Source organism: Rhamphochromis longiceps, linkage group LG1 (genome assembly GCF_057381845.1).
Source record: "Rhamphochromis longiceps isolate RC_006_pf linkage group LG1, R_longiceps_female_GT1.1, whole genome shotgun sequence".
NCBI classification, from domain to species: Eukaryota; Metazoa; Chordata; class Actinopteri; order Cichliformes; family Cichlidae; genus Rhamphochromis; species Rhamphochromis longiceps.
The window spans coordinates 13,467,608-13,755,965 of NC_140557.1; the positions used below are offsets into that span (position 1 = coordinate 13,467,608).

General features: G+C 39.1%; 9 protein-coding genes and 2 long non-coding RNA genes across 18 annotated transcripts; 5 read left to right on the plus strand and 6 right to left on the minus strand.

Moving 5' to 3' along the window:
• The first annotated feature begins 3,546 nt into the window (after nt 1-3,546).
• On the plus strand, nt 3,547-65,278 carry nfatc3a (nuclear factor of activated T cells 3a). Of its 2 annotated transcripts, none has more exons than XM_085389339.1 (10): nt 3,547-4,133; nt 21,337-22,519; nt 28,450-28,612; nt 42,106-42,305; nt 42,822-42,994; nt 43,420-43,560; nt 48,036-48,091; nt 48,216-48,342; nt 51,029-52,112; nt 62,280-65,278. In XM_085389339.1, exons 1-10 carry the CDS (start codon nt 4,043-4,045, stop codon nt 62,284-62,286), a joined length of 3,225 nt encoding a protein of 1,074 aa, XP_085245465.1. In that variant the 5' UTR covers nt 3,547-4,042; the 3' UTR covers nt 62,287-65,278. The 2 variants fall into 2 exon arrangements, with proteins under 2 accessions (XP_085245465.1, XP_085245395.1); XM_085389269.1 differs by having other exon boundaries at nt 51,029-52,105.
• A 1,405-nt stretch (nt 65,279-66,683) lies between these two features.
• LOC146678418 (uncharacterized) lies at nt 66,684-69,529 on the plus strand. The gene is made up of 3 exons (XR_014908523.1): nt 66,684-66,750; nt 66,858-66,970; nt 69,283-69,529. It is a non-coding gene; the product is annotated as an uncharacterized LOC146678418 (long non-coding RNA).
• Nucleotides 69,530-69,782: 253 nt separating this feature from the next.
• On the minus strand, nt 69,783-72,780 carry LOC146678419 (uncharacterized). 3 transcript variants are annotated; one of them, XR_014908513.1, is made up of 5 exons: nt 72,632-72,779; nt 72,182-72,534; nt 70,424-70,541; nt 70,278-70,336; nt 69,783-70,111 (listed from the first exon to the last, which is right to left on the minus strand). It is a non-coding gene; the product is annotated as an uncharacterized LOC146678419 (long non-coding RNA). The 3 variants fall into 3 exon arrangements; XR_014908505.1 differs by having other exon boundaries at nt 70,278-70,541; nt 72,632-72,780; XR_014908498.1 differs by having other exon boundaries at nt 69,783-70,541; nt 72,632-72,758.
• A 1,691-nt stretch (nt 72,781-74,471) lies between these two features.
• Nucleotides 74,472-97,991, minus strand: esrp2 (epithelial splicing regulatory protein 2). Of its 4 annotated transcripts, none has more exons than XM_085389737.1 (17): nt 97,817-97,991; nt 97,485-97,637; nt 96,896-97,024; nt 90,008-90,121; nt 89,468-89,582; nt 88,857-88,952; nt 87,830-87,884; nt 87,203-87,310; nt 86,502-86,634; nt 86,176-86,218; nt 82,610-82,911; nt 81,774-82,007; nt 81,254-81,452; nt 78,034-78,238; nt 77,681-77,870; nt 76,601-76,701; nt 75,770-75,909 (listed from the first exon to the last, which is right to left on the minus strand). In XM_085389737.1, exons 2-16 carry the CDS (start codon nt 97,614-97,616, stop codon nt 76,615-76,617), a joined length of 2,142 nt encoding a protein of 713 aa, XP_085245863.1. In that variant the 5' UTR covers nt 97,617-97,637; nt 97,817-97,991; the 3' UTR covers nt 75,770-75,909; nt 76,601-76,614. The 4 variants fall into 4 exon arrangements, with proteins under 4 accessions (XP_085246015.1, XP_085245863.1, XP_085245786.1 ...); XM_085389660.1 differs by having other exon boundaries at nt 87,203-87,313; nt 97,817-97,990; XM_085389807.1 differs by lacking the exons at nt 75,770-75,909; nt 76,601-76,701 and adding an exon at nt 77,300-77,338 and having other exon boundaries at nt 87,203-87,313.
• Nucleotides 97,992-101,115: 3,124 nt separating this feature from the next.
• LOC146678421 (leukotriene B4 receptor 1) lies at nt 101,116-102,628 on the minus strand. Its single transcript, XM_085410958.1, has one exon. The coding sequence runs from the start codon at nt 102,618-102,620 to the stop codon at nt 101,529-101,531; it is 1,092 nt and encodes a 363-aa protein (XP_085267084.1). The 5' UTR covers nt 102,621-102,628; the 3' UTR covers nt 101,116-101,528.
• A 1,045-nt stretch (nt 102,629-103,673) lies between these two features.
• Nucleotides 103,674-106,066, minus strand: LOC146678422 (leukotriene B4 receptor 1-like). Its single transcript, XM_085389990.1, has one exon. It carries the CDS (start codon nt 105,307-105,309, stop codon nt 104,293-104,295), a length of 1,017 nt encoding a protein of 338 aa, XP_085246116.1. The 5' UTR covers nt 105,310-106,066; the 3' UTR covers nt 103,674-104,292.
• A 1,914-nt stretch (nt 106,067-107,980) lies between these two features.
• Nucleotides 107,981-120,480, plus strand: LOC146678423 (E3 ubiquitin-protein ligase AMFR-like). The gene is made up of 14 exons (XM_085390090.1): nt 107,981-108,162; nt 108,670-108,983; nt 109,067-109,159; nt 109,264-109,428; nt 111,570-111,722; nt 112,426-112,466; nt 113,055-113,187; nt 113,301-113,434; nt 113,520-113,630; nt 114,357-114,553; nt 114,636-114,739; nt 115,428-115,562; nt 115,713-115,897; nt 118,617-120,480. The coding sequence occupies exons 2-14, from the start codon at nt 108,729-108,731 to the stop codon at nt 118,774-118,776; spliced, it is 1,866 nt and encodes a 621-aa protein (XP_085246216.1). The 5' UTR covers nt 107,981-108,162; nt 108,670-108,728; the 3' UTR covers nt 118,777-120,480.
• A 1,233-nt stretch (nt 120,481-121,713) lies between these two features.
• Nucleotides 121,714-124,892, plus strand: gnpnat1 (glucosamine-phosphate N-acetyltransferase 1). Its single transcript, XM_085390389.1, has 6 exons — nt 121,714-121,874; nt 122,697-122,860; nt 122,997-123,059; nt 123,305-123,432; nt 123,741-123,802; nt 123,945-124,892. Exons 2-6 carry the CDS (start codon nt 122,707-122,709, stop codon nt 124,090-124,092), a joined length of 555 nt encoding a protein of 184 aa, XP_085246515.1. The 5' UTR covers nt 121,714-121,874; nt 122,697-122,706; the 3' UTR covers nt 124,093-124,892.
• A 752-nt stretch (nt 124,893-125,644) lies between these two features.
• styx (serine/threonine/tyrosine interacting protein) lies at nt 125,645-132,458 on the minus strand. 2 transcript variants are annotated; one of them, XM_085390197.1, is made up of 11 exons: nt 132,246-132,457; nt 131,862-131,894; nt 130,277-130,330; nt 130,078-130,175; nt 129,932-129,992; nt 129,803-129,839; nt 129,680-129,719; nt 128,221-128,271; nt 127,502-127,574; nt 126,787-126,877; nt 125,645-126,233 (listed from the first exon to the last, which is right to left on the minus strand). In XM_085390197.1, exons 1-11 carry the CDS (start codon nt 132,411-132,413, stop codon nt 126,160-126,162), a joined length of 780 nt encoding a protein of 259 aa, XP_085246323.1. In that variant the 5' UTR covers nt 132,414-132,457; the 3' UTR covers nt 125,645-126,159. The 2 variants fall into 2 exon arrangements, with proteins under 2 accessions (XP_085246323.1, XP_085246395.1); XM_085390269.1 differs by lacking the exon at nt 130,277-130,330 and having other exon boundaries at nt 132,246-132,458.
• Nucleotides 132,459-259,158: 126,700 nt separating this feature from the next.
• Nucleotides 259,159-263,682, plus strand: LOC146678426 (uncharacterized). Its single transcript, XM_085390480.1, has 12 exons — nt 259,159-259,547; nt 259,696-259,728; nt 259,825-259,914; nt 260,326-260,397; nt 260,506-260,594; nt 260,707-260,809; nt 261,073-261,175; nt 261,249-261,301; nt 261,405-261,483; nt 261,705-262,201; nt 262,401-262,594; nt 262,703-263,682. The coding sequence occupies exons 1-12, from the start codon at nt 259,335-259,337 to the stop codon at nt 262,845-262,847; spliced, it is 1,671 nt and encodes a 556-aa protein (XP_085246606.1). The 5' UTR covers nt 259,159-259,334; the 3' UTR covers nt 262,848-263,682.
• A 1,198-nt stretch (nt 263,683-264,880) lies between these two features.
• LOC146678427 (uncharacterized) lies at nt 264,881-269,723 on the minus strand. Its single transcript, XM_085390493.1, has 6 exons — nt 269,597-269,723; nt 267,985-268,894; nt 267,620-267,716; nt 267,136-267,246; nt 266,521-266,687; nt 264,881-266,188 (listed from the first exon to the last, which is right to left on the minus strand). Exons 2-6 carry the CDS (start codon nt 268,890-268,892, stop codon nt 265,726-265,728), a joined length of 1,746 nt encoding a protein of 581 aa, XP_085246619.1. The 5' UTR covers nt 268,893-268,894; nt 269,597-269,723; the 3' UTR covers nt 264,881-265,725.
• Nucleotides 269,724-288,358: the final 18,635 nt, after the last annotated feature.

Sequence of the window (288,358 nt, forward strand, 5' to 3'; positions counted from 1 at the left end):
ATTTTAAATAGTGTGAGTCCCCTATTCATACAAGGCTTTATGACCAATCCGTGTTTGTTGAATTATTCAAGTATTAGACATCAACATTCAGTTCCAGAGATTGACCAAAAGAGGGCAGTATACAACTTCAAGGTAGATTTCACACCAACCAAAATCCTAATCGGAGAAATGTCAGTAAAGGCTTGCACTGTTTTTCAAGTCTGTCCATTTCTTTCACATAGACATATACAAACAAAAGCATAATGTGTCTGCATTACTGTTCGTTTTGTAAACTATATGCATCACACAGACACCTTTTCTGCATGGTAAATATTGCTGCTAGTCTGTAAATCTACCCCACAAAAAATAAAGGTATAATTTGCACACAGAATTAACTGCATTCAGACATTTGACAGCATAGATAGTTTCTTATTTCTCTTTTACTACTTTCATTATCATGATCTTTTAAAATCTTATCAGCTGACATGCAGATACGGAGTTGCACACAGTTTGATATTCACTGACATTTTGTGAACATTGCACATGCTGCCATGGTGCTGCATTGCATTTCTGCAGTGTGTGCAAACTCCAATCCTTGAAAGAATGACACCTCTGAAACAGGACCAGTGTGGGGGCAGATGCTGCTTTTTTTTCCTTCATAACTTTCTTTACAAGAACATAATATCACAAACCACATCTACAGCCTCCTACACAATTTGTTTTCTTTATCTTCTCCCTTCAAAGGTCATCTGCGACGATAAGAGATGCAGGTAACCTGAATTAGAGACGGGTGGGTCTGGAGACATGACTTCTGCACAGGAGAAAGTTCATTCAAGTTATATAATTGCAACATGATAATATAATAATTCTATAATTTCTAACTACAATATTATTATACTAATATACACGTGGATCAATTTCAGCCAAAGCCTTTTTTTCATTCCTTCCTCATTCTGTTTTATAGCCAGTGCCCTAGTTGTATTTGTAATTGAGTCAGATACAACTATAATTTTAATTTACATTTTTAAGGCAGGTTGTTTTCTTAACCCTGCTACTAAAAATCATTCTAAACAAACTGCTGCAACAACGATATGTGGTGTTTGTTTTAAATATGCTTGGTTCCTCTTTTCAGTGGTAAGGCGATAAGATAAAGTTTGAAAAAGCCTTAAGATTCATATGGTGACTTTTATGCATAATGTAATCTATACATTTACTTACAAGAATGTGGCATAGTTTTACGGTAATTTTATTTAAGTCAATATGCATCTATGAGAGACAGGTATTTGTTCTCTTTCTGTGCATTTGTATAATTTAACAAGTACTTTGCAAAAGTGGCATGACATTAATAGGTGAAAAGATTTAGAAAAACATTTTAAAATGTATATTTGGAACTCTGGAGGACTCTGTAATCCTCCAGATGTAGAAAACTAAGTAGAACACCTGCCTACAGACAACGCTTCATAAAATGTCAAATAATAAGAAAAGGGTTGAATTTTGTGCTTTTGCTTGGAAATAAAGACCACAGGAAATGTGATATTGATGTTTTCAGATGCATTTGAGAACTGAGTGCTTGTCTGAACGCCCACATGCTTCTTGCATAGGTATATGTGTGTCTGTGTCAGAAAAATAAGACGGTGTTGACTGCTGCATATGCAGAAGGATGGGGCGAATTATAGCAAAAAGTTCTGCTGCTGAAGCAGTTTTTTTTTTTTTAAATATAAAGACTCTTTTTTGCCCTTGCAACTGCTTAGATTTCAGGAATGTCCATCTTGATTTTTTTCTCTCACAAACAATAATGTATTGTCTTATTTACTCTTTAGTGCAACTTGATCATAAAAAGTGCCCTAACAGTAATGCATGCAATAAAAAAGTGCTTTATATCTATGCTTATCAGTGTTGCAAAAACCTTTGGTGAAACATTAAAAACTTGCAGTAATTTCTTGATCAGCTGCAGATGTGTGTGTGTGTGTGTGTGTGTGTGTGTGTGTGTGTGTGTGTGTAGGAGGGGTGACAATGCAGATGCGAATATGCCCCACTGTTGCCTATTTTATCAAGAGATGAAAAAGATTTGTGTATAACTGGTTTGCACAAATACTTCTAGAAGGGTGAAAGCAGGAAATACCTAAATGCTAATATAAATACCAGAAATATCATCAAAGCAGCAGCCCGTTAAGGTTTTAGAGTATGCCAACCTCTGTGTGACTTACCCAATAAAGATTATCCTGAAAAGATTGATGGGTTAGAGCACAAGGGTTAAAGGTAATGGAGCAGCCCATATAAAGATGGATTTACTATTGCTTTATTCTAGCCGCAGATCTACTCTTACCTCGTCTTTAGTGAGAAAGAGTCAGAATTACATTGTGATTTAAATACTAAATGAGACATTAAGTCATTAAGCAAAACCATTCATTTGGATGCACATTAACAAAACACCTATCTAAATAATTTCTGTTTGAGTGGCCATGCTTGCCTTTTCAACCACTTTTCTTTTGATGCATTCTTATTACAGTGCTACAGTATGAAAATCCACCAAGTCCCACCAAGAGCAAAGCAGTGTCCAAATGAACAGTTAGAGCCATCGAAAAGGCTGGGAAATACCAGTGAGAAACACTTCTCTTGGCTCTGTAGATAAGGGGATAGAATAAAACAGCTTCCGGAAACAAACAAACAAACAAACAAAAAATCTGTGTTAGAGTTGCTATTCAGTCAGCACCATCTACAGGCAAAATCACAGCACAAGCAGCGATCAAGTTGTCTGCCTCTTTGTATAGCCCATTCACAAGCCTAAATTGGCTGATTAGAAATTAATGGGCTTCAGTACTGACAGGCTCGAGGGATCTAAAGGTAAAAAGTGCAGGATGTCATTATACTTACTTACCCATCCTGGCTTGGATTAGAACCACACAAAGAGGGAGGGCTGGGGGCAGGTGCAATTGATGTAATGTAATGGGTAGCGGTTGGAAGAGACTGAAGGACCAATTAAAAAGAGCAAAGTGGCTGCAAGACCCAGTTGTTACAAGGTCAGTAGGGACAGTACATTCCGCTTCAAATTTGTGCATGTTCGAAAATGTAAATATTTTTGAATTTTAGATAAATCTCTCCACTGTTATGTGCATATCATCAAGCATCAGCTTGTATATTTGGTTTTAGAAGGCAAAGAAAATAATGATGAACGACTCCCATGAAAATGAATGTTGACAACAATTAACAACAATTAAGCACACGCATTACAGATCATAAAACGAGTGGGCTGGAGCTTTAATTTACTCCAACTACCCATTTTTTTTTACATAGCACCTTTTAAAAGGCAGCACATGTATAAGTAGATCTCACCAAAAACAAAGAGCAAAGAGAACTGTTAAATTATGAATAAACGTGTAAACAAAATAGAAAAATAAATTAAAAATGGCAATATATTTTCGGTATTTCAAACAGGTTAGTAATTTCATAACTATTTATTGGGCTGCTATGGGCTTATAGCAGCCAAGGAGATGTGTGTATGTGTGTGCTTGCGTGCGCGTGCCCTGTGTTGTGTTGTGTCTGCTGACGTCACCGCTGGAACTGCCTTGTCACGCGGGGTTAGTAAAAGTTGGGATAGGACCTCCGTGGAGAGATACAAGAACAGATAGGAGGAGAGAGAGGGAAACAGAGAGAACGGTAGATGAACGGCGACTTTATTGTGACAGTTCATCGGTTCCACACCGAACATTAACCGCGGGGAAGCGCTTCTTTGCCGCTGACGAAAGGTCGGGAGACAGAGAGAAGTAGTGAGACGAGTAGAGACGGAGGGGGGCAGCCGACTTTCTCTGAAGTTGAAGCCAGAATTGCACTCGTTAACTGCCGGGGAGGAAGAGGAGACCAGCGACCTGCATTTTTTTTTTTGGATTTGTCAGACGAAGGAGGGGGTGGGGGGGAAGAAAGCTCGCGAATTCAATGAACAAAAAGTTGAAGTTTGGCGTCCGCCGTGGCAGTCGGTAAATGTTGTGACACTTTAGGATATAGCGTAAATTGCTCCAGCGGTCGACGGTCGAGTGGCGGGGTAAAACCCGAGCTGTCAAACCCGATGACTACTGCAAACTGCCCCGGGAATGAGGAGCTGGACTTCAGACTGATATTCGGAGAGGAAGGGCAGCAACAACCGTTAGGCCCTGCAGGTCAGTGGGTTTCCACTGTTCCCAGTGGTATGTTTTATACTAGTAGTAAACTTAAGGCACTTGTCGTGTAACATAAGTTAGTCAGTATCTACTGCTACTTTCAGTTACCCCGCCGTCTTTCAGCTGCAGCCTCATACCATACAATCTGTAATGTTTTTTCTCTCTCAAATGGAGCTTTTCAAATATTACATGCCTTTTCTATACCAAGCTCGTACACACACCACCAGCTGTCATTAGCTTGTCATGCTAACATAGCAGGTTAGCAGGAGTGCTCTTATTGCCCTTGGTTGATTTAACAGCGAAAGTTTGAACTTGCAAATGTCTCCTACATTTTCTTTTTGCAACAGACAGTCTGTGAACTGTTAACCGCCTCTGAAATCTGGGGTGGCTGGGGGAGCCTTATGGCTTAGTTCCTATGTTTTAAGTGAAGTATAACTGAGAGAGTCATACACCTTGAATGTCACTAGGTACATATCCACAAAAGTAGCACATGGTAATGTTGTCAAAACTTTTATTAACTCATTGTTTACAGATAAAATGAGAAGGAAGTGCAAGCTTATCCAGAAAAATAACTGACTGCATCTTGCTTTGATGCAAACAATTATTATGAAATACTTTTTATTATTATTGTTGTTATTATTGTTATTTAGTCACATGCATTATCAGTAATTAAAAATTTCAAATACAAAGTGCAAAGACGTTATGTTGTCCACTTAGTGTGGTTCAAAGACCTAAAGTAATTATTTGAAACTTATACAGATTTGTAATTTACAAATAAATTATGAAGAAATTGTGAAAATAATTTCTTTAATATTTTAAAATTTATTTTCAGTTTCAGTTTGGGACAAACTTTAGTCAATACAAACACTACCTTTGCAGATACATTTTTGCAGACAGGGCATACACAGAGATGAGGTGGCCCTCAGCTTTGTAACTTGACAAATTCCAGGAAGAACTTTGTTTGGACCGTTTATCACCTCATGGCATGGAGACTACTTATGTTTTCCTGTTTGGTACAAACGTGATTCCATACTGGGTCTCTGGGAGTAAAAATATTTTGAAACAAGCCCCTAGCTAATACATGCAAATTTAAATATGTGAAAGTCACATGTTTAACAGGTTGCAAGACGAAGCTTCGGGGAAATTTTCACACTCATGGTGTATCAATTAGTTTGCTGTTTGTGGTCATACATCACAGCTGTTGTTGTTGTCACAAATGTTGGATCTTTTTTTTTTTTTAAATTGATGCTTCATGGTGATAGTATTTAAGGACATTTTCTTAAAATCCTCTTTTTCCTCATGTGTTTTTTTTTTACATCCAGGGCAAGGTAAAAAAGAAAGTTAAAAACAATAGTCTTGTGATCTCAGGTGTGTCCAGTGCATTCTTTGGATTTGAATATAAACAAAAACCTCACTCTCTTTCTCTTACTGCTGCTTGCAAAGGTAATGCCTAACAAAAAGCACAAATCTTGGAGGACACCTTTTTTTTTTTTTCCTTTCATCCAACTTTCTTGGACATAAATATCCCATAGAGAAGCGGTGAACTAAATAGCTCATGCAGTGGCCTTGTTCATTAGTAATAAATTACATATGATCATAATTGTATTGATTAGCAGTAGAAAATAATGAAAATAATTGTACATGGAATGAATTTGTTTCTGGTGGGACAGACATTTTTGATTAATTTAAACTTTTAGGTATATATTACTCATGGGTCAACTGAAAAGCTTATTATCTAGTAGTACAACTTGTATTATTGTATTATTATTGCCTTAAAAAAGAGGAAATAAACCTGACAAGCTACCTTTGATTTCTATCAGCAGAGAATTTTTTTGCTTTGAAGTAGTGCATAGTAGTTGATAACTATCTTGCAAAATTTGCTAAATATTAAGATATACAGGTCACAAGTAAAATGGGAATATACTAAATGTACTGAGACAATAAATTGCCTGATTATTGCATGTTTTCATTTTGTGCCCCTCTGTAGTTGTTTTCTGTAATCTAATGGAATTCAGAAGAGCAGATTTTTCCATTTGTATATTTGGTTGTTTTTGGTTGAGGCAGCAAAGTACCAGAAAAGATTTCAAGGATCCGCTGGCAGCGGGAAAATGGCAAGAGGGTGTCACACCACTAGCCAAGAGAGAATAATGTTTTTACCAATGCTGAACAGAAAGAACTCCCGATTTGTGGATTTTTAAATAATTACAATAGCTTGAGAAGAATAAAATATCAAATAAACTAAAAAGCAAAACACGTACCAACAAATGTGGCATTTGCAGTTATCTGATATTGCTAAAAAGTGCTTTGGCACTTGTGTAGTGACACATGCTGATGTAGTTTTGAGTATGGATTACTTATATGGTTAATAAAAGGACATTTACATATAAAATGGAGGTTTAAAGGTAGAGCAAGTGATGTAATAAGGTTATGAGATGGCTATAAATCTGCTAATTTATGTTTTTTCAGGTTTTTCTCTTGTGCTTGCACATTTGAGTTCAGCCTGAAACTTGGGCAAAGTAGTGAGTCCATGAGGGTTTGGCTCGTGCAGTCTTAAATACATTTTTCCTTTGATTTGTGGGGAAAAATGGGGGGAGTTCGATTTGGAGATGGTGTGAGGGGAAAAACTGCATTTGGAATAAGCGTAGGAATAAAAGCACCACTGTGCAAGTGGTTTTAATCTGGTCTGGACTGTATGATTTGGCCAAAAATGGGGTTGGGGGGGGGGGGGGGGGGGAGGGTGTAAGGAGGGGTGCTTGTCCAAATTAATAACTCGAGTGTATAACTGTATCACTCTGCCACAGTAACAGGGAGTTGCACACTTGCAAGCCAAAGCTCAAGTTGGGGCTTGTTTTTATAAAAACTCAAGGAACCATTGGTGCAAATATTATATTGTTACTCGTCACTTGTGATTCTACAGTTAATTCTTCAAATCTTTTATCTAAGCGTTTTAAATAGGAGTGGTAAAGGTTTCCATAATAAAAATAAAGCAATAGCATCATATTTTCTATATATGTTTTAGCAGCTGCATAATAGGCTGTGAACCAAAGATGTTCAGGTTTCTGACAAATCTGAGCATCGCAATTTTTATCTTATTCATACATGAAGCTGACCTGCAAATGTGTACATAACTTTCAGCCTAACTTGTTTGCTTGCTTGTATGTATGTGAATATGATTAAAATTCGATGTAATCGTGTGGTAATGTTTACCACACCTCTCCATCTATCTTTTTTATTGTTCTGCTCCTTTTTGTCTGCTTGTTTAAGTGTCAGTCTCCTGCTCTCTCTGTTTTCTTGTTGCTCAGGAAACTGTCATTTCTTTGAGGTGAAATATTCCACTGTTCTATTCAAAGGCATTGGGCACACTTACTGTAAGGGTTTTCCCCGATTACATGCGGCTAACGAAAAGAACAATTCCCTTCGTGAAGCAGCTTAACTAGAGATTGAGAGTCTTGCTTTGTAATAGAGGCTAAACAAGTATTTTATTTGTGAAGAAAACAAATACACAAATGCTTTCATTAAAAAAAAAGATTATGAAAGGCATTGTCTGGGGACAAACGTATGGCAAGGGTTGGGTGCACATGGGCAAAAAATGCCTTTAGCTGCTGAGTCATCAGTTTGATGTTGGAGGGCTGGATATTTACTTCTCGCTTCCTCTCGATTTCCTATCTTCACTGTGCTTTACAATAAAGACAATAAACTACAAAACTATTTTAAAACAATTTCTTTGGTTTGGTATTTAACTAATAAACTATTCATTTAATTTTGCAGAATTAATAAAATGGTTCATACGGGCTAAATATCAGTGCTTAAATATTTGCTAAAAAATTAGTTAAAAGTGTTAATTAATAACAAATAATAAAATGGTAATGCAATAATTTAGTAATGCAAAAATATTTATATTTTAAAATGATATTATATTATTTTAAAATTAGGCAATCATTTTATCTTATATGTATAAGATATAAGATCTTGTGTATGTGGGTATATATATGAGAGACAGAGAGAGAGAGGTTTCTCATTTACTCCACCAAACATATGTCTTGGCATTGTGGCCAAATACATCAAACTTTGTCTCAGCTGACCATAAATCTTTCTCCAGAAAGCATGTTGCTTATGGGCAGCAAATTTCAGTTGACCTTGAGGGCATCAATTTTGGAGTAGGGACTTTTTTTTCTTGTTTGGTACCCTCTGAATCCATGGGGACTGCTGCTGTTCCTGCAGTTTCCAGCTCATGACAGGCTCGAGGGTGACAGTTTGGGTCTTCTTCCAAACCTTGCCAAAGTGGTGACTAGGGCTGCCACAAACGATTATTTTGATAGTCGACTAGTCACCGATTATTTATGCGATTAGTCGACTAATCAGATCATCATCCACTGGACGTAAAACTACAGCTTATTGCACCAGCAGCATCTGCTATTATATAACTATCATTAGCTTACAGCTTTAAGCTTTTAAGGTGCTAACTAAAAATAAAGACAAGATGATAGTTTATTAAATTTTAATGAAATTTGCAGATTGTTTTGGTAAAGTTTAATAAACTCCTTGCTATCTAAAATATAACAGGACACCGGAGTAAATTCTCCAGCATCTCACACTTCTGATAATCAGCTGTCTGCTTGACGTTTATTCAGCTGTGTAAAAACTATAACTTTAATCTCAGCCAAACCGATTTACTCAGGAACAAATAAAATACTAAAAAAAAAAGCCAAACAATAACATTTTTAATTTATCTAAGTGACTCATATATATTTAACCTGAGTCGCGAAAGACGGCGGTGGGTTTGAAAACAATTTGCCGGGAGTCCGGTGTTCTCACGGCGCTAGTGACCTAGCCCCCGGCTAGCTATCGAGCTAGTGGGTAACAGACGTCTCCGAAAACGTCGGAGCGCTTTTGAAAATATGCGGTGTCTTGATAAACTGAGCCGATATTTGAGGTTTACACAGCTACATTCTCGCCTGAAAATATGTTAAACGTTTATTTTGTGACCCAGAAAGAATAATAAGAGTAATATTAAAACTAACTAGCTACCGCCATTGTTGGAAACTAAGCTGGGCCGCGCTATGAATTCTGGGACACAGCTGCTTCTTCTTCTTCGGGGTTTAACGGCAGCTGGCATCCTTGTACATGCAGTGCTGCCATCTTCTGTTTCAGTCCGTTATTACACTCTTAAATCCTGCTATTATTCCTGCGTCTTTTGCGATCTTACAAAGCTTCAAACGACGCGTCGACTATTAAATCAGTCGTCGACGATTTTGATAGTCGACGTAATCGTGACTAGTCGACAAATCGTGGCAGCCCTAGTGGTGACACATCCGAATAACTTGAACTTGCGTACAGTTGTTTGAACTGATCTTGGAATCTGCAGTTGCTTGGAAATGCCTCCAAGAGAACTTCTCATCTTGTGTAAATCTACCAGTCTCCTTAGTTCTTATACTCTGTTCTTCGTACCTGTTAACCGAGTGAGTGTTTTTAAACAAATCCTTTTTATGCTGGCAAAAAAAAAAAAAAAAATAAAAAAAAAAAAAAAAAAATAAATAAATATATATATATATATATATATATATATATATATATATATATATATATATATATATATATATATATCTCAGTTGAAACTACTCGATCATGATCACTAAAATAACTTAAAAGACATCACAGAACCTTTGGCACCACTTAAGAAAACATTTAAGTGATTTTATAATTGTATATCTATATTTAAGCTTGAGTGGGTTAGAGAAAGTCCAAAATAGATTCAAACTTTGTGCACCATGTGCAAACTTGTGTATCTTGTTTTTTGAACTCAGAATCATTGCTGTACAATGATTCGGTTAAACTATCATGGCGTTAACCTCATGATAATTGTATGCAAACTCCTGCCCACAACTGTAGTTCAAAGATGGATGTAACCATCAAGACGTCAACTACTGGTTTGTAAGATCCTTTTATGGAGCCTTCAGCTGCCCTTGAAAATGAGTACATCACACAATTATTATCTCACGTCTTTTGATTGTCAAGACTTTAATTAAATCGCCATAGTTAAGAAAATTAACTAATTAACTAACCAACGTGTTTCTCAAGCTTCTAAGTCAATACCAACATTGTTTCTCACTGTGCTATGCGACAGATTGGTGTGCTGTCCAGGGTGTACTGTGCCTCTTGATTAGCAGAAGGAAACTGATGTATAGATAGATGGATTTTCACTCTTTGATAAAAGCATTTGTTGGTCACAAATGGCTCAAATATAATTTGTACTGAGGATTTTTAACCACGTCTCAATTTCTTCTGCTTTAAGTGAGTCTTGAGCCTTTAAAAGAAGATGAATGTAGTAGAAAGATTGTTTTTCTCTTGTTTACTTAACTGTCAAGTTAGCTACCAGAAAAGTGCCTAACACAAAAAGAAAATCACACAGTGCCCAGTGTGATTTAGTATAAATCTTTGGCAAAATTTTAACAGCCATCTGTTTTTTGGCAGTAATAGAAATGCTCAGATGTATCAGAATTGCTCCACATTTGATTGACATAAGTCTCTTGGTAAATAAGATGACATTTTTTCAGCCTGTCAGTTATAGAACTTTTTCCTTTGTATCCTAAAACTAAATGCCATTGTGAAATAATTGAAAGTGGCCATATAAGAGATTTGCATTTGATGGTTTCACAGAATTACTTAAAACATACTTTATCGATAGTATCTAATAAAGTAAGCATGTCAGTAGTTAGATAATATTGTTGATATTTTTTCATGTATAAGAATAAAAACCACCCATCTTATAGTATGTTAAAGTATTCACTCAAATTTTTTTAAAAAGTACCGCTTACCCTTTTTGTGGTTAAGTGTGTCATGTGAGGTGATTGAGAAAAACTGTATTGAGTATTGGGTTATGTAGGTCATGATTATGTGGTGGCCTCATTGGGTGTTAGAGGTGATCTGAGGCAGAGGGAAGAAGTGCCCTTTATGGGTGGCAGAGTAGTAGATCCACTGTGGAGGTGTCTGGCTGTCTGCCCAGACATGCCATGTGGGCTTCAGATGGCTGGATGAAATGAAAGGAGAGAGGGGCACACACTCTCTAGCTGCTGCTGATCACGAACAGCAGTTTTGTGACTCGTTTACTTTGCGTAAAGCTTTTCTTTGTTTCTTTTTTTTGTATTCCACATGTTCTGGCTGTTTTTCTGTGTGTTTTCTTATCTTACACATTAAAAGAAGGTTTTTTTTGTGGTTTGCTGGTAGTTGACATACCAGCACACAGAATAGTAGACCTGCCACCAGGACAACTAAAGCCTCTCGCTGCTTTCTCAGGATATGAAAGAGACCACCAGTGACATCAGAGAGACTGAACTAGGCTAATGAAATCTCCAGATACCAGCCTTCACCACAGCCACTTTGATTAGTCAGGTTTGTTCTGTTAATGGGCTGTGACATGTTTCGTACCTGTAAGATTGTGCGTGTCATGCTTAAATGTGACGATATGTCAAGTCATATCTTTATCCTAATGAAATGATCAGATTGGGAGCAGCTAGTGAAGACAGCTTTTTTGCCCTTATCTGTGTTGTTGTCATTGCTGAGCTTCTGTGAATCAAGAGCACGATCCTTTCAGTCCTTGTCGTGGGAAAGACTGAAAGACTGAAATTACATCGCTCTCATGGTGGACTATTTTGAGCTCCCAAAGAGAGTGGCAGAGGGCAGGCGGCAGGTTCTAGTGACTCGTCCATACTTAGAGCAAGAGAACCCCTCTTGTCCCTCCAGCCTTCAACTTTTTACTGCTCAAACACTTTGCGATCTTAAGGAGGAGAGAAGTGGAAGAATGCTGTGTGCCACAATGTCAGGTGAGTGTGTGCCGGCACTCCCAGACTCTGCCCAGGTGTGTTTTGAGTGTGTGTATTTGTCTAGACTAAAAGTCACTCAAACAGGTGTCATCACAATAAAAAGTGTCATGATATTTTTTAGAAATAATATTTAAGCTTCTCTGGATAACTGAAGGAGGCATTGCATTTTTTGGTTAACTTGGAGAAAAAGGTTTCATCTGAGCTTAAATGTTCATCAGCTAATTTTGCCAGTTAGTTTTTGTTTGCATTTTTTCACCTTTACTATGTTAATTTCTCTTTTGCCTGAGATTTTTTATTTAGGACATAATTTAATATTTGAATATTTAATTTCTATTTTAAGCTTTTTGGTCAAACAAAGTTGTTATTAGTCCTGAGGAAGTCAAGTATTTTGTTCAGTTAGTGACAGTTTTTAATCTCAAGGCAATAATATCTCTATGAAAATGGAGGTCAAACATCAGTCATATGTGAAGTCAACATGTAGAGTAAGATCACCACGTGGGTGACCCCCAACCCTACTGATTTAAGAGATTCCTAGCACCTTGTGTGATGAATGAGACGTTTATTTCCTGGGGCGAGGCATGAGCAACTATGTATGGCATCTGTCTTGTTTAAATTTAGTGTAACTGAAGCTACCGCTGGCTGCTCTGTATCAACATGTCAGAGACTGCATTACCCCAGAGAGAAAGCTGTCGTACTCCTGCATCTAGTTTCATTTATTTTCTGTCTTTCTCCTGTCCCCTTTTGTCATGAGGTGTGGCTTGCTGGATCAGGATTTGGGTGATTTAAATCCCACTTTAGCTTAGGCTGTCCCTCAAAGCCATATTTCTGTCAGTGTCTGGTAATGGAAGCTCTACTAATTCAGTTTCTCCTAAGTCCTTCTGTTCTGTTTTTAATGATCAGGTCTAGACCAGATGATCAAACTATTAACTTATCAGTCGTAGAACACTTCCCATAAATGAGAAAATGACTTGAAGCTAACCAAAAAAAGAAGACTTCTGGAGTAAGTTTTCAATAAGCAGCCAATGGGCTGAGTATACTTACTCTACTAGATGTAGATGTATGGAATGCAGACCATGTGCACATAATAACTTGTCGGGTTGTTATGTAAACTTCTGGTGCCTTAGGCCAAAAATCAATAATAAAATTTTTACTTAGCACAATTTGGCTCTTGCTATGTTAAAATAAATTGTGTATACACTGTCATATGAAGAATTATTATAGTACTGTTAAAAGGTGGTGGTACACACTGACACACAGTGTGGTGTAAATATTATATCTGGTGATTTTCATTTGACATGAAATGTCTTTTTTAGGTTGCATATGACTATAAACACAATTTTGTTGGTATTTAAAAAAGGTTTAACTTTGTAGAGCTTTGAAAAAAATGTGAAGGAAGGGTTTCTAGGTTTTGAGTTCTATCTGGATATATAACCACTTCTATTTGTATTTTTTGAAGGGGAAATTGCTGTCTTCCTGTTTGCTCCTTGATTGTTTCCTGCTAGTTTTTCTCCTTTGTTTGGGCCTGATTTCAAGCTGATGATAAAGAGTAACATGGATGTTAGAAGGGTCTCCCCAAAACAGAGCTGGTGGACCCTTTTTTTGAGGGTACACCACTCTTATCATGTCATTTCATCTATCTGTGTGAGGAACTTAAGAGAATGTTTCTTTTGCTGCAGTAGTGTAATTTACTTATGTGTTAAGTTGGGTCAAGGCCTACAGATTTAGATACTTTTGAGATTAAGAATGTGTTTGGATATTCCAGAAACAAACCATGTACAAAATAAATAGCTGGCTTTGAAGAATTTAGTCCCTTGTACAAGTGTAGTGTACTAATGCCAACTCTTCCATCTCTATCTGCTCAGTATTTCTCCTCACACACTATGCCTCCTGTGCTTTCTCCTTTTCTCTGTCTCTCTTTCACTTACTTGCTCTGTTCGTTTCTCCCTCTTCCATGCTCTTTTTCTCTCATGCTCCCTCTCCCTAGTTGAGTTTTTCAGGCACATGCACAGTCAGCTCTGACAGATTGTTTAAATGTCACCCCTGCTAGCAGTAGCCTCTGATGTTATCTCCTCTGGGTTATTGCAGGCCATCATGCAGCTAGCTTTCCTGCTCCACTGAAAACCAATACGTGCCTGTATCATCAGCAAGCTTTTGTGATTACATGTATATAGACATAAAAAACTGGTTGTTTAGAGCAGTGAAATTAAAGGGGGGATAGGGGGAACTTTGACCATGCATTTTGACATAAAGGATGAACCTCTTTACTCAAAAACAGGTGATTACATGCAGAACTGGTCACTTAGGGCAAAACTACTATGCGTTTTGGGCAATATTGAGAACATTATTTGAAATTACTTGAATTTTACTTATTGACTACAGAAACATGCAAATATTACACTTTAAACTTACATTTTTAAAAATTTATTTTGCAGATCTTCACCTGAAAACGTAATTAAAATTTAAATAAAAAAACTGAGACACACGAGGCTGTCTGCAAGTACAGGATGCAAGACAGGAGATGAATGGCAATTAATCTAGCATAGCTCACCGCACTAACTGAAGTTAGCAATCCAAGACTAGCTGAAGTTCTGTGATGCTATGGTCAGGTCAAGGTGGTCATGTTTAGGCGCGTTTCTGACTTGGCGCCTAACTCTTACTCCCACACACTCTGTTGAGATGCACTGTTGGTTCCTCAGCCAAGCACTTTCATCAAAATGTGTGATCCTGTGGTTCCTGTCACACTGAGCAGGGTTAGTCTTGCAACAACACATCAGTAAGGTAAAGTGAACCTGTCTCACCATGGTTTAACCCCCGCTTGTGTTCCCTGTTATTTGGTGAACAAATCAATGCTTTGTGAAAGCAAAACCCCCAACTGCATATTGAAGGGAGTGTGCTGTTTTAGAAAAAAAAAGACAAAAATGTGGTACTGTGACTGTTTTGTTGATTTTTTTTTTTGTGTAATAATAGTTGTATATCATAATTATGATTTACACGTGCAACAGGCTAATTAGTTTTGTTGTTGGATGAAGACTTTTTTGTCATGTTTGGCTAGTTTAATTTTCTTTAGCACCGCATTGTTTAAGTTCTTCAGTTTTTAATTATAGCTTATAAATCAGTTTTATATATGAAATTTACATTAAGCATTTCATTATGAATTAATCTAATAGGTGCACTAAGTATTAACCATTAGTGAGAGCTTTTTGTAGTATTAAATAAATGTCCCTCAAACACAGTTAGCGATGTGTTTGAGGTGGATCTTGGTACTGTGGTGAGTATTTAGTTCAGGTGGTTACTTGGCACTCTCTGTTTATCCCATAATGTTATCTCAGCATGAGGTTGTTAATTAGGAGCTTAATTTAGCTGCCGGCATATGTTAACATTGGCTTAGCCTTCCATTGTTAAGCCTCTGCTGGCTGGTGAGTCTTCTGTGACAGCAAAGGAAGGCTTTTTGATGTAATCTTAACATAACATTACAGGATAAGACAGTAGCACGTCTCTGCTGATGCAACATTAAAGTGAGACTCCTTTCTGAATATTATGCTTTATACGTATATTTTACTTCATGACTCCAGATAGATCCAGCCTGCCTCATTGTTCATAATATCTTCATTTCTCTTTTGCTCCATCTCAATAAATAATATGTGTACACATACCCAGCAACCTACGCAAAGAGAGATGTCTAGTAGATTTGGCCCAAACACAGTCAAAAAAGTTTGGAGCCATAGGCATAGACCAGCCCTCACAATATGATTGTGCAAGTGCGTCACAGACGATGTGTTTAGAACTGCTGGCAACCAGCCAACTGCAGATTTCTTCAAAGACCCAATAGGAAATCCTTAAATTCACTTTTTATGAGCTCTTCTGGTAATTATAGTAAAAATGAGTTTGAACCCAGAAGTTAAAAATATAAGTAATGTGTTTAATCTACATTTTTCTTAAATATTTATAAAATAGTTGTTGCCAAATCATTGTAAATTGTTCACCTAAACTGAACAAGGTGTTTGATTTTTTACGACTGGTTACAGTCATTAAGTTGCTGACAGTTAGTTGCTGACTCCGTTTTTGGTATCACAGCAAATTAGGCCTAATAAATTCCTGACATTGAAGTATTAGATGTTGATTACATGGAGAAAAAGGACTGATATCAGATATATAATATGTATCTGTATTATAGATAGTTGATAGATGTCCAAAATGTTGAAAGGAAAAAAAAAGGAAACAAGTTAAAACAATATTTCAGCTTTGTACATTTAGATGTTTTACTTTTTACTATACACCGTTAAGTTTGATCATTTCACTGATGTATATGGTGCAGTTCATGTTGGCACACTTGCTCTGGTCCATTGATCAGCAGCTCTTGAGGAGAACTGAAAGTGGATACTGGGCAAAACACAAAGATCTCTGTACAGGGGATGTAAGCAGAGCCTGTTCTAATCAACCTGCTTGCCCACCACAAAGGGAACCCTGGCTTAGATTACCCTCCTGCTCCAGCACCACATGCTTTTGGGTCTAGTTGGTAACCCAAGACAACAATATGTATTAGTGCACACGCACAAACACATGCAAAGATCGCTCAAATACCCATACAATAAGTGCAAAAAAGCACAGGAAGGCACAGAGGCACAACCACAGGCACACAGGAACGTACACACATTCATACACCACCCACTCGTTTATACCCATAGACTTGCACATAAGCACAAAGAGAGGTCGAGAGAAAGATCTTGGGCGCACCAGCAGAGACTTGCAGCAATGAGTTTGTCATCTTCTTTGGGGGAGACAAATCCTTCCCTCTCTCTGTAGTAAACTAGACTTTCTGAGAATGTGGGCCTGTGTGTCACTGCTGGTCACAAGACCCTGACACACTTTGTGTGCAGTGAAAGCAGGAGGCGGGAGGGACAAAGTCTCTGCGGATTATCCCCCAAGTGAGAATCCCCATGCAGTGTGACGGTCAGCCAGAGGCCCGTTGAGCTTCCTGTCAAGGAGCGAATACCACTATTGCCAGTGGATCAGGCTGCTCTCTGTGGTTACTGTAAAAACACAGTGGCCTTGGTGGTGTGTCAAAAACATCCACCATTCCATGCTTCACTGAAAGATCTCACAGTGAGGTGGAGCTATTATTAGCTTAGGTACAGCAAAGCCTCTTAGAGATCTTTATTTAACCAGATTGGCTGTCTAATGTATGGACACTTGAGGAGTTTGTGACGCACAGGGCTTTCAGGAACAAGGCAGAGGCTTTGCAACCAGTACCATTGATAAAACAACAATGCTACTACTGTCCTGCTCCTCTCTTCTCCTCTGGTCTCCTCTCCTGCCCTCTCCTGCCCCACCCTGTCCTACTCCCCTTAAATGACTGGGGTTTGGCTCTGACAAGGGGGTTCCCCACCGCACACCAGTTTCCTTGCACTGGAAGGTTTTAGGTAGCAGGCTAATCTTAACTCAAAGCAAGGAAAGGGCTGTGAGCCAGGTAACGTTGTCGCCCCCGATCTGACCCTCATCTGCTACCTATTTTTTTTCACAGTCTATTGAGGTGAATAAAAATACACAGAAGTGTAACAGTTGATAAACTTTCTTACCTAATTTTTACCTGCAATATAATAATAAATAAGCTACTATAAAACACAGAGAAGAACTAATATGATAATCACCATTAAAAGATATAAATTTAAACTTTGAACAACTGTGGTGTAACAGTTCTATAACTGAAGTTGACGAATTGTTACACCACTGATACGGTAGGACTACCTGGCAGAGGGATTTCTCATTTGTCATCTGAGGAGACTGAGCCATGGACTTTTCTAGAGACAAGTTGCTCTCATTACTTTCACCAGGCCAACTCAGGCATCTAATGAAAAATCCAAGACTCCCTCACAGTGTTTTTTAAGTGTCTTGAATATAAACAAGATCCAAACAAAGTAATTATGTTTGGATGAACATAATTGCATTATTAATAATTATGATTTCTTTATTACATAATTAAATTATGTTGAAGGAGCATTAAAGTACATTTCTGCCTACTTTGGTTTATCTAGAAGTCTTTTTATTTAAAAGTCACCTTATCTTTATCAGATAACTTCCATTGTCTTTATAGTAATAAACCAGCTTAGCCTCCAAGTTTAACAAAAAAACAAACAAACAAAAAACTCTGCACGTAATTTATAGTTGTAGTAATTTGGGCACAGTAAAAGGTTAAGTTGGTATAATGTCAGACTTGTGGGCACATTTTGTGGCAAAGTTCACACAGTTTCTCATAATTTGTGTGAGTAGCACAAAGACAGCAGCTGATTACCATTCAGCCTCTGGAAATGGCTGACCCTATTTTTAAAATTAGTTCATTAGCTTGTGTTATTTGCAAAACCCAGACAAGAAAACTAGAGGATTCATATTAGCAGTCAGTTTATAACTTCTGTGACTGTTATGTAGCAATTTAGCAATTGCTAGTATAACCAAGCCCTTTAGCATTTAGCATAGCCTTACCGACTGCAAAAACTAATTTCCTGATTTGTGGCGATAGCTTATGTTCTTGTTATGGCAGGAGAATACTACTACATTATTTGAGTGCAATGTTACATTTTCCTTTCCTGGCCTGTATGGTGTTAAGCAACAGCACCTCCTCAGAGAAGCAAGAGGAAAGTATGTTTTTTTACTATTCTCTTCTTTCCATTTGGTACCTTCTTTCCTGTCCTTCTCTTTTAAAATTTTTTGTTTATTACGACAGTTAACTCAAATGATACTCTACTCTAAACATGACTGAGTGCTACATTGCACTGATATTTATAAATCTACTCCTACCTTCTCCTATTTCTCTGTAATTTTACAATTGTACAGTGCAAATATTTGAGAATAAAAAACACTCTTGCAAGATTGTCCTGGACAATATATGCAGCAGTTCAATAAGAAGTAGTAACATACATTAATAATGCACCCATAATTCCACAAAAGTACCACATACACAAAGACCATGCAAGTCTTCCAAGCTAAGGTAAAAGCATCAGAATAAATGTAAATATTTTAATATGCAAGTGTTAGTTGAGATTGGAAGAAACAAATATACTTTTGTATTTACACTAATCATCATGACTGTGCATAGTTGAACATTTTTGCAGCCCAGACAGAAGAACAAACTGCAGTCACCAAAGTTACATGTTTATAAGTTTCTGTAGTCTGTCATTTCCCAGTTGAGGTTCAGAATCAGAGGATACACTTATTCAAATTAGAACAGCTTTCTTCTTCTTCTTCTTCTTCTTCTTCTTCTTCTTCTTCTTCTTCTTCTTCTTCTTTCCTTCTCTTGCTCTCTGTCAGTCAGATGTTGTCGTCAGAGGATACACTGCTGGGTCTTGTGACAAGCAGGCAGGGCCAGTGAGAAGCTGAGCAGCTATAAATAACAGGCTTGCTGCTGCCGCCACTTTTGTTGCTGTTGGACACAGATGGCAGGCAAAATCCTGGATACATACTCTCTTTCCAAAATTATTTTGCTTTTTATGAACTTATTCAAAACTGGCCTTGACATCTGATTTGACAAACCTGTCATACCGCTGTTATCAGTCCATCACTTAGAGAGGAAATATTTATGAGAAGCCCCAATTTCAGATCGTTCTATCTGTGTTTGACAATTTAACAAAGATTTAAGTTTTGTTATAGCCTTGATTCCTGTTTCAAATTTAAGAAAGCTGTATTTTTAGATGGGTAGGTACGTTCAGGGAATATGGGGAAGTGTTTTGCAATGATTTCACAACCTTATCCTGTACAGGCTACAGTGTGGTTTTAGCTAAGCTTACTCATTGATGTCATATTTGAATGTTTTGCAGTTCTTTAAGTGATGTAAATCTTTTTTTTTTTAATGTTTTTACTTTTACACTAGAGTAGACCTTATATTCATCATAGAATGAAGGCTTTACAGAAAGTCTGATGTTACATGATGTCTACATTGTTTTAATTTGCTAATCTCCATTGAATATGTACTTTTTGTAAAACTTTTTTTTGTGTGGTAAAATATAGTATATAAATATAAGTTTAAGTTTTGAACTTGCCTTTTCTGTCTTTGACCATGGCAAATAAGTTTCATAGTTGACTTGTAGAAGTTAGTTCAAGCAAGTAATCGACAGGTAATAAGAAGCCCTTAAAATATGTATTTTTACAAGTACAAATGAAGCAAGCCAGCAGCACCCGCAAAAGCAGTAAGGATTTTGAATGTGTCGCCACATGAAGTGTTGCGACTGTTCATGTAAAGTTAGATGGAAGGGCCATGTCTTTCAACCACGCTTGAGGTTGGTAGATGATGCATATGTGTTTGGAGGTTAGATTTCAAATTCTTGTGGTCATCTTCTCAAAATGACCCAGGACTTTGGCTTTCCTGCCTGTCAAACTAAATTAGGATCTAATAACAAGAAGGACCAGCAATTTAAACATTAAGACTGAGTGTCATCGTTTTTAGTATGGTCTTTTTTGTCTTGCATCCAGCCATCAATTCAAAACCTTGTTTGACTAAGACTTGTCATTGAGTAATTTTTGGTTGACTGTTAGAAGACACAAGTGTCATAAGCAGAAACTTTGCAAATGAGGCCAGTGAAGGTTTTTATATGTGACAGTATCTCTGCAAATGCAACACATGTGAAACACTAAGAGGGATTTGGGGGGTACTCCAAAGGCAGCAGTAGAGCATAGCAATGGAAGTTTATCAATAAACTCCAACGAAATAGTGCCAATGCACACAATTGGCTCTCATCTATTTGTTTGTGTGTGGTTGTGTTTGTGTGTGTGTGTGCATATGCTGGCTGTGCCGGATGACCTTTGGTATAAATAGCCTGCCGGCACTAGTTGTGATGACAGCCGACAGCACGCACAGTTGTGTGAACTTGTTTCCTGAGTAGTGCTGTTCATCGGTTATCCCTCTTGGAATGATGCCTGTATGACTGTCTGCTACCCAGCAACACCCTGGCATCTAATTTCCTGAAACTGGACTCAAGCACAAGCTCGGGAGACAACCACAAAAATTAACACATAACCTCATTTTTTAAATTTGACTGACCATAAAAGAGGTTTGTGTGTATTCCTTGTGTAGTGAATAGTTATTTGAAAACAAGAGTGGAACAAGCTAAATACACTTACTAGTACTAGGAGAACTGTATGGTCAGACAGTGGACACATTGCGTCTCTTTTTATTCCTTTTAAATGTAACAGACCAGGAAGCCTATAGCAGATATTCAAACCTCAAAAATTCTCACAGTGTCTTGGTTCCTTTAATTTTGACATTTTAGTTTTAGTGCTATAGCCTGAGATTGGTCAGTTTGGTCGACCTAGTTAAGTGGTACTCAGGAACGTGTAGAGGAAAACCCAATAGACACATTGCTATATCCTAATCTTCTCTTCCTTTCTTCTCATAGATTTGGAGCCTGATGACAACACATCATTTTATATCTTGAATGTGGGCCAGCCCCAGTCTGTGGTCACTAACCACCAGTCTATGAGCTTGCCTCGCCATGGCATGCCATCTCACTCCCCGATCATCAACACTTCACGCCTTCAGACACAAAAACCAGGATCTGAGCCCCCAAGCTATGATACACAAGACTCTAAGTATGGTACCTCCCCCATGCTGCCTTCTGCTCCTGTGGAGGCACCAAAGGCCTTTGAGTGCCCAAGTATCCAGATCACATCTATCTCCCCAAGCTGCCCGCAGGAGATGGATACTAACCAGGAGGATCTAAGGGCCAATGGCCCTGATGGGGACTACCATAGTGACAGGCCCTTGTCCAGGGACCACCTGTATTTGCCACTGGATCACTCCTACCGGGATTCTTCTCTCAGCCCTAGTCCATGCAGCAGCCTCTCATCTAGGAGCTGGTTCTCTGATGCCTCCTCTTGTGAATCATTTTCACATGTCTATGATGATGTTGACTCAGAGCTGAATGAAGCAGCAGCCCGCTTTAACCTGGGCTCCCCTCTCACTTCCCCAGGCTGTCCCTCTCCTCAAACTGGTGGAGGTGGAGTTATGGAGGAGCTGCCCCACTGGCAGCACCACCAGCCCACATTTGTGCACCAGTCCCACTCCATCAGCTTGTCTCCTAGACAGTCGCCCTGCCACTCGCCGCGCACCAGTGTCACTGATGAGAACTGGCTCAGCCCACGTCCACCTTCCAGGCCTTCCTCACGTCCCACCTCACCCTGTGGGAAGAGGCGTCACTCTAGCGCTGATATTTGCTATCCTGGCTCTTTATCTCCCCATCACTCACCCACACCCACGCCGGGACCTTCACCTAGGGGCAGCGTGACAGAGGACACTTGGGTTGGAAGTCCTTCTGTAGGCATGTCACCATTTCAGTGCTGCCCATCAGAGGCAGACATCCCTTCCAAGACCAGAAAGACCTCACAGGACAGAACAACTATGCAGACCGGGAAAGGGGAACTGGGACTAGATGACCAGGGAAATATGTCTCCTAATCTAGACTCCCCTTCAGACGAGGCCTTGCACAGCTTGAAGAAGGATGGGCCTGCTGAACAGTTCCTCTCGGTGCCCTCGCACTTCTCATGGAATAAACCCAAGCCTGGTCATACACCTATATTCAGGTAAATATGTTAATGTTAAAGGAGTGAAAGCAGGAAGAAGTGAAGGATTGTCGCATAACAATTTATATTCAAATGTATTCAAATGCTGTGGAAGAGTCAGTGGGAGATAAACTGTCTGAGGAAAAAAAATCAGTTGAGAGCAAGGGGTAATTCTCCATATTGTTAAAAGAAGTTTATTTTATAATATCCTTATGTTTTACTTACTATTTGTTTAAAAGAAAAGACACTTTCCAGACATGGGACACCAGGGTTTTTCCTGGCAGAACACTAACTTTTGGGTAGTGTCTATACATGTAAGGAATACTGCTGCCATGGACTGGATAATAATGACACTTAAGAAACTGTATTACCTTTCTTAACATTTTTTGACATTTTATGAACAAGAGTGATTTTTTTAAACATTTAGACTTGGCCTAATTCTGACAGAGCCACTCTACACATTCTCAGTATTTTCTGTGTCCAAAGGAGTTGTTGGACTTATGGGAACAAGCAATTTCATCCTCAGTGTATTGTAGAAATACTTTTGAACATTTAAGACTTTGTGTTATTATTGCTATTAGCAGAGTCTCTTTGCCCCTCTCTCTGTGGTGTAGGATTTGTAATAGCAAATATTAGTTATAAATCAAGACCACAGCAAACTAGAATAGGATATGCTTAAATAAAATACATTCTCTAGCAAGAACAGAAACTGACAGATATACGTGAGAGGCATGTGTATGCCTTTCTTGCATTTCTGTCGATGCAATTGAATGCAGTATGGACTGTTTTGGTGTTAAAAGTCATATAAAAATGTGATCTGCTAAGATTTCTTTTGTGGCTTTTACAAAAGATTTGACCAAGGTACTCAATTGTACATATGTCATTAGTATTAGAATAAGAGATTATTTGTGGATGACATCCAGAATTGCCATGTGATGTGGCGATAGCAGTCCCTTCATCACCATTTTGTGAATTATTAATTTGATCACCACTTTGTAAAACAGCACGTTGTCAGTCTCAAAAACACTTAGTAGGCCAAGGTTAGTCCACAGACCTGAGCGGTGAATGTTTTTATGAGTGTTGTGAGCTGTCATAAAATTTCAAAACCTTTTTTGATCTAGGTGAGAACTGTAAACTCTACAGTGCAGCAAATTTGAATCATGGTGCATGGTATATGAATAATAGGATGGCACTCTGTAGATCAGTATGGGCCATAATGAGGGAACTTTGAGTTATATATTAGCACTGTGTGCGTGTAAGGAAACGCAGCATGTATTCAAAAACCTACCAACATACACAGAAATATGAGGCGAAGTGTCCTGTCTGTTCTCCAATGTGTGTAGCAGATGAAGACATGGCCTTGTTTATGTATACTGGCCCCTAGCACTGTAAATCAGCACAGGGCACATATGGCATGAGGGGTACACACAAATACACACACAGAGACATCCATAGACATAACACAAATGCTTGCTCACTTAGCCATAACACTATCCAGACAATAATAGGGTCAGATTTATGATGAGTCACAATTAGATTTTTGCACTTTGACCTTCTAAAGGTCTTTTCAGACATGGGATTTGTGACATTAAAGGCTACATCAATCTGTGAAAGGGACAAATTAATGCAGACACAGGTAAGTAAATGTTCTCCATGGCTCCACTGAGACATTGCCACGATGTTGATGAAATTAGCCACGGTAATTAGGTACGCAGTGAAATTTTACAACATATGAGTTAACATGTCAGATTCTTATTAACGGGTGGGGATATAGTTTGGTAATTGATATGCTAGTTATTTAAGTAGTGATGAAAATGTTTCCATACAGATTTTTGTAAACTTTGGTAAACAGATCAGACAGTTACTAAACAAAAGTCTGAAGTAAAGTAAACAGAGCGATTTGCTTTTAGATCCTGATTGGCACATGCTTGGGATAATTTATTATATGTAATTATTGGCTATCTCTGTGTTACGTGTATAAATGCACACACAACTCTTACTTGGGAGAAAATCTAGAAAAAAAGACTTTTAAAAATGCCTTGAAGCAAAAAATTAACTTTAGTTCCTGTTGATTTTTTGTCAAAATTTACATTTTGTTCTGTTAGTTAATTGTCCTGTCACAGGCTCTGTCTTTATCAAGGATCAAGGTTTTAAATGTCACTAAAATGTGCTGCACTTTGTGCCGTGTATAATCTCGCAAATACACACAGTATCAGATTAGTTCGTAGAGTTTGGCTAACCTTAGCAGTCTTAGCAGCAGTACCCTTGATTTCATTCACGCTAGTGTATACAAACTGGTGCAGAATATCACTTCGGTTTATATTCGGTTTACTTTCCCACTCGCTTGTTTACAACTTGAATTTGCAGGAGGATAGACTGAGACATAGCCGTCTGTCAGAATTGCAGCCCCGGGTAATAGCCAGTAGCACTTTAATATCTTTGTACCACTTTGTACTAATAATAATAATAATAATAATAATGGATACTTTATTGATCCCCATGGGGAAATTACTTGTTTTTCTCTGCATTTGACCCATTCACTCTGTGAAGCAGTGGGCAGCCCACTAAGCAGGCGCCCGGGGAGCAGTGTGTAGGGACGGTACCTTGCTCAGGGGTACCTCAGGGTAGCCGTTAAGTGGATTCGAACCGCCGACCTTCCGATCATGGGGCGACCACTTTACCTACAACCTACAGTTGTAAGTTAATAAAATAAGAATGTACATTTAACCAACTGGGATTTCTGGCACCGAGTAGCGAGGGCAGCAGCAGTTGTCAACAAATGGCTGGTTGCTAGTCACACATGTCATTAGCCTTCATGATTGAAGACTTTATGGTAAATTTAAAAGTTAAAAGAAAGATTTCAATTAGAACTGGGCAATAAAAATGAAAACTCATTAGCAATATAAAACATTGTCAGTATAAAGTCCATCCATGGAGGTAGTGGTATAGAGGTAGTTTTGTTTTGTTTTGTTTTTGTTTGTTGTTTTTATTTCTTTGGACGTGAAAAAAGCATTTTCCCAGTTCTTTTGTGTTCTGCCTTAACACTTGAAGTTTTTGCCTAATCAAAGTTAAGATTTTAGTTTGGTTATATATATAGTCAGAAGTAAAAACTCTAATCAGAAACAGAGATTTGATTGTTTAAATGAATTAACTTCAAGCATTTTTTTTTTAACCATGCCTTTCTTATTTAAGCTAGTAGATGCTGGCAGATAGATATTGGCATACACAGAAACTTCAGATGAAACTTCTCACTGTTTGTGTTTTGCAATACTCGTGTTAAGTTGCTTGCATACATAAACATCTCGGTCAGTAGCAGTGTTTTGAACAGATGTCCCACATGGAATGAAAAATTAGCGGGGAGTTGACACTTGCTCTTACAAAGAATTTTGTCATGCTCTACTTCCTGAGCTGTCTGCAGTGACAAATTGATGTCATTTGTAACGTAAGCTTTATTTTAAGCAAAAGGTCCATTTTACTTAGTGATAAATGTTTTGTGTGCAGCTCCTCCCAGTAAACAGCAACAGCACTAGCTTAGATTAGTTTTTTTTTTTAACAAAAAGTGAAAGTAACAAAGGACAAATATGAAAAAGAGTAATGGAACTCTCACATAATTTATTTATTTATTTTTTTTAAATTAAGGGATCAGCGGAAATGGCATTATTGTTTGAAGATCATGCATTTTATACTTGCTGCTAAATAGTGGACAAGCCCATTAAGATGTGCTGAATTAAAGTAAGAACTTGCAAATAAAATGTTATTAGACCTTGCAATTTTTGCAGCTTGTGTGGATGGCAAGAATACCTCATTATATGGAAAGGATGAAAGTGGGACCATGGAGGCTATAGTGAAGACTAGGTTGTGGGAATGTTATTGGGTGAGGAGCACCTACACTATGGCTTAGACATTTGAGAAAGGTTATGCTATGTCAGAACAGAGGCCACTGCCCTGCCTCGTCACAAGCTCATATTTCCTCTGTCCTCTTCTGCTCCTGTCACCATAGCAGCCATGCAAACCCACACTACGTCGGTGGTTATGTCATGGCTACTAGGAGGAAAACATAAGGGTTGGGATGCGTCTGTTACATTGTGTGGGAGCTTCGATATTGTTCCATGCTCTCAGTCAAATTCTAGTTTGAAAAGTTAAATTACTGAGATTGGCAAACTGATGATTTTGGAATTTACATAGTGCTACAATTTATTTGTTTATTTTTTTAAATTTATAATGGCACCAAGACAAAATAACCTATAGAAAGACAGGGAGGAAGGAGAAAGAAAAATAAGTAAACAAAATCAAGCATTGCTGAAAGTGTCAGAGTATTTCCATGTGCAACATTGCACCATACATATGATTGGCACATCTTTGTGTAAGAAGTTACATTTTAAAGTGGTAGGAGAACCTGTATAGTATAGCTAGTTGGTGTGAAATCAAAAGCTTCGGTTAGCTGGAAAAAAACATTTATATAATATCCGAGACTTGCCTTTTCATTCTAAAAATAAGTATTCCTTGTGGTTTTATGTTGTTTGGTAGTTTAAGAAGTGAAACGGCTCCACTGAAAGCCTGACTCACATGTCCTTAATTCAGTTTGATCAGACTGCTCGTAAGAGGCCTCTCAAAATGGAAAAGTGAGTCGGCTATACTGGCTAAAACTTTACAAACTTTCCTCTGAAATTATTTGGGCTGTCAAAATTCTGTCATACCGTTTAGAGTAAATTTTGATGCTCGAAGGCTGCACCTTCTAAAATAGGGCACTGCACAAAGAGCTTACAGTGGTCAGTACTCGGGCACAGATCATATATAAAACTTACACCTATAATTGTCTAAAGTACTGAGACAATAATGGATTCAGTCCTTTAATGCACAGCTGCATGTATTCACATGCATCCGAATACGTGTGTTGTACTAGTGAAAGAAAAAATAACATGACACACGAACAGTTCAAGGTGTGGCAATGGATTGAAGTGTGGCTTGCACCAATTCAAGACAAAAATGATCGGGTTTTTTGTCCATATGTCAAAATGTGTTTGGGAACGTGGCTCTCTACTCTCAAGTTGTTATTTTTATTTAATGTTCTTAAAAATATTGAAATAAATAATAATCAAAAACAATACGTGCAGTAATAGACAAATAAAATAAAATTAATGAATAGGTCATGGCTTTGTTGATATTAATGGCTCATAGTGTTTACAAAATGTTTTGGGGATAAACTGCTGTAATGCACTCAAGTGGAGAGACCTAGTTTCTCTGTGGAGAAGGCCATTGAGTGTTTTGTTTTCGAGTGCAGCTGTTCAAATATGATTGTGGCCTACACAGATAACAAAAAGAGGCCCCGAGGAAAAGCACACACAATGCTAGCCCATGCAGTTTGCAGCACATAAAATATATACTTCTACAGTATGCACACAGACCCACACACAGATTAATATGCACCGTCTGACACACACTCTTGTCCTACCACCTATTCACTGACCCACACAGTAAACGAGTAAAGACTCAGACAAAAAAAGTCCCTCTTAGGAAATGATTCACCGTTTAAGGCTTAACTTGACCTATAACAAGTGTTACGTTTAAGAACAGGATTCATACATGTGGGTATTCCAGTGATTCACTGTCTGATGGGGCTAAGCACACTGCATTTTATACCCCCATTTTGTACCTGTTGCACCATTTCAGCCCATGAAAGGGGATTACCACTTTTTCAGCCTTTGAATGTTTAAAGGCATCTGTAAGACAGATTGCTGTCATCAGTCATTACCTTTTAGATTGTGCTGCTTGACCTTTTATGACTGTTAAAATGATTTATCTACATTTAAATAACATAATAAGACCGTGCCCTCTTAAGGCTTAAGCTTTTGGATATTTTGAACAACACAACTCTTACCAAAGCTTTCATGTCTCTGTCTCTCTGTGTGGGTGTGCATGTGCATGCTCGTGGTATTCCCTTTCCTCCTCAGGACCTCTTCACTGCCTCCTCTAGATTGGCCGCTGCCAAGCCAGTTTGGCCAGTATGAACTGAAGATAGAGGTACAACCCAAAGCCCACCACAGAGCACACTATGAGACTGAAGGCAGCCGAGGGGCCATCAAAGCAGCATCCGGTGGCCATCCAGTTGTAAAGGTAACTCTTCCTGCTACTCAACGTTAAGAAATGTTATAAAGATATTTACTACTAAAAAGCTTAGTGGTGTGTGTGTTGATTGTTTTTTTTTTTTTTGTTTTTTTTTTTTTTCCAGTTTTCCTTTTTTTTGTACTGAGATCTTGTGGCAAAAAAGCCAAAATGACTTTTACAGAGCATAAGCTGAGCAAAATACAAGAAATAATGCCTTTGCCTGAGTATTAAATTCCCGTAGCTCAGGACTGATTTATTGTTAACACAATGCTTGCCATGCATTCCTAAACTTATACTTTACATTATCTAGTTCCCACTGTACCAACCACAGTCTAGATGTCAACTCGTGAAGCCTACATGATTGAAAATAAACATGAAATGGAAAAAAAGGCTGAACCCAACTTTCTAAATTCAGCAGTTGGTGGGAATTTTCCTCTGCTGAAAGAAATATATATTTTCCACATAGCTTGTGCAAGGATCAACACTCTGGCTAAAAATTCAAATACTCTCTAATAATATAAACCTGACACATCAGGGAGTTGGTGAAAAATGGGATCATTCATTGCTTTCCCAAAGATCTCAGCACCTGCCTATTATGTACTAGAATCGTTGTATGTTATTTGACTATAAAAAACGTAAGTGTTCAGGCTTGCACCTCAAACATCTGCTGGTTGTAGGGAACAGACACTGGATTCAGGGTGTCAGTTTACATGTTTGGATGAGTAGATTGTCACACGGACTGTCCCGCGAGAAGACTGTCAATCAGTTTGTTGAAGCAAGAAGACAAGAGCTGTCACTGTAGCCTGGTCAGCTGGTCTGTCATTTGATAGCACCTGTGAGAGAGTCGGTGAGCCAGCATAGAGCTATGGTGTGCTTTTGACTCAGAGAGAGAGGAAGATTCTCATTAATATTTTAAGGTCCCAGTGACAAGCTTTCTTTGTATGTGATTAATAAAGGGTCTAATGCTTGGCCATAATCATTGTTGCGTAACCTAACAATGACTGAGATCAGACTGATAGATTGGTTGGTAGTCCAGTCATCCAGATGGGATTGCTTTTACTAGTTTGTGCTTCAGTGCCACGTACATCATTTTCTTTTTGGACTGTGGTACTGAATGATAATGGATTGCATTTATATAGCGCTTTTCTAGGCATCCAAAGCGCTTTACAATTCCACTATTCATTCACTCTCACATTCACACACTGGTGCAGGCAAACCACAGTTGTAGCCACAGCTGCCCTGGGGCAGACTGACAGAAGCGAGGCTGCCATATCGTGCCATCGGCCCCTCTGGCCAACACCAGTAGGCGGTAGGGTAAAGTGTCTTGCCCAAGGACACAACGACCAGGACAGAAAGAGCTAGGGGATCGAACCGGCAACCTTCCGGTTACAGATGTGCTTCCAATCCCCTGAACCATGGCCGCTACGAATAAGCAGTGTGCCCAAACAAAAATACACCTCACAAAACAAGGGCATGCAGACCACTGCCATTTGTTGCTTTAGAAACAGTCTATGTCCTTATACATTCAGTCATGCAGGCTCCCTTCAGGCCAATCATTAACCATTTCTACCTCAGTTAGACTGAGATTCAGTACAGCCATATGTGACGATGCATAATTTAGCTATCAAATTTTTTCAACCAAGCATTTGCCACGCTTGCCCTCATTTCTCATTCCTAAAGGGAATTGATAACTTACAGTACTTGCTTTGCAGTAGTTAGTGACTAGAGAATATATATATCTCAGGTCAGAGAAGGCAACTTAAAAGTCATTTCCAAACCCAGCAGGAATCTGGTTTGTACTTACTGTACTTACTTGATAAATTGCCATACAATAAATCTCCTTCAGAATAATTCTTTGATCTTCACAGATTGCTGCTAAATCTTTCTCAGCATGCCGTTACTGTTTGTATTCAGTAGCTGCCACTACCAGTGATGAAAATGAAAATCAAATGTGTTTCTGCTAGAACACACTTTCATCATCAGATTTACAAACAATAATGCACTGTCACAGAGAGGATAAGCAGAGACGGTGAGGGAAAGGCACAGATAACAGCAATGGTGTGGAGCTGCATGCACAGAGAGAAAATGTGTGGGTGAATCGATTGTACAAGTGAGAAGAATGTGCGAGTGAGTCATTTATTCGTTTACCTGTTTGAATATACATTAATTGTGACATGAAACTAAAGAAGTCCTTACAGAGATCTCTATTCAACAAATACACATATTCTTTCAAAATGTTTAATGCATTAGCAGTTTTTAAAGTTAATGGTTTTCATGCCTCAACATTCATTACTTGTATTCAACTTTGAACAAGTCACTTCTTTTAATATTAATAACAATTATTTCACGTACACAACCCGTATGTGAGTGTAGACATTAAATACACTTGACAAGCAATTAACCATTGTCTTGCACTACTATGAGGACAGAAAGCACTTGTCTAGCAGGTCTAACAGTCAGTCTTTGTTTACCAAACATGCACTGCTCTACTGTTTAGTCTCTTTAGCGTCTTTGAATTCACTGTGCAAAAAAACACCTTATTTGAAAGGTCATTTCTTACACTGTCATGTCATTGTTGTTTTTACAGAAACACATTTACTTCGAAAACCAAAACCACAAACACACACACTTTGTGCTTTGTGTTATTGTTTTGAGAACACACAATAAGATGCTGGATATAAGGGCATACATAAGTTAAATAAAAGCATAAATGGCAAATACAGGAAACATGCATTCTTATTGGAGGAAATCCCATACAACAGATTCAGTATATATTGAACATGAGGAATCAGAACATTTGTATATAGCATATTTTCCAGGTGCACTATTTGTGTGAAGTTGTTCCCTGAAGGCAGAATGTCACAGGGTTCGCCATGTTTGACTGCATCTTCTCTGCCAAAGAGTTTGAATAGATTTAGATTTATATATAGAGTTTGTGTTTTTGTTTTTTTATGTATTTCAAATCCTGCAGACATTAAAAACCCGTCTTCTTTTCGTTACTATTTCCTGCTCTATAGTCAGTGCAAGCTCTTCTTCAAAGATAAATACTATGAAACCCCTACAGTTGTCCTTTCTGTAGATTATATATCATCTGCACTTTGTGAGTCCTTTTACTCTTTTAGAGTCTTGTAGTGTGATGTCACCAGATGATGCCATAGCTGCCATCTGGCCATGTTAATGACTTCCCTTTGTGATTGCACTGTTGCACAAATCAGTGCACCACAGAACTGCTGTGTCAACAGAAAAAACAATGTGGAGCTGGTGCAGTTTAAAGGATTAAATATGTTTGCCTTACTCTGTTGCAGTATTAGGAGCAGCAGAGTAGGTTATCATATACCTTCTTTGTCTTTGTGTGTTCTTATATCAGTGTCTTCAGTTCTTCTGGGTCTGTATACTTACAGATGTCTGAGAGAAAGGCCTATTTTTCTGGCCTCTCTTTTAGCAGTTGTAATGTTTTTTTTGTTTTTTTTTTATTTCTTTTTGCTTTTTGGCTTTTGGGGTTATTGGCTTTATTGTATAATGATCAGTATGAATGGAGAGAGAAAGAAAGAGGGTGGATAAAATGAAGAAAACAGTGGACTCAGACCCAGGCATCTAGTGTGAGAACAGCCTTCAGTACATAGGGGGCACACTCTTGCAAATCTCTCTGTTATGTCATTTAGGCATCTACTAGCTTTTTGTGTTCTGCCAATTATTCACTTAGTTGGTGGTTTATCTTTCAATAGGAGTCCCAACAGAGTTATGAAGGCTACTCTCATCTTTATTTTTGTGTTACTGCTGTGTTTGCAAGTTTGAAATATGTTTTTCATAAAACCTATTTAACAACTTAATTTTGATATGTTAGCGTGTTTCTATTTAGTCACTTAGTCATTGGAAATGAATGAATGAATGGGCAAGATAAGAAGTGGTTTTAGGTCATTTATTTTAAAACCTGGAGTAATGAGCCCCACACACAGGATATAGCGCCTCTTAAGAACCATAACCACAGAAGAAACTGATCAGAATAACCACTGGGGAGATCCTGTTGCCTCACTTAAGTGTGAGGGAGCATTATATGTAATTCATCTAACTCTTGCTTACTAAATAAAACATGAGACCATGATTGGTTGCAAATTTGACATGATCTTGGTTTGTTAATATATGTAAAATTTAGGGTTATGGTTTTGATCTGCTGGTTATCACTGATCTTTTGAGGGGGGGAAAGGGTCTTGAAGCCTTGGTTTTCTGTCTGCATGCATGGTAGCCAGACAAAGAAAGAATTACTTTTTACATTGAGTTATTATGATAGACATGATTTATAGCTCCATAGAATCTGAGGAATGTTACCTATTCTTATGCAAAGACTGATACTTGTGGCTAATTATATAGTTGACCAACTATAGCTTTGTAGTAGCAATTCAAGCTTTTAATCCATAAAGCAGGAATTTGGTAAATCCTACCATCTCAATCTAGTTTCCAGCAAAATATGTAAACTTTCTAATGGGTGACAGTAACAAAATAACAAAATGGAAATATAATCCTTTTGTCCTAGCAGACAGGATATAAGCTTAAATTCAACATGCGTTCCTCAGACATCTGTGGATTTTCTGGCATAGAATGGGCTTTTTATGGGGATTTCCACACATAAATTGGATTTGTCTATGTTGTTGGTAAAACCAATTAGTCTATTAGGCCACAAAATCACTCTGCCAGCAATCCCAAAATCTAAGGTAGGAGCAACTGATCTCCATCTGTCCATATCACCTATTCTCTTCTGTTAGTATTTGAGCTGTTCCAGCCTGCAGTTTCCCGTGAAGGCCACTCCATGTCCCACCTCCACCCCATGTTCTTCCATTTAATGTTTTATCTCACTTATGAATATTGCATTTGTTGTCAGTGATGCCTGTTTTGTTCTGTATTCTAATGGGAGGTCCTGTCTTAGACTGTTCCACACGTGGAACAACCTGGAGGTCCTAGAACAAAGCCAACCCTTTAAAAATAATTAAGCTTTATATTATTTTGACTAATATGGTTCTGAACTGAAGAACGGTATAATATGGCCCAGCCCTGGTATAATGTTAGGCAACGATAGGAAAATGAAATATCGCGATAGAATGGGAGTAAAACGCGCATGCGCAGTGCCTTTGTTTTCATACGCACATGGCCGATTGTTGAGTGAAACAGATGAACCAGAATTGGTTTGTAAAAATGGTGCAACTTCCGTGATGTGGAACTGGTTTGGTGTTTGTCCGTCAGATACACAACAAAGCACATTTTTTTTGCAGAACATGCAAGCGGCCGTTGTTATTGTCGTATTTGTCGGACTAAGATGCTCTTAAATCTGGGAGTAATCTGGGTCCTAAACTCCGTATGCTTCAGGTCAAACAACACTGCAGCATCACTTAGAGTTAAAAACTGTCTAAATTCTTTCATCTTTAATAAAACGATCAGCATTGCTGCTTTACCAGGTGTAACTATAAAGTTTAACTTCCAGGCATCCATGAAAACAAAAGTTATTACATTTAACGGAGTTAGAAGTTAGCAGGAAGCTAGCGGAAGTTAGCTCGCTAGTTTCGCTAGTTACCTAAGCATGATATTGCATGTTCTGACTGAGAGATTTCTGAAAAAAATCAAACGTACAGCTCTGCTATCACTTCCAACATAAATGAAGACAGGAAACTAAACAGCAGTGACGTTTGTAGGGTTACTGAAGTTGGGCTAGCTGGTATATAATGATGTGCTACGTGATCGCTAGCGACACAGCTATGTTAGCATAACATAAACAGTGAAGCTGGAGGACGAACACTAACACTTTTCCACTTATAAAAGTTAACGTGAAGGTTCTTCATGGTTAGAAACAAATGCAATCGCATGGCAGGATGCTGTAAACGGACCAAACTTCAGTCAGGAGAACAACTGAGATAATCCATCCACAATACGAGGTTAGAGCAGCTGCCAGAGAATTCAACATTAATGAATCAATGGTACAGAAGTGGAGGAAGCAAGAAGAATGAGTTTAATAAAGTTTGATTTATCTGACTGCTTTGTTTCGCTTAATGTGCCTTATAATCCCGTGCACCTTATGGTCCGAAAAATACGTACTGCACACTGCAGTTTAATGTTGCAAAGCACCTCTTTTTAACTTCAGTGGATATTATACATGGTTATGCTCAGGATATGTCAGCCCATTTCTACTGGAAATGCCTTTTGGTTAAACTTTCAGCAAGGAATTTGCATTTGCACTGTTACATTTTTATAAAGCTTTAATGTACATAAAAACCAGCTTCTTGTTTAAGTGAAAATAAATGGAAGGTTGTCTTTTTGCGCTAGTAATGTTGTGGAGTTGTATTTTGTCTCGCATCAATTATATCGTCGGTTATATCGTTATCGCAAATTTTCAAATATATATCGTGATAAATATTTTTGGCCATATCGCCCTGCTCTAGTAGCAATGTTGTATTAAAAAGATATCCCGAAACTGCTCTCAACAAGATACAATAGGGACCATCTGACTGTCTTAATATAACTTTTCATTGTAGGATGTGGCTACATCTGTGACTGGCTGTTTTAGTCATTCCTCTGGGGCTAGCTGCAGACCTTAATCAGTACACCTGTTGCTAGGAGACATATAAGTCCAAAGCCTCTCTGGCTGGCTGAAGGCTGAGGTATCCTTGTGCGTATTTAACCAGCTTATTTGAGTGCTACAACACCCAGACAAATATAAGGACCCCTCTGGTATTACTGACTAGGCTACAGATAGGTGGAGGCAGACACAACAGATGTGGAGCAAGTGAAGCCCCCCCCCCAAAAAAAGTGCATAAACACAACAGGACTATCCTGTATTTTTACGGCGTGCATGGGAAAAAAAAAATCAAATATCAAAATTTATTATCTCCATCTTTAATCTGTTACTATAGTTAAGGAATCTAAATGAGGCTATGGTGTCTGGTAACAAGCATTTGAAACAGAATACGACAAAAGTTGTTTGAGACGACCATATATTTCTACCAGCTTGGATGCATTAAATGATTTGGTCCTAGTGCTTGAATGCTTGTCCATAACTCCATTACTGTCTGTCTCTACGGCGTCTCTAGCCCCTTCTTATTTTATCAGCCTCAGTTTCTTTCATGTATTTTTGTAATTTTTTGTGCCGCTATGTCTCTTCCTTTGATTCTGAATAGACTGGGGTACAGTGAAGAGACACACAAACAATAATGCAGAGCCATGCGGGTTGCACTGTGTGAATTGGCTGGAGCTAGTGTTGTTTTGCCTCAGGGTTGTATTTGATGTAAACATGTCAGAAGCTTGGCTCTCATTTTTTGTAATCAGGCTTAAAGCACAGAAAGAAAACAGTTGCTGAGAGCAGGAGAAGGAGAGAGGTGTGTGCATGTGCATAACGAAGAGTAAAAGGGGGGGAGGTTAGAATGAGGAATAAGAAGAATTGCGCTTGGACCAGCTTAGCAAGGCCATATACAGCCCTCATGCAGTATACAGTAAACGCTCTCTGTGTGTGACAGTGTGAACGCGCATGAGTGTGCGCATGTATTGACCTTGTTTAAACAAACAGTTAACCGGCCCCCTGGCTCTTGCTGCCCTCCCTAGTGTGCTGGGCAAACAGCAAGCCTGGGTGAGCTGATCTGTGTGTGTGTGTGTGTGTGTGTGTGTGTGTGTGTGTGTGTGTGTGCATAGATCCCAAGCCATGGTGCCACCATGTCACACTAGGGAAACCACTGCCAGTAAAAACGGGTCCTCTGGTGACCTTGACCACCATTTCTCCCATTTTTACATCTGTTGCACACGCATGCTGGTCAGGCTGTTACACACAGACACGCACACTCACACGCGACAAAACTTTGCAAGAATCGCAGTTTACACTAGAGTCAGTACACTTAAATTCACACATTGTCTGACACACATACACCAACCGGTATACGCTCTAGGGCTGTAGTTTACATCGACGTGGCTGCTCACTCTTTACACACACACACTCCTGCATACACACAGAGTCTCACCATGGTAACAATGGAGCAACACAGCGAAACAACTTAGCAGACTCAGGCGCTAGCTGTTAGACAGTGTCGAGTTACGGCAGTGAGCTAGATCGAAGGTAGAGGATATAAGAGGATAGAGAAGAGAGGGTGACAAACGTAAAAGAAAGATGAAAGAACATGTCGGGTTTGAAGAGAGTGAAGGGAAAAAAAGGAAGAGGACAAAATAAGTAAAAGACATATGTAATGAATGCCAGGTTGTAGATAAAGCACTGTGTGTGTGAAGAGAGCCTGTGTTTTTCTTTTGAGAGCAGGTGCTGTTCCCTGATGTTCCATTATCAGATCTCCTGATGTCCAGAACAGCTCTTAAGAGGAGCTTTAATGTTTTTGTTTTTTTGTTTTTGTTTGTGTGTTTGTTTCTTAAGAGAGATGTGCCTATTTATGTATCAACGGTAAATTAAAATAAAATATGATGTGTCTTTAGTGGAGTTTTGGAACATCAGAACTGCTTCAGTGCACCTAGGCGTTGACCCCATAAACCAGTGCTATCTAACTTGGCTTTTCAAAATCTGCCATAACCATTTGGACCTTTTCTCTACATATATTGGCGCTATTGTTTTTAGCAAATTGTGCTGATTACCCACACCTTAGTCTTGATCTGTGACGAAATATACTTGTCAGTGAGTGCTGGTATTTTTATAGTTATTGAGTGACTTTGTCGTGACAATGTTCAGGATTCAGAATTAAGCGCAATGCTGCTTTTTATCAGCCCTGTCGATGGGAGGTAATGTCACCCTGAATAAGGAACCATTCCCACCAGATTGAAAAACTTTACTCAGGAAAAATTTATATTTGCAGTGACACTTATTGTGGGTAAGGATCACTACATTATTGGTGTCCATTTGTGTAAGTCTTTAGCTATGCAGAGACTGTGCTATGCATATGCAGAATGCTGATTTGTTTGAAAAGTTGGGCTCAACAGGAAAGGAAACGACAGCGGAGTGCACTACGAACCAAAAGAAGAGCGAAATAAGCACAGTTCCACATAATTTTGAAGCTGCCCTCTGGTGACAATACTCAGCTACAACACATAGAACAAGGATTGCTAGGCTCTGTGTAGCACCTGCGGACTACAAACACGCTGGGACCTTCCTAGCCTGCCTTTAGGTAATCAGCTGGATTGGTGTGTGATCACTGCAAATGGTCCTAGCACATGATTTCCAGAATTTTAAACTTGTGAAACCATTCAGTGACACTCTGTGCATGATTGACATCCCAGAAGAGACCACTTCCCCCAGGATAAAAAAAAAAGAAAAAGAAAAAATCATCAAAAAATAAAGTTAATTACTCTGAATTTCTTATTTGAGGTAACCTTTTCCTTTAGTGGCACAAGCAGACTCAAACTATGTGAGCAAAGTGCACCTCCATGGCATTACAGAGTCACCAGATCCAGTCGTATCCCATGAGGTGAAGTTTTTCCCCTTTAATCTGCCATGTTTCTATATGGATACAATGTTTTTTCCCCCTCAGCTTCTAGCCTTATTACTGGATCAGTGGAACAGATGAAGGCCGAAAATAAGTGGTACTTTATTTAGTATGAGCTGAGTATGTAACTGTATCCCGGAGTTTTATTTTAGGGGAGGGAGTTCATCCCAAACTCTATCCATGGTCAGAAGATAGAAGTCAGAAGTTAGTTACATGCTCTGGTGAACATTGGCCTGGGGTCATGTGATGGGTTTTAATGTCACTTTGGTTTAATATAAGAACTGATCTCTATCAGGCCTGAGTTGCATGCTGACTGACCAGCAGGGCTCAGTGAACAGGCAGAAAGCTGAGGAGTTGAAAGTGTAGAGACCACCCTCCTGTGGTATTTCACACTCAGCCGTGGATATAGGGGGTGGAGGATGGGGCACTCAGGAATGTGAAACAAGTCAAGGGTATGTGTCGTGTACATCCACTACCGAGAAGAGGAGTCGGCAGTCTTGTGCCAAGACCATGGCACAATCACAGCCATGGCATGTGCGCTTGTTTACATGTCCTGTTGTTAGCAGGTGATGCTTTATCCAGTTTCTGAACTGAAGGTGTAAAAAGGTCACCTGAAGTGTAGTTAGATTACTTTTTCTGATCCTCGTTGTAGTGCTCTACAAACAAATGCAGTGATTTGAAAGGTTAATAAGGTGTTTAAAAAATGCAGTGACATATTTTTCTTTGTGCAGCTTTCACTACTTGTTTGCTGTACTCGTTCTGTGTGCTTACACGTGTAGATCAGTTTTGTGAAGCTGCTGTTTTTTCACTTATCTAAATTAATCAAAGTAAACCAAGTGAAGGAAATGCCAGACTAAAAGCAATTTTGGTTTACTAACTATGACAGAGACTAGCTTGGCACGTGTTGTAGTATGTTTCTGTTTCATCTGCGGGGTTGATTAACTGAGACTGCTGAAGTGAGCCTTTTCTTTCTGGCTCTCTTATCAGGTTTTGCCAGTTTATTATTTGATTTTGAAAACAACTCATGGCCTGCTAATTGTATATTTGTCAACACTCCTGCTCCACATAGAATCCCTCATGTGTACACAAAGAGAGTGAAAGAGGTCAAGATGAAGGGGTTAAATGAATGGAAGGAGAAAAGGAGACCTTCTGTTTCATGGTTGCAGAAAAACAAGGTTTCCACTTTATTTAACAGAGTGTTAAACGTGTTTACCCTCAACAAATCAGCTCCAGGTATTATTGTCACTAATAGTAAAAACAAAAAACCACATACCGTACCGTACTTTAAAAAAGAAAGAAAGAAGATTTTCTGTGCTTTTTGTGCTTTTCATTTTTTTGCCATTTGTTTGTCCTCTCACAGATGCATTTTTCCAGACACTTTTAACTCTTTTTACCCTGTCTGGAACACACATGGTGCTACAAATAAACATGTCTTGATTTATAGACACACACACACACACACACACACACACACACACACACACACACACACACACACACACACACACACACACACACACACACACACACACACACACACACACAAGCACTGTCTATGATCACTTCCACACTGTGCAGGCATGATCATAAAACAAGCAACACAGCCCACAGACTGTTGATTCCTGTGACTCTACATTTCATGACTCCAGAAAAATGGTGTCATTTATAGCCGTGGATCCATTCAAGCTGGTGGGCATAATTACCTGTTAGCTCGTTACTTGGAAGGTTTGTTCTTCGATGTGGCTTTTAAGATCTAATGTGGTTTTTAAAGATGAACCCATTACTGGTTATTATAGGGGCCTCATGTTGGCCCTTGGTGCAGCTTCCTTCCGAATACATCTCTTGTGCCAGATGTTCTGTGTTGAATTCAGATTCACATGGATAATGGTGAGAAAGAGAAGACTGTATCTGTCAGTTTAAATGATGAAGTTAGATTGCAAAAATGTATGGTCCCCTCTTTGAATTTATAATTTTTTAAGGGAGGAAGCTAACCTCTGTGGTCATCAACCGTGTCAATAGTGCCACTGAGATTATATTTTATTTATTGCAATCACAGTCTACACTTTAAGAACAGGCAAAAACACACACCCAACAGCAATGTGAATCACTTTTTTGTTTAGTCATTCAGCTGAAGTAATCCATCACTGGGCATTAATGAAACAAATTTGCAGGATGTGGTGGAGAAGTGTCAACATAACATTGGGCGGGGAGCTTTTGCTCTGAAAACTCAGGCTAAGCCTAGGGGAAATTCTGTTTTTTGTGGGGTTTTTTGTTTGTATGTGTTTTTTTTGAAAGCCACAGTTTGAAATGCAGCCAGTTATTTCTTTGGTACCCATCAGCAAACCTTAAATTCTGCGTAACATAAAACAATACTTTTAACACATTTTTAACCAAATATACATTTGGCCACTTTATCCCTTTCTGTCATTGCACTTGATGCATGCCATAATGCTTTGCAGCAAGGTGTGGTTTCAGCTTGAAACACTGGAAATTATAGAGAAATGTATAATAACCAGTCTAATTTTGTTTAGTAGCTACAAACAGCGTTTGGCTGTTTTTAAAAACAAACCACCTTTTATTGACGCCTTCTAGATAAAAGCTTATTTATTTAGCTCACAAAAATGAATTAAAATTAAGACCTCAAGCAGTCTGGCTGCATAGCTCGTATCTGCCACTCAGGGTTTCTCAGTTTTTCCACTGCTTGATTTAATGTAGGTACTGCCATACCTTGACTTCTTTCACAAAGGGGAAAATCTCAGAAGCAGCAATTAACAGCAAAAGAGAGGAAGATGCATCTAATGACAACAATTCCCATAACACAGATCTCACCACTGGATCCAGTTTACCTTTTAAGAATGCTGGAAATACTTCTTTGAACTAATGTAGTTTTAAAATTGGCTTCAGATAAAGTCAGCCTAAAAACACAGAGACAATCCTGCATCAGTGCCTGCTCTCTGTTGTTATTTAGGTACATTTGTTCCTGATGGTGACCGATTTCAGTCATTTTATTTTAGCTACTTTTGGAAGAGCATACGACAGATCCCAAGCTACACCCACTTTCTCTCTGTCAATGCACCAAACACTCTGTACCAGGCATTGACACAGCGGTGTATGACGCAAACCTGCAGGGAGGAAGGGTTCAACAGCCAGCTGTGGTGGGGTTGAGGCTTGGCAGTTCCTGGGGTGAAACAGCAATGAAAGGCCTTGTTCTTTTCTGTTAACCTCAATGGGCTGCCCTCCATCTGAGCTGGAGGTGTGGACTTGTGAGGCAGTATGGTGGGAGTGCGTATAAAGGGGGGTGCCATCCTGCCGTCACGGAGTCTGCCAAGTACAACATTATAACAGTAGTGGGATTGTGCAGTCTGTGTATTTTTTTTTCTGTCCCTGTGAGCAGGAAAGGTTTTGCTCTCCTTTCCATCTTTCCCTTGTCTCTACCCAACCTACAACACTTTTACTTCATCAGACATCTCACCTGTTTGAGTTCAAACCAGAGCTCTAGCTCTCGAAGGACAGCCAAAGAGCATTGCCCCTCACCAGTTTGGTATTCATCAACCACTACATTCAAAAAGCCATTGATTTGTATTAACCTTTTTTTGAAATCTCAACTAGTATCACACAGATCGGATTTTTTGGTTATGTTTTTTCTTAAAACTCGTTTGATTTAGCATCTTGGCAGTTACGGTAATTTGTACACCATTAATTATTAATGTGGTACTACTGTAGAAATACAACTTTTTTTTTGTCTTGAAACAGCTGAGTACATGAGGTTTACTTGTCAATGATGAGCGGGTATGCAGAGGGAAAAAATTAGAAGTCAATTAGTTGAAAACATCAGTGTCAGACTGGTGGGAGGCCAGAGTGTTAGACAAATCTCCAGTGGCTCTGCCAGAAATATCACAACATCCTGGACCTGTCAATAAGATTAATTCCAGAAAAGGTTGCTTCTTAAGGCAGTGGAAATGAAGAGTATTCTTTTGTTAGCACCTCTCATCTGGAACCCAAGGACTAACGTCTGTTTTTGTTCTGTGTTTCTGTCTCTGTCTGTGTCAGCTAATTGGCTACAATGAGAAGCCCATCAACCTGCAGATGTTCATTGGAACAGCAGATGACCGTTACTTGAGGCCGCACGCCTTCTACCAGGTGCACCGGATCACTGGGAAAACCGTAGCCACAGCCAGCCAAGAAATTATGGTCTCAAGCACCAAAGTTCTCGAAATTCCTCTCCTCCCTGAAAACAACATGTCAGCCAGGTAAATGTCAAGACCACTTCAGGGTTGCATTACTTAGTTATGAGTTTACCACCATGAAGGAAGTCATGTCCAATGAAAAATAACCTCTTTGGAAGATATTACAACTATGTATAATCATAAAAGGGGATTTTTTAGATTTTCTTAATTTAAACCAACAGGAGGGTCGGGGGCCGAAGGAAAATTTGAGTGTTTCCCATGGAGCAGAGAACCTAATTTTATTAATAAATTTAGGATCCCTATAACAGCAGAATGATTAATTTATATAAGACCTGGTTTCATTTACATTGGAATTAATGGGAAGGGATTTTGTCATTTACACTTGTAATAAATCATATTCACAGGCATTTTTAATTTCAACAGTTTGAGCAATTACAACCCGGCTTCTTGTTGCCAATCCCCTGCTGGGCTTGTGGTTGGTTTTTATCACTCCTAGGCCTTTACTACTTAAATATGTCTTAGATGCTTGCTATCCCGGTGGTGCTGTATTGGGCCAACTATTTTCCCATTACCCTGCAGTATCGACTGTGCTGGCATACTTAAGTTGCGGAACTCAGACATTGAGCTGCGGAAGGGGGAGACGGATATCGGAAGAAAGAACACACGGGTCCGCGTGGTGTTCAGAGTGCACATCCCTCAACCCAATGGGAAGGTGCTGTCGCTGCAGGCTGCCTCCATTCCTGTGGAGTGTTGTGAGTGTCTGCTTCCTAAACTCAGCTTACACACATAAAAATATTCATTCAGAAAGCCAGAACAGGAAAGATACAAAGATAGAAACACACAAACCTTCTCACATACACACTTGTTTATTAGCAAGCTTGCAGCAATTTAAGATTTGATCTGCTGTGGTTACTTTAGATAAGAATGTTTGATAACTGTTAAAAATGTAAATGTGCTCAGTTTTTTCTCTTCCCTTCTAGCCTGGTTATCTATAAAGCTACAAAGACCTACAAAAATATATAATACATAATTCTTCTTTTATACGTAGGCTTTCAGAGAGGTTTTAAATCTACAGTCTGTTCTATCTTTATGTTATACCTTATATAACATAAGGTCACTTATAATACAGCTCAACAAATAACCATTCTCTCCTCAACCCTTTCTATCCCACTTCCAGCCCAGCGGTCAGCTCAGGAACTACCCCAGGTGGAGAAATCCAGCCTGACCAGCTGTCTGGTCAGCGGGGGAGAAGAGATGGTCATCACTGGTGCCAACTTTTTCCCAGAGTCTAAGGTCATCTTCCTGGAGAAAGGCCCTGGTAAGTTTTGTGTTCGCACAGCAGCTTAGCCTTGAACCACCCCTGCAGAATTAATGCGTGCCAAATGTGTGTGCAAAAATATTTCATGCTTTTTACAAGCCACCATGAGTAAAACATTAAATGTGTCATTTCGATCTGTATAGTTTTAGTCACAGACCAAACCTACTCTTCTATCATTTACAGTGGGATATTCTTCCCGGTGAGATCATATAAACCCACGTTTTATGCATTATTGCGAGAGGTCTTGTGCTTATTCTGCATTTGTATTACACATTTTCTGTGCTGTTACTAGACCGTGACCTCTGTTTTCTCGAAAAAAGACAATATCGGGAGAAATCAGTATATATTACAAAAGCGTAAAATTATTCCTGACTTCTTTTAACAGTGTTGTTAATGTTTCTGCGTCACTTCTCAGCTACATTCACAGCTATCATTATATTAGCCTCAGGGAATTTCTTGTTCCAACAAGCTAATTTGTTAAATTCCAAACAGGTTATGTGAGTTGGTTAGTTGTGCTTGCAGTATTTTTTAAACATAATAAACATTTTAAACATAATTTTTATTAACACTTAAACAATTAGTACATCATCATTCGTGCTTATGTTGCAGTTGTCACTGATTTGATCTTTGTTTAAAAATAAAAAAAAAGAATAATATCAATGCTATAATCTGCCACAATAAGTGTTATTGCGGCAGATTATAGCGTTGATATCATTCTTTTTTTATTTTTAAATAAAGATCAAATCACTGCAGCAGGACCCCACCCTCAAACTGTTTGTTTTGTTAATCACCCATCCGTTATATACTCAAACACTGTAATTGAAACGATTAAAATGTTTAAATTATTTTTGTGCAGCAAAGTGATTTTTGTAATGTTGATGGCATGAAAAACACCTACAGACTCAAGTGTACAATACATGCCACAGTTAGTTTAGTCCGTCATCTGTCAGCAAACATGAACTGCTAAAGCTAAAGAGCAGTGGAGATGGGGACATCTCTGCATCTACAATAATGACAATAAACTGGGCTTGCATTTGGTATGCAAGTGACAAAAACTTGCTACACTACTAAATAATACTGGTGTCGTGTAAAGAGTATGTGAGTGTGGGGAACAAGATGAATGTAAAATTCTATAACGAAAATGTATTAGTTTAATAAATACTAAAGATTCCCTTGTGGGATTGATAGTGTCTATATATCTATCTAGGCTGAAAAAAAATACTCAGGATATAGCTACATCCAGATCATTTTGATTTAAAGCATGCAACTTTTATTACCTTTGCCTCAGCCCTCACTAATCTGGTATTTCAAGACCCACTAAATGACTTTAACCAAAAGTGATTCTGGTCTGGGTTTAGTTTGAAAAATCCAAGATTGTGGCTTAGTCTGTGCAGCAAGAAACTGAGACTTGTTCAGACAATTGCACAGGTCTCGTCAGTCTTAATATAGCCATGATAGTATAGCTAGGCACACATACTGTACATTGCTTGATTTCACCCTGCGTGTGTAAGTCCTCTTTTTTAAATGCCATTAGTACACTTCCACCTCATTGTCTGTCCAAACAAAGAAATCTCTGGTCTTTTTGTTATTGCTGTTCATCTACTGTAGTATTTATTACATAAACCAACCCTCTGATTCCTGATTTACTCATGCACACACTTTGCCCCACATTTAGAAAGAGAGCTTTTGCATTTAAAACATTGTTTTACAATGAAAACGCGTTGTACATGTAGCCTCAGTTAAACCCCCATGGTATTCATCCAGTCTCTGTTAAGTGGGCCTCTTTCTCTTCCTTATCCTTTCTCTCTTTTATACATGACTCTATAACAACAAATATAATAGCTGTTACTTGGGATGGAAATTTTAAATGCATGAGTTTTGTTGAGCCAGTCTCTGCTTGCCTGAGGCACTTTTGTGATGAAGAGCTACAGAATCAAGTTCACACACGGCAGAAAGGTTGAGTGATGTTTCAGTGAGTGAGTGAGTGAGTGAGTGAGTGAGTGAGTGAGTGAGAGGCATTCTGAAAAAAAAAATTAAGGACAAAAAAAGCTGCCTGGAGGAATGTGTTTAGCTCTTTAAGGTGTACCAGGTGAAGCATAGCATAGAAATGTGGAAACCTTCAAGAGGCACATCTTGGGTAGGGAGAAAAGCTGGTGCATGAACGCAGTGGACTGTGGAAGAAAAATATGAAAGGAGAGAGGGCAATAATGTTGATTGGGTTTGTGTAAACGATCTACCTGATTATGACTAATCCGCCTGCTTTTAGTGCAGAAAAACACTGATTGGAGTAAGTATTGGAATGGAAGAAAAAAGAGAGGCAATGACAGATATTTTTCCACGGCTTCTCATAATTGAGGGACAACAGATTTATGAAAAACTAGAGATTTGCCCACTGTCACTCTTACTTAGATTGCAAGATGCTACTAAGTAAGTTTACTATAAACGGATACAGATCCAATCTATATCTGAGTTGGAGTGAGAGCCTATTAAAGCAGATAGATGTTTAGGTTTGTTAGGTTTTGCACAGTTTTAGTATGAATCTTGTTTTTTGTTAATTTAATGCAATATACAATAATTGGAGATGGAAACACAATTACACTAATTTACACATATGTATTTGTTGTTGCTACTCTTTGTCAAATACTGATGTTAAACTGAGTCCATAACTGGTATGAGTCAGTTTTTACAAGCATGACTGTTTATAGAAGGGGTTTGACTTTAAAGGCTACCTTGAATTGTTTCAAATATAGCCTGGTTACTCCAGTGTTTCAGCTGTAGCTTCTTAAAAAGAAAAAGCCCACAGTTGCAATATAAAAAGCAATCACCCTTTATATTTTTATTCTGTCTCCCAGCACAATCAGAGCATGTTCTTTCCCTCTGTCTGGAGTGTGCAGGGTGTCTCGATGAACCGAGTTATTGTCTCGGTGGTGGTATGAGGCTCCTGTCGAAGCTTGTTGTCTGACAGAGCATGTGGGGCCCTTGCTGCTGCCTGTTGAATGTCAACATGCTGTGCTGCTGTAATGCACTGCTGTCGGCTTCAAAGGCATTCAAGGTCATTTTCTTCACTGAGGGGGGAAAAAATTCTCTTTTTATCAACAGGTTAAGCTCTTCTTTTGCAATCAAGTGAATCTGTCTTTTGTGCTTACTACAAGTAAGGCTAATGTTCTGTGTGATCAGAATACCTTCTAAAACCCATAGTTGATTTTGGTAGAATATGTTACAATGACTCTAAGACTGCCTCTTAGGCCTCTAAGACTGCTTAGTTTGCTGGGATCTACATGTAGGTTAGGCCTCTCTGCAGACTTGTTGCAGATGCCTGAAAGTGGTATTTGGGGGAATCCTTTGGTTTTTGTGGAAGAGGCTATGCAGGTGCACATTTTACTTGCACCATGTAGGCGCCCTGAAAAAAGGTTCTTAGAACCTTCACAGACATACGTCCTGAAAAAAGTAACTGCAAATTAACATAAGCTAAAAGGCAATTGAGTAATTTATTTGTCACAGTTCATATTCTTCTGAATGATGCAGTGACTGATTTCTTCCAGCCAGAGTCCAAACTTGTCAGTGTTTTCACCCCAGCTGCTTCCCTTCAAGCAGCTGCCCTCATAGGTGTCTGGCCAAATAATTAGATCCCTCATAGGAAAGCTGGAAAAGAGGTTTTCCAGCCAGAAACCTGGCACTTACTTATGTTAGAATAAATACAACTATTCCACTGCTTTCTCCATAATTTTAACCAGGCAAGACAAACAGCATGATATTTGGATTACTAAAGGCTCAGAAGCCAGATTTTCTTCGTAAGGCTTTTGGGCTTTTAAATCTACATCATTTTGACGTCTCCTGATATTCTGAGTAAACTGAAATTTTTACTTTTCCAAGACCTTTGGCTCTTTTTGAGCCATACTTAAGAAGGCTGAAAATACAAAGACTCTGCAAAACAAGTTTCAAAACAACTTACTTTAAAGTCTCTGAATTAAAGTGCTTTAGTCAGTAGTGATCATGTATAGCCTGCCGTTTTAGTTAGTTAATAATTTTCTCGCTGTATTTTATATCCCTCTTTTAGTGTATTTCAAAGTCGCAATGATTCAAGTTGTGTTTGGCCTGAAGCGGTATTGTAGTGATGCGATAAACTGATGCTGTCTGCTTCACCATTATAGCTTAGCCTCCATGATTCACGCACACAAGTTCTCAGTAAATTCTTCACCGAAACTCTGCTTCACTTTGTTGTTTTTAGCCGGGCTGCCACTCAGGAGCAGTTGATGATTTTTTGATATATTAGTATAACCTAATGTGTGCAGTTTCATTTTCATTTTGAGACAGTGCTGATGATTTCAAAAATTCAAAAACAAACTTGGGAGTCCCTTTTATGTGTATTCAAGAATTTTAACTTTGACATTACAATCTCTGTCAATCTAAAGTCTCTTGCTTCTTTATGCAGCCTTTTCCTTTTTTAAAAAAAAATTCTAAACCATTCGTTCCAGATGGACGACCACAATGGGAAGTTGAGGCAAAAATAATCCATGAGAAAACTCAAGGTGTAAGTAGTATTTATTTACTTTTATTTTTCTTTGACTTTGTAGTTACATTATGTTTTTTTTCTTTCCACAGTGCTTTTAACTTTGTGATATGTTTCATGACAAAAAGTCTCAATGTTTTTGTAGTCATGCATTGTGGTGGAGGTCCCTCCGTACCACAGTAAGAGCGTGAGCTCAGCCGTGCAGGTGCAGTTCTATGTCTGCAATGGCAAGCGGAAAAGGAGCCAATCACAACGCTTCACTTACCTTTCAGGTGAGTTGAAATATTCTTGTGTTTTTTAACAGAGCGGCTAAGGGTCCTTAAAAGTCTTAAGAACAGATTGAGAAAGAAAGAGCTTTAAAATGTATCTTAAATTTAGTTTTGAGGAGTTTGGGCCATTTCTGCACATTAAGATCACACAATCCATCAGGACTGTTAACACCATGGTATTTTTGGAGCAGACTAAAGTCTGATCCACAATCCAATCTAGGAAGTGAAAAACAAATATTAGATGAAGGTGATGATCATAGTTTACTTCAAGATTTCTGTTTAACCAGCATTTTTAGTTTCTACAAATGATACAGAAATGTATTAATTAGACCTGTAATTATAAATGAAAGTCTTCATTAGTCAAGACAGAATTCAAGGTGCTATTATGACTTGGTGACGATGTAAAAGGAAGTAGTGTTGCACAGGCTATTGGAATTGTTATGGGTTTTTTTATTAACCAAAAAAATCAGCATTATTCTAGTTACCTAATTACTTAATTAGTTACTGAGTTTAATTGATGTTTAATCTGATTTGATGGTGTTTTAGACTAAAGGACCACATGAGGAATTGGGCACATAGTGAAAGTAAAAGCATTTTACCTTCAGGTTGTGTCAGACTAATAGAAAATGTTCAGATAATACTGCAGATTGCACGTACTGTTGTAATACTAAATGTCTTGTAGCTTATCAAAGATTTTGTGTTTTTTGACGTTAATAAACGTATGTAAAAAGCGTTTGAACATATTTGTAAACACAGATGGGCTTTTTTTTAGAGTCTAGATTCATAATATCTATGAAGCGCCTTGAGGCGACTTATGTTGTGATTTGGCGCTATATAAATAAAATTGAATTGAATTGAATTGAATAACGTTTTTTTTTTCTTAATTAAGAAAGTACACAATTACTTCATTTAATATTTTTGCAATGTGAGATAATACTTTAAGCATTATTTGGCATTGCTCCACGCTTGTGTGACACCCCCAAGTTAATGACAAAAGTTTAAAACATCATGTTGCACGCTTCTCCACGGGGGCTTTGCTAACCTCGTTTCTTTCTTTCTCTCTCCAAAGAAAGCATTGCTGTGGTTTAGAGAGGGCTCTTCCACTAACAATAACATTAACACCTGCCAACTGTTTATTTTGTAAAGCTTTCTCAATCCAGAGCCAACCGTTTTTTGTTTTTGTTTTTTTTTTCTGACATGCACTGCATTTGCATGATACAGATCTTTTGCTATCCAGGAAACTTTTATTATACATTGAGTGTGAGTTACAGTGTGAAGTGTACTTATTTTTCTTAAAACGTTAAGGAACTCAGTCTTAACGTTTTATTGTTAAAGTTTCTTCAATATTTCAAATCCTTTTTCGGATCAAATTTATGTCTTGTTATTAGATATTGTTATTGTGTTTTTTTTTCCCTCATAAAGCAAGTCAAACTGAAAACATAGTTGGCGGAATATATTGACATGTGAGCATTTTGTGCAACACATCCAAACCCTTACTTTCACCGCAGCAGTGTGTATAATTGTGTTTGTGTGTGTGTGTGTTTATGTGTATAAGCAGCCTTGCCCATCCACCCACCCAGCCTTTCTGTTTGCAAGCACGCCCACTCTGCACAGGCAGTTCCTGTTTTCCCCGTTGACAGATTAGTTCAGCCAATTACAGCAGAGTAGAATAACCCTGCTCAGTCAGTCAAGATGGGTCGCTGACACCACTAGTGTCACCACGGACACCGCCTCCTTTATTGTGGCAAAAATAGAAAAAAGAAATCTGCTAATCAGTCGGTTTCATGTTTCATCATGGGCTGCTGCAGAGGCCCTGGCCCAATTTAAGAATGTGTTCTGAGAAAACTTGGAGAAAAACTGATGAACAAATAACCTTTGTTTCTGTTTTGGTTTTTGAAATCGCTGCATTGTCATTCAGGTAACGGGGATAAATCTCACGTATTTGGACTAAATTTTTTATAAATTTCGGAAAATAAAAGATGAAAACATCTTGAGCTTATTCATATACTGTTTATATTTGTATTCCCTGGCTCCTTTTCAAGCCATTTCAAGTTTAAAAGCAACGTTACTGTGCCTCTTGCCTTTTAATCCCAGAAAGTGATTAAAAGCACAGTCAGTGAACTCGTTGGTTCTGTTGGTCTGATCCGGGCTGGGGGGCATTCAGCTCTTCTTCCCACACAACACTTCACATGATGGCAGCCAGACTGACAACATATGCTCTCTCTCTGATTCAGAGCTGGATAAAAATAAAACTCACTGTCACTAGGCACCAGATTGGGAAATAGGTTACTGATTGGCATAGCAGTGCTCTAAGCTGTCACAGTAAAAGGAAATGGCCCCATTTAGTATAATAAATTTGGGAGGTTTTTTTTTTTTTAATTTTATATAGCTTTAAGGGTCTTTTAGTCTACTTTCAGCCTTAAACCACAATTCTGAGGAAACTAGTGGGACCTGAAAATGTGGAAAAACTTAAAAATGCAACTCACTTTTGTAGCTGGTTTAGGTCCTTGGACTACTGTACCTGAAGCAAAAATAGCAGTGATATTGTTGATACGGCAACACTCTGGCTTGATAAATGCATATATTGCTTTTATCTATGTTCTTGCTGTGTTTGGTTGGCAGACATGACTGACTGTGTGATTTTTCTCATTTCCCTTCCTCCTGTCTGTGTGTACCTCTGTCCCTTTAGTTATGGTTAAACAGGAGCACAGAGACGAGCTGGACCTTCCTGCGGTACCTCCTATTTCCATGCCCCGGGCACCTGCTGGCAGTCTGGTGCGCACCCAGCTGCCTTCTCCTGAGCTGGGCCACCCATCGGATAACCTTCTGTCCAGCTCCCCTCATGGCCTGGCCACGGGCTCCGGACCTGGCCTGCTACCCGTGCAGACCCCCTGCCCCTCCCTGGGCTCCCCATCTTTCCAGCACCTGCCCCAGCTCCAGGGTCGCATTTTGCATCACCCCCCTGCAGACTGCCAAATGACGTACCACCCGAACTCTGCTCCCCTTTCTGTTCCTCCTCATTCTTCCTACCAGCCCATGCAGCACAGTCATGGTCACAGCCTGCCCTTCAACGGCCAGCCCAGCCTTTCTCCTCAGGGCTATGAGAGGATGCCATTTCAGCAGAGCCCCAGTGCAACATCACACCCAATGGGCATGGGAATGTTGTACCCCTCCTCCCCTTGTTCCTCACCAACCGCTCCATCCTCTTCAACAACCAACCCCATTGAGGGTTCCCCACAGAGCCAGCAACCCCTCTTTCCTCCCTCATGCTCACATCTCCAAACGCTGGGAAGCTATCACTGCTCTCCCACCCAGGTGCCCTCCCCAGGTGGACACCCCCTAACAGGGCAGCACTCCACACCACTGCAAAGGGCCATGGGCTATCACCCAGTTAGTCAAAGATCAGCATCATGTCCCACAACGTCCAGCGCCCCTCCTCCAAGGATGGTGCCCTCTCCCCACTCTGGGCCTTCTTCTCCTCAGCTCCACTCATTGCCGTACCAGTCTCCCACCTCATCTTCACCCACCTCAGGCGGCAGCCCCCTGGGGCCACTCCAACAGCAACATTCAGGACAACTTTCTCCCCAGGCTACAAGCCCAGTCATGACTAGCCTTTCTCCGGCAGGAGTGGGGCCTCTGGTTCATCCTCTAAGCCCTCAGGGGCCCTTCCAATCAGATGGGGAGAGGCTGAGTATTAAACAGGAGCCAGAGGACAGGGAGCCCACCTTCCGCTCCATTGGCTTACAGGACATCACACTGGATGATGGTGAGATGTATGACCTTATATTCTTAAAACATTTCCTGTGGGTTTAGTTTTTATTGCCTAGGCTCAGTGGCTACCTTGTATTTTAATAAACAGTGAAACACGTGTAACCTTTGGGAGAAAGTTCAATGTTTAGAACTAGCTGCCTTTACAATTTTAACTGTCATTACGTAAAAAGAAAGAGCTGAACTCATTCAAATTTGACTGTCTTTCAGAAGTACCGGTAACACAAAACAGACAAAGCAATCTGAAATAAAAAATTAAAGGTTGATGGAGTAATAGTGTAAAAATAGTAATTTCTATTTTTTTTTAAATTATTATTATTATTATTATTATTATTATTATTATTATTATTATTTTAACCATGCTTCTTTCTCTCTGCAACCCTGTTTTGTTCTGTGTGTAACTATGCGTCTTTGACTCTCACTCAGTTTTCTGTCAGTCCAGCCTTCAACTCTCATTATCACATTTTCCTATCCTTTTACACAAGATATTTAGAGCACAACCATCTGTGATCAATCTCATTTTCAGTCTGAAACAAGGGACCGCTCAGGGATTAAATTTACCCTACAATATGTGACGCACAAGATAAATTTGTACCTGATGATGTAAAACAATACACAGCACCAGTTGTTATATTTTCAAGAGGCTGAAACCTTGATGCCTGATAACAGTGATAGTGTTTCATCTGTCACTGCAGTGCACAGTTGTGTACACAGGTTCATTACTGAGGGGTCTTGTGACTTCGTATTGGGTAACATAGACACAATAAGACTGATAGCTGTAGTATCGTATTAAAGGGTCTAATTGTGGACTGCAGAGCTTCTGTATCTGTGGCAGCAGTTTGGAGATTAATTACATTTTGAATGTTTTGGCTTCTTGGAGCTGAAGGCAGGGAGAGGATTGCATCATTTTGTGCTACTTGCAAAGACTGTGGCTGGAACACGACGACTACGTTTGTGTGCTGCTGCAGTAATTACATCCTGTGTGTGCTTGTGTGTACTTGAGCGTGTGTGTACCTGCACTAACAACTCTAATTAGCATGCTCAGAAGAACTTGTTGACTTAACAATTGACCATGAAGTCAGCACATGCATTTAGCACCTTTTTTTTTTCTCTCATCCATGAACTTCTCATCCTAAAATATGTTAATCCACACCGTTCTAAGTCACCTACCTCCTTATCTGTAGGTTGTGTTACCACTACTGACATATTCAAATGAGAGTTCTGAAGATTTAGGGTTAATAAGTAGCCTGGCAAGGCTATGTAAGGGAAGTGTGATACTGCGTTCTAGAAAGGGTCAGTCTCATTAACACAGCACTGCTCGCAGTAAGTCATGTGAACAGCTGGTGGCGTTCTATAGTGCATAAAACTTAAGAATACATATAGCTATTCCCTTTTCACAGCCTCATTCATGTGCACACATGAAGTCTGTTTAGCTGCTTTTTTTTTCTTCATGAAACTTTAGCGCAGTTTTATTCAGCCTCTGCCCCTGTCAAACACGGAGACACAGTCACTTTGAAAGTAGCTGCATGTACTCAATCTCTTATTTGAAAAAAAGTGTGAGAAAAGTTTGTGAGTGACACAGTTCAGACGGGAATGTAAGCTCTCCCTTTGAGCCTGTGGCTAAAAATAGCTTTCTGTGCCAGCCCAGCTCTGTAGGCCATGTTTTGAAGTAGAAATGTGGAGTTTTTACCCGGCTCTGAGTTTTAGGAGGTCGCAGCACACTCTCTTAAGTAGACCACATACACCCCAGTTTGGCAGACAGGCAGATCAGGATGAACACAAATTTTACCACAAGGGTTTATGAATTCATGAAGCGTGGCGATAAACCTGCATTCTGGTTTCATAATTTGAAAAAAAATAAATAAATCTAAAATTATGACTTTTGAACACTTGTACATAATTATCATTTGTTTTCTGATAAAATGCGTCTTGTGTTTAGAAGAGTTTGTTCTCAGACTGGTTTAATATAGACTCACTATTTTTGCATGGATGTCCATCACACTTAAGCTCAACTTTTGCTGTACTACCATAGACTGAAGTCGGCGATAGAAGAGGGAATACAAATGTGTAGAAAACTGCTCTGATTAGCAAGCAGATGGCACTTGTGACGCACACCATAGCATGCGCGAGATGTGTGTCTTGGTGCGTGTGTTAGGGAGAGATTGTGTGTATTGTGTTTGTGTGCATCTTTTTGATATTGTGGAGGGGTGTGTGTGTGTGTGTGTGTGTGTGTGTGTGTGTGTGTGTGTGTGTGTGTGTGTGTGTGTGTGTGTGTGTGTGTGTGTCTGCCCGCCCGCCCGTACAGAGCAGGAGACACAGGAGGTGAGAAGACAGACTGACAGACAGATGGACAGACAAGTCCTGAATCCAAACCCACTGCAGGGTCACTCAACTGAGACGTTCAATCTGAAATGTTCTTGGAATCTGAAATTAAATTGAAGTGTAAACTGAATAATTTAATGATTATGTACAATGTGTAATGCACATTTGAAATTTTCATTCCTGTCTAAACACAGAAGTGTATTTTTGGAGAAACAGCACTTAAGATGTATATAAAAATTACATAGATAACAATTGCTTCTTTGTGATACAGGGGCAGCCATGCTTTATTTTTATTAGGCTTTGCAGTGAAAGACCATAAGCCACAAAAGCAAAGAAGTATCTTCTCAATGTAAAAGCAACAAGAGATTTAACAGAGTGTTTCTAAAATGTGGAGCTTTTCTACTGCTTTGATGTCTGAATCAAAACAGAACAGAATATAATTGGGTGGTGTCTTAATGGAAAATGATCAAAGACACTGTTTTTTTATAACAAATTTGGTGTATAGAGCAAGATTTATCAGAACTTTAACCAGAAAATGAATTATAGTTTCCATTTAGGTGTCGTATACGTGATTAATAGGTTAATAGGTTTATAATCCGTGAGATTGTCAGGCAGGTTTTCCAAGCATCTATAGATACACGTTTGTTTGGTGACTGTATGAGCATGGTAGCGGCTTAAAGAATGCATAGTGGTCATGGTGACAGAGTCTGAAGCTGTTTTGCTGCCAACCTGTGCACTTAACTAATTAATCTGCACGTGACTGTCTTTATGTTTGCAGAGCACAGCTGGGAAAGAATAGCATGTGTGTTATTGGCTTTGTTTGCATGTGAGCAGTTGCTGTAGTGTCGACACTGCACGCAGCGTGTGTCCACAACAAAGCCGGTCTTTTGTCTGCGCTGCCCTGCCCAATTTCATAGCTGCCCCAAACTGTGAGCTATGGCTTTGAGGGTTAATATTAGGCAGAGCCCTGCTGCTTGCACTCCTCGAGGCAGAGACACTGGCACAGTAAAGACACAGAAACATGCACATTGAGCGACACGTATCATCCTGTGGATGTCATCAAATATGCCAGGCAGTGTCCATCTTTAAATATATGTTTTTATTGTTCTGTTTTTCTGTGTTTACAAGGAAAGAGACTACATACAAATGAAAAAGTTTCACCAGCTGTTGCTAAAAGGACAAAAAGCATTTTGTGGTGGAAGAAAAATCTTCACGTTGGGAGATTTAGTTTTTATTTTTTTGCTCCATCTTTGTTGGTCCACACAGATTTATCTGCTAAGCAACATTTTTGCACTAAAAAATGTTCTTGCTCGTTATCTAAAGAGCACCACTAATCTCTTCTTCTATGTTCACTGTGATGGTGAATGCAGCACTAGGTTGGCTTAGCTTAGCTTTCATAATAGAGTTGGGTTATGGAGCAGCTAGACTGTCTATACCATTATGTGACAAAATCCACCCACCAGCTCAGTAGTGCTGCTTCACACATGCATACAGAGTTTACAGAGTTCAGTTACTGGGCCACTTCATGAAGTCTGCACTTAATGTCCAAATGAAAGTGATACTTGTTTCTTTAACAGAAAGATAATCTGCTGTTAAGTCATGTGTGAAGGTGTTAGCAGATGGATTACTTTCACAGAAAACAATTTTTTCCCGTTTCCAGTCTTTGTGAATTCACCAGCTGTTGTAGTTTCATATTAGCAGACAGAAATAATTTGGTATGTACCAGGTAATGAGAGGCATGTTATAATGCCACCGAAACCAACGACTTCCCATTTTACTTATCTCTAAATGATAAACTGTCATTTGTTTATTTAAAGTCATTTCATGATGTGCATCCTGCAAATGATGTGTGCACCATGAATGCTACAAATAGCTGAGAACTGGAAAGTTTGTAATTAAAAAAAAAAAGTGGTGAACTGGCCACTGACCAAGTAATCCAAAAAGACTGTTTCTCAGCAGTTGGCCCTCCAAGGGGGGGAAAGCCAGTAAATATTGGATTTTAACTTTGAGAAATACAGCTACAGCTTTCTCTTAAATGAAATTAAACATAAAATTAGACTTTCAAATACCTTTTTGTCTTTGGGTCCTTTTCTAAGCTGTAATTCATTGATATTTTTTCTTGGAATGAAAAGTTAATTTGTCGAGTCGCCATCACAAACAGATTTGCAGAACATTATTTTTTTTCATGAAAACACAGAAAGAAATTAGTTGTTTTGTGTGACAGTATGAAGTCTCTAACACATTAGAGTTAGAGACTTCATACTGCCATTAGGCAGAAGAATAACACGGATAACCCCAAACTCCTGATTTGCTGGCATAAACGCTGTAAGCAGTGAAAGGAAAATAGATTTCCATTAAATGCCACCGCTGCTCTTTAAAAACAATGGCAAACATTTGCTGGTCTTTTCCCCTCAAACAAGTGGAAAAGGACTTTCTGTGTCATCTTTCCACACAATTAGGGTCTTAAAGAGTTTAATGCAGATGTCTTGGCAGACGCAACCTGGTATGGAGACGGTGCCAGTTGCTGCATTTTTCGTTAGAAGAAGGGAAAGCCTAGAAGTCCCTCTGTGGTAATAAAAGTAGTTTAGCTCGTACGTTGTTTTTTTGTTTTGTTTTGTTTTTTTAAATATGCATATATGATATTATTTAGGAAAGTAGTACTGCTGCTTTTATGGTTAAGGTTTTTTCATTGTTTTTTTTCTCTGTTGCTTTGTTGACAGTCTGTTTTTTGTGCTCTTAAGCCAGGTATGGAGCATTGGTGCTCAACTGGAAAATTAATACTAGTCACCACATTTTCATGCTGCACAAGTAAGGACTTGACAGATTGTAGTAAAGCAGTTTTCACTCCCCTTGTAATGCTGTGGAAATGTGTGTTTGCAAGCTTTTGTGTGTGTTTGTGCCCGTGAGCTTTCGGTGAGTCACTTTAGCCTGTTGATGCTACGTTGCCGCTGCATTCCTGTTGGTAGCCAAAATATTACAGGAAAAATTAATTTCTTCTGTTTGTTCTTAAATCTAAAAGATTTCCTGCTTTGCTCCTGAAATATCTTTGGATGTTAGACTTGCTAATGAAAGTATTTGAAGATGTCACTTTTTTTGAAAATTGAAGTGGGGAAAAAGCTCTAAATCTGTTGTTTTAGTTCAGCTTGCAGCTGGTAGAAAATGACAGTTTAAATGAAGAAAACAAAAAAACAAAACAATAGTTTATACATTTTATTAGTGGTGTGGGTTTTGGAGATGCCCCCCAAGTGGCCATTCAAACTCCAGTGGTTTCTGTTTTAAAACTGTCTTCCGGTCATCCGCTAAGTGGAACCACAATTCTGTGTCCTCGTTGAAAGGCGAGAGTCTTGCGAATCACTTACCGTTAGATCAAATGGGAAATCCACAGATGATTCACAGAGATGAGTGACTTTGAGAAACTGAGACTTTGTAAAAAGCTTCTCCGGTATGCTCTGTGCCCTCACCCACCCACTCACTCACTCCAGAAGTAAAATTAAAATGAAACATAAAGGGATCACAGAGAAGCAGCTGAGATGAAGGGTAAATGGAAATAAAAGGGGGGGGAAGACTTTTCCGGAGCAGGCCTGGAAGATTTCAATACCAGTTCTATCAACTGACCGTCTATTTCCAATGTGTGTGATCAGTCAGTGGCTCTTTTACTTAAAGTTTGCTCTCATAGACGAGGCTTTGTGAGGATGTGTGCATGTCATTACAGGGCCCTGCAAGTGGAAACTGTGTGCTTTGATATTCCCTGTTGCAGGCAAACCGAGTCTTGCTTCCCTCTGTTCCCTTTGCGCCAGTATTTTCCATTGTGGCATGTTGTCTTCATTTGCTGGACCAAAGAATCACTCAAACTTTGAGCTATTTGCTTAAGCCGCACTGCCAGGGTAATGTTTTTAATGCCTGGGTCAGGGAATGTTTTTCAGTGTGTCATAAAGAGTTTTGATAATTACCCACTTTCCATTTCGACAGAAGACATGTTTATCGTACTGAATGACCTTCTGCCTGTTTCACTTCTGTTTTGCATTTTGGAAATCTTTTCAATATGCCTATGCTTTTGACATGCACTTTAGAAACGTGAGCTAACCCAGTCACAGTGGTCTCCTGCTAGATGTGAAACCTCCTTTCAGGGAAATTTAACAGAGCCCCTGATACCACTTCAATCACAATATGCAAATCTGACAACAAATTCATTTCTCACTTCGCAGTTTATTTCTAAGATTTAAAATCTGCCTGACATTTTGTAGCCACGCTTTTTTTCCCCCTGGGTTTGAGGTAATATCTATAATATTCTGGACCTTCTAGCTCGTTGTGACTCTTACCGAGCCTACGGGCAGACAGTAGTGGTGCTTAACACAAAGAGTTTTCTCTTTCTCCTGCATTCAAAAACAAACTTCTTTCGTATTTGTGCTGGAAACTACACAACAGTGTATTGCTAAAGATTGGATGAGAAAAAAGGTCTGCATGCATGGTGACTGGAAAAATTGTCCTCCCTCTAAGTTAACATCTTTAATCGTGCAACGCAATCGATGATTAAGAGAGGAGGCAGCACTTCATGGGTTTCTTTTGTTCTTTTCAGTCAGTTAAAAGATTTAAATCTGTTAGCTCCCAGAGGATTGAGTGATCTGATTGTAGCCTTTACAAGTAGGAGTAACTGTAGTAATGGTAGTAGGCTGACTGCAGATGTATATTTTGACTAGGGAGCCCCCCTCCCAGTCATCTGCAGAGGATCTCCCTTCGGCTGAGACATTCAGAGCCACAGTTACTACGACAGGCAGCGCTGAATCACTGGTTTTCTGTTGCACCGTCATGAACAATACCAGTAAACCTGAGAAAATACTATGGCATATGAAACTAGTCATAGCTTATGCGCGACTCAAACCTCTGTTTCACTTCTGGTTATTGATGTGTGGAGCTCCAGGTTAAATTGAAGCATAGATTATCTGTTGCTCAGTGATGAGGGAAACGTTTTATTTTTACAGACTGCGATGATTGCTCAGTTGCTTACTGTTGCTTTGGTTTTGGCCTTGTTCTCCTTAGAGATAAGCGTTTTGGTTTACTGACCTGCTAGCTCTAGTTTTTAGTCCACACGTTAGAACTTTTGTTATGAAACTGAAGCTGTTCCAAGTAGTTTGTTGAATTGAATGAGAAGGGAAACAGAAAAGAATCGTAAATGGGCAGAGGTGGAGTAAACTCCTTTTCCGTTGTATGTCTCTTTTGAGATGGAAAATCTCTTCCAAAATAAGTTCTGCTTATTTCCGACGGCCCCACACGAAATTGTCCAAATTTGCATCGAGCGCTGATGTAATATCGAGACCGAAGCCTCATGAAAATATTTCTGAAAGTTCATTTTGGGAAACCTCACTAGAGGGTTGTTGTTTTTTTTTGTTTGTTTTTTGAAAGAGAGCGAGAACAAATTGAATCGAAATGAGCGGAATAAGTGTAAACTTTAGCTGGGTTTTGTGAATTTTTATGCTAATTCCTTTTTTTTTTTTGTCTCTTCTTACGTATTTATCGGTTGATAGATTAATGTTTGCCTATGCAACAATCTAATCAGTACAGCGGAAAGTGATGAGTTTTTGCAGACGCCCACTTAATGTCGGTCTGTCGCACTTCACACTATGTTGCTCATATTCCTGTGGTATTAGGGCAGATTCACTCCCTTGAATAAACAGAGCTTACCACATAACGCTTTAGCTGTGCAGAAGGCCTGTAAGCGCAACTCTGTAATGTGTACCTCTAATTTGATCCATCAGTGCTCACAGTCATAATTTTTCTTACACACTAAAAGCAATTTAATTACGTTTAGTGTAGTTAAGTGCTATTAAGATATATTCTAAATTTGATCTGGATTAAAAATGCAAGAAGTCAAATGTTAAACCTTTATTGAACTTCATTAAACTGGTGTTACAGAAATAAAAGAAACTCAGTCTATAGCTGTGTCATTTTATCAATACAGCTGCTGCTCTGGCGGTCCTTTAACAGCTGTAAGATGCAGTTTATTTTGAGCCCAGCTGCAGCACTTGTCTTTCAAAAGGTCACGGCCTTTAAAGGAGATCTGTGGTCCTCCATCAGAGCTTTATTTCACATGAGGAATTATGTGACAAAGCAATGAACCAGTCCACTTGCATGTTATACGTCAAAGTTAGACTGTATGCTCAAAGGTAAATGTTTGCTTTGATAATCACACGGTAGTCTCATAAGTGCGTGGTGTTGCTGTGAGTGTGAGAGTGTGCGCGCGCGTGTGTGTGTGAACATGGTTGACATGGGAAAGGAAGAGCCTCCCACGCTAACAGGATGATGTGAGTGATGGTGGCCAGACACAAAAGCGAACAGCAGAAAACACAAATAAAGTACACCAAGGCACTAAATTGCGCTTCTGGTCCCATGACAGACTGTGACAGACAATCATGTGTTCAATTTGAAAAAATGAACTTGAAGTACTCTTGAGTTGGAGGAGGCGGCGGTGAAGCTGTGAAACAGATATAAAGGTTAACAAAATAAATGTTAAGACTTCTTTGTTTTGCTGAATTTATTAAGGTTGTGTTGCTTTCTTACTCCACTTGTATTACTTTATAGCGTTTATGCGTGTTTGTGTGCGTGTTGTTAAATTTGAATATGGTTTCTTTTTTCTGAAGAAACGCTCTTGGCTGGTTCATTTGCTCATCGATGACTAAGTCGCTCCCTGTCACATATTTTAACTGAGTTACAGTAAAGCATTTGCTTATAAACTTCTCAGGAGTGGGGGCTTGATTTTGCACTATAGATGCACATGTGGACAGAGTGGGGTGGAGAAGAGCTGCATTTTGATGGGCATGCACAGACATATCTGCCTTTGAGTGCTGGTGTCACACTGGGCCAGAGGTCTTTGCTACACCCACCCAAACCAGTTTGCCGAGCCTGTCTTCTACACTCTGTGTTTTTGACCTGTCATCGTGTCATTTAAAACACTTAGGGAAACCACATGAAGAAGTCAGAGGATAAAAGGTGAACTCATACATGTTGTAAGAATGGAAAAAAAAAAAAGAAACATTCACCTCACATTTTCCATAAATTTAAAATAAATGAAAGTGTTCTTACTCTTTCTTTCCTCATGTCTTCCTCACCACGTCAAAGTAAAGCTGATTTACTTCACGGCTGGAGTTTTTACTGGCTCCCTGCTGTGTTTCTTGTGGTCCCAGTGTGAGTTCTGAATGGAGGCAGCAGATGTAAAACAACCATTCAGGCTGGCTGGAAAACAGGCTGAGAAAGACTTGCTTGTTATTTATTTAAAATCAGGCTCTAACTGAGTGTGTTGAGTAATTAACCTCGCTGTGCCTGAGTGCCTCTCCGGGCTCAACAACGTGTTTAACAATAGATTGGTTTTACACAACCTTTTTGCCATGCTTACACACCCCATGAACGGGCCTGAGGAAATGTACTGAACCACCATTAAATCTCTAATGAAGTAATGGACGGCCCCGCTGGTTGGCCAGCTGCACAGGAGTGTGTGTTTATAGGAGTCAATGTGCTGTGCTAACTGCTAACATTTCTTGGACTTGAACACTGTTTAGAATTGGCACATTCAGTGAATGGAATAGTTTCTCTCATTTGCTATGTCAGGAGAGATTATATCTCACGTCAGAGCCATGACTTTGTGACCTTTGTGTTTGCCAGTTTTTTTTTTTTTGAGTATTTTCTTTTTCCATTTTAATCTTTTGGCAGTTTGAATTTGCTATTTTTGTCCTATGAGGAACTCAGGGTGGAACTGCACTGACCTCTGCTGGAAAGAAATGCAAATGTTCTGACAATATAATATATTTAAAGTTTTGAATATTTATTAATATTTTTTTTCTGTTTGTCTCCCTTCACAGTGAATGAGATCATCGACAGAGACATGTCCCAGTCCCCCAACCAGTCGTAGCTCGGCCCTTGCGCCAATCCCCTGCAACTCGTAAATCCTGCCACTTCCTCACCTCCAGTATGGACCCAGGTGCCGGTCCGGGTGCTGGTCCTGATGGAAGAAGGGGGTTGAAGAGAGACGATTGTTGTCAACGGCTGAATACAGTTGGGAGAGTCTGTTCCAAACCACAAGGATTTGCAAGTTCACCAGCCTGAAGAAGACACTCGTCTGATTTCTTTTAAAACTGTTTGTCCTGTGTAGAGAACTTGATGCTGAACTACACAGATTAAAAAAAAAAAGTGAGCAGGAGGATGTTGTAGCCATGCCAAGTTAGAGCCAGGGTAAAAACTGTCAGAGAACAATAAGAAACCGTTAAAAAAAAACCCTTCTTTTTCTTCAGCTCTTTAATGATCAGGGCTGTCTGTGACCCTTCAAAGCACCCAGTCTTCCTGACCAATCAGTTCTCACCTCTGTGAGTCTTGAGCACTCAACTTTTTTAAGTTTGTCTACAAGAGACAACTTAATGCGCTGTCGTCGCCCTCTCACCAGCATTGACCTTTCTTATGAGAATAAGAGATGCTCAGTAGTGCACAATCACAATGAGCCAGAAGGCTGTGGCAGTGCTCTCAGTGTTGCCAATTTCTCAGGCAACACTCTTAAGCACCAGGGTGCTATAAAATATTCAGGGTTAATTGAACATCAGCAAAAGTGTGGCAGAACAATTAAGAGGTGAAATTGGCTTAATAATGATCAGAACACCCATAATTATTTCAGAAAAAGCTTTGCTAGCCAAGCTTTGCTGTCAGGCTGAGTGAGTAAAATTTGCTGTAATGATGATGTCCACTCTTTTTTTCCCCTTCTTTTCCCTCCTGTAAATGATGAAAATATTCAGATTTAGAGGAGCGGGGTCCTGGCAGGTAGAACGAGCTCTTGTGGCACCGGTCTCTTTCGGATCTGCAACATTCCACAACTTTTTGTACTCTTGCAGCCGTGTAGATATCTGTACATTAATTCCCATACACCACCATACCCTAGCTTTTCTTCTCCTTTCTCCTCTGTTTCTTTGCCTTCTTCACATTGAACAAATGCCTTATTACCAGTTAGGAGCTTTCAGTGGTGGCGAAAGCTTTTTGTTTTTGTTGTTTTGCACAGCAGGCTTTAAGTTTAACTGTTTCAGAAACTGATATGGGGCTCGGATTATGCGGATGTGATTTCAGGAATCCCGATGAGGGAGAGTTGGAAGATGCATGAAGACGCAGATTATTTTGGTGTTCGAGAGAAGTTTTTTCATTGGTCCACAGACACAGAGCTTTCTGCCTCTGACACTTCCCCAAGTCTCCCAGGACCCTTTGTGTGCCTTCAGTTTCCTAACAGCAGTCATACTTCTAGTGGTATGAGAGCTGAGGCAGCAATTATGAGAAAGTATTTATGCATAAAAATGTTTATGTATTGCACCCTGTTTAGCAATGAAAGCTGAAATCCAGGACTCCAGAAAACAGGAATCGGATGTATCGGGGGGGTATCCCACATCCCTCTATTAAAAACAATCAGTCTTTGCTGATAACAATCCAAGACTCCTCCTTCATCCAGGATTTATTCATTCCCATTCTTTCTCTCCTCGCAGATGTGCAGTGCCTGTACGGCGGCAATAACAAACCTGAGGAAAGAGCATCTTCAGGCAGGTTTTTAGTCAGATATGATGTGGATGTGAACAGACAGATACTGATTTTGATTTGAAGATTTCCACTGGTTTCTGCCTTAAGCTTGACAAGGGTGAGGAGAGCTCAGGAGTGTTTTCTTTAATTATGGTTTGAAGTGAGTTTCCAGGTGAAAATGATTATGCTATGCATTCAGACTCTGCCTAATGCCTTTACATAAGAAAAAAGACAAAAAAGAAAGACCTTGATGCCTGTAGGAGTAGACTCTAGATGTGTTTTAGATGCTTGATTGATTCCGTTAGCATCCTGGATTCGTCCATCAGCCAACCTGCTTTGCCGAGGACGCGGTGCAAGCATCTTAATAGGTTCAGTTCTGAGTGAGTGTGCAGATGAGTGTTTGATGTTCGTACCAAATATGCTGTACAGAAGACAGGAATCTTAAGAGTCCTACTTTCAACAAGAGAAGCACACACATGTATTTTAGGCTATGCAAATTGTAACAACAGCAAATGTGAGATATGATGTTATATATGAGAAAGGAGATTATAAAATAGGTGTAAAGTCGCTTATGAACTTCACAGAGAAAAAAACAACCTTCAGATAGTGCGAGTATCATGTCACTATGTAAACTATTAGAATGCCTTAACTCTTGTTTGAAAACCAGTTTTCAGTGTGTCTGTATGCTGTTCTGGGTTGTTGTTATTTTTCTATGCGTAAGATATAAGTCGGTAACTATTATTGTTATTTTTGTTTGATTTTTTTTTTTAGGGGGAATTGTGGACTTTAAGGGTGGGGTGGGAGGAAAAAGATGTTTTGGGCTTTTTTTGCATAAAGCTGCTTCTGCAGTTTGAAAGACGCGAGTCTACAAAAAAACACAAAATAAAACAAACAAAACAAGCAAAAAAACCCCATAAAATTAAAAAAAAATGTAATAAAAAAACTAAAAAGAAGCAAAACCAGCATTGACAGTAAACTCTGGCTGCTGCCCTCGTCTGTCATAACCAAAGACCGAACAATATGTTCCCACTTTACATAATAGTAAAGCAACAGAGACTGTACAACTCTATTTTTGATACTTTGAAATGGATGTCATTCCTAAAAAAGGTGGGGACATGAGCGTCTCATATAATAATAAGGGAAATACAGGTTTAGCTTATGTTTACCAAGCCTTGTATTGTCATTTCTTGTATATTTTGTATGTTTCAATTTTTGTAATTTTTAAGACTGCAGTGCTTTTTGAAATTATTCAAAGGGAATAATACCTTGCATCATACTGTAGACTCTAGTGTATGTCAATAAAACCAAAAGCTCAGCCATGGCTTTGCATCACCTCACTTTTTTCATCGATCTCTCTGAGATACAACTTTATTTTATACAACTTGTCTTTATATTTTGCAAAGTTAATGGTAAATGGGTGAAGTGTTTTATTAATATTCATAAACATTATTTGTAAACATAACTGGAAGTTCAATATATAAGTCAAAAACACAGTTTGTACAGTTCCAGTGAGCTTAAACATCAGTGTTTTGATATTAGTTTTGTTTATTTAACACTCTTAGGCAAGCTTCCCATCCCTCCACTCAGACCATTTCTGATGAAGCTTCAGTGAACGTAGGTGGATGAACTGAAGAACCAGATTAATCTCTCAGCTCCTGCATCAGGTCTTGGAATTTCCTCCTTCTGAAAGGACATGCCTTTCAGAGATACTGCTCATCTCCTGTTGATAGTTTTTTTTTGTTTTGGGGTTTGACACAGGCTTTTTTCAGGTATCCAGTTTAGACACAACACTGGTTCATCTGGGTTAGGTTGCTTTTGTTGTCTTGAATGATTCATAGGTGAGTGTTAAGCGGCTTAACAAAGAAAACATTCACGTGAAACTGGTCAGGTACAAGTACCAGACTGAAAATACGTGAAAAAAGCAGAAACTTTGAAAGCCAGAAGAACTACTAAAGAGTATTTTAAGAAATGATTGTCTGACAAACTATAAAGAAATAAGGGGTGGCTCAAGACTTTTACACAGCAGCCTACTGTACTTGATAAATAAAAGGAAACACATATGAACATCTTATCTTACTTTTTTTTTACCCAGACCAGCTGCTGATAACTCAGTTGTCTGGTGATCAGCATCGATTTTCAGCAGGATCAGCTCGTCTCTTTTTGAGTCTCCTCTTGTAAACTTGAGTCGATGTCTTGAGCTGTAATCATAAAGCGTTAATGTCCGTATTTGAAATCGCAGACTGGGTTTTACATTCGCTAATAAACTGATTTCCCGTCTGTGAGGATCTGCACGTTCACTCTGCAAAGGTCGTGGAAGCATCAAAGCAATTACTCAGTTTTCCGGGATCTATTAAAACATGTGTACTCATTTTTTTTGTAGCACGTGAAGGGTTTTGTTTCCCGGATGCAAAACTGATCCGGGACTGTATGGAAGAAATATAGTATCATCAGAATTCAAGTATTTTTAGACATTGAATTTATGACACGGAATTTTTATCCTCCAAATTTCCCTGCAAAAATATTCACCTGCAAAAATTCACCTGCAAAAATTCACCTGCAAAAAATTCACCTGAAAAAAATTCACCTGCAAAAATTCACCTGAAAAAATTCACCTGAAAAAAATTCACCTGCAAAAATTCAACTGCAAAAGTGATGAACTTTAATGACCCAAGCCAGAGCAATCAGCACCAGATCGAGTCGAGTGGCTCTCAGCCAATTAAATTACGCTGTTTGATCACATGACACCGTTAGCCAGCAGTGTGTCTCCTAAAAGAGAGCTGTTTAAAGGTGAGTGATTAAGTTTTTCTCCTAAATAGAGATCATTACAGAACGCCTAGTCCTACTTAAAATCCCATTTATTATTATTATTTTTTTTATCATCTACTCGAACTAAGGAAAACGTTTGACTAACTCAAAGACAATTTCCACGCCTCCCCTGCCTGACTGCAGAGGCAGTTTTGAATTTAGGAGCGCCAAGATGGCAGCGGCAAACCCTGGCGGCTCTCCGGTGAGTATATATATATATTTTTATCTTCAAGTTTGTCTTTTGAAACCTTAATTTTATTTAAATCCGTTGCTCACGTATAAAGTACACAGACGGGGTCTTTGCTCAACTCGTCTGAGGCGTGTCTCACTAAGCGCTACATGCTAGCATCCTGCTAACCGAGCTACCCTTTACATGCTGTGCTTTAGAAAATAGGATACTCGTTAAAAAAAATACTCCGCAGATATTGATAGATAGACGAACACTGCAAATATAATGTTGGAAACGAGAACGGCCTTTGGTGAAGGGGTAAAATACACCATGAATAAAGCCATAGAGTGAATGGCTGCCATGGTTGCAGAACAGCCTGATTTAATGACAAGAATGGGGAAGAGTGAGGTGAAGTGAACCACAGCCACAAAACACGGTCAGACAAGGCGGCAAAAGGGCAGTGATCTGTCCGTCAGTATGAAGTTGGTGTGTGCTTTGGTGAACAAAAACTCCAGACTGGTAGCAGGAAGATGGGAGACTCGTGTTTCACTGGAATAGTGGTGAATTAAAACATCCTTTGTTGGGGACATTTCGGTGTAAATGCATCCATACAGGCAAGACAGAGGCAGACTAGACAGTGAAGAAAACAAGGCAAACATTAGAAATATAAAAACGGAAATATAGGATGAGTCGGGGATGAGTTCCTGCCCCAAGTGGAGGAGTTCAAGTATCTCGGGGTCTTGTTCGCGAGTGATGGGAGAAGGGAGCCGGAGCTCGACAGACGGATTGGGGCTGCAGCTGCAGTAATGCGGACGCTGCACCGGTCCGTCGTGGTGAAGAGGGAGCTGAGTGTAAAAGCGAAGCTCTCAATTTACCGGTCGATCTACGTCCCTACCCTCACCTATGGCCACGAGCTGTGGGTAGTGACCGAAAGAACGAGATCGCGGATACAAGCGGCAGAAATGAGCTTCCTCCGAAGGGTGGCTGGCCTCTCCCTTAGAGATAGGGTGAGAAGGTCGGCCATCCGGGAGGGGCTCAGAGTAGAGCAGCTGCTGCTCCACATCGAAAGGAGCCAGCTGAGGTGGTTCGGGCATCTGACAAGGATGCCCCCTGGGCGCCTCCTGGGTGAGGTGTTCCAGGCATGTCCCACCGGGAGGAGGCCCCGGGGCAGACCCAGGACACGCTGGAGAGATTATATCTCTCGGCTGGCCTGGGAACGCCTTGGTATTCCCCCGGATAAGCTGGAGGAGGTGGCTGGGGAGAGGGAGGTCTGGGCCTCTTTGCTTAGGCTGCTGCCCCCGCGACCCGGCCTCGGATAAAGCGGATGAAGATGGATGGATGGAAATATAGGATTAATATAACATACAATTAGGGAAAATGTAAATGATATTGTAAAGTCATTAAAACGGCATACTCTGATTAAAAGAAACACATAATTGGGTAGGATAATAATTAATAATAAAAAAAAACTAAAAAAAAAAACATGTACAAGATGGGTATGTATACTTGTAGCCAGAATTTAACAACTATAAAGTTGTAGCATGTCAGTACCTTACCCCATCCATTGTATCCACACTTTCAGAAAAGGATATGGTCAATATCTTTACAAATACTATCTAAACTTAAACGGGATATTCCCTCTGCTTCTTCTGCTTCTCGTATACACCCTCAGGGTTTGTGATCAGCCAGCGGCTGATATGATCATTAATCCTGTAAAATAATATTCTTTCGGTTTATGAATCTGTTTGCATGGATTTCTTAATCCGTTTCCACTGTTAGCAGTAGTTGTGCATGCAGTTTTGGTGTGCTGCTCTCCAAGACTACAAGCTGCGTTAAAGTTGGAAGTAACTGGCCGATGTTCCACTGTTGAAGATCAGCTGTGCCCATTTGTTGCACATTGTGGGTATGGAGAAGTTGAGGCTCTTGCAGGCTACCCACAATTTCCCCAAACTGAGCGATTATACATCCTGCTTCCATATTTGTATCTTGTGTCACTAAAAATGCATTTTATTTTAATTTTATACATTGATTAATGACCTGCAGAATCTCCTTATCATATTAAGTGATTCATAATTGTCACTTTATGCTTTCTCCATCTTGAAAGTGATTACATCCTTGCATTACATCCTTTAGGTTCATTTTCTGGAGGCAGGTTTCTGACAGAACAGGCAGATTTAGAATATAACATGCAGCGTTCTATAGATGGACACATAAAGAAATGAAAAATTACATGTATATGCTAACTTTCTAAACACTGTTACATTAATGATTAAGTAGATAAAACATTTATGTCAGCCTTGGCTCATAGTTCATTTAAAGACAAGAACTTTGTGTGTGTGTTTCAGGTACTGCACTCTCAAAGACTGAATGAACCAGCATTGCAGCCATGGGTCATTGTGAGCATCACAGGGAAGGTTGAAGCCGCCCACTCCAGCTGTAAGGCCGGAGTCACGGAGACCTGCACCCACGTCACTGCTCTTCTGTTTAATGTAGAAGCAACAGTGTTGATCTGTGGCACAAGGACTGTTACAGGTGAACCTGCATACTGGGTTTTGCTGGGTAATGTGACCAAGATACAGTCAGAGGTTGGCCATAAGAGACTTCTCCTCTTCAGCTGCCCAAAAAAGGCTCTTGATCAAAACAAACAGACCATCTGTAGTGACAGGTAAAAGGAGCCGTCCTCAAAAAAGAAATCCCACCTGCTACTGTGGAGGAGTTGTCACTGCTATAATGCCATCATGTTTTATCTAGGGGTCTAGATTTATGCCTATAGTGCACTGCCATGTAAATAATTTGCATTTACTGAATGAGTATCACTGTTCAAAAATTGAATAAAGAAACAAACTAATTTTTGCCTTTTTTTTATTAAAACCACTTTATAGAACATCACATCAGTTACAATGTAGAATCCATGTCACTGGAGCATTTTGATTCAAACAGTAAAAAGGTGAGCTGTGAAGACCAAGGACAAGTGCAGTTCACAGGTTTTCTATCCAAGGAATCCCAGAAGATTGCATGGTGTCATTGCCCAGCAGTTGTTCGCAGGACATATGGACTCAACCTCAACAATCCCTCACACTGAGCAGCATGAAGTGACAGTGCAGAGGAAAAACTCCCCTTTAACAAGAAGAAACCTCCAGCAGAACCAGAACCCGGTTCAGTACCAGCAGCCATCTGGGTTTGGAGGAGAGAGACAGAGACACAGAACTACCAAAAGTATATTTTTTTTATGTGATTGACTGTTGTTGTAATTCAAGCCCTGAGTGTAGAGCAGGTAAGATATAAAGTTGCATCCTAAATTCCATGCTCATGCAGAGTGTTTAGTTTATGACTTTTTCACCTGGTCATTGAACAGATGGTCTTTTAGGGTTGACCAAGCTGGTACCTTGACTCTGTTCTCTGCAAGATGTTGCAAAAAACAAAATCATATGGAGACAATATTGGACACAAAAAATATATAACAATTTAGTTAAATGTAGCATTAACTCATAAGTCTTGCTAAAGTAAATCTTGTATTCTGATTCATCACAGCAGCAGTTCAGTTGGATGATGTCAGCAACTGCAGCAAGTGTCTTGCTGACTGAATAATTTCATCTTGCATAATCTGAAACAAACACAAAGACAGAAACAATTTATAAATTAACGTTCGATAAAATCTAAGAATTAATCATTTATTAGATACCAATATGAATATGTCTACCATAAAACTTGTGTGGAGCGAAGTTACATTCAATCAAGATGGTCTGGCATGCTACAACTTTATAGTATTCTGGCTACAAGTATACATACCCATCTTGTACATGTTTTTTAACATTATTATTGTTATTATCCTACCCAATTATGTGTTTCTTTTAATCAGAGTATGCTGTTTTAATGACTTTACAATATCATTTACATTGTGTTCCTTACATTTTCCCTAATTGTATGTTATATTAATCCTATATTTCCATCCATCCATCTTTATCCGAGGCCGGGTCGCGGGGGCAGCAGCCTAAGCAAAGAGGCCCAGACCTCCCTCTCCCCAGCCACCTCCTCCAGCTTATCCGGGGGAATACCAAGGCGTTCCCAGGCCAGCCGAGAGATATAATCTCTCCAGCGTGTCCTGGGTCTGCCCCGGGGCCTCCTCCCGGTGGGACATGCCTGGAACACCTCACCCAGGAGGCGCCCAGGGGGCATCCTTGTCAGATGCCCGAACCACCTCAGCTGGCTCCTTTCGATGTGGAGCAGCAGCTGCTCTACTCTGAGCCCCTCCCGGATGGCCGACCTTCTCACCCTATCTCTAAGGGAGAGGCCAGCCACCCTTCGGAGGAAGCTCATTTCTGCCGCTTGTATCCGCGATCTCGTTCTTTCGGTCACTACCCACAGCTCGTGGCCATAGGTGAGGGTAGGGACGTAGATCGACCGGTAAATTGAGAGCTTCGCTTTTACACTCAGCTCCCTCTTCACCACGACGGACCGGTGCAGCGTCCGCATTACTGCAGCTGCAGCCCCAATCCGTCTGTCGAGCTCCGGCTCCCTTCTCCCATCACTCGCGAACAAGACCCCGAGATACTTGAACTCCTCCACTTGGGGCAGGAACTCATCCCCGACTCATCCTATATTTCCGTTTTTATATTTCTAATGTTTGCCTTGTTTTCTTCACTGTCTAGTCTGCCTCTGTCTTGCCTGTATGGATGCATTTACACCGAAATGTCCCCAACAAAGGATGTTTTAATTCACCACTATTCCAGTGAAACACGAGTCTCCCATCTTCCTGCTACCAGTCTGGAGTTTTTGTTCACCAAAGCACACACCAACTTCATACTGACGGACAGATCACTGCCCTTTTGCCGCCTTGTCTGACCGTGTTTTGTGGCTGTGGTTCACTTCACCTCACTCTTCCCCATTCTTGTCATTAAATCAGGCTGTTCTGCAACCATGGCAGCCATTCACTCTATGGCTTTATTCATGGTGTATTTTACCCCTTCACCAAAGGCCGTTCTCGTTTCCAACATTATATTTGCAGTGTTCGTCTATCTATCAATATCTGCGGAGTATTTTTTTTAACGAGTATCCTATTTTCTAAAGCACAGCATGTAAAGGGTAGCTCGGTTAGCAGGATGCTAGCATGTAGCGCTTAGTGAGACACGCCTCAGACGAGTTGAGCAAAGACCCCGTCTGTGTACTTTATACGTGAGCAACGGATTTAAATAAAATTAAGGTTTCAAAAGACAAACTTGAAGATAAAAAAATATATATACTCACCGGAGAGCCGCCAGGGTTTGCCGCTGCCATCTTGGCGCTCCTAAATTCAAAACTGCCTCTGCAGTCAGGCAGGGGAGGCGTGGAAATTGTCTTTGAGTTAGTCAAACGTTTTCCTTAGTTCGAGTAGATGATAAAAAAAATAATAATAATGTTAGCAGAGCTGCTCTGGGCAGCGTTATGGCACGATAATCTTAAGGGAGAATAAAAAGTCGACACACATATCTCATTCCTGACGGAGGACTCTACCACTACACTTCTCCAGTGCATTCACAGAGTCGTTGCATGGTAAGACCTGGATGGGAAGTGGGCGGAGCCTTTTACCGTCATTTTATTACGGCGCAAAGTACAAACACCTGTGGACACACAATCCAACAAATAATAAATGGGATTTTAAGTAGGACTAGGCGTTCTGTAATGATCTCTATTTAGGAGAAAAACTTAATCACTCACCTTTAAACAGCTCTCTTTTAGGAGACACACTGCTGGCTAACGGTGTCATGTGATCAAACAGCGTAATTTAATTGGCTGAGAGCCACTCGACTCGATCTGGTGCTGATTGCTCTGGCTTGGGTCATTAAAGTTCATCACTTTTGCAGTTGAATTTTTGCAGGTGAATTTTTTTCAGGTGAATTTTTGCAGGTGAATTTTTTTTCAGGTGAATTTTTTTCAGGTGAATTTTTGCAGGTGAATTTTTTGCAGGTGAATTTTTGCAGGTGAATTTTTGCAGGTGAATATTTTTGCAGGGAAATTTGGAGGATAAAAATTCAGTGTCATAAATTCAATGTCTAAAAATACTTGAATTCTGATGATACTGGACTGTGACTTGTAGCGGTACCAGTTGGATTGGACGGGCACTGATGTGGTTACAAAGCCGAAGTCTCGTGTCCCGGACTTTCTCTGAAACCATTATAGTTTTTGTTTTGCTTTTTTCCAGTTTCTTTTTTTAATATCATAAAATACCTTCTGGAGTCTGGTCTCTGCACTGAGCAGATGTGCATTTATTTGCGTACTTATTTTAGCATTTTTCGAATCACCTTTAATTTCAGTGATCAGAAAGAGTGCAGGTTCAGTCGCAAATGTCCCCACTTTCCCCGAAATTAAACTTTGCCACTTTTGCTGCTGCTGCAGAGACTGATTCTTTGTGTCGTCTCTCTCTACAGTTGTTCCACTCACGCTGTGCCAAAGATGTCCCGAAATTAAACTGAAGAAGGAAACGCATTTCAGTTGTGGTTATGTGTCCGTCTACGTACGCGTTTCCTTTTGCTCTGACACCTTTGAACCTCTGAATTTCGGTTCCCAGAACTACGTGAAAAATTGAAACCGTTCTTTGGCGCCATCTACTGAAACTTTAACGTGCTGCAGCTGGCGGTAGCGCTCACATCTAGAATTCGTTTTTTAAAAATCTGCTCTTAATTTGAAATAAGTCTAGATCCAACAGGTCGCCTGTTGGGTTGTTTCTTTTGAGAATCTCTGATGTCCACGCTTGGCTTGCTCTACAATTCAACAGGACTTTGTTGCTTATTTACAGACATTCTTTTGACCGCTTCAGCTGTAACAGGTAATCAACCCATCTAGTCTTAAGGGTAGGGTTGGGCTTGTTGTACTGTGTTTTAATGGCACATTTTCAAAGAATAGATCCTTTCAATTTTCTTCTGCTTATCTAGTTATCAATACCCTGGACAGGTAACCAGTCTATCACAGAGGTAAGGCAGAGATTCATGTCCACATTCACACCTATTTTTGGACTGTGGAGGAACCCACTTAGACATGGGGAGAACATGCAAACTGCACACAAAGGCCACAGACTAGATTCGATCCCATGACATGACAGCGTTACAGTGGCCGCAGGTTTGTCGGCTACACATCCGCAATGCGAATCTTCCACCATCTTTGTGATGTTCCACCATCACAAAGATGCTCTATTGGATTAAAATATGGGGATTAGGATTGTGGAGCTTTATGACACCAACACAGAAGGTCATCTTGACCTTATATGCACAATTGGAGTGAGTTGCAACCATTTGATTGGCTAATTAGATAACATTTATAGGCAGGTAAACAAGTGGACCTAACAAGATGGCCTCTTACTTTAAGTGATAATCCAAATGCCTCTAGGTGGGTTGATAGTAGCCTAAAATATGTTGAGGTTGAAATACATCACTCATCAGCATTTTGAGAAAAAAAACAAACAAACAAACAAAAAACCCAAAACAAACACCAGGAGTAGAAGTTACTAGAAATCAGTTTTTTGCATTTGTCTCTAAATAAGAACAACTAACACAGATCATTGTCAACACTTTTTATTCTTTACAGTCTATACATAGATCTAAATTCAGGCAAGTCTCAAACTTGCTACAAAAAGAAATATCTCCTCTGCCACCAGAGGTTGCCCTAGCCTCTTTTGGGCCAGTATAGCACTCTGGGTGATGTAGGTGCAGTAAAGGTGAAAAACTAAGTGAGCTGTCAGAGGGCCTGCCACAGGAAAAACTCATGCAGCTTTACACAGTACTCTGATAGGAATTAAAGCATGCTACAGACAGACATAAATATTCTGGAGACAAGAACAAAAGACATACAGTAGCTAATTATAAACAACTTTAGGAAACACATGTTCATTTGATAACAAAATCTTAGTTTTTGTAAAGAAATGACATTAATAAAAATATAATTATTTTATTGTGCTACTCTGTTAAAGACACTCAGTTCTTCAAGTCTGACTGAAGCAAAAAGAAATCTGTAGTGCTTGGAAAAAGTCTAAATAGGATGACAGTATGTTGTACATAAATGTTTTTTTTTTTTATAGAAAACAGTTGTGCATTAGTTGCTCCTGTTGCACAGCTGTGTATAAACTAGTAGTCCCTGAAGCTCAAAGTTATGTCAAATTAATTCATGACAGTTTACAAGTACAAGTGTACAGTTATACTCTCTTTCAGTAGTCTAAGTCACACTTTATGGCTTTTTCTCTTTTCAGTGTTACAAATACACTGCTGCAGGCCACCAGATAATAAACAAAAGCCTACGCATGCACGCAGCTGTGCTTGCACAGAGCGAACACACAGGAAATCCCACACTGCTGCAAAGTGAAAATTTAGAAATATACATAAATGACTGTGTGTAGAAGTTTGTTGTTTTTGTATTTTGTTTTTGTTTGGTTTTTTACAACCTCAAGCATTCCAGGATGAACATCTGTACAGTTATGGGGAACACATGCAGTGTGCATTTAAATGATCATCCACATTTAGGTTTGTCCACACTCCTTACTCTCTCTTCTCCACAACCAGCTATTACAGTTGGTGCAAACACATAGAAATGCTATACATGACATCCACAAAGTGACATGAACCTGAAAATCTGAGCGTAAGTAGATGCTCAAATTCCAACAGCAGCTTCAGGAGTGCCAGTACCAGTAGTGTCAGGTGTGAAAAGCAGATCGTGGAAAAATGAGAGGAGCAATAGCTGTTTGACAGAGTATCGGAATAACCGGAGGTTGAAGAGGTGTTTGCAGGAGAGTGCTCTTTGGTGGGATGCTAAATTGAGCGAGGTGGAAGGAGATGGAGGGCTAGTGGTCAGTTACAGAAGGCCAAGTGGACCTGCTGCCCATAGAAGGGGTGGTTGGAGCGCTCGGCTACAGCCTGCCTGGCGATCTCCTCACTGGGGAAGGTGATCAAGGCCTCGCCGCTGCATTGCCCACTGAAGTTATACAAGATGAGAACGGCGTCTGGCTGAAGCTGCAGGGGGAAAAAAAAGTGATGAAGTCAGTAAGTGTATTTTTAATGTAACTGGAGCATAAAAACACCAGGGGGAGCCCACAAAGCAGAGGAGGAATAATGCACTGGGAAAAGACTATCTCATCAAACCGGTCCAGTCAGAAAGCAACCAAAAGTTTGAAGAGAGAAGCAGAGCACATGCTGTTCTCAGAGACCTGAAACCCACAAGGCAGGTTTAGATGCAACACAATCATTGGTTAGTTTGCATGCATTCGGATCCTGCACCAAAATCCGCTCAATGCAACAAAGGAGCTTGCATTCCTTCAGACATGCAGGTATGTATCAATCCACTGATCACAACAGCAGTGACAGCAGCAACAATCCATGAAGCTTTATCAATCACATGTCACAGCATTACAAAGGGAGACAGTCATAACATTTTCTTTTGTGAATACAGCCAAAAGTAATGATTGACAGCATGAAATAGACTGGATCACTTTAACAGTGCAGAATCATGATCAGCTCCTACTGCAATTTATACATCAGTGATTCAAAGTCTAAATACTGTCTTGGAAGTACTTGTTGACAATTTTAAAGCTAGTAGCCATTTGTATCTGATGTCGTGCGACGGCCAAAACAGTAAGATGTTAGTCAAGTCTAGGACATGCACTCTCCCTCCACTCCGCTGCTCTAGTCCGGAGGCTCTTCTTACCTTGGGGCGAGTCCCTAAAGACAGAGCCATTCTTTGGGCTGAATCAGACTCCTGGCCTGTTCGCTCATCTGAACCACGCCGCTGTACTCGTCAGGGGCATACTACAGATACAGCATAATGACGGACACACAGTCAGGGTGGGACCCCTCCACATTGTTTCACACATGGCAGTACACAGTTTTGGGAAAAATATGTTACATGTTATTTGAAGGAGGAAAAACAAAGCACACACACGCCTGAGTAGGTGTCATTTTAACTACAGAGTGTTTAGTTGAGGGGAGTGTGTGGTAAAGGATACCAGTGGCGGTATGGGAATAGTTTTCTCACCCAGGACCAGTGTGAGAGTAGCTATTGTAGCCAGAAAAACACACTCCAACAGGGATACAATTGCAATGGTTCAGCCAACAGTGTCTCTCTCACACACACACACACACACACACACACACACACACACACACACACACACACACACACACACACGCTACTTCCAACAATCTTGAGTGTGCAACTCAAAACAAGTTTATTTTTCTGAACCTGATATTTGCACAGATTTATAAAACACATGAACCGTGAAGACCAAAAGCAGACCGCAGATTTTTGCCCCAACAACAGCAGCAACAACAACAACCACCCTATGACACCTCAGACCCCACCCCTCTCCCTCCCCATCTTGGGAAATGTCTGATGCCACACCTATCAGTGTTCATACCTGCTTCAGGGGACTCCACCTAACTTGGACTGGCGGCATTAGACACGGGAAGCAAACAGGAGGGGGAAGAGCACAAGTGCACACATGTCCCTTTAATTGAGTAGTACTATAGTGTAATTTTGCAATAAAAACACAGAAGTAAATGCGCCGAATGGTTCAACAGTTAGAAACTTTCACGTGGCACTCACCCACTGTGGGAAGAGTAACTACCAAATTATTGCAAGAAACTGACAACAATTATCCTGTCACTATTCAAGGCGTTATCTCAAAAGCTTGATACATCCAAATACAAGACAAAGCTTTTCAAGTATATGGCTCCACATTTCCTGTGAATTAAAACATGCTTTCATTTCAGAGTTCCATGTACTGACCTGGTATCCCTGGAAAAAGCTGAGGATGTCCTTGACTCCAGTATTGTAGGGCAGACCCTGCATCCTGACCAGGGCACCATGCTGGGGTAATACAGGAGAGGCGGCAGCTGCAGCATGGTGGGGCTGAGCTGCAACTGCCACTGCAGGTGAAGCTGCAAAGTAGCCAACTGTGGAGGGAGACACTGGAGGGCTGGAGAGCAAATGGGAATAAGTGGAAAAGCAAAGTTATGATGAATACTAAAATTGCCACCTCACAGTTGTATTCTTCTGCCAGCCTGTGATGCTGCAGTTTAACCTTTGACCTTTATCAGTTTGTCACATTCGACATGTGCTTTAGATCACAATGTACTTACCTGGGGTAATAGGCAGTGTAGTTCATGTTCATGTTCATATAGAGATGTGGCTGAGGGGGGTAGTATGCCAGAGTGTGAGCAGGGCTGTGTGCGGTGGTCTGAGGAGGTCTGGGAGCGGCAAGCAGGGGAGGCTGGTAGAGGGCAGCTTCAGAGAGAATGGCAGGTGGAGTGGGGAATGCAGCATAGGCAGTGGGGGGAGACAGACCTACAGAAAGAGACAGAGGTATGCATGTGTAAGGTGTGTGTACAGTCCGCCACAAGTAAAGTGCTGTCAAGCATATGAATCAACTGAGCATGCTGCACAACTGTCTCTGGATAAACTGCAGAAGCTGTCATAAACATGTCACAACACATTCCTACGGTTGACAAACTTAGGACTGCAAAATTGTGTTAGATGTCAGCGTTCAAACGGCTCTGAAAGGTAAAATAAATCAGACTAAGAAACAAATGTAGAGCAGCTGCTGCACACAAAAAGGAAACAATGGCCTTTTTGAGTAGAGCATTTCACATACTGCACCTTTAAGGTAGTCAAACATGTAGGGATGCACTGATTATAACCCAACTATAAAACTAAAAACTAAAACCATAACTATAAAAATAAGATCTAGGCCAGAAAAAACTACTTGAAAGCCCCTAAAGACCCATCAGAATTTATTTACGTAGCTCGCAGTGTCCTTCATGGTGCAGTGTAAACACGCACAAATGATGGCACAGATCTATTTACAGACAAACAGCCACTACGTGTGCGAAACTGTGGGCAGTTCCAGTGTTAGTCAGGCAACATGGTACCAGCACTGCTGATCTTCTGGCAGCATTTTTGGGGTCAGTTTGAGTAAAATTATGTTCAAAAAGATATTACCCCAATTCTTAATTCTAGTTAAGATATAGGCGAAAAAGCAAAACAACCTTTATTAAGTAGGTATTTAGCAAATTTAACAAAGTGTCAACATTTGATAATTAAAAAAACAAAACAAAATAACCTCTAGTAGCAGCTACATTATATCAGTGAATTCCAGCATGGTACCGTGATGGGATGCTACCTGTGCAACAAGTCCAGCTGGGATATTTCAACACTACTAAATATTCCAAAGTCAACTGTTAAAGTGGAAGTGACTGGGAACGACAGCCACTGAGCCAAGAAGCGGTAGGCCATGTAAAATCAAAGACTGGGGTCAGCGGATGGTAAGGCTCATAGTGAGCAGAGGTCACCAACTTTCTGCAGTGTCAGTCACTACCTCCAATCGTCATGTGGCCAGCAAAAGTGTAGTGTGTAGAGAGCTTTGTGGAACGGGTTTCCAAGGACAAGGAGCTACATCCATCCTTACATTACCAAACACAATGTAAAGAGTCAGATGCAGTGTTGTAAAGCACTGGGTTCTGGTGTTGTCTGTGCAGATGCTTGCAAAGGACTGTTGTTGTATATAAGCGTGTTCCAATAACTTAAGAACCTTTGTAATCCAAGTAGCAGCATAACTGTAACTGTAATGTGAGTTAGGGCTGGATTATATCATACCGTTCACGGTAATACCGGTGTAATTTTGGGCAACGATAGGAAAATGAAATATCGCAATAGAATATGGGTAAAACGCGCATGCGTAGTGCCTTTGTTTACATACGCACATGGCGGTGACGCAGAATGAGAAGAGCGAAAGCGGATCGTTAAATGAAACAGATGAACCAGAACTGGTTTGTAAAAATGCTGTGACTTCAGTGGTGTGGAACTGGTTTAGCTTTCGTCCGTCAGATACACAACAAAGCACTATTTTTGGTAGCGCATGCTAGCGAGCCGTCGTTATTACCGTGTTTTTTGGAAAATACGGCACATTTAAAATCAATCCTTTGATTTTTCTGAAAATCGACAGTGCCCCTTATAATCCCGTGTGCCTTATGTATGAATTCTGGTTGTGTTTACTGACCTCGAAACGATTTTATGTGGTACACGGCGCTCGAAGATCTGTCAAATGTTTCAGTACGACTTTGCTAAGCTACGAAGCCGCACCGCTTGATGGATTGTCAAAGCATTACGGCTATCGTAGGCAGAGCTTCGAGGAGTGATACGTACTGTGCTTCAACATAATATTACCGTATTGTGTCTGTATAACCTCTTTTTAAGTTTTGTGGATATTATACATGGTTATGCTGAGGATATGTCGGCCAGTTTCCACTGGAAATGCCTTTTGGTTAAACTGTCAGCAAGGAATTTGCACTGTTAAATTTTTATATAACTTTAATGCACATAAAAAACAGCTGCTTGTTTAAGTGAAAATACATTGATGGGGTTTTTTGCACTAATAAAGTTGTGGAGTTGTAAAGCATTTTGTCTATTGTCAATTATATCGTCAGTTATATCGTTATCGCAAATTTTCAAATGTATACCGTGATAAATATTTTTGGTCATATCGCCCTGCTCTAATGTGAGTGTTGAATTTAGTGCAGTGCCTTACTGAAAAATGTAAGGTGATTACAGTGAAGACTTGCTTTGGAACGAACTACACCCAACACTGTCGAAGCATGAATGACCTGTGATTGACAAGTTGTTAGCCATACTCTGAATGTCCTCATTTATGGCTAATAATGTCTATAATTTTCAAAATGAACCTTGTGGTTTATGACCTGAAACTAGCAACAGAGTCTATGAAGGAATCAGGAAAGTGTGCAGCAAAGAAAATGAGCTCCGTTTATCCATAGACTTCTATACAACCGGGCACCTTTTTGCAAACGGAGCACTCCGCCTATGCTGCCCATTAAAAAGAATGCAGATTTAAGGCGCTTGCACACTGGCCTCACCTTTCATTTGAATATGACCTATGGCTTTGTTTTGTTTACAGAGGTCAAGAGTCTGATTGAACACAAATACAGGCACCTTTTCACTAACCACTATTTAACATGCTCACCACTACACAAAGTACAGCTGAAGCTAAGATGTTGGTAAAGTGTGACTTAAAGATGATGAAATTCAGTGTTATTGGGGGAAAAAAAGAAATTCAGTGTTATTACAGCTCATTCTTAGGGAGACTTTAATCCTTGTACAAGACTGGCCTTTCTATTCAGTGTTGGCATGTTTTAATCTGGTGGAGAAGTGCTAGAACCAGAAAAGATTAAGCAGAATTTCCAACATGGTAGCATGGTTTTCAGATATTATTATCATCATCATCATCAATCAATCAAATGTTACTGCAACTCTTGCTTATGTGGACCTTATTTGGCGTTTCTGACTTACAGGGAAGCTTGCAGGGGGGTGGGGAGAGGCCGCTGCGGTTCAGAGTTCCACCCATCAGGACAATGCTCATTTCCTCTGTGGAGCACTGGAAGACTTCCACATACCGGTCCTTCATTGTCTTTTTATGGCACTTTTGGGCTACCATAAATGCCTTGTCAGGTGACTTCATCTGGATGAAGGCATCACCAGAGGGCCGTCCCTGCACAGACAGGGGTAGAAATCCAATTAACAAATGACTGAATGAATGTGTGTTTGTGTGAAGTGTAAGTAAATCTGTGGGGAAAATAATTTTAACAGTACATTGAGCTGTTCTGGACTTGCAAATATTGCCCCTCCCAATTTTTTATTTTTACTTTGTTTTATTTTGGTAACATTTACAAAACTTTTTCTCATTTTTAGAGATTTACGATGAAGATGTAAGTGAAAATGCTGTATGGCTGTTATTTTTAAAGACAGTATTAAGATATAGAGCTTTAATATTACAAGTATGCCTGGGCCCATGACTTTCTAATAGGCTGACCTGTTGGTTGAGGACCATGTGGACTCCGTGGGGTTTGATGTCAACAGTGTGCTCTCCCATGAACTCCAGGATATCTTCAATGCCAGCAGTGTAGGGCAGACCACGGAGGCGTACGCAGTCGCGAGTGCTGCTGGCTGCTGGAAGGAACGGAGGTGTTGTGAGGACTGGGACAGGCATGATTGGCGAAGGGGGCAGTGTGGAGATCAGAGGTGTGGACATGTAGCGGTTCAGAACCTGGAAAGCACAGACACATACAAAACAAACAAATAAATAAATAAATAAATAAATAAATGAATCTTGACTGCATATGCAACAAGCATTAAAAAATGTACAACAAATACATAAACAGTAACCGAGTGTCATGGTGACTAAAAAAATAAATACACACACATTGCACAAATGATTTTGTCATCTACAGTATTGCACAAACTCCAGTATTGTCTGATTTATTAATACCTCGCACTCTGGATACTATGTTTTCTCACTTCTCTATGTTGCCATAACACCATTCATTTGGAAACCCAAGGAAACAGCTGCTGTGGACCTCAGGCCATGGTGACTGTCATAACTTTCTCTCACACTTGCACAAAAACGACTTTCTTAGGCTATTCTGAGAGCACTAAAGAATCAATTGAAAGTGTATTACACAACACAAACCCATCTAATAAGTATCTTGCACGGGAAACTTTCTTCTTCTTTTTTTTGTTTTTGGAGTAGCACATCTTTTTCTTGCATTACAACGAGAATCTAAGCGCAAACAGTTATATGTTGTCTTTTTGTTACATCAAAAACTACAGCTAGAAAAACTTTCAGGCCACACAACTGGAAGAATGTACCTGTTGCACCTCTGCTGCAGTGCTCCGAAACAGCTCGATATAACGCTTCCCGAGGATCTGTTTGTGTTTCTTCAGCGCATTCTGGGCATACTCTTCACAGGAAAAGAGCACAAAGGCGTCACCAGTGGGTCGCCCATCTGGGTACTTAACAAACAGCAGACCCTCGGTGCCATCTGTAACTGGGCTCTCAGGACCAAGGAAGGCCAACACGTCCTGTGGTGTGGCAGTGAATGGTAATCCCCGCATACGGATAATCACTTGATTCTCCTTGGACAGGAACTGGGCCACCTCATTAGATGTACCTATAGTCACAGAGGACAGGAAGGATAAAGCTCGCTACACCATAGGGCCTCCAAAGATCACTTTGTAATTCTCAAAAAGTCCTATTCACTCTCTGCTGACTAAGTTACTTTTAACAGCCACCCTGAAAGTAAATCTTGTTATATGGAGTATTTGCATTTGTCATAGTTGATCAGTCCACAAGTTAGGAACAACAAAGCTGAGTCATAAATCAGACTTTTGACTCAGTAACAATGCAACCAAGGGACAGGAAGTGTGACTGTGATTCCTCTGGTTGTATAGATCCATATATTTAATGAAGTTTTTGAATTGCTGTCGGGACAATCATTCAATTCCAGTGACCCAAAAGAAAAGCTGAAAACTGAGGATTTAACAAACATGAAGCATTAAATGCACGCCATCATATTTCAACTCAGCCTAAAACAAAGTAGTGGATCAACTAACTAAGTAACCTATAGATGCCATTTATGCCATGTCAGCTAGTCTACAATATTAAATATCTGAAAAATCAAGGTATTTTATGTTATCACCCACAAATTATAAAATTTCAACATTTCCTGCAATCCATTAAATTCTAAACTATAAACAAAAATACAAGCTGCGGTAGAAAAGGCACACAAGTAATGCAGCACGCAGTTCGTTTCTGCATGTGTGGTGTACAGAGAAAGCACAGATCAGTGCTGTGCTCAAAGACAGACTGTACAGTTTAATGCACAATAAATTAGTATGGAATCAGGGTTTGACATGTAAACCTTTGGGGCAAGCTTGGCTAAGAGAAATGAAGCTGAAAGAAATGCTAAAAATGCCTGTATTTTGCAGCCATGTATAATTTGTAAAGTGACTTCTAAAGAAACTTAAGCTGTCACTTTTTATTGTAAGAGAGATATGAATGTGTGTCTTAAAGTTTATGGTTACCCATTTACATTTTGATATACAATTTTTATTCGTTTATCAAGAATAGCATAAAACAACACAACCAAACAGAGAAGAAGAAAGAGTTGGGACAAATCATTTGGCAAATAAGAAAGCAAAGGGGTCCAAACATTGAGAAAGAGACCCTCATTTCCTCCTAAAATAGCAGCAGTTCTTTCGTGAGGAATAACTTTAAATAATTCTCTGTACCACAACGTCACAGAGGGAGGTTTATCCTTAACCCAATTAATGAGAATACATTTCCTAGCTACCAGCAATAGTTTGTGACATAATTTGCGCTGCAAGTGATTCAATGTTAATTCTTTTGAGGGTAGGCCGAGAAGAAAGTACCCGGGGTCCCTTTGAATCAGGTTGTTAAAAATATTACTTAGTTCTTGAGATATGAAGCTCCAAAATCTTTTGATTAATTTACATTCCCAAAAGTAATGAAAAAAAAGTGCCAGTTTCTTTTTGACATTTACTACAAAGATGGGAAATATGAGGTGCAATCTTATGCAAGACATTAGGAGCTATATAAAGGCGATGTATGATTTTGTATTGGGTTTCTCGCAAGCGGTTACAAGTAAAAGTGGAACTACTCATGTTAATGGCTCCTTTCCACTCCTCTTCGGTATATTGATTATTAAGATCTCTCTCCCATTTATAAATAGCGCTCAGTGTGTTGCTACTAAGAGTATATAGGAGAGAGTAAAAAGCTGAGATAAAATGAGTTCTGTCTTTTCGCTTAATAAGAAATGTCTCAATATCATCATATATAACTATTTCTGAAGACTGTGGAATTCTAGAATGAACGAAATTACGAACCTGGAGAAAGCCAAAAAAGTGGTCTCTAGGAATATTAAAATTTGACTGCAATTGGACCCATTTAATGTTGAGAATTTAAATCTAATTCAAAACTGGAGAAAACAGCAAATATTAAGGAACAACTCTTAAGCTGCTTGAAATTGTGATACTGGTTAATAAAAGATCATTAAAGATAAACAGATGAGGTTACAATTACATACATCTTATTAAATGAAGTTAATTGTTAAGAAGGCTGCCCAGCCTGACACTTGTGACCAGCGTTGCCCACGGACACATTTAACTTAACCAAGTTAAATTTTTCTCTTTGGTTTACAGTTTCTGTAAATTGTGTCCCTCATTTGGTGTGCTTCCAGGCAAGATCAGTTTGGGTGTGAGACAAAAACAGCAAAAAGAGGCTATATTTACTTGGATCAGCCTTTAAAGAGAAGGTTTACAGACACAAATGGTCTTGTTCCACCACAAAGTCAATTATAAACAGTAAGATTTATAAAATGTGCAGTAACAAATGCAGAAAGTATAAAAGTACATAGAAAAAAAAGAAACTTCACAACTAATCAGATCAAGAATTTAAATGACTCATCTCCAGATATTAATTTTATATGATATGTGATCAGGTTAATATAATTTTTGGTTCAATGGCTTTAATATTTCTTCTTTATTGATCCTGTTTCTTCCACCTTTACTCAGTAAACTCAGATCGGCAGCCTAAAGGTATTTTTGCAGAGGATGGAAAAATGTTAGATCTTTCAATTTCAAGCTTTACATCCAAAACAATGAAACAATTTAATCTACACATCTGTTTACATGTTTACTGCTTTCATTTATCATGCATTGTGTCTGCTTCTCCACTGTTTGCTTAAAGTTCACTGTGCTATCGATATGTATTGATTCTTAACCCACTGACTAAAGTCCAGGGTCCAACAAGCAGCCAGTGTAAGTTCTCTGCTGCAAGCGGCTGTTCTTCTTTTGACTGCTATCTCTACCCTTGTGTTACTACTGGCTTCCTCTCAGGCCCCGGGCCATGCCTTTGTCTCTTCACACCCATTTTGTGTTAGCACCGAGTTGGTCCTTTTACTGGGCGACAGCCCTCTTTCCCTCAGGGGGAATGGAGCCGGAGGCTAAACTGAACAGAACAGGTGAACTGCTGTTAGCCCAGAATAAAATTTCTTTCCAAGTGGCCTCAGAGGGGTTGGCCTAGGGAAGGGGAGATTAGCAAGGGATGGGGGCTGTGGGGGATACACCTCACAAAGCGCCTTTCATTAGTCTGAGATAAGGGAGCCACTGGGATGAGGCAAACACACAGGTAACAGGAGAGTTAGAGCACAGAGGAGATTTCTCTCCTTCTTTTAAGAGAGCAAAGTGGTGAACTTTTACAGATGCGAGAGGGTGGGTTTTTTTTCCTTTTTCAAAAGTGCAGGAAATCCATGAAACAAAATGCTACCTCACACTGAGAAAGTCTTTCAGTATGACCATGTAATCATGGTCAGGTGAGAGGAGAAAAAGAAAAAAAAAAAACCCTGAAATCTGACCTCCAGCAATCTTGAGGAATTCCTCTCCTGTGGCCTTGTAGACCTGAAAAACACGAGATGAAAACTTAATATGAATATGTGACTACGATTTCAGGCAAAAATCAAATAGACACGTCAATCACCCAACTTTTAAGCAAGGAAAGAAGAAAAATCACGTCACAAAACTCCTTCATAAAACTGATGGTATTAATTTGATTAAATCTCACATTCAGCTCGACTTCTTAATGACATCAAAAGAGGACTCTAATCAGATTTTTTTTTTTTTTTTTAATTCCCCCCCAAAAAAACTACACCATGGAGCCACAATTGAACTGAGAGAACCTCACCTCAATGTAGCGGCTGCCCATGTGGTGTTTGTGGCGCTCCAATGCCAGGTCTCGGTGTTCAGAGTTGATGAAGCGAACTAAGGCCTCGCCATTCCTCCTGCCCTGAGCATTAAGACACAGCGCCACACCACCCCTGAAACACAAGGGCACCGATAAATGAATGCAAGGGACAATTACCTATATCTGCTGGGTTCTCAAACAAAATCTTCTCCATCTTAAATTTCTACCACCGTGACTGTCTTTTCATATCATCGCCATCAAAAACTCTAACAAAGCCTGACTAAGTCATTAATTCAGCAAAACTAGCATTTTGTAATCTGGCAGTTAATATAACATCTGTTATGCCTCCAGTCTTTTAGCTCTGTGTGAACAGATTGGCTGCTGCCAGTATATTGTGAAGGCATAGCATGTCAGACTCTCAGACAGAAAAAGCATAATACCAGAAATATTTCTAGAAATCATTTTAACAGTGGATGTTAAAAAGATGACTAGCAAAGATTAGGCTGTACTTGGACACAGCAATTGTTTCAACAAGGTCAGGTTTCCATTGGGCTTTAAAAGCATTTCATAATCTGGAAAGTATTTTAAAGGAAAGAGTAACAGAATAAAGTTCCCCTAACTGCAAACGTTGACAAATTCTGTGACTAACATGTTAAAGGCTCCAAAGACATTTTGATAGATGAGCACAAAATCCAACGTACTTGGCGATGTTGAGGCCTTTAAAGAAGCGAGCAATGTCTTGGTCTGAGGACTGCCATGGAAGCCCTCGTGCTCTGATCACAGCCTCACTGTCCACTGGCTCAGTCTTACTGCTGCACCAAACACCATGTGGGGAAAATTTAAATAAATAAAACTATTAATAGTTTATTTATATATATAAAATAATGTGTGCAGAATATTCAAAGCCTTGCTGGAAATGACTGGGATTTAGGGAAAACAAACAGAAAAACCTTGATTCTTGTTGCGTTTAAACAGATCGAGTAGACAAGAGGCCACTCAGAGTAAGTGCTAAACACAGTAACACACTCCCATGATTAAATGTCAGAAGGTTGTCGAGGTGAGAGGCTTTTGGTTTTCTGAGAACAGCAGGATTTGGTGCTCTGCTATAAGATATCCTGGTAAGCACTTGATGGCAAAGTTGGACAGGTTTAATAACACACCTGTGGTTTCCTTGTTGCTGTAATCAATGCTAAGAGCCGGAGAGGTCTGAGACCCGAATGTGGTCGAGGGGGGTTGTCAGACTAAACAGCACTGCCTGGCTGCAGGTGTGGCAAGAAACTACACAGAGATGGACTGAGATAATATTTGTGTTGAAGGTCGATACATACCATGTGCCTGAGTCAAACTTGTAGTTCACTGTTTCAACACAGGAGAATTTGTGATCTAAAAAAAGCAAACGCAAAACAGCATTATATTATGGGATGTGTTTTTGGCTTACGCACGTCCAACGCTCCCTCTCATGTAGAGAGGAGCACAACACAAACTTGTAATACCCAGAAACACACTTGGCTGTGATAACAGTGATAGAGTCGGAGCGCTCTGGCTCAGTTTAAAGTTTGACATGTTTTCATTGTTACATATGTTGCCTCACTTTACTTGTATGTACAAAACTTTTGACAAACAAGTGCTACTTTGTAACACGCATTTTGACAGTGGGTCACAATAAAAAAAAATAAATAAATAGTAGTACTTGTTCCTTAAATAGAAATAATATAATCAAGGCACGGTTTAATCATTAACCAACTATCACAGTCACTCTTTTACTTTCTTCCCCATGTGTGGTGTATGTTTAGTAGTTGGGATAATTCAAAGAAAAGAACAGAGGCTCACTCGTCATAACATCTTTAGCTCAGATGACACGATTATTTCTGCATTTAAAGTTATTTTTCTTCAGTCAGTATGGCCATTTTTATTTTTTGAACATGTGATCTTATGAATATGAACCTGTATGTTCACGTGGATAAAATCAGTAACCATGTGAAGAAGAAAAAGGATGTTAAAACCTTAACTGTAGCATTCTCCTTTGACTATTTAGCTAGTGTGTAATTTCAGTGTTAGAAATTAATGACAAAATTCCACTTTGTACATTAACATGGTTAAATGTTTGTTGTATAAACATGAGGGCTTCCAGTTTCCATATTCTTCCTGCTGTGGGCTAATGCAAAGACACAGTTCTGATTATATCAAAGGTAGTCATAGTGTGTTAACACAAAGTACGGTCTCCTTGATCACTTCACTGCTCTCCCCATCGGTCAGTTTGTCTTCTTTCTGTGCCTAATTTAGTTTCAGCTACTAGGTATTAAGCATCTTGTTCAGTGTGAGGTTACTTGAGATAGAAGGCCTGTCATTACTTACTGTGGGGCTCAGCCAGTATGCAGAGCGTCAGCTGCACCATGCTCCTCACCTCCCTCACCCCTATCGACTCCTCTGACACAGCAGGGAGACCAACATCTGCACACAGAGTTAAGGCTGCATCCCAGTTTTTATTCTGACTACATGTTGATATTTTACTACCTTTTACTTGCTAAACTATTATATAGTATTTCAGAAAAGTATAAACACTCTGTTATTACGACTCTGTTATTTGTCAGGATTATTTAGGATTATAAAATGTCCTATTTCAGTGACATGGTAAATGATAAATGGCCTGTATTTGTATAGCGCTTTACTTAGTCCCTAAGGACCCCCAAAGCGCTTTACACTACATTCATTAACCCATTCACACACACTCTTGGTGATGGCAAGCTACATTGTAGGCACAGCTGCCCTGGGGCGCACTGATAGAGACGAGGCTGCCGGACACTGGCGCCACCGGGCCCTCTGACCACCACCCGTATGCAACGGGTGAAGTGTCTTGACCAAGGACACAACGACTGAAACTGTCCGAGCCAGGGCTCGAATTGACAACCTTCCGATTACAAGACGAACTGCCAACTCTTGAGCCACGACAGGCTAGCAAAGGATACATTCCAACATCGAGGTGAGTGTGAGCTTCTGCGCAAGGCCAGCATTTGGGCAGCATTTGTGAAACTCCTTTCTCACATCCACAAATGAAAAGAATATTTCAGGTAGGACCAGATTCTGGATAGGAACAAACAAAAAGAAAGTTACTTAGTGCAGCAAAATGAGGGTTTGGAAATCTGATATGGAAACTGGATACAGCAGGATGCTAATAAACAAGCAGCTGAAGAGGAGAGAATTTGGATGGAGAGGGTATGTGCACACTAGCATCACACTGTGCTACTGAATAGGAGGTAAATGTAAGTCAAATGGCTATAATTAGTTAGTAATACGAAATCAGTGCACGCCAATTTATTACAAACTATAATAAAACTGAACTGAAGTAATCAAAGGGAAAAATGTAGTTTCTACTATTGAGTCATGATTCACAAGACTTGTTTCAAATATTAAAAAAAAAATACTGGAAATATTTCTAAAATCCTATATTTTTATATGTTACTCTCTATGTGTCTCCAGTTTATGGAACAATGGAGTGAAATAATCACCTTTTTGGAAGCTTCTGGGTGGAGGGCCTGACGAATGACAAGGGGACTGTCCACACAAAGTGTGTACGTGGTCCTGCCAAGGCATTTTACTTCTGATGACACTGACTGCTGGAACTGCACAGATACAGAGAGAGGAAGGAGAAAGGCCACTTTAAGACTGACTGGAGTATTTTTATCCTTCACAAAAAAAAAAAAAAAAAAAAAAGCAGAACTGTGATTGAAATGGCACCATATTTAAATTGCCTAAAAGTATATTTTAAAGAGCAAGAGAGAAGAAAAGCTAATGGGAAGTAATCCAAAATAAAGTGGGACTTAAAATCATTCCACTTGCGTCACCTACGGTGTACAAATGAGAATCTGTTAGTGTACTTGAGATCTAAAGACAGAAAAGTGAAGGTGGTGTTGTGTTTGACATTTGTCTCCTCATTACAAGCGACGCTCGTCTAACAGGTTTCAGTGTTTGCCCAGTGAGGGAGGGTGCAGACAAAAGGGAGGAATTATTACAGCACTGATCACCAGCACCACAGTTTTCTCTTTGTACAGTAGCAGCCAGACGAGTTAAAATCCCAACCCATACAAGTCAAACCTGCTGGTCTCCACTTTGCATAAACACTGATGGCCTCGCCACCCAGTCCCAAATACCATCACCTCCCACATAGCCATGCTTATTTGTAACTACAACATTTATTGAGCCCCCTTCCTTGTATTTTGTCAACCTGTATTGGCAGCAGTTAACTGCCAATGAAGGACACCTCTTGTACAGAAAAACAAATCACTTGCAAAAAAGTTGCAATCAAATTTTCCATCACATTTTCATACCGTTTTGGCCACCATATTATGAGAAAAACATTTATTATTATTATTAATAATAATAATAATAATAATAATAATAATAATAATAATAATGGATTGGATTTATATAGCGCTTTTCAAGGCACCCAAAGCGCTTTACAATGCCACTATTCATTCACTCTCGCATTCACACACTGGTGGAGGCAAGCTACAGTTGTAGCCACAGCTGCCCTGGGGCAGACTGACAGAAGCGAGGCTGCCATATCGCGCCATCGGCCCCTCTGGCCCCCTTTAAATGTTTCACAAACTTTCTTTGGCTTCCCACCATTTCATGCTGCTTCATAAAGCTGGGAGTTCACTTATTGTTGACACAGCATTTGATTTATAGCAAGCTGCTGTTGGTAGCATTAGGCTATTCAGATAATATCACCATAAGCAAAACAGAACACATATTGGAGAATAGCATTAACAAATAAACAAGAAAACCCAGAACACTCAAAATCATCTTTGAACCATACCTGCTTTTTGGCAGCATCTACTAACAAGGAAAGAAATGCTTCGGGGTTAGATTAGAGGGGTTTTAGGATGGATGGACAGAAACATGTAAGAGTTTTTATTAAAGGAGTCATTGCAACATTGGAGAAACCACATGCTCAGCTATGAATGAAACAAATGCACAACCTAATTAGCAAAAACATACACAAACAATTTACGTAACCATTCCCAGAGTTGTGTTAAAGATAGTGGTTTACAGGTGATATGCAAACCACATGAAAAGTAACTCTACTATTCATTGTTCATCAAGATGAAAACCCTCTTCAGTCAATGCATTAATCATTACACTCAAAATAGGCTGCAAATGCAAAAGGAAAAGACAGTTATGCAACTTAAATCCACGACCGCTGAACTCCTCCAAAGATGCAAAGCATCATTTTTGCAAGTTACTTTTTTACTTCAGGTGTGTGTGAGTGATTCAGTTTATGTATACTTATTTTTAAAAAAAGATAAAGACAAAAAGTTATAGAGATCAGCTTAGTGCAATATGTATGGACTTAAAATTAGTTTCTATTTCATGTGTACAGCGATAACAGCACTAATATTTGCTCACAGCCATTCATGCAGCTCCACCTTTGCTTTTGTCTAAAGCCGGATTACTGAGAGAAAAGCTATAGAGGATGTAGAGACACACCCTCTCTTTCTCCACAGTGTCAAAATCCACGTTTAAAAAGAGCAAACACGAAGAACAGAAAATTAATCAAACAGCGATATCACAGACAAGAGCCAAACTCATAAAGTGACCACTGAAAAAGGGCCAGTGCTTCTAGATTAATCTGGTTTTATTTTTAATATTTAGCTAAAGTCTTTTTCTTCTCAGGACTGTTGGTGTTTATTCTGCCTGCAGCACGCTCCAGTTCTGAATTAACAACGCTGTTAATTCATTATTCCTCACTAGCAAACCTGTCAAAAATGGCTGTTCATTAATAATAATAATAATAATAATAATAATAATAATAATAATAGATTGGATTTTATATAGCGCTTTCCAAGGCACCCAAAGCGCTTTACAATACCACTATTCATTCACTCTCACATTCACACACTGGTGGAGGCAAGCTACAGTTGTAGCCACAGCTGCCCTGGGGCAGACTGACAGAAGAGAGGCTGCCATATCGCGCCATCAGCCCCTCTGGCCAACACCAGTAGGCAAGTAGGGTAAAGTGTCTTGCCCAAGGACACAACGACCAGGACAGAGAGTCCAGGGATCGAACCGGCGACCTTCCGGTTACAGATGCGATTCCCAACCCCCTGAGCCACGGTCGCCCCATCCTGATGTGATCACCCATATCACAGTTGATGTTTGGTGATGCCCCTTTATAATCTGCAGACTTATCTTTGTTTGAATGAACCAAAAATATTTGTTTGAAGTTGCACATGTTATAGTTTTGCGATTTCTAATTGCTTTCATTTTTATTTTGTTTTGACTTTTTGTTTTTAATTTTAGCTCAGATTCAGTTTCCAGAATGGCTTTGCTCATTTCTCTTGAGTTTTCATTTGCTCAGTCAAATGCTTGGTTTTAATTTAGTTTTTAATTTTAGAGTTCGCTTTTGGTGACTCAGTCTTCTGAACATACAAAGTCTCATGAATGACCTTCAAAGACCTTCTCAGGCTCTGAACAACTTTTAATTTTTCAGCTAAAATGTTTTTTCACAAGTAGTTTTTAAAAGTAAAAGTTTACTTTTAGTTTAGTTTTGCACATTAATGGTGCAACTTTGCGTCTCACTCTCCTCTGAAAGCACTTTTCATGGATAAGTGGGAGGAAGTGGCCTTTGAACATAGTCCTATCAGAGCTTGCGCTCTACTGTAGCTGGACTGTTTGTATGTAGAGGTGAGGTAAGGTGGTGGTGACTGAAACAACCTCTGATAAGAGCGGCTGGGAGTGTCCGAGCAATATCTTTGGGAAACTTTCAACACGCTTACACCACCGAACACGTGACATGGTCTTCACACTGTTTGCAACTATAGGCCAAAAATCACATGGGAAATGTTTTACAACAGTAAGCTAGTTTGCCCTCCTTCACAAGTGATCGCCCTACTATGAGCTCTACTAGCTACAAGAGCACAATTTGTTCGGCAGCTCGCTGGAAAATGAAGCCAAGGCAGTAGCGTCACACGAATTTGTGCAATTCCCCTAAATGGCCACTTAAAGCTTGCCCTGAAGGCAAATCAGTGTCTTTAACTTCTGTTAAAATGCCCAACTTTCCATTTTTTGTGTTCTATGTTCCAGGTATGTGTTTTTCCTCCTTTTGTTGTTTCTTACAGGTGCAGCAGCTGGAAACACATTGTGCTTTTCTATTTGTGCTGCATCGTTTTATATTTTCTTCCCCCTGTCAGCTTAGACTTTGTCATATTACACATAAAATAGAAAAACTGAAATAATACTTGAAATGAATAAATAAACAGATAAAGCCCAACTTTAAACATTTGATTTTAAACTTTACAGCCAGTTTCCCTTGAATTTTTATATACCTCACCTGTTTAATTTGTAAAATGGTTAAAACATTAATTATTAACAGCATGACCACTTGGTCTGAAAGGTGAATACTGTCAGTGACCGGCCTCACCTCAGCTAAATCGAGTCACAAAACTTGACTTCTTGACTCTGTTTGCGTGTTGTTGCCTTTTGGAACATTTTAATGCAATTTTTGCTGAAGTTAAGATGTCAAGTAGGCTTTGTGTGCGGTAAAGCCCATCCTAGAAGTTTGCCTCTAGTATAGGTGGCTGAAAAGTTAATATTTTAATAAAAATCTGTTACTTCACACAAATATAGTACCTATATTTGCAACATGTAATGCCTTGGCCAGAGGGGCCGATGGCACGATATGGCAGCCTCGCTTCTGTCAGTCTGCCCCAGGGCAGCTGTGGCTACAACTGTAGCTTGCCTCCACCAGTGTATGAATGTGAGAGTGAATGAATAGTGGAATTGTAAAGTGCTTTGGGTGCCTTGAAAAGTGCTATATAAATCCAATCCATTATTATTATTATTATTATTATTATTGCTAATCAAGTTTGCTTGTATTGGCTGAACTTAGCTTTATATTGTCTTGTTCAAATATGGCCACCAACAAAAATTTAAGGGTTCAAAACCAGGCTTCCCAAATCAGTGCGAGCCGTGAGGGCGCATAACATAATAAGAAACATAAATTCTATTTGTTCTTGCACTGTGAAGACTGAAAACTCACTGTAGGATCTGCAGTGGATCCAAATATATTCAATATCTTCCTTCTGCAGTTGTTGTAATAAACAGTCTTCCTTTCACATACTAATTAACGGCATGTTTGATTTAGACACACCCAGCAGAAGTAACAGAGCTGTGATGATGAATTGGCATAACTATTTGTGTTAGCACAAATCTGTCATCTTTACAAGGCTTTTTGCTGAAATATTCAAATCCTGGTTGTGTGCGAGACTTTCGTGTGATTCATCATAAGAAGCATGTCACAACTTGGCTGCCTTTGTAAGTGAGAACCAAATGTTATTAACTTGGATTACTGGATACATTTCTGAAACAGGTGAAACATTTCTATATGCCGTGACTGCATACGAATGTGATATTTCAGCTTCACAGTAATGTAGATACAGTCTCACATCACATGACATTTTTCATAAACACGCTACACGTTGTGTTGCAAGCTGAACAAACCCACACCCTCACAGTCAGAAATAGCTTCGTTACAGCTAAATACAAATTTATTCTGAAAAACATGAGTGGCCTGCAGGTGTGATATGCAAACTATACTGTAAAAAGTGTTACAGCTACAGTGACCTACACATATTTTTGGACTATCGTGCTCCACACAAACCTGTTCTGACAGGAGCCTGGTACATTTGTTTGGTATCAAAAAAAAGAAGGAAAAAAAGACAAGTGTGACAAGTTTCTATACCCAGTGCACCTGCACTGCTGGAAACTGAAAGCTCACCAACCACATAGGAGGTTAAAATAATTTTGCTGAGCTGCAAATATAGGGTTGAAAAATGCCCACATATGCTTATATCTATTCTACACCTTGAAATAGAATGATGTACGGTACATCCTGTGGGTTGTTTTTTTTTTTTTTACTGTGCTGCTTTTTGTATGCAATGGCAAAGCATCATGCAAAACATATCAGTCTGTTCTGTGTAGGAAAATTAACACACAGTGACTGATAGAAATAGAAGTTTTGACAGTGTTTTGCAGATTGCACCAAAACGTATGGGAGCAAAGTTTTAAACAGTCCTGCTAATCTCTCCAGGCTTCTCTACCTTGATCAATCTTTCACAAAAGAAATGCAGCACATGTCCTTGGGTGCTCTGACCACACAGGTCAATACAATAAGCCCACCACTTTAAAAAAAAAAAAAGAGTAAAAGAAAACAAAAGGCAACTGCTCGTTTCCCTCAATTCTTATAAGTTGGAGTAGGACATCACTTCTAAATTTTAAACATGAGCCAAACAGCTTCTAGACTGTATATCTGAAAAAATGTCAGTTTTCTTCTCTTCCCCCTATCAACAAGGGTAACACTTATCTCTGAGTGACGAGCAGAGAGAGAATGCAACCAATGAGACAAAGGTATGAAAAGACCAAACTGATTGCTTGGGTTAATATTTGAAGGTTCAGCACACAATCTAAGCTGGAGTAGCTGAAGCTGAGGTCTTGGGCGACCTGAATGTACATCAGCATGTAAATGAAAACTGTGGAATGTTACACGCTGGGTATAATAATCCCAGGAGCGTCACTGCTTCAAAATTTCAGAAGGAATTAAATAAGCAATAAAAACAAGAACGCTAAAACCCAAACAGACCTGCAATCAGACCACAACAGCACAAACATTAACACCAACATATTGCTTCACCGTGATAATGAGAGGTTTTTAAAGTACTACTACTGGAGGGGCAGGAATACTGCATGCAGTGTAAATACACACTCCTTTCAAGGGTGGTTGGAAAAAACATGTTTGGCAACATAAGCACTTTTGCCAACATATACCTCCAGACAGTGGGGACCAAGGGAGGAAAAATTACATCTTGGTCATAAAGAAGTGTTGTAACCAGGTGCTAAAGATGAAGCCCACAACCTGAAAGCTTCCACCCTCCTGTCTGTGCTGCTGCCTAAAACAGAGGTGCGGTCCCAGGTAAACACTCTGCTTTCCAGATGTCTACAGCATACATGAGGCCTGGGCAAGACTAGACCTGCGACGACTCCTCATCTCCAGACGCCTGAGGCTCTGCCCCATCATAGCTCTTGAGCTCCTGCAAGCCATCAGCAGAGTTTCACTGTCAGGGCTAAACCAATGACACATCTCAACCAGGTGGAACACCACTTTTAAAAAACAAAAAGATCATGTGGGAAATTTGACACTCTTACTCTAGCTTACAGCTTAATACCCAGTCAGGCTTGTCATATCGCATCACGCTCTAGGCAAAAACCTGCCAAAAGAAAGTTTTGTGGGTTTAATAAGCTTCTGGGTTTCCCACAAAATGAGCAGCTGCTGTGGTTTTCATACCCGTATGCATCACTTCAAGTTTCCCAATGCACCTGAAAAGACCAGTGAGACTAACCTGTTGCAGAACTTTGTCCAGTGGCTCAGCTTTGACGATGTCGTCCACAGTCAGCCCAGTCTCTTCTTTACACTGGTCTGTCAGCTCCAAGGTGTCCGGCTTGACAAAACATTTATGAAGCTTCCCGACCTGTGAAAGCATTTAGCGTTTCATGGTGTAGGAATACAGTTTGATGACAAAAAATATGCTAACTTATAGCAAATTAAAGGTCCCCCACATACAGGAAATGACTTGTTTAAAAACAAACAAAACAGAATTGACAATGCAGTCGCAAAAAAAAAAAGCACTCAATTGTCAATAAAGCGTCGTTTACATCGAGAAGCTGACATATTAAACCAAAAAGGTGTGTTTGCCCCCCATTTTTGTCTGCTTTTTTTTTTTAATTTGGTCGCACACCTGTTAAAAAGGTGCGCTAACGACGGGCAGTAGTAGCGTTAGCTAGCATAACAAGACAAGCGGGCTCCACACGGTTTCAGAGAGCACACCATGTTGATTTAAATGTCAGACTCTACAGGTAGACACTATGCCACAAACACTCTGAATACATAAGAAACCGTACAACGAACGAAGGGGTCAGAAAGGTCCGTACCTTTTTCTCATGTAGATCCACAATTTGCCACACCAAGAGAATTATTTCCCTCTCATCCGAACCCAGTTTACCCCCATTTTCACCAGCTGTTGCCCCAAAGAACACCACCAGAGTATCACTGTGCGAAGCCATCAGGGACCACAAGGGTAAAAACTACAATTAAAGCAAAGATTAAAATAAAAAAAATAACACGAGGGTTCACCTTTTCCAAGTGATAAGAAGAGCGAACAAAAGAGCTGGAAACTCAATTGAGATAAACGGAGAGAGAAAGAAAAAAAGGGGGAGATTATTTTCAGAGGAGCCACGGAAGACTTTGCGGTCAGAGACTCTACCTGTTGCAGTACTTGAGTGTGTTCTATCCAGAGATACTGGTTTAACTGGTAAAGAAGGGTGGAAATCCGTGTTTCCTTCACACGAACGCCATAACAAGCCCGGAGGTTTTTTTTTGTTTTTTTTTCTTCCTCCCCTTACTATTTTTTTTTCACCGAGTTACCTGTATGGCTAGGCCATTGCGCGAGCGGAGCCCCGGGGGCGTCTTCTATTGGCTGGTTCGCAAAGGTGAGGGCGGGACGCTGAGGTGAGTGTTGTGATCTCATTGGCTTATTGGTGCTGTTAAATCCGGAAGTATGTGGAAGACAAAACGGGGCGACGCTCCATGAGGCTTATGCGTACGCTGTGCAGACCACGCCGGGCAACCTGCAGATGTCTCACGGTGATAGTGGAAAAGAAGAGAACAGAATCATACAGGCACATAAAGGTACATTAAAGAGAAACTGAACTGCGGGACAAACTCTGTGCATTTCCATTAAAATTAGTTTTGTGCTACCTGAATTTGCAAAAAATATAATCTAAAAACAACCCCTTTATGTGCCAGGTGTTGGGCCATTTGGATCACATCTTGTCCAGACATTTGCTTTAACCCATGTCAAACTTGATCTCAAACGTGACTAGGGTAAGAACAGTTAGTTAGGGACTTCTGCTCCAGCTGTAATTCAGTGGGCACGGTGACAGAAAATACTCCAGCATGTTTATTCTCTAAAAAGGTGTTCAGACACTACATGTTTATGCCAGTGTGGAACTTTGATGCAACGAAAGTGTTTCTGCGCACAAATTCACACTTATCATTTCACTGTTTGCTTCCTTGTCTTCAGATAATGTTATTTCACTTCCAGAATGAAAACCTGTAAACATGGAGATCACAAAAAAAAAAAAAAAAATCTATGTACAGAACAACATGCATTTGCCTCAGGCAAAAGAAAGATTTATTGCTTCTGTAGGCTTCTTAATTGTAATGTAGTTTTGGGTAAACGGTAGTAGTAAATGCAGGGATGAATAAAGGGCAAATGGAAAAATTAAGAACAAAACAAAAGGACACATCCTGGAACTTCTACCACAAGGAAGAACAGTGGAATTAGCAATGTACTTTACATTTCCAGCTTGTGATCCATATTCTTCCCTCTAAAATCCCACTGTATTGTTATACGCTGCATGTACCTGTCAATAGAAAGTATTTGTCGCCAGAAAATTAAGGTACTTCAAAATAGCAGTGAAGTTTTCACCAGTCTTTGGCCCAGTTCCCAGAAATCCAAGGTTTTGTTGCTACTGACACTCCCTGTTCTGCCTGCTATGGGCCAACAAACTGCATTGAATGCAAGGCTTTTTGCCTTTTCATGTCCATTCACTCAAAATAAATCTCCCCTATCTCAAGAGTAATTCCTTGTGTCTCCTTTCTCATGTTGAATCACTATTTCCAGCCAAACCAGTCCGATTACTTAAGGGACACTCTGGAAAACGCTGAAATCTGAGACATATAATGATATTTCAACACAACAGCAAAGAACATTTATCCTCATTACATCATACTGAGGGCATGCTTATGCATGTAGACTGACCCGGAGAGTAAAGTCACAAGCTAACTCCTTTCAGCAGGTTGTAACTGGTGAAAAAGTTGAGAAAGACAACATGTCACATTCACACTCCAAATATCCTCCTAAATAATGTGCTTTGGCATAACTTTTATCATAGGCTGTAAAGTGGATGAGCTTCCAGAAAGCCAGCGCTAAAACCTTTGACACTTCTGTGTACATTTTTTGGAAGAGATTGGCGGCTCTGATGTACCAGGTGGCAAGTCTTGTCCTGTAAGGTAAGTATGACTTAAAAGAATAGCAAAAAAAAACCCTGCTTGTTCATGCGGCTTTATTAGTATAAGCCAGGTTTTCTTGGAAAAACCTTCACACTACACAATATTATTATATAGCAGAGACTTAAAACCTAACTTAAATGTGGTAAGCATGCAGTAATATGCCTTATGAAAGGCAATGGGAACAGCAGGCACATACCACACTGTTGATGATGATATACAAGTTGCTTCCTCATTCTGTGAGAAAATGTCAAGCAAGTCAACTATGCTTACCAGTGTGAGCTCAGTTTTGTCACACCCTTTGAGCGTTGTAATTTTCCGCTGTCATATTCAAAATAATTCTGACTTACTCATGCCCAAACAATTAAGTGAAATGTGAATGCTCTCACATCAGATCTTGTTCATCTCATATTTAAACAGACAGGAAAATTATTAGACTGGAATGGCAGTTCTTCCAGCTGTGTGGCTTAAAACAATGAAATCACATCTATAATTGAAGGTTTTTGTGGTGCGTTTGTTCAATGACTTTGCCAAAATATGATGTTTTACAAGCTAAGTGACTTAATTCACAGAATTCACTGTATATGGCTGAGATTAAGACTTGTGGGGGCTAAATCATGAATAAACTCTGTAGATGTGTATTTCTAAAGTGGAGAAAGAATGGAAAAGCTTGGTTCCTGTTCCCACAACAGATTCATATCATGAACACTGTAACTGAGCACTCAACGTGCTTTTATACAACTTGCCTCATTCACCCAATCATACAAGCACCTCATTCCTTTGCTTTTGCCTATGTAAGTCCTCTATATCTAACATTCACACACGTATGGATGTATCAGAAAGCATCCATCTGGAGAGCAACTTGGGGTTAGTATCTTGCCCAATGATGTTTGGCATGCAAACAGGAGCAGACGGGGCTCAAACCACCAACCTTCTGATTAGCAGGTGACCTGCCCTACTTCTTGAACAACAGCCACCCCTTAAGTACAAATGTACAGAGCAACCACTGCCATCTTCTGGCCGATAAATTAATCAAAACTATTGCTGTGTAGCTGTGGGGACAGATAAACGTAAAATACTACAACTAACACGACTAATTTGTTAATATGTGCGCCTTTAAAAATGTCTGTGAATAACTGGACGTTGAACTCTGTCACTCCCAACATGTGCAAATGTGACAAACATCAGGGCACAATTCCGCTTTTTTGCTGCTTAGCAAAGGAAACATGCTAGTCTTCATTTGGCAATCTACTCATCGAGAGGAAGTTGAAAGCATGACTATTGTCTGAAGTAGACTATTAGGTCAATTTTAATCTGCCATGGCTGAAAAAAGAACACCTTTATAAAATATTATCAGATTAAAAGTTTATCAGAAATGTTACAGAATGAGGCAAAAAGGTTACAAATGTTCAAATCCTTATATTAAAGCAGCCAGACAGATCTCTGATGAAGTTCTCCTTGTGGTCATATAAATAAATAAATGAAAGATGCAATAACAGGAAATAACAACCACTGTGCTTTGTCTAATCATAATCCCACACTTACAGGCGGTTTGAACTTATTTATTAATTTTCTCTTTGATGGAATCAACAAAGTAATTGAAACAAACTGTATTTTACAAAACTGAGACATTATTTACATAAGGAATTTTTTATTGGTTATTTGGCCCATGTCATTATGGACATTTAGTACAAAACGTATAGCATTTCTATAAATATATTCACAATACAAACATGCAAAATTGGTAATTTATTAAGTTAGGCAAGTGTAGCACAGATATACTTGTTATTTTTTGTTGCAATTTCATACAAATAAACATCAGTGTTTCAACATTTATTTTATTCAGAAAAAGAATACTGAGTACACAGGAGTATCTACACAGACCAAACAGACATTGTTCAATTTCACTGCCCAGATGGATTGTTTTCACACATTGTCATCAACACACCTATTTGATCTTTTGACTCAGATAGCACATGAGAGGTGCTGGTCTGATTGCTGGGTCTCTTGGACACATAGGACACCTCCCTGTTGCCCTCACCTGGGGAGGTGCTCGAGATGTGGCGGAAGAGCTTCTGGATGCCCGTGTCACGGAGGGAGCTCCTGAAGGAGCGAGCTGCAAACATGTAGAGGATGGGGTTAACTGTGCTGCTGATAAAGGCCATGGCTCCAGTGACAAAAACCATAGTGGTCCTCACGTTTTCCAAATGTTCTGCTACATCCTTGTAGGAGTTTTCAGTTCCCAGGATGATCAGCGAGAGGATATTTCCTATGTGATGAGGTGTCCAGCAAATGCCAAATGCAACCACGACATTGGCGATCAGGATGGTGGACTTGCGTTTGGATTTGAGAGTCATCCGAGTAATCCGGCTGCAGAGGCAGCCATAGCAGACCACAAGGATGGAGAAGGGTATTATGTAGCCAACCAGTGTCTCTAACAAGACACACACCAGTTCCTGGGTCACCGAAGTATATTCACGGTACAGGCAGCTATCCTTACCAGAATCTTTGTCAACAATCTGAGTTGGGATGACAGGTATGCTGAACAAGAGTGCTGCAATCCACAGAACCAGCAGTACTTTATTTAGAGCTTGTTTCCTCTTCCAGTGAGCTGAAGCAAAGGGATATCGCACAGCCACAAAACGCTCCACGCTCATGAGGGTGATGAGGAAAACGCTGCTGTACATACACGTGTTGATCATGAACACCATGGCTTTGCAAGATACCACCCCAAATATCCAGGAGTGGGCCAGAGAGTAGATCCACAGAGGCAGGGTGATGAGGACAAGCAGGTCCGCAACAGCCAGGTGTAGAATAATCACCACTGTGTGAGAGCGCTTTTCAACATGTCTCAGGATGGTCCAGATCACCAGCAGGTTCCCAGGAGCTCCAGCCAGGAAGGACAAACCAAGGATCACACACGACACCACTGTCCCACCATCAAACTCTGAAGGGGCCATTTCCTCTTGAGAAGACAGCTGGTATGTGTTGTTCATGGTGCAAGTCGATGTGCTGACTGTGGTGTCTGCATGAAAAGAAAAACAGATTACTCTAAGTCATCACTTCCCCTTTAAAGCTGTGTGGAAAGCTCAGGAAAAGAGTTTCCTAACAGGGCTTTTTAAGCAGAGATGACTCATGCATGTGCCAGAAGTCCATAACTTCAGGTTGCAGTTTAGTTTAAAAAAAAAAAAATGTAGAAATGTGTTTATCAAATACTTTTAAACAAACTGATATGATATTAATTTGTAAATGGATGAATAATTAATAAATGATTGACTTTGCTGTATCAAGGGAACAACTCTGCACACAAAAATTACTTTAGCTTTTGAAACTTTGATAAACGTTTCTGTTTCACCACCCCCGTGGTTCTTAGATTTTTGTTCTGCTTTGTTGCTACATCATAGGCCAAAACAAAAGTTCACATTCAGAAACCGAAAAAAGTTCACACTCCACACCTTACTTTTTTTTTGTTAAAACCTCAACGATGAAAACAAGATTAAAATAGAAAATGACTCGATTAAAAGTCACACAAAGCAACAAAAAGCTCTTCTGCTGTGTATTTTCCCTGACTTTTGTTTTTTTTATGTTACTTTCACTTCATTTTTTTAAACCTAGCTGTCTTACCCACAGTTTGAGAACCACTGTCTTCGACTTAGAGAAACAATAGCACATACAAAAACTAGCAGATTATGAATAATTTCCAAAAACATTCTATCTTTGTCACTAAGGAATTGTAAAAGTAAAATTAAAATGGATTCTATGCTGTGTATTTTTGTTTATTGTTTCATTTGCAGGTCTTTACATGGCATGCAGCATCACTGGAAAAGGTATTACGTAATATTTAAACAACAGAGATATTCCTTAGCTTTCATTTCAGTGAACCAAGAAATATTCATCAGCTTGCTAGGAAAATATGATGAAGGATGATGGCACACGTGGAAATATAATTTACTTACAAACATGTTCAGACACTACACTTTTTCAAAAGACGATACATATGGTTGACAGGAATTAATGGCTTTGTTTCAGTATTTGGCAAGGCAAGGCAAGTTTATTTGTATAGCACAATTCAACAACAAGGTGATTCAAAGTGCTTTACAGAGACATTAGAAACAAAAACAAATAAAAAGCATGATTTAAAATTGATTAAAACAAGCAAACTAACTAACTAACTAATTAACAAACAAACAAACAAACAAAACAGTATATAAAATCAAAACAGATAAAATCAGAACAATAGATAAAATCAGTAGTTAAAATGTTAGTTTTGAAAGTTAGCTAGATAGTTTTGAAGTTATTTGGCAGAAATAGTGAAGAAATTGTGCATTACATTTAAGTTTGATAGAACGATACAGCAGTCACAGCAGTTAAAATGACATTTGGAGCAGTTTTCAGTAGCACTTTTTATTTTTTCAGGTAGGATAACAAACAGAACACCTTACACAATAATGGACAATATCAAATGTTTAAGAATAAAAAAAATACTTATCACAGACATTTCTCAAAACACAAGTTCAAAGTTATGTATTTTGACTGCATTACATGAATTAAAAAAAATATATACGTAAAAAACAATGGAGGAGTACAACACATGGCAATAATATGAGTACATTTTCATTTAATCCTTCGTGATTAATGTTAATTGACAAGTGTCACATTTTACCATCATCACAGTCTTTGACACACACAGTCAGATAGCAGCTCTTCTTGTGTACTTGCTGCCCTCTGGTCTGTCTGCTGTTGCACTGCCAGCTCCCTCACTTTGTTTGTGTTAGTGGCTATTTCCTTAAATAGCCTCACTAGTCGGGACTCTTCCAGACTCCCTTGTAAGTTCTTTGCAAAGAAGGCATATAACACAGGATTTACCGAACTACTGATGAAAACCAGGGCACCAACTATGAAGATGATAGGCTTTGATACACAGTCGTCGTCAGTGTCTGGCCAGCTTAAGATACAAATCAGATCAATAATGTTGATAACGTGGTAAGGCAACCAGCACACTGTGAAAGCAATCACTACAGAATGGATGAGAACCATGGATTTCTCTTTTGAATTGAAACTCATCTTCTTGATCTGTGCAGCTACTAGACAGTAGCAGATACTTAGAACAATGAAAGGAACTATAAAGACCAACAAGGTTTCTAGGCAAAGGATGATAATTGTGTTGGTGTCAGAGTTTAATTCCCTGGTGAAACATTGCACATTTCCATCAGTGTTTTCCAGATTCTGTGTTAAGGCAGGCACTCCTAGAAGGAAAGCAAGCAGCCACAAAAGTACAAGATATATTTTTATATTGCTTTTTGTCTTCCAGCGCATCATCAGAAATGGATGACAGATGGCAAGAAAGCGCTCCACGCTCATAACAGTGATCAAGAAGATGCTGCTGAACATGCACACAGTCACAGTGTACACTAAGGTCTTGCACAATACTGCTCCAAACACCCAAGTGTGAACTAGAGAGTAGATCCATAGAGGCAGGGTGATGAGAACCAGCAGGTCTGCAACAGCCAAGTGCAGAATGATCACCACAGTATGGGAGCGCTGCTTGACGTGTCTCAGGATGGTCCAGATCACCAGCACGTTCCCAGGAGCTCCAACCAGGAAGGACAAACCGAGGATCACACACGCCACTGCTGTGCTGCCATCAAACTCCTCTGAAAGAGACAACTCAACTGAATGGTTCATGCTGCAATTTGATGTGCTCGAAGTGATTTCGGCATCAAGAGCAAAATAAGTGCTGTAAAAGCAGGATTCATTTCCTCTTATAGTTAAATTGAACAGAAACTAAAATGTTTGCACAACCCTTTAAGGGATATGTGACAACATGTTGTACTTGTCATAATTTCCATAATTCTCTCCCTAACAGGAGGGACACCTTACAGGAAAGGGATATTATTGAGTACTTAAGAATCTTATCACACAGTCATCTACAACAACAAAAACCAGTTCTGTTTTCTTACCCCGTGGTTTTTTAGTTTTAAGTTTACTTTTAGAAAAGTGTCAGTTCCACCTTAACATAGGCGGCAGATTTATCATTTTGTTATGGCACTTCTTTTAAGTTAATGCTGGATGTGTGAACATCATTTTTATCTGACACACTTTAAGTGTAATTTCAAAGTGAGTTTCACAGAAAATCAACACTGATTGTTGCAGTTTGTTTGCTTTTTAGATTTTTGTTCAATCATTGGCTATAGCTAAAATATGGATGTCAAAGCAGATGTGAATAAATGAAATTCTTATCCTCTTTTAGATGATTATATATCTATTACACTTTTACACAAGCATTACAAGTCTGCCATGTGATAGACGATTATTAGAAAAAGAGTGGCCTAATGTGTAAAAAATGAGGTGAGACCATCAACTTTAACTTTAGTAAATCAGAAAAGATTTGTCAGCCTTCTAAGAAATGAGGACGAGTGATGAATACACATAAAGTGAACCATACAGCAATCTGGGATAAGAGTATGACAACTGATTATAGCTTCATCATAGCATCTGTTAGTGGGTGGGATATATTAGATTAACTAGATTACTTGATCCCCAATGCTGTGCCCTCATAAACTGTCTTTAAACTGCCTTTAAACTATGGAAATGTTACACATCTCTCTTTGTGTATGTATGTCTTCCGAAGGCAATAATTAAAACCTGTAGATACATAATTAGAAAAATATACCCGAAGATGTCACTTATTGCTAAATTTGTAATGACAAAAACTGAGCAAATTTGATAAATAAATTTTTATCAAACTGTAGTTAGTTTGGCAGAAATGTTAAACTCATGAACTGAAACTAATCACACGTGTGAGGTCAAATCATTTCTCGTAACAGGTTCACTGTAAACGGAAACAGGGTTTAAAGTCAGGCCATTACACAACTGAAAAGTTTTTTTTGACAGTCATAGTGAAGCTAATTCCTCAAGCGGATCATAATAACAGTGTTACAGCACCTGTACTGTGCTGTATTAGTTCTACAACTGATTAGGCAATAATATCATGTTAAACCTGTCTTTCCTTTTGGCCCATGCGGTATAAAACTGTGGTGGAGCTGACATATGTGGACTTGCGTGACTTGGGTGACATATGATAAATTGCCTTTTTAAATTCTGCTGTTGCAGGGACTTATTTGGTTACATAATCAATAATCAGTAACCCCACTTCTTTTATCAGATTTATTTGAGGAAACTTTAACTAGTTACACAATTTATGTAAAAGAACATGTATGGTAAATTTCTGAACGATGACATTATCTAAGCGTATTTATCTGTCTTAATATAATTCAGTGAAGAAACAGTGACCTCCAGTGGACTTTGGGCGGTAGTGTAAGTATCACCCAAAGTCAGAGGAACTAATTTCTTTTATCGTAACAAATACATTCAAACACTTTAGGTATAAATATTTCCCTTTAATTGTACAACTAAAAGAAATCTCTTTTTTTTTAAAATTATAAATACTTTTAACGAATTTACTTTATGCCAAATGAAATTCCTGAAAACGTTATCACCTTATATTACCTTCAAACAACAACAAAACAGATCTAAGCATATAGCTTCAGTGCCGCAATTTCAAGGAAAACTATACTAAATATAGTTTAATCTTTTTTCTTTGTGGACATTACCGATATTGCACAAAACACCTTGAAAAATGCAAGGTTAATGTGAGGTTAGTGTTTTGATATACACAACGCAGAAAACAAAGGTAAGATAAATGCTTAATTTATCTTCAATTTAGATTTTTTTTTATTGCAGCCACTAAAAACAAACAGATTAAATATGTAGAAAGGTATACAGTTAAGTATGTGAATAAAATATGATAAAACAAATGTCTTAATGCGGTAAGACGAATCTGAAGTCCAATAACTAACAATAAGCATACATTTAACTTTCAAATAACAACTAAAATATTTAAAAATTTCATACTAAATATATTTTTAAGAAAGAAAACAAAGAAGAAAAACAATAAAAAAAATTACAGGATATTAAGGGGATAAGTATAACATTGCAGTGCAATAAAGTGTCTTAGCGTGTGTACACACTAAAAGCAGTTTGAAAGTACAACAAAATGGTTTCAAATGTAAAAACAATTGTACTATAAACACTAGCCTAGAGGTGAAGTCGTTTCTATTTTTGTTGTTTGCACCAAAAATACACCCAATCCCAAGAAATAACTTCTATTCTTGCGTGTTCTGGAAACTCCCACAGCTTACACACTGATTTATTTTTCCAGAATATAATCAAAAGAATAAAGCAAAATATATAAAAACATTTTTCGTAATCACGGGGGAACGAGTTATTTGTTAAATTAAGCCGCTGAATGAAGATATTTATTTTGTAATGACCCTTTACTTTAAAGTTGTCGTGATGACGCTGTTACGCTGCGCAGACGGGAAGCCTTGCTTCAGCTTTCAGCCAGCTGTCTGCTCGGTGAAATAAACATGACGATGTTGTCAAGTATCGTGTTCCCAGTGCCACAGGACTAAAAGTTCAACACTGACTGCAACAGGGAAAGCCGGATATTGTGTCTATTTAAATCTGTGACAAACTGTAAGTGACCATTTAATACAAGTCTAGCGTTTGATGGTTGTTAACGGTGGCTAGCATTAGCTAACCACTAGGCTAAGTGTTAGGTAACATTAGCCAGATAAGTAACTAATGTTATGTGAGTGAACTCCCGTTTGTTCCGTAAAGGTGTTGCTCGTTGATGATGATAAGCCATTTTTACTTACTTTGACTAATTTAATTAATATTCCACTTAAATAAACACGGTAGTAATTATTGCTAAAAGGAAGTTAGCACTGCTTGGCGGCTGAGTGTGGGTTAGCCAAAAAGCCAAAATGTTTAGTAAACGTATATTATTTTTTTTGGGGGGGGGGGGAGAGACTAACTTTTTAAAAATTAAAAAGATACATTTGCACTTTGTGTCCAAGTTGTTAAAGCACAAAATTCGTGCGTTGCCGAAATGGCTGCTATCGCCTCCTGTCTTTGCTCTATTTGCGTAATATTTACTCTTTGTCCCGTAAAGTTGGCCTAACGTCCCTACTGCCTTCACAGGTTGTTGGACTGACACCATTTTAACAAGCTGAGAAGTTGACTCGTAGCTTGCGATTGCAATGCCTCTGCTGTTTTTGGAGAGGTTTCCTTGGCCCAGCCTGCAGACCTACACAGCACTGAGTGTGGCTTTGCTTGCTGGTAGCATCTTCAGTGCCTACACCACAGTAACTGACCCGGGATTTGGGGCCTTGGAAACGGATGAGGCACAGCCTCCCTCCGAGGTGGAGCGTGAACTTCTAAAGAATGATATTAGTAACACAGAACTGGCAACAACTGTCCTGTGGTATCTTGTCACAGACAGTCTCTTTGTGTGGGTGAGTATTTTAGTGCAATGTGTGAAGTGATTATGAAGTTCATACAAAAACTAATGGTGACCTTATTATCTGCACACCTACAGGTGTTAGTGAACACATTCTGCTGCTCTTTGATGTTAATTGCTAAAATGATTCAGTATGTGGTGTTCGGCCCACTCAGAGTCAGTGAGAAGCAGGTAAGTCTGTGTTGTTACAGCTGTTTTTACTTCTTTCAAACAGGAAGCAAATGGTCACTCATCTCATTTCATGTCTCCTCTTTTGTTTTTTTATGGTTCATCAGCACCTGAAAGATAAATTCTGGAACTTCATTTTCTACAAGTTCATCTTCATTTTTGGTGTACTGAACGTCCAGACAGTGGAGGAGGTGGTCATGTGGTGTCTGTGGTTCTCTGCACTCGTTTTTCTCCACTTAATGGTTCAGCTCTGCAAGGATCGCTTTGAATATGTAAGTATATAAAAGTATATTTAAATAAATAAATAAAATCAAATCTAAGCATCACTTTAGACAAATATGACTAGACTCACGTTGCATTTATTGTCTGTGGTTCTTTCTGTTTTATGGCATTTGACTCCTTGAGCCAAGCTGTTTCCAAAGTTTTCTGTTTGTTTTTTCAATGGAGTATAACTAAACCTTCTGTAACCTAGTGGGGATCGGGGATTTTGGGCACTTGAGGAGACTTAAACCAGTGTAAAAGAAAAGGGGGCCCTGGATCATTAAAAATGCAAGTTTCCTCTTTACATGGGGTGCAGCATAATAATAGTATTATCTTAATTGTGGTGTTCCTTTTTTCATATTTGTTGGAAGCCAGACTTGAGAACAGCTAGATTTATGAGAATCAAGGGCTGAGAAAGTCAGTGATTATCTGATCACAGTTAGAGTAAACTACATTAGCTAACAATGTTGTAGTTGTGTAGATTTCATAGATTTCATTTCAGTGGCTTATCGGAGAGTAGTGCATCACTCAGAGTAATTATGGGTGATATACCTTACTTGTTCTTTACCAGATATCGGCACAGCTCTTTGAACTCTTGCTTGTTACAAAAGGAGTCACATGTTACTTAAGAAATATCAGTTAGAAACAGTATATCAATGTCCTTACCATATTACCCTCCTATTTGGATCATAGGAAATGGTCAGTGTGGCGTTAGGCAAGCTCATGGATCATGAGCTTAATTGCAAAAGTGTATATATACAGGAGATTTTTTTGTTTCTGTGCTTTAAAGGAACACAGTTTTTTGTCGTCTACCCTCATTTTGTTTTGTGTGTGGTGTTTTTTTTTTAAATTTTATTAAAAGATTTAGATTTTCTATATTAGATATTAATTCTGCACTTGAACATGGGTACTGGTGCCAGTCTATTTTGTAATTCAGTATGTATGTAATAAATAGAAATCTGCCACAGCAAAGCTTGGCAAATCTAATTCTCTTCCTGCCTAACTGTTTCTGAATATTAAACACTAAGCCATTTATCCACCTGAGCAATACTTCTGTACACTTTCTATAAATGCTTATTTAAAAAGTGTGCTTTCCCTCAGTAGACACAGTGTAACTGTACTCTTTTCAGCTTGGGATCTATTAATAGCTTTTTATACTGGGAGGTTGACTGTGACTACTGTTTCAGTTACTACGCTAACATCTCTCTATCAGACTGTGTTCTGTATGGTGGGGAAAACAAAATGTCACATTTAAATACCTTATAAGTGCTGACATTTAAAACAAGGTTTAAGTTGTTTTGAATGTCAGTTAGACATTCAAAGTTAGACGTAATGTAATGCTGGCTGCCTTAGTATACTAGAAGGTTATTTCAACCTGCCATATTGTAAACATTTCGTTTTGATGTGATTGTGTTCCTCTTGCTGTTTTTGTTTCCGTCTTTCAACTTTAACTGTAAATTTAGTTGGAGGTAGTCCATTATTTGCCCAGCTGTTTCCCGTTTCTGTCTTCCTGTCACTGTGGTTTCTTGCTTTGGGGTGAAGATAAGAAATGCAGGTTGTAGTGCTGAAGGTTTAGCTTGGAAACCTTGTGGTCTTTGTGATACCGAGCAGCTGGTTTTTATATTTTTCACCTTAGTTATAATCTATAATAATGTGCAAATCTTTTGTTATTTACACTTTGCTAGAAGTTTAGTTGTGCTAATGCTTAGATATTTAGTGGTTGTGTGAGAGGCGTTTTTATTGATAGAAAAGGGTTGTGTAATATTTAGAAGAGTACATGCAGGATTTTCTCTCAGTATGTCGCAGTAAAAATTGAGTGTCTTACTGAGCCTCTTAAAACTCTTGTCTGTAGCCAGTGGTGAAAAACATGAACTCTCTTTCAACAGCATGTTTCATGAGCATCTAAGTGAAATGTTCCACTGTTTGACAAATCATTGTTATACTTCCTTTGTCTACTCATATCCACTAAATTAATTTATAGCTGGGTCTTTTTGGTAACAAAGTTTCACAAAATGTATTGCGGTGGGATTCAAAGGCCATCCTGAGGAAATGATCTTTAACCTGCATAAACACTGAAAAGAAATCTTAGGACATAAGAAGAAAAAATTAAGAAGCACAGCATACTCATTTACCTTTGTTTCCCCCCCCACAGCTGTCTTTCTCCCCATCCACACCTATGAACAGCCATGTGCGTGTGCTCTGTCTGCTGGTCTCCCTGCTTCTGGACTGTTGTGGCCTGGCTGTGGTCTGCGGCCTCCTGGGAGCTTCTCATGGCATGCACACGCTCTCCTTCATGGCAGCAGAGGTGAGAACTTGGAGCCAAGCTGTGGGAAAGTTTTGGCCACACTTTGCACATATGATTATGGATTTATTTTTTTATTTTTTTTAATGTCATTTAAGCTTTTGTTTAGGTGCAGGTATTTATTTATACACATTTGCTAACTACACTTCTCAGCATGCATTTGCTTTGTATTCTTGTTCAACCCAGGATTGGTTGAGAATAATTGCAGCAGTTAAAGTGAAAAATACCTTAATTTTCATGTAATTACTTAGTGAAATAGGTGCTCATGCTTTGTAGATGATATCCCTCCAGAGGACAAAATTGTTTTTACATTTTTCAGTATCAATGCAGTTCTTTGATGAACTTAGAAACCAATTAAAATGTGACTCTGATTCACCACCACAGAATTATAAGAGTACTTTTTCATTTGTGGGTTCCTTCTTGCTGGTGTTGTGCATTCTGGCTCATGTATATGTTTCCTGAAGAAGCAGAAGCATAATCAGTGTTTTCAATTTGCAGCTGCACTTTTGTGAATGGGAAAAAAAATAATCTTATTTGCTGTAAAAGCTGTCAACAATGTTGAGTAAATAAGAGTTTGTCTGTGAGTGAACAAAACCACCGAGTTTAGTGTAAATGAGAGTTTAAACTATCTCTTTTAGACTGTAATGTCTGTGTAGAAAGCAGAGCATAACAGTTGCATCATTTTCACATTTACTTTTTTCCTCAGTGTCTGCTGGTGACTGTGCGCACTGGACATGTCATCATGCGGTAAGTCTCTGTGCAGCCTCATAGACACACTGCAGCATGGATGACAGCCTGTGCAAATTTGGAATCTGGGATAATCTTAGCACATAAAACTGTTTGTTTTCCTCTGGTTCCATTGGCTCTATTATGAAAGGCTTCTTTGTCTTTGAGAGGGTTCCTAATATTGAACTACCACCAACTCTGATGGGCCAAGGTCCTGGATCAGTACTGGATACAGTACTGACTCCCTTGGCTGGTAACAGCTGTCTGTTGCAGTACAGTTGTTTGGTGCATGGAAAAATAATGTTTATGGTGACTTCCCTTTAAAGATGTTTCTTTATACCTTTGCAAGTTTTGTTTTTGAGCTTTTGATTACTTTCACTCACTTAACTAAATACATCTTATGATGAAATCAGAACCGTATCATAACTCTTCTTTCTTTGTTACTCAAAACAGTTCTGTCTCAACCTTGAATTTCAGTCTTTTTGGCATTATTGTACCACATACAGTATATTGTTGCACATTTAATTTATTGCAGTATTTTGCCTCCACCGATCTTCTAAAAGTCACCAGCATTTCATGAACTGAAAGAGCTGTGTCTTACTCTTCCAGATACTCAATTCATCTCTGGGATTTGAACCATCCAGGGACTTGGGAGAGTAAGGGGACATATGTCTACTACACAGACTTCATAATGGAGCTGGCCATGCTGTTTCTTGACCTAATGCACCATATCCATATGCTGGTAAGATGCAGTATGACTGAGTGTATGGCTGTCATGTTTTGAACACTTCCTGTCCCAGTGTGACTTTCTGATCCACTAATCTTTCACCTTTGTGTGCACATTTCACTTATTAGCTTTTCGGGAATATCTGGCTGTCCATGGCAAGCTTGGTTATCTTCATGCAGCTGCGATATCTCTTCCATGAGGTGCAGCGCCGTGTCCGCCGACATAAGAACTACCTGCGTGTCATCAATAACATGGAGACAAGGTGTGTGTGTGCGCGTGTGTGCTTTCAGTCTTTTGCTAATCATTACTTGTTTACTTAATAGTTGCATATACTATAAACTCTGCAGATTTGCTGTTGCTACTGCAGAGGAGCTGGCAGCCAATGATGATGATTGTGCCATCTGCTGGGATGCCATGCTTACAGCACGCAAACTGCCCTGCGGTCATCTCTTCCACAAGTAAATAATTTTACTTTTACTGCTTATAGTTGGGATTATCTGCCTTTGCTTTGAGGTGCTATACCCTAGAAATAGTACTTGTCAGTATGTGGCCTATACTGACACAGTTGAGTGGAAATTCCACTTGAGAGATTTCAGGCTTAAGTTGCTTTACTTTCTAATGTCTGGAAAATTATTAGGGATATTGTTATGGTTTTGGATTTAAAAAACAATAAAAAAAACAACAACTATGCTATGGCTCAGGCAAACGTCTACAGAATATACTTTTTATACTTACTGAAAGGGGCATTTTTGGAGTTGTGTTATTTTATCAAACATGAAGTTATGCAATGCTTTTTGTTGTCCAGCACATGAAGTAAAATTGAATTTGTCCTGAGAAAACATTTGTGTTATGTACCTAAATAACAATGCTAAAAGAGCCAAGGAGAATATCGGCATCCTGGATTTAGCAGGATTTAAAGGCTGAAGCTTCCGTTAGGGTAGTTCCCAAAATCCTTAAAAGATTTACATAGAGAAGTGTAAACTAGACTGCACAGCAGTTCTTAGCTTTTGTAGTAGAGTTTGCTTGTTTGAATGTTTATTGCTGTGAGCTCTGATATACATTCTGAGCTTCAGTAAGATGCCCTGCATAGAGCCTAGCTGTAGAAAATTTGTCCTGACCCCTAAGATACATGTCAAGTTTTCAGACTGGCGACTTACTTAGGGTATGTATATGTGTTTCTTCAGCTCTTGTTTGCGCTCATGGCTTGAGCAGGACACGTCGTGTCCCACATGTCGGAAATCCCTTAATATTAATGGGGATGGGGGCCAAGCAAGAAGCCCGCAGCAGGGTGGGGGTTTGGAGGACAACATTGGCCCAGTTGGAGCCCCCCCAGATGCCAGACCACATATCAACCAACACAATCACTTCTTCCACTTTGATGGTAAGGGTGCTGGATACGTGACCTAAAACTGATGGGCTCTGTGTCACAGCTAAAATTAAAAATCCATGCATTTGTCTTACAGGATCTCGTATCGCCAGCTGGCTGCCCAGTTTCTCAGTAGAAGTAATGCATACTACTAACATCTTGGGCATTGCTCAAGCAAATAACTCCCAGCTTATGGCTATGGTGAGTTCGAGTTTACTGAAATCTGTTGTCTTTAAGAGAAAGGATACACAGACTGCAAGTTGAGGCTAATATTTAAACTTGTAAGATCTTTTTAGACGGCTGATGATCTTAAAACTTTTGTTACATTCTCCTAAAAAGTCCAGGGGATGTGGGCAAAGTAACAAAAGGTTTCCGGGTTGAAAAAAGGAGACGGGAAAGCAGCATTGTTAAATTAAAGGTTTCATTAATGTTTCTATTAGTAATTAAACTAACAGAGAGGGACAGATGCTGAAATAGTCTTTTAAAGAAGGAAAACAACAAAACCCAGGAGTTGATCACCAAACTGAGAAGTTAAAAAAGAAAAAGGATCTCCGGCACGAGAGCTCACCTTTCTCTCACCTCATCGTACTCTTAATGCTGTTTAGAGTCAGCTGTACAAAAAGGGTGGCACCTAAGGCAGGAGAGATGCCAGGACACACCCACACGAGGTCAATTTCACACGAGGCCCTGCTAGGGCTATAACAACTTTATTTACATAAAATCCCTGCTGCCGCCTTATTATTGCAGCCTTCACTCCATGTCTTAGTCAGTGTCTATGACTTCAAATATTGCTTGGGCTTAAAAACAACTAAATTTAATGTAACATATACTGTAACTTATACCAGTGTTCCCCATCTCACTCTGCTTTTTATGTACTTGTGCTCATCAGGCCCATCAGATTCAAGAGATGTTTCCTCAGGTGCCCTCCTACCTGGTACTACAAGACTTACAGTTGACCCGCTCTGTGGAAGTTACTACTGACAACATCCTGGAGGGACGTATCCAGGTGCCTTTCCCTACGCAGGTCAGTCATCTTGGGGTTAAATGTTAAGTGCAGTTTTTATTTATCATTGGATTTCTGCAGACATGCCTTGCTCTTAGTTTTCCTTGTTAGTTTGTTTTGTGTGTTTCTTAAAATTAATAACTCAAAATTATGTTTGTCGTCCTCTCTTAGGCCATAGAGCGAGCCCCTTTACAGGTTAATCCTGCACCAGATGAGCAGCCTGGGCCCAGTGGAGCAGCTGAGCAGGGTGAATCTGACAACTTGGAGGTTAGAGGAGGCCGCTTCTCTAAGTCTGCAGAGGAGAGGCAGAAGATGTTAAAGCAGAGGAAAGAAGAGATGCTTCAGCAAGCACGCAGGTTGTTCCTCTACAAATTTGAGTTTTCCACATTTTATATTCAAAATGTTTTTGTGTATGTGGTTGACTATATTTAGTCTTTAACTCAAGTTCTTATAATTTAATTAACTGTGTTCCAGGTTAGGCAGTCAAACTGTTCATCTTTACACTTGTATGTAACACATTCAAGCTGTCACACATGTTTAAACAGACTGCTCATGTTTCTTCCCTCACATGCAAAACACTTGTTTTACATTTTGATCAGTTTTCTCCACCCTTTATTAGAACAGCCTCTCAATCTCGCTTCTGAATGGGTATAAAGGATCTCTTCTGCAGTATCAAGTGTATAACCGATTATTTCAGAGCTTATCTATACTGCTGTCTATGTCATTTTACTTCTGTGCCTGTTTAATACTGGGTTTTGAGATGAGTTTATATCACTCTTTCAACCAAGATGGAATAAATTGGATGTTAAAATGTCACTTTCTAAGTCTAAATTTAGAAAAATTTAAGTTTCCCTTCCTACAGCTTGGCTGCTTTGCCATTGTGGTGACAGTCAGTTCATTCAACTGCTTCCCCAGATAGGCTCTTAAACCACTGTTTTGTGCTGCAGCTGTCGATTGTTTGCTGGCCGTCTAATCACAGGTGTATTTTTATGGTGTCTTTAATAGGGCTGCCACAAACGATTATTTTGATATGTCTGTGAAGGTTCTCAGTCATCCAGGTCATCGTAGTCAAAGGAGCTTGCAAAGAAAAGCGTCTGGACTTCTTTAAGTTACTTGAAGACGTTTCACCTCTCATCCGAGAAGTCAAATGGTGGAGAGTCCCGATAAGGTGGCGCCAGGTTTCACAATGAGCTCACCCGAAACTCTGGCTGATTGGGACCCACACCCAGTTTCACACCTTGGCTCAGACGATTAGAGGATCATCAGGGGGTCCTTTTGTCCCTCTGTGGGGGGTCACTCCCACTAGGTTTATATCTGGGACTCTCCACCATTTGACCTTAGAACTGAAGAAGCTTCTCGGATGAGAGGTGAAACGTCTTCAAGTAACTTAAAGAAGTCCAGACGCTTTTCTTTGCAAGCTCCTTTGATGATTATTTTGATAGTTGACTAGTCACCGATTATTTTTGCGATTAGTCGACTAATCAGATCATGCATCCGTTGGACGTAAAGCGTACAGCTTATTGCACCAGCATGCATCTGCTCTTATATAACTATCATTAGCTTACAGCTTTAAGTGTCTAAGGTATGTGCTAACTAAAAATAAAGACAAGATGATAGTTTATTAAATTTTAATGAAATTTGCAGATTGTTTCGGTGGAGTTTAATAAACTCAGCCTTCTGCTCCTTGCTATCTAAAATATAACAGGACACCAGAGTATATTCAAGAGCATCTCACACTTCACACATCAGTTGTCTGCTTGACGTTTATTCAGCTGTGTAAAAACTATAACTTTAATCTCAGCCAAACCCATTTACTCAGGAACAAATAAAATGCTGAAAAAAGCCAAACAATAACATTTTTAAGTTATCTAAGTGACTTGTATATCATGTTTAACCTGAGTAGCAAAAGAAGGCGGTGGGTTTGAAAACAATTTGCTGGGAGTCCGGTGTTCTCACCGGCTCTAGTGAGCCTTGAACCCCGGCTAGCAATCGAGCTAGTGGGTAACAGACGTCTCCGAAAACATCAGCGCGCTTTTGAAAATATGTGGTGTCTTGATAAACCAAGCAGATATTTGAAATTTACACAGCTACATTCTCGCCTGAAAATATGTTAAACGTTTATTTTGTGACGCAGAAAGAATAATAAGAGTAATATTAAAACTAACTAGCTGCTGCCATTGTTGGAAACTGAGTAGGACTGCGCTATGAATTCTGGGATAGGTTGGGCCACGAAGTATACATCAGACCCATCCTTCAAATCTGGGGAAATGAAGGGCGCGTTTATCGGCCGCATTTGTCAGTCTTCAAATTTGGACAGTCTTCGTCGTGTCACTGTAACGTAATTGGCCTACAAATGCGGGCACAGGAGGATGCGGTTCCTGAATTTGGACACGGCTACGATATCGGAGACTGCTTCTTCTTCTTCGAAGTTTAACGGCAGCTGGCATCCTTGTACATGCAGTGCTGCCATCTTCTGTTTCAGTCCGTTATTACACTCTTAAATCCTACTACTTATTCCTTCGTCTTTTGGGATCCTACAAAGCTTCAAACGACGCGTCGACTATAAAATTAGTCGTCGACGTAATCGTGACTAGTCGACTAATCCTGGCAGCCCTAGTCTTTAATCTCCTCTGTTTTAGTTGACTTAGTGTAGCAGGTGTGGTGCTAGTTCTTATGGAAATGGAGCTTTAGCTCACTGTTGCACACTGTCATCCTACAAAGCAGACCAAGGGCTACAATTGCAAGCTGCAGTCCAAGTCAAGTTGTGGGGCAATAAAATCACTGAAAACACTATATCCAGATAAACAGAATTGACTTTCTGGCACTGGAAATGTAGTATTGACTTATTTCTGTGTTTTTAAAAAAACAAACCCAAAACCCCCTAAGAACTCATATATTTGCAGTTGTGGACCTTACCATTTGTGGTAAATTATTATTATTTTTTTAAAAGTATCTAATTCTAGGAGAAACACTGTGATAACTAATAGTAAGGATTACTGGTTCTGTTTCCTCCCCGTTCTTTTGGGTTTTCAGTTCTTGTTGTTGTATCCTTACATTGTTTCTGCATCCCTGTAGGAAATATCTGAACAAAAATTCGGAGGATCAGGATGAAGATTTGCCTGGACTGGAGGAGGAGGAGGATGGCCCAGAATTGGACTCAACTGTGCTGAGACGTAGAACCATGGCGGCAGCTGCAGAGAGACGTCTACAAAACCTACAGGACCCTGCGCCCTGATTCTGGCTTCAGCAGAAGGGTGTAGTACATTGTTACCCTAAGAGGCACTGACAAGAGCTATTTCAACTTTCCCCCATTTGGTGTAGTCAGTGGTCATCACCTATAAAACAAAACACACAAAAAAATTAAACCATTGCAGACATGGCCGTGGAGCGGTTTTGAGGCTGCCTAAAAGGGTGAGACTATTGTAAATAGCCTCTGTATCACTGAATTCAGCCTAGTATTTGGAATATGATCTATATATTGATTGGTGCAAGGTTGCAATTGCCCTCTATACATGTGCCACACAATGCAACCACCAGCTTCAATAGACAGTCAGCAGCTGTCATGATTCAGACTGGCTGTCAAAAAACGAGCATGCTTTGCGTTCAGAAGACTATTACAAGAAGATGTTTATGAGAAGGGTTTGAAGGTGTCATTGGTAGATAAAGCTGTTATATGGGCCTTGGTTTTCCTTTCACATATTAAGCCCATGGCAGAAAATTCTGTATTCTGGATGGAGGAACTCATCTGATGTGTCTGTGTGTTATTTTGAGTTTCAACTGTGAATTAAGTGTAGGCAAAATAACACATTCTTATTTCTTACATAGGCGCAAGAGAATGTCACTTTAGTATTGTTCAGCCTTTCTGTCAAATATGAATGTTTCTATCAGAAAAAAATGCTGCAAACAAAGTTGTTTATTTTTTTCTTCTTTTCACCCGCATGGGTTGTTTTCTATTTAGTGTGTAATATCACCTGTTTGCATTTTGTTATTTAACAAGATGGGGAAATGGGCCTGTAAATTTTTTTTTTTTTTTTTTTTTCCCCAAAACCGGTCCCTTTGCGATGCATATGCAGAAAATAGGGATGTATTACATTATGATCAATGAGTGTTACATGTGGTGTCTTTCCTACAGGAACCTCTGCGCGGTAAAAATATCTTATTCTGTTGATTAATGGGTGTGTCGGTCATCTTTATCTGTTGAGAAAGGCAAAAATTGTCAAGTCTGCAACAGATGGAGTTTCTGTGGTGCATTTTAACTTGCTTGTTTTGCCACCAATTCAAGAGGCTTCGTCAGTTTTATCGGTGAACCCTTTCTTCTTTTGCTAGAAATAGTGTTGCCTCTTGCATATGTAGCAAAACCAATGAAGTTCTTAGCAAATAACTGGTTTTCTCCTTGTTTAAATATTCTGCGACCTGAATGACTGAGAATCTTCATGAATAAACTTTTCGGGTTTTTTATTTGATTGGCCTTTTGTCTATTTACATTGAATACTAGTTAAGAAATTACACTAGTGGGGGAACATAATCACCTGCTGGTTTTAATTTTTTTTTTTTTGGAAAATGTACAGCTGTGCAAACTGAACGTAGCCGTAGAGGCTTTTTGGGTATTGGTATATTTCACTGAATCTAGCTGGTTGATGCATATCGACAGATATAATGATGAAGTGTGTTTGAATTCTATCATTACAATGAAAAAAGGCAGTTTGGGGTGAGATATGCATGCATCTATAAAAGTGATTATGTTTTCTTCAACTTTATCCCAAAGAACAGCCCACAAACTTCCACTAAAACTGAAGTGTTGTTATCTTTGTGTGCTCATTTTATTGCTCAGACTTTTTGTTTTGAGTGTTGTAATAAGATACAGCATAGGATTTTAGTTTAAAGATTTTAATTATTCAACATGTTTAAATAAATTAAAAAAAAAAGCAAAAAAAAAAAACCAACCTAAAACTGGACAGTTTGGTTTTCATTCAGTTACTTAGCAACTTTTAAAATCCATGATATATTTTCCTATGCATGGATTACCTTTCATAATCATTAACTATGGAATCAGAATTTAAATATTTTCTTTTGGACTGAGCTTTCTGGTATTTTTGTGCCTAAATCAAGATGGTTCAGTTATGGATAATTTCTGTAAATCTAGTTTTTGTAAAATATGTTAATATAAAAGACTCAATAAACAGCTTCTACAGCTTTTTAACAAATGATGGTTTGTATCCTTTGTTTACTGGGTTTTCTTTTTCTTCTGTTTATTGAGACAACGTGGATTTCTGGCTTTACTTTGCAGATGTAAACCTCCAGTCCTAATAGTGCAGCCTAACCTTTCAATTCCCAAGTTCAACAAGTGAGGTTGAGATTGTTAAATAGAGAAAGGTTTTCTTTAATTGGTCTGTTTTGCTATCAGTGGAAGTGGTACAGTGGTTGTAAAAAGTGGATGGAATAATGACTACCTCCAGAATGATCAGCTTCACCTGAAATCAACAGCAAGATGGTTGAAACTTGGATAACAATGACAAGCACACATCAAAACTGGTTTTGGAACAGATAAAGCAGGCTAGCACCAACTTTCTGGAATGGCCTTCCCAAAGCACTGACCTCAATCCTACTGAAAACTTGTAGACCACACTTAAAAGCCAGGTCTGTGCCAGGTGATCAACCCATTTAAATAAACATTTTTTTCCAATTCTGCCGGAAAGAATGGTCAGATATCTATAATGATTACATGTTAACTTCTGATCACAACGGTAGCTTACTGGATAATATTTATGTATAATTATGAGTAACAGTGCTTCAGTTGTATTAAACAACACATACTGGCAGTATAGGGAAGAGTTAAAAATACTTCTGCCATCAAGAGCTTGTTTCATCCATTTTAATTTAGCTCATTATTGTTCTTAGAGTGCGGCGATGCAGTCACATGGATCTGAACTACAGCTGGTAAACGTATTGCCAGTGGGCAGTACATGTACAGCATAAACCACATCAGTATGTTTTTTGTGCTCCTTTTGACAGAAAACAACTGTATTTCTGTACAAAACTCTCATGAGAGTATACAAGCCCATCACAAAGCATGGATGCATGATGTATTGTGGAAAACTATTGGCATCTGGATTTCTTTTAATCAATTGACGTCAGTTGGTTGCGCCTCTGCATCTTTGCCACGTCATACACAAGGGCTAGTGCCAAGCGGAAATGAATGCTGAAGGCAGCCACAGTGTTCAGCTCAATGATGTAGCGCAGCCTCATTCAAAACTATAGTAGAGAAGACCATTGCAGGTTATTTCACTGTGGGGATTCCGAGGGACCATCTCTAGCTGTGTTGGCTTTTACTTGGTAAGTAGCTGCCAGGTGGCTAACTGCTTAGCTAACGCTAAATTTATCATTTGGTATGAAATGTGAGGATACAGCTCCGACACTAACTCGGCTGTATAAGTTTTCTTACATGAAGGTAGCCTCGTGTAGACGTTTAACAGTATAGGAGAAACACTGTTTACATACGCCTGTATTTTGCCGGGTTAGTTGGCAAAGTATGTTTCAATAACCCAAGTTTCGTTTGGCTAGCTAACGTCACATTAGTTAGCTAAAGCATTGTGGTCGCTGTACTGTAATTTGTTTTAGTGAACATGGGCAGTTTGCCCTCATTTCTTTGCCGTGCTCAACCGGGAAACGATTACGCTTGTAAAAGTGTAATGTTTTATGGTGCTGCCATGGAAACAAGATTTAGGACGCCTGTGGTAGAAGTAGGAAACTCTGTCGCAGAAAGTCTCAGAGTGACTCCCATCAGCAACAGCGACAGTGTTACCTTCTTCCCTTGCTCTGTAAAGCCCTCTCATATTACATATCCTGGTCAGGCCCCGGGTCCTGTCCTGGAGAACAGATCATGAATCATCAGGAAACGTATCATTATCTGTACGCGGGTGTGTCAGCTGGTTTGTCAACCTCCGAAGCATACCCGTGAACCCTGAGGAAACGTTTTAACAAGTGAAACTGTCAGGTCAAAGTTCTGTATGACCAGAGCACACGCTCTTTCAGTCCAGGCTGATTTTTATGACTTGTATCAATTCATTAGCCAAATAAGTTGGGTACTGCCTTGCCCACATACTTCTTTGGGTGTGTGTCCCTGAACTCATCTCTCTGTGCATGTTTTCCATTCAGAGATTTTGGTATGCTGCTGGACGAGACTCCACTTTTTGAGCCCTCTCTGCTTCGGGAGCTAGACTGGAGCAGCAACACTGCCTCATTCTCTCCCCCAATCTCACCATGCAATCCAGGGGAAGGCCTGGTGCTGAGGCCACTCTGTATGGCAGATTTCAACAGAGGTGAGTCTGTACAGCATAAACCACACCAGTATGCTTTTTTTTTTCTTGGGGTATAATATGAAACATCTCAGAAATTCCCAGGAGATGGGTTAAAATTCAGAAATTTTCACTAACTCTTTATTCTTTTTCGTTCCAGGATTTTTCAAGGTTTTATCTCAGCTCACCAAGACAGGCGATGTCACACCCGAGCAGTTCACTAGTAAGTCATACTTGTCTTATAAATATTCTAAAAGTGAGATAATTAAGTTTGGAACATAAACTGTTAACTGAGTGTCATTTTGAATGACACTCAGTTAACAGTGAATGACTAATTTTCAATTTAACACAACTATTGTTGTGTCTTAGACAGCAGATCATATATATTTAAAGAAATATCCTAGAAAACAAACTAATTAAAGTATGAGTGATGATTCATAAACACACATTTTGTTTATTTTTTGACAGAGAATTTTGAGCACATGAAGAAGACTGGAGATTACTATGTCATCGTGGTGGAGGATACAAATCTGAGTCAGATCGTGGCCACGGCAACACTGATCACTGAACACAAATTCATCCACTCCTGTGCCAAAGTACAGTATACCCTACACAAATTTGTGTATATTCAAGTACACAACTGTTTGTTTGTTTTTTTCTCCCTGTGTTTTCCTTATCACCAGTTACGTAAAAAAAGTTACTGATTAATGTAGTGGTAATTACAACACTAATATTTAATTATTAACCCAGTATATGGTCATTAAACTGGTTATTAATTATTTAATTTATCAAATCAAAATGCGCTCTTATTTCCTTTACTAGGAAAGCTCAGCTTACATTGTAGAGATACATATATGTTTATTAATCTTGACAATTAGAAAATTAAAATCATATTTATTTGTAGAGAGGCCGGGTGGAGGAGGTCGTCGTCAGCGATGTGTGCCGAGGGAAGCAGCTGGGCAAACTGTGAGTCAAGACACGGCTTTGGCTTGTCTTTAATATTTCACATATTGCCCAACATATCAAAAGACAGTTCTATATTTTGAATAGTTTATATCTTGTGATTTCTGCTTTTAAAACTTTTCACTTCTCTTCTTTATCCCAACAGATTAGTCTCGGTTCTTACTCTTCTCAGCAAAAAACTGAATTGCTATAAAATCACTCTTGAATGTGCACCCAAAAACGTGGCTTTTTACCAGAAGTTTGGCTACTCTGCGTCAGACGAGACCTACATGCAGTGTCGATTTTTTGACTGAGAACGGAAGTTTAAAAAAAAGAACAACAAAAATCTGTTTTGGGAAAAACGGACTGTACCTTTGCACGCCCGGTGATAATCAGAACTTGCAGAATGTCTTAAGAACTGGAGCTTCCCGTGGATGAGGTTGCTGTTGTGTCACAGCTGAGTCATCCATGAACACTTATCATGATTTCAGCACACTCGAGTAAACATTTACAAATGTTCAAGCTCAGTGCAACACAATCCCTTGTCCTTTTGGTAACCGTGGCTACCTCACCAGGGTGGACCTGACATCTCATCATCTAGAAAAGAAAAATACTATTTTCTTTCTTTAAATTGCTTAAAGTTTTTCTTTTCCATGTACCAGTGAAAGAACAGTTTATATATGTGACTTCCATGCAACTGTAAGTAATGACAGCTATGTGGGAGATCAGGATGATACCAAATGAAGTTATATTACTTATTATGTAAGTAAAACAATCTACAGGTAACAGACAACTCTACAAGGCAACTTCAAAACCAAATATGCTTTAAGAATTAATTGTAGATTGTGATTGAACTGACAGACGGCTGCCAGAAAACTAAACTTGTTTAGAACAAAAGATTTGTTTTACTTTTTTTGTTTTGTTTAATCCTACTTGGTACAAGATGCAGTGTCATATAGATTATGTGTAGCTGGGTAACTAATCAAATTTAAATTACAAGAACTACAATGAAGACTGTTATAAAGTTTCACATTAAGTGAGGAAAAATATTTTGAGGTACTGGTAAGTTGTTAACATGCTGTTAAGTTTTGACTTAAGTTGCCAAATGGGATTAGCATTTAACGGTTTTTGTAATGGGAAGTGGGTAAAAATGATTTTTCTAAATTAACTCTTATTTAAGCTTTTCTAGTTAAGTTTTATAATTCTTTTATCCTGGAGAGAGGGGGCACATATTTAATGTAATTTATTTCAAAACATGTAGTCAAATAAAATCATCTTTGGCCTAAGGTCGTTTGTTTTTTTTGCTTTTTTATTTCTACAAAAAAGGCAGCTCCATGTTTTAACTAAAGACTTGATTTGAGATATTTGGAGTGTTGTTTTTGGAGGTCAGGATGGTGGTGGAATTCAAAAACGTTGGTATGCTGTGGTTGAGGTGGTGTCCGATTCTCCAGTGTCTTGAAGTCTTTGGGCAAGATGCTGAAATTGGTTGTAGGTGTGGCACTGTCCCACTGTTAGTCCAGTGTTGGAGTGGCAACCTGTTCAAAGGTGCATTTCTCACCCAGTCAGCTGGGATAAATGAAATCAGTTTATCCTCAGTTAAAACTGATTTTGTATCATGAAGAAACAGCCCATACTCTTCTCACTTGAGATTAATGTATCAGGTCTAGTCAATCAGAGGAAATGATACTAAAATGGGGATTTAGCTTCCATCATGCCCTTAATGCAATATTGTTTCAACATTGCTGATGTTTAATTATCGAGCATCACTATAGAGTGACCTACAGTAACTATTGTTGCGGAATCTTAAATGTGACTTATTATTGGCAATCTAATAAAAGCAGTGAAGAGCAGAAATGAGGACGCAGCTGAACAGGACTCAGGACTTTATTAAGCAGTGAGTTTTCTATTCCTTACTATCCCATATTAAGTCTGATATTAGTCCATAACCCTATTACTCCTGAAATAAAGGCGTAGCTATTCCTCTTCTCATGTCCTTAACTGGGAAATATCTTGGCTACTTTCCCTTTTGCCAACTTTCCCCACCTGTTCGTCTACACAAATTCAAGTATCGAAAGTGCATTATTGCAATACTGTCCCGCTGCAAATGCAAAATGCTTTAAATACTATAAAACTGCAAAAAAGAAAAAGTCCCCCATCAGTGCATACAGCTCAAGAAAAGAAAGAAAGAAAGGAGTTATCAAATTGTTCCCAGTCCTCTTTAGTACTCCATGTCTCAGACATGAGTAGTTCCTGTCCTGGCCCGATCCCTTCCCCTTAGAAAAAGTTCAAATATTTACATTTTTAATCCCATTAAAAATGAAAAAGAAAGAAAGAAAAGAATCGAGTGCACTCTGCCACACAGCAAACATTATCAGCAAAGCTCATCCGTTCTGTGCAGCTGTGACCTGCATCCCTCCAAAATCTTCATCTTCCTCCAGGCTGCGTTTGCGGCTTCCTATTATAGAAAAGAAAATGAACAATCACAAAACGGCAACACAAAGTCCGTCGCCTATAATCTCCAAACGTGAACACTGTCGCCTGTGGAAAGTGAAATCGCTGGGATTCAGACCAATAAATTATAACTGAGGGAAATTATGAGTCAGTCCTAGACCTACACATGCCTGAATGTTATGTGTTTAATAGTAATAAAGTCCCAAAGAAAATATGAATGCTATCAGTTGAGAATGAGTCACAATGGAGCTAGCTTTTTTTTTTCTAATGAAAGCCTTCTTTAAAGTCAAACATCATATCAAGCAGCGTTTTACAAATGAGTAACCCACCATTACCACATCACCAGTTAATGATCCTGAGAAAGTCTGATAATGGATGCCAAAATGGCACAATGGACCCATCGACACTGCTTTGAATTCTCTTTAACATGAAATATTTTTTTATTATTTCCGCTGTGCTAAAGCTGTAACCAAATGCTTTACCTGCATTGGTTTAGTAATAACAAGAAATAATGGGACGTGTGTCTCTTTCCAAAACTGGGTACGTTAAATACAAACCTGGCATCCCAGCTTGTAGTGAGAACGGCCTGTCCAACTGCACCGACATCCTTTTAATGGTCAGTTTGGCTAGGTAGATTGCTTCATATTCCTTTAAAAGCAAATCAAATTTAAATACAGCTGTAAAAATCACAGGAATGACAACAGCTACACAGTCGTGCCTGAAGCTCCGACTGCTTGTCTCTTGGCTGACTTCTTACACGCTCAGTTAATTACTTAATGAAGCTCAAAAACTTTACAGTGGCAGTATTCGTGAGCCCATGCCACAATTTCTGTTTTGAGTTAATGGAGTAAAATAAATAACTGTGTGATAACACATTTACTTTAATTTGAAAACACAACAAGTACACGTGCCAACTAAATTAGCAAGCCACTTGTGTGGCCAGCCAAGACAGACTAAAGAGAGATGATATATGGTAGGAAACATGGGAAAATCATTTCTGCAGCCTCGAATAAGAAAACACAAGAAAGCAAAAACAGCAAAATGAACCAGTATAACAACACAGGCTGCAGTGATTCTGTATTTCTTCTGTGTATGCAACTTTTTATCCAATGCCATCATATAAATGTTGCCTTTCTTTCAAAGGAAAATGAAGGGGGCACAGTGAATCTGCTGCAGTAGCAATATTATTAATACAGACCAATTACAGTCATGTGCAGACAGTATGATTATTAGGGTATTAGGATATTCTAAAAGGTTAAAATATGAGCTTACCTGTAGCTGATGCACAAAGCCCACATTGGGATTAATGCAAAACCTCCTCTCCTGAACATGGCTGAATGCTTCCCTACAGAGTGAAATAGGAAAAACATGAAACCTCTGCAAGCAACACTGGCTGTATCCCAATTCAGGGTCTGCAGCCTTAAAGTACGCAGCCTCAACGATCCTCAAGGGCTGCGTACTCAAAGACCGCTAAGGCTGGAAGTGCGAGGCTTGTGAAATGGGACGGTCTACCCTTATTAAACATTTGCACATAAATAAGTGACATAATATTCAGTACTTACTTAAAGTTTACTCTTTGGGCGCCCCCCCCATCTGCCGTTTTTTTTCGGCAAAATTATCCACACCCACTGCCGCGCTATGCATTCTGGGATATGTTGGGCCACGAAGTCTACACTGCCACAGCCTTAAAATTCAGGGAAATGAAGGACGCATTTCAGGGCCGCATTTCGAGCAGCCTTTGAATTGGGACAGCCTTCGGCGCGCCGCTGTGACGTAATCGGCCTTGAAATGCGTACTTTAAGGCTGCAGACCCTGAATTGGGATACAGCCAGTGTCTCTACCAGCAACTGCTTCCTGTGCTTCTATCCAGTATATTTATATATTATAACAATTATGCTGCAGTCCACTTACATCCAATTAATAAAGTCAGCTTAGTTTTACAATGTGCAGAAATTGTAAGCAATACATTGTTGTGAGGAAAAAACACTCACCTGTATTTCATACCGAATGTTTCCATAAGATATGCAATCACTAAGGCAGCACTGAAAGAACAAATAAAAGTAAACTTGGTTACTTAAGTGGTACAAAAGGTGCATCAGTTCATGTAATATATTTCCCTCAAGCCACGTTAGAGAGTTAGACAAAGAAATAATGGACTAATTAAATTGTGGCAGAGCTGGAGCCCACATAAGTTAACTTTGGGCAAGATCCAGGGTAAGTCATGCTAAGGTTGTCCATTAATAATAGAACTTGCATGGACACTCAGGAAGAGCATTATTTAACTTTTAAAGGCGTGTCATGATGTCAAGGCAACATAGGTGTATAGTACAGTGAAATGTCTTGAGTCACCCTTCTTTATATTTTGACAGAATAATGGAAAAATCTTTGGGCTTCTTGAAGGACGCGCCAAAGCTCTTTGTTGGATGTTAACTGCCTTTTGTTGGGTTCCATCAAGATGATCTTACACTGCCTCAATAAAACTGAGCTCTGGGCTTTGGAGAAGGCCGATCCATGACTGATATTTTTCCACTGTGCGATTTTTTTTTCTGTCCAGGTATATATTTTTACTGCACTGACAATGTGTTTGGAATCATTGACGTACTAAAAAAATGAAGATGCTACAAATCAGACACTTTCCAGATGGTATTGCATGACAGCAAATATCAGCTGTGGTAACACCACATACTAGATTTGACAGTTTTACACAATATTCCTTCCTTCCTGTCACAATACGAAAGGGAATTTGTGTCTCTGGCTGGAATTGAACTGCTGACCTTTTGTGTAACCCACTACACTATACAACCACTGCTAGATGGTACTGCATGACAGATGAAAATCTGACAGTATTTTTCTGTGTTCATAATCCCACCAAGGTCCTCAAGACCACTGGCTGAAATACAACCCCAAACCATTACAGAGCCTTCACTGTGTTTCAGAAATGGCTGTAGACACTCGCTTTTGCATTGCTCATCTGACCACCTCCAGAATTTGAACCAAAAATATCAAAATTGGACCTGCTGACACTGATTTTCAGTCCAGTTCTTGTGTAATTTTTCTCTCTTAAAAATTACCTTAAACAAAAAAAAAATTCTTCTGAAATTGATGAGGTTGATGGGCTGGACTAAAAAGGAGTAAAGAAAAGCAGCCAGTTGCCAAAGAGGAAGTTTGAGAGACCATGAGAACTATTTCTCAAATCAAACAAAAAAAGAAGTCAAGATCAGTGGAAGCAAAATATAAGAAAATGAAGGGTTGCTCAAGACTTTCGCAAAACTTTATCCTACATGCAATTTACTCTGTAAACTGAAAAAATATCACATACAACACTCGCCTAAACAAAAACAGTGCATGAGCCAATCATATTTTAGAATTTCACAGCTTTGGCAGTACAGTACATGATGCCCTTTAATGCACGAGGTGAAATTACAGCATACAGAACAAATGTAGGCTCACCTTCTTGATATCCCTGCATTACCATGAACCAGTACTTTTCCTGAAAGAGCAAGGAAACAGAAGATTGTTAATAAAATGCCTTACACTGTAGGCAATAGAAACGGGAAAGGCATGCATCTTTACCTTCTGTTGCTAAGCAGCCATCAATGAATTCTTTAGTCTGTAAAAAGGAAAATGTAATTTTATTGTAAACGCCACACCTTTCAGCGAAAGAGCGCTTTCCCAGACAACACGCCCCACCTCTTTACTCACCATAGGAAAAAAGCGGATTATATTTTCCACTGGATTGTCAGCAATATCTAACACAAGGTATCTGCAAGAAAACGCATGATGAAATAAAACTCCCTGTTTCAGAAACGTACCAATGTTGCGCAAAGATCACAGAAGCCCTTACTTACCTAAACATGTGAGGGAAATTAGGTTTGATAAAATTGGCTTCAATGTCTTGGCGGACGCACACAATGTGCGTTATGCCGTGTCTTTCGAGAATTGGCAGCTAGACATAGAGGAATAAGTAAAATGAGGGTTGAATGCATTCATTTTATTTGTGTCTCCATATCCAAGAGAAATCAATGAAATCAGTCCTCCAGCAACTACCTTGCTTTTCATCGCAGAAGAGTAGGGACCTAAAAACAGTCCTGGTAAAATCTCCTGAATAGAATACAGCAAACATTAACACAACACAGGCACCAACATTTCTTCATCTTTAACAAAGGATTTTATATCTGGACACTGACATTTTACTGTGATCACTAGAAGTTTACACACACTCATCAAGGGCATGAATCATGGTAATTATGAGCTTTTAATGAGTTCTTGGGATGGTTAAAAAAACAAACAAAAAGAATTGAGTGAACAAGAATTAATTATAATTTTGGATTTTCCACTATTCCACACAAAGTCAAAAATATACATACACCCAACTAATCTTTGGTTAAATGTCCCTTATCAAAGTATACCTTGACTGGATGCTTTTGGCAGCCATCATCAAGCTTCTGGTAAATTTTTTCCTGGATATTTGGCTGCTCTTCTTGGCAGAATGCATAGAGTTCATTTAAATTTCCTGGCACCAACTCTGCTTTTAAGCACTTAATTTTACATTAGGTTGAATTTGAGGCTTTGGGAACGCAATTCGAGAAGCTTAAAGTTAGCTTGCTTTATACATTTAACAGCCCTGATGTGTGTTTGAGATCACTGTCCTGCCGGAAAACCCAATGGCGTTGAAGTTTTAACCAGCTAGCTGTTGATGATTCTGAGGGTACTCCTCCTCCTCGATTACTCCATCCACTAACAGTACTACTGGTAGCAAAACAGCCTCAAAGCATGATGCTACAACAACCGTGTTTGACAGCTGGTGCAGTTTTCTTAGGTTTGAAAGCCTCTGCTTTACTTCTGCAAACACACCTCCTGCTATTGTGGCCAGATAGCTAAATCTTTGTTGTCTGTCAATAAAACCTTTCTCCAGGGGGCATTTGGCTTGTCCATGTTGGCAGCGACAAATTGTTCAGTCAAGTTCATGGCAGGCTTGAGCCTTGATGGTTCCTGGGTTAATCCTGAACATCCTAACCAATTATCTCTCATTTTAGGGTGACAGTTCGGGCAAAAGCAGTGATGAGCAGTCAGACTGGAGCCTCAGGTCATACAGGAGAATCACTTGGGCGATCGCTTTAAAGTCTCTTTGCGCTGGTAAACGACCCCAGCACTGATCACAACGATGAGGGGAAATACCTCCAAAATGCACAAACATTTGACCCAGAGCATACAATTGATTTGCACAAATATAATGTTTTTGATATGCTGCTTAGTGATGGTATTGACTCTGACATTAGTGCTGATGAGCACCAAATGAGAATCGTTAAGGAATCTAAATAAGAAGTGAACTCGATGAAGGAACCTGTTCACCCAAGTCATTACAGATGTATGCACCCATGAGGCGTGTATGTAAACATCTGGTCATAAAATGTACACACATCATCAAAGTAGTACCACGACAGCCAAACAAAGTTGTATTAAAGTTTAAACAGTAACTATAATGATTAAAAATACAATTTGCTGCATTGTTCTGTCTCCAGATTAATGTTTTAAGAACTTTAAAGCCGCATTTACCATAGGAATAGACTAAAGACGTTCAACTGTCAAGATTAAACTTGCCACTATAAACAACAGACTCATCCTTACACACCTGCATATCTCGTCTCATCGGATACGCCCAATCCTGGAAAAAAATGGGAATTTGAAACCAATGTTAAAAGATGTGGCAAGTGTTCCTACCATTAAACGACAGCTGAATGCTAGTTTACTTTATGCACGCTGATTGCTAATGCTAGTAGGCTACTCAGTGCCGAAACGCCGCAAAAGACTAATTAAAAGACAATTTTGAGAATGGCTCTCACATTATCACACATTACATTAACACGTCACCCTCCCAAAAACTACTACACACACACACACATATATCGCCCTCTCTACATTGTTCCCTGCCAGAAAGTAAAACTAGCGTGGAGGCTAGCTCAAATTAGCTGGTCAGACAGACACAGTGGACATGTTGGCTAATACAGGATCTCACCAGAAGGTCCTCCTTGGTATCGGGCAGAGACGGAAACTGAAGTTTGTTGTCCTCGTCCATCCTGCTGACCATTCGGCCACCGCCGGCCCGACTTCGCGCGCGGTATCGATGTTTCCTCGCGGCGGGGTTAGCTGAACAAACGGTACAATTTGTTTTGAGGCTCCACATGCATGTCCGCCATACTGCTCGGTCACATGCGTCACGTGATCCCGAAGGAGCTGGCCGACAGACGCGTGGAGAAACGGAAAAGAGGAAACAGCGTCGCTTAGCGGTCGTTTTGCGAAGCGCAGAGGTCACAGAGGAGCACCCCCAGTGCCACTGTAAAGGGAATATTTAGATTTGTGAAATTAAGGAGTTAAGATGAAGACGTAGTCCGAGATGTAGTCTACGAGCTTCTGCTCACTGCTTATCGAAGGGCCTTTAAAGCTATTCTTTGAATGTGTCCGAACTGGCTAGGCCAGTCCATAACTAATAATCTAGGTATGATTTTACTGTGATGTCAGTGAGTTTGGGATCATGTCACGACAAAAAATGAATTTCTTGTTGATGAACTTGTTGATGAACTCCAGATGATATTTTCATTGTGGATCAGTATCTGAGAGTATTTTGCTGAGTTTCTAATTCCATTAATTTTGAGAACATTCCCAACAGCACTGGCTGAAATCCATCTCCAAACCAAGACGGAGCCTTCACTGTGTTTCACAGGTGGCTGTAGACACTCACTGTTGTACCGCTCTCCTGACCTGCTCTGTACATACTGATGATAATTTGAACCAAAATTTTAACATTTAGATTAATCCCTCCATGAGACCTTTTCTTACAAACTGTGTTATTGTTGTCATTCTTCATCCACTGAAGAAATGGGAAGAAATTATTTTTGCTGGTAAGAAAGTGCCCAAAGATACAGTTTAAATTCGATTTTTTGCTGAGCTGTCTGTTATGCATATACACAGCACTGGTTCATCCCTTGAGTTAGGTGCTATTCTTACGGTCAATGTTAATAGTTGAAAAAAGTGTATCTGAAAATGGTCAGTCTAAAAATTTGTTAAAAACTAAGCAGGTCCTTCAGTCTTTTATTATTTTCAACCTCTTCCCCCTCCACCATGCACGCCTTGTTAATAGTGACATCAGCAGTGACTGATAATGAGATCTGATAAAGAACAGAGCGCGTGGATAATCTGTAGATGTTTGTTTGGCGTCTCAGATCTGGCATCTGTTTGTTGTTGTCAGACATTGCAGCATTTTGTGATTTTTTTGTTTACTGTCTGGTCCGTGGGTGGGGACAACACTTTCTTCACAGATCAGAGGGAGATGAGATCTCACCAGTCAACAAAGGCTTGTATGCGTGTGCGTGTGTGGGTTTTCTATAAGTGCATATGTTTGTGTGTCTGAATAATGTATCCTAGCTTTGCAGCACCGCTGGTCAGCATGGGTGGTGTAACCAAAAGTTATTTCTTATCAGGTGCAAGGACAGATGTGCCCCCCACTGCTGCTCCTCCACAGTCACAGATACACCTTGAAGAAGAATCTTTGAAGAACGTCCCTTACATGCACTTCCAGTTAAAACATTTTCCATGCGCATGCATCATCTTCTCTCAGCTTCCGCTTAAAAAATCTTTATCCGCATTTAATGAAAATAAACAGCTAGTGCCAGTGTCTCCCTGTGTGATGATTTCCCTGTGGTGCAGACATCCTGGTGACAGGGGTTCTTTGATATTTGGCTGCTTCAGGCCAAATCAGCAGCCATGCCAGATTCCTCTGGCAATACGTAGCGGTGGCTAGGGGGGCGGCAGAGCAGGAGTAAGAAAGAAACGAACACTTTATTTTAGTATGAAACTTACATAATAAGGATAACGTTTTGGTCAGTATTTTTATACTGGAAAAGTCCGAAAATTTTTGTTTTTGGATATGTTAATGATTATAGTTGTGCATGTAATGGAAACTGCATATCCTCCTCTGTCACACCAACCATCTGCGCGTCCTCCTTCATGATCCATGAATCTTCTCTGTGGTCATTCTCTTTCCCTCCTCACTGCTACATATATGTCCACTATCCTTCCTCTGCACGTCCAAACCATGTCAGCCTCGTCTCTCTGACTTTGTCTCCAAACTGCTCAGCCTGAGCCGTCCCTCTGATGTACTCAGTTCTTCCATATAAACTACACTGCCATGCGTTTCAACATACCAAAGAAACGTGTCACACAGTATGAAAAAAATAAAAGTATGTTTCTTTGGTTGAGGTTTTTAAAAATATAGACTTACTCCTGATCTTGATTCCTGGTGGTCTTTGATATGTTATGCTTTGATAACTTTAACTTGAATTGAATTAAATTTAATATACATGTGAAACTTGTGTGTTCTTAGTAGTTTAAGGTAATCAATCAGAAGTCAGTTGACTTAATAAATCTAATGGGTCCTTTTTGTATTAATAATTCATTAATAACATCATAAACCATGTGCAAAGTAATAAAATAACTTTTTGAGCCACAGTGAATCAATTCATAATTATAAACTTAAAGACTTATGATTCTAATCCTTAATTATTTTAAGATATGTAAAACTGATTTAGCTGATTGATCTCTTTGAGTCACATATACACTCACCGGCCAGTTCATTAAGCACACCCAGGTAGCAGCGAGTTGTGCCCGCTTTAGCCTTCAGAACTGACTTAATTCTTCATTGCACAGATTCAACAAGGTACTGGAAATCTCTTATTCCACCACATCCCAAAAGATGTGAGTACAGGGAACTCACTCTCATTTTCAAGAAATTCGTTTGAGATGATTTGAACTTCTAATAATAGGATGGACATGGTCAGCAACAAAACTGATTTAGGCTGTGATGTTTAAATGATGCCCACACTATTATGTCACCACCAGCAGACATACCACCAGAACTACCAAGACAAAGCAGGATGGATCCGATGCTTTCATGTTGTTCAGGTTTTGATGAGCCTGTGTGAACTGTAGCCTTAGTTTCCTGTTCTTAGCTGACAGGAGGGGAGGGGCGACTGATGTGGTCCTTCTGTTCCTGTAGCTTATCTACTTCAAGCTTCAGCATGTGTGTTCAAAGATCTTCTTCTGCACACCTTGGGTATAAGAATAGTTATATGAGTTAGTTGCCCTCCTATCTGACCCCTGTCATCATCAAGGCCAACCCGTCTGGAACCAGTTTTACCTAAATCACCTCTCCTCTTCATTTTCGTGCTCAGAATGAAATTCAGCAGGTCGCATTAGTCATGAACTAAAAGCTTTGATTTACGGCCGTCGTGTGAAAAGTGTATAAAGACATTACTGGAATTGTGCAAACACAATACTTGCTGTATGTCTCACCCACTGGGATGGATACAAAATCAGTGGGAGGACTTTACCTCCCTTTAACTTTATTAACTGTAAAAGTTAGCAAAGGACTGCGAAACATACATTTTCAATATTAGTCTATTCACTCAACTTCCAGTTACAGGTTATGGGCCAATAGTAAGACCACAGCATAAGCTCTCTTGTGACCTTTAAAACTCCTTTTCAGGTCATAGTCATCACATAATTCATCACTGTCTAATTGAATGTGAGCCACTGTCATTTCAGTGGAGACCATTATCAGCCATCTGTCTATGTCGTTGCAGAGCCTAATGATGATAGCACAAGTTGCAAGCCAATAAGACAGAATTAAACAAACAACAAATATATTAAAAAATAATTATACCTTGTTTTTTGCAGAGTGACACTGCAAACGCTTTGAGATTCCAGTGTCACTCAGCTGTCTTAGATTAAAACTTGTATTTAAATCTCTGTCAGCCGAGGAGCTCTACCTTTGCATACAAAACAGAATATAATGTGCTTTTATTTGTCAGAAATGATTCCATGCTGAAGTAAACTCATTAATGGTTAAAAAGCTGGATAGCGCTTTCTTTTCATCATCAGAACATTTATTGGATGAGTGAATATAAGAAAACTCAAGGACTGTGGGTGGATCAGCCGACATTAGCCAGCGAATGCGCTGGTGAGTCATTTAAAGTATGACTCCAAAGTAAAGAGGTGAGAGGATGCGAGAAACTTCAAAAGATCACACAAATTTCGGAACTGATTATTTTTAATAATATAAACAAAACCCTTTTCTCGTAGGGTTTGCACCAAAAGCAGCTCGTAGTTCACCCCGGCAAAGGGAATAAAGTGATCACTGCAGGAGAGCACACTGATCTGACAGTATATATATTTTAAAATATATACTATAAAATATATACAAAGATAAAAGTTTGACCTTAGACATTATATGTACTCGTATGTCATTCAAAAGTTTGACTCTGAAGAAAGAGAGGATTAAGGAAAAGTGTATGTTCAGAGTTAGGGTATGGGATCTGCCAGTCCATTGGAAAGTGTGGAGCTGCCCCAAAATAACCCAAAGTGCCCCGATGGCTGCCTGAACCTATCTCAGCTATCATGCATTTTAAATTTAATGTTATTTAATATTTTTTAAAAACATTTTAAGACAATGGTGTAACTTCAAATCAGCCTGGAATTCTATTAAATGGTACAATATTACCACAAATCTGATTCCATCAACCCGCAATTTCTCTTAGTGTTTTCTTTCTTTTTATCAATCTCTGGTTACAGTTCCCTTCCTCAAATCTACATTCAATCTCCAATGTAGATTTCCTCCTGTCTCTATCATCCATGCCCTGGAGCTAAAAATAGGAAATTATGAAATAAATTTGTCTGAAAAACTATTTATCCTGAAGAACATCCTCAGAGGTTAGAAGGGCATCTAGTAACATTAAGCACTGCTACAACATCAACCTGATGTTTGGTGTATGCTTATTTCAAAAGCAACATATAACAAGTAATAAATGTAACACAAATTAAGTTTAAATTCTCCTTCATTACAGTTTGTTACTCACATTCACAAGTATGCATAAATACAGCCTTTAACACAGACATCACCCGGTGCCATTGCCCCAAAGAGATTGACATTCATGACAGCACATCCCACTTTTGACAGGCACCTGCTCTTTAGAGATATACATCTTTTTTTACTGCAATGATGGATGTTAAAGGGGCAACTAGATAAGAAGAGAATTATTTAAAAAATTATGTCCATTAGTAATGCTGTGTATCTAAAAACCACTCGTGCACATCTGAAGGGTCACTGCTACCACAAGGCTGCTCTAATGGTTTTCTATCCCTCCTCTGGGCTGGGCTTTAGATGGAGCAAGAGTATTTTGTTGTGACATTTGTGGCTAAATTAAAAATGAAATGAAAAGAGAGCCTGAAATACAGTATTTATGTATGTATCTTTTAATCTGTGGGCAAGGTTTTTCAATTATCTAAAATATCAGACACCATCCATCCATTAATCCAATTATCGCTGACGCCATCACCTGTTTAAACTACTTGTGATTTAAAAAATGTTATTAAGGGCAGATGACTCTGTTAGATTATTCATGGATGTATCTATATTCCTCTATTACTCTGAGGTCTACATTTGCACAGTTAATTGTTAACCGGAGCTGTCATTCTGCCACTTTACTGATGTGCAGAGGTTTCATTCTTGTCAGATCATTCAGCCATGAACCCGATGACAGCTGCTGTTTGTTTGTATTCCCATGAGCATTATCAGCTACAGAATGGATGGATGATGAAAAAGTTATCCACTCAAACTGTGTTTTATAACTTAAAACCCCCAAAACGTTGTCAGTAATAATGCAAACATTGCACTGAAAGGTGGTTCTTTAACTTATATCACCTATGGAAAGTATACTCCATCCCCTCTGCTATACAGGGAGTGCAGAATTATTAGGCAAATGAGTATTTTGTATTTTGTCCACATCATCCTCTCCATGCATGTTGTCTTACTCCAAGCTGTATAGGCTCAAAAGCCTACTACCAATTAAGCATATTAGGTGATGTGCATCTCTGTAATGAGAAGGGGTGTGGTCTAATGACATCAACACCCTATATCAGGTGTGCATAATTATTAGGCAACGTCCTTTCCTTTGGCAAAATGGGTCAAAAGAAGGACTTGACAGGCTCAGAAAAGTCAAAAATAGTGAGATATCTTGCAGAGGGATGCAGCAGTCTCAAAATTGCAAAGCTTCTGAAGCGTGATCATCGAACAATCAAGCGTTTCATTCAAAATAGTCATCGGGGTCGCAAGAAGCGTGTGGAAAAACCAAGGCGCCAAATAACTGCCCATGAACTGAGAAAAGTCAAGCGTGCAGCTGCCAAGATGCCACTTGCCACCAGTTTGGCCATATTTCAGAGCTGCAACATCACTGGAGTGCCCAAGAGCACAAGGTGTGCAATACTCAGAGACATGGCCAAGGTAAGAAAGGCTGAAAGACGACCACCACTGAACAAGACACACAAGCTGAAACGTCAAGACTGGGCCAAGAAATATCTCAAGACTGGTTTTTCTAAGGTTTTATGGACTGATGAAATGACAGTGAGTCTTGATGGGCCAGATGGATGGGCCCGTGGCTGGATTGGTAAAGGCAGAGAGCTCCAGTCCGACTCAGACGCCAGCAAGGTGGAGGTGGAGTACTGGTTTGGGCTGGTATCATCAAAGATGAGCTTGTGGGGCCTTTTCGGGTTGAGGATGGAGTCAAGCTCAACTCCCAGTCCTACTGCCAGTTTCTGGAAGACACCTTCTTCAAGCAGTGGTACAGGAAGAAGTCTGCATCCTTCAAGAAAAACATGATTTTCATGCAGGACAATGCTCCATCACACGCGTCCAAGTACTCCACAGCGTGGCTGGCAAGAAAGGGTATAAAAGAAGAAAAACTAATGACATGGCCTCCTTGTTCACCTGATCTGAACCCCATTGAGAACCTGTGGTCCATCATCAAATGTGAGATTTACAAGGAGGGAAAACAGTACACCTCTCTGAACAGTGTCTGGGAGGCTGTGGTTGCTGCTGCACACAATGTTGATGGTGAACAGATCAAAACACTGACAGAATCCATGGATGGCAGGCTTTTGAGTGTCCTTGCAAAGAAAGGTGGCTATATTGGTCGCTGATTTGTTTTTGTTTTGTTTTTGAATGTCAGAAATGTATATTTGTGAATGTGGAGATGTTATATTGGTTTCACTGGTAAAAATAAATAATTGAAATGGGTATATATTTGTTTTTTGTTAAGTTGCCTAATAATTATGCACAGTAATAGTCACCTGCACACACAGATATCCCCCTAAAATAGCTAAAACTAAAAACAAACTAAAAACTACTTCCAAAAACATTCAGCTTTGATATTAATGAGTTTTTTGGGTTCATTGAGAACATGGTTGTTGTTCAATAATAAAATTATTCCTCAAAAATACAACTTGCCTAATAATTCTGCACTCCCTGTATAAATCTGTGACAAAAAGCCATCATAGATATCTGGATGTTCTGAAACTGGCTGTATATGAATCAAAATGTACAATGGAAAGCCAAAGTATATTACAGAAGCTCTGCCTTTTTCAGGGAGAAAATAATAGCAAGAACATGTGAGAAAATGTTAGTTAATTTGAGGAACTTACTAAAAGAAAATCCTCAAGGAACTTTAAATAGTTTAGCAAGAAAATGCAACCTGGTGGAGTCTTTCTGTTTACTCTCTTAAAAGTCCTACATTAACATATAGATGGGACAGAGTCAGAGTGGGAGCTGAGATTGAGACAATGAAACTACAGCCAAGACACACAACCCAATCTGCCTAACAGTAATGTACACTTCTTCTAGCTCTAATATGGTAACTGTATACAGTTGTTATAGTTAATTAAAGCAACAGATTTGAGATATTTTAATAATTTTTTGTTGCTTCAAAGACAACTGTAATAAAGGTGGCTGCATCCAGACTTATCAAATTTGATAGAGAGACTGTGTGATATTTATTATTGTGTGGAGATCAAACTGTGACTGAGGACCAGTAATAATTTCGACCTTGGATTTTTTAATAAAACAAAAAGACATTTGCCCCCTAGAATCTTTTTCCTCCAGCAATTTATGGTTCAGTCTAAGAGAGCTGACTCAGAGGATTACCAAGAATAACAAGTACAACTAAAATTACTAAGAAGTAGAAGATAAGTTGATTCCTTTGAATTAGATTTTGGGAAGATCCATCCATCCATCCTTCAATTTTTTTAACTGCAGGGTTCAGAATTGGATGTGATATCATAGTGTGAGGGGCAGAGTGTACCCCGGACAGGTTGCCAGCTAACAGACAATAACCCTTTTTCTGTAATACAAACACGAATATACCACATCCATAAAGGTACTGTGGACCTACTGAATCACGCTTTAACAGTCACCAGTCAACCAGCACAAGCAGAGGAAACATTATAGCAATGGGATGAGCATATACAGTAGAAGACAACCTAAATATGCTAACTTGGCACAGAACACCCACGGGGGTCTATACGGAGTGGCATTATCTTACATAACTCATATTCATGGGTGATAATATTTCTCTTGGAGAAAAATTCTAATCCCTAAAGAATAATAAAAGCCCCCTGCTGTCTGTGAAAACTTCTACACTTTTGATTATTAAATGCCATCAGCGCTGGTAAAAAGAAACTTTACTCACTTGGGAAACTGTTGTGTCAGTGTTTAATCTTATCATGCATTTATCAGTGTAATGGCTGAGGGTGTACGGGTGGGTGTTTTTTGGACGTTCTTGTGGCATTAAGCAGGACTGAGATCAGGAGAAATCATTAACATTATCTGAATACTTTTTAAATTTGTCGTGGATGGTAATATTACACTTTAGTTTTTTGAAATCTTCCTTCAAACCCACCCACATGAGCATACATCCAGTATATTCTCATGGTATCCACAAGAGATCACTTAATAGGTTTGAGGAGGTGCAGGTAAGACGTTGCACTGTTTTCTGTCAAGGCTCTGCAAACAAGGAATATCTGCTGACTTGGATTATTCTGGTAACAGACTGGAAAATGTTTATTCAGTGATTATGAAAGCTTGCACCAGCAAGGTAAACTGGGAAGGACATGAGGTGCATCAGCGATTTACATGCAAAAACTCAAGTATTTTAAAGCGATAGAACCAACATCAGATGACACATATACACATATCTGATAATGACAAATGCCAGTCTCCTGCACTAGGTGGCAGACAAACATAAACATTTAAAAGCTTCTGGACTGAGCAGCTGACGCTAGGCTTGCCCAGATCCATCGATGGGAACTGCTTCTTGTGAAGATGCCACATCTCTTTTGTGCCAGACATGTTGCTAAAAAACCAGATTATGAATACGCGCTCATCCCCTCCAGTCTACCTTTTATTTTCACACCGCGTTCAGCCCCGGAGCTCGACTTGATTAAAAATCAGCCCTGTAGCTCGAAACATGATCAATATTAAAGTGAGTGTGCTTTTGTTGGCCTATATAGCAGCACATCAGTTAAATGTATTAATACCCCCTGGCTGTTCAGAATGAATAATGAGGTTGTGGATAATTTTGAAAAAAGGGATAAAATTTCATACACTTTAGCATATAGAAACTTTTATTTTATTGTTGTTTTTTTTTTTTTTTTTTTTTTTAAAGCCAACAGTAAGACCTAATACACAACAGCCTAAACTGTTCACCTAAATGTTGCTGTATTTTATGTAGACAAATGCTCCACCATCTCCACCACCACCCACTTTCAACCTTTGACTGGTTATTGAGCCTGCAGCTGAGACTCAGCACATCATTACTAAATTACTGATTACAGGCTTAAAGCGATACAAATGAGGAGGTTGCCCCCGATGCTTAATTGGTAGGATGTAATAACGGAGCAGTGATATGTGGGCCCTTAATTGTGTGTTTACTGCACTATTTATTGGAGGGCGTCCCTCCCCTGGCTGGTCGCTGATGAGGTGAGAGCTCTTTCCACTGGCATGCTATCAATCCTGCTTCATTAAGGACATGGAGAATAGGAAGTGAAACCAGCACAGAATATGCCTTCCAGACTGATGTGGGCAGACGAGTCAGCCCTGTTTATGAATTTCCAATTCCCTCTGAAGGAAAGTCCATGTAGAAAAGCAAATCATAAAAAAGACTTAACTTAGCTGCTGATTCAAAGCTTTTTAAAGTTAAATACTAAATTGAGGTACTGAATAAGGAAATAAGGGAGGGGATTCGAATAAATTGACCACAATTCTTGCTAATGAAAATGTTAATGAATCATGCATCCGTGCTTCTGTGTATGTCAGTGCATGCGCAAATATCAGCAGAAGGAAATGGTCGAACTTCAACTTTATTTTTATATCTGACTGTGAAGTCTACTCCAAAGGGAAACATTTTAATCTAATAACTTCAATACCGACAGAGTCTGTCAATTCTGTCAACTATATTTACTTAGCTGGAGTGGAAAATCTGGACTAGATATCTCGAAAATAGAATAATATATTTGGTATATTAAATATTCTGAGTGAAGGCTATGGACTTTTTTGTGCCACCTTGACCCACCCAACATGCATTGTGGTGCGGCCTAAAGCAAAAAAAAAAAAAAAAAAAAAAATTCAAGAAAAGCAGACAGTCAAGGATGTTTGGCTCATCAATCCACAGACTGTTATTTACAGGATCTCCTCCACTGAGACATTCAGGCTGTGCTATAGCCGGGGGAAAGTTAGTTACTGAAGAATTCCTGGTTCTTTATTCAGACCAGCGTCATGGATTAGGATTCCGATTGCTATCTAACACAGCGGAGGGTAGTTGTGCCACATCTTCAGCTGAACTAAATCCCGCTCAATATTTTTTTTTAATCTCTTCGTAAACTGCTAATTTTAAGAGTAGATGTCATAATTAGGCAATGAAAATGTGACGCAGACATAGTAGAAATGCCAGTATTTTATCACTATTTTATCAATAATTGCAAAAACAATTGTGAAAGAAAATGTGCAAGTTTTTGCTAAATTTTGAAGAGTAACTTATACAAGTAACTTAATGTAGTTTTATTGCTTCATCTGCAAGTTTTTGGTTCTTTTCTTCTACTTTGAGTTAATTTTAGTTGGTTTTGGGCTTGAATGAGTACGTTAAAGTGAGGTTCAATGAGATGGAAATGCAAAGTACAATGAACAGGTCAGATAATCTGTATCCTGATTTGTTAAACTTAACAAACAAGTTAAAACAGATCCAAACAGAACCAACATATTCAGTGCTGGCATGTGAGTAAGAATATTTCAAATAACGTTTCATAATTTAGTGCCATCACATCAGCAACAAATGTCCGCCATCCATTCTGCATCTGAGAACTCGGATGCCGTTGCCTTTCTTCTAAAAAAAACCCTCTTATATTTCTGCCCTCTAGGTCCTTTAGTGTTTTTTTTTAGCACCTGACAACAGTGTGTTAGCCCATGTTTATCTCATGCACCTCATAAGTACAAAAGACTGCCTGTGATTCAGTGCTCTTGTCCCAATCAAGTTAACTATTTCAGCTACAACATCAACCAAAAGGTAAAAACAGCACTTTTAGCCTGGTATATAATACAATGTAAAAATACCAATTTTAGTTTTGGATTTGTTTTAGTCACTTTATCTTTGGTCACTTTGCTATTGGTTCCAGCACCAGCAAGTTTATCTTATTTCAGCCCAAGCATGCAGTTACCTCCAGGAATAAATGACTCTTTCAGTAAGTACGTTACTGCCTGATCATGTGGGCCAGCCAGGAACAACCAAAGGGCCAGCTATGGCCTCGGGGCGATACAACAGCCAGGCCTGATCTGACACAATTAGAGTAATGAATCTGGTACTGTTTTAATTCTTTTTTTTTTTTTTTTTTTCAAATGTGAGTCTTAACTTGTTTATAAGAAGCAAGCTGATTATTTGTGCTCAGATTTGTTTGTGTGATTCATGGTCAATGTGGGTGGAAGAGAGCTAGATTTCCTTCTGCTTTTTTTTTTTTTTTTTTAAAGAAATTATATTATTCTGAGACCCGGTTTGGTATAAAGGTCTAGGCATTAGTAATGAAAAAACATTCCCTGCAAAAGGATGGTTTCTCTAATCATTGGACCAGTACGGGCATTCCTGTAGGTTTCCTCTCAAACAATTGCTTCCCTCAGAAAGGAAATCAAGACTAAACAGTATATCTAAAAACAACACAGAACCATCTGCTCTTTGAATTTTCAACATTAACTGCTTATATAGCTGTAGTTTTTTATTTGATCAGAGACACTGCTGAGAAATCATAAACTGTTGCAGTGTATTTGGCTTGAAAGTGATTTGGCGGTTCCAGGGAAACCACAGTTTTTACTGTCAGTTAATTATGCATCTGCATCTATGCACAGTTCATACTGATCAGATGGTTTTGTGCCTTTTTATGTGGATTCTAGGCAACACGAGCTGGGATGCTTGACAAAGACAGCAGGGTGGCGGTGAAGCTGCAAATGAGGATCAAACTGAGGTCCACACCTCCGCACAATATATAGCATGTGGGCTGAAGTCAATTATAAATCCAGTCAGACTGATTAGCCCGTCTTACACTTGGAATTAGCTTCTGCTGAATAATTTTTAAACATCTTTAATTAAGTTCTCACCAGGCTAATTGCCCTCCATTTTAAAACAAGCACTAAAATCAATCAGCTGGTGAGAAACGCATTAATTGACACTCAGAGTAGATGCATAAATATGGTTGCCATGGTGATTTTTTTATTTTGTATGTTCATGTACACAGTAAGTACTAAAACAGCAAATATTAAAATGTAAAGATGATGTCACTTTCTTGCTATCAGTATTTAAAATGAACACAACACAGTTAGCGTTTCAAAACACGTTTCGGCTGAAACTAATAGACACGTCCGCTTGGATGATACTTCTGCTTTCATTTGTAGGGCTTGTAGGCATCACACATTTTGAATTTCCTAGTCTTAGCGAGAACATATAGTTGCCCATGGGAAATCTACCCGAGGCTTGCATAAAGCAAGGCCAATCAAAATAAATTGGGAAGGCTCCTGTCACATCAAGTGCAGCTGCTCCAAAGTCATGTTTTCATTTCTGACCTCCCCGAAGATTTATGAAAAAAAGACTTTATGCAGGGCCTCCGCTCACTAAAGTGGTGCTACACCTTTTTGGCAATTTATGTGTCCATGCAATATTTTACGCAGACCTTTTAAAGCTATAGTTACTATAAAGGTTATTTCATACAAAAACCTGTTATCACCAAATAAAAAATGCATTCCTTTATACTATTAATCTACCCAACATGTTATACGATAACATGATAAAACGAAAACACACATTACAGTTCACATCTTGTTTTACATTATTTTAAAAAGGTGCATGTAGTCCAGCATTCAAAATAAACTTTCAAACATCTTATAACAAGCAATGAGTGACAGTTTATGATAAAGAGAAGACAAAAAATTAAAGTATTACAGTATTATGCATTAGATTAGTATTATGTTCAGATGGGAATTTGTTATATCCAAGTTCAGTGTAATGCAAGGTGTAAAGGCAGCTTGAGAAAATCGTATTAACTGAATTATTTTAATTGCAGTTGAAGCCACATTTGTGCAGGAAAAACATCTGCATGAAAAAGGCATGTCAGTGGACTTTGTAGGGATAACAAAGGAATGGCAATCATCTAAAAGAATCAGCACTCCTATTAATCTGAACCAATGCTGCTGCTGTAGATAAGAAAAGCTGATGGAATAAAACACATAAATGTAAGGATGACTAGAAAAAGATCTTTATTTTTTACAATCTGTCATTACTTTTTGGTTTTCTATTGGATTCAAGTACAATTCATTCCACCTTTTGTCCACTCTTTCTATGCTTGTCTGCAAATTCTCACTCGTTCCTCTCCTCTCCTCTCCTCTCCTCTCCTCTCCAGGCAGACATTTCTTTGATCCTAGGATCCCACGCCTTTCACCCCCTCTCTCCAATCCTCTCGGGGTCTTATTAACAGACACGCAGTTCTCATGTTTTATTGCCTATGATAAAACCTTGCCTCTGATCTCTCATTACAGGCTGGCTCTTTGGAAATGGCCCTGCACTCTTCGGCTTAATATTGCCCGTAATGGGGCAAAAAGCTAAATGCACAATCTGAATATGTTGGGTACCAGGTCCCTGTGCATTAATAAGCCATCAGCTCATGCTGGGATTGGCCTGATTCTGGCATCTTTTACAGATTTAACATGGGAATATGTTTTTTGCTTGACTTTTATTGTGGTCTATAGTTATATCTAAAAACGGAGCTTGTAAACGGATTGACACGTATGTACAAACACACGCACATGTGCACATTTTTTTAACATATGCACCAAAAAACAAGTACATATATACAGAAACAAGCACACTAATATTGTTCAGGCTGGTCTTTGTTTTATCTTCACACATTTGTCTTACATGATGTATTAGATGTTGAGTGCATCTCAGCTCTCTCGGGGCTCCAGCTAGCCTCTTAGACTGTCACACATCCTTCTAGTCCCTTTGGGTGACATGATGACAAGAGACCTACAGGCTGAAGAAATTTGGCTGCTTTCTTTTGCTTCTTTCTTTCTGTCCCCCTTTTTCACCCCCTAAGGTTTTGATTTGAGACATTTGTAGGTCATACATTTACGAAGTGAGAACATTCCTGTTCAGTTAAATAAAAAAGTCATTCATCTGGTGTTCCATTATTATTATTATTATTATTATTATTATTATTATTACTTCAAACACTGACCTGATATAGAAAATACTAATCACACATTTTATCGTCACTATTTACCTTATAAGAACACTTTTTACTACTTTACACTAATGTTCTTATAAACCTACATCCACACAAATTTACTATTGTATAGGATATTGTATGTCTAACCAGCATTGTCTCATTTTAAATGATAAGGTGATGGTAAAGAAAAGCCATGTATATGTCCTCATCAATAATTAAAGCTGGCTATCCATACAGGGATACAGGGGATAGGGGGTAAAACCATGCTGACTAAATGTCCTCATTCATCAAAAGAGGTGACGGGACTCAGAACTCACTGTGTTGACTGCCCTTGTTATCAGCCACTCGCCTGCACAGCTGCTCCTCATTTGCTAATTGGCTTCTCTGTGTATAGAGGCCCGATTTACACGTGTTTTCATCAGATTGTTTATGTTGCCTGGTTGTTGTGGAATTACGAACCATTCAGGCCTACCTGCCACCGATGCTAGCTGCTAATTGTTTGTTGCTAGTTGGTAATTAGACTACAGCACAGCTAAACGGAGCACAGCCTCTTTTTAAGCGCTTGTTTGTTTTTTGCAATGAAAACATACATACGCATGTAAAGTTCTTAATACATACTGTCAAAAAAACACACAGTGGGATTTATCTAATGAAATATAGTGTGTTAAGTATTGAGTTTTAGACACCCTGTTAGGATAAGTCGGTGACCCTGGATAGAACCACCTCACTGCTTATTGTTTTCGTGCTATGCTAAGTTAGCCTCTGGGTTCCAGGTTCATATTATATAAGAGTGGTATTGATCCAATTACTTAACTCTTGGCAAGCAAGTGAATTAGTATGGTTTCCTAAACTGTGGAACTATTCATTTAATCTTCCTCATTATTTGTGTTAGTGTCATTAGCTAAAACTGTGTTTCACAAATTATGTGTTGGCAGCGTTGGGAGCATAGAATTGTCCTATTCTGTCTAAGTGGCAACCTCCGGGGCAGAAAAATGAAGCCAGTGCTGAAGTGCCAAAAACTGCAGTGTCCACTTGAGGCTGGCTCTAAAAGCGAGTAAATCACTTAGTAAAATGCCCAGCTTTACAGCATTAAAAACGGTTTGTTTACCTCTTCAGAACCTGTGGAGGGTTAGAGGTGAAAACATTTTTGTAAGGCATTGCGCTAGATCAGCAATTAATTTTCTCAAGGGGCCACATGAGTTACCAGCACTATTGTGGAAGGTCATACTGATAAGAAGAACTTAATTCTGCTCCATAATAATTTTTTTTTTATCTCTGTTTTAAACTGCTGCTGGTAAGAGTAGATGTTACATGAGTAACTGGGTTGTGTCATGTACATCACGACTCTTGTCCAGATCCACGGAGAAAAAGTCAAAACTGTCCACTCTGTTTTTTAACTGAAGCTTCATATTTCCCGCAATGCCCTTGATCGTGTTACTGTTCACCTGAAGAGGGGTGAAATGCTTCTGTTTGTTTCTGATTAATTCCCCCATCAGAAAATGGCTTGCCGTTTTTTGCAGCTTTGTGGGGAAATCCACAACCAAGCTATCTCCACTTTTTTCTCAGGATAAGTCTGGCTGCTGAAGTGTGAGGATTCACCATCTTCTGAGGATTCAACGGAGGCAGCCATTGATATATGTCTGTAGCTTGCAGAGTGGTCTTTTTGCCATTAAATCACAGAGGAGTATACTTTTCACACTGGTCTTGAATTTTCTCAGTTTGGTGGATTTTCCGATCTTTTTCGAGCTCCAAACATTCTTAATGATCAGAAAAGTAGTTCGTGCTTTGCCTATTCTTGCCATCACCTCATTAAATATACAAAACATTAAATATACTATGGGGGTTTTATAGCACAGTAAGCTGACTGACAGGATGAAAGAGTTTATTTTTATATGTCTTTAATATTAATAGACTATATGCTCCTTATTATATTTCAAAACATTTTTTCATGGTCTGGCCAATTGTCAGCCTGTCAGATGGGAAGAAGAAGTAGAGATGTAGGGAATAATTAACAGGATTTGACAGGCTGCTTCCTCCAAGCGTTCACTCCAGATGTTTGACTGACAAGTGGAGTGTGAGGGTCAGACTTGTGTTGTCTCTGTCTTTTCTCTCTTTCGTGTCTCCCACTTGCTTTGCTGTTCCCTGTACTCTCTGAAATTGGCTAGTAGTTGGACTGGCATAAAAAGATGACGCACAGAGGTCTAAACACCAAAAGACTTGCTTGGATGTGAGCTGTGTGGTCCCGTTTGCTTCATGACGAGAACAGCAAAGAACAATTTTAAAGCTGCAAGTCTCCTTCAAACATAAACCCACGCTCCCTGGGTCTCGGCAAGCCTCTATGCTTGTTTTATGAGCACAGTCCACCATTATGGCTTATCTGTTCTTTTGCAGGTATAGTTGACTTGTTTGTTGTTGTTATGCTTTTTTCTTAAAGGAAATAAAAGTAATTGATGGCAAAAAGCCACTGAGAAATTCCTCACCAACAACACCAGCTTTAGTAAATTGTCTGTACTCTTGTTGTGATGTAAAACTATCCCAGCTCAGAATAAGTATCTTCTTATGGTTATATTTTATTGTTTACCATTATTGCATCTCCGTTTTCGCTACAAAATCTCAATGCAATCTCCCTAAAACTAAAAACAAACAGGTAAAGTGTACCCAGATCCACTCGCTTTAACATTTCATTCTCCATCATTTATCTGATTAATAAAGGTAATTAAATCAGGAAGTAAAACACATCCATAGAAGAAGGCTCAGCTTTAATTACTACTGCTGGCAGTGCGCAGTCCAAGCTGCACAATAAAGTCAGGGAACCTGAAAACTTAATTACATGGGTGCCATATATACAAGCACCCACCAGTCTACTGCCACCTGAGATTGAGTTTGATTGCAGTTAGATTGGAGAAGAAAATGAGAAATGGGTGGTGGGGTGGGTGAGTCAGGGCTTCAGTCCCACAATTACTTCCTGGCTTTCATTAGTCCAGTTTGTTATATGAGGACATATCTCGGTAGCATCGGCCCTACCCTGGGGCCTGAAATTTATAGTCACAAACATCAATGAAGACTTTAATAATCCCCAACTAGGCACGCGCATGCACGTATTCATACACACAATGAGGAAGCACACATTTCACACACTTGAAAAAGACTTTGAGACTGACGATGAAGGGTCTTAAATGCATAGGGGGACTTTGGACATGCACACAACCTACATACAGCACATCAAACATGCTCAAAGCAAAGCAAAAAAAAAAGGCACACACACACACACACACACACACACACACACACACACACACACACACACACACACACACACACACACACACACACACACACCACCCTCTTGGTTTATTATGTGTGTGCTTCAAGCATATAACACAGCTAATTACTGAGACCCAAGCCGTTGGCAACCACGAGCTGAATCTGATTTCACTCTTCCTTCCAGGTAACTGATTTCTATCCTGAATGTGTATCTTTGTGTATTTAGTGGTGCACAGAGCACATCACACAAAGCATCTGTGTCATTGCATTTTGCATCCCTGTATGTGTCTACAGGTGTGTCTTTTTGTGCTGTATCTGAGCATGTGTGTGTGTGGATTAATGAGTGTGTCACAGATTGCGTAACCAGGTATTCTGTATGTTTGTCATCAGCATAATAACACGACTGTATCTGTTATGGGGCAGAAGTTTGTCTTGTAGGGGGTTTTAGTAGGGGTAAATGTAGTTATACAGCCTGTCCACCCGTCCAGAAGGAAGCCTCCTGCTGTGACATACCTGTGCGGAACGGAACACCTCACCCAGGAGACGCCCAAGAGTTTTCTAGTCAGATTCCCAAAAAATCTCATCAGGCTCCTTTCTATGTGGAGGAGTAGAGGTTCTACTCTAAGGGAGAGGCTAGTCACTCTTTGGAGAAAGCTTGTTTCTGCCACTTTTATGATCTTGTTCTTTCGGTTGCTACTCAAGCTCCTGTCCATAGGTGAGGGTAGGGATGTGGATCATCAGGTAAATCAATCAACGCTCGGTTTACCAGAATTGACTGGTACAGCATCTGCATCACTGCAGATGTCGGGCTGCTTTTGTTGCCCCAAGGTAGGGTCTCCCAAATCAAATTGTTCCTAGGTGAGAGGCCAGATGAAGAGTGATTCAGTCGAGTCTTATGAAAGGAAGTAAATCAAGGGAACAGTCTAACCAGTCAACCCTGGGATAGGTTTACCAGGGCCCTATGCGACCGCCAGCTATTGAGGATGGCTACTGGCTATAGTTATAAAGAATATGTTCTATAAGTATCACTTATTCCCACATTTCTGTACAGTTATGGCATTTGGCCATTTTAATTTCTCTCCCCTGGTGTGCTGAAATAATACTTGTGAGTCATTCGATAACAAAATATCATAAACAGCTAGCACAGTTTAACAGACTTGGACATTGACAATTTTTTCCATCTATCAGCCATACCCTCTTGAGGATCTTTATGGCCTCAAGCCTTCCAGTAAAGAGGTCACTGACAAATAATTTCACATCTAATGCAAACTTAGAGTTGACAGTTTGGACAAAAACACAGAAAGGAAATTAAACCCAACAGAAAAGCAGAGGACAGTTACAAATTTATTATATTGCTCAAATACACCTTTGAGTCACATTCACAGTTTCTGAGCAGTCACAGCACTGAGGTTTTACTGGCATTTGCTAGTAGCTGTTTGTAGATAATTTATTACTGTTAAGACGGGAGAGCACTGATCAGCAATCAGAGAATGTGGAGTTTTTATGGTGAGGACGAAAATAAAAGTATTTATCGTCCATGTCAAGGTAAATTGTTGACATTGCTAAGGAATTGAAATTTAAGAGGAAGCTTTCAAAATATAAAGGAAATTATAATTGATTAATTTTTTATTATTTTACACTAGATTCAAATTTAACTAACAGTGTTATGCAAAGCTGTAAAAAGAAAACTTTTATAAGCATATAAACATCCAGAGGCAAATAAGACATATTTTTAAGTACATATATTATACTCGTAGTGTTTTGTTTGCAATGAAAATGATCTTTCCACTGTTTTTGTTATGTCAGCTTATGTTCTGTGTGTCTAATGCTTTAACACTGCAAAGTATGTTAAAGTCTTGTGCATTTGAGTTAGCAGAAACAAAGAGGCCTGTGCTGCACTGCATGATATTCAGATTTCAAGAATACTTTTACTAGTAAAACTTTCACTCTAAATTTCAGCCATTCCTCGTTAAAGTTAAGATTTTAATATTCCCTTCTTGAACTAAAATTAAAGCTTGATTGATGGCTTGTACTGGATGGGAAAATTAAACAGAGAACATACATATATATGCCGACGCATCGTGTAAATGAATTGGTTCTTATAGTGCTTTTGTGGTCTACTCTGAGCACTCAACACCCTTTATACAACATGGCTCAATCACCCGTTCACACAAGCACCTTTTTTCTATGCTTAAGTGCTTTCTGACATTCACAGTCCAGTGTATCCATCTGAGAACAACTTCAGGTTAATATCTTGCCCAAGGATATTTGGCATGTAGGCTGGAGCAGCCAGGGATCGAACCACCAACCTTACAATTAGTAGATGACCTCTACCTCCCTAGCTACAGCCATGATTGCAGTCATTTCTTGAACTGTAAGGACACAGCTGTCATTGAGGTTTGAAACAATCTTTGTGGAAAATTGCTAAAATCATTACATTAGGCTGAAAAAGTCAAGTATTATTTATGTATTCTTAGCTTAGTTTTCAAAATATGAAGTTAAATTCCTGAAAGTCCAATATTAGATCAAGGCAATGTAAGTGTCGGGTACTCAAAAGTTTCTTTCAAGTTTCAGCAGACAACAGCTCACAGCTATAAAATATTGCATATCATAACCACTACTCTGAATATCACACCCACTGGAGTGAAAAAAGGTTCCACTGGTCTCCAGAAAGCATATTGTTTTGAGCATGTGTACATAAATGCTACCTGATGCTCAGCACGGTTGTCATTTCTCTTGTGTGCCTTTTCAACACAGTTGCCATTTAAATACACATAATCTCAAATGTAGCTGTATTTTACTCTAACATATAGTTGCATTAACTGTTATTTTTTACATATCAAACTAATGTCAAAAAATACATTTTGACAATGAATTTAATTAATTAAATGAGACGATGGGACGAGAATATATGGCTACTATACATTATGCATAACAAACAGAGGGTTTGATCACATAGTTGTTAATCTTAGTCCAGGTGTGTGTCATGCCTCATTTCTGTAGCTGCTGCAAACAATGAACCTGTGCCTCCTCACTCATAGCTTCTTCATCAGGCCTTCTCTTCTCTCTCCTCCAGATGCATATTTAAGTATTGAGACATCCTTTAAGATGATGTGCACAGGTGGCTTTCTTGGTCGCTGGCAGGAGGATGAATGAGACGGGGAAAAAAGGTGGCATAAATAGAGAAATGAAAAGTGTAGCGAGTCAGTGGAAAACAATTCACTTTATGGTGTTAACTTACATGCAAAAACACATGTTAAAATAAAAATGTATTATAATTATTATTAGAATTGTATTATTGTAGTTACAGTATAAAGCACCTTGAGGCAACTGTTGTGATTTGGCGCTGTATCAATAAAATTGAATTGAATAGAATAAAATGGTTAAGTAGTGTTTGCACTATGCATTTCAGCTCTAAAGAAAACCTACTGGATAAAATAATCCACTTCCTGCTGTAGCTGCACACACAGAAAGATGAAATAGGAGCAGTAACGGGCAGTTTAAAATCAGAAAGGAAAGCTGCATTTCAAGTGGATGAGTTTCAAGTGGATGTGGGAAATGGCTGGAGAAGAGCTAGGCTGTTAACAGGATAACACAGGTAATACTAGCTTGAGCTGTAAGCTGGGAATCTGGAGCTAAGGCTTGAGGATGGCAACTGGGAATCTGAGGTTGAGGCCTGGCAGCTGTGGTTGGAAGCTTGTGCTGGAAATCACATCCTGAGAGTTAACCAAAGCCTGAGGATGGGGCCTGAGGGGAGTGCAGAGGGGAGTCGCCCAGAGACCGATCCCAGGAGCAAAAGAGGGGTAGCAAGTGACTACAGGCATAGAGAAACACAAACTGAGCAGAATAAAGACAGAACAATGAAACTGATCACAAACTGCTAGAGTCGAGGCTAAACTTCGGCTATGAGAAGATGGCAAAGCAGTGCATTTGAAGCAAACTTGATTGTTGAAGTGGCTGCAGCTGGCAGGGCTCTGTTCAGGTTCTGGGACACCTCTCTTCAAGTCCGCAATCAGGCACAGAGTAACACATGAGGCACAAATGGAGAGAATGGAGAGCATCTATCTCTCTCACTCACTATATAAATATTTATATAGACCATGTATATATAGATATGTGATGTATATAGTACTAATCAGCAACAATTTCACTTGAGAAAATACTGCCATTTTTAGGAATTTGCGTTATTTCTTTGGTCAACATTTGTCCAATTAATATTGATGAACCTGAACCAAAACCAGAGGCTAAAGCACCGAGAATCATCAGGATGTAAAATGCAGAGCTGCCTCCCTCAGTGAGAGTTGCTTACTGTATTTTCCACTGGAAATTTTTACTGTTATTCCCTTGGGCAGAGTGCACTTGGCAAATTACTTTCTGAACTTTTGGGCCTTAAACAAGAATATTTAAATTAGCAAGTTTTCAAGCTGCTTTTGCATACTGCCGCAAGTTTATCCAAGAACCTGCATTTAGTGCCTAAATGTACATATGAGATATCAGCTTTAGGCCAGAAAGTCTCCTCTCAGTGAACCTGCTGCCTCTAAGTTTTCAGGTGTGAATAAAAGTTAATGTGTAAGATGAACGTGGAGGGTGTTTTTATAAAAAAAACTAAACAAAACAAAAGAAACCCCCACCAGACCTGGCAAAGAATGGAGAGTAAATATCCACTTCACAGGTCAAGAGGGTAAATGAACACTTATTTCACTCACTACACTTTTTATCCATATTTACATCACTATGTTAGTCACTTAAGATAGCTCATATAAAAAACACAGGATTACAATGTTCAGATTTAATAACATGACTGAAAATTACAGAAACCAAATTTTGTTTTTAATCTGAGAAAATGTCATAGATGGAATAATGAAGTGTGATATCATAAAATAAAAAAGATCCTCTTTCCTGTGACTAATTTAAGCTGGTATTGACCATGTAACCCTGTTATAAGACCAGATAATTTGCATGCAGTCCAGAAAAAGCATGCACCAGCATATTAGACCAATTTAAAGACATGCAAGTGACTCTGTGAGTCTGCACTAAACAACTGTGAGTTACAAAATGTCACAATCCTAACATTTTCACAATAACAGTGTTAAAGTTTCTCATACTGTACTCTGTTCACTGATCAACTTTCTATCTATCCTTCTACTCACACAGGACTGGAGAACATTTGGTGATTGTGCAACAATCACCAGTTGCTAGGGAAACAGTATCCCTGACTGGTTCTGAGTGGTTGCTGACATCACTGTGAAACTGATGTCCAAGTCCCAGTCACGCAGGCCTTGAGAGTGGTCAGTGACCTACTGGTAACCTCCGGCTGGGAAAAATGTGTATTTCCCAAACGGTTGGTGAGTGGTTGAGGGAGGTTTTTTGCTGTCACTGGGTGACGTTGGTCACAGTGAGATATAGATGTTGCACTGAAAACCTTGAGATTCCTTTGCTAGGAAATTGACACGGTAACCTATAGTTTGTATCGAACTTCTCTGCATACACTCGCTAACAACTTGCTAAGCAAGTGCAATCTGTAGAGTGCTGATACTGGCATGGCTTCAAGCGATTTTACATATTTCATCCTCTGTGCAACATTACATAAATATTTTTCCTAATCTCATTGGTGTCCTTTTGAAATTTACAGGTGTAGTCTATAATTCCCAACTCAACAAATGTAATTCCCCATTTTCCCCTATTAGTTATGGTCCAAGAGATATATATATATAAATTGATAAAATAAATTACAAATGTTGTATTGTTCGATACATATGCGTACCGAACCGAAAGCACTGTATCGAACGGTTCAATATCGATACGAATATCGTTGCACCCCTAATAGATAGATAGATAGATAGATAGATAGATAGATAGATAGATAGATAGATAGATAGATAGATAGATAGATAGATAGATAATTTTTTATTTTATACTAAGAATGATGCAGCCACTCAGTTCAACAAACAGATCAGTTGACTATCTTTAAAGCCAAAACCCAATTTAAGGAGAACCTCCTCCTGATTTGCTCGTGCTTGTAAATATGAGGCTTGAAAAGCAGGTAGGTGGAGCTAATGTGGTCACAGCTGTGTGCCTGGGATGATAAAATAAGGATACCACTTTAATTTAAAGACAGAATGACAGAATGATTAAAGACAGAAAATAATGGATCCTCTTCAGTGATAACTAATAGTAAAATTTATTATAGATTTATTTTTGTAAATCAGGAGATGAGCTATAAGTGACCAGATTTGTTCAGCTCCATTTGCGACGTGTAACTACACGCAAGGAGATTGCATTATCTGCTCGTCTTCGTCAGCCATGTAGTTAAGCTTATCGTGTGGGTTTTTGTAGTGAACCATCCCCCTCATACCGGAGAGAGCCCCCTGCATGCTAAAACACGGCATCCTCCACAATTAGCCTGATGATAGGATCCACCATAATGAGAAGACTTACTGCCAACAACACATGCTAATGATAATTGTAATAGAGGCAATCATTTCCGTGATATTCTCCCCTCTCATTTGCATTCTCTGCTTGCTTCTTCTCTTTTTGGCTCTGCGATTTCTGCTCCTTTACTTTATAATTTTTTTTTACTGTTTTGCCTTTGTGCTTCACTGTACTTTTTCTGTTTGTCCCTATCTCTCCACTAACCTTCTCATTCCTGTTGTTTTCATTCATTATTACCTCCCTTGACACAAACTGCCAGCCAGGCAACAAATCAACATCTCTTTAACTTTAACACCACTTAACTCGTATTGTGCTTATTCTGCAGCTTGTTTTGTTGTGGGAGATGGATACCGGGTGTGATAAAGTGATACAGCTCTTTTGTGTGTGCGCTGGCTGGTACAGACAGGGACTTAAATCAGCGTTATTGAGCCTTGCGTGGCCGGGTCGTTATGAAATACAGCTGTCAAGTTGCTGTAACTCAGCTGAATTTCCACTGAGACCTGACATTACACTCAGTCATGGAAGAAATTATGATTTGTTAACTGCTCGTTAGTCATAAATAAAATCCTAACACATGTAATGCATTGTTAATTGCTCAACTTATGAGAGATGGAGGCAAGCCGAGGGAGGCTGTGTGTTCATTATTTTGTATTACATTGATGCTTCGACATCAAGGGAGGGAATTTTTTTTCCCTGCCGATAACAAAAGGCTTAAATAGACTAAATCAGAGACCAAACTTAGCGCTGCAATATGATTTATACTATATTACCAGCTTATTAGGTACGCCTACACAGTGTATTACAATTACAATTACAAAAGTATTACAGTTCAAATGAAGCACAATTTATTATGCTAAACTGTCTTTACTGGATATTACAATTTTTTTGTACATCTGCAAAAATTGTTTACCTGTCATTGAGATCAGATTTTTAAAATGCACAGTACTAGGTCACTTTTAAATCTGAAATACCCCTCATTTACATTTTTATTCCAATCAGCCAGACCTTCTTGCAGTTTTGTACACGTGGTCTTGAACAATAGTTCTGTAGCCTTTGTGAAAGTTTTTCTTTGGATACTGGATGCTTTTTTCATTCATTTTCACTTCAGTCCTTGTACCTGACCTTTTTCTTTTCTGTTTGTTTTGTCTGTGTTTTACACGTACAAGACATCTCAGCAAAGAACCAATTATAAATTGTATTTTTAAGCACATTTTTACTGGCAGTCTATTGTAAAAACACATCATTTGTCCTCGTTTCTTAAGTTGAATTTAAGAAAAATGCTAAAGATAACACAGTTTGAGAGAATTGGCAATAACAAGGTGATTCACAAAGAACTACTGGTGCAAAACTGGCACGTCTCAGCATGATATGCAGTGTGTCCTTAAAAAATGTAAGGAAACTGAACATTTTCTGAAAGCATAAGCAGCATAGTCTTTCTTTAAGAAACAGGAACAAAGCCTATTTCTAAATCCTAAAGACCTGATACAGGACCTGAGAGATGCATCCAACTACTCGCTTTTCACCGGAGCCCCATCAGAAATGGTGTTAATGGAAGCCTGGTTGTCAAGAAGCCACTCACAAGGAAGATAGAAGGGGATGAAAGGCGAAGGTCTGCCAAATTATACAAGAAAGGAACTGGAAGTCAGTGAAGGTATTATGAACAGGTCTTATAAAGTGATAAAGTTAAATTTGCAGTTTTAGGTTCAAACTTATGTCAATATGTACAGAGTAGATCAGGAGGGAGATGTCTACAGCCATCTGTAAAACATAGTAGAAGCTGTCATATTAATTAATTTAGTCTATATTAAATAATGATAATGATGGTCATACTTTCAAGCTAATCAGAAATGTACCGCCTTACATACTGCATTTTCCATGTATGTTTGTATATGTCTTAATAAATCACTATGCCTATTTCCTTATTTTCTAGCAAATTATGATGAAGGTGGCTCAAGACTTTTACACAAACTGAGAATATGTAATATGCCTATATCCAAAACCCAGATATTACACATTGGGGCTGCTATTCAACAGCAATACCTATTCTTAGATGTCCACTGTTAGTGTTGGAAAAGCAACATAAATCTGCAGTCCTCTGTATGATGCTGGTCACATATATGGTACTATATTTATCAAGCCCTCATGTTGATGTCTGGATTTTTAGATGCACAGTTAGATTTTAGCTGCAATTAGCTAATCTGAAACTGAAATTTACAAAGATAAAAAAAAAATCCAAAACACTTTATGGTCTTACCCATCATTTTACAAAACATGCCGGTGACGTTATTGTGCTCCGAGAAGAAAACAAGGCTTGTTTTGCCTTTCATATTTCCTGTCACTTTTCTGGTAAAGTACCCGTCACCCACGATGCACTTTGCCTTCGTACTCTATTTGGCATCCTAGCTTGCGGTGAGCAGATAGGATACCATCAACCTTTTCATTCCTGTATCAGTCCGTTTCTGTGCTGTAGTCTAAACATCAAACACTCTCAGCCTTCAGTGATGGGATGAAAAGCTAAGCCCTGTTCTGGAGGAATAAATAACTTTAACGATACCGGAGCTGGAGTGGCACTAAATTATCACAACAAAGATATTCGCTTTGCAAAACTCTCCAATATCAATGTTCTCTTTTGAAATCGAGGTAATGATCTAAAGCAAAGACTCCCAGCTGACTGTTAGTCTGTCTTCTCCTATCAGTAACTGCAGGAAATCACTTCTTCCTCTTGATTGCATCTTATATTATAATTTGCATTGCTTGTCTGATCCCTGATTATTTTGCATTATAATTTAATGATTACACAATCATTCCTTGGTCACAGTCATAACTGTGAGACATTTTACCCACCTGAGCATTTGCTGAAAGATACTATTGCTGGATCAAAATAATATTTTTTAGTTACAGTTTGGTGAAATCTAAAATGTGCTTTTAGCCCAAATCAGCATTAGTGGCAGAGATGAATGTGATGGCAAAAGTGAAATTAGTTGATCAAAACAGCCTTTCTGCACAGTCTTGACATATTGCCCATGTTTGAATCGTACTCTCTCTTTGAAATCAAACTTATTTCAAGCAGGACACACATTTTCCAGGCTGTGAGCTTGTGACTTCACTTACGCTCTGAAGCATTCCTCAATGATACCGAAGACAACCGACTCCTTCTCTCGAGTAATGGAATCTCCCTCTCTTTCAGCCATGACCCCTCTCTCGCTTTTCCCCTCCCCCGTCTGATGATGTCTTTCTCTCCTCTCCCTTTTTTTCCTCAAGTCATCAACCACCGACGACAGTAACTTGTCCTTCTCACTGCTCTTCTCCCTCCAGTCATCTCCCTTTCCCCTCCTGTGAACCTCTCTATCACTGTCACCCTCCGCTCTACTTCGCTCAGCAACAACCATCAACACCCACATATCTGCACACGCGCACGTGTGCACATACATTCATGAGAACACACGCTGTCTTTCTTGTATTCACACACATGCACAAAAATCATTCTTCTCCTTCTCTTGCAGTCACTCTCCCTCTCACACACACAGAAAATGCCCATCTCTGTCTCTCTCTGTCAATGTTGTGGAACGCCTCGACTCGCTTTGGGATGCCTGGACTCATCCATCACTGTAGGGAGAGACTTGGATGTGTTATGTCACCTCCTGTCTAGCATATTGTTGCATTTGTGGGTGTGCATTTTTGTAGGACTTTGTAGGATTGGTAGCATTTTCACATTTTTAGGGATCTTTATATGAACATATGGAGAACATGCCACAATCTAATATATTCTATTATTTTTTCAAAGTAAAAATGAGATGGATATTTTAAAATACAAGGGACATATACATTTCTGCTTAAAATGTGCATCTAGGACTGACAATGTTTCACACAACTACACTGAAAATGGTTAAAAATGGCAACATTGCAGTTTACCACAAGAACAAGCTGTTAAATTAATGCAGCTCTGGCAACTTATGATCAGGGAATAGTTTGCATGTTATTTACAGATATTTATATATCTATCCCCTCCCCAACTAACGAAACATAAATGCATACATGGATATCTATGTGTCTCTGGATGGATGGATAGATAGAATTTTTTCAGTGGTCCGTACTAGTCCATGCTCCTAGATTCAAGATCTACAAACCAAAATAACGATACTGTGTGACAGGTCATAATGAAAATGCAGTATATACAGTATGATTAGCTTAGTTGAAACACTGTGATGTAATTGGGGCGATCACGGCTCAAGAGTTGGGAGTTCGCCTTGTAATCGGAAGGTTGCCGGTTCGAGCCCCGGCTTGGACAGTCTCGGTCGTTGTGTCCTTGGGCAAGACACTTCACCCGTTGCCTACTGGTGGTGGTCGGAGGGCCCGGTGGCGCCAGTGTCCGGCAGCCTCGCCTCTGTCAGTGCGCCCCAGGGCGGCTGTGGCTATAATGTAGCTTGCCATCACCAGTGTGTGAATGGGTGGATGACTGGTTGTGTAAAGCGCTTTGGGGTCCTTAGGGACTAGAAAAGCGCTATATAAATACAGGCCATTTACCATTTGATTTGTGCTGGTTACAGGTTTAAAAGTGCTTTTGTCACACTGCAATCTATAGCACACTACCAGACACAAAGTACATATCCAGTGTCTGTTGGAAAAAATATATAAAAAATGTGTTCAAAAACCAAACTGGCACAAAGAGCATGAGGTTAAACTTAGAAAAACACTGGACCATGGAAGGAGAAACAAAAGAAAAAAAAACCCAAGACAACATACTGACTGATGGGTGACTGTTTAGAAAAAGGAGGGGATTGGTCCATGTGTAATCAATACAAGTGAGACAATCGGACAGACAGGAAGTAAAAAGTGAAACAAGACGCAAGAGAAATCAGGAAATAACCAAAAGGCAGTTACTAAAAACAAAGTCAAGAAGACTCACGCTGAACAGTAGACACTAACAGATAGATGAGACGGAGGGAGGAACATGCAGGAACAAGAAGAAATAAACTTCAAACAGGAACTGAAGCGCAATAAAAAACAACAGCAACAACAAAAAAACAGGAACAGGAGAGCGATCCCAGGATTGCAGCAATCCAAACAGACACCAGAGACTCCACTAAAAGCTAAGCAGTAACTAGAATTAAAATAAAAGATTAACAATAAAAACTCAAAATTACAATTATACAATCAAACCCTGGATAGAAAAGTCAGTAATAAAAAGCGTTTTTTGTTTGCGTAACATTTAAAAAATACAGTTCAGAATTAAAAATAACAAATATGATATAGGAATTTGTTTTCATTTCGTCATTATAAGGCTGGTGGAAGTGAGAGCAAACCAAAATGGTAAAATTGAAATCTATGGTCATGAAATCAAAGCATCCACCTGAAAGATGCTAAAAGCCTCCCTAGAGCTGAGAGGCACTGCAGTCAGGTAAGAGCTCTCTGTTGGTGCAGTGCTCTCACAGAAAAATAGAGAGCTCTACCTCCAACACTTATTACAACACTGAAAGTTCCTGTGGTCTGGAAGCACCTGCTATACCCAGCTAGCATTATTTATACATTTGCACTACTCCACATTTTAACTAATATTCCTTAGGGAATTTACTCATATGCACATTGTAGTATATTTACTCGTTTAGCTTGAAGTGTTTAAGAAAATATGAGCTGCTAGAGTTTGTTTATCCATCGTGTGTATATCTCAGGGTTGTACTTTACCCGGGTACTCTGCTGAATGCAGATGTGTTACTATTTCTTCAAAACATGTTTTCTGCCTGCCACAGGTACTCACAGGTTTGCTTTTTAAAATTGCTTTTTGATATAATAAATCAATTTCTCCTTTATAGGGTTTCAATAAAGAAATGTAACCAGTGCTACGTCTGTATTTACAACTCCTAAAAAATATTATAAATAAGCAGTAATTTTGTACATCAGCAACCAGTAATAGCATAAGCCAAAGTGCAAATTTCTCCTTCTGTTTGTCCTGCTATTTCTTGCTTTAGACTCCGACAGCATCGGTCTTTTTCCCTGTAACAGTGTCTTCAAAACAGCAGACAGGGTGATAATGTGTCAGGTAGAGCAGCACAGAGAGCTGCTCTTTATCGTGTGTCAGGGGGTTTGTAGATTTATGCATTTTCACTCCTTCCTCTTTTACTTGGGGTCATGTTTGTTTTAAACCTGCTCAAACAACATGAATGGTAATATAAAAACAGCTAACCACATAGAAAGAAAGCCAATTAACAGGAAGATGAAAAGAGTGACACCACAAAGGAAGGAAAAACTTGTGAGGGATGAAAAAAAAAAATCAAAAGACAAATAGAAAGAGACTGATAATGTTTCCTCTGTATGCACGTCAGTCTCCGTGTCCATGAGTGGCCTTAAAGTAAGCGATATAGACAGCAAGTCATTTGAAAAGCTATCAGAAATGTTTCAAATCTCCTTGGAGAAAATGCAATAGAAAATAGAAAATGCATAATGGAACAAGATGTATCTAATCGTGCCAACAGTTAAGCAGGAGCACCTAGATTGCTTCTCTTATCCTACAGCTCCCTACCTCTCTATCCCACTCATCCCTTCCATTCCCTGCCTTTTTAATCTTGCTGAGTGATTTTGAAATGCTGATTTGGATGTCGGGCATCAGCTTGAGGTGAGGCCTTCACTTTTATCTGACCTCTCCATCCCCCGTAGGTCTCTAGTGGGTGTAATACATCTTAATAGATCAGCTTGGATGGTACTGAATTATTGCCAAAAACTGCCTGTGTGGATGTTTTTAAATAGGAGCAGTAGTCTAATGGACTCACTACGTTTCCATGGGAAGTTATTATAGTCTGTCGAACCACCCTGCAGCTCCGAAACAAAATTTCTACAATAAATAAGCAATATTGTCTCTTTTTCAGCGCTGCGGTCCTTATTTAAAAGCTTTCAGCGTGATATACTGTAAATGTTGTTGTCAAAACCATATTTCTCAGAGATTATATCAAAATACAAGGTAGGCCGCAGAAAGATTAAACTAGAACCACCAATTGCTTTGTGAGAACCACTATCTCATATAAACAGCCTTTGTCTGTGCTTTTTACAGGCAGCTTTTGAGAGATTTGTAGGTCAACTGGCTTTTGGCAATTGCAATTATTGGAAATGGATTTTTTTAAGCAGTAATAACCAGTGTACTGACTGGACTGGTAGATAGGAAACAAGCAGCAGAAAGAATAAACAGCTAGAGGCAATGATCTATTTACAGCTTACTTCTGAAAAACAGCAGACACAAACAGTATGTATAGTGTACACATGGTAAAAGTTGCATGCTTAGTGACAGAAAATGCACCAGTGACCCAGTTACTCTTATCTGGTTGCTCCTGAAAACAATTGATATGGTAAATAAAATAATATTATGCTTTTCTACCATATCAATCCAGAAACCGAATGATCTGATCATTTCTCGATGGGACCTGCATTCTCATTGTTTATTACCACATTACCACTGACAATAGTTTAATGGATCACACACATTTACATTTATCTTACAGTAGTTGGCATACAGCAGAGTAGTGCTGTCTGATCAGTTTTGCGGCATTTGGCTGAATCTGAGCAGAGAGTAGCCCTGTACACTTCAGAATTCACCCTGCTACTTCATCCTGCAGGCACATCATCTGTAAACACTAGTGTGCCTGGTTCCACTGGCGGGCATACATGCCCATGCCATAACATTGCCGCCATCATGTTTGACAGATTATATGGATATGGTATGCTTTGGATCATGAGCTGTTTCTCACCCTCGCCTTTTAGATGTTTTCTGTCAGGTCTGGGCTTTTCGTTCTGGAGTGCAACCGTTGGTTTGCACTTTTTTGTAAACCATCCATATTTACATTCACAGAGGTGTCTCTTGATTGTACCCCTTTACACTGAAACACCCACCTCATTAAGAGTGTTCTTGACTTGGCTAGATGTTGCAAAGTTGTTTTTCTTAACCATGAAAATAATAAATAATTTCCTTTAGTGTTGCTGAGCTGGTAAGTGCATCCAGGCTTTCAAACAATATAGGCCAGTTTCTTGATTTGGCCACTTTAAAGTTTCTCTGATAGGTTTATTTTGTTTTTCTCAGCTTAATCGAGACCGTCCTCTCTCTCTTCCTCTTGCAACAGCAGGCATTTAGGTCAAAGTACAATTTTCAGGTATCGGTACTTGAGTATTTTTTTCCTGTCTCCGTTTTACTTTTACTCCCTACATACATACTTTAAACAAGTATCGGTCCTTTATACTCCCTACATTTTAAAACAGGCTCGTTACTTTTGGTTTGATGCATTTGCATTGAGTTATTATTTCGTCACTGCGAGCCTTCAAACATCAAACCGATCTGAACCTAAACAGAAACACATGAATGGCAGTGCTGTTCATTTATAAATAACAAGATGTTGCACAAAACGAGATGACATGTGCCAAAGTCAGGGTTTTCTAGTTGTTGTTTTTGTCACAATACCGGAACAAATGCAGGTGTCCCAAAGTTGTGGTACTTCAGTACATCCAGCTAGTGCTACAAGAGAGGACTTTGGCAGGTCATTTCAAACACAACATTTCGATCTGCTCAACAAACATCAGCAAACACACACTGTTTGTGTGCAGTTTGTCGCACCATGTGTTGCTAGCTAAAGGTCCAGCTGCTGTATTTCACAGGGAGAGAGAAGAAAGAGCTAACTTGACTCAGAGATGGAGAAAGGCAAGAAAGACAGGACAGGAGAGGTGGATTAAAAGGTAACTTTATAGTATCCAATATGAAGACAGTTTGCCTGTAAATGTATATATTTTCCCATTTACAGGCAAAGTCACCCTCTACAATGCAGGCAACAGAAAATAGAGAAACATTTTCCTTCCTTTGCTTCAGATTCAAGCTGAGTATAATAAGAATAAAAAAAGCTAAAGTTTGTATTCCCATCTACTGATATTATTTTATCATTATGTTAATATAGGCCTCTACTAAAAATGAATACTAAAAATTACAATGAGGAACAATAAATAACAAATTCAAGACTCACATTCATCTTTTAGACATTAGGATGGCTTCAAGTGTCATGAAATATCAAGGGAATAGGCCTCACCTGGCTTCAGAACTGCTTGTCAGTCAACTGTCCAATTATTTCTGAGCCACTGAAAATGGGAGATTGTCTATAAAAATGGGTGTAATTCCTGATACATTTTTTGTAATGTCCTTTAAAGCTGAAAGCCTGCACTTCAATCACATTGATTGTTGGTGGTGTACTTAGGGAAAATATGTGTTTTTGTCTAGCAGTTATAGACTTAACTGTGCTTTGGGGCATGCTGTTGCAGTTTTTGGACAAACATTAGGATAGCCTTCTGATTTTTATTTTAATAGCATATGCATCTATATAGCTGAAGTGCTATATTATCTACAAAAGTGACTTGTGCACACAGAGATGACTGATAGTGATAAACTAGCATCTGTTAGGATGCTAATTAGAATATAAGAGGATTGCACGTTTTATGTGATGAAGATTAATTGATTAAGTAAGCTTTAATTTTTAAGAGGCAAAATTGGTGACGTTTCTGTGCTGCTGGAAAGACATTATTCAAATGACTGAAAGGACTGGGTTTTGTTTAAATGCACGGTAACTGTTAGTCTGCAAGTGGCCTAAGGGTTCTTGCTGTAAACAACAAACAGTATAAATCTCTGCTTTTCTGGAATTTCTGAGGAATTTCATCTTCATTGACTGATTCTGAAGCTAAACCAATGCCAGCATTCAGTGGTTGTAGGAAGGTAGCAAGGTGTATATAAGGATGTGGAGCAGTCTGACATGGTAGATGGACGTAAACAGAGTTTGCATTCTATTATAAGGTTGCAACGAAGGTTATTACATTATTATTAAAGACTAAAAATTATTCTCACCAACAATACCTTAATTAATTTTAATCTAAATTTAGAAAAAAAAAAAAAAAAAAAAAATTAATTTTAATCACAGTCTTTACCTAATATTAATCATTCTTAGGTTGCCATTAATGGATAACACATGGCACTCAATGCGAAATAACCTTGTAATCTGAGATTTAGTAAACTTGTCTAATGATTGGCAGCTTGGTAGCTCACCTTTTCTGCATGATACTCCCATCCCATTTCTATCTTTCATCAGATTTTACTAAAGCCAAAACTGCTTAGTCACAAGCTTTTTCTGATGGATAAGACATGCAAATCAGTTTTGATTCAGAGCGTCTGATGGGTATTATATTGAAGATTGCATTGGTTTTTGTCATATATAGATTTCAAAATATTTTTCAAATTCAATTCATTTTATTTCTTTTGTCCAAATCAAAAATTTCCGAGACCTTAAATGAAGTTTTCATTTTGTGGGTGTTTGCACCATTGGCCTGTGTCTGTGAAACCTCATTGACAACAGCAGTATATAGCACATAAAGGCAGAATCAGACACATTGTTTAGGCTGGGTGGTTACAGTCACGTCCTTTTCAGAATCATATTATTTGCTCCAGGATGTGGAACCACCCTTAAACAGCAGGGTTTACACTCTTTATTGTCAGCCGCAGTGTGGATTCAGTTGTTTAAAATCTGTGGCAATAACAGTAATCTGGGTGGCTCTGACTGCTAGTCGAGGGTGAGCTGCGATAACGTCTTTCTCCTTCCCTCTTGCTGCGCTCTTCTCTCCTAATCTCCTCCATGCTGTCTGGCTGGCGGTTAAGTGGTGGTTTCTCTTTTCGTTTGAGGTCCCTACAGGGCTTGGCAGCAGAGGCAATGGACCCTACAAAGAAATGGTGTGGAAATTGCTTTGTGCTTTTCTCCAGCCATCGCAAGCTGTGCAATTTACACCTGGGCGTCTCCTACCTTCCACTTGACACAGGGTGAGAATACTGAATTTACAAAAAGATGAGACACGGAGCCATGAACAAAAATAGAGAGGGGAAGGGAAAAAGAAGACATCATACCTGTAAAAGAGTGAAACGATAGCGTATCTGACTGGAAAAGAGAAGATATCAGATGGAAAGACAGGACATAAGTAAAAATATTGTGTAAATCACAGAGAATAAAGAGAAAAGACAGTTCTTTTCTAAGCCTTTTAGTTGTAACTATTGTATTTTCAAGGAAGGAAAATCTCTCTTTCCACATTTGCATTTGTGCATATGGCTGTTACTTCATTTACAAGATTTTCTCCCGTCCTTTTCATTTCCCCAGACGCACAATTGTTGTTTTTCCCCGAGTGCGAAACGACCTCAGTAATGTTTCCCAAACAGTCTGTTGCCAGCACAGAATCCCTGGACAGTGAGTGAGAAAAAACGAAAAAAACAAAAAACACCTGTCACTTATCATAAGTCATTTTTTGTGGGTCATTTTATTTTCCAGCGTGGATTCATGGGGTACATTATCACTGCCAAGGGACCCACAAAATCAGCCTTCACATTAACTCTTCATGAAGCAGACCCTGGATTTGTCTCCTAAGGAATGCTGCGTCACCTTCCAGCTGTGCCTGTTTTCTGACATTTTCTCTATAATGTTTTTCTCCTTGTCAACTGATCATTTTAATTAGTGTAATGGGCTTGTGGTGCATTACACCATTTCACTTACACATGCAATGCAACATGTCTTTGGACAGCTTACATTATACTCTCTGTAGTATTTAAATAAATAAATCGGGCTACACACCATTAGACAGTTGGTTCTGCTCTTCCTGATGCCATGGCTGGCTTTAAAGGTCAGAGCTGTTTTCCTGATCTGCTTCAGGTGCTGTGTCTGAGGATTGCTGCAGACTGGACAGGGTGCAAAGCAGCAGTCAAACTATTCTGCCTTTTCACATACGAAAGCTGCTCACTCCTCTATATTTCAAGCTGTTAAAGTGAAACTTTATGGTGATAGTATGTCTTATCAAATTGTACTTCTTCTTCTTTGAGAGCGCAGTCACTAAAACTGGCTTCAGCCTTATTAAAGCCTATTAAACATTACTGCAAGGTAAAAAACAAAAACAAAAAAGAAAGTATACTTAGATAAGTATTTAGACAATATTTCTGGAATTTCACCTCTGTCAGTACCACAGTGGATTTTAAATCAAAGAGCAGATTTTCAGCTTTAATTCCATATGTATGGACGTGTTCATGTATATGTGTACGTATATGTATGCATATGTGTATTTAGTGAGTGTGGTGTATGTGTGCATGTACATGTCTATACTTATAGATACTTATAGATATCTATTACTTACATAGTAATAGTAGCAGTAGAATAGTTTAAATTTATTACTTGCATATTTCCATAACCCTCTATCCATAACACATTCAGGGTATTTGTGTATATATTGCATTGTATTATATATTGTGTTATCTTATTTATTTGTATTTCTTGACTTTATATTCTGGTATACTCTTTGTATTCTTCTGCTATCTGTACCTGAGCTGTCGCAACGCACAAATTTCTCAGTCATAAGATCAATAAAGTCTTATCTTATCTTATCTTATCTTATCTTATCTTGTCTTGTCTTAATTCAAGTGTTTAGGAATTTAGGAATTAGAGCTAACTTTATGTATGTAGTCCTCAATTCCAGGATTTTAAAAATCTCTCTCTCTCTTCGGATCTCATATTGAAAGCTCCAGAGAACAACTACCTAATGCAGTTTCCAGATGAACTCTATCTTTTGCTTTTGCTTACAGGGGCATCCACACAGAAACCGATGTGCTTGTCATGCATCGCTCTGGGGCTGAAATTTGTTTGCTAGCAGACTCTCCTTGATCTGGATTCCTAGGTAGGCTACTAACTAATTTACTACCTTGTCATATGTCAATTAGTGTTATCCTTTCCTCTCATTGGTAGTCACTTCAACCTCTTGCCTCAAAGCTGAGAAAAGTTTAATTTGAAACCCACAAACTTTGTGTTTTCAGCAGCTTGTCAGTGAATGTTATTGTCAATCTGTGGTCTCTAGTCACCACTTTACTCCAGATTACTCCCTATGTGGATGCCATTAATCTTTTAATGGATAATTAGAGAACAGAAACTGTGGCAGGGATCGTGAAACAGCCATGTACCAAAACTACTAAACATTAATGCAAAACTTTAGTTAAAACTCCTGAATTAAAGCTGAATGTCTGCACTTACAGTAAATTATCATTTTCTAAATGCTTATGAACCTGACTGCACACCCTATAGAAATACTTAACACACACATAAAAGTATAATTTTACAGAAATGGTTGATATAGAACCTCGAAATTAAACAACTTTTATAACAGTAAGTTAAGCTTCAACTCCAGCTCTCCAATAACCCAGGAATATAAAACTGTGCTCTGGTGAGATAAGGAACTACTTTTCTTTTCGTACACCATCCTGAGGCGGATTTTAATGTCACTCCCCCTCCCGCAATTTAATATCAGCCGTCCAGATCTTAGTTATCAGAAAGCAATGGATGACCTTTCTTATATTTTGTAATAAAATGATAATTCAGCAGAGTCTTAGTGTGGGTTTTTCCATTCAGCCACGACACTCAAATCCTAATCAGTTAAACAGATGCAATTCGTGTTTATCTCCTAGGTAAGCATCGTGTATTCATGTGTGTTTCAAACACGATACAGAGGATGGCTGTGTGTGTGTGTGTGTGTGTGTGTGTGTGTGTGTGTGTGTGTGTGTGTGTGTGTGTGTGTGTGAGGGGCATCAGAATTGGAGGTAAATGGATGCACCATGATTGGCCGTGATGTTTATTCATAATCAAAAGGATATGAGGCAAATGTAGAGCGCAGCAGGATATCAGATTCAAAATCTGAGCGGAATAGTAATGACCAGAGCATAGCATGCAAATTTCTGAAAGTTTTATATGTATATATATTGGTATACAAAAACAAGTTGTAGCCTTTCAGTCCGAATCACTGAGAAACAAGTGTGAATATTTTTAGCTGCTTCAATAGACATTAAAAAGAAAATAAAACACAGCAGATGAGGGACGCGCAGAAAGACAAATGGAAAAAGAGGGAGAGTCTTAACTGAGAAGCAAAGTCAACATCATCATTTAAGAGAGAGGGAGGAGATGTGAGAGAAACTGAGCAGCAGCACATGGATAAATAAAATCACTGAAAGGCAGAAAGGGAAAAGCCTCACAGCAAAGACCTCCTGGAAGAAAAGCAAGACAGGGAGGAGCAGAACATCTTTGTGAGGATAAAAGAAAAAGCGTAATCGCCCAGTTGTTTCTTTTTCTCCCACAGGCCCCTTAGAAAACAACTGGCGCTTTAAGCTTAGACAGATAGCAGACAGAAGGATGACGGTTAGAGAAGTGGAGAATACCACAGAGAGTTGGGAGTCTGGCACACACACACACACACACACACGCACACACACACATTCCTACCCATGCAAAACACGCACAGAGACAAACATGCATTCCCACACACTTGCAAACACACACAGAGATCCGCGCACACATCCCAAACAGTAAACACACACATTTCCTGTTGGTACAAAGGCGCCGACAATCATAGTCTACAAATGCGCACACATGCACACACAGTCTCTCCCCTTTCTCTTCCTTCCCAGTCCCCGTGGAGCTGTGATGATGGAGATGGAGAGCAGTGTGTATTGACTGTGACTGTGACACAAAGCCGTATCCAACACATGAACCTCAGAGGAAAAAGGTTCTGCTTCAAAAGCAAGACCTCCAGTCTGCTACTTCAATGCTCCCTTATAAAATTTTGTGAAGTAAGCAAACACTGAAATGAAACTTCTACACTTTGGACAGAAACATAGTGCAGATTCAATCAGTCAGAATACACAAGAATAACAACGATATCACTAGTCAGTTTTCTTTGTGTTTGTATTCTGACAAGCAAAACTGCTTCTTTTCCAGTATAAGAGACGATAAGCAAATAGAACATTAACAGTTTTTTCACGTAATAATGTGAAGAGTTACATAATCTCATGGTGTTAAAATGTTACTGGGTATCTTGCAGGCTCTGCATATTTGCATTTCAGGACATCGTGCTGATTTCACAGCCAGGCTCGCTGTCTGTCATTATGATTGTCCATCTGTCTTTCCACCCACATGTCTGTCACTATGTTGGGCAAAGTTTCTAACAAGCGAATACATAAATTTTCATGCATCTTTTTTTAAATTTTGAAGAGAAATAAAAGCTAGAATAAACCACTTTGATGACTTAAATCCAACTTTACTCGTATGAAGGCTTAAGCTGTGAGTTTTTAGCCACATTTCATTGCCCACAGGCCATTTTTTCCCCAGTATATTATGCACTTTTTCAGCCATGATGGCCTTTTGCTGCCCTTGCAACTCCTACCACTTGGTTAGGATGCCTGCACAGTGGGTGGCGAAAGTGGGGGGCATCGTAAGAATCCTCTGTGGGTAATGACATTCTTCTCAAGGTCTGCATACACTGCTGAGAAGATGAGGCCGGCAACTTCATGTGTGACAGAGAGGGCACATGTCTCTCCACTCCCTGCGGGCCAACAATTTGACCAGGCATCCTTAAAATGGACTGAAGATCTTTAAAGTTCAAAGCATTTATTGTTGCAATTATTTGAGAATCTTGTGCATGTTAGTCTTATCATACTTTCTCTTAAATGGCAGAATTTCCTTTTAAAATTCATAGTCATTTTTGAAATAGCATGCACTCAGCTATGCAAGGTGATCAAAGGCGAAGGAAATAGTGGACTCCGGGGGATTTCTTTTATAGTTAAAGTTGTTTATGGCTGTTGATTGATGTCCTTGAGGAATGCACCTAATCAAGACCAGAGTTCCTTTTAACAACTGATCAAAGTAAACAAAATCCATTTGTCTGTTTAGCTGTCTTCTTCCAGTTTTGCCAGTAAACTGTAGCAGAGGTATTAAGCTGCATTAGATTATTGTAAATCTTTGTAAACAGTTCTGATCTAACGCGTTCTAAACAAAAGGAGCCAGTAAAATGCAATGAATATGCTTTCAGTGACATTAATGTTCTTAATATATACTGCACAGTGAGACAGCGGTGCACTGAGCAGAGCAGAGGTAATTGAAACCTCAATTTTGTTGAGCTTTTATCTAACTTGTTCAAATCTTTGTGGCCATAGCAAATTCAGTTCTCAGGTGAGTAATTAAGTAACGTGCTGCATTACTTTAGTAGTAGCAAGTAATGTGTGATGCATTACTTTTCTTGAGTCACGATCCCAATATTGGCGAGTCTCTTAAATGTCTGACTGCTTCTTTATCTAGCACTGGTCAGGCCAAGAGCTCAGTTACAGCTCCCATGACATGAAAAGCATGACAATAAAGAAACAGCTTGCATTGCAGTGTAGGCGTTTACCAGACTGTAGTCACAGACATTTCCTAATTCTGTCCTTACTGCTCATAGTGCAGTAAATTTGCATCTTTGTCACCTGAGTAAAACCAAAACTTCACAGTGCTGTAGCTAGTTATTTATCTTTAAGACGTGAACCTCACTATTCAGATGAGAGGGAAAGGGAAGGATATCCTGTTCACAAGCAGTAAATTGATATGAATGACAACAATTGCAAAGAAAAACAGACGCATTAACACATCAGTCAGCAGGTGTTCAGTCACATTTTTACAGCTCTGGCAGCATTTCAAACCTCTCCTGTTGCACCAGAAATTGTTTTACTGACAGATGTTCCACATAATCACTGCATTTAGCACTCCTGTTCTGAGATGCAACACTGTAATGATACAGTTGCTGACAGAGGAAAACCTCTCAAATATAGATGTGGTTTTTATAGCACTAGCCATCCTATTAACCCTCCTCCAGAGTATAATTAAAATAAAAGAATACTAAAACATAATTCCCTGAAACAGCCGCTGAGCTGTTGAGCTGCACAAGGTTTCACTCTGTCCATCACAAAAGTCTCCTGTAGATCAATTTGATTTCTATTTAGGAGTCATCAGTGACATGGTTTTGTTATAATTGTCCTGAATTAAGATGGATTTATGTTGATATGTTTAACATGAACATAAATGTGTTTTTCGCTTCTTGGTGCTTTCTTTCTGTCTCTGTTATTTCCATTTTTTTATGGGTGGAAGACTTTGGGCATAATTATTTGTGTTCAAGTCTTCTTCTCCTTATTGAAATGAAGTAATAAGATTTTCCTAGTTCTGCTGACATAGAGTGATGGTAAACCTTAAAGCATAGTTGAACTTTTCTGGCCTTCTAGCGAACTATCTAATAGGTTTAGTTAACTAATATTAGATGACAGGTACTTATGTCTACTGATAATAGGGGAGGGGGCAACTCCAGGGCTTATAATACACAGACAGAAAGTCCCCGAGGACCACAGCACCTGGATTTAAAGCAACAACAAAAAATTGAATTACTTTAAAGTACTTTCAGAGTAACATTGAGGGAATTAAGTAAATATGAAAGTTATTCTTTTTATTCCCCAGGGTAAGAGTTGAGAGTTGGGTTAACAAGGGATCAGAACGGAGAGGAGGAATAGCAAGGATCCGCTCTAGCAATCTACCTTGTTGCTCCACCCATCCTCTAGTGCTGCTAATATTGCTGCAACTTCTCTGACTCCTACAATGAGGGGAAATCTTGTTTTTCTCTTGACCCTTGCCAGGAGACCACAGAGCAATCAGCTCTCAAACAGAGAATCACAATGTTGCACCCCAGCAGTGCACATGTTAACATGATCTTCTCTTTTTTTAGAGGAATCTCAATACACACAGCTCTATCACATGAAAATATTGCAGACGAAGATGTAAATTTTAGTTCCTTCTTCCTGCATTTTCAGTTCTCTCATAATTAGGTCTAATCCTCTTGCAGCCTTATAGTTAGTTAGGTAAGTAAGTGACCGATAAACATGCTAAAATTCAGTTTTTAACAAGTTAACAATATTAATTCTATATATGGATGCAGACATGCATTCAGCATCAAATGTGGATTTTACGTGGACGTTGATGTGTGGTCAGAGGTGTCCTTTCTTGTTTACTCCTGTACATTACACACATCTTTTCCATAGAGAAGGTTACTAAGTAGAAAGTAAATAGAGGAGAGCACATAATGTATATCAATACATTAATTTTCTTACACTCAATCAAACGAAAACTATAAAGGTTGACGGAAATGCAATGATTTAAGGTCACATCTCTTCTAAAATAGGAACGCTTTGTGACTTTGTGACAAGAAACACTTGGTTAGTTTCAAGTTAAACACACAGATTTTTGTGTAACAGTAGCAGCAGTTGCTGGACTCTTTCTAGATTCTTAAAGTTTATTGTTATCCAATAACCCCTGCTGCGTAATTTCACCAACAGCAAAGCAACAGATGCTATTATAGTGCTGGAAATCCAACTCTAATTTTTGAAAAACAGTGCAAATTTCAGAATACGGATGTCACAGTGCACTCTCTTTTGTGCCATTCAAACTCCACCAAAATAATGTCTCAGCGCTCAGCTGTGAATCTATGGCACAACCTCTGGCAGACAAGATATTTCTCACCTCTCAACGATCACTGTTTTCACATTCAGCACGTCAAGATGTCTTTCTCTCCCTTACTTTTACAAATCTCAAACAGAATTATTCAGTCATCGCCCATGGCTATAAAGACAAAGCAAGAAGCAGAAGGAGAGAGAGTTACAAAGAGAGTACTGCAGAAAGAGAGCGAGATACTGTTTATATTCCTTTTTCTAAAATCGTTCTTTTAATCAACAGGGCTGGTTATAGGGACTGACAGAATGCTTTCGACAGATCAAATAGCTGGACAGAAGATGGTTTAAAGAGCATGGTATTCATTAGATCTCTCTTAGGTGTCTCTATTTTTTCCCCATGTTTGCCCCCTTCTCTTTTTCACCCACTTTAAATTCACAATCTTGTCTGACTTGTTATTTTCCTTCTTTTCCCTTCTCCTTCCCTATGTCTTATTAGACCTCCCTAAAACAAAGACTAGTAAAATAAAGGCTCAGAGAAAGCTTGTTTTCTAGCATAGGTTATGGGTTAAACCCTGTAGCTCATGTGGCTTTTCTGTCTTCTTCTCTGGCTAAACCAAACCGTTCCTAGAGGAATCAGCAGGGGGCAGGAGAGACTCTCAGCGAATAGCGAGGAGCACCCATTCCTGTGGTCAGAAGAGTTTGCAAAGCGAGAACAATACAGACGTCTTAATTTCCTTTTTCTTTCACTTTACAGTCAAACGTTGCCTTTCGTGAGCAGACAGAAGCTGATAGCTCAGAATTTAAAAATAAAATGCTTGATTAGCCTTCCTTCAGCATGACATATTTATTATCTGGAGAAACTGTCATGAAATGCAGGACAGTGGAGAATTATGGAAAAACACTAGTTTCCTTTTCTGTTCCAGTTGATCACAGTTTGACAAGTGTTGCAATTTTCTGCTATATTTGTACTTTAATGTAAATCTGTTGCACTGATAGGATAAAAAAAACAACAAAAAACACTCTTTTTTTTCTTTAATAGCAAAAATGGTTTTAATGGTTAAGTTTAAGCTTTCAGCTAAATCAGAATGCGATAAATCATTAAGCGAGCTGTTTTCACAGGTCGGTATTCCACACCATCATCATGTCCCCCTTGTTCCTTAATACTTTTCTCTGTCCAGGATTAACAAGAGACCGGAGATGAGGTGATAGGATTAAGGATTGTTTGCTGAAGAGCCGGCCACACAATAGCTCACCATTTCAAGATGGGATTCAGTGGTTAAGTGAAGAGAGAGAGAAGGGGAAAGTGTCTCCAAAGAAGGCGTCCTCCACATCCTCTGAGCCAGCTGGATTACCATTACTAGAACTACACAAATAATTGCATTGCAGATGCATTTTGAACTTCAACCTTTTCCGCAAACAAAACACTGCCATTAATGCAACCAGTAAGAAGCTCTGAACTGTAAATATTTACAGCCTAGGACACAGTGCCCCGGAGAACCGACGAAAGACTCAAAGAATCATTTAACTGGACTATAGTGGCTGCATGCCAAAGCCTGTTACCTCATTAAGACGGATTTCTCAAAGAAAATGCTAATTGGCCTTGCTTCCTAAATAAAAGCGTGTTTCTTTCAGCGTATCTCTGGCCTATAGCGAGACTTGTTTAATGAGATGGGTTGTCTAATGAAGGATACCGCAGTCTTGGATCGAGTGTTCGGTTCACCTTGGAGTGTAACGCTGCTTCAAGGAGTATCCCTCTATCTCTCTCATTATCCGTTTTCCTCCTTCCATCGTTGTCTTCACACCACCTCGTCAGTGCACACGGAGTTTATGTCTTCCAGGTCAACAGGCAGGACAGGAGATGCAAAGTGGGGTTTGCAAGTTTTGTCGTGTAACTTTCCCAAGTTCTCTTTAGTTTGACAGCTCTTTGAATACATTACATTAATTTGTCTTTTGTGTTCTATCATTAAGAGTTTTTGTGTTTAGTTTTCAACTTTGGCAAAAAGCTCTTCAAGTTCACAAATTAGACGACACTGTCCACGATCAAAAGAGTATCAGAGAAATTGTCTACTTTTAAAACAGTTTTATTTAATTGGACAGTCGGCTGTGGTCATGTGAGTGACAGGAAAGCTAGGAGGACAGAAGGTGGTTGACTGTGAGTTAAATGCAAAGATTTTGCAAGTACGTACCAAATATTACAGCCCACTGAGGCTTAACTTCTCCAAATAGCTGCCAATCAGTGACAGACAGGACACTGTGCTATGCTCTGGTCATTCCTCTGATCATATCAGCCTTGTTATTTAGTAGCTTCAAATTGGGCTTCCAGTGACAAACACTCAACAGTCACAGCACTTTAGCCTTTAGAGTTAATGAGAGATCTTAATAATCATTCAGGCACCGGTTGTGGTTTTTACTCTGGATAACAAGTAGCAATAACAAGATCAATATAGCTGGGTAATGAGATTTCGAGATATCAAATCAAAGGTCAACTGATTCTAGCCTTTCTGCACTTCAGCAGTGCAAAAAAAACCCAACTATGTTGTTCTTTTCCCCCCACATGTTAATTCTTTTGGGTGCTCTCAGCGACCCGTATATATCTATTTATCTATCATTATCTGTTTTGTAATGATACTTTCATTGACTGCATAATATTTGGTTTCGGTCATTGTATAAAAAAGGCTTGAAGTCTGACCTTCCAGATCAGTGAGAACTCACCAAATTGAAGCATCAAAAAAGGAGCAAACCCCCCCCAAAAGTCTCTTTTTTTTAACAGAAATGACAGAAACCTACATAATGAAAAGATAATCACAGACTAATTTAAGATGGATCTGTTACTATAATGTTAAAGTTTGGTTGAGATATAGATAACTTAAGGTTGTTGTACAGTTTTTGGTTGGTGTTTAAATACATCCAGGCTGTGCCAGTGTGGTTTACATTTCACTGCTATGGCATGAATTACCTCAGTGTGCACCCGCACGCACTTGTTGTGTTTGCAGCTAAAAGACCAAACGTGTTCACACACAGACATTTGAACACTTATCCCTCCTGCTGACACACACATTCAAAAACACACATTCATCGGCTTTGCCCTCCTGGTTTGTCCGTTGCTGCTGGCTGTCCTCAGGTATTGGTGGTATTTGTAAAGAGCTTAATTGCCCAAGTGTCTGGAAAGTGGCAGTTGAGAGTGTGGCTGGCTAATGAGCTCCCTGGGAGAGGGTCAGTAGTTAGCTGAAGCAACACTGGGCTCTGCTCCCTGATAAAGGTCACATACCTCCAGAGAAAAATGCCACTGTGTGATGTGATGACCAAAGGAAAGGGGCGAGCCAGCATATCACTTGCCATTAAAAGAAAAGAGTAAACCTTAGAAGGGATGAAATTCTTTAGGGTGAGATGGCAGGTCCTCCACTACAGCAGAAAGACAACCTGCTGTGTGATAGTAAGTGGTGTAGGGAGGAGGCGTAGAGCACAAGATGCACAGAAGCTGTAAGAACCAAGATCAGTGTTTTGGTGCTAGGAGTTTGAGTTGCTTTGGCATTTTAGGACTCTCCTTTAGTACTCTATTGTTTTTTAAGTGTCTTATCACTGTGAGATTGAGTTTTTGATTGCTGTTCTGGTTTCATTATCATTCCAGTATCTTGAGCATTAGTTCTTCTGTTATTTGGGTTCTAGTTACTGCTTTTTAATGTTTTCTGACTGGCTGTTATAATGATTTAATGTGGCTCGTGTTAGTTTAGAATCACTGGATTTCCTTTCAGTTATTTTGTTTACTTGCCTTGCTTTCTTTTCTGGTGACCTTTGATGACCTGCACCTATTATTTGGTAAATCATGCATCACTAATGTAGCTAACAAGTTTCATGAGACACAATTTTTGCCTTGAATATGAATGATCTTGGTTACGTCACAGTTTTACGTCTTGGTGAATAGCTGTCAAGTGTTTGCAGACAAGTTGGTATCTTCCATACAATCTGTGGGACACATCGGCAATGTGCTAGCATCCGGTTGTACCTAGTGACTGCCAGCAACCTCCACAACCTCCAGCAAGTGGGTCAATGACTCGTCTTACACCTATGCGACTCAAGCCTTACATGCCTCAGGAGACTCTAGAAGAGCTACAGTACAGTCTCACTTGGGGGCTAAATATAGCATAACCATAACCTGCGTTGTGAGAAGACCCAAATGCATGACAAATGCAAGTCAAAGGGAGAGTTGACTTTGGAGGTCTGCAAAGAACAGAAAGTCCATAAAGAACAAAGCCTAAAAGGTCCTGATTTGACATTTCACTCAAAATGAGTTGATTAAAAAAGTCATGTGCAAAAAATGTGTTAGCTCGCAAAGACATTTTATTTTCAGGTCTCTGGCTATTTAATAATCCCAAATGATGGCTTATTAATGTCGTGCAATGTAATGTTTCTAAAAACTGTTTTGTTTTTAATCTTAAACTGATTAAGCCTGCATCAAGTGAGGTGGCTCAAAAACACATGTACTAAATACAGAAGAATCTATGATAGCTAAAGGATAAAGTCACTAAAGGAAACAGAGGTAATGGCACTGAGACCTGCCTAACTACCAATGTTCTTACTTCTGGAGTAAAGCAAAAAGAAAAATTCTAAAAGGCTTTCCTCAGGCTGTTAAAACGGTGCACACATCCTCTACATGCATGTTTTAGCTCAGAAGCCCAATAAGATTGTAGGCCAGGTAAAGGAAAGACATTTTCACCCTTTTTCAATACACCCATTAAGTCCATTTGCATAGGTACTGCTTTTCTTGCTCATTCTTTCATTCGTATCCTTTTTGCTATTCTGATACCTGCCTCACCTTTATCCTCATTAAGCTCCCACAAATGGACAACCAGAGGGAGAAAAACAATCCTGAAGCTTTGAGTTGTGCAAGCTAAAAACAAAAATGGGAAAAGTAAAGGCAGCAGCAACATAATAGTAATGGAACAGGTAGAAAACACTAATGAATATAAAACCTTCTCCTCTCTTCTCTTCACCATCTGCATACACACTGTTTTTTCTGTGCATCTCACTTTATAATTTGCTCACCCGTGTTCTGTGTCATAGGTTTTATCCTCGACCTAATAGCACAGAAGCTCCATTAAAAAGTGTAGCCAGAGAATTAGTCCACAAACAATGTGATGGTAACAACAGAACCGGAGTGGTCTTCCCTGCATGGAAGTATGAAGGGATACTTCTGTATTATTTTGGTTTTAATAATAAATGACCACACAGTTATAGTTCAAAACATTAAACATTGTATGTGCTTTGACGGCTTCATGTTTTTTTCTGCGTTCTTTGTATTACTGCCAACCATTTATCATCTTTCAGGCAGTCATGTATTAATTCGGCTTTTGTATAAATATTCAGGCTCGAAATCTCCAACTTGAAACCAGAATAATACCAGCTGAAAGCAGAATAATAAACTGTTCTGTCTTTTCTATAGTAGTCTAAGAGCCATAGCTTAAAGAAGAGCCTGAACAGATTTTCTTACAGTTTCTTGAATTGCTACAACACTAAATCCCATCCTCTGAACCACTTGCATTCTGTCCTAAACTGATTTACTGAATCAATCCCACCTTTATAAACCATTTTCACCTACTTAGACAAAATTTGCATATCTTAATCGCTCTTTTCACTAAACCTGACACACCACTAAAACACATTTTCCATGATGATGCCTTGAGATGCATAATGGCAACTACAAGTGGTTCAAGTCGAGCACAATTACTGCACAGATGTGTCATTTCTTAGCCACAATGACTCAAAAATTTTCACACCCGTATAAGGTAGGTATGAGTGCACAGGAAACACAGGTGAGCTGAAGGCTGGTACCTGAAACTGATTGAAACAACATCTGGAAGAAACCTATGTTTGCATGAGGTAGTAAACGCGAGGGAGGAGGATGAGAAGAAGAGGACTTAGAATGGCTTTTTGCCAGAACACAGCTACTTTCAGTCATGTCTGTTCATCTGTTAATCTGATGGTTGTTCAGACCAGTTTTACTCGCAGCTTCATTTATACAGTCGTACAACACTGATAAAATGAGCTGCAGTAATCATTCTCTATTATGTATTCTGCACGGGTTTTAGAGACACCACATCCTATGTGTTGTTACTGGGAGTGCATCTATACATAGGTTAATTATTAAACCGTGGATTAAAATGACAGATCACCTGTCTGATGTTAAAAACACCATGTCTTTTGGTGTTGGATCTTGATCTGTCATGGTAAAACAGCCTAATTAAAAAAGGTAACGCTGATGTTCTAAGCATGAAAGTGCGCAATGTTTTCGCTTTGGAGAAGATCATAAAAATATCTTACTTCTGTCTGATGCATGAAATAAAGGGAAGAGGAAACCATTTTGTATTAAATGTGAAACTATGAAAGAAAAACCTGAAAACTCAAAATATAGGTGAACTGTATTTTTTGATTTTGGAGAGGTCAAAGGGCACGTCTAACTAAATGCTCGTAAAGTGTGATGTTTGTGCTAAAAATGTTCTTTCTGCTGTATGAATAAACAAAAACACACAAAAATGAGACATAGCAAAAATAGTCTTTTAATGTCTGGAGGACCTTGAGATTCTAGGGGGAAACAAGCAATCCTTATCTTGTAAATGGTAAATGGACTGGTTCTTATATAGCGCTTTTCTACTCTATCTGAGCACTCAAAGCGCTTTACACAACTAATTCATTCACCCAATCACTTTTTCTAAACTGTTTTTTAGTGCTTACTGTCCAACATTCATACACATTCACACTCCGATGAATGCATTGGACAGGAATATGGGGTTAGTATCTTGGCATGCAGACTGGTGGAGCCTGGGATCGAACCGCCAACCTTCCGGTTAGTAGCTGACCTGCTCTACCACCTGAGCAAAAGCCACCCCCATTAACAGGTGTGTCTACCTGTTAATGTGATTCTATGCAAACTTCTGCTGTGTTGAAAGCATTATGTAAGCGTAATAGGTCCAATCTAGTAAAAGAAAGTTAAAAAAGTATTGTCTCTGGTAGGTTTGTACAGCTTTTTTCCCTTAAAAATTGAACTCATCAATTAAAATCTGCATTTATATTTACTCGGGTTATCTTTAGCAAGTATTAAAAATTATTTGACCTGAAACAAGTAAAAGTGACAAAGATGCACATTAAAAAAAAAAGAAGCCAGAAAAATACTTTTTCACAGTACTGTGAATTAATGGACTGACATCCCATCTTTATAATATGTAGGTGAAGGAGCATGTGTGAACCCAGTGTAAAAAATGACATTTCTTAGTAGGTAGTGAAAAAACAGGAACTTTTCTGTCATTTCATTGTTTATCAATTACTTATTTACTCTAGTGTAATATAAATGGCTTTGATTAACTTATTTTAGTGAGCTGTTAAACTCATGAAAATGCCGTTAAAAGTCTAAAATTTACGACCTTATTTACATGTTTCACAACCATCCAGTGGGCCAGATGTGATTCTCTGCTGGGCCGGTTCTGGCTTCTGGGCCTTATCTTTGACACCCTTGCTCTCCTAGATACACATAGATGCCACTGAGCTAGAGTTCTGGGATAGACCGGGATTTTAAAAAACAAGCTGCTGGGGCAGAATATGGATCACGAGTTCCCACAATTCACAGTTTCTTATCTCATATGTTCGTCGCGCCATCGGCCCCTCTGGCCAACACCAGTAGGTGGTAGGGTAAAGTGTCTTGCCCAAGGACACAACGACCAGGCCAGAGAGAGCAGGGGGATCGAACCAGCACCCTTCCAGTTACAGATGAGCTTCCCAATCTCCTGAGCCACAGTCACCCCAGGCTCTATAACTTCTCAGCTTGTTTGGGTTCTTACTCAAGAAAAGTAATGCATTACATATTACCCGTTACATTTGTTAAAAGTAATGCAGTATGTTACTTAATTACTTGCGGGAGAAAGTAATATTTAACACTTCTCGTTACAGTACTTTCTCATTACTCTGCAAAATGATTTGAAACATACTGTCACATAATTACCAGTTAACAGCATAAATGTATAGGCTACAGTCCTACACAGCAACATAAATCCCTCTCCTAATGAGGACACATGTATGACCTTTCTTTTCATTGTTACCTATGAACACAAAGCCAATAGCACAAAGCAAATATGAAAAAAGCTCATAGAGACTTCAAAGCTATCACCACATTGATCCTACTGCAGAAACATGAACAGATAGAAATGGTCATCACTACTTTTGTTACTTGTTGAAGATCCGGGTCTGGCTGCTGGACTGGGATCGACATGCCCTGTTTTTACTTATTCATGACAACATCTGTAGCCTGAAATTCTTATTTGTAAGTTAGAAATCTTCAAAATTTACAAAGACATTGAAGGAAGGAGAGAGAGTAAGAATTGGGAGAGAAATTCAGTGCTGAGAGGAAGAGAAAGGGAGAAGTTGCTGCAGAGCGCTGGTTGATACAGATTGTGAAATTGATGTATGACAAAACAGATTGGTGTTGCCGCTCAGATGCATCTGAATTGAGAATTGCCAAGAGGAGGCAGATTACAACAGACACTGTGTGGCATGCAGCCTCCAGCACAAAATGAAGATGTGTTTACTTTCAGATAAGAGAACGAGAGACAAAATATGTGTCTCTGTTGGTGTGCGTGAATAGATCATTGTGCTGTGTTGGGCGAATAACCCCATGTGCCACAGGTCAGAAGATACGAGGGGCAGCGTGGCTACGATAACCCTACAAAATTATACAACATGTAATGCTGTAGGCAAAATCTTACAGATACAAAAGCAAACTTCTTGTCTTTGCCAGAAACTTTATTAAATACAGTATACTTGCTGCAACAAAATAAGAGAGACGCAAGCAAAGTACAATAAACAGTAAAAAGCAGTGTGAGGGGAAGTGTTACAGCTCATGTAACCCATCAACTCATACCAAGTCATAGATTAAATCAATACAGAACACTACACAGGACAAGACATACAATAATGTCAACTTAATGACAAAAAATTGATTTCCTGACTAATGCAAAAGAAAAGTACAAAAACGAAAAATTTTGGCCCTTATTTTTTACCCTCTGACACTTAAAAGCTTGAGGTAGCCACCCCGATGTGTGTGTCTCTAAGTAGGCAAGAAAGACAGATGTAAACAGATAAAGCTCTCCTGTGATAGAGAGTGTGTGAGGAGTTTTTGGTGTGGGTGGCATTAGTGAATGCCAAGCAGTGAGTCAGCCTTGGGCAGACAGACTGAGGAGAGTCTGATAACATAGCAGCACTTCAAGCTAACAAGAGACTCCGTGCTGAAGACAACAGACATGTGGCGAGTTGTCACTGGAGTAAAAGAAATCCAAACCCTAAAATGATGTTGTCTTGTAAGTCACAGCCAAACAACATGTTTACTTCACAGTGCACTGCTGCCAAAATTTGTACCTTTCAGAGAAGTTACAAAGGTGACAAAGTGTTATACATTTAATCATTTGCAGTTAATATTAAGAAGGTAAATGGCCTGTATTTGTATAGCGCTTTTACTAGTCCCGCCTAGGGACCCCAAAGCGCTTTACACACCCAGTCATCCACCCATTCACACACACATTCACACTGGTGGAGGCAAGCTACAGTTGTAGCCACAGCTGCCCTGGGGCAGACTGACAGAAGCGAGGCTGCCATATCCCACCATCGGCCCTTCTGGCCAACACCAGTAGGCGGTAGGTGAAGTGTCTTGCCCAAGGACACAATGACCGAGACTGTCCGAGCGGTCGTTGTGTCCTTGTCCGTTGTGTCCAATCTTCCGATTACAAGGCGAACTCCCAACTCTTGAGCCACGATCACCAATGAAACCAAAGAACCAATGGTTTCATTGGTTCTTTGTACAGACGGTGGTGATGTTTGGATTCAACAGGTCCTCAGAGGACTGAACAATCTGAAAGCAGAAACGCATGCTGCATTTTAAACAAGCAGATGTTTTCTGACTACCTGAGATCTAATCAACAGCAGCTTCTTTCATAAATCTGTCTCATCTGGTACAAATTTATGAACGTCTGTGCTGCCTTGGGTTGAATGATTTAAAAAAAAAAATCCTACTCTAATAATTGTTTTCTAGTCACGTTTCCTTTGGGTTTCCTTTGGAACACTAAACTCATGAAGACATCTGTTTAAAGGAACATGATGTAAAACTAAATTAAACTTAATTTAATTTGTATTCTTTTTATTTTTGACATATTTGCATACATGCACCTAAATATAATGTGCTTTATGATCAAGATGGGATTCGCATTAAGCAGTAGCTAAGCTGAGAGACAAGAAAAAAGCAGCATCTGCTTTGAGGAAAGGATTGTCGTACATAGATGGAGCGTCTCACACAGTGGTTGAGCAATTCAATCACACATACATAATTGAGCTCATTTATTGCTATCATACGCAACATTCAGATCATTCTTTAGTTCTAATTTTGCAGAGGAGCCTCCATGAGCTTCCTGTAATTTAATCTAACTTGCGTAAATGCACAGCCTAATGCACGCATAACTTGTGTTTAATCAATCTATCAATAAAAGGATGAATTAAGAAATGACATGTTGATTTTTCCTCATTAGAGACCTTTTATTTATTGCATATGTCAATAGATGAGCAATCCTATGTTGCTGAGAGGACTTACTTGTACATGAGCATGCAGCAGAGTAATTATTCATCATCATTCTGAATCATCAATAAGGGTTATCAGTTAACCAAAAAACATGATAACATGATTGGCCACTTGGGGAAAAAAAACCTGTATACAGTCCTGATGAAAATTTTAAGACCACTTGAAAAATGGCAAAAAATCATATTTTGCATGGTTGGATCTTAATAATGTTCCAAGTAGAGCTTCAACATGCAACAGGAAGAAATGTGAGTGAGACAAAACCATCTTTTTGAGCAAGCAATTTTTTGAAAACAATGCTTAAACTGAAACTGTATGTGTGTCCGTGTGTGTGTCTTCAGTAACTGAATGAAAATAACTAACAAACCCCAACAAAGGGTGAGTTTTCCAAAGTTAATAGTGCTGCTACAGGTGTATTATACACAAATATGCCATTAAATAACAGTTTTAAATGTCTAGTGATGCTGAATGGTATCTATTAATTACAACTATCTACATCTTGACCCCCCCCCCCCCCCCCCCCCCCAAATGTTCAGCACAAAGTTACGCGATGACATAATCATATAGTGAGTAAATTTAATTAGTGTGTAAGTACTTTTAATTAATGTGATAATAATTTCAGGTAGTTCATGAGTAATTTTAATTTTTACATAACTGCAGGTATTTAACAGAAAAGGAGACACAAATTATTTTGTAAGTAATTTTAATAAATAATATCAAGTTGTGTATAACATCATTACATTAACATTAACAATGTAACATTACATTGTTAGTAAATTTAAGTAGTGCCTAAATTTCAGGTATTTTACAGGAATAGATACACAAATGACACTGTACTTTTATTATGGAGTGGAATAACCTTGCCTGACTTCCATGTATTTTACAGTAAAGACGACACTCCTTTTCTAAACACTCCTTTACTCCTTCACTTGAATAGTGATCGTTAAAGGGAAAAGAAATGAAGTTAGATTTAGCTTCATCATTATCAGGTTATATAGACCTCCCAGTTGTGATGGCATTTATTTATTATTGTCAGTTGGTAAGGGATAACAGTAATAACAGTCTTTGCCACATTTATATTGGTAAAATAACTGGAAAATTGAGTAGCAAAACATCCATTATGCATAATTACTGTTAAGTAAAGCCCCCCCAAAAATATAGAGGAAAGATTAATCTACACCATAATGATAATTCATAATCCTTGTGCCCCAAAATATACAGAGCATTTACAATGTAAAATGGGGAAATATTGTTTATTTGTCTGCAAAATTACCATGAAACTGAGCAGTACTTAAATTTACTTACTTAATTTTTGTATTTACGTAAGTATTTTTGTTATCCCCTTATTCTAGTGTGCCTATTTTAATATTGCTTAAAAGATATTACAGTAAAAACATATGATGTGCACCACGGTGGCACGGTGGTTCAATTCCACCATCCGGCCGGGGTCTTTCTGTGTGGGGTTTGTATGTTCTCCCGATGTTTGCGTGGGTTCTCCCCGGGTACTCTGGTTTCCTCCTACAGTCCAAAGACATGCAGTTAGTGGGGTTAGGTTAATTGGAAACTCTAAATTGCCCATAGGTGTCACGGTCCCCGTGTCTCTCTGGTTGGCCCACGCTGGCTACAGGTTTTGTTGTTGTTAGTTTTAGTTTTTTGTCTCTCCTCCTCCTCTCTGCCTGGGTGGAGCTCATTACGGGCTCTCACTCTTGGCCCACGCACCCCTGTGGATGGTGTCCACCTGCGGCTGATCTGGCTGATTTCCCCAGCTGCTATTTAAGGCAGTGGCACAGAGCAGCTCACCGCTGGAACGTCGAACCACCTGAGTTCGTGCTCGCGGCATATTCAAAGAAGAATCGCTTACACGTGTTTTATGTTGTGGAACTAACCTTTGACCTTCTGTCTGTAGATTCTGGACCGAATCACCGGACCTGTCCAAGTGGGGCAGTGTGTGGAGTGTTGGAGCGAGTGCGGCTGAAGAGGAGTGCGTGTGTGCGGAGGAGCGGTGGCGGTGACTGAGTGGAAGAGGAAGCGTGTGTGTGGATTCCCCCCCCCCCCTCCTCTCCCTGGAGCCCTGGACCCCCTCCCAACTCACTGTACATATATTTTGCACTAAGGTGATCCCTATTGTAAATAAATCCCCTTTTGTTTCCTTGAAAGAACTGTCTGCGCGTGGGTCCGTTCAGTAGCCATGACAATAGGTGTGAATACGGGGGTGAATGTGAGCGCGAATGGTTGTCTCTGTCTATCTGTTACGACAGACTGGCGACCTGTCCAGGGTGTACCCCGCCTCTCGCCCTATGACAGCTGGGATAGGCTCCAGCACCCCAGCGACCCTGAAAAGGATAAGCGGAAGCAAATGGATGGATGGATAATATGATGTAATGAAAGGTATTCATTGTAGACAGACATGAATCACAAAGACAATATGAGACAAAAAGGTACTTATATTGAATGAGCATTAGGCCAAAGGATGTACAGAATATAGTTCAAATGCTGTGACACATACAAAATGAAAATATTAAAACAGATAAACATCAGTAACCACTGGAAAAATACAAAACATGTCCAAAAAGGCTTTGCCAAAAAACTATATTAAGACCGCAGTGGTCACCCAGGCCACATTCTCATTTCACTAAGCTGTTTCTCTAAACACAGTCCCACATCATTAGGCAAAACAGGCACTGAAAAAGCATTTCACTGAAAGCACTTTACCAAATTTCACAGCTAACGGTCCCACACAGAATCAGAAGCTTAGAAAATTGCACTCCACAGAATCTGCCTAAAACATGACAGACTCCAGCAGATATGAACTAATGCCAATCACCTCCCACTCCCCCATCATTCAGGGCTCACAATCCTGATTATTAATAAGACATCTAAATGGAAGATGTTGAGCTCTTTGATGTACAGTGTAAAAAGCCCTCATTCTGAGTGTACTTCATCTTTTCTTTTTACAGTGTGGAGCTATACCGAGTGAACTGTTAAAACTGCTCTTGAAAAATAATGCATGAGTGAACTTACAAAATAATGAGTGAAATACAGAGCCCTTAAAAAACAACCTTGATTTGAACATGAACGATGTATAGCTGAAGCACACAATGCGAGCATACAGAGATTTCTATTTAATACTTCTCTTTAAAATTAACATGTGTGCTAACTGATATGATGTGTCATTCAGGAAATAGTTAGCAATAATAAAAAAATGTAAGTCCTCATCATAACAACTATATCCGGCTTAATACTCACAGCAAATCTTGCAGGATATGCCTTTTATTAGTCCTATTCAGTTCTTTTATAGCCAATTTCCTATTTCACAGCGACCACTTTCTCTCTCATTCTCTCCCCCCCCCCCCCCCCCCCCCCACACACACACACACACAGAGACACACACACACACACACACACACACACACACACACACACACACACACACACACACACACACACAGATATTTGTGTTAGCTGCTGTACTGACCTGCCTCCCAAGGGTGTGTGCAACGGTCAGAGAAGTGGTCCTAGACTCCCAGCTCCAATTAAGAGAACAGACAGTTGGTGAGAGGGAGAGAGTAAGAGCGGACGCAGACACAGAATCACTCCAGCAGAATATTAATAACGGCTAACATTTTGGCCATATTCTTCTATCCCAAACTTTAACTTTACTTGTGGCTTATGTTGTGATGTTTTCTTGCTGATAATCATTTTTAAACAATATTTGACTATGACCATATGTGAGTTAAGACCCTTTTTGAGCACCCCCAAATCTGATTAAAGCACCACTAAAAATAATTATTAATAGTATTAATAATAGCATATTTTAGTATTATTTCCTGGAATAACCTTCAAATGCTATATTTTCTCTACTGACGACAGTACAGGATAGATGGAAACAGGTTTTATGTCCAGTGTGGTTGATGTCATGATGTTACAGTGTGCTCACACAGAGGTGTGGCTTGTTATTAATAACCTAATAACTTTTATTATTAGACTATTACTATCATCAGCAAATAGTTATTTAAAGTTATTTAACTTATTTAATGACTGGGCCTTTGCATCTGGTTTGATAACTAAAGGCTCCACTCTAAAACGGTGTATGAAAAGGGTTGATTACATCTGCAACAAATCATACTCCATTAATATTAATTACAAGACACTGCATGCATGACATTATGATTGGGAGCTGAGTTTCACCCATAAGTTTGAACCTAGAATCGCCCATTACTATTACCAACCTAGACTAGTCACAGCTACACTACTTATTTGAGGTTAGGTGTAATAGTGGAATATTCGGGGAAAATAGTCGCAAAGATCAAAAGCATCAAAACCTCTTTGTGTTTGCGTTGGCTCCTAGCAGATTGCTACAGTTGCACATAGCTGACATGTAAAAAGTTGCCTTGACTGCAAACATTTGTCACCTGTTTGCTGAACAGTAGTGAAACTGAAAAGTAGTGAAACGTTGCCCTTTTGAAACATGTCACAACTTTTCTTTTAAAGGTTAATGTTCTCTGTTTCCTGTTTCCATCAGACTTTTTCCACTACCACTACTACTAGTTGGCATTTACAGACAACTTGGCATCTCCCATGCAAAGTACCAGGCAAATCCTGGCAATTTGCTAGAAACCAAAACAGTCATAAAGAAGTTTTTATTGTAGCACCCACTTTGTGGCCGATTTAACCTGGTGACAGTCAGCAGCTTTCAACAACCACTCTCCAGTCTGCTGGGGAGTGCCCATTTCCCCCAGCCTAGCAACCAGAGGTTTCCAGAGGAAAGAGAGTCAGGGATTCGTCTGTAGGCATGTGTAACTCAGGTCTTGATTTAACCACACTGAAATATCAAAATAATGATCATCTTTATATCTATAATGTGTGATGTGTATAAAGACATATTAATGTATTAATGCACTCCATCTAATCCACAGTACACAGTGCAATAGTTACAACCTTTTGCACATCTTTACAGTGAAAATAACAAATAACAATCTTCTACAGTTTACAGTAAAATGTAAATCGTATCATCATATATTTAATCTCCGTAGTATTCTGGATATTCATGATTAAGATATTTGTATACAATAAAGCTATTTCTTATATTTTGTAACTTTGTAATATATTGTATTATTTAATTGAATTGGATTGAGTAAACCTGTAATGTCCTGCCAACCTTTGTTGATATGTCACCATGATCAACTTCTACTTTTTCCATCTCTACTGGGTCAAAGGTTCAAAAACTTGCTCTACAATAACAATAGAGCTGTTGATAAGGCCCTGCAGCTTGCAGCCTTGCAGCTGCAAGACACATTGTGCTTGGAACTAAAACTGGAGATACAAACATTTGATGTTTAAAGGCTCTTTGATGAAAGAACAACATGACACTGTGAGAAAGAATCTCTCAGCAGATCTTATACAGGAAGTAACATCCTTACTGGGTGGGCCCCAAAAGCTGCAAACCCACTGATTATGTAGGAGACCAGGGTTTCAGTATCACCATCAATTATCCCAGTGGGAACTGTGCATCGAGGGCAAAATCGCTCTTCGTAACCTTTTCTGCATTTCCTTCACGAAACTTAATGTTAAGAAATGAGGTTAAGAAACTAAGATTCACACATGCATGGTATCGGCATGTGATGATTATTAAATAGACATGCATCTTCTGATATCACACTGTGATCCCTCAGCTTTAATATGTTCTCTGACATTTTTTTTCTTTTTTATGTAGTGCAGGCTCGATCTTGTTGCTGGTGAAATGGAGCAGAAATGGAATCGTGCAATGTGTGACTAAGTTCTCAGAAATGAGTCAGATACTAATAAAGTCACCCTTTCCCTTCACTGATATGTGGTGGCTGAGAAGTCCACAGTTGTGAAAATGATAATACAGCGACTATTAGAACCACTCACACTGGGACCCAGGCTTCTGGTATTTTCAATGGTATCAGTTAACTATAAGTTGGTACGGACAATCAATTCCTTTGCCAACTACAACTTACTGCAGACTGTGGTGAAAGATGAGACTTGATAATGAAGAGTATTTCTTCAAAAGTGAAAAAGGTGTCAGTGCAACTTAGAGAGGTTAATGAGCAAACTTACTGGCCACTGCATCTGTATGACAAGACAGTAGATTTCTTTTGAAAAAAGTGAAAACGTGCTTGTCACCAAGTTAAATTTTCATTATTGTGTGAGAAAGATTCAGATATTGGCTTGTATTGTGCTTTAGTTGTAAATTGTACAAGTAAGTAATACAGATTACAGATACAAAAGCAAACCTTCATGAAGACAACAGTATTGACCTTTTTTTCGTTACTGAGAAGCTTGCCAGATTTGAACAAACAAAAATAAAACAATATAAAACAAACAGTATGTATCAGAAATGTAGACATTACCTATGGCTTTAAAAATGAAAATGAGATACTTTCTTTCATGGCCACAAACTATGGCACATGAGCAGGATACTTTTCTGTGCTTATTGAGTGCACACCAGGTATTTGCCACTAAGAGCAAATGTCAATGACGACTGTTTTGTCAATATGACATCATTAGAAGCAAATGTAGAAGCAAACCTTATTGATTTCATCCCAATAAACTCTTGGCTGAACTAGAGGCCTGTGGACTAAACATAAACGCCTGTTGGGGCCAAGGACACAATAAAACAAAAATCTGGAAAATCAAACTCATATCTGTCATGGTCCCTGTGCCCCGCTGGTCAATCCTCTATGGGGCAATATGTTTGTGGTTTGTTTGCTCTCTCGCCCTCTCTCTCTCACTCTCTCTCTCTCTCGCCACGGCGATGCTCACTGCGGGCCCACGCTGCTGGCCCACACACCTGCTCATCACCACACCGGCCGCTGATCCCAGATGATTACTGCACTACTTAGATGGCGAGTCTGCACTAGTCTTCGCTGGATCGTTGAGCTATCAGTGTCAGTTAGACTTGTGTTTCTGCTAACCTGTACCTTGAGAATTTCTTATAATTATCCTGCTAACCCGACGTTTTGTGTGTAGATCATTTTTGGAACCCGATGCGGAGAGGAGTGATTGAGGGGGAATGTTTTTGTACAGAAAGGGTGGAACACCCTTCTCCCAACCCTGTTTCCCACGGACCCTGGCGACCCGGACCCGTTTCCCCTGCACGTTGTATATAGCCACTTGGTGTATGTGTTCACTGTAAATAAACGCACTGTCCTTCGCTTAAAGGAAAACCCTGGCCTGCGCCTGAGTCTCTTTCGGAAACCTTATCAATATCTGAGTAATCCCTATTCCTGAAGTTGGTTTATGCAATGTGGTGGGCACACCCAGAATTTAACATGGGTTGAGTATGGCAAATTGCTTTCCGAACGTTGCTTTGTGGATTCACATGATGTTTTAGACTCTACTTAGCTATGGAAAATGCTCAGAAGAAAAGCTGTAAAACTCTTTGCATCAGAGATTGCTTTTGATATAGACATTAAACTGTAATCAAAACAAATCCAGGAAAGAAAAGTGAATCAAAATCAAATGAACATACTGCAAACCTGGAATAAAATCTTAACATACTACTTTAAAGTGATAGTGATCCAAAGTCTCACTGACTTTTTTAAACTTCTTTTTTAAACAAATGCCGGCTTCTCTCAGATCTGACCAAACCGAGTATAATGAATGAGACTAATCTTACTTTTTGAGAGAGTTCCTTCGGTTCTTTTGATAAAACAAAGTGTTTGAAGCGCTGTAGTTGTTCTCCTTGGGATTATCGTAAAGTAAGCTCAACTCATAGTACAGGCCCAGTACATTTCTACCCTGAAATAAGGGACCACAAAACTATTGATTATCCCAGTGACTGTGGAACCAAGGAAACAAAGGTTTTGAAAGCTAAAACTGAGAAGAGGAAAAAGAAGAAAAACCTCTTTGCACACCTTCGTGTTGCAGGGCAGACTTTGCAGGCTTTGCAGTTGCATTGCTATCGGTTGAAAAGAATGTTGCATTCAAGCTGGATTACAAGGATTTTATTACTGAGTTTGCAGCCAAGAAGGCAAGAAAGTGACTTTCACTTAATCCATTTATGTGAATTGTTGGTCTTCCTGAATCCATCTCATTAGTTTGAGTTACAAGACAATGCATACTACAGTAAGCTGAGGAGTGTTTGACCAGCCCAGCATCGAAGCATAATTCTAATTTGTATTGCAGTTTATGTCTAAAATATCAACTTGAAAATTCCAGCGTTTCCACATTTACTTTTAAATAATTAAACTACTACATATGGCAACAACAATGTACATGAGCATGACCGTACTGTATTATTTTACTTGTTTAAACTGTATTCCACCAAACTCATGAGTGCAGTACTACTAGAATAGCTTTGTCTCTGACAGTGATTCATGGGCATGCATGTCAATGAGGACGGCCTTGTATGTCAAGTTCACCTAGGGCCCCACATTGGACCAGTAGATTATACAGGAGCTGTATAGTACTGTCCACAAAGAGTGCTTTTTAAAATACAGCATAGTTTTGAAACTCTTGTCATAAGTTGCGTGACATTAACAGAAGACTGAAATCAGGGCAAAATGGAGGGGTGGGGAGTGGGGGCAGGAAAAGACATCGTTTTTATTTTGGTATGAATAATTCCCTGACACACAGATGTGCTGCTGTTGCTCAGGTCTCAAACAAGAGGTAGGATACTGTCCTGAGTCCTATTGTAAATTTAAACATATATTTGTAAGATGTCAATCTATGATTAACAAAGCAATGCCATAAAAGTAAAATCAGGAAATATTAAATAAGGCCTTTTCAAAAATTCAAAGCATACATACAGCTGAAGCATCCTTTTATTAGCAGTTTATAATTAGACTTGTCAACGACTCACATGGATCATATTTCCCTTCAGGTGTTTCCCATCAGCAGGTAATTCCCAGACAGATAGATCCTCCTCCTGTTGTGAGGCAGATGGCTCTAACTAGGACATATCGTTGCTGTCTTCCTCCTCTTGTGAGCTCAGTAATCAGATATTTATGAACAATAATAAACTTCTCTTGGTGGGTCACTATTCTTAAATGACACATGGTTAACTCTACATTTCAAAGTTTTCATTCAAGGAAAAAATAAAATACCTTCCTTCTGGATAAGTTCGCATTATTTTCTCCACTAATTCATCTTTCCCAATCCAATCGTCCTGGAGCATGTATTCTGGAAATCATCATGATTCAATTTTAGTTGTCCTCTGCTTTTGTCCCTTATCCCCTAAACCCTGCCCCATGTTGCAGAGCTCTCAAATGGATCCTTTTCCCTCCAGGCTTGGCCAACCTGTGGCTGTGCAACAGAGGAGCCATTTATCTCCTCTGCAACATGCTGAGCATAATCTGGGATGTGTGCATGAATGTGATTTGGTGTGCATCCCCATATGGATGCCCCGTGGAGGCAGAAGGACAGTCGTAAGCAGAACCATGAAGAACCCAGATGCCTGTGGGCCAAAGCTAGCAATAACAGAGCAAAGTAAGCTAATACTCCATGCGAGAAAGAATCCAGCGTGATTTAGTAGCACCGTCAAAGAGCTGGGCAAGGACAATGGTTCACTAGCGCTTGGTAGAGAAATGAGGACAGAGGAGGGGAAATAGGCAGAGGCTATGAGGAATATCAGGATAAGGAATGATGTAAAAGAAAGGGTGAGAGATTACTTTAGGTGTTGGCCGGGGGATATGGATTACGATGCGGCCCGCCAAGGCATCTGGAGATATTGGAGATGGAAGAAGATTTTTCTAGGTATAGGTACGAGGCGGTGGCAGGTTGGGCATTAAGTCCATTTCAAAGGAGGGTATTGTTTCTTTTATAATCCTATGTTGATGGATTCTCAACATGGTTATAGTATATACTTGGCCATAATCACTGAATTACCTTGAACTGCCTTTGGTGCATTGAGCACCACAGAGGAAGCAACATTTAGCTCTGTCATATTCAAGAGAAGGCAGACAGTCCTACAGCTACTATTGTTAAAACTGTGTAACATGTACCAAAATAATCTAGAAGGAAAAATAACGCTACAGCTCAAAGGAAAGAATATTTATATTTGAGTTTTGGTTAAAATGTCTTGATAATATTAGCTCTTGTATATTTTACTGCTACCACTGGAATGTTAGCATCATGATATCAAAGTTAGTGGAACCTTACGTAAAAATTAAATCAATGAACTGATGACACCATTATGAGGTTACGGCGCCTTAATTGTGTCAATTCGAAACTTAGATAGTCTTACCCTAAATTTAACAAACCTCCAAAATAGCTTGCTTATCCAAACAACTCAAACAATGCACTTTTCTTTGCATTTTTTCGAATTTGAAAGTAGATTGAATCGAGAGACTCTAAAACCAGACATATAGACATAAAGAGATTCTTTATCTGCTTTACTGCGTCTATGTAACACATCTTCTTGTAAACAATGTTAGTATGTGGCTGCAATGGTTGGGAAGAAAATGTCACAGCACAAGTTTTGATGGTAATGTCCATGTGCAATCACCTAGGACTCTATTGTGCCTTAGAAAACTCCAGCTTCTGTAAGTAGTGTACCAGCCTATACCACGTGCAAATACCACGTGCACAGTGGTATTTTCCTGTACCACTGTGCACGTATTGAATATATATAAAACAGATTCATAATTGGAGATGGTAATGGGAGAGTGACTGGACAGTCGCTGGTTCAGGGCGAGAACATTGGAAATCAGTCAGTTCCACTCCCTGGCTGGTCGATTGATGCATCACTACCTTCCAATATTTTATGTAATGTTATATTTAGAGTTAGTAATGTATCAAACTGCCACTTTTATTTGAGCATCCAAAATGTCTGAGTAAGAAAGTCTGGGTTAACAGAAAAGGTTGCTAATCACAGTGGTGATACCCATTATCTCTGGGGTTTTAGGTTTTATCAAGCCAGCTAACCCGAGAAAGCCTGGTTATGTTGAACTTGCTCTGCAATTCAACATAACTCACTCAGAGGCAGAATACAAATATCAAAAGTCCCAAAGTATGAGACTGTCACAAGACTTTTAAGGTTTAAATCCTGGGTAACAGATTTGGGAGAATGGCTGGAGAGCAGGCTGTTACACCAAGAAGGTAGAACTGTACAGAAAGAGCTCTATTACTTGGAGGAAAAAAATAAGCCACAAGGATATTAATTAGAGTTTGGAAAGGTGTTACTGTAGCTAATTGAATAATCTTGTGAAGAGTGATTGCAGATTACAACAGGTGACGAACTGCTGCCAGCAGTGGACCGAGGTGACAGATGACGCCACTGTCTTTTCAGAAAGGCCTTGTGTTTTACATAAGTGACCACATGGGGGTTGTTTAAAAACACAGTGGTTGATCTGGATATATTTTTAAAGATCATCACTGGCTCAATTAGTACTGATACTAGTTTTGGCTTTTAGCTCATGGCATTAGTGTTTCAGCTAACTTTGTAGATGCTTTAAATGTTATGTATTTCTTAGGAAATTATAAACTTATTATTAGTAAAAGAAAAACCCATATCACATATCTGGTCTGAGGACATTTATATGGATTTATATGTTTATTGAACTTAAGCTGCTTTTAAATGCTACTTCTAAAACTTGACTTTGCTTTTCATAGGTCCACTATCACTAGGTGATAAGTTCACTAGGTTCACCTACAAAAATCCTCATTCTCTCCTATTCGCAGACACACACACACACCCAACCCACCCACCCACACACTGTAATCAAAACAAATCAAGGGTTCAGTATGTGTAAATGTCAGGTCATTAGTGTGCTCCTGTCTCCTCCTGTTTAATTGGACCATGGTAAATATAGCTGCTCAACATCGATCCCTGCACATCCTGTGCTTTCACTTCCTTTCACACTTCTTTTTTTTTGATTCTCTTTACATACCTATAATCTTCTGTCCATTTTTTGCTGTCTGCTTTTGCATATTTGCATTTGTTGTCATAGTACAGATTTTTTTCTGTCTTGCTTCTCTTCTTTTATTTTTATTTGACAGCCACAAGTGAAGAGGAAAGCATAAAAATGTGCCGCCTGAAATCAAAGTGGGGACACTGGTTGTGTTACACAAGCTGTATCTCTGTGGCTTTTTGAGTACTTTTAAGACTTACTCCTAAGGAGTTAAAAAACAAATGAAAAACAAAATTTGATTATAGGCCAGTCATGACTCATAGTGGTTGGAACAAATTTTTGTGACTTTGCATCACTTATTTTCCTTTCTACCTTCCCAGATTTTTTTTTTATACCCAATTTCCCAATGGTTCGAAGGATTTTATTTCACCATTGTTTGGATACTTTACCTATGATTAGTCTGCAGTGGGTAATTTAGCATTTGGTTTAGTGTGTTTAATTAGCCACATAATGCGCATACTGTGCTGTGGGGTTTAGAGTGTGTCAAATGAAGCCCGTGCAGAACTGATTAGACCGCATGTAATTTTGATAGTGCGACAGCTTTAGGCAGTAAATGTAAAAATTTCAAGCCTTATGTGATTTTTTTTATAGTTATTTAGTTACACATAGTCAACAGGGCTCTTAATTAATGGCATTAAACACCTTTATTGTTGCCTGTTTCTGTACTGACATAAGATGAGAAATTTGAGCGCAACAGTTTTCTAAAGATCACACAATTTTTTTTACTATCATTAATATAATTTCATGCCATGTATTATCTTAGAGTTATTAAAGTCAAAGTGCTATGTGAATGCAAACACTATGCTGGAGTGGGAAGCGGAGTGGAGCTTCCCCTTGTAGAGGTAGAGGTGTGGTTTACATTCAATGGACACTTTTAGCTGCAATAACAGCTACCAAGAGGGGGCAGAATTGTAAAGGGTTAAGAAAGATACACACACGTACATACCTACACTGACGGTGGATGATTCTATGTTTGTGTGTGGACGGGAGTGTAAGGAAGTGTGTGTGCATGTCTCAGACACTGACAATGAGCTTCTTGTAATGCAGTGACTAAGTTATTGGCCAAGACAGGAAGTTCTTCACATGCTAAAGAACAGATTGTATCTGGTCACACCTGCCAGTGCCCTCGACATTATTACACCCGGGCAGACACAGCTAATTATTGAATCAAGTGGGTTGTTTGATGCAGGAAGGAAAGCCACTGGATGAACAGGAAGGAGAAATAAGGTAATAAGACAAAGGGACACGATATATATATATATATAAGTCTAATTTCATGGAACAACAAATATTGAAAATACCAGCAAGTAAAATAAATACTTTACAGTGTGTGATACCATAAAAGTAATAGTTTAGCCTTATTAAAAAAAAATGGATCAATTACATTTTCACCTCAAAACACTACACTCTACACTCGGTGTTGTATAATAACAAAATGAAAAAAAAAATGCTTAAAATTCCTGCAAATTTGTGAAAAACAAAATCCCACAACATGTACGGTTCATGTGTATTCACAGCCTTTGTCGTGACTCTATTACTTTGCAAATTTCTTGTAGGATATTTTCCTTTCTTTGATACTTGAGCGTATTCTACTAGATAAATATACAAATAACAATGTTTACTGCAACCTAACTACTAGGTTATGTCTGTCTTTTTGTGTGTTGTGTGTGTGTATGTTATGTGTGTGTTGTGTTTTATGACACAGTAAAAAGCATCAGAAACATCTTGTATCAGATTCTATCTCCCATTGTTCACCTCATGGATACCTTTACTGCCTCAAAACCTCCTGTCTTTTTGTTAGTCTCACCATCTCTGAACCACATGCCATAGCAGATCCCACTACCAGCACTTACACTATTGCGTAAATCATCGTTTTCAGATTTTGCTGCTATCTTTCTGTCACAAATCACCCCTGACACATGTCTTCACCCACTCTCTTCTCTTCACACCTTCCTGAACTCTCTCATTCATTTCCATTGCTTTGGATATTTGATCCCAGTATTTAAACTCATCTAACAGCACTATCTCTGCTCCATATAACCTCACCTTTACATCTGTCTTACTGTCTACTGACTTTCATTCTTCTCTCCATTCAGTGCATGCCTCCACCTCTTTAGGCTTTCTTCCATCTGCTCCCTACTCACTACAGATCACAATGTTGCTGCACCATTATAGTCCACGAAGACTACTCCCTCACCTCATCTGTCAAAGTGTCCATCACCACTGTAAACAAGAAAGGGCTCAGAGGAGATCCTTGATGTAATCCCACCCCCACCTTCAACCCATGTGTGACTTGAAAGTGTTAGTTAAGTATGCATGTCCTTTGTATGTGAGTGTGTGTGTGTGTTTAGGGGAGATGTAGATCGTAACCATACTAACTTTGGCTTATTTTACCAAATGTGCAACATGACCAAGGAAAAGGCTACCAACATGAAACCTTCTATCCACTCTAGGTGAAGTAGAAATTACATCTGCGTAAGTGTGTGTCTGTGCTTGCATTCCTTTCAATTATTTTTCTACCATCCTGGCTGCCTTCAATTGCATTGCATTGTATGCACAAGCAGCTGCACATCAAAGTGAACTGTGCCCTCGAGGACATATTTAAAAATCAATGTAGACTTGGATGTAGCTAAAAAATTTATATCATTCACTGCTACCGCTCTCCTCAGCACACACACCTAAACACACACAAGCACACATGGATTCAATACCAGTTACAACTCATCGACAAAAAGCCATGTTAGTCACTGATCTCTGTGTGAACAGTGGCAGTGGCTCAATAGCTCTGCTGCTAGAGGATCAAACTTACACATGACCTCAAATGCTTTAGCGTTTTGCACATGTTTGAATTATGTCTCTGCATCAGGATTATCAAAATGCCCACTCCCACACTGACTCTGAATTTTGAATGTGAAAGTTTTATATATATATACAAGGTGCAAGTGCATGAGTGCATTTTAGATATGCACTGCCTGTCTCTCACACCTGTCTTTATAATCAAGAGTTTCAAGAATGCATCATTCATACAAACTACATTCCTCACATAAATTTCTAATTATATGCTTAAAAAATACAGATGTCTTTGATGAAAGATCGTGGTTCACCCTGTCCATGGTTGTTCTTCAGTACTGAAATGAACAGTTTCACAGAAGAATCGTACAAAAATCAGCAACCATTTGTGGAGTCTGCTTTCTCCATTTATGCTAAGTTAACCTAACTGTTATAACTGATGGCAATGAAACAAACAGATAACATTTCCAAAAATATCAACTTACTTTTTTCAAAAAGGATACATATATTCTGGCCCAGTACACTACGCTGGATAAAGAAGAATAAAAATGTTGTAGATGTATGAGTTTTAAAAAACAGATGCTGCACAGACAGTGACTAAGGAGAGGGATAATGGATGAGACAGAGAAAAAGTTTCAGCAACTTCCGTCTACACAAGTCACAGTCAGGGAAAAGCAAGATCATTTAGGTGTGCTAGTTTCAAGTCTTAGTGTTAATGTTGTATGGAATTAGCTGAGTTTTAGATTGTTGTTTGTTGTAAACTAACACATTGTTTTTATAGTACATGTATTTTCTGGATTACAGATAGATCTACTTTACAAACACTCAATTGCTTTTCTTGATTGGGTCTGAATGGAGCTCAGCTTTTCTTATTTGTCTGCAAGCACACATTTTACAATTGACTTAAGAGTCACAAATTTTCTATATTAGGGCTTGTTTTTTCTGACAGTGGCTTTGTGATTGTTAAGGGCCTTTGTTAGGTACTACTACAGACAAAGTAGAATAAAAAGAAAGGAATGGAGGGAGGGAAGAGATCTGCAGCTTTCCCCTTGGCTGGCTGACGAAGCAATCAAGGCCATTCTTACAAAAAAATAGATACTATTATCTAATTTACTCCATGACTGTTTGCTGAGAACAAACTACACTCTATTTTTCATTTGTGATATGCCTCTACACGTAGTCTCTGAAGAAATAGCATGAATTGTTTGTTAGCTTTGCAACGGATGGTGCAAAGCTGCTGTGATGGACTGATAGGGAGGAGCAGCCACATTCCCAGCGTTAAGATTAACCCCAACCTGACCGTCATTCAGTCCATCATTTACAACTTTGTGAATGATGCATTCCCATTTTTTTGTCCACAAATTGGACCCTGTGTATATACTGTATGTCCATTAACTATTATGATAAAACATAAGAATAAAGAGTAGCACAGAAAAAACAGACAGGTTTGTTGAAAGGCAAATAGTGAAAGAGACTAGAACAAACAGGATATGACATGCCATTCAAAATGAGATAATGCTTAGCCAAACTGAGAAAACAACAGAAAAGAGAGAAGAATTACAAATTAAAATTCCATCACTGAAATATTACTATCCTGTATAAATCCAATATGTCTTTGAGACTATGTAAATGACACAGAAACTCATTAATATCAAAATGCCAAAATGTCATATTGTATAAGACCTGGGAGCCAAATAAATTCACTTTCACATTTGTCTTTGAATCTTGGCACTTACTGGAGAAACTCATTTTTGGCAAAGATGCTACAAAATCAGCAAACGGCTCATCATGTGACTGTTGTTAACTGGCATCAAATCCCCTCTATTATTGCATCAAATAAAAAAACGCATATTTCTTAGAACACTAATAATTTGAAAGTGTTTCTGAAAACAGATGCGATTGTACAATCCCCTGTACCCCACGAAGTGGCAGAAAATAGATGGATGGTTGGTTGGCATACTGTATATCATGTAAATAAAATTTTGCAAAATGACTTTACTCACATACTGAGCTCCCCATAGCTTTACATGTCTTTGTAGTATTCTTGTGCTTTATTCTTATTATTTATTATTGATTGACAGATGCCAATAAAGTTGTGGTTCTCAAAGACACACACAGTATTGGTTACATAAAGGGCGCCCTATCTGCTTTACAAACTGAAATTTTTTTCCCATTTCCCAAAAAGTTGACTGTAAATTGACATGAAAGCCCTCCATCATCATGCAGACAAATCAGGCTTTTAACATGAAAAACTGGAGAAACTGTCGCGGGGACTGAAGCCTTTCTGACCGACCTGCTTGACAGAAACAAAAGTGTGCAAATCTCAGCCAGCTGAAGCGCATTTCAAAGTAGAAGATTAAACAAAGAAAAATTTGCTCTTGGATTTGAGTTGCATACTCAAATTAAACCAAAATTTAAAGTGGCATTATGCGCGTGCAGTTAATTCACGAGTCATTTATCCTGCATACGCAGTGCTGTCGTAGCTGTTGATCTGTATCAACCGGTTACACTCATGTCTATAGAAAGGCCCAGTTGAACTGACAGCTCAATCAGTGACTGGCCAGAGGAGTCTGACAGCTGCCTCATTACACATGCGGGAGATCTCCTTCAAAATTACAGGTTTCACATCTGCTGTAAATGTGTGTCTTTCCAAAGACAATGAAATAGTCTGTGAAAAAAACCTGAAGAAAAAAAAAGGGCCCTCTCTGTGCATTAAGACATCAGGGCAGAAAGCTATTGGACTGTAATTGCTTATGCTGGATTGTGTGATCCTTTCAATTTGGCAATTTAGTAGAGTTAAATTGCCTTTTGATGATCAGTATAAGTCTCAATGGTTTTGTGAATGCACCTAATGAGAGGATGCCTGAGACAGTTTATGCTTGTTCTCCACATGTACTTACCTGGCGTTCAAATAAGAGTGTGGTACTGTATGTCTGAGTATATGTTTGTTGTCTAACAGCGACTGAAATCATTATATTGGCTTGGGAGATAAGTGGGTTATCTGGCATGTGCAATTGGTAGTAAGTATGTACAGAACACAGGGAACAAGTGGTTATGTTCGAGACTGAGTGAGATAGTAAAGTCATTCCATTTGCACAATAATGAAGTGGGGTCAGAAGCCATCGGCAGTGTTTGCCTCCCACCTAATTGTGTTCATGTTTTAAATGGACTCTGTGCTCCATTATTTTGCTGACCCAGGCTTATCACAGAGACCTCAATTACAAAGAAACAGAGCCAGGAGCATGAGAGCATATGTGTGTGTCTGTCCATATTTGTCAGACTCTGGTAAAATAGCACTGTAAGACAGTAATAGAATTTATTTAAAAGTCTCTGGATCAATGGATCGGTGGGTTTTCCTATAATTTGTGCAGAATGTCATTCTGCATTCTACCACGGCCATTTTTCTTATACTATAGTTTTGGGGCTGAGATTTTTACACTTAGCCAGCTTCATGGCCAAACCACTGTCACAGATAAGTGTGTAAAGTTACACTGACAGCAAAAATTATTAGTTTCATAAGGCGTTAAAAGTGCAAAACCAAAGAAAAAAAAACACCTACATTTTTCCCTTTTGGAAAACCTGTATAGGTATCATGTATTAGCACCAGATAAACAAAAGGTTTTTCCTTTGATTTATTGATATGATTTCTAAATACTGTATAATGAGATATACTGATTGAAAACAATCAAAAATAAGACGATTTTTAAATATCATCTTGTGTATAAAATAAACTTTATAATATGCTAATTACCAATTCTATCTTTCTAAAACTTACATTTTATTTTTAAGGTGTTAATCACTGATTTAAAAACACAAAACAAAACCTGACATACATTATTCTATTATCAGCAGATTACGGTCTTAAAAGTTTGGCTGTATTACCATTTTAATCTAACAATTTAAATTAAATTTCTTTGTTCCTTACTATCTTGGTTCCACTTGGGCCTTTTAATTGTGGTTTTGACCCCTTGCTGTAACTACTGTCTTTTAAATACCAATATGTTCCTAAATTATTACCTTGGTAATTGCTAATATCTAATTGCTAATATTCAGTCTTAAACTATCAATAATTTGAAACATAGAAGGCAAACTGTCTTATGTCTTATGGCTATTTAATGGCAATAATGTAACACTAAAACCACTAAAACATAAATACATACAGGACAATCTATTGCTCACTTTGCAGTGAACCTTGCAGTAAATGCAGAATAGAAAAACTGAGTTTTTACATACTATGCTACACAAGATCAGTCATTCCTAAGAAAGCGCTAAAATCCATTTCAAATAATATTTCAGACTCAGGTTAGCTTTGGGCAGCCTGGCTTTACAAGCTGAAGGAAACTAACACTTTCTTTGTGCTTATTGCTATTCGTGCTTTCTGCTGCCGACTGGCCCTTAATTTTTCAGCTGAATAAATTACCCATAAAGCAGAAAGTGGAGTCATGGCGTGCCAGGAGGGAGCAGGCCTGTCAGCTTCAAAGGGCCAAAACCTGCCGAGCTCCTTTGGGCTTCATTCCACTTAACACCAGTCACTAGGTATATATGTCTAGGTTTTCATAAGTCTGGCTTAAATGTCGAGGGAAGGTTGCTCCCTAGTGTGGGGCTCAATATTGGATGGAACTCATATTTAAATCAGCTTGCATGGCTTTAGTGACCTTCATTGGAATTAAGTGAATAGAGGTTAACGTAGGTCAACATGATGGCCAAACTAAAATAATTCTGAATTTCCCTCATTTAAATATTGTACTGATGAGCAATATTCTTGACATCCTTTGAATTTGAAGAGTTTTAAACGTCTTCATTTTCCCAGTATAAAGATTCATAACATAAATTTACCGGTCCCTTAATTAAAGCTTGATTAAAAAATAAAGATTTTTTTTACAACATGTGTCAAATTTATAATTGTAGAAATACTTAGAAAAGTTTGTTCATTCTTCATATTATGTGTGATATATTATGTACGCACTGCGGTGCTTTATGTTTAACAGACATAACCGAAAACTCCACAGGGGCCCAGAAAGTCTGGGTGCGTAAACTAAATGACCCCAGATCCTCCCATAGTGATTTCTGTCAAGGTTCTGTTGAACAGTGTGTTTAACCCCAGCTGCTTCAACGGACCTGTCAAGTACAAGAGAAACAGCAAGATATTATGTGGTTTCAGTGGTTATATCCCAGGTGTGAATGTGTGTAACTGAGCCAATGAATTTGAAGCAGTTTGTTGCTGCAAAAGGGCAGGGGTGGTCAGCAAACTATCCCTGGACGGATAAACTGATGAATGATATTGCAGTGCTGGATCTCAAATGGTATGCCTAAAAGGATCCTTTTTTGTTAGCACTTTAGAAAAACCTGCCTCACTCTATCTGTAAGTCTGCTTATTGCTCCCGTGGTTGAATAATTTTGATGTTTTTATTAAAAGAATGTATGAGGAAAATGTAATATACCTTGCCAATCAGTCTAATAGCACTGCGGACAGTGAATTTCCATGTCTCTTTCTGAATTATGAATTTTTAGCCCTGGTGGCAGAGTGTCTCTCTCTGGTCAGAGTATCTACAGTTTGCTAAATGTGCCTCACTTATGTCATATGATGCCACTCTAGACTCCTGCTAAAGCAGTAATTGCCACTCTGACTGGCTGTGCACCATGTCAGGCAGCACTGATGAGCTAATTAAATAATAATAAAAATGTTAAAATGAAGCTCAGCACTGTTCATCTTGGGTGTTTCAGCAGTGTTTACATTAATAGCAAGTTTAAGAGGGTGAAAATAAAAATACAGCATGATATTATAATATTAAGATTATATATAATAATATTAAAAGTCATAAATAACTACAATTTTATTTATATAGCACCTTTCTATACAGAATGACAAATTGCTGCACATAAGATAACAAATAATAAAAGGGTAAAACCGACAATATAAAACATGCAGAAATTTAACCAAAAACAGTTTTAAAACGGTGAGTTTTGAGTTGTTTTTTAAAAACAACTACCGAGTCCACAGTTCTTAATGTATGAGGGAGAGAGTTCCAGTCCATAGTTCCATATTAAGATTCTAGTAAATACAGCCATGTGAAAATGAAGTACACGCCATGATTCAGTTGCTTGTAGAACCACTTTCTTATCTGTATGACTTTTTCAGCTTCTGACATTGTTGTGTAGGAATTTTAGCCCACTACTCTTTACAACGTTGCGTCAGTTCCTTTAGCTTTGTTGGTATTTATTTGTACAGGTCTCTTAAGCATTTCAGGTCTGGACTGGAACTGGGCCACTGCAAAACTTTGATTTCTTAATTTTTCAGCCGTCCTTTTGTCTATTTGCTGGAATGGTTGAGATGATTGTCCTGTTTCATGACCCAATGTCAGCCAAGCTTTGAATCCAGAGTACTTAGGTATACACAGGAGTATGTGGCTGACTCAATGACTGCAAGATGCCAAGATCCCATGGCTGTAAAATCATCATCACTGCCACTGGGCTTGACAGCTGGTATGAGGTGTTTGTGCCTATATGTTGTTTGGTTCTCTTAATATGGATTACTTAAAAAAGTATTTTTTCTGTAAGTCAATAGGCTGTAACCATGATGTGGGAGTTTTAATAATAAGCAATGGAAATATTGCTGAAAATGTGGAAATTTAACCAAAAACAATACGTCACCCAGAGCAGCAACATAAAATACACCTATTTTCCTTAAGTTCCAAGCACCTAAGAAGACAGACCGCTTGACTGATGTGGTTATTTACAGCATAGTAAAAATGATAGAGCTGGAAATACCTTTCCTAGGTCAACACAACAAACACGCCAAATCTAAGTGAGCAGGCAACAAATAAACCTAACAAAAGCTACCTAAAAGAAATTACAACATAACTTTCTTGAATGAAATAAGCGGGAGAAAAACAGGATTAACAAAACTGGCAGCCCACCACTAGTGCATCTTGCAAATCACAGCTGAGATAAGAGTGTGGCTGGTTGGAAAGGGAGGTGAGCTTTACCCCATGCAGGTATAAAATCACCTTGGCTCTTGATGCAGTGTGCTGTCAACAGTAAAAAGCCAGTTGGCTGCAAATACTGGCAGTTAGTTTGGTCACCTAATGATGCACCCACACCTGTTGCGTGTCACGCATCCTCATTCACTCATTGTAAATAAGAGTGATTCATCAGTATTCCCCAGAAGTCTTCAGTAGGTGATTTTATCTTCTTGCACCTTAATTTAGATTCTTCTATATTTGGTTTAATTTACTACTTAAGTAATTCAGCATTGTGGACCAGATTACAAAGTTTATTACCCATCACCCTTACACAAAACAGTGAACTTAGAGAAAGCAGTAGAGGCGATGGTGACAGCCCATGCAGGTTAATCTGCCAGCCATGTGAGCCTTCGGGGCAGGGTTTGGTAATGTGATTTAGATGAGTTTCCCACGCTGGCGTGTCGCTGCCGTCTCCCCTCAGTGCTCCAGCGACAGTCCCTCATTACACACCGTGCTAACGTCAGCGGTCTTGCCAATGAGCGTGACAGTTTTTGACAACCGGTTTTCTCTTAGGCGAAAATGGTGAGAAATGAGAAGTGATATGGAGAAGACTTTACAGAATTAGAAATGTTACAATTTGAATTTCTTTTCTGTTAATGCTTGAAATTACATGTAACTTACATGTGCTCTCATCAGTATTTAACCTGTCAGTGGATCACAACTCTTGAAATTATGTAATTTTTTTCCACACAAAGCCTGATAATGCAGCTGTACAGTGAGGGAGCTCTGAATCACCCAGTGAAACATTAACACTGGGATAATGGTGGTGCTCGGTTGGCACAATTAAAAGACTAATTTTTGTATGATTCTGTGGAGGCTAGCAACATCTTTGTTAAATATGGGTGGACAGACGATAACAAACTGCTAAATGTATTTCTGCCTAACCTCTGTCTGTGTGTTTGTATTCAAAGACAAAGGAGAAGGCTGGGTGTATGAATAGAGTTTGCATATTATGGTAGATGTACTGTATGTCAACAGTATGCTTATGCATGTGCATATTTGTTTTAAGTGTTGATAAATAAGTGGCTGCGGTTCAGTGAAGCTTTGGCTGTTTGCCGAATGCAAAAATGGATATTTCTCGTCTTTTGCCTCCATCTCCACATCCTCTTTCTGTTGTGAAGCTGACTGAACAACACCATGCTCATCTCTTATGAAACAGGCTAAGGATGAAGCATGACTGACAGGCAGCTCAACCTGTTGTGAATGTGTGTGTGGGTGCCAAAACGTTTGTGTGTCAGGGTTTATGAGTAAGCTCCCTGTAGATGCTGAGAACAAAGCACTAGTGACTTTCAGTCAGTCTTCATTAACCCCCTCGGTTTTTTAAATATGCGTGTGTATCCCTTTCATGTAAATCAAACAAAATCAACCAGCTAAGACTGCTGGAAATTGCGGTTTTTCCATTTCTCTCCAGACTACAGAAATCATCCATTTGACTTGGAACAAATAAGGACTTTGAGAAGTTAGGACAAGGGCAAATTTCTAAATTCCTTGCCTCTGTGATGCTCTGTTACTCTAGTCTCAATCACATAGCCTAGTTATCACCACCAACCAATTATTTGATTAGAGGAAAGAGAGGTCTAAATCATTTAGGCCACTTCATAACAAGGAGGGGCTCTACAGAATCCCATGGATCTGACAAATACAAGGCTAAGCTCCAGAATGAAGGGATATAATCTACAGAGCTGCCAGATAATTCTAAATTTGCGGCAGCATATAAAAGCACACACATACACACACGCACACATACACAGATGCTGCATGTCCATGTTCACATTTGTGATGCATTACTCACCGTGCCTGACATTATGTGTACAGACTCCACAGTGCTCTCTCTAAAACGGTTTAAAAAATGACAAAAAAGGTAAAAAAGAAGCAAGATTATTAAACTAATAGAAAGTTTTAGATGAAAGGTTTTCCTGTCAAAATCAGCTCCTCAAATCACATAAATTTGAAGTATGCAGAGCTGAAAAATAATGTTATTGTTGAAATGAATTTTACTTTTAGTTTGGCTTGTTTTTTTTTTTTTTTTAAAAAAAAAAACCTAATAGCTTACAGTATTATCATTAGTAGAGATGGACCGATCCGATATTACATATCGGTATCGCCCAATACTGGCGTAAATTACTGGATCGGATATCGGAGAGAAATTAAAAATGTAATCCGATCCATTAAATATCAAAAAAGCACCTCATAAAACTTGCGACATGGCGTAACTCAGCTCATAACCGTAGCAGTAGGAGCAGTGTGCTCATGTGATAGAGCGGCTGTGTGTATTTGTAGCCTCGCTACCAAACCAGCATTTCATCTCCGAGGAAGTTATCCCAGAGAAAAGTAAAGCAAGTGTGTAAGTTCATCTCTGAATGTTTGTAAAGCATTCCCGCGTTAAGCTTAACAACAGATATATGGAGCAAGTGCCTCTTCTTGCTGCTACTTCAATCGTGAAACTGATTAATGATCAGCTGATCGGCTTTTCTGTCGTGAGTCCGTCTCTCTTGTTTGTTTTTGGCCCACTTTGCACCAGAAAGAGGAAACCAGCGGCTGAACAACAGCAGCATGTTTAAGCTTGATCAGCTGTTGTTAGAATTTATTTAATATTACTTTGTACACCAGGATCTTTTTCTACGTAGCTGACGGCTGGTAACTGTGCAGGGGCGGATCTAGCAAAGTTTAGCCAGGGGGGCCGATAGGGCATTAACAGGGAAAGGGGGACAAAGACATACTTTTCTTTCTTATTCTCATTTAAAATGTCTAGCTTTTAATAAATACTTATCTGAATCTTACACCCAAAGTTTTAATCTGATGTAAAATATATAGAAGTCCATTACTGTATATAGTAACTATTAAGTCTAATATACCCTAGTAAGCTATACTACTTTTTCCTTTGGGAAGATACCATCTGTGCAGTCTGCAATTCTGTTGAAGAAAGATGTTGAATCTATTTAATTATTCTTGAAAAATAATTTATTTCTGTGCATTTTTTTCCCACACTGCATCAAATTAAAGTTGATTACGCCGATTAAGCACCATGAGGTGGGGGTGGTTCCCTATTTCTTTTTTGCTGGGAGTTTGCAACCCTATTAGTTAGGTTGCTTAATATTTCTGCTAAGTACTCTTTAAAATACCAGAATAGGGAGGATTGAGTAGGTTTAAGTTTATTAGATTGATCAGTATTGCTGAACTATGAATTATTTTGGGTGCAGTGTATTTTTTACATACAGGGATAACAGAGTAGCTTTAGTGTTGTTGTTTATTTAAACTTGAGTATGAACTTATACAAAATGCAGCAATATATTAAAAAACAGTTTTATTAATTAAAAAACACACTATATCGGATTCATATCGGTATCGGCAGATATCCAAATTTATGATATCGGTATCGGACATAAAAAAGTGGTATCGTGCCATCTCTAATGATTAGTGGACTTTTAATGCCCGATTATTAAAAACAACATTCTGACAGTTTTTTACAGTAAAGCTATAATGTAAGAATAGTAGTAGTTATGTGAATTTAGCATGACATATGCTGATGATAATGAAGTTGTGTTTTACATGCAGAGCGGGACAAGCATGTTGTAGAAACATCCAACATTTTCACACACCTCTCATAACTTGCTTTCATAGCACAGGATGTGATGCAAGAGGAAAGCAATGGATTCACACAGGCTATTGATTTCCAACTGAAACAGGTTAGGTTCTCACAGCTGGATACAGGGATTAATATTGAAAGGAGGCTGTGGGAGCTTGATGTTCAAAGGAATCCATGAAAGGCAGACCCTATGGTAAGTTTACCATGTTATTTATATTTAATATGGTTATACCTGTACAGACATCATATATATATAGTTCATATGTTGTTGATGCTTATGTGGATTTCTTTATGAAAACTGAATTTAATGGAGTAGTCATTTCACATACAGCAGCATGATTCAGTGAAGTGTTTGCAGTAAACATAAGAAAAACTCACTCTCAAATTTCACACGAGAGGATGCTGTAACATAGGTTGTTTTTTACACAACTACATGTTGTGTCATCAGCCTCAAAGATAAATAAAAGATTCATTTACATTAATTGGTTAATTTATATTTCATGCTGAAAAGAAACAGACTACAAAAGCTATTGTTGTGACTGTTATGTATGCATACAGAAGAAATAATTTTGAAATGGATTTTTCTGTACAGACAAAGGATTTGACCTCTCTGATGTAGTGTCATTTCCTATTGATCAGCAGGAAAGATGCAGAGGCTTGCATGAATACAAGTCCTGTTATTGGATTAAGGTTCTGTCAGGCTTCTGCAGCCTTGTATTACTAATGTATAAAATATCAATAGTAATGCAACAAATGCTGATTAGTGAGCACCTCCAAAACCACACACACACACACACACACACACACACACACACACACACACACACACACACACACACACACACACACGCGCGCGCACACACACGCGCGCGCGCACACACACACACACACACACACACACACACACACACACACACACACACACACACACACACACACACACACACACACACAGAGAATGTCAGATTTCAGACTGTCTCCTGTATATTCTGCCTTAATCTTTTTTAATTCTTTCTAGACAGTTTTCACATTAAACAGTTTTTCTTTTTTACTTTAAGGTGACGTTTATACATTTAAAACTAACCTTGTCATGTCCTAGGGGCTTTTATTTTGACAATCTCACCGCAACTTTTGACTAAACTAGCTCATTCTCAGCGTTTGCCAGAGCTTTATCACATTAAGTGCTGTTTTTTAATGACCGGTTAGTGAAAAAATAATTAATATGTGAAAGAATAAATGGATGTCAGAACATACTTGCAGCAATTTAACAATGCTGGACAGATTTATAACATGGCTTTTAAAAGTGAAAGTTGAGTTCAGAGTGTGCCCAGGATACCTGAATTTTTTTACAATCTCAAGCTCTTCCGCTTGCAGGAACACACTGAGACCTTCACACACATAAAAAAATATTTTTGAGACTCACCTTAATGCAGCTGTACACACTGACAGCATAACTTCATAGAACTAATTTGCAGACTTTTCAGAACAAGCTTGATTTTTCCTGATATGAATAAACAGACTTGACCAATCAGACCACTGCATTTGGGAACAAGGGCACTTGTACTGAATATACAGTGATTTGGAAATATTAAAATAATACTACTTTACCTCAGACACACATCTAGACACTGCTCTGGGTCAGTCGGTTCTCTGAAATGATTTCTCTGTCTCCTCAGATGTTGCTCCAACTCTGCCAACAAGAGTTCAAACTGCCCCACTGACATGCTGAAATATGTAGGAAAGCAGTCATGATACAGTTTCAATTCCTGGATCAAACTATGAAATGCTCCCTGCTGCTGCATTCTCTTGAGAATTGGATAAACCTAGAATCTTAGTTTCCCCCTTTTCTTGTTTAGAAACATGAGGACAGGCTCCTCATTGCTTGGTATCGACTCCATTTTTGTGTGTGCATTGTTATCATTTTCAGATATGTTACATGACAAATTGGCAATAATATGGAATGATATCACAATGTGCTCAGTGTGTAAAGGACCTCTACTGGTCATTCTGTAAACAAAATATATACTGTGTGTTTTTTTTAATAAATATATTTAATAAGAAACATACTTTAACTAGATATTCCTGGATGTGAGTCAGTGCCTCTGCAAGAGTTAAGTGGTGTATGTATAAAAAGCATTTTCAGTAGACCATGTTCAGGTTTAGAGATAACCGGACCAAAGTCGATTTCGTTTATTTGTGGAAAGGACAGATAAGACTTGATGATTCCAGTGGGGCTTTTGGGTGATGAATGTTGATGTTTGCATATGTGTGTTATTACAGTAACAGCAGAAACCCCTTAGAAGATGTGTTTGGCTGATCATTGGGTCCTACAGCGCTGCACACAAATACACACACCCAAATGGCAGCTATTCTGGATGACTGAGTGTACAGAGACAATCAATGAGACTTGTGGTTCAGAGCAGGGTTCTGTCTGCTCTGCCACCTCTGCTCAACCAAATGCTTGGGTTTGGTTTTAAAACCTTCACCTTTTATTACCTCTTCTGCAATGGGCTAAAGGCTGGATGATATTTCCCTAATTAGACAAGACGAGCCTTGTGATAGTTGTGAATTCACCTCAAATATGTGATAAAATGAATCCCAGTGAAAATTAAAATTAAATAAACAGATTACAAGCAGTGCACTAAAGAAACACTGTGTGAAATATCGCATTAAAACACACGTCGTGATTCAGTGGTTATATTATTTGTTGAGAACAAGAAGCATCATACAAACCTTGTAAAGGAATTTACTATTAATGCTTACAGACAACACTATCACCCAGGAGGCTGAAAAGGCTCTTTTTGATGCAGGCAAATATTGTGTTGGAGTCACTGTCAGAGGATAATGAAATGGGTATTTATGCAACCATGCGCACAGTTCAAACTGATGCTAAGCTTGTCGACAGAATCTGTAATCAGTCACCAGCTCAGAGCCCACAGGGACATGCTGTTTGAGTGAAATCAGAGGAAAAGCAGAAAAACCTCAAAGAATGCAGCCCCGTTTCACTGATATTTTACTATAAGTTTATAACATGATGAGTATTGACAAGAACCAAAAGAAGTCGCATACATACAGTAGGTCCTGTGAGAGCTTCACAAAGCTTTATAGGGAGTGAAAAAGAAGCTAAATTTAAAGTTGTTCTTTTTTTTAGTTTTTAAATGTGGTTTTTAACTTTCATAGTTGGAAAAAAAGGAAATGTCAACAGCTGAAAGTCAAAATGCACGGACAGAAAAAAATGTTTTCCACAAACTGTGGCACCACACTCCCATTAAAATCACCAGGGGGGAAGAACTATGAGTTAATTAATCATCCACCACAATATATCCATACCAGTATATACTGGTACTCAGTAGATACTCCGTAAATAGGCACAACAAAATCACAGAGATTATATGTAAAGTTGAAATCTGAATTGTGTGACTGGTACAGCAATCAAACCCCTAACTATCAAACTGGGTTCATTCTTCACAAATACGAGGTGTAACACAACAGGGGTAACTTAAAACATCGAGTGATTCTTTCAGTTCAAACAAGTTAAAAAAAAAGACCTGATTTAAATTTGACTGCCACTCCCTTTAAAATACTTACTTGTTTTGCATTATGGCAATTCGAGTGCTAATGTCACACTTTGAATATTCCCAGGAAGTCCAGTTTTCTAAGTCCCATTGTGCCAGAGATTAGGTAGTGTTCTCTCACAAATAAATGCTGCAGCATAGCTAAGTTTGCATTAGCATTCTAACCCTGGGGGAAGTATTGCCAGCACACAACTCCTTTAATGATGAAGAAAACATTGACCATGCTCCTGTTTGTACTTCTAACCTGACACACCCTCTTCAGCCTTGGAGCCTGTGGTCTCTTTTCAGTTTGAAGATGGCTGTTTGATCTTCAACATGAAGACTTGAATCCCCACATACGGTGTGTCTGTAGCTCAGGTGGTACACTGAAAGAAAGGCCATGTTGGATTTATTTGATTCAATAGTGGACACTGGTTGCACACAAATGTTTTGCTTTGGCAGAAACCTAAACAACTGAGTTAAATCAACATAACTTTTCATATTCAATAAACATGTGCATTTTGTGTTCATAAAACGCGATTGAAACATGTTTAGATGAACAAAGTTGAGCTGGAATATTTTAATCCTTCACAATTTTGTCATTTTATTTCAACACTATTCAATAACTTTTAGCCCAGTACTACTTGGTCACTTAAATACTACATGTTGTCTTCATATTACATAATGTTCAACATAGTCTAGAGTCTGGTTACAATGAAAGTTGAATGGATCTACAACAACTACCATCCTCCTGTCTTTATCCTGGTTGCAGGGAAATAACCCTGAAGTGATAGGTTACAAGGCAGGGTACACCCTGGACAGCTCACCAGTCTATCACAAACAACCATTTGCACTCACATTCACAGGTAATTTCAAATCACCAATGAACTAGCAACTGCATGACTTTTAACTGTGGGAAGAAACCAGAATGCCCAGAGAGAACCCAGTGCAAACTAGCCAGATTGTGGATTTGAACCCAGGACCTTCTTACTGTGAAGCAATAGCACTAACCACCACGCCACCAATCCAGACTTAAAAGTAGGAAAGCTATGATTTCAAGGCTTGATGCACAAATTTTTGTACGTTTCTGTCCTTGACAGGTTAAACCACAGTAAATACTGATAGCAAACACGTGGTGTGTGTGTAGTTGTCTGCCTCTTATAACTCCAGTGATTTTCCTGCAGTTTGACATCTCCTGCGATCTTGTGAATTTCACAAGTTCAGCAACTAACCACTCTTACTAGATTGTATCAGGTCATCTCAACAAGAACAAATTAAGTTGTTGAATTTCGTACAGATCCTTCATGATTTAATTACGTTCATAGAAACATGAAATTATGGTGTTCAAATTACAAGACTTTTTTAATGTAACAACCACCCAATTTACTTTTTTCGGTATACTGAAAACAGTAGAGGCGGCTGCTCGACTTGACTGAGATGGATGCCTTCCTGAAACCACGATCCAAAGCACGTGAGACTGAAATCTTGAACAATTTAATCAAGCCTCTCTGCATATCATGTAGTTACACTTAACTTTAAAGCATGAGGCACTTGTGTTAAATACACGCAAGATGCTTACGTAAATCCAAGAGCTGGCCAATCCCTTTTTTTCAGTGTAGAGCAGCTCACCCACTAATCGGAACGTTGGTGTTTTGATCCCTGAACCTACCTGTCCTTGAATCTGATATATAGGTTAATACATGTTTCTTTCAGACAAGTTAATTTTCCATGTGCCTGGCACTGCTTTTTGTGATGGCGTGGAGATACTTGATCAGTAATAAAAATATAATGAAATCCCACAGCCTGCTTACACTTTCAGCATATCCCTTTTTCCTTTCATCTCCATGATGAGTTCATGTAAAGTTGCTTTCATGGTACCTCAGCATCTAGCTGCAGAAGTGAAGCAGGTATAAACAACCTAACTTTCTTTCTTTCTTTCTTTCTTTCTTTCTTTCTTTCTTTCTTTCTTTCTTTCTTTCTTTCTTTCTTTCTTTCTTTAGTGGCAGGTAATGCTGGCACGGTCTCTGTGGACAGAAAATCTGCGCTGTGCACAAAAAAATAAATCTAACCGGAAATGAATTTAAAATTAAAGCTTTAAAAATTCTGTTTTGCAGTGTTAGTCAGTAAGTGACTGGCTGCTCCCGTATGGGATTAGAACGATGCCACCTTATCCCATAGTCCAGCCAATGATGCGATTCACATTCGTATATACGCAGCTAATCAACGTCATTGACAGGCTGTGACAGCGTCCTTATGTGCTGACACCAGTGTTTTAGCTTGCAAAGCGGCGTGGCTGATGTGGAGTGAAGCCACGTTAATGACAACCTGTACTACCATTGGAGATGTGAGCAGGACAGACGGAACAATTGACGGAAAAAGTGTGGGACATGGGAGAAAAAAAAATTAAGATGAACTTTTGCGAGATCTCGCAAAAGTTCATCTTAATTTTTTTTATCTGTTTATATTTACTGGGCGAAGAAATGGTAAAAACAAAGCACTCTCCGTTCTCCGCCTGTGAGCAAACCCCTGCCCCCACCCTTTAAGTGTACCTGTAAGTGGGCTAAAGCAGTTAATTAAAAGTAGTCTAACATAAATGTAAATGCTGTAATTTGATTATTTTAATAAATCATGTAACTTGGATGGATTCGATGCTGGCGTGACCACAGTGCACAGGTCTGCTGTCGCAGTGGTCCAAGTGTCGGCTCAGGGAGTTTGTACATTTGCTCAGACACATGAAGAATTAGAGGGAACATTGGTAAGGAGTGTTCAGCAAGTGAAATTTTATTGATATCTTCCTGTCCTAATTTATTTTAAAAATTGAAATCAGATATCTGATCTATATAAGATCTGTTGCTGAAATATGTTTTTCTGAAATTTTCTGCAAAACAAATTGTCCTATACTAATTCTGTGTTATGCAAACTTTGCATGATTATAATGTAGACCTGCTAAGTAGTTCAGAGCAAACTAGTTAGTTTGCAGTACTGTGATGACGTTTACTGTAATTCACTGTATGTTGGACTAGTACAGAGCAGACATGGTGTTCTTGGTCAGAGTTAAACTGCAGACATCAATTTTGCATTTGACATCAATTTAATTTTCAAGGTGATTAATTTTTATTTGCTCTCTGAACAAGACCTTGTATAAATACTAGCTTTTTATGCACAGCCATACAGCTTGTGAAACATCTGCTTATCTTGTTGAATTCAGTTGGCTAAATCCACATAGAGCAGTGAATTCGGGTGGTAGCAGCACAGATTACCTGATCACAGCCTCACAGAACTAGTTTTATAGGACATATTTCTAAGTAATCCTTTTTTTACACATGCCACCCCAGTACCTGCTAAATCCCACTTTAAACCCTGCGTAACATGATAAAAAATCCACACAAATAAAAGTTAGTGCTTGCACCTACTAGCATAACCGTGCTGTGCCCTCTTCTTGTGCAGCAGGAATTGTCTCTGAGCTCACTGATCACACCTCATGCTGCATATAAGAACAAGAAAGCACTCCCATTTTTTTTCTCCTGCGATGTACTACAAGGCAGTTTGTCTTATCATCGATTCCTAGCAGTTATTTGCGGTCACTCATGGAGCCTTCTTGTGGCAGCACAACCACAGTGCTATAGCTGAGCTGCAGTTTCATAATTAAAACACACTCACACTCACACAAAGTGGGATTTCAGTTAGACATATACCAATAAATATGTAGATAAATATGTATGAAACAGTCCTCATTACTTCTTAAAGTCTTTATCCAGAGGGCTGGTGTGACAGAACAGGATTCAAGGGATCGCATGAGATGGAAGAAGATGATCCACTGTGGTGAATCCTAAAGAGAGCAGCTGAAAGAGGACAAAAGTTTTATATCTGCATAACTACTTGAAGAAAATGTGTCAACTGCAAACTTAACAACTACAAATCCTGCGTACTTGAACAAATCAAATAATAGGCGAACTCATTACACTATTGATAGGTTACTTACTGAACTTCCAGTCGTAGCGATGGTACCCTGGTGAAAAAAATTCATTTTGACTTAATGGTTTGGTGCTTTCTCTTGACAGTTATCTCAGGAAAGTGACACATTACAAGTTGCTTAAGTGTCTCTCTCTGCTCTCACTTATCATTCATATTTTATGCAGTTGTGTTACAAATTGGTTTTCCTGGGAAAATTGTGCCACCATGCTGTGTGTGATATGAAATGATGGCATATTAGTACCTCAGTGAGGGTAACCTCTGGAATAGCTTTATCTTTTAGGAAGATGGCAAGTGGTGTCTTCTGGTGATTTGTGTCCTGGTCTCTTAACCATCACTGGGGCTAAGCTGAAAAATCGTGCTAAATGTTTTTAATTCACTTTGAGTTACGCTATAAAAATGAAGCTAAAGCCTCAGAGTTTAACTGAATACCACATGAACTTTGGTAACAAGTGCTACACAAAGAAATGTTCTTTTTGCTGGAAGCAACAGCAACACTTACACTGTCTGTGCTGATGCGTGCAGAGATATCCTCCGAAAAATCCATGACCTCAGGTATTCAGTAGCCTGGGAACTAGAGAGGTCATGATTCGTTTGGTCAGACAGAATATGTCTGACCCACCTCCTGTTAAAACAGGTTTCCATCTATTAGGCCTATCAAAACCATTTAATGTATGTAAGTATGTGTAGCAGGCTTAATACAGAGATATAACCATGTAATCTTTATAGATTTTTTAGTTGCTCAATTACATATAGTAACACATTTTCTTGCTCTGATTGGTTGGAGCTTGATTCAGTTGTGTCCAGACTCGTGTCCATCTGGAAATCCAAACAGAGCTTAAAGATTACTGATGTCACATTTTTGTAGCATTGTGAGGGGTATTTACTAATTGTAAACAAGAACATTTGGCTTTAAAGTTGAACATCACTCTACAGGTTTCGTGCCCTAGCTGGCTCTTTATAATGGAAGCCCCGCTGACTAGATTGCTTTCCTCGAGGCTTTATTATCAGTAGTTATTTTTAAAAAGACCCGACCAAGAAACTTTTTCCTTCACAGTGGCTGACTGACACCAAATTTTCCAAGTCAATTTAACATGTTAGCAGCTCAGGTTATAGAATTGTAAAAACACATTTAGAAAACCATCTTGTGACCTGCCAGGCTAAAAGTGAGACAGCCTGAGTCACCCACCAGAGCCATAAATTATACAGCATGTGGCTAGTAAATGGGATGATTTCATGCCCTGAGAGTAACCAGTGACTTTGCTTAACACATTAGAGAACATTTTATATAAATTTGAGTTTTGATTAATTTTATTTTATTAGTAAAAAGCATGTGCATGTGGTAAAACTGTCTTATTACCAAGTTACTGGACAGTTCTGAAAATGTGAAGAGCTGCAAAGGGAGAGCATCAGATCAACATCTACTTAACACATTTCCACAGATAGCAAGACACTTCAAGCTTGCTGACAGAGCTGACATGAGTCCTCTTGATAATAAGGATGTGGGCATATACTGTTGACAGGGTGTTCCATGGTTGGAAAGTTTATTTCTCTTCCACTCTGCTGTCAGCAATCGCCATCTATATTTAATATTTCCATTTCCCTCTAGTCTGCCCTCTTGACCTGTTCTTGGGTAACTTTCAAAACACCCAATCTTAAGATAATACCAACCTCTCTGGATGACAATAAAGAATCAAGTGACTAACTAATTGGTTAATAAAAAAAAAAGATTACACTCTCCTATGTTTGTATTTCTATATCTAACATATGTAAACCTAAATAACAAGTGGATGTTAGAAACACAAAAAAGCGAAACCACATTATCAGATATCTAAGCTGTTTTTTTTCCTTAAGAAAAAAACAGATGATATTTCATTCCTATGCACTGCAGTATGAAAAGAAAATGCTGCATGGCTGATCCCCCCCCCCCCCCCAACCTTATCTACTGTAGATATTCCACGATGTTACTTTTCCCCTTTTTCTATTTTGTCAGAATTTTTGTTATATTTCTTTGTGTCAAAAGTTTCAGAACATGCATTATGTCAGGCTCTGCTTACTGTCTATCTGCTGACTCCCACGGGACAAAATAGAATCTTCTGCAAGAAAATAATCCCTCTATAATCATGCTGCTTTAAGAATTTACTACGTATTTTCAACCAGCTCAAATTGAAACACTATTTTGTTTGAAGCTAAACTTCATCTTATGCATTAGTAAACTTTCTATAACATGAAGAGAAGTAAATTGGTAATAGCGCAGCAACGCTGATAAAATGACTAAAATATATGCAACTGGTTTAATGTGCTTTGGTGTAAGCTTAAATCTAACATGCAATGAGCTGGGCTATATAGATGTGAGTGCAGATGGCAGACCTAACAGAGTATGCACCTGAGAAAAGCCCATTATTGCTACATTGTGCTAATTGGGTTTTGTTTTAAGAGCCTTTCTCTGATTTATCCCCAGGGTATGCTGCCATGATGTGTTGGTATATAGGCCTGGAGAGAACAGGAAATATGAACAGCTGCTACCGCTGCTCTGCTCTAGGTCCGGTCCAAGCTGTCCTCATTCTATCTATCTGTTTCCATGTGGTTTTGTTTCTTCTTTTGCTCCTCTTCTTTCATCATTGCCACAAAAATATGCGACAGTAGATGAGAGCACTTTTAATAACAATGTTTCCTTTTAATAGAAAGACAGTACAGTCTGCACATTGTATATGCAAACAGATATGGCAATACGACATATCTGGTTATTAGCAAATTAGCTTATGCAATATAAACCCTCATTGTCCCAGTATGAGCATAGATGAGTATAGGCAGCTTTGAAGACATGATGTACAGTGATGTACTCTGATTACTCTTTTTTTTTTCATCACAAAAAGAACTTAATCGTCAAAACCGCCTCCCTTAATTCTATTCTGTTCTATGTATGTCGCTCCTTTGGACATGTGAATTGGCCCCAGTTGTCTGACTGATGTGTTATTCTGGACAGGCAGCTTTGCTCTGCTCTGTATTCTGTCTTCAAACACAGTGGGGACTCCTCAGTTAGTTGCCAGCATGTGGGCCTCTGGGATAGTATTGTCCAGATGCTTCTCTCCCAAACCAGGAGGTTTCATTGCCAAAGGGAACTTGCTGCTCTAATTAAACATCACTATATGTGCCACTATGCATGTGCATGAGCACTCTGTAAAGTGTTTGGCCCATTACATCCACAGTCCTGCACCCTACACGTAATGATCTACAAAAAAGTTTGTATTTGTGAGGTTCTTTTTGGTACTATTTTGTACTTAACATAATCAAAGTACTTACAATGTGTTCTTATCAACCTAAGTACGAAGACTATATATTGCTTGACAGGTTTTACTAGTGTTGATACAATAACCTGAGTGTGGATGTGTGACTTTAAGAAATAAAATCATTATGTATATTTTAAATATTTTTACTAGAAACACGTGAATTTGTTCCTCTTAAATATCAAATGTGACCTTAGTTTATCTTTGAATACATACATGCTATTTATTTGAACTATATAAATGTGATAATCACATGTTTGCTCAGTTGCTTAGTACTTAACTGAATCTTATTTACTTATCGTAAAGCGTGTTAAACATGATAAATGTGAACTCAGTTAGACTGCTGTTGTAGTCTTGGTTTGAGAATATTATCTGAAACATAGTCATTATTAAATGATCATCATGTTTCACATTCTCTATAGAAATGTCTCATTCTTGAAGTCTTTTTCCTGCCCTATTTCTGTTAAATGCATTGAAAAGAGCCCCATGGTGGATTTAACATTATTGAAGCAGTTGTCCAGGCTTTAATCTGTGACTTGAGGCCGTCATTATCCATCAGAGGAGATAGTCTGTCCCCTCCAATTTCCTTCCTGTGTCCATCTCTTCCCTTTGCGCTTCCCTCTCCTTCATAAATATTCAACATGCCAGCCCGTAATTTACACACACAGTCTGCCACTCCCCATCATTTCTACACCTGGACACATAGACACTGACATTCCCTTCTGCCCTAATCTTCTTTTGTGTCCTTTATTTCTCTCCTCTTCCTCTCTTTCTCAACCCTTATCTACTTTATACTTTTTTCATCTGCTGTCAACTCTCCTTTCCCCTCACATCCTTCATCCCATCTAACTTTGTGCCTAAAACAATTCAAACATTCCTTGTTGAAGGGCAAAGTTTCAAAGACTCGTTTAAGTAAAATGCCAAGCTTGACGATTCACTCTTGACCTTGGTACAAACAGTTTAGCGACTGAAAATTGAATGTTCTGGTTATTAACGTAATATTTTAAAAGTTAATTGTGACACAAAGTTGATATGCCGTGCCAATACTGTGCATGAAAAGAAAGAGCACAGTTAATCTATATTTTTATATTAAAATGCTGGCATTCATCCACCCAGCACTGACGTTAAACCACACTTGCATCAGGTTGGTAAACTTTCATGTTCTCGTACCAGATTCAGACTCTTTCATAAAAATGAATGATTTTAAAAGATTTTCAAAAGAAGCTCATTGAAGATGAGTTAAATAGTATAACTAAACATTTGTTGTGCTGTATTCTTTTTGTTAAATTAGGTGAGTTGTGCGTAAATAACGTTGGTCTTATTGTAAGGTCACTGTTTAAGCACTAACTGGCATATTTAGTCAGGTGGAATTGAACGTGTCTTTTTTTTTTTTCCCTAGAGGTTTTTTAAATTTCATGAAAAGCTGGGGTACAAGGAGACTTATTATATTCCAACATTCTCCCAAGTGTCTCAGGTGTAAGACGCACAAGGTTGTTCATCTTGTTAGGGTTCCTGGGTCGGTGACCCAGTGTTTTGTGTTTTTGGTTATTTGATTTTGTTATTTCTTTATATTCTAGCTTTGCTTTATGGGTTTTTCTTAAGTTAAGGTCCTCTGGGTGGGGTTTGGTTAGATTTTTAGTGTTTTGGTTTTCTGTCTGTGTTCCTTTGTTGCTGTCTCCCCTGTCTGCTGTATTTCCACGTCCAGTCAGTGTCTGTGTCTGCCCTGGTCCCACGTCTCTCTTCCCTTTGTTTTAGTGCTTGCCTGTGAGTCTGTGTTATGTTTCCTGTTTTACTTTGGAAGTCCATGTCTGATGTTAATGTGTCTGGTTTTTCTTCCCCTGGTCTCGTTAGGCCTGATTTGACCCAGCTGTGTTTCCCTCCTGTTACTCATTCCCTGATTGCTCCCTCTGTGTATTTAAGCCCTGTGTTTCTCTGTGTCCATGTTGTGATCTACCGTTTATTTTGCTGTGTATTTTGAGTTTTTTCCAGTTATGTTATGTTTGCGTTCAGCATTAAAGCTGTTTTGGTTTAAGTTTGTCTCTGGAGTCTGCATCTTGGGTCCTATCCCTGTCCGCACACAGCCGTCACCTAACAGAAGATCGCGACCAGAACATGGATCCTGCAGACTCCTTTTCCTCGGAGTTCAACAGCGAGATGAGGCGGATGGTGAGTCTGCTCGACCGCATTGCCCAGTCACAGGATCTACGGACTATGGCAGTCGGGCTGAATGCAGTGGATACCATCATTCGCCATAACCCTCAGCTGTCTCAGTTTGCTAAGGACACTAAATTGGACGACACCATTACTGCCTGGAGAGAGCAAGTCAAGGCTGGTGAGCTTGCTCTCTCACTCTCTACATCTTCCCCACCGTTACCCCAGGACAACACACACTCTCCTTCTGTCTCAACATTGCCACGGACTTCCTCTCCCTCCCCACACCAGCTGGGTTCTCGTTCACCTGCCTTTTTCCTGTGGTCAGAGGATGAGGAGGAGGTCTCTTTTTCTCCACCGGTTCCTGTTTCCTCATCCCGAAGGCCGCCGCCACAACAGAACTGTTGAGCATTCTGACTCTGGACATTCTGACATCACACCCACTTCATCTGTTCTGCAAACTGGTTCTGCTGGAGGGTCCGAGGGGCCCGTTCAGCCTCCTGTCTCCGCTGGAGGGTCCGAGGGGCCCGTTCAGCCTCCTGTCTCCGCTGGAGGGTCCGAGGGGCCCGTTCAGCCTCTTGCCTCGTCGGCTGGGGGTCCGGGAGGACCCAGCCAGCACATTCCAGTGTCTGCTGACGGTTCGTGTGCGGCCATTCAACCACCACCGGCTCCACCTGCAACCTCTACATCAGGGGTGTCAAACTCAAATACACAGTGGGCCAAAATTCAAAACTGGAACAAAGTCGCGGGCTAACGTTAATATTTATTGAAATATATTTATTCCTCCAGATATGAGAATGAATCTTTTCTCATGGACTCAGGTGGTGTTACCCAGGGTAACACCACCTGGGTAACACCACCCAGGGTAACACCACCCAGACCCAGGGTAACACCACCTGGGTCTGGGTGCAGTTCCCCCCCCTCCAGGGGCAAGGGTACCTAGACCCGGTTCGTAGAGTACGCTTGGGAAGTGTGATCGTGTGTACAGCGTCTCTTTATGTCTGTCTCCACGTTGGTTGAGTGTGGAGTAAGTGCATATGAGAGCATGGGGGTGGGAATGGATGTTTGTGTCTGTGTGTGCCTGTATGTCTGTGTCTATATGTCAGGTTGGGTATCAGACGCCACCTCTCTGGGGACATCTCAGGCCCTCCAAGGTTGGGAGGCCTATCTCCACCCACCAACACTTCCCCTGCCAGTGGCGGACTCCCTCAGGTGTCGGTGCGTTGGTGGTTCTTTGTGTCTGGGGGTGGGCGTCCGGGTACACACCGGCTCACTCCTTGGCGGCCACTTATCGGGGCCTGGAGCCTGGGGCTCGCTCGGGCCACTTCGGAGGTGGGGTGCCCCCGGCCTCTCGGCCTGGGGCTCGGTCACTCAGGCACGGCTGGCTGCCGACGGAGCTCACGGGCGCGTCACTGCAACTCCCCCTGGCTTCTGCTCCGCGGCTGCTGAGTGAGCCCTCATCTGGGACTCTCCTCAGCTCTTACTGGGACAGTGGCGCGGCTGCCCCTCTGTTGGTCTTCCTTGGTCTCTTGTGTTCTGGGGGCCTCTGGATGTCTGGAGTTTTGATCTCCTCCATACCTGCTTCATACCCTGAAGGACGGGGCTATGGCTCCCCACACTCCCTAGCAGATCGTTAGATGAAGGAACCTTAAAAAAAACAAAAAAAACAAGCGCGTCCATGCTCACAGGTGTACACACGGGTGATCACACCCACAAACTACACCCTTTTTGGCTCCTACCTCAAAGCACACTGTGTTCTGTTGATCTTATGTGCTGCACAATAATGTTTAATATTTAGTATTTACTGTCATATTCCCATATATCATTGTGATGTTGTTTATTCTATTATTCTTGTTCTCTTCTGCTTGTTTTCTTTTTTTCTTTCTCAGCAGGTGACCCAGGTGATTGATATATGCATTTTTTTTTCTTATTTTTGTTATTTCTTTATATTCTAGCTTTGCTTTACGGGTTTTTCTTAAGTTAAGGTCCTCTGGGTGGGGTTTGGTTAGAGTTTTAGTGTTTTGGTTTTCTGTCTGTGTTCCTTTTGTTGCTGTCTCCCCTGTCTGCTGTATTTCCACGTCCAGTCAGTGTCTGTGTCTGCCCTGGTCCCACGTCTCTGTTCCCTTTGTTTTAGTGCTTTCCCGAGAGTCTGTGTTATGTTTCCTGTTTTACTTTGGAAGTCCATGTCTGATGTTAATGTGTCTGGTTTTGCTTCCCCTGGTCTCGTTAGGCCTGATTTGCCCCAGCTGTGTTTCCCTCCTGTTACTCATTCCCTGATTGCTCCCTCTGTGTATTTAAGCCCTGTGTTTCTCTGTGTCCATGTCGTGATCTACCGTTTATTTTGCTGTGTGTTTTGCCAGTCCACAGGTGTTAGTTTATTTTGAGTTTTTTCCAGTTATGTTATGTTTGTGTTCAGCATTAAAGCTGTTTTGGTTTAAGTTTGTCTCTGGAGTGTGCATCTTGGGTCCTATCCCTGTCCGCACACAGCCGTCACCTAACACATCTTAGTCTTACAAATATAACAAGGGCCTTTACATACTATTCAGCACATAATACAACATTATGACATGGTCAATGGCACATCGCCATTGACCATGTCGGACGTGATCCCCTGCAACAGTTCACAGATTTGGACTTTGCGTACGACATAGCCTTACTTGCACCAACACTCTGGGCTCTTCAGAAAACAACCTCATCTTTGGAAAGCAAAGCAGCACCGATAGGACTCAGGATCAGCGGTGAGAACTCGAAGATTATGCGAGTTGGTTACGCTACACCATCAAACACAGTGGTTACTGTGAAGGAGCAGCAGCAGCTAGAAGAGGTGGACAGGTTCATGTACCTGGGTTGCACTTTTAGCAGTGACGGGGACGTGGAGCATGACGTTAAGTGCAGAATTGGGAAAGCATGGGCAGCCTTTCAACGACTACGACCTATATGGATGACCACCGCACTGCCTTTATCAACCAAGTTGCGGCTCCTGAAGACCATTGTTATACCGAAGGCACTGTATGCAGTGGAGACTTGGAAATCAACTGCAAAGATCAACCGCCATCTTGACGTCTTCCAATAACGTTGTCTTCGATGGCGGAAGAAGTATATCGCCGTGCGGGAGTAGAGCCGCTCCATGTCCAAGTCACCAAGCGTCGGTTCAGATTTGCCGGTCACATCCTTCGGCTACCGGACCCGAGACCTGCCCGTGTCGCGGTTCTGTGGAACACAAAGAATGGAAAGAGACGGCGAGGAAGACCCAAAATGACACGGAGGAGGACTTTCCTTGAAGATTTACCTTCAGTCGAACTGTCATGGGATGAAGCAACAACTGCCGCGATAGGGCGAGTTCGATGGCGTTCCCTTGTCGCCCGATGCGCCGATCGGCGCGGGAGGATCTAAGTCTAAGTAAGTCAGCACATAATACTGATGTTCACTGCCAAATTTGATGAGAAAAAATAACCACCCCAGCCAAAAAAAACCCCAAAAAGCACCTGTTTATAACCTGTTTAAAGCAATTTATCAAAGAAAAACCCTTTTAAAGAGCCAACCGACTGTTGCAAAGTTCCTCCGCACCTTAAGATTTACAGTGCAGGACATATTGCACCATTCACTATAGCTATTGATATTTGCCACTTTATTTACAGTACCACAGTAAACCTGCAGTAAATCTGTCATTAACCACATTTTATTTACCATAACCACCATCTCTCCATATGTATGACTGCTCTGATGCTGCCTGGTGCAGACATTTGCAGAATCATTTAATATTAGATTTTTTTTTTTGACAGTTGCATTAAAATTATAGTTAGTGTCATGCAGGAAAATGCCATTACACTTGGTATTACAGATGGCTGAGCTGCCCCAATTCAAGATTAAATATATTGCTGTATTGATAATCTTTAATTAATGGCGCATTAATTCTCAAAATGTTTGTGGTATACCACAAATTTGCCATTATTCAATTTATATAATTTGATTTATCATTATTATTTTAATTATAACAAAGTCTAATAGTACTTATTTCTTCTGAAACAAAAGGGATACATATAGAGAGCAGATTAAGAATTATGTGGTATAACACTATTTGTTACTTTTTACTGATGATGTATGTTCGTTCCAAGATAATAAAACTCTTAAAAAGTTACTAACAATGATTATTAACTACATTGTGTAAAATCTAGTTAATACTTGATGATTGTGCACTTTTAGCTCTGTCATTTCATTGCTGTCTACACCAAAAGAACAGAGAAACTGTGCATAACATCAAGATCGTTGCTCACTCTGCACTTCTGACCTTCTTCTTTCTTTTTCTATCATTTTGTCACATTAACAGCAGCGTAACTGTTATATATCATATGTTATTTACACATATTTAAAACACATTACCAGGCAATGCAACACTGCACATGTGCAACTTCTAAAAACAGTGGTGTCAATGACTGTGACTGTAGCTTAGCATACCCAGAGGCTGAGCACATCTAACCAAGTTTTCTTGCGTATGGGTGAAGAAAATCACGGCATGGGCAGTGAGGGATCTCAGGTCAAACAAAGATAGGGTGATGGGGGGAAAAAACAGAGATAAAGAGACATGGTATCAGAGAGAGAGATAGAGGGAGAGTGGTAGGAAATATGAGTGAGGTGGAAAACACAGTATAATCAGTTTTGTTCATCTTCAGGTTTGGTCTGTTGTTTGGTCTGCTGGTCACAGGCAGGACATTTACACTCTGTATCTCACACATAAATCATGTCACATGGCTGAATGAACAGACACCGCCAGCATTTTAGCTTCAACAAAGCCCTGCTCTGTGTGGCCCACCCTGCTGTCATACACAAACACAGTGTGCAGAGGAAAAACCGTGCAGTGTATGGATTCTCATTCTATGCACAGTCATGCATTTGTGCAGAATGTATGCACGTGATCATACTAAGTCATGGGTATGAAAACAGAATCACATGAAGGCCCGTGCAGACAAACACAACCTGCATGAATCCCATGTCAGTTTGCAAGGAGTCCCTTTCATACACTGTCTAATCAACTGCAAGCCTGCTATAGAAAATATTCTTAATTTCTCTTTTTTCGCCACTATTATCCTTCATTCTTGTCGTCTTCAATTCACATTCTTCACACCTCTCTCGCTCTGTCTTAGGCAGACTGTGCCATACGGTTTCCTTCATTATTGGGAGAAAGAGATGCAGAATTTCTAAATTTCCTGTCAGGTTGTGTTTGTTGTACAGGTCGAGACAAACAAATGCCACCGTCACGCTCTCGTGGTTTATGCATTCTTGTGTCCCTCCGTGCTGGATAGATGATATCTGGCACAGGTTCCACATGCTGAAGCTCTTTCCTTTTGATGCTTGTACAAACACAGGGGGTGAGACAACAGACTCCAAATGCTTTGATGCAATTAGCCAACAGAGTGTGAAGCAGAAAACCTTTGTAGCTTTTTACACAGCTCGTGAAAACAGTGTCAACTCAAAAGGACGCAGAGATCAGTCCACAGAAGCAGAGTCTCTTTGTTGATGCCACTCCACCTCCTGTGTCTGGGACAGGCTGAGAGAGGATCTAACACTCATACAAAATGGGTAAAAGACAGAGGAGGTATGACAGAGATTCTGGTGGGAGCCAAGCTGCCCTGTGTTCAGTGGTTAGTGAACCGCGTGATCATACAAAAAAGAGTGCATGGATTTTTACGGAAACCTTTAAAATGCTTTGTTGAATACACAAGAAAGGTCAAGCAGTGATAGATCGATAAAGATAAAGCATAAAGGGAGCCACATGAGTTCTGCCATTTAAATCAAATTTTTGTCAAATGTGGTGTTCTTTGGCTATGTGGGAAATAGAGTATGGATTATTGTATTATCAGTCAACTAAACTACACCAACCCTAAAAAGACGTTCATGTATATTCTCATGCTACTTTCAATGCAGAAAAAAAATACTTTCACTGTACCAGCCGCTCATAAGCCATCAAATATATTTTCCAAGTATGTATGCAAGTTTTTCATACTGGCATATATTTGCAATTAATCAAAACATCAGTGACAAAAATGAATGTGACTGCACATTCATGGATTCTGCCAGGATGTTTTGATCTGAAAAAGTACAGAAGTACACTTTTGTACATCATGCAATCACACAACCTCCAACCAGAAGGTAAGAACTAAATAAGAATCAGCTCAATTTCCAATCAACAGCCTGTCAAGCCCATTTTTTGGGCATCTCTCCAATCTACCCCTGCAAACACTGCATGTCATTAGTGTATTATGTGACCTGCTCCCATTGTAATTACTGGGGTGCTGAACTGCACAGTTATTTGAACATAAACAATTCTTTTTAGGGCACTTGCCCCAAAATGACTGATGCTTTCGGGTTGGTTTTTACTAAACTGTTGTTTGTCTGAACAGCCTTAAACCATAGAGTGTAATCGACCAAACTCAAGAGCAATACTTTCACTGTCATGGTCCTGGGTCATTTTGACCCAGTGTTCTTAGTTTTTCTGTAGTTTTGTATTTTGTTTCTTATGTCCATTGGATTGTTTGGTTTGGTATTTGGATTCCCCCTGTGTCCATGTTTTTATTGTGGTGTTTGCTCTGGTACCGTGTTCCCATCCTATGTGTTCTGTGTTCTCCTCATCCCCTCGTATTCATCCTTCTTCTCTGCCTCTCTCTCTGCCTCTCTCTCTCCGTGCACATCTCTGTGTACTGTGTTGTGTTTAAGGTCCACATCTTGGTGTCAGTATCGTCAGTTTCGTGTCCTCCCTGCTCGGCCATGAGTAATTGTCTTCAGCTGTGTTCCCCGTGTGTTCCCACTTCCCTCGTTACCTTCTGTGTATTTATGTCAGAGTGTCCCTTTGTTCTGTGTTGCGTCGTCCCTCTAGGTTGTGTGCAATTTCCGTGTCTTCCCAGCGCCTCAGCTTTTAGTTACTCCCAGTATAGTTTTGTATGACTTCTTATGTTCCTGTTAATAAAGACCGGCCTTTGAGTTCATCCCCGTGTGTCTAGAGCCGTGCATTTGGGTCCTCTCTTGCCTTCACACAGCCGCCGCATGACATTCAGTGTATAACATTTAAAGCAAAATAACGTGTAACTCCTTGGCTGGTTGACTCCTGTCTCTAAAGATATACGTAGAATACAGCTGACTGACATCACTGGACTTCCGTCTCTCAGTTAATTTGCCAGCAATAAAAGGACAGATGCAGAATGGGTGGACAGAGAAGAAGACTGGATATTTAACGGGAAGGAAAAGAAAGGGGAGATAAAGAAGATGGAAGAGCCTGTGAGGTTAAAGGAGGGACAAAAATGCAGATAAAGTTGGGCAGAAGAATAGAGAAGGAAATGGATGAACAGAGAAAAAGAGAGAGAGTAAGCAAAAGCAGGAAGGAGAGTGAAAACAGCGGGGCAAGAGTGTTTGGCGAGCTAATTCCCAGATATCGACTCTGCTTTGATTAGTAACTGGAGGGAACCTTTTAATGAGAGGATTCTTTAATCAAACCCCAACATAACACAGCCCACTAAGCTATCTCTTGTATGGGGGGTAGGAAGTGGGAGGGTGGTGTGAATTATTTCTCTCCGCAGACTTCTTCCCTTGTGCAAGTCAACAGATGATCCTGCTGCTCTCCCACAAACTGAGAAGGTAATCACCTGTGCAAGTATGTTCAGACTCTCAAGTAATTTATTATCTTCAGTGGTCTTATTGCTTCAGATTAAAACCTCCTTTCTAGGAGCTTAAGGAGCTGTGTATTGATGCTTTGCTTAGCACACCGCAGCAATAATGGGGCATTGTAGAGTGCGATTGTCTCCAATACCTGGGCGTTGATTTTGTGTGTGCGCACTCACCTATGTGTGTTATAGTCTCCTGAGAAAAAGAGTAGCTTGTTGTTGTTTGAGAGTAGTGGGGGTGGGGGTCAAGCTTTACAGAGTGAAAGAAGGAGACAAAGAAAGTGAATGACAGAAAAAAAGAAGTAAGACCTTTAGGGACAAACAGTTTGAGGTACTTTAAGTGTACTTTAGGCAGAAATCTGCACTGCTGGTCTACCTAGCGAGGGTTTGTCTCACTGGTCTCCAATGCGCTCATTAGGAAGCAGGGACAGCGTCTTAGAGACACTCCCTTCCCAAGAGAAAGAAGCCAACTAATTAGAGGTCTGTCCTCCTCCCTGACACATCCATGTCCCCTCTGGAGCATCTAAGCAAACCACTCACTAGTCTAACTGAGCTTGCAGTGTGGGAGAGTTTATAGATGGATCGAAGAAGATGGCAAATACAAATAGTGTTAAATGGGAGATGCCATTTATCACACAGAGACACACAAGTGTAGTGAAAACAGCCAATTTTAACTTCTAGCTTTTTTACAATTAATGTGCTCATAATTGACTCAAACTACTAATGATTGTTTTCATTAAGGATTTGTCATGTGACTGTTTTGTTGAGGGCTTTTTTCAGTGACAATCCAGCAAACATATATGTCAGAAAAGCCTTTTAAATGGCGAATGTTTATGAAGGGTAACTGTAAAAAGATGCGCATTAACAGAGACAAAACATTTCTTTTGTGTTATGCCAGTTATCAAATCCTCGTTTCTCTAGGTGATTAATGAAAAGATCTTAAAAACATGTATAATTCTTTTCCTGCTCTAATTTAATTGACATTGAATAACAGATTATAATTTTTACAATAGTAGATTCATTTAATTACAATGTTATTAACACGCGGGGGAAATTTGCTCTTGATTGCATTCATTGCTCAAATAAAACTTTTTTCTTTGTTTTTCACGTTCATTTTTATATCTCAAAAAGGTGAATTTTCAACACTGCGACGAGATACTTTCTCTTGTGTATGGTAATTTCTTTGTCCTTTTGCTCACTCGGCTCATTCTGAACATTTGTTTTCTTCTCAGGTATTGAACAAACAAGGGGGGAACACTGGTTAATTCTGCCTTGAAATTCTGATCAATACACTGTGTTAGGATATTTGATTAGATCTCAATACACTTGCCTCTCTATTGCTTCTATTCCAAAAACGATTTTGCTTGGGTAAAGGGTGTGTGTTCGGGTTTGTCTGAGAAGAGAGTGCTGCTGCTATTTTCATTGATTGTGACGCACATTTACCATAGCACATCTCTTACGTCTTTCTCTCTCTTCCCGACGCCAATGAATCAAAAGCTGCAGTGGGAGGAAAGCAGAGCTCGTTAGAGGCGATTTCCAGTGAACCTCTCCCTCAAACATCTGACAGCCTGTCTCTGATCGATAGACGTCTTTCTGCACTGTGTCTGCCTTTGCTCAGGCTTGTGACTAAGCTAAGTGTTGCACTGTTTCAAAATAGATGGACTGAATTACTCTGTGCTCCACAGGGATGCTAGACTTTGAGCAACTGCTGACACCAACTGACATGTTTATATATATATATATATATATATATATATATATATATATATATATATATATATATATATATATATATATATATATATATATATATATATATATATATATATATTTTTTTTTTTTTTTTTTTTTTAAGGCGAATGAGCTGTCAACCCCTCTTACCATTTCAAGAGACATTACAAAAGTTGAGAGGCACACAATGGGTGAGTTGTGCAAGAAATATTAGGACAGTGGCACATTTTTTGGCTGTGTTGGTGGTGTCCTCATTTGTATTGTGGTGTGAAATTAAAACATGATTTTTCAAGCTCATAACCCTATTTTACATTTATCATTCATATCATATTTTAGAATCACACAAAGAGCCTGTTTGAATGATTCTTGGGTCAATGTTAAGTGGCTTAACACACACACACACAGACACACAAAAAATGGTCAGGTACAAGGATTGGAAGGAGCAAAAAGTAGGCCTTGAGAAAGCCTTAAGAACTATTGCTCAAAGTCACTTTTTAAAAATGTCAAGAAATTGTGGCTCCTTAGAGTCTTTGGTTTGTCTCCTCACAGAGTTCTGACAACCTTGGGGTCACTTATGAAATGAATGGCCCAGACTTCATCTGAAGAATCATTAAAAGTCCGGCCAAAGGGTCTTTGTTTTTTAATTTCCTCATGACATCATGAGGCAGGTTAACATAGGCAATTACAATACTGAATCAAAAATAGTTTTTTACTAATAGAGTGTGCAAAAAATACCAATTGCATGTATAAATGTGCTTAAATCTGTCATAAAAATAATCCAGGAACACAATACTGTACTCTATATGAGACGGGATTAGGATAACACTGCATATGGGGAAAAAAAATTAAATCACATACGTTATTGTGGATACTTTGGAATGTCATTAAATTGATTGATTTAAATTTCCAGAAACTGCAGATATTTGTCATGTTCGGTTTTTAGTATCTTTGACTTCATTTCTTATCTCACACAGTGGTCGGCACGGGAAGGGTTTGAGAAAGAACAACACGAAGTGCTCGCATCTAAAGCTCCCCCACTGCAACATACCAATGCTCATATTTTTGTGCCATTTATCTGCGTCTGTGAATTTTGTTGAACATATGGTGTTAAAGTAGTGAACCACGACAGAACCAGCTCCATTTCTCTTCTGCCTCTTGCATGCTTAGTTAAGGGCTTTGTTTCACATTTTTTTTACATGTAATGTTAAAGTTAAACAGTACATTTTTATTTTAGCAATTCTGTGGTGCAATATGTTTCTCATTCGCACACATGCCCAGCCACCAGTGGCAGGTGACCTTCCTTACAAGGAACTGTGTTGAAACAGCTTGACCGAGGACACTTTTGTATGTTGAACAACCCTAGATTGAACCATAACTCTGCAATGACTGGACATGACCAGAGTCAGAGCTGTTGTTACTTGTAACCGTCCAATATATCCTTTTCAAATAACAGGTGATGCAAGTTATAAAGGCTGCAGTCAAAGTAGTGCTGGTGGGATACCCACACTGAAGCAAGACAAAACATGAAGTAATAGAAGACAAGGATGTTCTCCTTGTAAAATTCCCCTTCCACAAACATAAAGACTATCAGTGGGCAAAGTACAAGAAAGGGAATGCAATCCAACATTTATGGTGTCCGACACATAAGGCCAAAAACTTTACTCCTTCATGCGTGCATGTATGGGGAGAACGGAAGAAGAGGCCCGCGGGGTACCTCTAGTGTTGATATCCTGCTGAGCTGGCCTTGGTATGAGTCCCACTGGGCAATGTCCAAATTAGCTGTGACTTAAAGCTCCTCCTTTATATGCTTCCGACAAAGCAGGTGGGGTGGGCAGAGAGAGAATGACCAGGAGAGAGAGAAAGAGATAGATAAAGACATGGTGAGAGAGAGCAAGAGAGAGTGGGAAAACATCAGGAGGATGGGGACAATGACGAGAAAAATAAGTGGAATCAATGAAAGGAGAAAGGCTGTGTGTGTGTGTGTGTGTGTGTGTGTGTGTGTGTGTGTGTTTGTGAAAGAGAGAGAAACAAACAAACAATCACCCATGCAAAGACTGGGGAGGTATGCAGGGATAAAGGGAAAAAAGAAAGGGAAAATAACATGAAGGAGAAAGAGAGAAACAGGCAGACACAGAGAATAAGAGTGAACTTCAAGGTCTATATTGAGTTGGCGGTGGCAGCGCCAGAGGACCTGAGTAGAATAGCCTTGGCATCGCCTCCTTGGCCAATTAATGTGAAGCTGTCTGGGTCCAGGGAAGCTATTAGATTCTGGAAGAGAAAAACACATTAAAAAGAACAAGAAGAAAAGTTCACCACTGCTTCTGCACAGTGGTGCTTGTATGTAAAGCCCCCGTGTTTTTCTTGACTGAATAATAGTCTTCACCCCTCCTCCCACCCCTCCCTTTCAAAGCCTGTGGATGTGGGCAGAACATCTCTGCTTTATTAACCATCTCACTAGAGACAGGACACCCTCGCCGACAAGCAGCAGCCTTTATTAAAGATGCCGCCGTGTGGAAAGGAGTGAGCATTGAGATTCAAATTGAAGGAGAAAACACTGTGTGGCCATAGCTTTAGTTAGGCAGATGAGAGGGAGGATTTGTATTGATGTTAATCAAACAAGCATGACTCGTGTTCTTGTTTAATAAGCAATGTCAGCATTGTATTAGCACATGATGCTTGTGGACACCACCTAACAGGGATAAGAATACATGCATACAGAGTTGAATACATAACAGGTGTGTGTGTGACATGTGGAGAAAATTCATAGGTAAACATGAAAAGATTCAAGTAAAATAAACAATATTTAGCATGATGAAATACACAGATCCTAAACATTTTATTCCAGCACGCATAAATATTGCAAACAATTATATTTTATAGCAAGACATTTGTTAACAATTTATATTTCAACAAGTAAAATGCTAATTATTGAGTTGGAACTAGAAGTAGAAAACTAAGCGTCATGTCTGAACAAGGAAACAGTGAGTTTATTTACATCATACTACAGTTATAAACAGTAACTGCTGTTTAACCCTTTAAAGCCGGTCGGAGCGGCACGCTCCGTTTTGCGTAACTATTTTTAAATCCCTGTAGAACCGGAACCGTGTAAGCTAGCGCAATAATTTTTTTTGCGTATATGAAACCGGAGGAGTTGTACTTACATCTTATGCCATCAGCTTGTCCTAAGTCACGGTTTCCTTCCACACATAGCTTTGCAAAAGCTGCATAAAAAGCGCTTGCAGGAACAAAAACATAATATTCCAGAAACATACTTTGCCGATCCGATCAGCTTTTCATAACACTTCCCACATTGAAATAGACGTCAGTGCGAACGATTGTTTTTTCTGCAGTATATAAAAATTGGTGTATCTCAAAAATAAAACTATGAAGTCACTCAAAATAAATTTCCTGTTGTTGTAAACTATTTTTTGCAAGTTTTTTGTATTTAACGTTTTGAGGGATAAACCTCTTAAATTTCTCCAAGTAGAAATATATGTAAAAAAAAACAAAAACAATTTTCAATTTTTTTGTAGTTTATTGCACTTTTTTGCAATTTATGTCGTTACTATGGACTTAATGCATACATATTATTAAAATGTGGGCTATAACAGTTGTAAAATATGTAAAAATATAAAGCAAGCTCTGGCGGCCTTGGTTCTGTGGTAGGTATTAAAGTATAAAACACTTTTTAAGTAGAATGAATTATAAGGTGAAGAAAAGACAAAAATGACACATCGCATGTGAGGAAATAGGGTCCCAGGGGGCTAATTTGAAAGTTTTACACTTGTCGGTGCATTACCTGCATTTGTTCTGCAGCCAGTTTTGCCAACTCCTCAGTAAGGAAAATCGCTATTGGTTGTCCTAAAAGTCGCTAGAAGACGCTAATTGACGTCATCGCCTAATTTGCATAATTGGTCATGCTAATCTAATTGTAACCTATGTTGTTGGAAATAAGAGAAATAACATCGTGGAAGAGACATAAAGTGAGTAAAAAACGTCCTAAATGCATTTAGAGTTTATTTAGAACTACAAATTTAATTTCTTTTAGCAATTATTGTTTTTTTTAATGTCACAATTCCAACCCTGCTCCTTTACCCGGGCTTGGACCGGCAAAAGTGACCCGAAATAGGCACTCTGGTGGAGTTACTTTGTGTGTGTGTGTTTATAAGTAGTTTTAAACCTTGTGATCCACAAAACAGCATAAGAGTAAAAGAGTAAAAGAAGAACTGACTGCGTTACAGCACCCGCTGCTTGTTGAGAGTAAAAGCGAACCGCGCTTTCACGTCTTATTTTAGCAACTTTTTTTTAGAGAAAAAGTCACTAAGGGGTCTGAAAACTCGCTAAATATAGCGACAAAGTTGCTAAGTTGGCAACACTGTCTGCAGCAATGCCAGTTTTGATTATTAACATGAAGTAAGGCAAGTTACTTGAAGCTTTTAGAGATATTTGTCCGTGGTCCCTGAATCAAAGCACAGATCAAAGGAATAAAACATGTGTTAGATTTGCCCTTCATAGAAAACGTTATTATTGGGCTGGCTTATTACTTGGAAAAAAGATCATGCACCATTGATCTATGGGTTTAAAATCAATCCAGTGAGAAGGTATTTGTTAATATTTAACTCTGTGAATTTTAGCATAAAATAGGATTCCCTTTGAGCCCACATTTGGGCTCCAAGTGAAAAATAAATTGTAATTTCCCTTCATTATATTCTTAGATCAGGTAGCTTAGCGTGGCACAGCTGCTGTGAAGTTATTTATTATTATGTAATGTAGAGGTTTATATATTTGATATATTTTATAATTATATATTTTTCTTAAAAATATACTATGTTTAATTTGCAATCATGTGAAACAAAACCAAGTGTGCTTAATGTTAAAATATATGCAGATAGGAGAATCAAACGTTGTCAGCATTTCCCACAATGCAGAAACAGCAGTGCCAGACCCTTTTGAACCACTGACAAAATCTGAGCTGTGGCTGGGCAGTACGGATGTGTTGAACCAGGTCAATCATACCACCCTCTGGATGGAAACAACACTCTTCTTTGCCCATCTGTCATTTCTGCTTGTTCTCCAATTTGCTCACAGTGTCAAGGTGAAGGGCAAAACTCATCTGCCAAACGAGTCCCATTTTTGTGCACGGTTCAGCTAGCACAACATTTCCCCTTGTGGGACTAATAAAGGTATATCAAAAACATTCTGACTTCATGATTAAAAGGAACAAAATATAAATATTTTAAAATTATTTTAATGAAGAAGCAGAAGTTTAAGAAACGTCCCAGGTATATTAAGCTGAGATACCATTGTGTGTGATAATATAAGCTATTAAAGCCATAAAATATGTGATAAGAGATCATTTGTGTGTCTGCTTTACTTCCTTTGGTTGCATATGTTTTTCTTGTATTAGACTTAGACCCCCGGAGAGCAGTCATTTTGGTTTTCTACCTTAGACCCCCGCGGAGTCATCATTTTGCGTTTCTACCTTTAAAAGCCGGAGAGCAGTCAGTCAAATGCTGGAGTCATTCATATGTATATTAGGTCGTTACCTAGGAATTCTGGAGGGAGGGGAGTGGAGTGTTTCAGTTTGCCATCTTAGGGAGAAATCAACACATGTCCTTTGTATGTCCTTTGTTGCTGACATTTATTGATGAAAACAGTACAAAAAACCAACCATTTGTACACATATTTACAAATAATGATAAAAAGTGAGTGAGTACATTTCAACATTTTCAGCAATCACTCACAATCCTGGCACTGCCACGGTATCTGTCGTCTGCATTTACCACATGTGTACCTGTAGCAGTGAACAAGAGACCTTGTTTGGGGACTGAGACAGCGAAAGATGGCACAGTGTGGCGTGAAGAACATGTGGGGACCTGTCTCCCTTTCACCCCAATAGAAGCGTACGCTGCAGATGGAGAGCCAACGGCTAAGGCCAGGAGAAGTATCTCGAGTCGCCTTCAGAGCTTCCTGTGTTTCGTCACTCTTGACATGCTTCGTAGCATTCAAGAATGGACTATTCAACATGCACAGCAAACGGAGCATGTTCATTGGTTCATGGACCTCCCTGAACTAATGGCATTTATTGCAATTGTGATCTTGCGGGGGGTTTGCAGGCTTCCATCTGTAAATGACTGCTGGTCAGCAAACCTGGGAAACCCACAGATAATTGGAATTATGGCACGAAACCGCTTCCAAAACATCATGCAACACCTACGCTTTGATGACAAGTCCACCCGCTGTGATCGAGCAAAGACTGACAAGTTTGCTGCAATTTCCAGTGTGTGGGGATCATTTGTCACCAACTGCATCACGTGCTACAACCCTGGTCTACATATCACCATTGATGAACAGCTTTTCCCATCAAAGACTCGGTGCTGTTTCCTGCAGTATATTGCAAGTAAACCTGACAAGTTTGGGATCAAGTTTTGGGTGGCTTGCGACCTAAAATCCAAGTACATTTGCAATGTCTTCCCATATCTTGGCAAGGACCCCAGTCGTCCCACTGGGGAGAGACTTTCTGAAAATGTAGTAATGATGCTGATGGAACCATTCCTAGACAAGGGCAGAAATGTTACCACGGACAATTTTTTCACATCGCTTTCACTGGCACAAAAACTTCTTAGACGGAAAACCACCATCCTCGGCACAGTCAACAGGATTCGCAGGGAAATTCCTCAATCCACTAGACAGACAGATCGCAATGTATTCACCACTCAGGTATGTTGCAGGTCTTTTGTGGTTCTATGTTTATGTGTTTCATTGTGTGTAAAAGGGCTATGAAAATAACAATTTATCTTATTTCTTAGGTGTTTTCAACCTCTGCTGCCACGCTGACGGCGTATGCGGCCAAACGGAAGAAGACAGTCTATATTCTTAGCAGCATGCACAGCGTGGTTCAGACTGATAACACCACCAAAAGGAAGCCAAACACTGTCACCCTTTACAACAAAACAAAGTGTGGCGTGGATGTGATGGACCAGATGGTTCGGGAGTACACTGTCCGCAAAGGAACACGGCGCTGGCCAGTCGCCGTGTTTTATAACATGATTGACATGGCAGCACTGAATGCACATGTGCTGTATCAAGCATGCACCGGGACGAAGGAAAGACGGGTGGACTTCCTGGTGGCGCTTGCAACAGAGTTGGCTCACTCTCATGTAGCTGCGAAGAAGGCAAGAAAAGATCAGTTGCTTCGGGCAGAACCCTCCACACCTAGCCCTGGAAAAAGAGCCACGTGTCAGGTCAAACACAAATGCAAGAAAAATCAGGCCACTGTGCGATGTGTTCACTGCAAAAGATACACATGTGGTAAATGCAGACTACAGGTACCATGGCAGTGCCAGGATTGTGAGTGATTGCTGACAATGTTGAATTATTTGTAAATATGTGTACAAATGGTTGGTTTTTTGTACTGTTTTTATCAATAAATGTCAGCAACAAAGGACATACACCCATGTGTGTTGATTTCTCCCCAAGATGGCAAACTGAAACACTCCACTCCCCCACCCCCACTCCCCTCCCTCCAGAATTCCTACTTAACAGCCTAATATACATATGAATGACTAGCCAATTTAGCTTCCACTTCCACCATTTGACTGCTCTCCGGGTTTTATAGGTAGAAAGGTAGAAGCCTGGGGATGCTAGTGAATGTTTCTTTAGTAAAGTTTGTCCTGTCTGAAAAAACACTGCATTGTTGAATATTGACTCCTGTAATGAAAGCCTCTCACTTCTTTCTTATCTGTCTTTATATTGCTCTGCTTGTCTTCCCACAGTTGATTGGCTCATATGTTCTCCTCTGATCACATCTTTTTCTTCCCGTTTTCATCCTGATTCTTCCAGTTATACATGGAGCTGTCACTCTGCTTCTCTAAATCTTCTTTTTTAAAAGCATTATTCTTGCCATCTGCCTCTGGCACACAAAACACACACACACACACACACACACACACACACACACACACACACACACACACACACACACTGTGGCTTAACACCAGATTCTGATCTTATCTGGTCAAGTGTGTTTACCAACTACAGTACACCTTGAGCTTATGCTGCAAGTGCCCAATATTTTGCTGAGAGATTATTTGAGGGATTTGTGCCTCAGGTATACGATTTCCCATTTGGGGAGCACATCGGAGATAAGTGCAATCACTTAATCATTCAGCCACCTGAAATCAATGCAGCACAGCCCAAGAGGAGCAAAAAATGGACAATAAAGTAAAATCAACTGTGGTCTGTGCAGTCATTATTTTTAAAGTGTTGTCTGCTCCCTGTTAGACCACTTGGTGACTTTATGCAGTCATCTGTCTTTTTTCAGTGGCAATGAATTTTGTCATTGCAATGTATAGTGTGTTTAGTAAAACATGTACTCACAATATAATTTGATCACTATTAAAATCACTTTTTATTTTCTCAGTGTGGGAATTGTGATTGTAGTTGTTTTAGGTTTAAATATAGGTTTTGGGATTAATACAGCAATATGTACAGTAACACAGTACAGATACTGTATATTCTAAGGTAGGAGTATGACTACTTTAGAGGTGTGGGGGTATTTGGAGGGGGTTATGAAGAGCCTGACATGCCTGACAGCCTGATGAGAACTGGTGATTAAGGCCTATGCTCATGTTGATATGTTCCCTCGTGCGGGACCTGCCAGCCAGGCCCAGGCATGATGAGTCTACTGTGGTAAGGAGCTGTCAGTGCTATAGAGGCAATCCTATAAAAAGATCTATCACTGCCAGACCAGCCAAAGATTGGCCATTTCTCAGTGAAGGCTCATTGACAAATAAAGTTAGTGTGACATCTAATAAATAAATAATAAAGTGAACCTAAAATAACTCATTTTTACTGACTGGGCGTGGGAAAGAAATTTGTTTAAATAAAGGAACTTAAATTTCAAACTCTACATTTACACTCCATCCCGAGCAAAGTGAAACATTGTGGTGCACATGTACAGTATAGGAGGTGTTTTTCAAGCAACAAAAGGAATACTTTGTAGAGTAGAGGAAAAAAGCTCTCTTATGTATAGTGTTGGTGTTATTTATCTAAACACAAATTTCTGGCTTTATTAAAAATAGAATGCTTCTAACAGGCTTTTTTGTTTGCTACATTTGTGGTCAGCTCAGTAAACCTTCCCTTTATAGTCCACCATTAAATGACTACCAGTAAAAAAATATAGTAGTTCAACAGAAAAGTTGAAAAGATAAAAATAGAAGTTTTGTATACGATATTTTAATGAAGGTCAAAAAGATGCTCAATTCACTTCAAATTGTCCAGGTCAACAGTTATTGTACAGTGGTCCCTCGTTTATCGCGGGAGTTACATGCCAAAAATAACCTGCAACAGGTGAAATCTGCAAAGTAGCCAGTTTTGTTTTTTTTTTACAATAATTATAGATGTTTTAAGGCTGTAAAACCCCTCACTACACCCTTTATACACTTTTCTCAGACAGGCATGAACGTTTTCACACTTTTCTCTCTTGTTTAAATGCTCTCAAAGTTGATTGATTGATTGAATCTTTATTTTGAACATGTTGAAAAAGTATAAAAAAAATAGAATTAAAAGAGACAAATGAACAAAGCAAACAAAAGGAAAACGAGCAACCACAACTCCAAATAACGTCCATGTTCAAAAAGGAGCAGGAAGAAGCATAAGCTTATTTAATCCCACCCCTTTTCCACTATCTAGTATCAATAGACTACAGAAATACCTCCTAGCAATTACATAATATGTTATGTGTAATTTTTTTTTAAAATATATACACATATATGTTTCTATCTATCCATACATACGTATATACACACATACGCACATATACACATTTTCAATAACCCCATTAACACCTCAAGGATACACAACCTACAATTATATATATATATATATATATATATATATATATATATATATATATATATATATATATATATATATATATATATACCCATACCAACAAACCCGTGCATGCGCACACACATGAAAATATTAGACAAGAACACCCTATCAAATCTCTACCTTTTCCCTGTACCCTGTAAAAACCATATCCTTAAACCGCTTTTTAAACTGCGCCATGCTTGGACATTGCTTCATATCTTTACTTAGTCTGTTCCACAGCTTCACTCCACACACAGAGATGCAAAAACTTTTTAATGTTGTACAGATACGAGGATGTTTTAAATTTAATTCAAACCTTAAGTTCAAACCTTCGTAGAAAAAAAAAGTCCAGTATTATAGAATGAAAACAAAGATCAAACCCTGTTTTCAGGTCTAGAACATGGGAACAGAGCAGCAGCGAGAGAATTCAACATTAATGGTACAGAAGTGGAGGAAGCAAAAAGAATGAGTTGAGTACAGTTTGACTTATCTGACTGTTTTGTTTCGCTTAATGCGCCTCATAATGTGGTGCGCCTTATGGTCCGAAAAATACGGTAACTTCTACCTTGTCCAGAAATCCAACTTTTTGTGCGATGGTTAGGATCTTCCTCTGCCTTTTGGGTGCTACCGCAGGTACCTTTGACGGTGCAAAACGTTTCGTTGACATTGTGTTTGTTGGGAAGAAAACTTTCAAACATACAGTACAGCACTTCAGAGTCACACTGCTTGCGATCGAAGATTTATGTAAATTTGACAAGCTGAAAACATTCTGTTCTGCACAGGAAACATGGCACGGAGGAGATGGATTGACAATGGTCTACAGCCAATCAGGACGCAGAACACAATGCCCTGTTATAATAAAAAAAAAAAAGCATGCAAAATTGCACACACACAAAAAAAAATCAGCGAAACATCGAGACCGCGTGTGTTATAGTGAGGGACCGCTGTAAAGTAAAGGCCCAACAATAATCCAGAGACAACCCCAACAATCAGACGACCTCCTAAGAGTAAACGCTTGGCAACCCTGGGAAGGAAAAACTCCTTTATAGATTAAAAAAAAAGACAACCTGTACCAGATCCAGACTCAGGGAGGGAAAGCCATCTGCAGTTCCCTGAGTGAGCATTTGTGCTACCATATGAGGGAATCTTTTGGAAGTTGCATTAGATCTATGGGTAGCAGGTTTCATAGTGATGAATAGCAACCCACAACCTGACAGTTACATTTTGCGTTGGTTTCCTCTTTAATTTGTTAACTCTTTGTATCAGGGGCATTTTTATTATTACAAGCGATGGAACTTTGTAGATAAATGACAGGATAGGAGAAATGTTCTCTCCCTCCTTCTCTCTGATGCAGGCTTTTTTGCAGCAGTCTTTCAAAAATGTTTTTGATAGACAGATGACTGCAGCGTTTGTTTTGTCTCAGCCTCTTGAATGTATATTTATGCATTGATGTATAAGTATTGTCAGATGTGGGTGGCTTTTAATAACTGCACTGACTAATCACAGCAAATGTTTAATATGACTAAAGTGTTTATCTTCAGAAGTTCAAAAAACCCCATAAAAGTAAATCTTTGATTTTCAGTTGTTATTTTTCTACTTCTTACCATGCTGTGAATGCATGTTCTTTGTTACTTGAAGGCAGAATAGAAAAGAATTTATTAGATACGTTGACAGACATATTTTTCTATTTGTAGAGAGTTTTTAATAGTGCTGCCAAAGAAGAAGAAAGAAAAAACAATATGAAATGATGGATGAAATTTATTGCTCAGGAAATGAAGAATAAATAAACCGAGCCTTTCACCAAGGTGTTTATGTTTATAGTGTTTTGCAAATACAACAAAGCTTGCAAGTGAAAGAGAGATAGGAAGGGTGTTTTTTGGCTTGATTTCACGTATGTAATGTGAAATCCAGCCAGACAAGTTCACAGACAACAAATTTACCCGTTAAAATCATTATTCATATGGAGAGTGAGTGACCTTATTCTAAAAATAGTTTCCAGCAATGCACGATCAAACTCTTTGCATAACACTGTCCTCTCTTTTTCAGGACAAGGGAGTGCAAGCACTCTGCCCAAACGGCGGTTTTCCATTTATCTGTGCCATCCGTTTGAATGTGTGTTCAAGTTTTGGGAGGCAGCACATTAAAAAAAGAGCAATCCAACAAGAAATGCACTATATTTGCTTTCAATTGAGCGCCAGTAGAGAGCTGCCCAGATGGCCCAGCCAGAAAAAAGTCTGGCAGTTGCATCTGGAACAAGTGGACCAGATGGAGAGTGGTGCAGATATGGGTTGAGTCATAAGAAGAAGAAAAACATCCAAGAGTGAAGGACAGGCACACCACCAATTGAAATGCGGTTACTTGTGTTTCCCTTTTGTCATATTATTGAATGGTGAAACCTAGCCAGATGGAGGAGAGAGCTGTGGTCAGTGGTTGCACTACAGAGTGAGTTTATTATTAACATCACTGTCTTTAATAAACAAACAATACAAAAAACAATGCAAAAAAAAAAAAAATGTTAGCACCTTTGAAATGCATTATCCTTTAACTCACGACATAAGTTTCCTACTTAAAAACCTGTACAGGAGCAGGTTCTGTTAATCCATCCCCTGTAGAGCCTGCAGAGCAGAGATTACTATCAAACGAATGCAACACAGCAAAACAGCTACTTTGTGTTGGTGCCTTGAGATAAGGGGTCACAAATCATCTGTCTTGGCCGTCTGGCAGACTGTGACAAGTCTCCAAGTATGGTCCTGAGGAGGAAGTGAATTTAAAAGGGGACATGAACTGCTACAGAGAGAATAAATGTGAATATGGAGAAAAGCAGCTTTTCTGATGGAGTAAAAAAAAAAAAAAGCTACATTATATACAGCAATTCAATTTATAAAAACTGTGGAAGAAAGGAGTTGTAAGATCACATTTCACTAACACACTGAAAGTATTAATGAGTAATGATGCTAATGAGTCTGGTAAAAACACTACCAATGAATCCTGCATCTACGAAAGACATGTTTTCTGCAGCTGACATCAGAGGCGGAGGCAGACATTTGATACACCCAGGGCTTAGCTCTAAAAGGTAGTATGCATGTGGGATTGGAGGGGGGGGGGCGCGTTAGAAATGACTGAAAGATTAGTAGGCTCTGTTTTGAGTTTTGTTCAAAAAAGAATTACATCATATAGGGAAATATATATATATCACTTATGGAGGACACCTTAAACTAGTTTTTTAATTAAGCAGCAAGGCAGAACAAAGTCGGGGCTGTATCAAGACATGAGGACTGAACCCCAATTCAACCAGACCCAGAACTGATCCAGAATTAAAACAGGACTACAACAGTTCAAAATCAGGACTACTTAGGACTTAACCAAGACAGAACCAGAATCAGAACTAGATGATAGTAGCACTACAAATCATCATAGACCTGCACTACACTTATTTTTTAATTTTACCAAAGTACATTATTTAGATTCAGAAAAGTTTATATAATTATTTAGCCTCGTTGTGCAAACAAGCCTGCATAACTTAATAAATATAGAATTTGAAAAACAACAAACTAAAAAGAAACACTAGGTACGAGATACATGAGTACCTATGATACGGTGATACTTTTGGTAAACAACCATTTGACTAAGGCTACGTTCACACTGCAGGTCTTAATGCTCAATTCCAATTTTTTGATCAAATGCGATTTTTTTTGTCTGTGCATTCACACTACAAATAAAATGCGACAGCAAATGCGCTCTAGTGTGAACGCTCAAAGCGGCCTGCATGCGCAAAAGAAGATGTCACACACAACGCGCTGTGTTTAGACCCAGAGCAAACAATATTGTTTGACTGATGGCCTTAATATAAATACTTTGGACTTCACGTTTCCCAGTTTTTGCTTTATTTTGTTATTTACATAATAATGTGGATAACCTAATAATTATCCTTATTGCTGTTTTAGAGAGGAGCGGTGCTTCAAAGGATAGTTGCAGGTTTCTGTCAGAATCTGCAGATTATACAGTACAAATAAAATGTTCACGTTTCTCCAACGTCGTCTTCCCAGCAGTTTCACCGGATGGCCAGGAAGCGTTCGCGATGTCTTATCGGGCGCTTCTCCAGCGCTGATAATTGGCGTCTGTCTTGTGTCAGTGACGTAAAAGACGGATTTAATGCGACTTGACCATTCACACAGCAGTCGCTTTCTGAAACATCGGATATGTATCGGATTCAGTACCACATACGAAAGTGACCCAGATTGGATTTGAAAATATCGAATTTGTCATACCATGATCGGATATGGGTCGCATAGGGTCAAAAAAATCGGATTTGATGCGCTTTCGCCTGCAGTGTGAACGTAGCCTAACATGTCTGTCTCACCTGCTCTTGTTCCCTCTCTGTTTTGTCCTCATTCTCCTCTCTCTCAATCTCTGCTCCTCTCTCTCCCTCTTTGTGCTGACAATCAAGCCAAACAGCAACATTATCAAATATACAGTTGAAACCGGATATTTACATACTCTTCAGATAAAAACACAAACACTTTTTTAATTGTAACATCAAATCCGACTAAATGTTTATTTTTTTTAGATTGATAAATATAAATTTAAGCATGTAACAATTTGATTGTTTTCTAACAAAAAACAGTGGGAAACTTAAGTTAGACTTGTGTTTGTAAATGAACAAATGTTGCGTAGCTTTCTGGATTTTATACTTATTGGGCCACATATTTATTTATTATACATAGGATCAAAACTCACACGTTTTATGTAACTAAAGTGTGTAATTATGTGGGCAACAGCCAATAATTATAGATTTTATTTATATGAAAAACTTGTATACTTACTGCATTTGAATCATTTTAACCATATGTAACCACCTGCATGAGTGTTTGGGGGGGGGGGGGGGGGGGGGGGGGGGGGCCTTGATTTTGCCACCCCATTTGATTTATTGCCAGCCACATGCCACCCTAAGAAAATTAGGGGCAAGCGCAAGCCTTGTGCTTTGCGCTGGGAAGAGGGGGGAGGGGCGGTAGTTACACTCGCAGTAGCACAGGAACAGAGCGGGAGGGAGAGAGAGAAAGAGAGCCAGGCACAACAAATCACATTAGAAAGGTATAGTAATCATCCACAACTATTTTCAGTTGCGGATGATAAATGATTCAGAAAGTTTATTCATGCAGGTCCATATGACAGAATATGCATGATGTTTTTCTTTTCATATTTTAATTTATATTTAATTGTGTTGTGGTTTGCAGTTTTTTGTGTTGTTTCACTTTAAATTCGTTTAAAAGGAAAAAGCTGAAAATTTAAATAGTTAAAAGCTGAACTGTGAATAGTTGGTTTTTGTAATATATGATTTATTTATTACATTTTATGTGGAGTGAATAAATAAAAGTATATTTACGGTGGCCCCTAGAGACAAAGCACGTACAAACTCCAAAACACGCACAAAACACAACAGAAGTGCTCCAGGATGCTAGGGCGAAGTGTTGAGCTTTTGTTACCTAGTGGCTACACAAGCCAGGAAGTACCAACGACCAGATTTGGTGTGTGGTAGTAACAGGTAAATGAACCTTTTTTTAAAATTATTTGAATATATATGAGTGCTTGTGTATAAATACACAAACAATACACATATGCTTTCAATTGTGTAATTTAAGTGATCTGGGTAGCTCTGTTTTGGAAGTTCAGTTAACTCTAGAAATGTGTTTTGGAATTTGTACGTGCTTTGTTTCTAGGGGCCACCGCATATATTTATATATAAACATATATAAATAAAACCACTTTTTTTTTACATTAGTAATTCCTTTTGTGCATAATTTTATATTATTGTTAATAATAAATTGTTTAAAGCAACAAGACAACCTGAAGAGCTGGTTCGGAGCCGAAAGAGCCGGCTCTTTTTAGTGAGCCGAGCCGAAAGAGCCCGTTCTCTAAAAAGAGCCGAAAATCCCATCACTAGTTCCCTCTTACCTACTGAAGGGGCCAAGATCGTTGCTGGTATTTATGCTTGTGCTGGCGCATTATTTGTTAAATACCATGTGATGTTGTTCGGGTTCCCAGCTATTTGTTGCTATCAGTTTTTTGCAGGAGCAAACATTTGTCACTTTAGATTCTCCACTTCTTTCTACATTCTGTCTTCCCTATTCCAGCTGTTTTACTGTAGCAGTTCCCCTCCAACACATGCTGACATTTGTGCGTTCTTGTGTAGATACTATAGCTATTGTCATTGACATGATGTTGGTTTTTATCTCACTGAGAGTAAAAAAAGTAGCTAGAAATAAAAAGAAATCTACTGTGACAATAGTTGCAGGGCACATCGATGTGATGTGTTGTTGCATTTCCAGGGAGGTGCATACTGGGTTATGTACGTCATTACGAATTCAGAGGGGTTTGACGTTGTGACTTAGATTTCCTGCTGGAGCATACATCTCCCTCTTTGTTTTTACACTCAGCTCCAAGAGCGACTGACGTCAGTTGCGTGAACTATTATTGTTTGTGGACTTTTGATTGGACAACATCTGTTCATGTTTAGGGTTATAATGCCAGTTGTTGCTCTGAAACGCTCTTGTTAAAACACTTGTTTTCTGTGTTTTCATGTGGACTGAGACATTTGGAAAAATCTAAGTTTGAAGCCTCCCATTTTTTCGTGTGATATGTGATTCTAGCTGTGCAACTGTCCCAGGTGTTTTCAGTACAGTAAGAGGACTTGTGTGCTACACTGCTTTAAAAGCTGGTTTAATAGATGTAGTTTAACATGGTTTCACTGAAAGATGCAAGGCCTTCCTGAAAAAAAAAAGTAATTTCGATGGGAGCATATGTTCCTCTTAAACCGGTATATATTTTTCATTAGTGATGGTTCCTTCCCAGATGTGCCATCTGCCAATTCATTAGGCACTAATGCGCTGTCATGCCATCAGAGACACAGGCTTTAGAAGTGAGTGAGAATAACAAGCCCCTCTCCTCGATGGGGTCCATGTTTTCGGAGGAACAACAACAACAAAAAATTTATGTGTCTGTCCACAGAACAGTTTTCCATTTAGCCTGAGTCCATTTAACATTAGACTTAGTCTTTTTTTAATGCACTATCACCTGAGGGCCTGGTCTCCCACGTTGATTTTCAGCATTGTCCTTTGCACACAGAGGTTTCTTAAGATTCTCTATATCTTTGATGATATTATGTGCTGTTGTTGATGAAATATTCTGTGTTCACAGTTTTATGGTGAAGTGCATTATTTAACTTGGGGGAGGGGTTGGTGAGCTTATGGTGAGCCCATCTTTGCCACGCTATCATTTGCCATAATATCAAGTTTTTGGAGACATGTTCATCCTACCATGAAACATCAAATGAGCTCATTTTTGTAAAATAATAAAATCTTTTTGGTTAAAGCATTTGATTAAAATATAAAAATGTTTTATCCCCAAATTTCAGCTACATAGCATATTGGAGATTATCACACATTAAGTAATCTTGCATAACATTCAACCACTAAAAGTAAATACCTTTCCAGTAATGCAAGTAAATAACTATATTTTCATAATCAAAAAACATATTGTGGTTTACTTTTTTCCTTTTCTTTTGTAAAACTTTGAATTTGAAATGTGAATTTGGACAACAACAATCGTTTTATTTTAGCATTAAAATTTTCATTTCAGTTATAGAGCTTGGACATACTTGTGGATTAAGCATTCCATTACAAAAACATTAAAAGGAAAAGGTTTTGGTCATTACCAATACTAATACTAATTTAGTGAAGCTGTGGGATAAACTTACACTGGGTGATGATTTATTACATTTGTTAAGAACCGTATGTTGTTATATTTTCTATGTTGTACTTTGTATAAAATATGGGTTTCAAATCATTGAAAATCATTGCATTACAATTTTCTTTTTAAAACAGACAAACAAAATATTATATGCTTAGATGTGAATGTGTGTGTGAATGGTTGTCTGTCTCTGAGTATTAGCCTTGAGTCAGATTGGTGACCCTGTTCAGGGTGTACCCCACCTGTCCAATGGAAGCTGGGATAGGCTGTTTAATTTTACTGGAAGTTATGGTAACTTTGCTTTAAGCTTCCTCTTTAGCATAAAAACCTGATTTTGTGTAAAGACTCTTGGCGAGAAAACAAGAAAACACGATATAACATATACACAGTTGTTCTCATCAGACAAAACTACACATGCAGACTCATGCAGTATGACGAGAGCTTGCACCCACTTGGGAAAACAGCAGCTTTTCCCCCCTCCAGGGATTGCTTCATCATAACTAGTATTTTTCTTTACGTTAGCCTAAAAAGGTCAAGGCCCAACTTGATGTGTTACACACCCACAATAATACTTCTAGAGCATGTTGCAACATCAGCTAAACCACAACCTAATTAATCTAACCTATCTTACAACCTACCTGTCAAGGATTTCATCAGCCTTGGTCAGTAGCTGTGGTAAGGGGTCAGTGGCTCCCAAACAGCCAGGGCATTGAAGCGTGAACATACTGCAGTGGAAGTGATTGCCAGCAAAGAAAGAGGTGAATGTCATGGTGGGTTTTTTATACACATTCTTGTACACACTGTTGTATTTATAGACCAGATAAACTGGGTGATTTTACAGAGAATGTGTTTGTTTTTATGTAGTTGAGCCCAAGTTTTTATTTTTTCTTTCACTTTATGTGTTTTTCTTCAAAAATACCGAAATAATTTAATACAAAAACTGCTGGCAGATAAAATGGAAATCTATATAAGAAATCGATTAAATAGAATTTATAGATTTAGTCTTATAAGTAGTGAAAAGCCCATGCTCAATTAGACATGAAAATCGTGTTGCATTGTATGTTTTAAGACAAAAAAAGTGCCACAAAATAAACTAATTTTCCAAGAAGCATAACACAAAATAGAGGACACAGCTAGTTAAAATGATCAATGATAAATATTAATCTACCATTTATTTAAGCCACCATCATCTCTAAAGTTCTTTGGCATAAAAAACCAAACAAGCAACTAATAAATTAAGTTGAAATATTTCCCCCAGGTGTCTTTGGTTTAAGGAGCTATTGAGGCTACAGGCTACCTTAGTAGATGCACTACAGTATGATGAGGATAGACTGCCCTGCTAAACAAGCTCAAGGATTATCGCAGGTGGTAGTTTTCTGTGTCTTGCTTTTTGTGGCCCATCGATTGTTGTCTCATTCCAGCACCTGCGAGATCTCTATCAGCGATTTTATTAGGGGTTTAAAAGGAGACGTCTCTTTTGTGCGTTGGAATAGATTTTTTTCTTCACAGTTTATCATGTCCTATAAATCCTTTATGGGAACTCTGGAAACATTTAGCAACTGATTCAATAACCAAGAAGACAAACAAACAAAAAACAAAACACATATGTGTTCTACTGCTTACAAATTAAAACAATATCCCTTTAAATGACGAGCAACAGATGAATACCCTTATTGTGTCTTTCAAAATTAGAAGAAAGATCAGAAATACACTTCATGTTTATTTCTGCATGTCTTTTTTTCAGGTACAGCTGTGATATTGAATGGTTTTGAGAACTGCTTTATTCTGCTCTGAGCTGTAAATCCAGTAATGACAGAAGCACACGTGCACGCCGACGCACACATGCACGCTGACAAGGCATTATACAGCCTGGGGTACCTGGCCTTTTATGCAGAGCCATTATGCAGGATTTCTGCCTCCTGCTGAATGCAGGTGGGATATGGGGCCTACTTATTACAGCCCAGATGTGCATGTAATCCATCACTGTCTCCTCTGCCCTCATCGTACTCTGGAGGATGTCTGGAACATGGCCCCAAAGTGTGTGTGTGTGTGAATGTGAATATGTGTACAGGTGTGTTATATGTTGGTCTATCTTTTAGTGACATGTCCAAAAAGGAATTGTCAATCTATTTTTCGGTGTGCATGCACATTTCATATGAATTCATATATGTAGTCAGTGAATGCCTTTATCGTGTCTCAGCTCTGCAGTTTATACAATATTAATTTAAGTAATTAAGTGTCTCTAAGAGTACTGTAAATATTAATACTGTTCATATTGATCATCTTTAGTCCACCAATTTTTGCCAGACTCTCTAAAACTAGGTGAATAATAAATGTGAGAGATGTAAATGAAACTCACCCTTGCCTCAGGCAATGCTTTAGTAACTGTGTTTCAGATGGTCTAGTGATGGTATTCACTATATTCCAGCAGCTCATTATTTGCTTGTTATATATTATGAATATTATATTAGTGAAATATATAATATATGTTGCTTTTTCTACTGATTCAGTAGAAAAAGTTACTTTTTAAGAGAATATTTTAAAGCGCAATGGAATCAATATTCTCAGTTTTGATTGTGTGTGATAGGAGTCTACTACTTCTTTTCTTACGGATTCATTTTCTAAAAACAAAGCTAAAATTCGCTCTTTAAATGCTGCTCATTTATCTCAAGCGCTGTTAACACACAGGCAATTAAAACATCGAGTTAATTCCCTTTTTTATATTTGGCGCAGTCCTTTCACTACAGGCCTCTGGAGAGTTGATATAGAGCAATGCAGTTCTGTCTCCCTCCCTCATACGATCCACTCTCTGTGATACAGTGACAACACGAGCCGATTTAAGACACTATTTGCAGCAATTGTTGTTTTTAATTGGTGAACAATGCTTCTTGCAACTTTTATCACACAAATACCTAAAGGTCCAGGATGTGAGGAATGAGCTACAGCTCTCTGTATATCTGCAAATCCACATGAATACTGATCAGTTTGGCAGACTTTCGGGGTCTTTTGAGAATAGACCGAGCTGTTTTCTAAACACAGAGCAATTAAGCCCTTTCTTATTAAACAGCTTTGCTTCTCTTGGTTTACATGGCACTTTACAGAGAAAGGCTATACATACCCCACTTCAAATCAATACTCGGATGTAACAGTATATTGCTTACTACTGCTGCTGGTCACACTAATGAACAAGTCGTTTAGCTGAGGATGAGGATTGATTTTTATTATTTTCCAGTACACCTTTTACTTAATTAATTTTCTTTTAATTTGTGTGTTTTGGGAATAATATTCCATTTTTATCCCGAGGAGGGAGTATGTGCTCATGCCTCTGTGCACAAGGTGTAGCTGCTGCTCAAAAGAGAATATTTTCCTGGTGCTATAACAACACATTTACAGATGCTCCTCCTATTCCAACCCCTCTGATCCCAGCTGTCTCAAGTGTTGCAATAATTGCCCAATCAATACACCCTATGTCAACTGCATCATGCCAAGAAACCCAGAAATGAAAACAAGAAACACACACAATCTGCCAATACTGCTCCCCGTGGGAGTAATCTGTCACTGAATCAATATAGACGATGACACTGTATGACAACAGAACGGGTGAGATCATCTTTCATCCAGACTCACCATAGAAGCCTTGGTCTTTGATATGTGATTGCTATAGTGGACAACAGTTACTGATTCTGCCACCATTCTTTATTGTGATCAGCAAGGTTTGAGATCTCTGAGGCAATTCCTAAAGTGCTATGTGCAGCAGGTGTGCTATCGGTTATCTATAGCCATTAAAAAAACATGAAAAAATAAATATTTAATTGTTGTCATCTATTAGTGTAAAAAAAACTAACACAAACATCTGGCAGCATTAATATGTACTGAATTTTCTACTTAAAAACTTCTATACATACAGTGTGTTTTTGTGTTAATCATACATTCTTAATAAAAAAAATATGGGAGTGTGAAGCAGACAAAATTCAACTCAACTGGAGCTGCCTCACTCGCACACCAAAGCAGCTTGACAATTCATATGACCTCAGTCACATAGGCCCGATGGGTGATCCAACAGTGAAAAAATGTGTATTCCTTGGTGGTTAGCAAATAGTTGCTGGAGGTTGCTGGTTTTCTGTGAGACTGATTACTGAAGCCCCAGTCAGGAAGGCCTTGAAGCCAGTCAGTGACCCCTTGGCAACCACAGTGCATTATAGAAAAATCTGTAAGTCATACCAAAGCATCTCAGTCTGATTTAAATCTGGACTGTGACAAGGTCTCAACAAAACCTCTATTTTGCTTTATTTTTGCAGAACTTTCTCCCTCAGGATTTTCTGGTAGAGAGCAGAATTCATACTTCCAAAAATAATGCCAAGTTGTCCGGGTCCTGAAGCAGGAAAGCCCCAGACCATTACTTTATTGCCACCATGTTTGACACTTGGTATGATGTACTTTTTATGAAATGCTGAGTTAATTTGATGCCAGATGTAACAGGACTCAAGCTCCCAAAAAGTTCAAATTTTGTCTCATCAGTCCAAAATGTTTTTTTATTTTTTGAAAAAGTGAGGAAAAGCTTTGTGTTATTTTTGGTCTTTAGGAAAAAAAAATAGCCAACATTTCTTTAGATGCTGTTCTGGGTTCTTTTGTGATCTTCCAGATAATTTGTTGATGCAGTCTTCAACTAATTTTGGTAGGCTGGACACCTCTAGGAAGGGAGGTTTTCTTCACTTGCGGACAATGGGTCACCATAGTTCGCAGTCCACATCCTCAGCTGTTTCTTTGAGTCATGGTGTGTTGCTTTTTGAGCTCTTTTAACATACTTTACTTCATCAGACAGCTGTTGTTTTGATTCTTCATATCTACCAGCAATCATGCCTGGGTGTGCCAAAAAATGTTTAATAATAGTTAATTTACGATTCAACAAGAGGTGACTATTACTTTTTCAACATAAAGCCAAGTAGATTTGGATGTTTTTTTCCCTCAACAAGTAGTATCATCATTTAAGAACTGCATTTTGTATTTACTTGGGTTGCCCTTGCTTAATATTCAAATGTGTTTGATGATCTGAACCATGTAAGTGGGAAAAATACACAGAAAAACTAAGAACTCAAGAAGGGCCAAATGCTTTTTCTTGGCACAGGATATACACATTCAGTGTATCCTTTGAGTGTTATTGCTCTATCTGCAACAGTCTCCTTAGAGATGCCAGTCCCAACTACACACTGCATGAACACAGTTAGTCAATATTTTTCTTGATATTAAAACCATGTCCCAGTTGTTTATTAACTGACATATTACTGGCTGTGCGCATTTTTCCTGAGATAAACTAATAGATTACAAGTTTGTTAACCTAGAAGCTGTGGTTTATTTGGTATTTGGGAGCATTGCATTTTTGCCAAACAACAACCTCTGGAGCTCGAAAAGAAAGCCAGTTTATAAATAGGCCTACCACAAACTGCAGTTCCTGGAGTGGCCACCTGAGGTTTGTGCCAAAAGCATGACAATCCCTATAGACTCTTATACCTCACTTAACGGCATTAAAAGGTATATTTGTACCCTAGGAAAAAAAGTTTTGTTCTCTATGGATATACCCCCCCCTCATAATAACACACACTGTTCTCCATTCTTTAAAACTCAGTGCTGTTCTGCTATTCTGCAAGCCATCATTCATCAACATACCACCAGCCCATCGCCATCTTATCCTGGACATTCAGCAAGTCTCATCCAAGTCTCCATCTGCCATCTGCTCCACCACCACAGCATCAAGACTCTGGGGGTTCTGTCCTATTTCCTTCCTTCATTTGAGATGCTACTCAGCTATGTCTCTTCATGTGAGTCTATTGCAAAATTACATTTGTTACTCATGCTCTCTGTACATCAATAAATCATTGTTTTTACTTCTAAATGATCTCTCCACATTGAAATGCAGTCAGAACTGCTCTTTTCTTTATATCAACAAATATTACTTTTATAATTTTATCATACTTACTCTGATATGAAAATACACAGTATATGGAATGGGACTGCACGAGACTATCAGAGAACAGTTGTGGACTGGGCAAAGAAGTCACCTGACTTAATCAGCCCAACTGAAAATGCATTCATCTGTGGAGCACTAGATTTTCATAAAGATGGGCAATGACCTAATGAATTGAACACAACATAGCTTAGGACTTTTCTGTGACTTATTTTGTGAAATACAAATTGAGTCATTAAATATTAAAAGACCATGAAAAGTAAAATATCCCGTCTTGCCAGATTGCAAATTATAAATCAGGTCTTTTTCAAACCTTAATTGTCACTATCTTGCACAGTCAGCACACAGCGAGATTGGGGATGTTACAAAAGAATAAAAGAGAAGTGTGCTGCTTTTTCTTTCATTAAATTGCCTGCTGATTTACTGATGCCTCATTTAGCTAAAATTCTACTTGTGGCCATACAGTGTGAAGGAATCCTAGTTGCAAATTGTTAAGTTATCTGGATGACAAAAGGAATCACATCACTGATTCTACATTGCCTCTAGCAAAGTCTTGGAGAGAGAGGGTGAGAGAGAAAGAGAGAGAGAGGTGATGAGGTTGAGTACACCTGATTATTCTTGAATGAGGTGAATGGGTAATGGGCAGACAGAAATATTCAATTTGTCATACACTGGTCGAATGACTGACTGGCTGATGGATTGATTGACTGCCTTAATGGTTGGTTGGCTGACTGGTTTGCTTTTAGAATCTGAATGAGCTATAACTGCTCATATTTGACTGATATCTCTGCAGTAAAACTTCCAGCATTGTAAAAATGTGTCCAGAACTGCACAGTTTAATCTTTGCCCATTACAGTACAGTCAAAAATGGATTGAGGGCTAAACTGTGTTTGTTTATCATGTCAGCTTGTGTAACACGTTTATTTAATTCTGTTTAGTCTATGTCAGGGGTCAGCAACCTTTAACACCCAAAGAGCCATTAGGACGCGATTACCATGCAAAAGAAAACACTGGGAGCCGCAAACACTTTTTGACATCTAAAATGAAGATAACACTGTATATATTGTTTTTTACCTTTATGCTTTGTGTGAACAACTAAGGTCTATTGCTTATGAAATCCATGAAGTGCTACTGAGAAAATTACATTTTATTTATGTAATTAACACATTTTGAACTCTTAAAAGAAATATAACAAAAGGAAAGACACCCAGCTGAACTAAAATGATCCATGTAGCAAACAAAAACTGCTGTGAGCCGCCACCCTCATATCGCCTTTGGGCTTTTGGAGCCTTGACCTGACTTTTAACAAAATAATTGGAAAAAAAGCACTATGCTGCTAAAAAAAAAAAAAGAAAAATAGATATTTGCAAAATTCTGCCTAAATATGTATTTTAACTGGTTAATGTGTGTGGCGGGGCCGCTGCAGGGGAGGCGGATGCACCTGAGCGGCACCCGCAATCACGCCTCGCCGCCTTAACGTCTGTGCTATCTATGCTGTTGTGTTGGTGTGTGTCGGGCGGACGATCTGATTTCCTCGTGTCAGCATTGTTCCCACATCATCATAATTAATGTTGTTCCAGGTTCAACATTGCAAGTGACCAATCACCTTCTTGTGACGTCATTCCTTTGCGACTTCGAAATACCCGCCTTCGATTATTTCGAAATACAAGTGAAGAAGCGAAAAACCGCCGCCTGTCCGCCGAATTTGAAGTCAATTCGCCTGTCCGCCGAATTTGAAGTCAATTTAGGATACTTTCCTTTAATAAACGGTAAGCATTATACATATGTTCCTCACTTGGCTTGCTGTTTGTTTGCTAGCGATAGGCTACTTGACGACAGCATTAGCTAACCAGTGTTCTCTAGACCAGCGTTCCCCAACTTTTTGGGTGTTTCGTGGCCCGGGGGTTGGGTCAGGCAAAATTGCAGTAGCTTCCCTGATCATTTTACAAACATAAGTGAAGAGAATCTGGACTAAAAGGCCTAGACTTATGGTTGTGTGCTGAATCTATGAATCAAACTATCACCTGGAAACATAATTAACTGGTCCATAGCTGTGAAACTGGACATGAGTTCTTGATTCTATGGAGATTAACAGTAATCCAGAAATTTACAAATTTGTCCTGGTACATCGCGTAAATGTTGTCCCAGGGACATCGCGTAAATGTTGTCCCTGGGACATCATGTAGAAGTTGCCCTGGGACATCGTGTAGATGTTGTCCCTGGGACATCGTGTAGATGTTGTCCCTGGGACATCGTGTAAATGTTGTCCCTGGGACATCGTGTAAATGTTGTCCCAGGGACATCGTGTAGATGTTGTCCCTGGGACATCGTGTGATAGCTTGTAAATAATGGAATGAAAATTATTGATTGTTATTAACTTGTGAAAAAGAAGTGTAACAAATCCACATGTTATGTTCTTACACCCTTACAGAAACTGTGACTCCTTCACAATGTCAGGTAAATGTCAACTCATGTTGAATAATCAACCAATCAAGCCTTTTATTATCACATGCAATGTTACACGTACAACTGCAATGAAAATTTCACCCCCTTCTGACCATACATATATTGCTTAAACATCACATTGGGAAGACAGGTCGGAAACAGTTAGGAAGGTCAGAAAACAATTTAATTAATAGATGAGGGGAGAGGAGGAGAAAAAAGAACTACAACCAGACAAAGCTCCTAGAAGACTGAAATGGATGATGGTTGCAGCATGCAAAAAGAAAATGATATCTGTTGACTACAGCATATGCTTTCTCACAGATTACCTTGTGGGAGTAGCTGGACCAAACTCTATTGGTATTTCAAGTTTGAAATCCCTGTTTGACCAGACTAACATTTCAGATGAGGTACCTCTTGACATAAAAATCCTTTTATGTTGTCATAAAACTAATGTTAAATTCTGCTTTAAATACACTTTATTGTACAATTTACTTAATGAATCGTATTCCTTAGTTCTGTTTTTATTTATATGTATTTATTTATTTGTTTTATAAGGTAATAGATGGCCTAATCTATTTGCAGTGTGAGGTATGTTGAAAAGCTTGTTTGATCATAATGACATAGCATGTTTACGTTTTTTGTAATGTATTTGAAAACATAGGTGTATTTATGTTATTTTTATAGAATTTCCCTCACATTTATCCAATACCAAGCCAAATCACTGGAAAAATTTTGGATGGGTCCACAAGAGCACAAAGTGCATACTTTTTGAAGGTATGACTTGGACTGTGGTAACTATGTTCTTATCACAAAGGGTTTATAAGTTGCCACTATAAACAAACAGCATTTTCCAAAATTGAAGCCTTGTCAGAAGAACCTGAAAAATACCTTTCTGAAACCTTTTCTGTGTAAAGACTTGTTCAAAAGCAATGCACACAGATTAAAACATTTCTGTCTTGGCCAACTGATAAAGAACACCAAAAATTGAGTGGTGCGTGTTGAGTCTGTGGTCTTGATTTGTTTTGTACACACTATAGAAATTAATTAATGTAAACCAAAAATGACACTTTCTATATGTTTGTGTATCTGCAGAATTAATTACAAGTCTCACCTGACAAGCTTTTGCAGTTTTGCAGTGTCATTCTTGACAGAAAAACATACTTGTCACATTATTTTTATTTCCAGAAAAACATCTTTCAGATGTATGAGAAATTGATTGGAGCCTGTCTGGAAAACGGCAGCCACTGGACCTTGTTTGTAAGTTGCACAGATTTTGCACTCTCTCTAGTGCATGATACTTTTCAGTGTCCCTCATTAGGAAAGCTCAAGGCCCAAGCCTACCATATCCATCTTTTTACAAAACAGTTTTGTGACATACCCAAGAGGACCATAGTCTATATGAATTCATTTGGCGAGTCGGAGGTCAGAAAAAGTGCGGTGTTGAAAAACTGGAGGTAATTAATTAACATATTTAACATAACATATTTAATTTAATTGAAATGATTACCGAACGTGGTTATTGATTTCTCTATATGCTTTTTATTTGTAATAACTGCGATCTCTCAGCTCATTTGCTTCAGCAAGAGGCTGCGCTGGAGAGTGGACCTTGTCACATGTGAGCCACCCACATCAACAGGATGGGAACTCATGTGGAGTGCATGTCATAATGGTACTGAAAACTATAGCTTTAACCTATATAAGTAATGTTTACATTTTTGCCTATTCAGTTTTTAAAGCCTTAGAGGCAGGATGGTAAAATCTCAATTTTTTTTGTAGATTGAACCATTTCAGCAGTAATGCTTTGCTTTGGTTGCTCTGTTTTTTTTTTTCTCGGGGGGGGGGGGGGGGGGGGTTAAAAACAAACAAACATTTCTTTGTTAATCTAATTCTTTTTGTTCTTTTTTTTTTTTTTTCTTCTTCGTCAATTATTAGTTTGCCCAATCTCTCATTGACGGTAAAACACAAGTGGAGGAGTACAACACTGAAATCACAAAGCTCAGGTCTCGACTTTGCCACTACTTATTTTCCTCAATAGGTAAAGATAAAATTAGCTGCCTTCTTTTTCTCTAACATTGGAAAATGTAACTTGTACAAATTATATTTTGCAGATCGAACTAGGAAGTGCAGTCAGTGCTGGTGTGTGATTGCAGCCAAAGACCGGGTACACTATGACATGTCCTTAGCCATATAGATTGTTTATTTAATGGACTTTGTTCATTTGTTTTTTGTTTGTTTATTTCTTCTTTTTTTTTTTAAATTCACAGGTGCAGTGCCAGAAATGTGGTGCATACAAGCACATGCGTTGTTCAAAGTCTGTTTGTGGCATCTGTATCTTCTGTGAGAGTAAGTCACAATATAACTAAACAATGTCCAAAAATGTTTAAAGTGAAATTTTTTTTCGTAATTTTGCCTTTGCACACCAGGACTGTGTAATTAAAGTGGACGTTTCAAGATCCAGTTTTTACACAAAACTATTTTAGACATAACTGTGTCGTATTGTGGGGATTTCTCTTCACAATTAAATTGATATAGTGCTGTTTATATCATTCTTCTTTATGTAACAGCACAGTGCAGCACAGCAGAGGGAAAGGAGTTGTGCAGCATAGTGGGTGGCTATACAGGAGGAGCAATAGAAGTAGCCAGTGAAGAATGTCATCAGGGAAAGCATCAGGCAGCGAATGACAAAGGAAAAGTTCCTAAGGGAGAGAACATCTGCAGCAAATCGACAAGTAACAGTGAGATAGGAAGACTGACAGTCAGAGATGAAGGTACACAGACTGAAAGAGATGAAGGTACACAGACTGAAGACAACGAAAAAGAAGCAGAAGTATACGGCACAAGTCTGAGTACAGATAATGCTGCTGCTGATGATGTTGACAGGATCGATGCAGATACAGAATTCCAAACTGATTCAGAAGGAACTAGTACAGTTTACAGAGTGCATGGTCGCTTATCTGTACCAAGCTCAAAAAAGAAAACCTACACAATAACAGAAGACGAGATCAAGCGCAGAATCAACGCAGAGAACATGTCAGTTCATGTTTTCAGAGGTTTGATTGGGGTAGGTATACATTTCGTGATTTTGATGTCACCTGAAATAAATCCGGGTTACTCGTATCAATGAAGTGACAATGTGGCTGGAAATTGTGCATTTGCTGCAACATATACACAATTACACCATGTAAACAAAAGCATTTAACTTTGTGCGCGTGTGTGTGTCTCTCTCTGCTCTTTTGGTGTTTGCACTTTTTCTTTTTTAGGGCCGTAAAGCCAAACTGCCCGCAATGATTCTTGACAGGCCTAAGAAGGCCAAAACTAAAGTAACAGTGTTTAGTGTTCTGAGTGAAGAGGAGGCTGGGGAGCTAGCCCTCGGGTTTGCCGGAAGATTGGCCTGCGATGTCACAACAGACATGGTCTGTAAAGGCATCGACCATTCAAGTGCTGATATGACAAAGTAAGTTAGTAAAACAATATGAAAGTTGTATCTTTTTTGGTATTATTTGTCATTTCCCCGTATTTGGGTTATTGGTGTAACATTGTTAATCTTACTTTCTAATAACAGACAGACTCTTCTCAAAATCCAACACAATCTTAAACATGAGCTGACTGATTCCTCAACCTTCAGTTTGCTGACACACACCTTTGGCCCCGCTGCACTGGATTCTGTCATTTCATTCCTGTGTGAAAAACTTGATCTTGTCTCTTAAATAATGAAACCTTTTGTGTCAGGGGTAGACATTTGTTCAAACACAAGTAAGAGAAATGAGACAACTGCAGACCAACTCAGAGAGTAATCAGAAAACGTGCGCACGGGTGAATGTCTCTGAGAAGACACACACACTGAGCGCAGGCTTGGTTCTTTATTTATAGTGAAAGTAAGTTACATAGTACTTCCTCTTTTAACTGAAAAGGGAGAGGTCAGGCATTATCTCAGCTTATCTGACCTTGCACACATACTGAAAATAACAATGCAGAAGTATATCATGCTTATCTGACATCACACACTAAGGTAAGGAATGCATTATGTTCTCTTTAACAATAAGCTTGGTTATGTGAAAATATATGAACACACAAAATATAAGGCATACTTGGTTAGAATATAAGGCACACTTGATTATATTGTATTATAGAGATTTGGTTATAATGTATAATGTAGAAAATCTCTAACATTTTGTGACTTTTGTTTGTTCTGTAAATCAGAATCTTGAAAATTGTTCATTGTTGTTCTAAGTTTGTGTTAACTATTTGGCAAAAATGATTGGTTCCTAATCCAAACAGCATAATGACTGTTCTAACACATATCTTAAAAATGCTACAAAGAAAGAAAATTATCACATATGTTTCAATATGAATGTAATTGTGTCACACTCAGTTTGTAGTAGCTTTCCTGTTTTATTTTGAGTTTTGGTATGTTTACACTGTTATTTTTATTTCCCGTGTGTTCGTCTTCCCTTATTAGTTTTACTGTATTTAATTAGTCTGATTTAATAACTTATAATTATTTACTTTCCAGTGTGTATATATGCTCCTTGTTTGGATTATTGTTTGTTTGAGTTCTGCCTGTCTTTTCTATTAAAGATTTGGACTTTTGGACTATTAGTGGACCTCGTAGGTTTTTATTCTGTTCAATTGGTAATTGACTGGGTTTAATTTAGTGGCCTGGAAAACAGGCCGGAGGGGTCTGGTCATTTTAACCCCCTAAGACCCGAAATCTTCCATGGCATGCATTTTTAATTTCTCTTTGATATTTGGGCCGATTGGAACCCGATGAATGTAAAAAGAAAGAATTACCAGGTTTTGTTTTTTTTTTACCTAATTTTTGTTTCTGAGAAAAATGAGAGCCACATATGAGGACATTAATTTGAAATTTCGATAGAACAGTTGCAGTATAATGTCCTCATAACTGTATATCAGGCACTTGTTGATCAAGATTTAGTATTTTGGTCTAAATAACCCAAAATGTGATGTCCACATGTGTGGACGCCAGGCTGGAGTAAAGTGTTAGAGCTATTTATACCTATGTAAACTTTTATACACTGGTTTTTACCTGTCTTGTTTCAGAAAGGTTTAAAAGGGTAATGTCCACAGTTTATTTGTTTATTTATTTGTTTGAATTCAACATATTTTATTAAAGTAATTGAGCTTGAACACAGAAAAAACTGAATCAAATAATCATAAAATCAAATCACTTGCACTATACTGAAGTCTAATCTACTCTGAGCTAATGCCGGTTTCCAACACTAATGATCGGGTGAAGGAGAGAGATGAGGGTGTGCACGGCCACTGGTGCTCTTATCCCTGTTCTTTGTGATACAATCCAACAGGAAAGCAGTCAAACCCTTGGACATTAGCCAAGTTAACGTTCACAAATATATACACACAGAGGAACTCTGAGCCCCAATGTCAGCATTAGCACAAACATGCCACTTCATACCAAATCTCAGTGTGAGGTCAGGTGTTAGTCTCATTCCATTATTCTGGCTATATTTTCTTACTCATTACTATTAAACTTATACTTAAGACTAACTATTAACAAAATCACACCCCAATAACTCTGTTATTACACTTTGTATTTAATCATAAAAAGGCTGGATGTTGAAACCTTTTACTTCTATTTTGTATGAGCCAGGATTCTCAACAGCTGATACTCTGTCCAAAAAGTGACAGGTATCGTTTTATGGAGCAAAAAACTTAAGAGCGCATATTTTATAAATAATACCAACAATTACAAATGCAGACCTTTAATAGTAATAAGTAATCCTTTATTTATAATGCATAGCAATATAAAAATAGTAACATATGAAAATATTACAATGGGCACAGATGAATTTGTATCAAAAACAGCAACCAAGCCAAAGTAATGAATAACACACATAAATAACAACTGCTTGAGAGACCAAACAATTTCTTTTCATCTGTTCCTTGGCAGAAAGTTAAGACAGCTATTCAGCTTTAGGTTTCAATAAGCAGAAGTAATGGATGCAGTCCCTTTGAAATGTCACACAAAAGTCTACTTGTGCATATACTTAGCTTTAACTCTTCTCTTTTTTGTTTTGTATTCCAAAAGGTTTTCATTTTCTCCAGAGGATGTCTCTCTTTCAGTGGTTATCGACTGTTCACATTCATTTTCAGACTGTTGGAATGTCGATGCTGGCCGAACGTTTCTTGCTAGAATACAATGGCCTAATTTTGCGTGCATTATCTGTCGTCTTTATTTCGTACTGGCATATACTTTTGCCTACTTGTTTTGTTTTTAAGACATTTGTATGCAGTTCATCTATCATTGCAGTAATACCCTCTGGAATGAATGCCCACTGTTTAACTGTGTCTAAAACAGCATTTAGTTTTCCAACTGCATCTTCTGTGCATTTTTTGTCTGTGCTTTCAACTACAGGAGTGTCATTCAAAGTTGATAGAGGACTTTTCAGAGAGTTTTTCATTTGTTTAAAATGGCTACAAGCCACCTTCAGGCAAGCACATGTGTTATAGTGAGAGAACGTACAACAAGTGCACTGAAGTGTTGCAGCCGATGCAAAAAAACACAGATTTCCAAACAAACTTGGCATTTTTATCACTTTCAAGTCCTCACAGTGTACAAAGTAATGCCTTTCTTTCACTGCAATTCTTGCCAAGGTCTGTTTCCATGTTTGGATAGATGTCATTGTCAGCCTCTGCTAATTTTGCAAGTAACACTAGATGCTTGCAAAGAAGTCCTCGTAAGCCATATGTACAGTTGCAGTAGGACTCAACAGGGCAGACATCATACACCATGTCTTCTCTTGACTCAGATGGGACTTGATATGCATTAACTCCATGGCTGTTCTTGACTGTAATTTTAAGAGCCCAACCACTTTCCATCAGTCTTGAAGCAGAGTCTGAAACTTGAGACAAGGTGTCAGCAAACCTGTTTTTCATGTGGCCCACATCTTGCAGGGTTTTTATGACTGAGAAGTAGTCGTCGGCCTTCCCTAGGAGCACTTCAACCAGATCATCCAGACGCCTATTCTTGTAGCCAGATAAAAACTGGTATTTCAGGCGGTGGAAAAATCTGAAAAACAGTTATTTGAAATGATTAGTAACTGTAATTGAAGGAATTTAAAGTTTTAATCAAGACTGTATTATTTTTTAAAAAATTGGAATACCTATTGCGCACGTCTTTTATAAAGGAATGCTCTGTGCCGGTTTAGCTGATTTAGGCAAATCCACCTACTCTGTTTTTTGTTGTGATAACATAAAAAACGCTGCTAGAATTTAAAGGATTTGCCTAAAACCTGTTCTGGCAATGACATGACGAACCTACTCAGTTTAGCCTCTTGGATTAAAGCATAATATCTTTTTTTCAGCAATACAATTGAATGAGGTCAAAATAATAAATCATACCTTTCAATCACATTGTTTGTTTCAGAACGAGCGTGACTGAAGCGACGGCCGTAGTCACACCACATGTGGCCAATGCCTTCCCAGTGCTTCTGAAAATACTGGCACACCAAAGGGTATTGCTTAAATGTCTGGCAGAACTCTGCTGATGTGGCTTTAAAGTCGTCCTCCTAAGAGAATTGGATGCAACAGAATATATTTCAATCCATTTAACAGACCTATTGAAATCTTTAATATTATGTATTGAAGCCCTTTTCCTTTTATTGAATAACATTAAGAATTTTAAGTTATTAATAATATGTCGTGTTTTTGTATTAAGAAGCAATTATTTCTTCCCTTACAATGGCTAAGAAGGAACACTAAACCTATAAGCATATTTGGTTTCAGCATCTGTCTGTGAAAGAATCCCACTCACAAGTTCTACTGCACAGTGGGTGACACAATGATGTTCTGCACAGCTTAAGTACTTGTTTTGATAAGCAAGATAAGAAGCCAGTTTTAGAAATTGTTTCAAAAATCTATTTTGTATCTCTCTGTAACTTTTTTTAGCAACTGAAAGTTATTATGCTCTTAGTGTAATCAAGAAATCAAAATGTGAAATAGACAAATTACACTTACAGATGTGCAAGCTTTCAGCTTACAAAAGAAAGAAATGATTTCATTTCTCTTTTGGGTGTTAGAAAGCCCATGGACCCCGGACTCTGATTTTGAAAGCCATCGATTAACAGCCTGTGAATGTAAGAGAAAAAAAGTTAATCTGGAGAGAGAGACAGAGGAGCAGCTGTACAAAAAGCATAAAAGAAAGCTGACGTCCAAAAATAACTTTGTCACTCACTGGACAAGAGGACCTGTGCATTACAGAAATCAACCAGGCAAACATATTTTTAAATGTCAAAAAGAGCTTTGGGAAGCAGCCACCAGAAGATGAGTGCACTGTGGTCTTAAATGGATGGACATAGTCACTCAACATTTTATCCCTTTATATTCATTAACCTGAGTAGGTGAATATCACAATGAGGCAAATCATAACAACAGGACCCTGTTGTAAAAATGTGTTTCAGGTGCATCTTAGACAACGTGAAAAGAAAACAATGTGGTTTACCTGCAAGACATGGTACCAGCATAGAAGGATAGCTGACTCTGGAAAAACCTTCTGCAAAGCATTTATTTCCGCAAAGTCTTTGTCAACCATAAATGCTCTACAGAAAAAAAGAAAACACTAAATGAGATTAAACAGTATGAAAATGTTTTTGCTATCTCAAAGCACCACTTCAATGCCAAATTAAACATTTCAACTCACAAGTAGATATATAAAATACTGCATACAGCCTATAGGAATAACTTTAACAACTGGAAAGGAAAGTTTTTTGCAGCCCATGCTGCAGCTATAGCATTAGATTCTGGCATGTTATAACTTTTTTGAAAAGGAATTATTTCAAAATTAATAGCTGTCAATGTATTATTTACCTCGGGGAAGTTGGGAAATGCTCACAAACTATTCCAAGAACAGTTTCCAGGGTTTTCTGACTTTCGTTGCTGACAATAGCATAGGCCACAGGGACTCCATGCCCATGATCATCTCTTACAACAAGTGTGAATAAGGGAAATGAATACTGGTTAACGCAGTGCGTGGTGTCAACAAATACTAACTGTTTTGCATAGTTCTCCATGTTTGATTTCATTACAGGTGTCTGCAAAACAATCATTAGTTCTTGGTCAGATGTGTATGGTTGATAGAAGAGAACATGTTCTTGATGTTTTCCATTAAGTAAGGTATGTACACTTTGACTGTCTCCACAGTTAAAGTGCTTCTTCCTCATCATGCAGGTTCTAACACTGTCAATGTCACGTGGTGTGACAAAATGCTCTCTGTTGTGAAGATCTCTGTGTCCATGTTCTTTGGCCCATTTATGACATTCGGTTAGTATGATGGCTGGCTTAGTTCCAAGGGAAAGCAGTTCCTCAATCTTCCTCCTCAAATCACTGGAAATATTGTTGAAATGTGCGTCTTTTGGGTCCGAAGGATCATGCCCATCATGCTTATCATATGTACGCTGCACGATGACTGTGTGGTCTTTCCAACATTTGAGTACTTTAAATGAAACATAGGCCTTACAGCCCACTGCTCTGTAGCTGTTTCGACTTTTTTCCCCAGCTCTGATGCAGTTGAATTTGTAATAGTCTCTTTTCCTGTCTTTACCTGAGGCAACATTTAAACATTTATAATGTCCATGAAGGGTTAATGAGTTCAATTTTTCTAACACAACACTGAATGGGTCCTCCTGGCATTGTGACACATGCACACAAAGTTGTGTGTCTTTTCCAGTTCTTTTTTTTTCGTCATTCAGAACACTTCTTCTAATTATGTCGTCCATTTCTGGTGGAAAAATAACGAAGGTTTAATTAGTCAATATTCATTAATTCATTTTAACTTGTTTTGGGGTTTTTTGCAATACAATGTAAATATTAAATATAATATTAAAAAAATATATATATAAAATAATATAAAACAAACAGGGGCTAAAAGAAGCTAAACTTTCATATGGTATGTCTCTGGCAACTTTAACATGATGTCCCAGGGACAACATCTACACGATGTCCCAGGGCAACTTCTACATGATGTCCCAGGGACAACATTTACGCGATGTCCCAGGGACAACATTTACGCGATGTCCCAGGGACAACATTTACGCGATGTCCCTGGGACAACATTTACGCGATGTACCAGGACAAATTTGTAAATTTCTGGATTACTGTTAATCTCCATAGAATCAAGAACTCATGTCCAGTTTCACAGCTATGGACCAGTTAATTATGTTTCCAGGTGATAGTTTGATTCATAGATTCAGCACACAACCATAAGTCTAGGCCTTTTAGTCCAGATTCTCTTCACTTATGTTTGTAAAATGATCAGGGAAGCTACTGCAATTTTGCCTGACCCAACCCCCGGGCCACGAAACACCCAAAAAGTTGGGGAACGCTGGTCTAGAGAACACTGGTTAGCTAATGCTGTCGTCAAGTAGCCTATCGCTAGCAAACAAACAGCAAGCCAAGTGAGGAACATATGTATAATGCTTACCGTTTATTAAAGGAAAGTATCCTAAATTGACTTCAAATTCGGCGGACAGGCGGCGGTTTTTCGCTTCTTCACTTGTATTTCGAAATACTCGAAGGCGGGTATTTCGAAGTCGCAAAGGAATGACGTCACAAGAAGGTGATTGGTCACTTGCAATGTTGAACCTGGAACAACATTAATTATGATGATGTGGGAACAATGCTGACACGAGGAAATCAGATCGTCCGTGTCGGGCTGTGAGCTGAAAAGCTGCAGCCGGCTGTATGCATACAGCAACCGTGTGTGAAAAGTGGTAGATGCTGAAAAGCATGTTCATGGAAACATCGTCGGGTCTGCCGTGATATGTTTACAATGGGACTTCTGCTCCTGAACCTCTGCGCACAGCGTCTGCAAATCGGGGCTGTACGAAGTCACTTTCATCTTTACGCAGGACTGTAAGCTGTCGTCTGTGAGGCGTGAGCGGTGTTTGTTTTTAACATAGTTCACAGTGGAGAACAGCTGCTGACATAATGTGGATCCGAAGATCCATAATTGGCCTACCTGGGGTTGAAAGTCTCGATAAAGGCACGGCGTTTCGGCGGGTATGCCGGCTTCCACGAGTGTGACGCTTAATTTGAGCGATCAAAGTAATGACAGAATATAATTTTATATTTCAATATCACATTACTCTTCCAATTTAGAACTACAAGTTAAAAAGAACATAAATAAAATACACTTCAGCTAAATACTTAAAAAAAACCAAATTTATTTTCCCAAACCATGCGGAGCCGCAGTATAAGGACTAAAGAGCCGCATGCGGTTCCGGAGCCGCAGGTTGCCGATCCCTGGACTATGTGATGCCTATTGTCTACGTGGGCACAAGGGAGATATTTTAATTTGAAAAACTCATGGATTATTGGTTTTGGGGCAAATCTCATAATAAGCATGTTAAATAATAATGGGTCTGTATACAAACCTCTATCTAAAATAAAATACAATAAATGATTAATATAACATTAAGGAAGAAAAGACTATATCCAGGTTCATGTATGGATTTATGCTGGATTTTGTTTGAGGCCTGTATGATCACAAATGTGCTCTAATGAATGAAAGCTGTAGCCTTGTCCTTTTGTTTCTCCAGCTGGTCACTGGTCAGGTTATTCAAAATCATCATCGAACATCACAAAGATCAAATCATCCACAAAAGTAGCATCAAAATACTTTAAAACAAAATGAGACTGGAAAATTACTAAACAACAAACAGGTATCAAGAGTTATGAAGTGGCGTTCTTCTGAACTCGCTCAGCTTCCTGTTATTAATATTGCATGTGTTCCACTCTCTTTGACTCCCCACTGATGAAAGTGACACAACAGAAGCTGTTTTTATTAGACAGGTGACTTTCTTCTGCTTTCTTCTTCTTTTCTTTAATTGCTCCTGCTAAGAAAACACTTTTCACATTTTTTGCTGTTAGATCATTTTTCCAAACTCACCATGTTAGACAGAGACTGATCACACTAAAGTTTCTGCTGAAATATACCTATATATGCACACTCTATATAGCTAACTATATATCTATAGTTGAGACACTGATTTGTGTGAGCAAATTACATATGCCAGATTGAGGTCTTTTACCACCCTCATACCTCAACAAACCTAATCTCACTGTTATAAGATAAAATGCTGATATTAATAATCAGTAGGATACCCTCTTCCTATTCACATTTAAATGATGACCACCCAACTAACATCATCCATTGGCTCCAGTACATGAATGACTTTCTACCGATCTAAGTTCTTTATTTTCAATCCAGATGCATGTCCAAAACCAGAAATGATATACACTGCTTCAGCTGTGTTTTGGGTCTTGCCCAGGTTCTGGATTGAGATACATTTCCCCAGGCTTTTTTCCACTTTGTGCTCCCTTCCATGTCCCCGAGGGGACACAAAAATCGGCTCATTTTGATCTCGTTTTTTCTGTTTTTCTGTCTTTACCTAGCACTTATAATCAAAGGATAGGGCTCAACAGATCAGCTGGCAAACTGAGTGTTCACCTTCTCTTTACCAGTATAGTCCTCATAACAGACAAATACAGTGGTCCCTCACTATAACGTGGCTCACCTTTCGCTGCTTTTTTGTGTGCAATTTTGCATGCTTTTTTTTCAGGGCATTGCGTTTTGCGTCCTGATTGGCTGTAGACCATTGTAAATCAATCTCCTCCATGGCGTGTCTCCTGTACAGCACAGAATGCAATCAATTTGCATAAATCTTCGATCACTAGCAGAGTGACTGTGAAGTGCTGAACTGTATGTTTGTAAGTTTTCTCCCCAACAAACACAACCATGTCGACGAAACGTTTTGCACCATCAAAGGCATCAAAGGCCCATAAGGCAGAGGAAGATGCCAACCACCGCATAAAAAGCTGGACTTCTGCATATGCTAAAGGACCATAAGGCGCACCGGATTGTAAGGCGCATTAAGCGACACAAAACAGTCAAATAAGTCAAACTTTACTCAACTCTATTACACTGTAATAGAGAAATTGCACTGATCACATCACTTGACCCTCTTGATCATCTGACAACCTTGATGCAGTCTTGAAGCCCAAACTCAAAGGATCAAACCACCAATTTAATAATCAAGATGATGATCAAGATGATGTAAGCAATACTTTTGATTTACAACCACTTCTGTTACATGTGGTCTTACAGACTGTTAGACATACAAAAGCTCGATACAATGCTACTGGTCATCAGTGGTGGTATATAATGGTAAAGTGAGTTCATTAGAGCAATAACTGTCATAAGCCCTTTCAGGATTTATAGATTTCTGGTACATTAGTATGCATCTCATTACTAATAATTAAGGTCAGCCAGCTCTTTGGTCAGAGACTAATCCACAAATTTTGCTGATACGGGAGGAGCCTCAGTGCGTTCGCATTAAAACTCAGTTACAGTATGTGGCTGGCCAATTACAGACACGTCCCTTCCCCATAACTGGGGCCAAAGGGATAAAATCCAAAGTCTAATCTATGTTGTGTTTTAACAAGCAAAACTTTAAACTTCCCAAGTACAGCATTTTACTCATATCTGCACAACCCTTTACTGAAGTTGTTGACTAATTTATCTGACAAGTCCAAGTTCCTGTAGTCTTCATATTGCACACCAACACACAGACACAGCTACTGTGAAACGATAAGAAAACTGCACAACGGCATTCAGACAAAGTAAACATAACTTTCTGAAATGTTGTTTGCCAAACACACACATGGCTAACAGCGTATACATCCACTTGTTATGCTCCGTAACAGCTCTGTCAACTCCATGAAATGTAATCAAATGTCTTTTATCCACATGCAAGGAACATGGCAGGTGTGAAACTCCAGTGTTTTGTCCTAACTTCTGAACTCTACAATGGAAAATAAATGTCTTGCATTTTTAATCAGTTGTGGAAGCTTTTCTGTAATAGTCTCTTTCGATGAATTTTTCATGTCTTTAGGGGAGCCCATCTGAGATCGAATGTAAAGGCAATATGCCACTAAACTGATAATAAACATGAGATCTGAGGCGACAGAAAAGGAAAAGAAGTATAGAGGATATGAAGAGAAACTGAGTAGGTAAGAAGCAAAGAGTGAACGAAGGAGAGGGTTTAGGAAAGTAAGAGAAGCAAAAGGAAGATAGTAGCTAGAATGATGGCTACCCATACACTCTTCTAATATAAGGCACAAATAGATCTGCCTTTTATCCTGGCAATGCACACATCATCCATAAAGCTCTGTCAAACCAAAGAGGTTTACTCATGTATGCTGCAAACATATATATCTGCACACCCACCCAGACACACACACACACACACACACACTGGTGCTCAGTTCATTTATGTTGCTGTTTATTACCATTATCACCAGACTCGAGGAAGCAAGCGAGAACCAGGCTGCATTTCGCTCCTTGACGCCCATCATCATTGTCTGAGTCTCAGGTGTTTATCGAGCTGTCACTTTGGAGGAAGCCCAGCAGGCATCCCCACACTCCTTTGCCCACTCTGTCTGTTGCAAACATTCATTGTTTTTTTTTATCACTTTTTGTGTTTGTTTCTCAGGTCCGTACTGCCCTTATCTACTTCTCTTCTTTTCTCTTTTCATCTTTTTTAGTTTTATTTTCACGCAGCCTCCACTCCACACATAAGTTTTTTTTTTTACATTCTTTCTTCTTCCACTCCGTTCGCTGTGATGACAATTGCCTCCTTATGTCACGGCTGATGGAAGGTATGGACTCAAGCGCGGAGCTCTGGGTTGAAGCAGACAGTGCGTTTATTTAAAGTGCGTGAAAGATAGTCCTTAAACATCAATATATCCAATAATTGTCCTTTTCTTTTCAGTTCCCAGAAGTGGTGAAGGTGAGTTTTCCCGTGAGGTCTGTATGCGCTCCTTCCGTGTGAGCTCCTCCTCCCGCAACACCAGTGAATCCTTTACTCCACTCCTCCGTCCCGTACTTCTCCAATCTGAAAGTCGAGCAAACACAACAATGGATGAGAAGGCTTGCCTGGCCACGCGGGTGACAAGATCACGCGCACACTTAGCTACCGAGCTCCGAGTACAATCCAGCGTCGACTGCCGTCTGGACACATCGTTAAATACCTCCGTCTAGTGAGGAAAGATTAGCGGCAGCTGGAGCCGAAGATTACACTTCCGGGTCAGAGATCGGCCTTTCTCACTCTCTCGGAGACGCCGTTCCTCGGCAGCCAGACCCGCAGAGTAGGGAGGGAGAGAGAAAGAGAGGAGGGCATACACACACACATCACAAACAAACAAGCAGGTCGTCCGGGAAGACCATCCGACCGTGACACCTTACTTCATTATTATTTGTCCAAATTTTAATTTAGAGACTTCCTGGCCTTGTTCATGTGGTTTCAAAGGAAAACTGCTCCACTTAAGCATTTAATGATCTCGGAATCTGTTTTTCCTGTGGTTTAATCACTCCCTTGTGCATTTTTATCACTCAGGTAAAACATCATGGGTCTAAATTAGGTGTTGAGCTTATCAAAATTCAGCTACTGGGCCATTTTGGTGCCCATTATTTTAAAAGGCAATTACTGTGTGTGATAATTACGTTAATGGACAATTAAGAGAGACTAACTTTATCATGGTATAATTGGGGATCGACAGAGCTTTCTGCATTAGCAGCTATTAGGGGAAAAGCTTGTGCTTGCGGCGGTACACCATAACTTCACTTCATTTGATATGCTGCTTCAAAAGGTTTGACTGTTTTAAATTACAGTTCTACTTAGACAGACATGCAGTACAAGGATGAAAAACTTTTACAAGCCAAATTAAGCATTAATCTCCGACGCACATTACTTCCTGTGCTATACGTGGTGCTAGCATAAATGTCATATCAGCTTTTGATAACAGATTATCCATTTAAAAATAAAATAAATAAATAGTAAATAAATGTGCACAAACTGATACATTTTTATATTTGGATAATCTCCTCTTTTCTTGCTGTTGTCCAGCATGTTTACTTCAAAATTGAACCTTTACCACAATTGAACCACTTTGAGTACAGTAAACTTAATGTCATGTTAAAAATACATTTTCCTGCTGGAAACAGCCACGAGATGTGTGCCCAGAAAATATCCCCAACACCATCACACCACCACAACTAGCCTGAACTGTTCATACAACACATAATGGATCCATAGTTTTATGTTGTTTACACCAAATTCTGACCATACCAGGACAAATCGAGACTAATCACACCAGACAATGTTTTTCCAGTTTTAGTAAGAAGGTTCAACATGCTGTGCATTCAGACAAGCATACCTTGGTTGTAACAAGTGGTTAGTTGAGCTACTGTTGTCTTCCAATCAGCTCAAAGCAGTCTGGCCATCTTCCTCTGTCTTCTGGCTTCCACGAGGCATTTTCGCCCAGGGGACAGTTGCTCACTGGATAATTTCCCTTTTCTGGCACATTCTCTGTAAACCCTAGAGATGTTTGTGGATGAAAGTCTCAGTACATCAGCAGTTTGTGAAATAGTCAGACCAGCCCATCTGGTATCAACAACCACGCCACATTAAAAGTCACTTAAATGATCTTTCTTCCTCATTATGATCCTTAGTTTGAACTTCAGTGGGTTGTGTTGCCTAAACGCACTGATTTGCTGTCATGCAGCCAGTGTTTTTCTTTCAAATGTGTTTTTTAATCATTCCTACATTGTTTTTCTGTTTGGCCTCACTACGCTTTTAATGTATGAGCCTCTAGCCTCAATGTCCGCCTTCCTTTTCATCTTTTCAGCTTGACTTGATTTTCCTGTTTAACTTTTCTTTCTTCTCTCACAGGCTTTAGGAAAAGCTACATTTTTTCCCAAACCTAATTTTTGTTGAAAATTATTACCCCTCAAAACATTAATTTCTTAATTTTTTCGGTCCTTTTCTCATTTTCATTATGTCTCAAACAGGTATGCTGTTGATCTCATTTTCATCTCCTGTCTACAGCTAGTTCTCCTGTTCTGTAATCAACTTTTAAGTTTCCCTTTGTCTCCATCTGTTCTTCTGCCTCGTTTCCTTTTTAGCTTCCATCTGTGTGGGTCCTGAACAGCTCATGTGGGGACACAGCATTTGCTGATAATGTCTCTCTTTCACTTAGTCCCAGACTCTTTCCTCTATATTCTCTCAATCCCAGAGGTTTCAGATTCTCATCTTCCTCTTCCTTCTTGGTCCCCCTGTTTGTATCCCTCCCTTACCGTTCCCTCTCCCTCCTCTTTCCCTCTACTCTCCTTCCCTCTCTGTTGCCACGCTCCCATGGGTGCAGGTGGTAGAGGATGACGTTTTGCTTTGATTGCTGCATGGCTGCAGGCGTTCCCGGGGCAGAGTAGCTGTGAAGCTTCAGTCTGCTGGATGTAGTGGTAAATAATCCCAACTGGGGAGAGAGAAACAGAGAGACACTGGAGGGGAAGCAGGAAGGAAAGGAGCGAATGTGTGTGCATGAGTGTGTGTGTGTATGGGTGGGAATTGTCTGTATATCTGTGGATATGGATTTTGGTTTGGAAGGGATGCGTTATCACCCTTTGCCTTTTGGGACAGATGATAGCACATTTGGACTGTTTTATAGGCTTCAAATATTTATATGTTTTTAAACTATTATGTTTAAGGGACAGTCTTGACTAGAATATGCCTGAATATGCTGACAATACGTGTAAATATTATTATACATGAAATGGTCTAAACCCCATATTTATATACAGGCTGCAGTGTTAGCGCTCAGAAGTGGAAACAAACTTTTCCTCAAAATGTGACATAGCCGTACTGATTAACATTCACAACAGTGCTGTTTGGGACCCACAAACAAATGTTTTATTCATCAGTGACTCGCAACCAGAGCCATTTTAACAAGACAAAATTTCTTCTGCATTACTAGAATATTCACAGGGTGGGTACCTGCCGCCTTTTCATAATCATTTTGGACTTTTAATGAGACACAATGTTTGTAGTTAAGAAGTTCAAATAAATTTATGTTCAGTTGTGGGGTTACCTTCTAAATTAAGATAGAAATGAGTTGTTCAGATAAACACTGTAAGACTTCGCAAATGGTATAAGCCAAGTTTTTTCTTTAAAATCTCTAAATAACAGTCATGCAGCACAGATGCAGAAGCTGACAGTCTATATATGAGATTGTGGCTGTTCTTCCCAAATGCATAGCTAATTATTTTTTAAAAATACATATTTTTGAGTTGTGACAAAAGTCAAGTAAAAGTTTGTGTGAGTTTATTGCCATGTTTGGCTAACGGCAATAGTGAAAAGCAACAGGTACATTTGCAAGTGCTACATATAAGTACATTTTAGAAGTAGCATATAAATATGTTTTATTTTGGGGCACTTGTAGAAGTGAATAATGGTGTCCTGATTTTGATTGCATGTAATCAGCTTTTAAAATTCTCTCCACTACAACAGTCATGCATTTTTATTGGGTGCTCTTACAGTTTATCGTGTTTTTGTTCCACTACCATTAAACCTACACACAACATGTGGTTAGGTAATATCCAGAAGTATGAAATTAATAAATATTCAGAATCATATTTGTCTGTTTTATTTCATCCTGCAATACTTATGTGTAATGCAATCTCCTAAATTTTACTACATGCTCTTTAAAAACAGATTTAAATCAGAATATAAAAAGGACAAGCAATAAGCACAATTAGGGTTAGATGTGCAACTACTTCTCCCTCTCTCTCATGCACACACACACACACACACACACACACACACACACACACACACACACACACACACACACACACACACACACACACACACACACACACACACTAGTTAAATCCTGGTATCTTCTTGGAAGTACTTTAGAGAGAATGTTCATTAAAAGAGAGCTTTGGTCAGAATTAGGAAAATTACTGGATCCTTTTCCAGAAATGTTTGCAGTACATTGCATAGACATCGTATGTATAATAGGGAATAGGATATTCAAATGTTTGCCTTTATAAAAAAAATGTAATCACACAGTATGACATCATACCTACAGATAAGGGACTTTGCTGACCCAATTTTGGAAGGAGCAACAAAGTAAGATGAATTTGTATAAAATGTAATGTAGATGTAATGAAACTTCATTTTAGGTAAGAAGTCACATTGGGGGATTAGAAGCTGGCCCTAGTCTATATCATACAGTATATTTACAGTTTTATCTGATGCAGATATCACATATAATATAACGCTGATGACCACCATGGTTATTTTGACTATTCATGCATAATGGTACAGTTTTGCTGTACAGAAATTTATAAAGTGCAAAAAACTCAAATGTATATGAATAGCAGAAATAAATGACAGCGCTCTGGTGCTTAATCATCACAAGTCAGCTTAATGTTCTGCTATATTTGCTGAAGGTCTTTACTTACTTTCCTAAGTGAAACAAATTTCGTTAGTTCCTCGCAGTCTCAAAAGTGTCCTTTCCTTAAAAGGTTTAACAGGGCTGAATATGAGTAAAATGAAATTTAGGGATAAGTGTCATATGGTGAGAGATCCACCTTTAATGAAAATTGGAGATTGTGTTGCAGAAAGGATTTATCTTGTCATTTTTATTGAATGACGGTAAATTTGTGGGCTTTTGAGTGACAGTTGGCAACTCCACGATTAATAACAGAAATAAACAAAATATAGCTTCAAGCAATTGCTTGATATATTCTGACCCGACATCTATGATGAATCCTCAGAAGGTATTGTCAAAACACAAGAGAGAAGTGTCTGTTTAAGCACTTCAGCTCACTACATTTAATTGATTTAGAGGAGGTATGCTAAGGACTTTAAGGGTTTGGAGGTCACTAAGAGAGATTAGATTTTATAGACATTTATTTATATAATACCAAAGAGTATAAAAACTTAACAACTACAGGACTCTTGATTGTGTCATATTATAATATATGCTGACCTGATGTCTGCAGCAAGCTCTGTGGAGTTTCTCATGTCAGTATTGCTTTCTTTTTATTTATTGGATTCTTTACATGTTTTATGGTTTGATCCACTTTTTTATGCTTCAGTGAGACATGCTGAGGGTGTATCCCACCTCTTATCACGATCACCTCAGGTAAGCTCAAGTTCCACTCAGGTTTGGGTTGGATACGCTGCAAGAAAACAGATGCAGGGATGATTACTGAATCTTTTAGTGATAAGTAGGGTAGGAAGGCCAGCCTTCAAATGTTAAGCCAAGCATGCCTCCATTCCTGAATATCCTTTCTGCCAACACAGGGTCAAGTATCACCACAACAGGAGATATTTCAAGATCTATGGTGAACTCCAGTTGGTTTCAGTATGGTTGATAAAGGAAACTAAATAGATTTTGTCAATGAACACGTAAACAAAAAGCTTTCAATGCCAATGCAAACTGCCTGTAGCTTTACAAAGCATGCAGTTTTTACATAAATTCGTTAAAATTCTGCATTAACTCTTTTGGCCAGTATCACTGCTGAGAAAAGAATCTATTTATTTTCAAACCAAATGCGACACATAAATAAATGGCCTATAACACTGGCAATATCTAAGGCAATGTTTCCCAACCATCGTGCTGCAGCACATAGGTGTGCCGTGAGAAATGATCAGGTGTGCTGTGGAAGATTATCTGGTTCCACCTGATTAGTACTCTAAGCGATCAGGGTGAGTAAAGGGCAGAATGATTACATTCTCTTCCACTAGAGGGCGATACAAATACTGCTCTAATTAAATGGGTTACCAACTGCCAGTAAAACAGAAGAAGACGATGAAGAAATTACATGCTGTGATACAAACAGCTTAATAACAACAGATAAGTATTTGAAAAGAAAAGGTAGTCAATCTGACCTGGGTCCTGGAGAAAATTCCAACCCAAATGAAGGCCCTAGCATGAATAGTGGTCAGAAGAAAGCAAAAAAGGTATACTGGGGACAAACCGAACCAATTCCTCTGTACCTGTTGTGCGGGGACAAATTATCAATATGCTTTTTGCTTGGTGGTGTGCCGTGTGTTTTTTCTAATGTGAAAAATGTGCCATGGCTCCAAAAGGTTGGGAAACACTGACCTAAGGCATAGCTAGAGGTAACTTAATATATTACCTCATTCACAGTTTAGATGAATTACCACATATAGACTGTAAACAAATAGTTCATTAAGCCTTCCTAAAAAGTTTTTAAAACAATAAAATGACAGGTCTCTATTTTAGGACTGAGACCAGCTGATATACACTAGAGATGGCACGATACCACTTTTTTATGTCCGATACCGATACCGATATCATAAATTTGGATATCTGCCGATACCGATATGAATCCGATATAGTGTTTTTTAATAAACAAAACTGTTTTTTTAAATATCTTGCTGCATTTTGTATAAGTTCATACTCAAGTTTAAAACAACAACTACACTAAAGCTATTCTGTTATACCTGTATGCAAAAAAAAATATTTCATAGTTCAGCAATACTGATCAATCTAATAAACTTAAACCTACACCATCCTCCCTATTCTGGTATTTTAAAGAGTACTTAGCGTAAATATTAAGCAACCTAACTAATAGGGTTCCAACTCCCAGCAACAACAAAAAATAAATAAATAAAAAATAGGGAACCACTCCTCACGCTCCACCTCATGATGCTTAATCGACGTAATCAACCTTAATTTGATGCAGTGTGAAAAAAAATGCACAGAAATCAATTATTTTTCAAGAAATATTAAATAGATTCAACATCTTTCTTCAACAAAATTGCAGACTGCACAGATGGTACCTTCCCAAAGGAAAAAAGTACTATAGCTTACTAGGGTATATATATTAGACTTAATAGTCACTATATACAGTAATTGACTTCTATTCCTTTTACATCAAATTAAAACTTTGGGTGTCAGATAATTACTTATTAAAAGCTAGAAATTTTAAATGAGAATAAGAAAGAAAAGTATTTCTTTGTGCCCCCTTTTCCCTGTTAATGCCCTATCGGCCCCCCTGGCTAAACTTTGCTAGATCCGCCCCTGCACAGTTACCAGCGTCAGCTACGTAGAAAAAGATCCTGGAGTAGAAAGTAATAATAAATACATTCTAACAACAGCTTATCAAGCTTAAACGTGCTGCTGTTGTTCAGCCGCTGGTTTTCTCTTTCTGGTGCAAAGTGGGCCAAAAACAAACAAGAGAGACGGACTCGCGACAGAAAAGCCGATCAGCTGATCATTAAGCAGTTTCATGATTGAAGTAGCAGCAGGAGAGGCAGTCGCTTGTTAAGCTTAACGCAGGAATGCTTTACAAACATTCAGAGATGGACTTACACACTTGCTTTACTTCTCTCGGGGATAACTTTGTCGGAGATGAAATGCCGGGTTGCTAGCGAAGCTCCAAATGCTATCCAGACCACCGACAGGTCCCGCATGCCACAGCCGCTCTATCACGTGATGCATACTGCTCCGACGTGCTATCGTTCTGAGGTGAGTTACGGCGTGTTGCAAGTTTTGTGAGGTGCTTTCGTGATATTTAATGGATCGGATTACATTTTTTATTTTTCTCCGATATCCGATCCAGTAATTTAGGTCAGTATCGGACCGATACCGATACGTAATATCGGATCGGTCCATCTCTAATATACACATTTGATGAGAATATCAACCACCTTCTTTCTTACTGTGTTGCCCCTATACAGCATGTCATACATATTGCATTTCATTCTGTCTAGTCATTTACAAATGATTTCAAAGTTTGGCTTTCTCTGATACCAACAACTCTACATTGTCCTCACAATTATCGATTAGATCATTTCAAGAAAACTGGCTGCCAAGCCACATTTTCTAGGAATTTCATAGTCCCTCCAACCATAGTGTTCTGCACACTGACTAATCCATCTTTACCTGATTACCAGCCTGCTAGCAACTCAAATACACATGTGAAGTTTGCAGATGATTCTAAATACACGACTCATTTTTAACAGTGATGAGGCTGTATTAATAAAGATTCATCCATTATAAAGTAAAGCTGAACAAAATGTAGCTAATCAGTTACAAATGTGCTACTATTATCCTGAATTAAATCAATTTTAAATGGCTCTAAGAATTCGCTCTTTCTATATACAGAAATGGTCAGGTGAATAATGCAACGTTGACAACTGAGAAAAACTGTTCTCATGTGGTCTCTGTAACATGAGCGATGACTGTATTTACTCTTTGTTTTGCTTAAAGAATAATTGAACTGCTTTTAGTGCAGGCTGAAAATAATAGACTGTCTGTGTGTTTGTTCACTGAACACAGCGGTTTATATATGGGTCATTTTAGAGCAGTCCTCAAATCAACTTTAGTTGCTCTTGGCAGTGTCAGGGAATAACACCAGGTAGAAGCATACACGACCCTATTTCTGCTCTGAGGAAATGGCGTTATAAACCTTGTAGACTGAACATTAATTATTATATTAAGAGACCAAGAGCACCTGCTGCTTATTTAGTTGATTTTCTTTTCAGGAGCTCATTATTATTTGAAAATATTGCTTATTTTTTCCAAATCCCAACGATATTTTGTATAATAGAGCCTTGAGGCGACTGTTGTTATCATTAGTAACTACATAAATAAAACTGAACTGGATTGTAATATTATGTATGAAGTGGGAAGCTGGGATATGGGCATATTTGATGTTAAGTTAATTGCTAAATTATTGCTAAATGATATTCTTCTGGTCAGCTAATTGATGTAAATGTACCACTCTTGTCTGGTTTCTGTGGTCTTTAGCGGTCTTGGTTTAGACTGTAACACAATCTCAGATAACTTCACACTATTGTAAAAGATTACTTTTTTGTTGCCACCTTTTCATTTTTTTTTTTTTCAAAAATAAATACTGGTTACCTTTGCACTCCTACTGCACTTCAGCAAACAGAGGTTCAAAGAATCTCAGAAACCTTAAGTGTAAAGAAGGGGAGCCACAGCTGGCATCTCATTGGCAAACGTCACACAAATACATTTTCAACTTTTGTCACAGGTAAGTAGATCATGAGAAACAATATTAGTAATACTTAGCTGTTCATCATCTCGTCTATATTTAGATTCTGACCAATGACAGACCTGCTTTGAGTAGTCTCCTTCCTTCTCACTGATTACAGAATATTTTAGTTTCGGTCATTAGACAAAACATTTACATCTTGGCACATCAATAATCATAAATCAAAAATGTAAGAGAAAAGTGAGAGAATTTTTGTCTATGATTCATTATTTGCTGTATTTTAGCACCAGTGAAAGTGCCTAGTTTCTTCTTGTTCTGCTCAATATGTACAGCAGATGTTTAGATTAGGCTATTAAAGACACACACACACACACACACACACACACACACACACACACACACACACACACACACACACACACACACACACACACACACACACACACATCTATATATATAAAACAGAGGTAAATATTCTTATGATATGCATTTGTTATTAATCAACACTTGTTATTAATCTCTGGCTCTCTTCCACAGCATGTCTTTATCCCGTTTTCCTTCTCTCACCCTAACTGGTCGCAGCAGATGGCCCCGCCCCTCCCTGAGCCTGGTTCTGCTGGAGGTTTCTTCCTGTTAAAAGGGAGTTTTTCCTTCCCACTGTCACCAAAGTGCTTGCTCATAGGGGGTCATATGATTGTTGTTGTTTTTTTTCTCTGTATGTATTAGTGTAGGTCTACCTTGCAATACAAAGCGCCTTGAGGTGAGTGTTGTTATGATTTGGCGCTGTGCATCTACACACTGATCGTCGCAAGTCTGGCAAGAGTAGCAACGTAGCAACGTGCCGTCCGACAGCCAAGCCAGAGAAAAAGTTCTCACTAGAACAGCGGTGAAGCTCCAGACGTAGACGGCGAGAGCTAAGCTCCCCTCGCCAGCCAGTCAGCAGTGGTCAGGGACCGCAGACCACAACCACAAAACCAGGTACTTTTAGTACATTCATGCTACATGCTCGCACACTACGTGCTTTGCTCACCTTTTTACCCCTCTGTTGAGCCCGTCACACTCAGCAGGTCGAGCTCGAGCTAAGACAGCCGAGTCGGATGAAGACACCAACAATCACGTTACTCATTGACAGACAGAAATCAGGCTGTTTCTGCGGTTTTTGGCCACGGAGCCGGCCCTGTTGCTGGGCTACTGACGATTAGCTGTGGCGTTCGTGGATGCGTGTGGGAGACAGCGAGGAGGCCGCGCGCGGAATCAAGGATCAGAGGATGGCCCTCTGCTCGGATGAGACTTTTCAGGAACTATTACAAAGAATCCACGACATGGCGGACCAATACCATCAACACAGAGTGGGACCCCTCCGAGTGGAGGACGTTTGTCGGGAGGGACTCCCCATTCATCAGACCTTTGGCCCCCACTTAGACGGGAGACTCCCAGGAAGAAGATAAAGGAACATCGAAAGACACTCCAACAAGAAACAACTTCAATTATTCCTCTAAAAAATAGATTTGCGCCTCTCAGCTCATCACCGTCCAGCCCGCAAAGACTGTCAGCTGCAGAGCGAGATCACCGGAATGTAAATAAAGATAAAACAAGCCGCACGAAATGGGCAAAGAGAACAGAGAACAGCAAGCGAGGGAGAGCACTTGCTATTATTCATGACGGATCAATCAAAGGAATTGAACAGCTATGCATCAATACTAGTGTCTTTAATTGTCCACAAATGACAGTAAAAGAAATTTCTGAGAGGATTCCATCAATTATTGAGAATAACCCAGAGCTAGAAAAAGTTGTTGTTCATGCTGGAGCTGCTGACATCCTTTAGAAAAAATCCGACATTTTAAAGAAAGACTTTTTGGATTTACTTCAGAACTTTGACAACCACAAGGTGCAACTCCACGTATCTGGACCGATTCCAGCAACGCCCTACGATGAAGAATATAGCAGGATGAAATCGTTCAGCAGGTTTGTTAAAACTGTCTGTGCTGAAAGGTCAATCTAAATAATAAATAATAATAGCATAAATAAATAATTTTAAGATTTTTTGTGGAAGGAAGCACCTGTTTACAAGAAATGAACGTAACATTAATAAGAAAGGTCAGAGGCTTTATCTTCTGAACTTGTTGTCTCACGTGAACTCATCGCCCTGTTCTCAAACTGAGATAAAGACGTCAGTATCAGCTGAGACACACAGTGGACGCCAACCAGCTGTATCACACAGAGACCATGACGTACTTGCACGTTTCAGTGATAAGCCTGCCAGAGACGTATCAGCCAACCCAAAAACAACGGCACCTGACGACTCTCGAAAGAAACACAGAGTTTCAGCAACGCTGTGCAGAAACAGATCAGTTGACATAGCTCAAACAGCTGAGTTACTATGCCAGCCCCCAACAACTTCACTTCCAGCAGAGATTACAGCGACTCCAGCCAAATATGCAGTTTCAACTTCGTGCAGAAACTCACCAGCTGATGCCTGTACACCTTCATCATCATCATCATCCTCATCAGTGATCATATCACCATTTAAGTCGTTTCCCGAACCCCTTCAAACCCAAATCAACAGAGGGATTCGTCTGACACCAAAAGTGGGACCACACCCACCTACTAATTATAAACAATATGGCTCTCCACTCCACCTAACTGAGTCTGATATCTGATACTGACCGGATGCCATTACCAGATTGCATCATTCCCACCAAAATGTGTCCGGTCACTCTCACTCTCATTCATATACTAAAAGCAAAATACCAGTTATTATAGGCAACAGATCTTTACACACTAAAAGTACTTATAATTGAACAGTACAGAATCTGAATATAACACTGTGCAAAAATAATCTCTCAATCACTGAAAGAAATATTAAAGCAGCTGCACTAAATATTAGATCTCTATCAGGGAAGTCTCTCCTAATTAATGATTACATCATTTCACATGATATACATGTTCTCTTTCTTTCAGAAACTTGGTTAGATGGAAATTCAGAACAAGCTGTATTAATAGAGACTTGCCCAACTGATTATCACTTCATTAGTGAGACCAGAAAAAACAAAAGAGGTGGTGGTCTTGCTGTAATCTTTCACCAATCACTAAACTTTAAAAAGGTATCGCTAGGTGAGTTCAGGACCTTTGAATATTTAGCTACTGAAATAAATGAACCAAACAAAGTTTTATTTTTAAACATATATAGACCACCAAAATCTAATACAAACTTTTTTAATGATTTCAATGACCTTTGCTCTGCAATATGTCTAGACTATGACCAGATAGCAATTGTGGGAGATTTTAACATTCATACTGACAAGCGGAACAAAAGCATTAAATTATGTCCTCCATAACTTTGATCTAATCCAGCACATTAGTGAGCCAACGCATAATCGAGGACACACTCTGGACCTACTTATTAGCAAAGATCTAAATATCACTAACATTGCCGTTACTGATATTGCATTATCTGATCATTTCTGCATTTCATTTGATAGCAACATCTTAGCCAATATACCTAATCAGAGTAAGATCACTGTTAAAAAACGCTTCTTTGGAGAAAACTCAGCTGAATATTTTAAACTGATGTACACTTCCACCTTGTTTAAATCACCAACATCCACCAACACACATTCAGAAAACAAACAGATGATTTTCTATCCAAAATCTTAGACATGATGGATAAGATTGCACCATTCAAGGTTAAAACTGTCTCTAGTAAAAAGAAGTCTCCGTGGAGAAGTGATCCACTGGTATGTAATGAAAAAAGAGAGTGCCGGCGTGCTGAGAGAAAATGGCGGAAAACTCGACTCCAGGTTCACTGCGAGATATATAGAGAGAGGCTGAATAAGTATCAGCTAGCCCTGAAGGATGCAAGGGAGTCATTTTTCTCTGATATTATTCATAGAAACAACAACAATGCTAGGACACTATTTGCTACAGTCGAGAGATTAACCACTCCTCCAGTGGCAATAGCCGCTGAATTAAGCTCCACCAGGGCCTGCAATGAATTTGCCAGCTTCTTTATTGAAAAAATCTTGAAAATCAGAAGATTGATTGGCACATTAGTTTCAACCCCAATACCGACGTTAAGCCCAATTAGCACTTATGCAGAGAAAATGACTCACTTTCAAACAATAAATCAATCAAGCCTCGATAAAATTATTGAGAATCTAAGCTCTGTCACCTGCTGCTTGGATATATTACCGACAGGTTTTCTTAAAAAGGTCCTCCCAGCCATCAGGGAAGATCTGGTCCAAATAGTTAACGCATCCCTCCTATTAGGTGTCTTTCCCAAAGCCTTAAAAACAGCAGTTATCAAACCAATATTAAAGAAAAAGAACCTAGACAGCACATTAATGCAAAACTACAGACCCATCTCTAATCTTCCATTTATTGGTAAAATTATTGAAAAAGCTGTTTTCCAGCAAACAGCTTTCTCACAATGAACAACCGCTTTGATATTTATCAGTCTGGTTTTCATAGGCACCACAGCACCGAGACAGCCCTTGTCAAAGTGTTTAATGACATCCGTATAAATACTGACCGTGGGAAATCCACAGTATTGGTACTACTGGCAGCACGGTGGCACGGTGGTTAGCACTGTTGCCGCACAGCAAGAAGGTCATGAGTTCAATTCCAACCTCAGGCCGGGGTCTTTCTGTGTGGAGTTTGCATGTTCTCCCCGTGTCTGCGTGGGTTCCCTCCGGGTACTCCGGCTTCCTCCCACCGTCCAAAGACATGCAGCTTATGGGGATAGGTTAATTGGATAACCCAAATTGTCACTAGGTATGAATGTGAGTGCGAATGGTTGTTTGTCCCTGTGTGTTAGCCTTGCGACAGACTGGCGACATGTCCAGGGTGCACCCCGCCTCTCGCCCTATGACAGCTGGGATAGGCTCCAGCGCCCCCCGCGACCCTGAAAAGGATAAGCGGAAGTGAATGGATGGATGGATGGTACTACTGGACCTTAGCGCGGCGTTTGACACCGTCCATCCATCCATCCATTTTCATCCGCTTTGTCCGGGGCCGGGTCGCAGGGGCAGCAGCCTAAGCAAAGAGGCCCAGACCTCCCTCTCCCCAGCCACCTCCTCCAGCTTATCCGGGGGAATACCAAGGTGTTCCCAGGCCAGCCGAGAGATATAATCTCTCCAGCGTGTCCTGGGTCTGCCCCGGGGCCTCCTCCCGGTGGGACATGCCTGGAACACCTCACCCAGGAGGCGCCCAGGGGGCATCCTTGTCAGATGCCCGAACCACCTCAGCTGGCTCCTTTCGATGTGGAGCAGCAGCTGCTCTACTCTGAGCCTCTCCTGGATGGCCGAACTTCTCACCCTATCTCTAAGGGAAAGGCCAGCCACCCTT

Coding starts and splice junctions, on each gene's coding strand:
- LOC146678423 (XM_085390090.1), top strand. CDS start 108,729: ATGCCTCTGCTGTTTTTGGAGAGGTTTCCTTGGCCCAGCCTGCAGACC. Junction 113,435..113,519: donor ATCAATAACATGGAGACAAG/GTGTGTGTGTGC, acceptor TAAACTCTGCAG/ATTTGCTGTTGCTACTGCAG. Junction 115,898..118,616: donor ATGCTTCAGCAAGCACGCAG/GTTGTTCCTCTA, acceptor GCATCCCTGTAG/GAAATATCTGAACAAAAATT.
- LOC146678426 (XM_085390480.1), top strand. CDS start 259,335: ATGAGGGGAGAGGAGGAGAAAAAAGAACTACAACCAGACAAAGCTCCT. Junction 259,548..259,695: donor AGACTAACATTTCAGATGAG/GTACCTCTTGAC, acceptor TTGTTTTATAAG/GTAATAGATGGCCTAATCTA. Junction 260,398..260,505: donor GCAGCCACTGGACCTTGTTT/GTAAGTTGCACA, acceptor TTTACAAAACAG/TTTTGTGACATACCCAAGAG.
- LOC146678422 (XM_085389990.1), bottom strand. CDS start 105,309: ATGAACCATTCAGTTGAGTTGTCTCTTTCAGAGGAGTTTGATGGCAGC.
- gnpnat1 (XM_085390389.1), top strand. CDS start 122,707: ATGCTGCTGGACGAGACTCCACTTTTTGAGCCCTCTCTGCTTCGGGAG. Junction 122,861..122,996: donor TATGGCAGATTTCAACAGAG/GTGAGTCTGTAC, acceptor TTTTCGTTCCAG/GATTTTTCAAGGTTTTATCT. Junction 123,433..123,740: donor TCATCCACTCCTGTGCCAAA/GTACAGTATACC, acceptor ATTTATTTGTAG/AGAGGCCGGGTGGAGGAGGT.
- styx (XM_085390197.1), bottom strand. CDS start 132,413: ATGTGGAGCCTCAAAACAAATTGTACCGTTTGTTCAGCTAACCCCGCC. Junction 130,176..130,276: donor CTTCTGCGATGAAAAGCAAG/GTAGTTGCTGGA, acceptor CTCTATGTCTAG/CTGCCAATTCTCGAAAGACA. Junction 129,720..129,802: donor TGGCTGCTTAGCAACAGAAG/GTAAAGATGCAT, acceptor TTGCTCTTTCAG/GAAAAGTACTGGTTCATGGT.
- nfatc3a (XM_085389269.1), top strand. CDS start 4,043: ATGACTACTGCAAACTGCCCCGGGAATGAGGAGCTGGACTTCAGACTG. Junction 4,134..21,336: donor ACAACCGTTAGGCCCTGCAG/GTCAGTGGGTTT, acceptor TTCTTCTCATAG/ATTTGGAGCCTGATGACAAC. Junction 52,106..62,279: donor GGACATCACACTGGATGATG/GTGAGATGTATG, acceptor CTCCCTTCACAG/TGAATGAGATCATCGACAGA.
- LOC146678427 (XM_085390493.1), bottom strand. CDS start 268,892: ATGGACGACATAATTAGAAGAAGTGTTCTGAATGACGAAAAAAAAAGA. Junction 266,688..267,135: donor AGCTGAAAGCTTGCACATCT/GTAAGTGTAATT, acceptor CAATTCTCTTAG/GAGGACGACTTTAAAGCCAC. Junction 266,189..266,520: donor ACAAACAATGTGATTGAAAG/GTATGATTTATT, acceptor ACTGTTTTTCAG/ATTTTTCCACCGCCTGAAAT.
- LOC146678421 (XM_085410958.1), bottom strand. CDS start 102,620: ATGAACAACACATACCAGCTGTCTTCTCAAGAGGAAATGGCCCCTTCA.
- esrp2 (XM_085389889.1), bottom strand. CDS start 97,616: ATGGCTTCGCACAGTGATACTCTGGTGGTGTTCTTTGGGGCAACAGCT. Junction 87,314..87,829: donor AAGTTTGACTCAGGCACATG/GTATGTATCGAC, acceptor TGTTTGGTGCAG/CAGTAAGACTGAGCCAGTGG. Junction 81,453..81,773: donor ACATGGTCCTCAACCAACAG/GTCAGCCTATTA, acceptor CTGTCTGTGCAG/GGACGGCCCTCTGGTGATGC.